The sequence below is a fragment of the Chelonia mydas genome, chromosome 2, assembly GCF_015237465.2.
Source record: "Chelonia mydas isolate rCheMyd1 chromosome 2, rCheMyd1.pri.v2, whole genome shotgun sequence".
Taxonomy (NCBI): domain Eukaryota; kingdom Metazoa; phylum Chordata; order Testudines; family Cheloniidae; genus Chelonia; species Chelonia mydas.
This window is the reverse complement of record NC_057850.1, coordinates 228,374,339-228,662,696: the sequence shown is the minus strand read 5'-3', so window position 1 is coordinate 228,662,696 and position 288,358 is coordinate 228,374,339. Positions and strand designations below refer to the sequence as shown.

Here is a 288,358-nt window from a genome sequence, read left to right as displayed (position 1 = left end):
CAGGATCTCACTTTTGTAGCTTGCATCACTTTGAATAAGCCTGTTATAAGACAAGGCTCCTATGTTTCATCAAGGAGTGTCAGATGTGAAACAGCATGAAGGGATTTAAGAAGCCAACTCAAAGAGTTCCTCCTACACAAGCATTCAGGTCTTGAGCAGTCCAGGCAAACAACACACGTTACAACAAAGCTTAAACTTGTTCTTCATAATAATTGTAAAAACAATACTAGCTGCCTATTTAATTTTAAAAACAGTAAAAAATATCCACCCCCCCTTTCCATTTCTTATAAGGAGTCTTGAAGTTTAAATCTCCTCAGTGTGATAGATATGCTTGCTTTGATCTGCTTAGCTCTTGGAAGTCCAGGGGCTCCGGGCTGCTGGCCCCATGCTGCCCGGAGTCCCTAGGGACAGCTCTGTCCGCCATTAGGGAATTTTTCCCCGAGAACCTCCTGTAACATTTCACGAACCCCGCTTTGGGAACCACTGCTCTAACTTTTTGGATATTTATAGTGGCTTTCTCTCTTCTTTTGCGTTAATTTCAGGTTTCTCCTCTTCTTCTTCAACACAGTTTACATATGCTCCCATGTAGATTTCAAGGCCAGAAAGGACCACAAGGACCAGAAAGGATAATTCGGTCTGACTTTCTGCACAACATAGACCCGAAAATTTCACCTAGAAATTCCTCCAGCGGAGGAACTCATTCTCCCCTGCAGTGCGTATGAATAGTATTGAACCCAGTAACTTGTGGCTGAACTAGAGCATCTCTTTTCCTTCCTCTTCTTTTCCTACAAATCCTTGACTGCCTTTACTGCACCAAATGTACTTACTTGTTCTTCCATACCAACCTTTCCTTGAGCACCAGCCACATTCCTTCAGCTTCTTAAAACCTGCCTGTACAGTTCAGCTATCCTAAACACCAGCTACTGCATTCTGGACTGTATTGCTATGTAGTCTAATGACGTGCACCTCAGCTTGTTAATCTTTTGGGGCAGGATTTATGTTCACTGAGTACTGCTGTTCTACTTTACAGAGCTATATCAATAATTATCCATGGTGTGTATACGGTACCTAATTGCCATGGTATTTGGTCACCATTAATAACGTAGTCCTGTCACTGCAGCCAAGGGATTTGAGCCAAGTCATGTTGCGGGGGGCAGGTTTGAACTAAAACAAACAAAAATACAATTCCAGTTTTTGGCGATAAGGAAGCAAAACTTTAACTTGGTTCTGTATACATTGTAATTGTGGGCTTTTTTCTCATTTGAAATTACGTAAGGGGTAAAACATGTTGAAACTAATGAAATAACTGGTTTGTTCCATGCTGTATAACTACTGTATGATGTTTTGATTTACAATATACAGAACATTACAAGAGCTGTAATTCACTCTTTTTTAACATAAATTTAAGTTGCCTTTGGAATTGGCTGCAGGATAATCTAAAATATCTTTTAAATTTGTGCCAAGTAAGTTTTTGCCTGTGTGTATTCAGATAAAGATCTTATTCTACTGAACTAAGTCAGCACTTCAGTATTCTTTAAACAAAACATGGAGTTGAGCTGTGTTTGCTCAAGGACTTTATTGCACCTCTGTAAAATGTGAGAGGCATCTGTGAAACAGGGAGATGGGGCAGTCTGAAGCCTGGCCTGTCTAGAAGGCTCCTAAAATATACTGTGAAGGAAGCTGTTTTTTCTATGAAGAATTCATTCAGGGTGAAATCTTGCCTTTGACTTCAACGGGGCCAGGATTTCACCCTCAGACTCTGAGCCTGCTCCCAAAGCCTGTACTCTGGCAAAATTCCCATTGCTGCCTTGAGTTAGGACTGTAAGATTGGTCTCTCCATTAAATTGAGGAAAAGTCCTCCCTTCCTGTAGAAACTCTGGGCAAACTGGCTGCATGCCAGGATGCTTCCACAGGGGATGGAGAAGGAAATCATCACCCTCAGGACATGGAACATCAGTGGAGCTGTGTCTGATTCTACATGGGCTGCAAAACCCTCTGAGCCTTTACGTGGGGATGGTGAGTGGGGAGGGAGTCCATGTAGTTGTGGATCTGCTTAGCATTCCCCCACCCCTAAAACACCTCTTTTGGCTACCATTGACAGAGCACAGTTGAAACCTTTGTGCATGGCTCTCTGTAGCTTGTCCCATGGCCTATCAAACCACATTAGTTCCTGAATGGCAGTGGATCTATGCACCTGTGTGGACAAGATTTGCCCACTTATGTATTGTGTTCAGGTAGAAAGATTTTAGAAACTCATGAGTATGCATTGGGGTTAGTGGAAAGGAATTCAGCTCTGATCCTTCTCTATCGCCCTCCCTTAAATTACCTCTTCTGATGAAGATTTTCAGTGTTTTATTGAGAAATTAAAAATGTGAGATGTCACATCTCCAAATTTGGATGTGGTTGTGGCAAAAATGGTGAGTTTTTGTAAAAATGAGTATTTGATTTGGGAAAGAATTTAGGGCCAGATTTTTGAAGATATATTTAGGTGCCTAAAAATGCAGATAAACACCTAGTGGGATTTTCAAAATCACCTAGGAGCCTAACTCCCATTGAAATAAGAGAATTAGGTATCTAGGTGCTTTTGAAAATCATACTAGGTGCAGTTAACTCTCACGATTAACTCAAAAAGTTAATTGCGATTAATTACACTGTTCAACAATAGAATACCAATTGAAATGTATTAAATATTTTTAGATGTTTTTCTACATTTTCAAATATATTGATTTCTATTACAACACAGAATGCAAAGAGCAAAGAATGCAAATGCTACTTTATATTATTTTTTTATTACAAATATTTGCACTGTAACAAATGATAAACAAAAGAAATAGTATTTTTCAATTCACCTAATACATTTCTTTTGTTTTTCACAGTGCAAATATTTGAAATAAAAATAATAATATAAATTGAGCACTGTACACTTTGTGTTGTAATTGAAATCAATATCTTTGAAAATGTGGAAAACACCCATAAATATTTAAATAAATGGTATTCTATTATTGTTTAACAGTGCAATTAATCGCACGATACATTTTTAAATCGCACGATACATTTTTTTAAATTGCTTGACAGCCCTAATAGTTCCTGTTTTTAAAAAAGGGGGAAAAAAAAGTGATCCAGGAAACTAAAAGCCTGTTACTTTGACCTCAGTTGCATGCAAGGTCTTGGAACAAATTTTGAAAGAGAAAGTAGTTAAGGACAAAGAGGTGAACGGTAATTGGGATAAAATACAACATGGTTTTACAAAAGGCAGATCGTGCCAGTCCAATCTGATCTCCTCTTTTGAGAAGAGAACTGATTTTTTTTAGGCAAAGGAAACGCAGTAGATCTAATCTACCTGGATTTCAGTGAAGCAGTTGATACAGTTCCACCTAGAAAATTATTAGTTAAATTGGAGAAGATGGGGATTAATATGAGAATTGAAATGCGGATAAGGAACTGATTAAAGGGGAGACTACAATAGTTCATACTAAAAGGTGAACTGTCAGACTGGAGGGAGGTTGTGAGTGGAGTTCCTCAGGGATTGGTCTTGGGACCTATCTTATTTAACGTTTTTATTACTGACCTAGGCACAAAAAGTGGGAGTGTGCTAATAAAATTTGCAGATGACACAAAGTTGAGAGGTATTGCCAATACAGAAGAGGACCAGAATATCATACAAGAAGATCTGGATGACCTTGTAAACTGGAGTAATAGAAATGGGATGAAATTTAATAGTGCAAAGTGCAAGGTCTTGTATTTAGGGACTAACAACAAGAATATTTTCCATAAGCTGGGGACTTATCAGTTGGAAGCGACGGAGGAGAAAGACTGAAGTTTGTTGGTTGATCAGAGGATGACTATGAGCTGTCAGTGCGATGTGGCCGTGAAAAAGGCTAATGCAGTCCTAGGATGCATCAGGCGAGGTATTACCAGTAGACACAGGGAAGTGTTAATATCATAGAAGGCACTGGTGAGATGTCATTTGGAATACGGTGTGCAATTCTGGTCTTCCATGTTTAAGAAAGTTTAATTCAAACTGGAACAGGTGCAGAGAAGGGCTACTGGCTCTGCAATAATGGCCAATGGCTCTGCAATCACATCCACCAACTCCCTCAGCACCCTCATCCTTGCATCCGGCCCCATGGACTTGTGCATGTCCAGCTTTTCTAAATAGTCCTTAACCTGTTCTTTTACCACTGAGGGCTGCTCACCTCCTCCCCATACTGTGCTGCCCAGTGCAGCAGTCTAGGAGCTGACCTTGTCTGTAAAGACCAAGGCAAAAAAAGCATTGAGTACTTCAGCTTTTTCCACATCCTCTGTCACTAGGTTGCCTTCCCCATTCAATAAGGGGCCCACGCTTTCCCTGACCACCTTCTTGTTGCTAACATACCTGTAGAAACCCTTCTTGTTACCCTTCATGTCCCTTGCTAGCTGCAACTCCCGTTGTGCTTTGGCCTTCCTGATTACACCCCGGCATGCTTGAGCAATATTTTTATACTCCTCCCTAGGATTGTGGGTCTAGAAATCAATTAGTAGATTAAACAGATTCAAAAATATAGTTTTTAAGATCTGTGGCAGAGACTTTCCTTCGCTGTTTCAACTCCATGTTTGAGAAAACCGAAGTGTGGACACAGTACACGAGAGAGGCAGCTGCATCATTTCATAGCACATGGCAGATGTCTCAGCAAAGTGAAGGGAATGGCACAAGGCAGTGTATGAAATGGAAAGCATCACCATATGCCAGCTCTAAAGCTAGGTGGCATGCAATAGCTGAAGAGCCAACATGTGACATTTTTCACTTCACTGAGAATCAGCCAAAAGAGCAGAAATCTTGGCAGTTGCTATTATTTTTCTTGGTGCACAATTCAATAAACACTTTACTCTCTAAGGACATGACTAGACGAGTTTATCAGCTTTTGTGAGTGAGTATTCCCAGTATAAATGTGATAGTGCAGCTATTTCACTCAAGCTATATTTTTTTTCTATCCTCACTCACTGGGCAAAATTATTTACTGGCATAAATCCTATTGGTTTCACTGGAGCTACACCTGCAAAGATGCCCCCTTCCATCTCCCACATGCTTTAGTTTGTAGATTCGGTGATGGGCTAAATCCTGCCCTACATGATACGGGGGTACTATGGCTCCAGAGGAGAGAGAAATCCTCTTTCCCAGTGCACCCAACTGCAGCAGCAGCAGCAGAAGATACACTACTAGGCCTCACTCTTTCAGGATGAGCCATCTGGACAGACCTTTATGTCCAAACGGAATCCCATTAAAAACAGCAGGGCTCTGTACACATGCAGAAGTTGGTCCATGCTGTTCTGCGTTGTGGGGTCAAGCTGATGGTAGGGGAAGGGGGTTTAGCGAATATGGTCAGGCCCAAGATGTTGCTTTATAAACTTGTTTGTGGTTAGCAGCAGACACTTTGGGGAGGGCGGGGTCAGTTGCTCTGTGAGCCATCCTGCCCTGAACCAGCAATTACATTTCTGTATTTTACATTCATGCACTGCTGCTGATTCTGTCTGATCTCCCGCACTATGTGATGTGTGGGTTTCACCCTAAATCAATGCAGTTTGCATGTTTTCTTATATCAACTTCAAACCACTATTGGTCTGATCCAAAACCCAATTATTCCAGTGGGTATGATCACACAGTATTTCTCCTTCACTGTGTTTAGAAATTCATAATTTAATATTAGAACTTCCCTAGCTGCCTCTCACTGCTAAAACCTGATGTTTTGCAAACTAGCCTTCTGGGTAGCAAGGAGTGAGGAGTACATTTATTACCTCAGACTGAAGCTAGTACATTTTATTTATACAGATAGATATTTATATTTATTTATACTGAATAAATCTTTGTTTGAAGTTTTTGTTGCTTGTCCTGTAATTCACTAGCGATGGTTTTAAGAGCTGAATCGATGAAAACAATGTGATAGGCTCATTTCTCATCACCACACAACTATTGATGGGTGATCAGGCTTGGATACAATGAGAATATACCCCATTCCTGAACTTTATTGAAAACTTTAGCCAAACCTCGGATCAAACTTTTTTTGAGATTTACAAAATTGTGAATGACTTGTCCTCCTTTGCCACTTTCACATACACCCATTCTTCTGGTTTCTAGTCTTGCCCAGTAGCCTCAAATGCCATGGGATAGACTGATCCCTTTAGGATTTCTGGCCCAACCAGAAATAGGAAATGCCAAATATTTCACATAAAAGACTGTTCCCATGCAATCTTTGTAGACCCAAGAGGTTCAGAGAAGCTTTGGGTGCTTCTCTAACCTTAACCCAAAAGATTTCAAGGTTTGCCCTTCACCATACACAACTGGATCAGATCCTCCCCAAAAGCACAGCTAATTGTAAGAAATTAAGTCCATAAAATAAACTTAAATCCATGAGCTCAAATCTGCTGTACAAACACAGAAAGGTTGTGAACCGAATATGAAACAAACAAAGGGGCAAGGATCTTGGTTTTTTACCTGTTTTTCTTCCTCTCTTCCTTTCACAGCCATGAAGATAATGAAGCAAGGTAATATTGTAAAAAAGAAGCTGACCCATTTAGTTTTAATTAAATATACATATACAGCCTTCAATCACTTTCTCAGCTTCACTCTTACCTAGTCTAGATAATAGAATTTTCAGTAGAATTAACAAAGCTGCCACAGACTTTAAGTTCTTTCTGAAAAGACACAACACTACCAGATGTACTGAGCTTTTAATTACTTCCCCTCCATCAGAAGTCTTGATTCCTTCCTTGTCATTCTTTAGTGCAAATACACTTTCCATGCTGGGAAGCCAGCTTCCAGAATATGGTAGCTGTTATCTAGCTCAGTGGTTGTCAACCTTTTTTTTTCATTTGTGGACCCCTAAAAATTTTCAAATATAGGTGTGGACCTCTTTGGAAATCTTAGATGTTGTCTGCAGACTCCCAGGGGTTTATGGACCACAGATTGAGGAAACCCCAATCTAGATCTGGTATAGGGGTTGCTGTGTCCTTTCTTATTTGATCACTCTGTGTGCTATGCAGACAATAGTCTAATATTTGCACACAGAGCCAACTTTGGGTCAGGAGCCCAACTTTTCCTACACTCTTCTTTGGAGCTTTGTCTTAGTCTGGCAACAGCATTCCTGCTGTAAAGCAGCCAAAAGCCATGCCTCCCCTTTGATAACAGACGTGATCAGAGGAAAAGTGTGTATCAGTACATAGGAAGGGTGTGTTGGAGGCAGATGATCAGCTGCCTCCTAATGCATGATCCTCGTACTATTCTAGCTCACCTTAAACTCCTTCCTCCTCAATTCAAGTAATCTTACTATTGGCCCATAAATGGCAACAGATGTGATCAACTGTAAAGAAGCCTGCTGTATTAACTGAGAAATTACTACGGATGAAGGATGTTTTGCAGCTGCTATGACAATGGCAGTACCATGCAAGCTTCCTGTTGGCATTTGTCACATATGCCCTGCCTAGCCCAGGGGTTCAAACAATTTGTAAGTGAGCAAACATGGCATCCAAACAGATTGGGCATTAGTTTAGGCAGCCAAGACACCCTCTAAATTATGTGGTGCATAAAGTAAATCTAACGCCATTGCAGTCAATGGGAGTTTTGCCATTGACTTGGATAGGAACTAGATCAAGTCCAAGTCATATGGCTGCAGACAGAGCAGGATTTACAGCCATCTTTATCCAAAGTTTACCTGCCAGCCCTGCATTTATGTGGTAAGGTTAAGGGGATGTTTTAATACCAGCTCAGCACGGCACTAGGTTAACTTTCGACTTTTAATTTTCAGTTAGCATAGGGTCAGAGCTTGTCCCATATCAGTCAGAGGGAGAGAGGAACATCAGGGAAGAGCATATTTAGCACCTTTGTGTCCCCTTAACAGGAGCGTCCTGTGGGCCAGAACTAACTTCTGCACCTGGCCTCATTGCCTGAGCAGTTCTTCAGAAGCCACATCCTATCCAGATGCACAAAAGGGATGATATGTTATTTCGTTTAATAAGAGTCCCTTCATGTCAGTATAAGTAGATGATCACCACACATGTACATGGTCTGGTGAACATGTGTAAGCAAAATATATATACAGATAATAAGATCTTGAGTTTATTTTACTAATCAAATAGTTAAGATCTATATAGGATTAAGAATCACATTTTTTTCTCAGTGCTCACTAGTTTTAGAAGAGACTTAATTCACCCAGTTCTCTTTTTTTCCTTTTTAACCTTCAGCTCTGTGATAAATGAGTTTTAGTGTTAGATTCTCTCAGAGTGCTCAGATTTAATTGAGAACCCCAGGAATACAGGGCTATGTTGTTTTAACTGGCTAATGATTTGGAAGCCTCCAAGGAATTGCACGGCTAACCCGGGGCAATTGGAGTATGCACAGATAGAGAGCCTACTCATTATTATGTCTCAGAATTTTGTAAAAAATCCCTACAGATCTCTTGCTACACAGATTTACTTGCAATTAACCCACTATTTTTATATGGTAGTTAAGTACTAACCTTGAAAAGTGTCCTTGAATGGCGTCTCTGGAAACCACAATAATCAAGGATTGGTATCTTGACATGGGGTTGCATTATTGTGACCAAATGTCATCACCCGTTGATGTAATAAGTGAAGGCCAACACTACAACACAATGCCAGGAAGTCACTCTGATTACTTTGTGGCTCTGTGCAACTCCATTTGACTTTATCTCCTCCCTTCACCAGGTTTCCAGGCTGGTTTTGTAAATTTAAGGGATGGCTCTCTTGTCTCTCTCTCCTTCCCACTCCCTTTCTGGGTGTTTGGAAGGATGGAGGATCCCAAGTGCATTTGTTGAGCCTCACCATATGTATCAAACAGCATGAGAAGCATTCCTTTAATTAGCCACCTGCTCTCTGCTCAATATCCAGCAGAACAGGAGGAGTTCCAGGCAAGCCCCATGGATGCCATACAAACTGCAAGGCCCTGAAGAACAACTGATAGCCTATAGTATCAGAACCATGTCCAAAAGCTGAATTTGCCAGATGCACTGCAGAATAAATAGTCCTCCAGGAATTCTCCCTCCTTACAAGTATTTTGTGGGTGAAGGAACATTGTGGAGGGTGGTTCACTCCACTAGCCTGTTTTAGCTCAGTAATTATTAACCATGAGGTCATGACACGAAGGTGTCTCATAAAAATGTTTCCTGAGAATGCACTGATTGGGGCAGGGGTCCTGTGGAAAAATTAGCCTGTGGTCAGTAATTAAGGGCTGTACCATAATGGAAGGGGACAAAATTTAGGTTGCACTGGCAGCCTTATTTCTGACAGTTCCTAACTTTTGAGGGCTTGACTTTGAAATCTTAATATTGTTCTTTTAACATAGTTTTTATCTGTAATACTTCTTGCATACAGGCATCAGACCATCCAATAAAATGTCCAGTAGTCTTCTAAAATGTTCGACTTTCCCTCTTTTCTTCAACGGCCCATGTAAATCTTGTACAACATTATCACTACAGAGTCAAACCCGTGTCTCAGACAGACTTAAGTACTCTACAGTATTGCACTCACAAATCAGGGTAGGGTCTCATTAGGCAATTTAGTTCATCTACAAATTCAAATTTTTCAGCATTATCCAGATCACTACTGTGTTTGTACCAGCTGCGGTGAGTGCATTTACCCTGTTAAAAATACACTTCCATAAAATGTAAACTGCTACCAGACGTCCCTTGTAACTAAAATACTACTCTTTACATTGCTTTAGTATTTGCTTTGTGCAATAACACTTCTCAGGGTACTAACCTGAGCCACTACACTTCTTTTCAGTCACACACTTTACTTAACAACTGTGTGCAGCAGCTTTTCCCTGAGACTAGCAAACACGCACGGTGTTATCAGAGCCACTGTTTGCAGTTATTGCTCTTAAGATTAATACTTAACCTTTATAAAAGTTTTATAAATGATCATAACAGAAAAGATAACAGTATCTGCAAATTTAAAGAAGATAAATTTGCAGATATTATGGGCACGTTACAGGGGACTCAGACCACTTCCTCAGGGGACTCGGACCACTTCCTGATCTCCAGAGCTGTGCTGACCTGGGAACGCAGATACAGATGTAAAGAGATGGGGGTGGAAATATAGAGCTCAAGCATTTTATCCTGCTTTATGGAGAATCAACTCTTTTTGCAAGAAGAGAAGATAGGCTACATTTATACTGAAGGGAACAGTGCAGTGTACAGCAGCATTTCAGAGTGAAGGTGAGAGCAGCTAGGCAGGTTGGAGCTGCTTCCAATTAGGGGAAACCATAGGGTGGTTTTGTCAACCGGGAAGGAAATCAGGGTGTTTGTCAACCCTCTGGGCAGGGCCTGGACAGGGAAGTTGCACTGGAGTGCTTGCCCCTGCAGGTGCTGGACTCCCAAGTTCATCTTTTACAGTGGGGTTCCAAAGGGCCAGGGGGATGCAGAGGTCATAGGATTATGGAAGGAGTGTAAATTGACCTAAGGAGCTCCTAACAGTGCAGGGCCCTGGGCATACAACCACTCACTGGGCCACCTTTGCAAGGTCTTTTCACTCCTCTCTCCTACTACTCTCCAAGTATTCAAATGAAAGTGCATATAAAAGAGGCACATCTGAGAGCGCTACAATCTATAGACCTTCAACGTCTAGTGCCTTTCTCCCCACCTCTTTTTTTTTACTATGAGTGTCCACAGACAACAAGAATGTTCCCTCCTTGGGAAAGGCATTAACAAATGGCCCCTTTCTTTAGCTCTGGTTTAATTACCGAAAATGTAGCTCTCATTCTAGCAACAATCAATAAGAATTCTTCACTGTGGCTGTATCCCGTCTACTTACTTTTTCTGGAGCTTAACGGCAGGTATTCTCTCCATGGCTGTTTTAATAGAACAGACTTTGTAGAAAAGCACCTTTCCTATTCAACAAAAAGAACAGGAGAACTTGTGGCACCTTAGAGACTACAAATTTATTAGGGCATAAGCTTTTGTGGGCTAAAATCTACTTCATCGGATGCATGCAGTGGAAAATACAGTAGGAAGATATATATAGAGAGAGAACATGAAAAAATGGGTGTTGCCATTATAAATATGTTAGTCTCTAAGGTGCCACAAGTACTCCTCGTTCTTTTTTTTTGATACAGACTAACACGGTTACCACTCTGAAATCTGTTTCCTATTCAAGGTCCCCAAAGTACCTTACAAAGCCATGAGTTAGATAATGGCAGGGCAGAGACTGTGTAGGCAAAGGAGCTGCATCCCGGACTTGGCAATAGTTCCCACACAGCATTGCACATTGGTACCTAGCTTACTAAGGGAGGAAGGCCTGGCCAGGATACCAGAGCTCTCCCTACTCTTTGCGAGAATGTTAACTTCCTCCTGGGGAGTTACCATAGGCCATAAAGACCTTGATTTAGGGCCATGGCAGGGGAAACCGTTATGGCGCACTTGTCCCCTGACTGGGTTATAATGGGTAGTGTGGCCAAAACCACATCCAAGGTTTTGGTGTGGTGATATCTCTTTCTGACCCTTTTTTTATGCTGATTTTTTGCCACGGTTGTGTCGATCCAGCCCGATGTCAGAAAGAACATGGAGTGTCACATGTTTGTGCACAGAAATGAAAGTAACACGCTGGATTCATTTTAAAGCAGCAAGTTCTAGGATGCTGCTCAACCTCAATTCCATGCTGAACCCACCCCATCCCACAGATATCCACATATAAGCTGGGGAGTTTCCATGGGCAATAAGCACCTTGATTTAGGGCCATGTCAAGGAACCAGTTATGGCACAGTTGTATATATGTGGCAGTGTATACACTATCAATGAGTGCCTCTTAGGGCAGCTTCTGAGTGTCCAGTGATCCCTTAGGAGCTGTGCTGCCAGGTGGGAGGGTCATAGATAGAGCAGGACAGAGGCCGGAGCCATCCACTCAGACCAGACTTGCCCCATGTTGCTGAGGGTAACTGGAAGAGTCAGTAGAGGGTGAGGGTTTCTGAGGGTGACAGGCCTCACCCCAGCTCTCACTGTGTAACACTTAACCCTGCTCAGTGTTTGACCATCTGTTGCTGAACGGGAACATCCTGGAGTTTTCCTGACCTTCTGGCCCCCTCCTGTGGGTTACTCATCTGAGGTGGGTTAGATTATGAATGTGCCTGCCGTAGTAATGTCTATGTGTGTGCTCTAATGACGGGGCTTAGTGCAGCCCAAGTCTGAGGTTCTCAGAGTTCCTCGTGTCCCATGCAATGTATCCTGAAGTTTAATGCCTGGCCAACTCATTGGAACTGTCAGGAAGACTACATAGTGTCTAGGGCTTTTTTTGCCTGATATTAATTTTCTTAGTTGGCTTCAGTACAGAAGATAAGGGTAGTTGGTTTTTGTCTGGTATTTTGTAGCTAGGATTACTGTATATTTTGGGTTCAGCAAAAACATCATTATAAAAGTATCATTTTATGAATACAAGTAATTCTTTTGCTTAGTTAGAGATTCTGTCTTGAGAACTGAATGCTGCTGTTCACGAAATGTAGTTCATTCAAGAGTCAAGATTTCATTAAAGATACTTAGGCTCAGCAGAATTCAATTTTTAAAAAAATATAATTTCTACGGATAATATTGAGGTCTATTTTTATCAATTTAAATTTTCATAATTGTGCTAAGTTATAGGTTTTAAGCTTTTTATTTCTATTTTTATCTATTTTTTCCCACAAGTATGGGAAATTATGAGTGGTCAGACAATAGTCAGAAAATAATTATTTAATAACAGTAGACATTGAGATTCAAAAAGTTAAAGCTATATAGCTGTTAAAACATAAATTGTCAACATCATGTAAGCAGAGTCAGAATGAGGTCTCCCGTGGCATCTGGTGGGGAGCTGTGGAAAAGGACTTCAGGGGCTGATCTTGTTTGCATGAGCACACCCACCTTGCCTATCATGATGGGACTGCTTGCCCAAATGGTCACTTTGGCTGCTGTGGGATCCCCAGTCTCTTTGTTATTGGGGCAGGAGTAATAAAATGTTGTTATTCTGGTTATGTGAATCAAGGACAGTAGAACTGTACTTGGCATTTTATGACTGAGGGACTCACTCTCAACTAAGCAGCACTTGCTAGGCAAGGGACATGGGTTCCAAAGCCCAGTGAATTGAGAGAGGCTGCGGATAGGTATTTGTATGTGGGGTGTCTTCTGAGGGCCCCAAATACAACCTTGACCCTATCTCTGTCCACTGTGTAACAACAAAGCTAATTTTGATTACATTAGGAGTCTTGATACATGCTACAGAGCTGAAATCACTGATACCTAGGTCTAAGCATTAGACCTACTTTGGGCTAGTGGTTCTGATGCAAGAGGACTATCCAAGTACGCCAGCACTGAAGCTCCCCTACTAACAGCTGAAATCACTGAGGGCTGTATTAAGTGCTGGGGGGCTAGAAGAATGGCTAGTGGAGAGGCGCAGCCAGCTGGGCAGGACAGCTAGCAGAGAGGCATGGCCAGCTGGGCAGCTGGCAGAGAGATGCAGCTAGCAGGACAGCTAGTGGAGAGGCGCAGCCAGTGGGATGTCTGGCAGAGAGGCGCAGCTGGTGGTGAAGACTGCAGCAGAACCCCCCAGAGAGGCATGGCAATCGGCTGTCAACCCGAGCAGCAGAGCATGTAAGGTGCCCCCATACCTCCCCCCCTTCCACCCAGGCTGGGAGGTAAACTCTGCAGATGAACTTCTGAACTCTGGGGCTGCACTGACCAAGGACAGAAACTGTGAATGGGGTGACTTTTGGGTTGCTGGACTCAAGAACCAAAGGGAAAGGACATGGCCCAATCTACTTGGGGGTAGGACTTCTGGTTCATGGTTTGTGTTAATGAACCCTAGTTGTGGTGTTTTCCCAATTTAATGCTAAGTTGTTTATCTCCTGTTATTAAAGATTTTTGCTTCACCGAGACTCTGTGCTTGCGAGAGAGGAAGTATTGCCTCTTTGAGGCGCCCAGGGGTGAGTGTATAATTTTCCCAGGTCATTGGGTGGGGGGCTCGAGCCGGTTTTGCATTGTATTGTTGAAAGGGAACCCTTATGTACTGAACCCGACCCTTGTTGTTGTCAACTCTGCCTGACAGAAGGGTTACAATCACATGTCAAAATATACAAAACAGCCTTAAAGCAATCTCTAATAAGTTTTCAAGCAGCTTTTTTCTTACTTTACTTATCTGTAAATTTTGATTATTATTGATGAAAATGTGTGTTCCTTCAGTTTATGCGTGTGTGTATGATAAAATTGACCTTTACCAATAAAAACCTAATACTGTAATACTACGCCTAAAGATACTGCAAGGAAATTATTTTAAACTCTATAGTTAGTATCACCAATAATTTCAACTCTAGCAGCTGCAATCAGATACAGTTTTTTTTTTTAATTCTTCTTCATGATGAAAGTATCTGAAGAGGCTAAAGAGGGAGAGAAAAAGCGACTGCCAGTTGCCAGTTTAAAAGATAAAGTTGATCACACTAGTAATGTTGCCGGCACCCAGTGCCCAGAGGCAAAACAACAGCAGGGGTTCGTTACCCAGTGTGTTTCACTCAATAATCACAACGGGGTGGAGAAGCAGAAAAGTTTATTTGCAGCTGCAAACCAGGTACAGGGAGAATAGAATCTCAAAATCCTGCACACCAGAGCAGGTCATTACACACACTTTGATATTCCTTAATGCTACTGCACTACACATTAACCAATCAAAACTTTACACAAATACTCTGCCTTCCTTATATGGGTTACAACAATATTTATTTCCTGCAACCTCTAACAAGCATTCTTAGCAACTTAAACAACCAGCACATTCTGTCTGGCCTTGTAGCTGTCTCTCCTATTATCTTTAACTTGGCATCAGCAAACCTTACACTATAAGGCATTATCTACAACTGCAACATTGTTTTAAGAGCAAAAGAGCTTACTCAAACCAGCCAGGCTTGAATTCTATTAAGGGGAGTTGAGAAGAAGCCCTTAGGCCTTCAGCAGGGAGACCTCCTCGACCCTTATGGCCTTCCGTCCCCTTGACTTAACTAGTGGCCATGCCCTGGGGTCTCCAACAGTAATACAAGACCAACTCATTTAGAATCAGTGGCAGAAAAATCTGCTCATACCTTTTTGCTTATAATCAAACCAACAAGAAGTGCTTGTTTTCAGATTTCCTGCAGTGCTGCCTCATAAAAACATGACATCATAAATTAAGAGAAGCAGAAAAGAATCAGCATAAATTGGACCATATTATGCATAAACAAGGTATTAAATAAAACCTTGTCATAAATTGAGAAGTACCATTAATCCTTTGTATTTTGTATTTCATTTTAATGTGAGAATTTCTGTGTATTGCTGACAGAAAACTTCAGGAAATGTGAGGTAGAAATAGAAAGACCTTTGCCTGGTGGTGCACAGAAAGTCCTCATATTGTGAACAGCTTCATAATTCATTTGTGCTTCAGGTACAAGGACAAAGTGAGTCATGGAGACATTTGCCGTGTTTCATAGTGACATAATTTATCATCTGCCTGTTGGACACTAATTTCTGGGGCTGTTTATCTCTCCTATAGGCTGGACTCAGGAAATGATGGTATTTCCATTCAAAATGATTGTGGGGAAAAATCAATCTTGGGCTTTCTCTCTAATAATGTTTTCTGTAAATATCTATTCTGAAGTTTCATGAATCCCAGTGAATATTGAGTTTGGACCTAATGCACCATGTTCATCACCTCATTATTACTTTAGGCATCACTAATAACATGTTTAAATGTCTATAATGTGTAAATGAGGCAGGTGATGACAACTTTCTTGTGGTCTGCCCTGTTATGTGCTAAGGCACAACCAATGTCATCAAATTGGCATCCAAAGGTCACTCAGAGAAGTCGTGGATCAAACAGCAATGGGAAGAGTTACTCTGCAAAAAATCCAGACTAACACAGCTACCCCTCTGACACTCTGCAAAAAATGATTCCCTGCAGAGCCACTTTAAGAAAACTGTAGGCCTAGCTCTAGGAATTTGCCAATTGGCTGTCAAAGGCATGTCCTGAGCTGGAAATGACTACCTAGCTCACATCATGTGAGACATTATGATTGATGTCATTGCCCTGCAAGAAACCCTCATTAAAGATGACACCCAAGAATTGCACTGTCATATTGCTGGTTACAGGCTTGTCGCCTCCCTCCATTATCTGAAACGTGGCCTTGCCACATACTCCAAGCAAGGCATCAAGGACTATGACATGATAGAAGCCAGGAGTAACTCTGGAACCTTCACCATCTCCATAAGAATTGACAAGATAACAGAGAATGCGTAATGCGAAAAAGCTAGTCTGTATTCAGCGGTTAATATATGTTAACTGCTATCGCTTGGATATATATGCTGATAATTTCAATAGCCACTATACAACATGGGGTTATAGTAGTAATGACAATGCAGGTGAGGGACTTGTGCACTAGTCCTCAAACAAAGACACACACCTTCTTTTTGATGTGAAAGACAGAGGCGTTTTTCATTCTGCCTGTTGGAACAGCAGCTACAACTAGATTTGTTTCCTCACCAAAGACCAGTTCAGAATCCCTCAGAATGCCTCCAGAACTATTCTTGGCAATTTTCCACATTGTCAATATCAGCTGGTGATAACACAGCTTGAGACTGAACTCCCAGTAATCCTGTCATCACCCAAACTGTGATGGAATTTTTAAAAGGCAAAAAAACTCTGTATCTATATGTACACTGTGGTATAGGTATATATAGACAGATTTGAAGGCCAGAAGAGACCATTGTGATCACCTAGTCTGACTGCTTATATAGTACAGGCCACAGTTATCTCCAGGAATTATTTTGGGGAAGTTTAGTTTTACTGAAACATCCAATCTTGATTTAAAAATGGTTAGTGATGGAGAATCCACCACGACACTTGGTAAATTGTTCCAATGGTTAATTACTCTCACCATTTAAAATTTGCACTTTATTTCCAGTCTGACTTTATCTAACTTCCAGCCATTGGATTGTGTTTTTCCTTTTCTGCTAGATTGAAGAGCCCATTGTTAAATATTTGTTCCCCATATTGGTACTCATACTCTGTAATCAAATCACTCCTTAACCTTCTCTTTGTTAAGCTAAATAGATAGAGCTCCATGAGTCCATCACTATAAGAATGACTAAGGATTAGAAAACATTCTCATGGCTCTTCTCTCAACCCTCTCCAGTTTATCAATATCCTTCTTGAACTGTAGGAACCAGAACTGAACCCACTATTGTGGCAGTGGTCACACCAGTGCCAATTACAGAGGTAAAATAACCTCTCTCCTCCGGATCACATTTAGCTATTTTGCTTACAGTATTGACTAGAAGCTTATGTTCAGCTGATTATTCACCATGACCCCAAAATCTTTTTCAGAGTCACTGCTTTCCAGGATAGAGTCCATAATACTGTAAGTATGACCTTCGTTGTTTGTTCCTAGATGTATACATTTACATTTAGGCATATTAAAATGAATACACTGGTTTACTTGAACCCAGTTTACCGAGTGATCTAGATCATTCTGGATCAGTGACCTGTCCTCTTCGTTATTTACCACTCCCCCAATTTTTGTGTCATCTGCAAATTTTATCAGTGATGATTGTATGTTTTGTTCCAGGTCATTGATAAAAATGTTAAAGAGCGTAGGGCCAAGAACTGATCCCTGCAGGACCCCACTGAAAACAGACCTCTTTGATCATGATTCCCTGTTTATAGTTATGTTTTGAGACCTATCAGTCAGCCAGTTTTTAATCCATTTAATGTGTGCCATGTTCATTTTATATTGTTCTAGTTTTTAATGAAAATATCCTGTGTTGTCAAGTCAAAGGCCCTACAGAACTTTAAAAATATTATGTCAACACTATTATTTTTATCAACTAGACTTGCAATCTCATAAAAAAAAAAGATATCAAGTTAGCTTGACAGGCTCTTTTTTCCATAAACCCATGTTGATTTGCATTTATTACATTACCCTCCTTTAATTATTTATTAATTGAGTCCCATATCAGCCGTTCCATTATCTTGCCCCAGATTGATGTCAGGCTTACAAGCCTGCAATTACCTGGGTTGTCCTGTTTACCCTTTTTAAAAATTAGCACGTTAGCGTCCTTCTCATCTTCTGGAACTTCAGAAGTGCTCCAAGAGTTATTGAAAATCAACATTAATGGTCACATGGGCTCCTTAGCCAGCTCTTTCAAAACTCTTGAGTGCAAGTTACCTGCTGATTTAAAAATGTCTAACTTTAGTCATTTCTGTTTAACATTCTCCAGAGATACTAGTGCAATGGAAAGAGTGTTATCATCAACATATGATGAGACTGTATCATTGTTTTTTCTCCCTAATACAGAACAGAAATATTCATTGAACATTTCTGCTTTTTCTGCATTATTATAGATAATTCTACCATTTCCATCTAGTAATGGTCAATACCAGTGTTGGGATTCTTTTTGTTCCTAGTATATTCCTTCTGAGGGTATGTAGACATGCAATGTATGCTCGGGCTCAGACTCGAGCTTGAGACCAAACTGCCTTCTGGCTACACAAAGATCTCTCCAGACTTGAGCTCAGACCTATGGTCCTAGAACCCTGCAGGGATGGAGGGTCTGAGCCCGTATCAAGTCATGACCCGGGGTTCAAACTTTATTATTTTGTAGTGTAGATGCAAACTCACTTGATTCATGTCCTGGGAGTCTGCCAAAAGTTATCCTATAATCCCATGGGCCAACTTCTTTTGTCCTCTCTATCCCAAGAATCTCCGATTGACTCAATTGGCATGTAATCAAGCCCTCCCTCCTCTCCAAGCACTGACCCCCAAAATGAATTAGCCCCATCCCCCCACAAGCACATTCACAGATGTACTATTCCCCCTCTTCCATTGGGCCATGCAAGTCCATAATGTGGGATCACAAAGCATCCCTGACTTCTGTTGCCCAGGTGCAGCCCGCCTCAGCTGTGCTAGGTGCACTAGCTGGCTGAGTGTACTGATTCAGTGGCCTCTCACTGTCATAGATCTATTCAGGGAGAAATGGCTCACCTCTGGCACCACAAAGATTGTGGAGAGCACAGCAGCTCCAGCAACGTGGACAGCATTGATGACACTGGCATTCAAATGAGTCTGTAGGCATCTCCAATGGGATTTCAATCTGCCAAAAGCACATTCAACAACCATGCTGCACCTGCTGACAGTGTAACTGAACAATCTGGGTTCAGGGTTTCTGAAATCTGGGTATGGTTTCAGAAGCCAAGGCAAAAGTAGGAGTGTGAGAGCCCCCAGAAAAATGGTGGAGCCAGTAAGTCCACTTATGACAATGTCATTTGTTGGGATTTGGGAATAGTGTCCCAGCCTGTCCATGAATGTAGATTCCCAATCAGCAAAAAAGCACTAGCATCATGAACTTTCCTAGTGCAGCCCACATTGACATTCATAAATCAACCTCTGTGGTCCACAAGGGCCTGCACACCAATGGAGTAGTACCCCTTGTGGTTTATGTGCTCGTGTGCTCCTTGAGCATGGCAGACTGTGGGCACATGGTTCTCCATCAATGGCCTTGGCGCAGTTTGGAAACCCCATTCTCTCAAAGCCAACAATTACCTTAGGAATATCTTTTATGCCTGCCACCGTGTGTTCAACCACACAGCTGATCGCCTAGGCAACCTCTGCTACCAATTAACCCACAGTCAATTTTCCAACACTGAATTGTTTGGCAAGGGACTTGTCATAGTCTGGGGTAACCAGCTTCTAGACAGCTATAGCAACCTGCTTCTGGACTGGCAAGGGTGGCCTCATGTGTGTGTCTTTACACTGTAGGGTCAGGACATGCTGCACACAAAGCTCCAGAAATGTAGCTTTCTTCATGAGAAAGTTGTGGATATACTGCTGGGCATCCCAGGTCTGCACGGCGATGTGTTCCCACCAGTCTGTGCTTGTGGCCCTGCACCAGAAGTACCAGTCTACTATGTAGGGAGCAGCAGCAGCTATTCTGAGTGTACTGAGTAGCATCAGCCAGTAGGAGTCTGCCATGTCAGGGTACTCTGCCTCCTCCAGCTGAAGCTCCGTCAGGTGCCTTTGTTGGGTCAGAAAATGCTGCCAAAATGTCCACCAGTGCCCCATGGAAGCTCTGCCCAGTTCCTGACAAAGTGCAAGCAAGATAACTTTCCTTCATATTGCTTGGCAGGCTGTTCAAACTCCCTGTAATGTGCAGGGTGGGCAATACAGTTTTCCCATATTCAAAAGTACCATGGTCAAAGTGCTAGAGTGGCCACATTTAAGGAGCGTACTAGGGAGTCTTAGACTCATAGACTAAGGTCAGAAGGGACCATCGTGATCATCTAGAATGCCTGCACATTGCAGGCCATAGACCCTCACCCACTCACTCCTGAAATAGACCCCCAAACCTCTGGCTGAGTTACTGAAGTCCTCAAACCATGGTTTAAAGACTTCAAGTTACCGAGAATTCACCATTTACACTGGTTTAAACCTGCAAGAGGTCCATCACCGTGCTACAGAGGAATGCGAAAACCCCCCAGGGTCTTTCCAAATCTGACGCAGGGGAAAATTCCTTCCTGACCCCAAATATGATGATCAGTTAGACCCTAAGTGTGTAGGCAAGACCCACCAGGTAGATACCCGGGAAAGAATTCTCTGTAGTGACTCAGCGCCCTCCCCATTTAGTGTCCTGTCTCCGACCATTGGTGACTTTTGCTACTGGCAGTCAATGATGGGCCACATGCCATTGTAGGCAGTCTCATCATACCATCCCCTCCATAAACTTATCAAGCTCAGTCTTGAAGCCAGTTAGGTTTTTTATCCCCCACTTCTCCCCTTGGAAGGCTGTTCCAGACCTTCACTCCTCTGATGGTTAGAAACCTTTGCCTAATTTCAAGCCTAAACTTGTTAATGGCTAGTTTATATCTATTTGGTCTTGTGTCCACATTGGCACTTAATTTAAATAACTCCTCTCCTTTCCTGGTGTTTAGCCCTCTGCTGTATTTATAGAACGCAATCATAACTCCCTTCAGCCTTCTTTTGGTTACGCTAAAAAAAGCCAAGCACTTTGAGTCTCTTCTTATAAGGTAGGTTTTCTATTCCTTGGATCACCAATGTCTTGTATAATGGTACTAATACTTCCCTGTCTCCACTAGAAATACTTCACCTGATACATGGTAAGACTGTATTAGCCTTTTTCACAGCCATATCTCATTACAACTCATATTCATCCTGTGATCAACCAATATATCCAGGTCTTTCCCATCCTCTGTCGCATCCAACTGATAAGTCCCCAGTTTAGAGCAAAAATTCTGAGATATGATTGGTTTGAGTTGAGTCTTAGTACTGCAGGGTGGACACCAGAGTCCCATGTTCAAGCCTGGGTTAGAAAATTCTTAACATAAAGTTAAGAATCAGTGTTTATGCTCAAGCCCCAGGTTCTTTAACATGAGTCAGCTGACTTAAGTCTCACTAACCCTGTGGTTGCATAGCAGTATAGGCATAACATTATTTTCCTAATCTCTGCTGGCCATAGATTTCTCCTTGTGTCTCTTGGCTTCCCTTATCAATTTTCTACAATTTCTAACTTCTGATTTATATTGATTACTATCAACTTCCCCTTTCTTTCATTTTGTGTGTGTTTGTATATAATTTTTTTTTACAACTGCCTTCATTTTCCCTCTAAACCAGGTTGTTGTTGTTGTTTTTTTAATTCTCACAGCCTTCTTCCTTAATTGTGCAATTCTGGGATTATCGCTTTTTGGGCATCCAGATGTTCTTAAAAGATTTCCAATTAGCATTCACAGTTATCTGATTAAATTCTTCCTCCCAGATGATTTGGCTTGCAATTGTTTTCAGCTTTGTGAAATTGGCCCTATAAAAGCACCAAGTGTATATATTACGGGTCTGGACTTTATTTTGTTTGCACATTATAAATGTGATCAAGTCATGATCACTTGTATTTAAGCTACCATTAACTTTCAGTTCTGTGATCAGTTCCTCTTTATCTGTTAGGGCAAGCTCTAATATAGAATTCCCTCTGCAACACTTTTTGAATTGGGATATTGTCAGTCGTAGTGGTTAGAAATTACAAGGCTGTTTTAGCCCTGGCAGCATATATCACTCAAACGGAAGACATCCATGATCATACAGTTTTTTTATTCCTGCGCAGTATAGATAGGTAAGGAGGTGCTCACCTTGTTCCCTAGTATGATTTGGTCATCTGTAGCAGACACCAGCTAGTGCTTATCTGTTAGGCCATTGATCCATAAGCATACAAAATCATTTTCTTCTGAGTTATCAGTGACTTGGAAACAGGTTATGCCATTTTTGATGTAGAGTGCCACTCCCCACCCACCCCTTTTACCCGCTGGAGCCTTCCTAAATAGGCTATAACCATTGATTTTAACATTCCAGGCAGATGAATCATCTCATCATATGTAGATCCCATACATAGCTATAATATAGAGAGATTATATATGACTATGGCATATTTTATCATCAATCTGAAATGTAAAGGGTTGCTGAAGAAATGAACTATTAAACACTTTATCTAAGGTGTTTAGATTAATCCGCTGAAGCACTTATTGGTTGCAGAAAGTCAAATCAAGATAGCTCAAGTCAGCTCAGCTTTAAAGCAAATCGGCGGTCAGGAAAAATCTGATGGCATGTCAGCCATTTTGTTTTGCCTTCCTAGCAAATGGAGCACTGAGTGGGACCCATCTATTATTGTCAGGTGAAGAAGGAAATTGGTCCAAGCAGCTTTAAGTGCAACTGAAATTAGGACAGTTTTTCAGAAAATATAATAAAATGTCAGAGAAAGATGATCACCCTTCATCTGTCATGTGATAATGCTAAAAAAGTCACAAAACAAGTTGCTCTGTTCTAACCCTGAATGAAGCGTTTTAATAGCTTCAAGATACGTTATTATCCCTAAAGCTACTTTGGCTTGCTCTGCTTCACTACAGCATTTCAACTAGACCCTCCCTAATACCCAGCCTTTCTGCTATAAAATTAAACAACCAGTACACGTAATCTCATATATTTATTGTATGATCTTGTTATTTTTCCTTTTGTAGCCTTTTTAAAGTGGTGTCGCAGTTCCTTCCACATTTGTCCCAAAAGGTGATCACAACCTTTCCTTTACTGCTCTGATATGGTCTGATTCTTATGCCCTGCTTATACACTGCTCTGACAAGAAACTAAATTTTCATGTGCTTTAAGGCACCTTAACATTGCCAGTGAGTTGTAAAGGGGCCGTTCACATGAAAGAGACTCAGGTTTACAGTGCTTAGTTTTGTAGAGCAGAGCACTATAAAACCACTGTCTTCTCTGCATAGATCTCAACTCCTGAGAGTACTAACATGCATTCTTAAGCGTCCTCTATCATTCCTTCAATTCATCTCCAGTCAGGTAACAAAATATGGAAGATTTCAATGAAAGCAGGTTAAAGGCATGTATCTAATCTAGCTATAGTGCATCTAAATTCCCTATCACTTTGGTAGCTAAACGCTGAGAAATGTCAAATTCTTCAGAGCTGGTGCACTAAACCTGAGCAGATTGTGGAAAAAAAATCTAACGCCTGGTGAGTGTAATGAGCTTTTAGCTATCTTGCCACACTCTTCAGGTTTTTGGCTCAGTTCTGATCAGTGGCCAAATTCTGAAACTCTTACTCCAGCAAAAATTGCCAGTATTTCAAATGAGACTTATTTGAGTAAAACCAGGCTAATGATCCTGATTCTGCATTGCAATGCTCATTGTATAGTCATTTACACATGAGGAAAGTGTCTGCAAATCGGGTGTAAAAGGCTGCCATTCCAATTTGATTGCATTTTACACCCATTTTGCATTCATTCTACACAGGCCCAAAGATGTCCTGATTTAGCTCACTGACATAATAAGGTTGTCTGAGTAAAAACAGTAAAAATACATGGACGAGATCAGGATTTGGCCCATGATCTGGCAAATAGAAAATAGGCACAGGCTCATATAAAGGAGAATTCACAATCTCACTTTGGCAGCACTACTTCACAAGCATTGTTTGTCTTTAGTAGCCCCCTTCCCTCTCCCTATCCATAATGAAAAGTATTCAGGATGCTCAGAATGTCTGTTTTGTATCCAACAAGTCACCCAGTGTAAGAGTGGGGTTTTCTGAAGAAGGTAAGGAGAGGCTTGAAAATCCAAGATTTATGTCCAACTGCATGCACTTATTATGCCACAATTAAATATCTCCATTGTTTGGGGATAAGGACACATATAAAAGACAGACAAAAAAAATCAAAGGGCAACAAATGCTGATTTTTTTATAGGGGAGAGAAAAAAGTACATGTGTAGGATTAGTGACAGCTGGATCCACCTTGGTAACAATCAGATAAAGGAATGGCAGCAAGCATGTTTCCATGTAGATACTAACGTTGGTTAATATATGACTCTGCTTATGTCAAGAGGGTCTGAAATGAGATTTCAATTATTTTGTTATGTATTATACATTTAATAGAAGGTGTCTTATCAACGAAAATTCAGAAAGAGCAACCAGAAGAGAGCTAGCAGGAAATATCATCATCCTCATCATGAGCCTGGCTCAGAGATGATCTGACAGATGTGCCTTCTTTCTGTTCAGACTGAACTTTGAGGCCAATAATAAAAAAAAAAACCCACAGATACAGCATAGCCACATTTTACACTTTTATTTGGGTTTAGATCAACAACACAGAGAAAATACTTTGGTCAAACACAAGAAGAAGAGGTTAACATGTAGTTCTTTCTGGCTGCAATAAACACAGTAACATGGAAAAATGCTGGTGTCCTCATGAAACACTGAATGTATATCTTGGATTGGCACATAGGACTAATAAATACAGTGTTTATACTTAACATTTGAAAACAGAATTGCACATGCAAGATGTAACCAGGCTACTGCTCACCTTCACCATTGTCCCTGTACTATTTTTTACACTTAGTTATTTGTCCCCCATTTTCTCTGCCACAAACAAGAACAGAATTTGCTTGGCTGCTCAGTGTTTCAGTGACTACAGTTGCTAATTCTGTGACCTGTTTGGATTTTACTTTAGTCCTCATTGGCAGAATTGGTATCTGCTCTAAAGCTGTAATTGAAAAATCATGCATTGTAAGTCGCAGTGGGTCACCACTGCGGTGAGGGGAATGTTTTTCTCTCAAGCTGATCATGAGAGGATAGTACTGAGCAAAGATATAGTATAGGGACTTGTGTGTGAATGCAGCTCTTACAATACCAAGAGTCAATCGTACTACTACACAAAGAAAGACATATCAATAATATATTGTACAAGCTTATTCAGTAACACATGTTGATTTGCAACACTGTACAGTTTAAATCTAAAATGCACGGCCTCAATCTGAGGTGACAAATAGTACTATCAATATAATAAAGGCAACACAATTACAGACACAATTTATTTCCTCTTCTCACGTCACATCCTCCTCACACTGAATCAATACCCCATTTATGTATTTTAGGTCAAATTAAACCACACTGCACTAGTTTTCTTCAAGTATTTTAGAGTGAGTAAAAGAATCTTGCTTTCCATACGAAAGTGGCCATGTAGATTCCAGTCAAAGCGACAACCAAAACTTAACTAGGGTTATAAATAGAAACAGGTCTGAGTCATTAAGTTCTGATCCAAGCTCTTCCAGATTTTGAGGAAGAGGAGGTTGAAGCTCAGTTTCCACTTCTGTGCCTCCCCTAGTGTCGAAGAATGACTCAACATATCAATTATGCAGGATTTTGCACCCATGATTTCTAAATGGGTCTGGATGATTCTACACTGACTGTGCTCTGAGTATCGAGGCATATCTCAAAGCATTCTAATAGCAATTTCAATCAGACAAGCTCAGTGAAGAGCGGGTTAGTAGATTTAATCAAAACACTTTCTTCGTCTGAAAAAGGTGTTTTGACTAAACTGAAATTTTTCACAAATTTTCACAATACACAAAGTTGTATTGAGGTCTACAAAATTTCCCACAAATGAAAAAAAAGTTCAGAATGAACATATTCAGAATTTTCATTTTGTGGGAAATTGCAAAGATATTTGTTGTTGTTCTGAATTAGAACAAACATTTTTGAACGTTCCTGTGAAACTGAAATTCTGAGTTTCCACCAGCTCTATCCCAGCGCTGGGAATGGGGATGTTTAGAAAAACTGTTGTCATGTGGGAAACTCAAGTGCCACCATGATATAAGCATCTGACTTAGGACCCTATCCTGAGACCTTTACAAAAGTCCTTATTCATCCAATTAGCATTACTCCTGTGAGATTTTGTAGGATCTGGGTCTTAGCGAATTCTAATCAATCTTAGTTTTCAATTTATTTTTATCTCTAATGAATAAATTACTGTTTGTAAAGATGCTTATGACACAAGTATTTAGTGTAAAGTGTGGCCCTTCTTGGTAGGCTGTTTAAAAGTAGAACAGAGAAACCACACAAATATAACCTTAGTTCAGTGTTGGTTAGGACTGTATTTTGATTGTCCATTTGCTTAGGTTAGGCCATGTAGGAAACATATTTAGGAATAATAGCATCCTTTTGTTGTATTGTAGTAGTTCTTATTAAGAGTTTTTAAGAGCTGCAGTACTTGTGAGGTTTTGCAATACTTAACTCTAGAGATGTACAATCCATGTGACATATAGAAATGAGGCATTGTACCTTTTAAAGAATTTATGTGGGTTTATGGTTCAAAATAATCTTTGTAGATATTTGATGCATCTCTATTAAAAGAAAAAAATTGTTTAGTTTTCAGTTTCTGCCCCTGCATTTTTTATAACCCATATAAAATAAAAATCTATAGTTTACAAAATAGGATATTTTAATATATATATATTCCTTTTTTAAAATTATATGTATTTAAATACATTTGAAATGTTGCTATAGGTAAATCAGAAATTCTGTTCTAAATCTAAGAAAAAGGCAAAATATTTTCACTTTTAAACATACAGTTTCTTTACTTTATGTATCTTAGTGCACCCCCCCACCCCCCATTTGATTTTGTCACCATTTGGGGCAAATTTGGCACCACTCAATCTGATCACTTTTAACCTAAACATGTATTTACTAACTGTATTAAAATTTGGGGGGAAATTGCAAGTATCTTCTGTTATTTCTTATCTGTTTGAATGCAGCCTTTTGTGTATCTAATTATTAAAGAGGTATTCTAAAACTCAAGAGAGGATTTAAAAGGAGCATGTTTCTTGATTTTAAACTGTACTATACTTTGACGCCACAATATAGAAATAGATTTACTTTGGAACAAACTACAAATACATTCGCACAGTTTGTGACAACTTTTTCTGGACCAGACTCGCAGACCAGATTATTATAAATCTTGCCCCAGACGTTCTATTTCCTCAATCAGGAAATCAATGTCTTGATGAGTAGCTGCTGGGTTTGAGATGACCATACGGAAGAAGTTCACTTTGTCTCCCAGCGGTTGATAGCTGACCATAGTAGTTCCGTATTCCATCATTCTGGCTTTTATCACTGGGGCCACCTGCAAAGGCATGATACAAATATCAAATAATTATTTCTATTCTAGAATTTGTTTTTTTTAATAAGAGAAGGAAACTAAAACAAATTAAGAAAAAAGTCAATTTTTGGCCAAAAACAAATACAGCACAGAGTAAACTGATCAATTTATAAATTGGAGAGGATACAGAGAAGAGCCATGTGAATGACTAAAGGATTAGAAAACATGCCTGATAATGATAGGCTCAAAGAGCTCAATCTATTTAGCTTAACAAAGAGAAGGTTAAGGAAGTGACTTGATTACAGTCTGTAGGTACCTACATGGGGAGCAAGTATTCAGTAATGGGCTCTTCAGTCTTGCAGCGAAAGGTCTACTATGACCCAATGACTGGATGCTGAAGCTAGACAAATTCAGACTGGAAAGAAGGGGTAAATTTTTAATGGTGAAAGTAACTAACCATGGGAACAATTTACAAGGGTTTGTGGTGGCTTCTCTGTCACTGATAATTTTAAATCAAGACTGGATGTTTTTCTAAACGATAAGCTCTAGGAATTATTTTGGGGAATTTTTATATCCTGTATTATACAGGAGATCAGAATGGATGGTCCTTTCTGGTCTTGGAATCTATGGGCTAGTCTACACTATCGCTTAAGTCAATGTAACTTATGTCGCTCAGGGGTGTGAAAAAGCCACCCCCCCGAGCGATGCAAGTTACATCACCTTAAAGCAGTGTCCATACTGCACTATGTTGGCAGGACACCCTCTCCCGCTGGCATAGCTTCCACCTCTTGTTGAAGTGGAGGTATTACGCCAAAGGGCAAGTGCTCTCCTATCAGCATAGCACGTCTTCACCGGACACACTACAGAGGTGCAGCTGCATTGGTGAAGCTGTGCCAATATAGTGTGATAGTGTAGACTAGCTCTAGGAAAGTACTACATCAAAAAGGCATTGGTGGCATTGTTGTGCTCTTATTACAATCAGTGGGAGATTTTCTACTGACTTTGTCTCCAATTCACCAAGGTATTCATTAAAGCTGGTTGAAAATTTTTCATCAAAACTATTTGTTTTTTTCGGGTTTTTTTCTTCAGAAAATTGGATTTTCAACTAAACAAACGTGAAAATGTTTGCTTTCCAGGGAAAAATTTGATTTTTTTTCATTGAAAAAATAAAGGTCTGAAACCGGAAATGTTTGTGATTTTCAGCTGAAAACTGAAATATTTTGTCTAAGCCGCACACTATTCTTATTTAGATATACCACTACAGTGCCTCATGGGAGCTGCAGTTTGGTTATCTTGTGTCTCCATTCTTCTCTGTAAGCCATGCTCTCCCAATTGGTGTTATCTCTCATGATGCACAGTGACCATGGAAATCCCATGATGCACTCCCTCCCATCATCAAATGGGTTAGGGTAAGGGTTAGGATTAGGAGAGACAAGATGCATCATGGGTTAGGCTACTTTTTAGTCATGGGTATTTTTAGTAATAGTCATGGACAGGTCACGGGCCGTAAACAAAAATTCACGGGTCCGTGACCTATCCATGACTTTTACTAAAAATACCTACTGTGACTAAAACTTGGGCGGAGGGGTGTGCTGGGGGGGTGGTCTGGGGGCACTGCGGGTGCTGGGGGAGGGGGTCAAGGTGATCCAGGACCCCCTCTGGTGCTGGGGCAGAGGGGGCAGTGGTGGCGCTCAGCCTGGGATCCCCGCTGGCGCTTGTGAGGCGGGACGGGTGGTGGCGCTTGGCCCGGGACCACCGCTGGTGCTGGGGGAGGGCCACAGCATGTGGTCCAGCACCCCCGCTGGTGCTGGGGGGGGGTGGCACTGCTGGTAGGCTACCTACCTGACTCCGCATGTACCTGCAGCTCCTAGAGGGAGGGGGGGGTAGGGGGCCTCCACGCGCTGCTCCCACCACAAGCACCCGCTCTGCAGCTCCCATTGGCTGGGAACCACAACCAATGGGAACTGTGGGGGCAGTGCCTGCGGGCACGGGCAGCGTGCGTCGCCCCACACCCCAACTCCGTGCCCCAGGCTTGGGCCCCCTCCCACACACCTGAACTGCTGCTGCTGGCCCAGGGGCTGCTCGAGACAGGCAGCCTCTGAGCCAGCACCAGCCACTGCAGAAGTCATGGAAAGTCACAGAATCCATGACTTCCATGACCTCCGTGACAGACTCGCAGCTTTAATCCTGGGAGATGTCGTTGAATCAGGGAGACCAGCCTATACAGGAGCTTGGTGAACCTGAACTACAACTCCCATGAGGCACTGTGGCAGCACTTCTGAATCAAAATATTTCAATTTTTGGATGAAATATTTTTTATTTTTTATTTTTCATTGAAAAGTCTAAATTTTTCTATGGAAAGCTTCAATTTTTCATTGTTGTAAAAAAAAAAAAATATTCGATGGGAAAAAGGCTCTTTTTCTGACTATCTCTAATAGGTATGCATGTGCCTAATTTCAAGTATGTGAGTAGTCCCACTGCCTTTAAGTAGGCATGCCAGAGGGAACTGCAGGCAGGGGCCCAAGATTGTTTCGTCATCTGATTTGTCACATTCCTATTTTAGATAAAAGCAGCAGTGTTACAAGGGTTTAACTTTACATGTATCAGCAGACTTTGCATGACATCGCAAAGGCAGTCATGACACCTTGCAAAGGCACAAAGCCATTCTTTAGATTGGTTAGAATAGCTCTGAGCCATTTATTGCCAGTGTGCTAACACTCAGTATTGCTGACAAATGCAATTAACACGTCATTTTCTGCATAATCCTCAAGCATATTGTTATAATCACTTTCCCTCTGTTTTCATAGGCTAGACCTCCACCACCCAATCAAAGTAAAGCCTCTGGTCAAATTGTTACATTTGTTAGTGTAACCCCTTGGGGTGTAGAGAGCACGGCCCCTTTAAATCTTTTTCCTAGTGGGGAGGGGGAGCAGTGAGAAAAAGGAGGGAAACTTGGGGGTGTGGCTCTGGAGCTGGGGGAGAGAAGGGCTGCAGCCAGGAGGCCCTAGACAAAGTGAAGCAACAGAGCCCCTGCCTGAAGCCTGGGAAGGACAGGGAGGCCGGTGGGGGACACGAGCCAGGAGGAGCACTGTGCCAGGGGGGAATCGCCCGAGAAGGACAAGCCGGAGCTGGACCCAGTATCACTGCTGCCCAGAGCTGCATGGGGCTGTGAGTACTGGGGCTTGTGACTCTGCAGTGGCAATAAGGAGGGAGGCTGCTAGCTAGTTAAGTGGGGAGGTTGTTGCTCTGTGTGGCTTTGCAGAGAGCGGCAGAAGAGGGCACCGGAGGGGTTTGTGGCGCTAAAGTTACGTTAGCATCACCAATTGCAATTTAAATTGTTAACATCAAGGATGACCATGGTTCAAATAAGCACCATAGAGAAAAATACTAAGAAAGGGAAACACATGGAATACAAAACACACAGACCAGCATTTGGGGGAACTGAATTACAGGTGCATTTTGTAAACTCACTTACCTTGCTAAATGAAACCATTAAAATGATATTGGAAGTGTTCAAATGATCACTTTTATGTCACTAGTTTTTCCAAATTATAAAAACATAACTAGATACCTCCCCCCAATGCTCTGAGTGTCCTGACAAAGGAAAGTCTTTGTGTATTTTCAGCCCTCTTTTAAGCACCAAATCTTTCTGCTTTTTATTAATCACATTGTCTGCTCTTGCTCTTCACTTTATCTCCCCTTCCATCCGTTCTGTTCCTCTCATCCCCCTGCACAGGCTGCCGATTCTCCTCCTCCTACTCCCATAGACAGGCTGTCTGGTTCGCCTCTCTCACCTCTCACCCTTTCTGAAATACCTTCTGGCATTTCAAATACAGCTCCTGTTTCCTCGCCTCCTCCTCTTATACAGCAGTAGTCCCTAAAGGAGACAGCTCGGCTGGCTTATCTTCCTTATTTCTAGATCTTTTTACAGGCCTCCAGTCTCTTTGGAAGCTAGAAGCAAGGAGGAGCAGCTAGCATCATGTGACCTGCCAGGCCTCTGCAGACCACAATGTGGGAAAATCATTATGTTAGAGATGAACCCGATACCCAAAGATAGGATCCAAATTTGGTTTGAACTTCCCCAAAGTTGGGGACTGAAGGGTTGTTATCCAAAATTCTTGTACAAGCCCATCTCTAATATTCTGAAATATTTTCAGTACCCTTTATGTTGATGATATGGGCATGCCTTGCATACAATGAACCAACATATCTTATTTACCTTTAGAAGGCGATTCATTCTTTCTTCGTTGTCCTCCATGCTGCGCAAACTGGGAGGTACGTACCAGAAGCAGACATTTGTGTGCTGAGGCTAAACGCAGAATAATAATGGCTTACACAGCAAAAAATGTTCATAATATCTCAATTGCAATTAATTCCATGCCTTTCCCTCCTCTCATACATCATGTTATGACAGCAATCATTGGCTTTCATTACTGTACACCACAGAGAGTCATTAGCATCATTATTAGGGATAATTTTAGGCAATTTATCCCAGGAAGACGGATCCAGATACACATCCCCCACTGTGCCTATGCATTTGTCCCCTACAGAGAGACATCTGGATTCTATAGGGGCTGTCCTTTCAAGAGTATGGAGTTAATGCCTCTTCAGAAGCAGGTGTCTATAGTAGATGACCTACTTAATAGAGCATCCTGGGTACTTCGATTTTGTTGTGTGACTGTATAACTCTGGACATATAGGCTCGAGTCAGAGGTGAGTATGAGATGGAATAAATTAGATTCTCTTCTACTCCTTGAAATTCCCTGGTGCTCTGTTATACTTCCTTACATTCCATAAGCTAACTTACTAATGTGAGAGAATAACGGAGTCTAAACTAGTTTAATTTGCACATTTAGGAGCCAGAAGAAGACAGGTGAAAAGTAGGGTGTGGCCTGTTTTCATGACTTGTCTACACAGAGACTTAGGGCATGCCAAGTGGGGTGTGAATCTACAGTGCACTAACATGCCATGCGGAGCCTGTTTTCATCTGAATCACCAGTAAAAGTCAGCTGTTGACTTTCATCTGGGTGATGCAAGCTACAATACTCCACACTGCTGCCTCAATTCAGTTGACCCACAATGATGGGAATCATTAGCAGTTTCCTTTGTAAGGAGCATGTTTTTGGGTCCTCCAAAATCAGATTGTCCTATCAGTAGCAACACAACTCCTGACTAAATGTACCAAATTTTAAAGCTACAGTAAGTCAGAATACATACCTTTCCATCAAACACCATTTCATAGCCTTCTCTGTTCTTTATTTTATTATATAGATATTCTGCAAGTTCCAAGCACTTGTCAATTTGTGCTTCAAATCCTGTAGTTCCCTTCATAAAAAAAGAACACAATATTTTGTACCTCTCTGTATTCTGAATTGCTATTGTTTCAGGAATACGTGGCACTTGCTAAAGCAAAGATGCAGTTTACTTTTCTAAAGTCTATCTTGGAGGTGCTGTACACCTTCCTGTTTGCTATGAATAGTTCACCCAGCTCTAGCTGTAACCATCTGACCTGTATGAAATAGGTTGGTGATAAGTACAGGGAGATTTTGGCAAACCAGTAAAGTGCCTGAAACCATTATTGCTTATTGCTAAAAGCAGCCATGTCAGCAGGCCGTAAAGTGGTCATGCAGCAGCCTTAGCTTAACCCAGGCAGGAGGGGAGGGGGTTTTGGGTGCCACAGAAAGGGCAGCTTGACCCCGCATCCTTCCTGATAAGAATTGTGTTGAAATTGCTGATACATGCATTTTAGGGGCCTCAAGGCATGCAAGCTCTGAAAAAACCACACCTGGTTAATTGATGACCAAAAGGAAACCTCTTGTTTGACCTTTGAAACTGCTTCCTTAACAAATTTTCTTTAAGTGATGTCATTGTATTACTAATGTATAAATAAGGGGAAAAAGTTTGAGGTAGGGGGATGCGTCTTGTGTTCCTCACCTGTTGCCGCTGTGCCACTCGAGAGCCACACTCAGCTTTGGTAATTATCGAGGGTTGGGGTGTTTTACTAACCTGTTGTGGACGTATGTAAGTGCTTGAGACTAAGTAAAGTTTAGCTTTAAGTGAAAGCACTCTTGTGTTGTCCTGTTTGTGCCAGCCATCTATCGGTCTCCCCTGATTTATTTCCTGACACCACCTTGCAGAGAGTAAAAGTTACCAAGAGCTTTGGGTTGAAAGAACCCCGGGTAACAAGTCCAGGTCCTAATGGGCCATGGAAGATATGTATCACTGATGGGAACACTTGTTGGCAGCCTCTGCAGTGAGGCCATGCATTGGAAAGCTGTGATGCATGAACTCTACAGGTGTTCCTTCTTGGTCAGGGTTGAGTCACACTGTGAGTAAGCGGGGAAGTTTGCACTGGTCTATGGAGAGAGGATTTTAGCTTGCAGGGGAGGCAATCTGGCACCTATTCCTAACAAAAATCCTGTAGAAAATTAAATGATAAAACGAGCTTTTAAAGAGCAGCTTGATGCCTGGTGAAAAACAAGCATTCTAATTAGAAACAGCTCTGTCTCTTCCGCATGGCCATTTTTTTCTCTCCTCATTGCTACTTGATAAAGGACATTAGTATGAAATTGGAATCCTTGTTTTTAAGAGCTTCAGTTTCTCCTGCTGCTTCCTTTCCAGCTCAAGTCCGTTCGTGCCATTATAATTATTTCTGCAGCCACCACCTGTGGTACCACTAATAAAGCATTATTATGGCTTCACGTCAGGAGAACAAGCTGCAGGAACAGACAAACTGTTTAAGAAACACTGATCCTATGTTAATGTAAATATTCCAAGTTAAATAGAGGTAGGAAATGGGGAGAAAAAATAGTCAAAGAAATATGGAAATGATCTGGCCTTTAAGAAAAAATGTTTATAAGCAAAAGTCCACTCATCCCTGCTAAATCCTATTTGTGCTGCTCTGGCACTGCAAAGCAGACCTAAAGCCAGTTTAAGTGGTCTTTTGGGTAGAGCCATCCTACAGTGGTGCAGAGCCAGCATAGTGCCAATCATGGGGGTGTGGCCAAAGAAGAATGGGTGTGGCCAAAGTTCCCTTGCACTCCGAAGGCCCCCGCTATTACAGCAGCTCCTGGGAGGCTATTTCAACTGGGACAACTTGAAAACAGCCTTGAGGCTTCTTGAAGTTTCTCCTTGTGACCGGGCAAGTGCGTAGTGGCCTGAGGATCAGGGAGACACAAAGATGGCTTACATCCAATTTTGCAGACTCCTGGTGACAGTCGCAAAGAGCTGTCCCAGAATGTGTTTTCAGAATTTGAATAAAGCATCTAAAGGTCTTTAAGTCCTTTTTTTTGATAGAAACGATGCAGTCAAATGCAATGAACAAGCCTGAAATAGTTGGGCATGATCATTTGAATTTATACACAAAAGTATTTATTTAGCAATATTACACAAAAAAGATGCATGAGTCAAAAAGAGCCAGTACTTTCAGATTTTAATTAGTTTACCCATAATAATAATATGACTGTGGTATAATCACAGTATATAATGGAACCAGGTGTGTTAGTCACTAATTTGTCACATTTAGTTTTAGAATTTCATTAAAATAAAAAAACTGTGTTTCCAAAAACTTTCTGGACTGATTACACTTATACTTAAACATAATATTTATGCTGTCAGATTGTTAGTTAGATGCAGCAATCGGTGCACAATGACATGGAGTCTGAATTTCAAAGTCATGTGTGATGCTTTGTAGCTAAATCAGTTAAAGGTAAAGAAAGCGGAAATGTATTATTATTATTATTATTATTATTTAATTTCCATCCTTGTTCTTTCTTCCATCTCATGTGAAAAGGTAAGGTTAGACATTTTCTAAAACTGTGATTATATAAAGCAGAGCTATTCACTATTTTTATGCAAACAAATACATCATATACTTGCTTACCTTTGCTCTCCACATCAGCCATAGCTTGAAGACATCAACATGACGCCCGCATTGCAACGCCTTGTCTCCAGTGTCATATGACAGGTCATAGTGTTTATCTTGTTGAAAGAGGTAGGAAGCATGCATTTGATTGCAGCTCTGCATCAAGCCCTTAAAGAAACAGAGACACAGTTAAGGAAAATTGGCATTTGCATGGTTTTACTGCTTTGCTTTGTTTCTATTATGTAACCTTTCCAAATTACTTTTCAAAGCATTCCTCTGGATAAAGCAAGCTGACCCAGCAGCTCTGTGGCTCTTCTAAATAATGTCATGACACTCTTTGCTGAATTGGTTTTGTTTCTAAACTACTATTCCCCATTTTTATTCTTTCAGGGTGCAGTTCATTCCAATGCTGAAGGTACATGCAAGGGCCTCCATGCCACCTACACTACAAACCAGGTGCTTACGGGGGTCTTAAATAGTAAGAAAGGCTTTGGGCAGATGGGGGTGAATATGCCTTTAAGCACACTGCTAGTGCTGTTTCTGAAGGTAAGTGGTCATATTTTGACTCCCTTCTAGCCTGCAAAATGTAGTTTTGGGAGGCAGTCTTGCAATGTGCACAGAATTTGGCTGCGGACCCCCAGTAGGCTATCTCTGAGCTAAAAAGCATGGAGCTAATAATTTTTATCTCAGTTTTCCTTTTTATTTGTATGCATTACATATAGAGAGTGCCAAATCCTGGCTCTATTGAAGTCTTCATGTGTGTTTTGTGCACGCCATAGGCCTCTTTCCCCAAACTGTATTTTGCAGTCCACGCGGGGTCTTTGTCGTCAAGATTTACCTATATATGAAACTCATAAAAATGAGAGGGGAAAAAGGAGAGAAAAACAATTGGCTGTACGCTTTTTGTGAGACACCTGTTTTCACTCTGACATTGGCTTCAATGAGGCCAGGGCTTGTCTCACAGAATTGAACCACAGGGCAAATAAAACCTAGCTCCTCTCTTTCTGTTTAAGTGCACATTGTGTACAATCTGCTGTGCACCTGTTAGCAGAGCAGTAACCAGCTTTTCAATAGCTGGTCTAATAAGTGGTGGTTGTATAGCAGCTGTCCCAATAACTGGCTGCTATGTGAAGATTACAAGCTTGAAGGATAATTCTTCCAGTTGTAGCTGTCCCAATACTAAATAAAAGGTGTAGATTTTATCACATGTGAAATTGGGCTTCATTTTCTCATTCCATGCTGCACAAAGTGGGCTTATATATCAGTGTTGGGTTGTAATGTCTAGCCAATTGGTTGACCACAAACATCTGAAAGGGCAATAACTCATGGACACTGTGCACTGTATTGCTAGGCCAGCTGATATGTGTAAGTGGGGCAGATTCTGTCTTCAGTCACACATGGACACAGCATTGAAAGCTGCAGTGGTGCATGGCTTCAACTAAGTGCACAACTTAGTTCAGTGTATTTCACATACAAAGTCGCCAAAACTCTCTAAAGATACCCAGAAGTCACCTACTACAGGACAGGCCCAACAAAGAAAATCACAGAACGCCACTAGCCGTCACCTTCAGCCCCCAACTAAAACCTCTCCAACGCATCATCAAGGATCTACAACCTATCCCGAAGTTCGACCCATCGCTCTCACAGATCTTGGGAGACAGGCCAGTCCTTGCTTACAGACAGCCCCCCAACCTGAAGCACATACTCATCAGCAACCACACACCACACAACAGAACCACTAACACAGGAACCTATCCTTGCAACAAAGCCCGTTGCCAACTGTGTCCACATATCTATTCAGGGGACACCATCATAGGGCCTAATCACATCAGCCACACTATCAGAGGCTCGTTAACCTGCACATCTACCAATGTGATATATGCCATCATGTGCCAGCAATGCCCCTCTGCCATGTACATTGGTCAAACTGGACAGTCTCTGCGTAAAAGAATAAATGGACACAAATCAGATGTCAAGAATTATAACATTCAAAAACCAGTCGGAGAACACTTCAATCTCTTTGGTCACTCGATTACAGACCTAAAAGTGGCAATTCTTCAACAAAAAAACTTCAGAAAGAGACTCCAACAAGAGACTGCTGAATTGGAATTAATTTGCAAACTGGATACAATTTACTTAGGCTTGAATAAAGGCTGGGAGTGGATGGGTCATTACACAAAGTAAAACTATTTCCCCATATTTATTCCCCCCTCCCTCACCCTCCACTGTTCCTCAGACGTTCTTGTCAACTGCTGGAAATGCCCCACCTTGATTATCACTACAAAAGGTCCCCCCCCCCCGCCCCCAGCTCTACTGCTGGTAATAGCTCACCTTAAGTGATCACTCTCATTACAGTGTGTATGGTAACACCCATTGTTTCATGTTTTCTATGTATATAAATCTCCCCACTGTATTTTCCACTGAATGCATCCGATGAAGTGAGCTGTAGCTCACGAAAGCTTATGCTCAAATAAATTTGTTAGTCTCTAAGGTGCCACTAGTACTCCTTTTCTTTTTGTGAATACAGACTAACACGGCTGCTACTCTGAAACCTAAAGATATATAGTCATTCATTTCTCCTGGACAGCCGTTTTAAATCCTTTCTGTGTTTGTAGACTGAACAAGTGCCTAGAGGTTTGCGTCTCAGTTTCATTTGTAATCTTCATCACATTAACATACATTAGCTATGACACAGTTATAAAGAAGGCATCCAGCACATTCCGGAGGGAAATGGCAGAAATGACTAGAGGTGCAAATGGATGAAGACATACCTCTTCCCTAACGAGAAGGGCAGAACACTGCAATGGGACACCCATCATCTTGTGGGGGTTCCAAGTCACAGAATTGGCCCTACAACAACAAACAACATTAAACTGAGACGTTATACCACAGGTCTGAAATCATTAAAACATTCAATAATAAACAAAATTAATAAGGCTCATATGGGCCTCAAAGATGCAAGGCTGAAAATACACACAGCGGTTTTCAGAAGAGTGATTATTAATGTTCATACAGGACCCCAGAGGCAGTGCTAGCCCATTGGGGGGCCCTAATCAGGAATATTTTGGGGCCCTCCCCACATACAACACATAATAAAAAGTGAATAGGGGGCCTTCTTGAGCTGCTCGGGGCCCTAACCAGTTTTTTTAGTCTGTGTATGCCTAGCACTTGCTCTGCAGGACCCAATTGTAGAATCTTTAATTACACTGTGGGGCTCTGATGTAAATTTACTCAGGCAGACTACTCATCAAAGGAAGGGTTTTTGCAGAGTTAGCCCTAAAAGGTTCTGGACTATGGCTCTGGAGAGTTAACACAGAGCCGTGGTGCTATACATTAGATTTTGTGAGCACCAGAATTTTTGTGATTCATCCACGCTTTAAAGGCAAAGAGTGAATGTGTCAAAAACACATACATGATTTAGGACCAGTCTGCAAAGGTGTTTAGGCAGCTAAGATGCAGATAGGTGCTTAGTGGGATTTTCAAAAGCGCCTAAACAGGTTTGGTGTCTAATTCCCACCGATTCCCATTAACTCCCATTGATCCCATCAACTTGCTGATGCACGTCTGAAAATTCCATTGGGGGCTGATCTGCATCTTTACACATCTTTGAAAATCTGAAAATTTTACCGGAATGGTCAGATCCTCAGCTGGTGTAAGTTCTCTCTGCTCTATTGGCTTCAAGTGAGCTATGACAATTTGCACAATTTGAGGATCTGGCCCAAAATGATCATGGTAATGAATATGGTATTATCTCAAAATGCTCTTTCATGCTCTCGGCCACTTATCTTGGTTACCAAGATGCCAGAAGCTGCCTTAGAAAGTTAGTCAGAGAGCATGCTAAAATACTTATTGGCATGCATTGACTCAAGCAGGAAAAAAAACCACCAAGTCCTATGCCTGTTGGATTGATATAATATGCTCCTCAAGATGCTGTGGCATAGGAAGAGAGATGCATTGGCACAGCAAAAACTATGCTGCTAACTAATCACATCACTGAAAATGGCTTGGAAAGGGTGATAGGAGCTGGTAGTGCGGATTCAAAAATGTTTTGGGGAGTTTATTTCCCTTTATTTGGGGTTTTGTGTTTTTTTTTGTTTTTTTTTTATAAATTACTTAAAGATAAGATTTTCTTTTTTTTGAAAGGCTAACAAGTCTTCAGAGATTTTTTTAAAAAGAAGCCCTTTTTTAAAGCACAGCAAATAGTAGCCTGGCATGGCTTGCAGAAGGTTTTAAATTAAAGCAACCCAAGATACTGTATCCAAAAGATCACATCTTGTTATACACATGAGAACATTTGGAAAAGTACTTTTTAGACTATAGCGAAGACGAAGAAGAAAGTATAGGGATCCCAAGTTTCAAAAATGGCTAAATAAAACCAAAAACCTGTTTAACATACATAAGGGTTGATTTGTGCCTCCTATCTTCAGAACTGGGCAAGTTTGAGAATTGGGTCAACAGGAGGCTAGAAACACAGTTCCAAAAGTGGATACAAGCCTAGTAAACACTAGAATGAACGACTAGCCTGGGGTCCAAGATTGCTCTCTGGATATGATTGCCTGAGTCATAATGTACATACATTTTTTAAGGGTATGCATAATAATCTGTCTGCCAAATGGGCTAAATGAGTTTAGATCTATGTTCATTTCTTGTTGTACAGTTCTTTGTATTGTGCTATAATCTGCTTCCTAGTTTTGCCACACAGAGAGAGAGAGAGTGTGTGTGTGGGGCGGGTGTGTGTGTGTGTGGTCTAGGACAGGAAGAGGATGCCTTGCGCTCCTCTTATTCCACTCTGCAGGAGCTTTATATGCGCCACAGTCTGGACCAGAATTTGGCTCTTATTCAGCTCAGCCTTAAACAGGTGTCAGTTTTTGAAGACAAAGATCACTAACTGCAGGTACATTTTTGCACCCACAGTTAGCTGTGACCACTATTCAGGTCACTTTGATCTGTACATCCTGGATTGCATCTGCAAATCTGAATCTGGATCCCCCAGGGTTTAAAGGAAAGGGAGTTGCTGGCAGGGCACTCTCTGTCATTGGCCTTTGACTGGAAGTCCTCCTGCTCTGCCAGGTACAAAAGAGACTGAATCTGCTGACTGAAGGGCAGGCTGCAAAACCCATCTGTTTGCATAGGTGTAGAGGGAGCACAAAGCGGGTGGGTGAACACTGAAGTATTGAGGTTGTGGGATGGGTGGAGAGGCGAACAGTTGTTCATTGTTTTATTTTTGTGTTATGCTTGACTTGTTATTTACTGACTGCAGGATTTATACTTTGGAGGTCTGTTGAAGATGCCTCCTGCATAGGATTGTGCTCTTTCTTGCTGTGGGAGGGGGCTGTTTAACTGTATAGATCTGAATAAGTCAGTAAATTGGGGGTGAAAATATCTAGAGTACCAAAACTGTACCTGCAAGAATGGAGGTGAGTGTTTTGAGAATCTGGCCTGGGAGGTAGTTTTCTTTCTCTGTTTGGAAACCAGTCGATATTAAGGTTTGTGATGTGCTTTGGGATCCCAATGGAGGAAAGGTGCCCTGCATATTAGTACGTGAGCATTGTCATTTTCTCTCAGATTCCCCACTCCCCCAAAAAATAGATTCCAAGGCCAGAAGAGACCATTGTGATCAATGCAACTATGTGCAGTTGCAAAATGCTGTAGCCAGTGGAATACTTCTGTGCTGCCTTTCCTGCTATTTAAATGGAATTATGCAGCCCCTAAAGCAAAGGCTGTAGGGAATACTCTTTCACAGGCAGCATCTGGCTACTTGGCCCAGCTCTTTGAGCATTTGGCTGCTTTTAATCAACTCAGAGCCACTCACCTGTTTAGGGTACTGGAGTTAATGATTCTAAACTCGCATTCAAGCCTATTAATCTCGTCTCTTGTTACAGCTACTAACTTTTATCTGTCTTTACAGAGAACCCTAAACACGTTCTTTAAGATGCCTGTAGATAATGGAGGTGGCTTGGGTTTTTTATAGTAACAGGGTTGTTTACCAGCAACAATGCCCAAATATCAATTTTCTGCCTAAATCATTGCATTGACCTTCAGGTCATCCTTTTTTCTAAAATTCATCACAGTTGTGCACAAAGTATTTTATCTAATTACATTTGCTTTGTCACAGAGGGTGCTGATGTCAACTATTGACATATGCTTAAATAAAATGACGGCTTACAGTCACATTTAAAGAAGAATGTTACATAGTCAAAAATGAGACACATTATTTTCTTTTGGAAATTTCCTAACGGACCATCCTGGAGTTTTGCTTGAGCAAGAATTGGCTTTATTTGATGTGTTGTGATTATTAGAAATTGGAGGCTGAAATGGATGCAGGTGCTCACACTCACTTTGTAACATCCAAATGTGAACACCTTAGTAGGATAGCTAAATCCCACACGTTGGTATCAGACTGGAATTTTTCCCATTTAATGTAACTAAGCACCAATATTAGCATCCACGTGTGCACAAAATGTACATGCCCTGTTGAAATCTGGGTAGTTACCCCTGCTCGCCTCCCCCATCATTCACCATGTGAAGAAGGAAGAGGAAATGGCAAGATTCGCATGTAATTCACTGCCCCATGCCAGGAGATGACCCTTATCAGAACACTAGATCTAAACCCCTTGAATGTTGGGGAAGTTCCAATTGAGTTGCAGGTCTGAATTCATGATTTAGGCATCTCTTTATCAGAGATTGAACCAGAATTTCTAATGCAAACACATCTGAATTTGGAAGAAGTTCAGATTTGGCTCCTAGCCTGGATCCATTTTTTGTGATTCAGGTTCTTCGTTAATGCTATATCCTGATAAGCAGCAGGAGCAGGTATTTCAACATCGTGGATGTTTTGAAGTATATCCTGCTTATGCATAGTGTGCATGTATTCAGTGATAAGACAGTTTTCTTTAACAAAAACGTGTCTAGCTTTTTAAAGTCCTTTTTGAGTTCTAAAGGCTTTTAAGTGATCAGTTGGAGAGGACGTCACTGGCTGCTTTCTGAATTCAAGATAAAAACAATTTTTAGAAGTGTTATATGCTCGTGTATTTGAGAGAAGGGGATTGGGCCCTCATAGAGAGACATGAATAGAGAGTCTGCAGGAGAAGAATGGAAGGAAAATATCGTAGAGCCAGTAAGAGGATCATGGGAATTGAGTGAAACCAAAGGCATGAAGACAGAGAAGAAGGAAGTTGGGAGTAGTGCAATTTAACTGGCAGGGAGTTGTGGTTTTGCTAGAAGTTGGAAAGAAGTAGGATGGGAATAATATCCTAATCTTAACCAACAGAAGCTTTAAAAAAGTTTCTAGACAAAGTACTTGCTCAGAAGTTCATTCAAGCTTATTCTTTATTGCTACTGAACTAGTTCATCATTTCTCTGTATATTATAGATGCATTCCTCAAGGGTGGAATTCAAAACCTTGTATACTTAAACATCAGCATTTTCAAGATGCAGCACAAGGATTTACTTCCATGAGGCATATTCAAACAGTGTAGAAATCTGAGCTGTTGCACATATGAGCTGAGTTTTGCAACTACAGAAATGTGGAGAATAGAAGAAGCTATGAATTTGGATGCGTAAATTAAATATTCCTAGCAAGAGTAGGCATTACAACTCTTCTGATGATAAAATTCTAGCTAGAACCCATTGCAATACAATCCAGCGTACTAGGACATTGCATAAAAATGTAGAGTTATATTGTCATGGCATTGTGACATGCTGATATTTCATAGGGATTTGAGGATTTATAAATGATCTCAGACAATCTGGTAACCCCATTGCAAGGTCTCCAAGGTTCAGTTCTTTTGGAAATGCAGTTGCTGGTTCTTTTTGGACTGGTTCATACAGAGAATCACACAATGACCATTCTGGAGCTCAGAATCAGTTTCAAAGGGGTGAATCACAAATAGGAGCTATACATTATCTGAACAAGAAAACAAAGTCACATCACAAGTTTTTAATCACACATCTTATTGAATAAAGGAACTTGGCAATGTTATTTCATTTGAGAGAGGACAGCTTAAAAGATTGCTTCATGCTATATATTGGATATTAAATTATAATAATGAACAGGACTGGTTGATTTTTATTTATAGACATTTCTGTGGTAATCACAAGTGTACTGGAGCATTTAACTCGTTAATAAATCATACCTTTCAACACCATTTAATTTCCATTTATGTTTCCTAGACATCAGCAGCCCGCCACCCCATGCTGCCTGAAAGACAAGATACATAATCTTAAAAACAGATAGTTTTGTATTTTTCTGGTGTTTGCATCAATGTGTTCGATCAATTTTATGTCTGATCCTTTGCTTTCTGAACCCATATATCTCTAAACACTTAAGATGGAGCTACAGTTTAGGGCCCGGATAATAAACTATACTAATGGTTTTCATCTCTCTCTCCTGTGGTTTCTTTCAGGAGGCTGTGACTGGAGTTGCATAGGCCAAGGCCTATGTGTCAACCTTTATCACTGTCCAGCCCACCTAATTCCTCCTTCAGCATGGCCATATATGACAGCAGTATGCTAGGCCAGCCCCAATCTGTGCTGGGGAGACAAGAGGTGACTAGAGACACACAGAAGGGTAAGTTGGCCTTTTCCCTTTTTGTGACAGTGGTGTTGATAGAGTGGGATGGCAGCCCAGCTGGAGAGATGGGTTTTGCATCTGAGTTCAAACCACTAATGTTTCCTCCAACCTCCTCCCCCCCACCCTCTTTTTTCCTGCAGAGCTCTTGGATCGGAGAGATCATCTTCCAGCATGGGCAGGAGAATGAGGCACAGTGAGGACCTCAATAAGTAAGCTAATGTTAGCAAAGCAATTTGGCAAGATAGTCTAGCAGATGCCTTAGGGACCTCAGAGTTTTAGTAGTCTGGGGCAGTTACAGCATTAACTGACTGCAAGTTTAGAAAGAACTAACTGCCTTTTCCTTGATTGTTTATTTTTAGGGCGGGCTGGCTGGAAAACAACAATTCTGTTTCATGAAAAATTTCAAGATTTTTATTCATTCCAAAGCAAAACAAAAATGAGATCTTTAGACATTTTTGCAAAGAACCCGCAAGAGGCTCCCCACCCCAGAATAGCTGAAATAGACAGAGTAGGGACTTGCAGCCATGTCTCTCCCATCCTGGGTGAGTACACTAACCAGCGGGCTATCCTGGGGGGAGGTTTCTCAATTTCTTTCCATACCCCTCCCCCAAATTCCATTTTGGATTTGAGAAAGCCTCCAGACAATATTTTCATGGATACCAGTGCGTTTCTGTGAAACATTTTGGCTACAACCCTATGAAATTTTTGGACAGAAAAAAAATGTCAAAGATTTTTCAACCAGCTTGATTTATTTTACATCTGCCACAGAAGATGGGTCTGTATGAGGTATGTTATTTTCTCCTAATTATGATGTCTAGAGATACAGAGGCTGAGGCCAGGATTTTCAAACTAGGATTCCTAAAGTGAGTCATTTAAATGCATGTTTAGACAGCTAAAAGTGGCCTGATTTTCAAGGTGCAGAGCACCCACAGCTCTCAGCGACCTCACCAGGAGTTCCAGGTGCCCAGATCAAAGGAGGGGAGAATTAGGCCCTAGCTCATCAGCTTTCATTAGAGGACCTAGTATGTTATCATCTGTGGAAAATGACACTGTATATGGATGGATGAATTCATGTTGGCACACTTTATAATCCAGTCCCTAGAGCAATACAATACTTACATCCACGTGCATCCAGATTTTGTATTTCTTGCAGATGTCTGCAATAGCTAGGAGTGGATCAAATGCACCATACACTGTAGTTCCTGCAGTGGCACTAACTAGGAAAGGAACAAATCCCTACAAAAAGAAGAGAAATATTCATCAGCAAGAGAATATTATATGTCAAACAGAGAACCCCCCTGAATCTGCAGTAGCTCTATTTTCTTCCAATAGTCAGGCCATAGTGTAAGGAAAACTTTAATTGCAGCAGCCACGGTGTTAATCCTGAATGAATACACAAGTGTCTCCCAGGTGACAAACCTGCTTTGTGTGGCCAGGCAAAGGAAGGTGCCATTTGGAAATCAAGAGCTACCTCATGATACTTTTGCACTTTTTTTTTTTTTTTTTTGCTTTTCTCATTTTAGATGTTCTTGATGCCCAAATAAATTTGTTAGTCTCTAAGGTGCCACAAGTACTCCTTGGTTTTTTTGCTGGTACAGACTAACACGACTACCACTCTGAAAATTGATATTACAGTTTCTGCCTTTAGGTGGCAGCAAACTTCCAAGGCCAACACTGTGCCATTTATGTAAAGATACTTTAGCTGTAAAAGCTTCAGAATGAACATTTCCACATCTATCGGTGTGTTTGAAGTAAAACATGGAAACTCTGTTATGACATGTAGGACAAACAAAACCATCTTTATGCATCGTTGAACAAGAAATCTTTTGGGCAAATTTGAAGTAGCCTATATTATGCTTTATATTAATGTTGCATTCAGCACATGCTAGATTCTGTGCAACATGTAGCTTCCTACCCCATTCCCTACCCCAAGTGTCTATGCTGTAAGGTCCTAATCCTGCAAAGGTTTATGCTTACTCTCTACTTTTAGCACATGAGCAGTTCCTCTGAAACCATTGGAATGACTCAAAATGTGTAAAGTTAAGCAAGTGCCTAAGACTTTGCAAGATTGGGGTCTAAAATACATATATGAAAAAATTACATAAAAAATACAGGTTTCTTAACATGTAATGAGCAACTGATATTTCTTAAAAGGCGTGAACTTCCCCCCTGCAAAATAGGATATATGCTTAGTAGGTTTTTGGATGAATGTTTTGTTTTTTGGTTTAGTTTCCCCTACCCCATGTAGGGTGACCAGACAGCAAGTGTGAAAAATCGGGACGGAGGTAAGGGGTAATCGGAGCCTATATAAGAAAAAGACTCAAAAATCAGGACTGTCCCTATAAAATCGGGACATCTGGTCACCCTAATCCCATGGTTTATTTTAGGCAAAGCAAGTTTTACAAAGACCAGTTTTTCTTGTGAATTATGAACTCTGTGTTTTTAAATTATTATTGTACAGCAACTGTTGCCATAGCCACCACATTAAAATAAGATATATATTATAGTATCATATTTAAGCTTTTAAAAGGGCCTTTTAAAAGGGCACACATATAAACTGTGCCTTGGAGAATATATTTAGTTCTTTTGAATGAACTCTTCTTGATTTTGTGACTTCGATAAGATTATTTTCAGTTTATTAAAAAAAACCTTCAATCCCAAAACATCTTTTCATTTAGAGCTAACATTCAGCTACTGATTGTATTGCAGACTGAGGAGGTCTAAATCAGGAGAAGATTACACTATATAGCATAGAAGGAAGACAAATGCCTTGCAAAGACCATGAAACATCTTTAAACACATCTTTTATTCAGCATCTCTAACCTTCCTCATTATATTGTTGTGTTTCAAATAATCATGGTATAATTCCATGCTGTTCTGCAAGGGAACATAACACAGATTAGCTCAAATCTCCTCTTAAAACACACCAATCAAATTGACCAAAATGCCACTTGTTTCCTATGCATGGAAGTGGGAAACCCTGCACCATTTCTGAGGGCACCTGGTAATAGACTTACTTTTTGTTTGGCTTCAATAATTCTTCTTTCAAGGTCTGATGGGATCATTTTCCCTCTGCAGAAAGGATAATGTCATATTAAGGTTCCAGTTTTGAAATCAGCCCCTTTCTATCAGTTTTCCACTTAAATAATCCCAGATAGGGAAGAAATTGACGCCTCTGCACCATTTAAGCTCTCAAAGTAGGCACTTAAATGGTGCCTAGTCCCTGACCTGGCCTTCAGCACAACGCTGAAATTCACTTTAGTTAGTCAGCTGGCACCAGTGTGGTAACAGTAGTAGGGAAAAGTCACCTTCATGCAGAAAGCCCAGTGTTCAGGACCATGCTGAAGCCCCACTTAGTGTATATTAAAAGGCAAATCCTGCCTCATGGAGCTTCAGGTTCCAGTGTGCCTCTGTAGCCCCATTGAGAAGATCCTGGATGTCCTGCAGGGGATTCCCAACTCTGTGGCTGCCATTGGTTGCTGTGTGTGGCAACCAACCGGGCCCCCTGCCCAAGCGATGGAGTCTGCGACTCCACCTTCCAAGGGCTTTGAGGATCATATCCAGGGGGCTATGCACTTGCACAGAGAATCCTTGAATCAACTGCATGGCCCCAAGCCATGAGATCAGCTGATTGCTCCAAAATTAAACTGTTGGGGAGGGAGAGGGAAGTCTTCTGCCTGCTCAGAGCAGCTGGGTCCCTTTCCATTACTTCTGCACACCCACAGGAGAACACAAACTTTTATTTGCAATGCAGAACAAAACAAAGCAGGCCAAATTCATCCTCCATGTAACTCCAGTGGAGCAACACTAGGGATGAATTTGCCTCAGAGCGACTGATCCATAGATTGATCTGGTTACCTTCCTACTAGCTTTGAGAAGGGCATGAAAAGAAGCAGCTGGTCTGGGCTAAAAGAAAGTACATCTTCAAATCCTTCAAATTTAGTGTACATGGTATTTGCAGTAGATTTAGTATGAGCCATTCACCTGAGATTCAGGCTCAGTGGTATAAACCTCTCAGGCCAATTTGGAAAGTCTTTTAAATTCATTAGGCTCATGATGAAAACATTATTCATGTTTACGTATTGAGATCTGGGGTTTTGGTTGTTTTAGCTGAGGGTCAGACTATCCATGGAGACAAAAAATCCATAAAATCGTCAGCATTATGCTAGTCCTTTTAAAAATTTTTGGTAAGTTCTTCATTAACTTTGATTAATCACTGGGCACTTATAAGATGAGGCCCACTTCAAGGACCTTTTCAGTCTTTAGTAGAAGTGGTAAAAACAATTTCATTGAAAGAAATGGATTTGTCAAAAATAAATATTTTCATGGAAAAAAATGTAATGAAATGCTTCTGTTTTTTGTCTAAAAATAAAAATTAACTCTTGGTTTCTAACCAAAACCCAGAATATTTTACCAAAAATAATGTTAGAAAACCAACACTTTGCTGGGTTTTGGTTTCATTTACATCAGAAACATTCAGGGGAATAAAAAAATGAAACAAAAAGAAAAGGAGTACTAGTGGCTCAAATAAATTGGTTAGTCTCTAAGGTGCCACTAGTACTCCTTTTCTTTTTGCGAATACAGGCTAACACGGCTGCTCCTCTGAAAAAAATGAAAATGTCTTAATTTTCAGCAAAAAAAGTTTGGTATTTTTTGATCACTTTTTTGATCACTTAATTATGCAGAACACCCAACAAAGTTAAGAGTTTGACCCAGAAAGAGGCTTTTGGTAGAGATGGGCTTGGGCAGCTTTGCTTTGGCAAAAGATCATGATATTTTGCTTTGCAAATGAAAAAAGCTGAACTTGACCCTAGTTTTGTTTTGGGATACCAGGCCAGTACAGAATATTGTACCCCAGGGGTTCTCACACTTCATTGAACCACGACCCCCTTCTGACAACAAAAATTATGACATGACCCCTGGAGACAGGACCGAAGCCTGAGCCTGCCTGATCCCTGCGAGCCCAGATGGGGCGGGAGGGGGTGAGGGGCAAAGCCAAAGCCCCATTGCCCCAGGGGAGGAAGGCAAAGCTGAAGCCCAAGGGCTTCAGCCCCAGACAGAGGGCCTGTAATCTCAGCCCTATTGCTCAAGGGCTTTGGCTTTGGCCCCTGGCCCAGCAGGTCTAAGACATCCCTGGCGACCCCATTAAAATGGGGTCGCGACCCACTTTGGGGTCCCAACCCACAGTTTGAGAACCGCTGTTCTACCCATTCCAAAATTCCCCTGCTTATTTGTTATGGCGTCAGACAAAAATAATATTTTCCTCTTCCTCTTAAAACTGCTATTAGGACCATAAGGGGAATAAAATAAAAAGAAACTAAAACCCAGACTTGGAATTTCTGCTCTGAATACAGTATAATACCAGCTGTTTACCAGCCTTCAGCATTGCCAAAATACACGGTGAGGTACACAGTTACGGAGACCTCAGTACTGTCAAAATTCATAAAAGCTAGTGATTAGTTAGCCCCCAGGAGACCCAAACACACACAGGACTGTACAATAAAATCATCTGCAAGCATTGTCAAAATTCACATAGGAACAGGCAGTAAATCACCCACCGATACAGCCAAAATATATGGTGGAGCATGCAAAAAAGTCCCCCCCCTCCCAGAGGCAAAATACAGCAGGAGCCCAGCAAGACAATCTATAGCATTGCCAACCTACATATAAGAGCATGGAGTAAACCAGATGCTCCCATTACCAATCCACACAAATGGGCAGTAGGAGCATGTGGAAGACCAGCCCCCAGCATTAGCAAAAATGCATTTTTGCTTCATTTGGGTGGGCTGCCTGCCTGCATGATCTTATAGATTAAAAAGCAGGGTCAACCAGCTCCAATACAACAAGAATACAGGCAAATTCGACTGGGTGTTGCTCAGGATGGGGTCTGGTGGGCGTAGGCTAGATTAGCATCCAAAAGCTCAGATGGACCTGCAGCCCATACAATCCAAACCCTTCCTTCATAAGAGGCACAAGATCATCCCAAAACTCCTGCCTCGTGTATTTTGGGAGAAGGCCTGGTGGCCTGCTATGTTCCTTTGGCATCTTCCGGGAATGGATGAGAAACATCCAGTAACTCTGCCATTTTCTTTAGGAAGACCAGTTTAAAGTATTGTTCTCACTAAAGAAAAATAAATAATTACATTGAATCTGCATAGAATTCATACAAGATGGGCCAGATTCTGAACCCAGTTACTTGAATCTGGTCTATAGTGTCTAGAAAAAGCAAAGGTGTCATTATGAAGTGCTGGTGCATCAGGTGTTTTTTGCTCATTGTTCACACAGTCTTTAATTCTTCTGCAAAGAGTTCTCAACTTTGAGACTAGGGAGATGAGATTACGAATCAATAGTCTGCGATTACTATTCTAAATTGCTTAAATGGTTTTCTTTTGATGAGAAGATCAGAACATTTTGATTTAGTCAGGCCTTCCATTTAATCTGGAGCCGTAACTATTCAGTAGATTATAACAATCATATTCAGTAGCTCCTAATGAAAGGCAATTTTTATTGAGAAACTCTCTGTAGGACTGGTGAGAAATTTTCCATCAAAGTTTTTTTTTCCACAACCAGAAAATGCAAGTTCCACAAGAACAGAAATTTCCGTGATAAAATTTTGATTTTTGCCAGAATTTCAGTTGTCTGTCAGGAAATTTGGTTTGTTCAGCTGAATCAAAATGTTATGTATGGGCCCATTTGATATTATTCTGGGTCCACCTAAGGTGGTGTATTGTCTCATAGGAACTGAAGTTTGAGAGCCTTATGTCCTCATTCTCCTCCTTGGGCTGGGCGCCCTGGCAGGGTTACAGCTCCCATGATACACCACAGTTGTCTCTTATGGCTTTACTGCCATGGTGCTTTATGAGAAATGTGGTCCAGCCAGGAAACCTAACTCATAAATGAAAATGGGGGCACGAGAGCCACCGAATTATAACTCCTGTGAGTTACTGATGGATATACGGTAGTTCCATGTTGAACTGAGTTGAAATAAGACATTTCAGCTCAATTGGACAAACTGAAATAAAATATTTTTATTTGAGGATATAGAAATATTTAATTTTGAGCAAACCAAAGTATTTCTCTATTTCTGAATCAGAATTTTAGGGGATTTTCCATTCCATAAAAAACAAATATTAAAATGTTTCCTGTGGAATGAAAATTCTAGTTTTCAATCAGCTCTAGCTATCAGTTGTTGGTGAAGCTGTGATCAAAGGGCCAGTAGAAGTATAAGGGGCCTACCATAATCAAACATTGGCCCTGCCCCCTGACCTGCCAGGCCCTGCCCACCTGTCACCCTAAGACCCGCCCCCCTGAGGTATTACTTCCGAGAGCAAGACAGACACATGGCTGGCTCCAGTCATGATTGATGATTGATTTGATTGATGGTAGTCCACTTACACTACTGCCAGTTCCTCAGTTGGTATAAATTAGTTTAAATCTACTGAAGTTAGCGCTATGCTGATTTACACGAGCTGATGATCTGGCCGTACATGCTTTCTCTGTATTCAGCCGTTGCTTGTCCCCTCTCTTAGTGTGGCATTGTAAGGAGGTATATATGGAATCTGTACTTACCTTTCGTCACATCTAATCAGAATCACACTATCTGTGCCAATCCCCAAGGCTGCAGCTCCCTTCTTCACAGAAAAGTGACTCTGAAAAAGCATATTTGTTGTTTTGTATTATTTCTAATTATTTTTATCCAATTCAATGCAAAAAAACCCGTGCACGCTTGGAGTGTCCTTGAAAAACTAACCATAGGAGCAATCCTTTTATTCATGTAGTTTTTCAGAAACTCATCTCTGTAACTTGAAATTTCACATCAGTACTCCCTCACCATTTGGAGCAAAATTAATAATTCTAAACGGATTTTACTCAAAATATTAAGAACAATACTGTAGCTGATTTCAGAGCCAAATTCTGCCCTGGATGCCAACTCACAACTTGCACTGACTTCAATGAGAGTTGCCTCTGTGCATTCCTCACTGAATTTGACTTACTGTATTTAGTCCCTTGGCTAAATGGAAGGTCAGTTCATTTAATATGTGGCATCCCAAGTAAAGTGCTTCTGTTATGTGACCACTGGCCAGATAATATCATAAGCCCAAAGAAAGACCTATAACCGAGGATAGGCAAATATATGGTGCCTGATTCTGATTTCATGACAGTGTAAATTAGTTGTAACTGCACTAGAGTAAATTGAGTTACAGAAGTGTAAGATCAAAATCAGGAATGTTATTCTCACTGCATAGGATAAAAGTGGAAGTTATATGTTTGGAAAATAGTTCAATCTAATTTCCCTCATGAGTCAGCACTTGACTCCTGAATAAATGCTTGTTTGTAATTTGGGATTACAGTTTAAGGAATTCAATCACATTTAATATAATCATTATATCAAACTGTACAGCTGAGAAACTGGTTTTGATTAACCTAAAACTGATTAATGAATCTGTCTAAAGTCTTACAGTTTTAACTACAGATCATTAAACTTTTCAAAAAAGAGTAAATACAACTTTCCTAGGGGAAATCCTCCATTGAATTCATGATTAGACGAATTAGTTATGAATCTGTTTGCCACTTGGTGTACATTAACACTTGAATATTGATGGCAGTTATGTGCATATATAACATCATGTAATCATAAGTCTCTAACACTGACTAATCAAGCAGAAGGAACATATTTGTATAGTGTACAGCAGCATTAGTGTAGGGCAAAGCATAGAAACAAGATACACTAGACTTCATCATGAAGTCACAGATGTTAGAGAAGGAAAAGACACTAGAGCGTGCAGTCCATCCCCCACCCCCCCGACCCTCACAGGATTGCGTGTGTCCAGGGACAGACTCCAAAAGAGCATTAATCACTAGCACTGCACAAAGCAATTGCTTGACGTCAGTTGTACTGCATACAATAGAGTGCCATACAGAAGGATTTGAGTACATTGGGAAAACAGGGAGGTGGTGAGAAAATTGTTTACTATGACACCCCAGGCAAAGCACTTAAGCACACATACATGCTTAAGTGTTTTGCCAAACTGAGGACGAAATTGACTTAATTTAGAGGAGACAGCGGTAGGAAGGGACCCAGAGGTAATAGTTAGTAATGTCATGAAAGCAGGACTGCAGTGCCTGACTGCAGCAAGAAGTGGGGTGTTAGAATATAAGTCAGGGGAGAAATAACTCTGCCACTATGTAAAATGATCTAATGTCATTTCGCTAATTACAGCAGGAGCAGAAGTGACTATATGTAAGGTTGCACAATGGTTTCCATTTTAAACTCTTGTTTTTCAGTCACTAAGAACTTTACCATTTCAGCTGAAGTTTTTTGTGCTTAGTTTCTGACCAAAGGTAATTTAAAAAAAAAGAAAAAGAAAAAATTGAGCACAAGTGTTGTGACCTTTTTGAGAACACATTAAAAAAATTCTTGAGACTATTAACATATTCAGTAACAAACAGCTTGAAATCTGCTCTCATTTAGGAGAAATGCCTTTTCTGGAGAAAAGAAGTTTTGATTTGTCCAAGTTATGAATCTTTGAAGATTACCTGTTGGGCATGTGCAATATATGTAGCAGGGCTTTTATCTTGATAAGCTTGTGATGTGGAAATTGGGGAGTCACCCTCTGCATGTATGTGGGACTAACAGGTGGGTAAAGAAAAAAATAATGAAAACGTGTGCTCAGGGCATAAAATTTTCCATTTTGAAAAATAAATTGTTTTCTGAATTTTAGGGCTGAACTGTGCATTCTCAACATTCTCTTAACATAGCTATTTATGGAATAATGTATGCATATGTTATATTAAGTGATCTAGTAAACTAATGAAAAAGTGCTGATTTTATTAAATAATTGATTTTTGAAACCCTTAATTTTTTTTCTTAAAGTTACATGAATAATTATATGAGTAGTGTCTTATCAGAGTCACATAATTGGCAGGATTACAACAGGGATTTTCTCTTATAGGATAAATAATTTGTTTTCCTTCACTTATCAGACTCCTGAAATCAACAGGCTTTTATTAATTAGTTTGTTCTCTCTCCTCTGTCAAATGTAAGAAATTGACTCATTGGATTATACAATTGGGTAGAAAGAAGGCTTTCCTTTTCTGAAGACAATTCTAAGCAGAACAGAGATGTGTTTATTGCAAATATTTGTAAAGGATTTTATGAAAAAGATGCTGATAATACTGTGATAGAGACTAACCCACTAGGCACTGCACTCGAAATGCAATCCTGCAGACCGTCATAGTTAGTCATAACAAAATCACTTTTGAACCAACAAGTACTGAAGTTACAGATGGAGTATGAAAGCAGTTCTCTAGGATGCCTTGTGTCCTGGCGCCTCAACACATCAATGCCACTCTTTGGTCAGACACGGCATTGCACAGATTCTGCTCAGACAGGCAGGGCAATCAGCCTGCCCTTCTTGTCTCAATCTTTATAGTCCTATTCCGGGGGCAGGGATGTTAATTTCTGTCCCACTGGAGTGTACAGACATCCCCTATGTTTGGTAGGGATTATCTGGTTCTTGTCCTCCAGGAACCTGGAACCCCCTTTGGCTCTTATATCTCTGTTAAGAGGTAGGTAGGGGGACCCAGGCCCACCCACTCCTCTTGGTTCCAGCTCAGGGCTCTTAACCCAGGCAGGCAGGATCAGTTCTCATCAATTCTCCTGCAGTACCCTGAGCTCCTTCCTACCTCCCTCGGTTCTGTAGGCTTCTGCAGCCTGTGGCTCAAGTCATCCCTTCTTTGGGTTGTTGTCACTCTGGGGCCGCATCTCACTAGCTTGCTGGCAGAACCTCCTTTCTCTGGACTGCTGGCTCCTCTGGCAGCTGCCCCACTCCTCTGCTTCTCAGCTCTTTTATTCTCCCAGCTGTGGTGAGACTGCCACACAGAACTAGCTGGCAGTTCCTGCATTAATTCCTCGGTTGCCAGTCCACCTGGGGTCTATACAGCCCATGGCAGGCCTATATTCCTAATGATGTAATAATATTTCTTGGTTAAACTGATCGCTGAAACTTCCCCTGTGGTATGTGACTGCAATATACCAGCACTGTACACTGGTCAGCTATGCCAAAATCATGCATTAAGTTTTCCAGTCCTGCAATCTGTGCTCTAGGTCCCCAGTTCAGTAAATCATCCCTATTCAGCAAACCACTAATCATGTTCTTAAAGTTAAACATCTGTATAACTCTTATTGACTTTGATGGGACTGAAGTACATGCTTGAAGTTTAGCACATGCTTAAGTGCTTTGATGAATAGGAATGGATTTAAGCATGTTCTTACAAGTTTGGCTGAATTGGAGCCCAGGGACCAGGCATGTAAATGCTGACTTCAGTGGGAGTTGAAGGTGCTCAGCACCTCCCAAAGGCACTCAGCATCTTCCAGGATCAGGCCCCAAGTGTTCTAAGAATAGATGTTTGCATGTAATGCAACTCTATACACTGGCATGGTCTGGCTTGTCAAAACCACAGCTGAACTGAGTTACTCAAGTCCTGCATGTTCTTTCCCACAGTTCTGTTGTCTCTTTCGTGAAAGGGTAAATGGTGTTCAATCCAATAAACATACGACAGTTCCGCTCAGCATTGTACCCCTCTCTGCACAATTCTGCACTCTTTTTCATGCAATCCTTAATGTGCATGTTAAGAAACACACACGAATGTTTTTCGCTAAGGTAAGTAAAGGGTGAGCTTTATTCCTGCAGATTCATGGACCCACTCTTGATTTAGGGCTGGATTGTGGGTTCTTCAGGCATGGCTTCACGAGAGTGGAAGGGTGATGAACGAGCTGCTTTCCATCCCTTGTGCAACTACACAAGCGCACCCATAGCAGGTTCGCAGAAGCCCCTTGGAAGCAGGGAGGAGGTGATACCCTGGCTGACCAGAGGAAGCAGTTTCCTCCTTCTGCCCATGTGGCAGGAGCAGCACCAGGAAGGCTTGTTTTCACTGAGGCAGTCTCCCCAGCACCTCTCTTGAGGCAATGTCATCATGTGCACTCCAGCCATCGAGCCCTGTGAAAATGCAGCTGTGACTCCACTAAGAGGCTATTGACATCATGAACCTTAGAACAAAATCCCGAGCGCAGGAAGACTCTGTTGATCTTTAGACAGATTAGAGGGGAACTGTAAGAGTGTCAAAATACTGGTAGTTCATTAACAGTTCACTAAAGCCAGCAATTATGTTACCAATTTAAGAAAATCATTGATTTCATCCATCCAGTTATTTACCTACACGTTACATGTGTGTTATGTGAAAAGACACCTGTATGTTATATAGTATAATATATCAGTTATATAGAAAAGGGCTAAAGAACTGAAGACATGGCATTAAATGTAATTCATTGGCTTTAAAGTCAATGGCATTACAGAAAGGATGAAATTGGCTCATTGTTCCACACTGGGTAAAATGGAATTGCTCCTGTAACTCTTCTATCTAGTAGAAAATAAAATCTTTCAGAATGCCATAAAAGAGGAAACATTGACTTATGTGGATTAGCACTAGGAAGAAAATTAAGACCATATGCTCAAAAGCAACCACTGGAATATAGCCAAGCCTAGCTGTCCCTTTTTCAAGGCATTGGTAGGCTGACAGCCCTGGTGAAACTGAACCTAGAAAAGTGCATGCAGCTCTGGGCATCTCACTTGTCTGAAAGTTGCTTACAAATTGAAGGGACTGCAGAGATAAGGAACAACAGTGATTTAGGGATAAACATTGGGGGGGGGAATCAGTCTAGAGGTTTATGCACAAAAATGCAACTGCAATTAACACTTCTGAATCCTCATTTGTATATGCAGTTGCTCAACTTGTGTATACAAATATGAGCGCACAATTGTTGTTTCATTCTTGTTGGTCTACTAGTGTTTGAAGAAACTGTTTTGGATGCTCTAATTAGAAGTGATGGGATGAAACTGAGCAAAGAGAAAGCGAGTCAGAGTATTAGGAAAACTTTCCTAACAGTGAAAACTACTGATCTACAAACTAATCTCCCTAGGGAAGGGGTAGAAGCATGGTCACTTGGGTAAATTAAAACTAAACTGGACAAAGCACTCAAGAATATAGTGGACAGATCAGTTTGGGGGAACGGTCCTGTTTTGACACACGGGTGAATAAGATAACTAAAAGGTTAAACATATTTAGCTGGCGGGGGCCGAGAGGAGTTGGTGAGAAATTAAGTCTCATTATGTTAGCATTGGTTTAGAGTGTTGCTGGGTTCTGTGTGGCAATGAAGGGAAGAGGAAGTGAGCCCCACCCCTATCCCTGTGGCTATCCAGATCTTGGATTCTGTCATGGGCTGGGGAGAGCAGGGGCTGACTGCCTGTACACCCCTCTGAGAAAATATGAGTTAGGAAGGTGGTGAAGAGAGATTGGAAGTAGGCACAGCCATGCTCCTTACATGCTGGGCAGTGGAGCTGGACATGAGGTGAGGGAGTGTGCTGTATCCGGTAATGGGCTGACAAAGCACACTGCCCACTTTGGTGTGACACCCCGTTAACAGGAAGAAAAGCCCTGCCTTCCAGAAAGTGTATGGAGGGCAACAAAGATAACCCTGAAGAATTGAGGTTACAAGGAAAAACTGAGGAAGCTGAAGTTATTTCTCACAGGTGACATTCTTCGAGATAGCTTAGCAAGGGATTCCAGATGTATGAGATACTTATGTTTTATGCCAGCAAGGGTTTACAGTTGAGTGAAGAAGGATTCAAGAGAAACCTAGATTTGTTTTTTGAAAGGGAAGTGTTTTAAATGTAATGCTGAAAAGCAGGAAGGGTAGAGTACTGTTAATGCCAACTTATTAGGGTAGATTATTACCCAACATAAAATGGACATGTTAAGCTAGGAGATTCTTTCCTCTTTCTAAAATTTCTTAGGGTGTTTGGAATAACTTTGTTTGTCTCCATCATCCTTTGTGCCCCCTTTTTTTTATATTGAACTTTGTAGTGTGGGAAGCACAATACAAATTTATTACAGGGCCGTTAATGAGAGAATCAGGCCTTTCCAAAAAATGAAGAATTGAAATCATTCTGCTAATTAGATTTAAAGGTTCATTAACAATTTCGGTGACACTGAAATATATGGTGACCTATTCTTATCTTACATGATCCCTGCTGTAATATATAGATGATTATGACGTTCAATCTTCTGCATATTTTATGGCTTAATAAATCATCATCTCCTAATTAGGGATGTCTGAAACTGAAGAAGAAAAAAAACTTATAATGTTGTGATCCCCAATGCCCATGTCTATTCTGGTCAGGGGGAAATTCATAAATAAGCTTTGTGAAGGGAATTAACTGGGTGGGGAATTAACTCCCAAACTCTGGGCAGGCTGAACAGCCTATCAGATAGAAGAGTGTCAGTTGACCCTCTAAGACAAAAGAAAAGGAGTACTAGTGGCACCTTAGAGGCACCTCTGTGATCTCTATGTAGAGACTCTGGGACATGGCTCCTGTGTAAGTGTGGGGTCTCGTCCCCTACAATTTCTCCACATTAGCCTATTTAATGGAGACACCCTCCATGGCACAAAGGGTACGAAGAAGCTTCCCTCTGCAGTTCGCCCAGGGTTTAAATGGTGTGGAGGGCCTTATGTGGACTCTCTGCACCAGAGTGACTCACTGTAAATGTCTAATAGCAAAAGGTAGCATTTATTGCAATTCTCTATCGAAACGGAATCCTCCCAGGGCATGTGCATGCTGGTTATAGTCACATAAATGTTCTAAACACACTGAAGTAAGATATGTGTCTTTGTGTGGTGTTATATTTGCTGCTGCTAGAAGGTTAGCAGGTATTTTGTTAATGTTAGGGGAGGATAAGTTATCATAATTCTGCCTCTGCCTGACATGCAAATATTTCTACCTTTTACATTTCAAATAATGTATCTGCACACAGCCTTCCTCATGCAACGAAGTCCAAGGCCAACACCTGGTTTTCTTTGGTTTATTTGTGGAATGCTCCAAGGAGAAATTGTACAGGTCTGAAAATGAAACCAAGCAATCAAAGCTGGAGCTTTTGGCAGGAAGGCCCCAATCCTGCAATCTGATCTGAGTCTGAGTGGACTCCTATGTCCATATGGAGCCCGTTTACTTCAGTTGGACTCTGTGCTGGTATATGATGTAAATCCATTGATTTAAATGGAGTTATTCCTCAATCAAGCCCACCAATTTTTTGAATCCTTATGTATGAGGTAATCAAAAAAGAAACGGCAATCAGAGAGTTAAAATTGATCTTAATTTCTATGTTGGGAACAAAGCTACTTTTCTCTAGATGATGGAAAACACAATCTCTGCCCGCTTCCTCTGCATGATTAGAGGAATAAGTACTCTGCCATGCATTTAGTGGAGAAACTATCCCGGTTAGGAATAACTTCATACTGTATGGCACCAAATGAAAACCCTAGTTTCCAGTATCCTCAAATCTCTCCCTAAAAACACCATCATGTACGTGCTACCTCTGGGAGCCTTATCTGTGGAGCAGGGCCTGGAAAACTATCTCCTAGGGAGAGCTGGCTGAAGAACAATAATTCCATTTCATGACAGTATTTGAGATTTGGAAATTTGTTTTCATTACACTGGAACAAAACCAAAACTTTTAGAATGTTTTTGTGAAACAAAATTGTATCAAAATGTCCATTTTTGGATCAAAAAGGTTGATTCCTCCCTCTCTGGAAGTGACCATTTTGCACCCCAGAAACTTTCTGGCAAAAGCTTTGTCAGAATTGCTAGGATGCTGCCAAGTGTTTCAGCTTTGACAAAGCATCATTTTTCAGCCAAAAAAGCATTGAGGAGAAAATGTTTTGAACAGCTCCACCCCTATGGTTTTCATTACTATGCCAACTTTGGTCCTCATTACAATTAATGGATGTAATCAGAGCTATAACCCCCAGCGCTGCTCCCAAGCATGTGACAGGAAATTCTGTGACTCCTACAAACCTACAAATTTGACTATTGGAGCACGAGGTGACCTCTGTCCCCATGCAGACGTGCTGGAGGGTGGCAGAGGAAGGGAAGGAGATTGACCGCCACTAAAATCAACAGATCTACATGGATCTGAAGGATGTGCAGAAGCCAGGAATATTCTGGAGGCCCTGTGCCTCCACACTGGCTCCCAGCCTCCCGCTGACTCCTTCCGGGCCCCTGGGCCATGTTGCCAGTCATTACTCTAGCTGCCATTTTTCCTTGAGTCCTTCGTGGGCAGAGTGGAATGGGGCAGCGGGTAAGTTGACACTTAGCACTATCTTACCCTCCAAACTCCTGCAGGCTTGGAGGAGAGGAGATGATGTGGAGGCAGTACTCTTCTTCTGTCACCCATGCCCAGACATGGCTGCTTTTTATCCCTGGAACCCTAGGAGGAAACCCTATAGCCCTTAATTAATCTCAAGCCCACAGATTAAGTGAAAGCCTTTTAGGGCCTAAACTTGCAGTCCTTGAGGATCCCTAAGGTTTTGGGGTTTGCAAGAAATGCAGGCTCAGACCCTAGGCCATGCATTCCTCCGTGAGCTGACTCAGCAAATAATCTAGCTGGATTTCATACCCTTCTTAAATCTGAGTTTGCATTATGTGGAACAAAGAAGGATATTTACTTACATACTCTTAAATCATTGTAATGGCTGAGAGCCTGGGATTGATCTCACTTTATATTAGTGTAATTCCACTGAAATCAATGGAACAAACGTGGTGTGAAGCCAGTGTGAATGAGCTTAGAACAATCCATAGGTGTTTATCTTTAGCGTCTCTTTTCTTTATCCTTCTACTATTTGGTTGAATAAGGGGAAATACCATTAACTTGGTTTTTTTCACTGTAACTTTTTATTTTTGTATTTAGAGCCCAGTGATTTTCAGATAAAAAGTTTTGCATTTAAAAACGTGTAACTGAAAAAGGAATCTGGCCCAAAGTTACAGTATAAGGTGCAATTGCGAGGCTATATGGACAAATACGGTGCAAAATGCTGTTCTCATTTTGCATCATATATGTAACAATTTGCTTTGGAGTGTGCACAAATATACACCTGGGACCAGATCTACAGGACCAAGCATTTGATGTCAACTTCAGCTTGGGGGCGGGGGGGGGCGGGGGGAACAACACACACCTGATCCTGAGGTGACAGTTCAGTCCCAAGAAGCAATTTATAGAAACCATAGGGCTGCTCTAAGTTGTGCCAAATGCCAAGGTCCCCAGGGGATTGTTCTGGCACATGGGAATTGATGCACCACAAAGGTGTTTTGGGCATCCCCACTTTCTTTGGCCTATGCAATGCTCCCTACAGTACGTAAGCAAACAACTTAGCTAAACGCTTAAAGCAGTGTTCAGTCTGCTTTTCATTGCCAGAACAGCACAAAGCAGACATAATGGAACCAAGGAAGTGGCTCTAAGTCTTGGACTTTCATTGGGTTTGCAAAGTTATATAAAAATGGAATATAATGGGTGACATCCAGGATTTTTACCTATGAAGGATCCATTTACAAGGTCTCCTCTCTCTTACACCAGACTCAAACCAGCATCATTGACTTGAAGGGAGTTACTCCACATCTAGTGCAAATGAGATCAGCATTTGGCTCTAGAAAGCTGTGCCAGTAAATATAGAACATTAAATTTAACCCTGGTGTAAGCAAGTGCATCTTAATAGAGCTATACCAGGGCTGAATTTGACCCATAAAGTTGTAGGTTAGCTATAGCAGTGTCCTAAATGGTGGGATGGAATAGAAGTGATGCAGAGTCAAAGGTATGTCATAATACTGTACAGAATACAAAGGGTCTTCTAACTGAAGCATACACTAGATGGCTGAATATTCATTGGCTCAAGGGGCCAGACTGTGATTTCAGTGTAAACCTGGAGTAACTCCATTAATGTAACGATGGAGGTATTCCAAATTTATGTTGGTGAAAATGAGAACTGACTCCGACTGCTTGTGCTGATATTATTGTCTTGGATTTGCTCCTGTTGGATTTTTACTTTTCCAGACACACCATCTTTATTCACCTAAAGATATACAGCAATTTTATACCTGGGTTTACTATTCCATCATAAACACAAATAGAGGGGCAGAGTGTGTGGAATGCTCGCCCTGTAGCAACACTGCTTGGTAATGGCATGTTGCTGAATCAGAGAGAAGTTAACATCAGGTTGAATTGTATTACATGGACAAGGCGGCCAGCTGGGTGTGCTAACTGACATCCAAAAATCCTCATGTCTGTTCTGATTCTGAACAGCACTTCTATTCTAAATAGGATTATGCCGCTGGGACTATGACATTTCTGGAACCGTTTCTATTATACTTTAAAATAAATAAATAAAGCACCCAAACCTGCAAGTTTTGTGTAATGAACTAAGGGTTAGAGGACTCAAATAACTCAGTTTCATCAAGCAATATCCTAAAAGGCATCTGGATATTTTGTAGGAAACTATAGTTCACAGGGTAGTTTGATCCCTGGAAACTGGGATTCTACATTGTTATCTGTGGTTTTGCAGCTGTTTTGTGGAAGGGGCAATAACTGTAATTTAAGACCATTTAATAAATATAACTATCAGCTCTCAGGGATTATATTACATACTGTGGCCTTGACAACACACTTGACTTTGGAATACATTTTAGTCACTTTAAGTAGCAATATTCCTGCCCCTTAGCATGAAAACTCAATGATGTTAAAACTCATTTCATTATTTTGAGACTGATAGTAAGATTTGATTAATTGTTTACTGTTCCAGTTCTATGAAATATTGTTAGATTACATAGTGACCAGAGGGAATTATTATTTTAAACAACCTTGTTTGTAAGAATTTGCTGGGTTCCTGGTTTTCTATTGATTATGTATCCATTGCCGCATGGCCTTTTTGGATAGTCATTATTATTTTATGGATTATTTTTCTCTCTGATTGCTGTGGGGCCAAATTCTTAGCCCAGCTGCTCTGCTGTATGGAGCCTGCAGGACCATCTAGTCTCTGCAGACATGGGAGCAAACACAGATCCTGAAAGGGACCTTCCCTGCAGACATCCATGTTGCAGCTTTGAGGCCACTTAACCCTTTGTCCTTCCCAACGGTGGACACCCCAACTTTGACTGTTCACATTGCCACATATGGCACTGATGTCTTTGAGGATGAGGCCTGGGGAGGCACTGAGCATGTGCAGTGCCCCTGCTGATGCCCTCGCAGGCAAAGGTTCCTCCTTGGCTTAAAGCAGTCACCTGGAGGGAAATTTAGAGGGGGAGCATGACCTGTCTTCTCTTTCCACCCTCTTCCGCTACATGGGGAGGTTAATACAGCGCTAAAGCCAAGAAAATTCCACCATGGGGAGAGACAGGAGTGGGAAACTCACTACTTCTCCCACACATGGGACAGTTGTGGTTTTTTCCCCTCACCCATCCTATGTGTGAAGCCACCTCCCCTCATCCTAGCACTGGTCAGCTCAGTGCGCAGCCAGTTTATGCAAGTGCCTAGGGCATATGCATCCCTTATTGCCAAAGAAGCTGGACTCAGGGTTTGGTTCATGCTGATAAATCAATGGTAAACTCAGCCTACCCCCCATGTTCAGCAGCAAGCATAGATCTGATATTTATTCTACTGCATGTATGGCATTTAAATATCACTGTCTTCATGTATGTTATCACATTGTTACTAAATTACAATAGGAACAGTGTCAGCTACTGATGTTTGGATTTACAGAGACTTGCTATTTCTGTTAGAGCAGAAACAGAGAAATCACTGCCAGAGTGTTATAGAGCCTGATTCTGAGCTCAGTCACACTGGATTTCACAGTAAAATTTACACTGATATAAGTGAAAGCCAGAAAGACACAGTGATTTATAGATCTTGCTTTAGAATATTATACATTTCAATATCAAGCATTCAGTATATCCCTTCATGTAACAAGAAACCACCCCTTTTTATTACCAGTGAGAGTATAACAGAAATGAAGCCAGGTAGCTACAAATCCCTTGCTAGGGTATTCTTTCTGTCCTGGTTTAATTAAGAAAAGAAGTTTAACAAACTGGATAAAATAGAAACACATACATGCTCTGAGGTGAGGGCAACCAGCCTGGGAATAGCTGCCATTCCTTTCTCTTTGACTTCTGGGAACATCTTGAAACGTGCAATCAACATAGCATACATGTTAGATATGGCACCACCTGGAGTCCACAGTAATACACTGTTATTTTTTCTATGCATTATTAACATCATTTTAATACAAACACTCTTGTTACAGTTTTTCCAACTCAAGTTCATAGGCAAGGGAGCATGAATGGTTCTTGCTCATTGTTCTTCTAATTGGGGGGCATAGACCAAATGGATCTATTAACACCCCTCCCACGCCCCAAGGTAAGGACGCATGTGAAAAGTTAAGCTGGCCAAAATGGGGTTTCTGCCCTCTCCCCATTCCTGGGTGCCACTTCCCCCCATTCTCCAAACATATCCATCTCTTTCCTAAGAACAGTTGCACATGCTGCTAATTTGTATTCTTATGTGATGCTCTGACCCCATATGTGAGAAGGCAAAGGGCCTCTTTCAACGTGTAAACCACCACAGGGAAAGTTGCCAAGTGGCACATAAGAGAGACATACTCTCTGCCCTCAAAGACTCCAGCATCTGTCCCAAATCCAGTGTCCTGGATATACCACCAGGTCAAAGCATTAGGGCAACCAGAAAAAGAAGAAAAGAAAAGAAAAGAAAAGAAAAGAAAAGAAAAGAAAAGAAAAGAAAAGAAAAGAAAAGAACATCAGTCCAACAATTGCTTTTTTTATTTTAAAATCTATTCCCAACCCTGCCCTCTGAAAGGATTTTTTTTTCCACAGTGGGGTTGGGGGATGGGGAGGGATTAAATTTCTCTAACAATATTCTATCAAAATCATTTTCATACATTGATTAAAAATATCAGTTTCAAGTGTCAGATTGATACACCTTGTCTAGAGCTGAACTATGTTTTGATCTACAGAATTCAGTTGCTAATGCTTAGATTAAACAATTTAGACACAAGAAACACAGTAAAAGGGTGCTCTTCAGTTTCTTTTCTTTTTAAAAGCTCGGTAAAATGGACCTGTAGTTCAGCAAGATATATATATAGCCTGGATATAGCCTAACAATCCATTGTTACTATAGGATATAATGCACCCCGGCTGCAGGTTTTACAATAGTTCTGTATCTGCTTAATTGTTATGTTTTAGGTTTAAAAATGGTGGGGCAGATTGTAAGCAAGTGTAAATCAGGGTAACTCCATTGACTTCAATGGAGTTACATCACATTACACCAGCTGGAGCTTTGTCTGGTAAATTTCACATTGTTTTGGCTTTTTCTTTTTGTTACAGTGCACAAGGAGTTATGTATACTATTCCACTGTATGCCAAGAATTGTGCTTGTATCTCCCTTTCTAACTGGTACTCTAGTTTAGGGTTTTTCTTTAAATTAAGACTAATCTTCAGTCTTTATAAGACGTGAATTTCATTCTGATCTCACTTGCACTGGTGTAAATTAAGATTAGCTCCACTGAAGTCAATGGAGTTGCACCGCTATCAAACCGGTGTGAGAGCAGAAGCAGGCTTGTAAATGATTTATTCTTTACAACCCATTGTGAGGTATGTAGGTATTTTAATGCTCATTGTTACAAACGAAGAAATTGAAGCAGGGAGGTTAAGGCCAAATTTACATGCCTAAAGTATTCAGTTGCCTAACTGTAGAATTATATGCCTAAATTAAGGCAGCTGAGTCTTAGAAATTTGGTCTAAATAACTTGTCTAAGGCAACAAATGGAATTAGTGTCAACACCAAGTTTAGAATGTAGGAGTTCCTACATCAACGGACTGTTTCTATCACTCCCTTTATTGTTTAGCCATTTAGAATTACATTTATTAATGGGCCTCAGCCTAGGCTCTCATTTTTGCAGACACATTTTTATGCCCATAATTAATTGTGGGTGCCAAAGACACCTGCAAAAGTACAGCTCAAAATCAGGTCTGTATATGGTCAATTGCAGAGAATGGATAGAGTTAGAGACTTTTCTTCACAGCAGTGAGAGCTTTATATAAAAACTATTCTTTCATTTGGAGATGCAGGGATTAGAACTAAAAGGGGATGGTACAGTACTCTGACATAGAGAAAAAGACAAAGATGGTTTTGACTATTGCCGAAACAAGCAGATCTGGCACAGTAACTACTGCTTCTTAAGAAGTGTGAATTACAGTATAAACAAGTAATCTGCTCTGATCAGAAATCATATATGAATGATACAAGACTATATTCCAGATGACCAGTGTGTATATGTGCATTCCATAAAACCAGGGATTGTGGAGCCCCTACCCACAACTCCTCCTTTTCCCCTGAAGCTAGTTTCTCCTCTGCACAGGGAAGGAAGATTCCTATTTTGGACATAGGAGGACTATACATAGGGGTGCTGCCTTGTTTTTGTGGCTAAACGGCATATTTCCAGAATTTGACCCATTTGGTGAAATCCTGGCCCCACTGAAATCAATGGCAACACTTCCACTGACTTCAATGGGGCCAAGATTTCTCCAGCTGGGTGTATGTTTTGTGGGTCACTCCACCTCAAATAACCACCTACCAGACTTCATAACTGAAACAGGCCCTGTACCTAAATGTGCTACTCTTTTAATCTAGCAATAAGGATATGCCTAATTACCATCCACATCGGTATTGCCTTGTCCATTGGCTTGTACTGTCCAAGCAGTATTGCTATTAATCCTCTTTTCTGTACTAGGCTTCTTTACACTCCAGCAGGGCTGCTCCATCATGTAGTTTGAACAATTAAAGAAAGTCTTTAGACTCTATAAAGTTGTTTTATTAGTTGTGATTAAAAGCTTGGTGGGAAATGGTTTTCCTACCCCACAAGAATTTTCGAGATTTCAAAATTTTTTCCATCCTGAATCATGGAAAAAAAAAAAAGTGAAATCTTAAAACATTTTGAGACCAGATCATCAGAAAAAAAAAAATTAGATCAGATCAACGGAAATTTTTCTTTTCAGTTTTGACCTTTTACATTTTAAAATCTTTTTTGATGCAAATTAACAAAAATTTTAAAACAAAACATTGTTTCACACTGAAAAATGAAACTTTTTGTTTTGAAAGTGTTGAAGTGTCTTGTTTTGACAATTACAAAACTTTTTTCCAATTATTTCTCAAATCAGGAAATTCATCAATACTGATCCTTTCCCACAAGCAGTTTTGGTTTTGACTACTCAATGTTTTCTGATGCAAAAATATTTCATCAGAAAATTCCTGGCCAGCTCTAATTGTGAATGCAAACACTGTACACACAGCCTCAATAACTCCCTAATCAGAGACAGCATTTTTCTTCGTGCCACCTCCTGATTAGTAGTGCTGTGCAGAGAACAATTAGCTAAAAGGCAAACACAACCATACAGTATATCTCAGGTGTAGAAGAAGGGATTGTATGCAAAGCAGAAACAATGAGCACCCCACAAATGAAACCTAGAGTAGCAGAATACAGCTAGTTAGTAGGACATACTGTTAACTAGTATGGCACCATGACATGGTGAAATCCTCTAACCTAGAGGAAGCTTTTAGAGGCAATGAGACAAATTCAGATGTGATATAAACAATGGTGTAAGTTGCACATTGAGTGTAAAGTTGGTCAGAAAATAGACGTGAGTGGGTTTAAGTGGTACCTGGTTGCAGATTCCCTTTGCTTCATCTTATCTTTGCTTGTCTTAGAGGAGGCAGCATTGTCTAATGGCCTTCTGTTCTCAACTTTGCGACAGACCTGGGCAAGTTACTTCACCACTCTGTGCCTCCGTTTCCCCTCTCATTCTTTGTCTGTCTTTTCTATTTAGATTGTAAGATCTTTGGGGCAGGGACTTGTCTCTCACTGTATGTTTGCACAGTGCCTCATACAACAAGGCCATGAGCTTGATTGGAGCCTCCAGGCACTACCATGATACAAACAAAACAAATAATACCCTCTTTTTGATTGCTAATCCACCTCATTTGCCACTTGCTGAATGTTACACTTGCTTTGCTAACCCACCGAATGTCAAATCAGTGCAAGCTACACATCTTTAACACTTATACTCATTCTCTGACCACCTTAACATCCAACATGTAAATTACACTACAGTTGGTTTGGTCCAGAGTCTTCCATGGGAATTGAACCAACATAGTCCAGGCTGAATTTGACCCATAGTCTACAAATAGCTATAGAGCCATGTATAATATTGACTTTCAGCAAGGCACAATCCAGGCCTCCCTCCTTATGTCAGGAGAAGGAAAGTGACGATAGTGTAATCAAGGAATTGCTCCTATCTGTACACTATTGCTGATCGCACTGCAGTTTACAGTCTCTCACTTTGCCTACTTAACCCCCTTCTGGTTTTCACATTCTGTATGTGAAGTGCTTTGGCTGTGAGCAGGCACAATAATACCCACGAACAGCAGCAGGTCCTTGTGCATTATGGAACAAAACTCCCCCTGCTTCAGTAGGAATTAGGTCAGATTCATATAGTGCTATTTAAATGCTCATTAATAATAAGTAATATAAATTTCCCGCTCTCACTATGTTTGAAATTCACCCCTGAGCAAAGGGCCGGAACAAGGCCCAAGAGCCTACTTAAGCCCTCTTGAGTGGCATGTGAGGTGGGCTTTGCACTGGTCCTCTGCACAGGAATGAACTTCACACTCAGTGTACGTGGGGGGGCTCAGAAATACCTGTGATGATTAGCTGTGCAGTCTACTCATCGGGTGATAGTCAAAACATCTTTCCCCCCCCCCGCAACCCCGTGAGGCCACTGAACCTTTCTTTCCAGACCAGATTCCTCCCCCAGAGGTCATGCTGTTGTTGTGAAATTGACAAAGGTAATCTATACGGTGCTAAGTCTTTCTCCCTTTTTTGGATAGTTTCTGTAGCTTTGGGAGATAATTACATACGTAATTTTAAATAATAAAGTTTCAGAGTAAAATGGGAAGTGAAGAAGAGTGTAATGCAAAAGATTAAATGGCATGCTGAAAATATGAGACGTCTCAGGGAAATAGTGCTTGGCACTGACAATGATTCCTCTATAGTTAATCATACTCATTTCTTGACTTATTGATTTGCCTCGAAGAAGCTAGGGCTCTGATCCTGCAAGCACTTGCACACTTGAATAACTACTCACATGAGCAGTCCCATGGAACTCAATAGGACAACTCACCTGTGTAAAATTATTCGTATACATAAGGATTTGCAGGATCTTGGCCAGGCTTTGTATTTACTGATAGGGATGCTACATTTTCCTGCTCACTTAAATTTCTACTGTAATGATGGAGGGCATCAGAGTGTTTCTCTGTCTCATTAGTAATACTATATTATTTTATTTTATGTAATCCATAAGGAAGTAGGACCATAGCAGAACTGCAGGGCAAATGTCTCTTCCGATTATGTTTTCCATGTACCACTATTGCTGTTCATAATGCAGCATAATTTGCTTGAAGGGAGTATTCAACAGTGACAGACATTAAAATCCCTAATAATCACATCCCTGAATTTCATAAATATGCAGTACTTTTATCCAACAGAGGACAGCGGTTGTTATTAGTGAGTGACCTCTTGAAACTGTGGATTTCACTGTATTGACTCTTTAGCTAGATTAGTTCTGAGGTCTGTCACAGTATAGTCTGAAACACAAAGAAAGCTTGAAATGTCATATACCAGGTGAAAATATCCCATCGCCACAGCCCCCTGGCCAGCCAATCATTTCTCTCATTTTCCTTAGCGTGACATATTCCAAAAGTACAAACACTGGAGCAATTTCATAGGTGAACCTGAAATGTAGTAATGGCCATATTTTATTCTTTTTATTTAAAACATTAATTTACTACTTAAAATATCTACACAATTGTTTCCATTGTCAAACCCTGCATCCATATTATGTATATATACTGTACAAGCATACAGTGCAGAGAACTATATTTTGCAGTATATTTGATTACTTTCTTTCTGCCTTGAAGTTTAACTGTTTAGAACCCCATGCCTGTGAGGTGCGGAGGACTCTGCTCCCATTGACTTCAGCAGGAGTGGAGCTTGCTCAGCTTCCTGCAGGACAGGGGCTCACATTATTACCATGCGTTCAAGGGCTATTGACCAGAACAAGGCCTTTCACGTCACATGCAAATAAAGTCAATGGAACACAGTGCACAAAGAAAATCGTGAGCATACCACACTTTGTAGGCCTGGAGCCTTAGAAATAAACTTTGGGGCTGACCCTGCAGCCCTTCGCCACTTGGCTCGTCCCACTGAAACCAATGGCACTAACCCACCGGAGTCCGGATTGCAAGGTTGGGTTCTTTGATAAGCAAGTCTATTTATATAACAACAGCTGTTTGTGTTTCCATTTCACATTTTACTTATTTATGTTTGCAAAATACAAAACTATTTCTCCTTTCATTTGCAGGAGTTTTATCAGAGCTGTCATTTTATTTATGTGATGAATTTTTTTTATGGGCGACAACATACAAAACAGTTTTAAAATAACATGCTGGCTGTATTAAAATTTAAAAGGCAGACAAATGATTTTCCTGCTAGTTTCACATAAAAGGCTTTCTTTTACCTACAGCTACAGCAAATACTGCGGAATCTAATTTTAAAATTAGCCTAGATAATGATAGTGGCAAATTCAGCTACTTACATATTAGTATTTGCTGTTGATGTCAGCCAGTCTGCAGCTAATCCAACCATGTCCAATCCAGTTGAAAGTTGATTGAAATATCGAGGATGCCCTGCATAAAATGGAAAAAATGTATCAGAAGTCTGAGGAAGCAGAATGAAATTGCTCAATACTGATTGGTGTATTTATCTCAGGATTTTTACACAATGGACAAGCATCATCAATGTGTGAAACACAACAACAACAGATCTTTTGTAATGGGGAGATTATTTTCCCCTTTCTTATTTCAAAATAAGTAAAACAGGAACAATGAAGTAGAGCTAGGAATTATAAATTCTATCATTTTCTATTGCTCTTGCCATTTGTATTGAAAATTAGCATGATGCTGCTGCACTCAAATAGCTATTTGCCCCTGCATGTGTGTCACATGTTGTCACTGACTGTGCTTTTGCTTGGGCTACATTTGAAAGGCATGCACAGCACACCATCTGAGGTGCTTGCCACTGCTTATAACAACATCAGTGATGAATGGCTAATGATTATAAAAGACAGGGCAAAATGAGAAAATGGAACACTTTGCTGACTGCTTTGAACATGACTCAGAGGCTGATGATTGTGCAAATATGGCATGGACTATGGTAATACTGGGCATTTCTTCACTGTCAGAATACAATTATAAATAACAGAGCTTCCTAGTAATTGTGATTTTAAATAAACCTGACGAAAGGGAACATTGCTGCTATATCGGAATGATGTGTGAAAATATATTCAGTGGGCTGAGTAGTCCATTTACAAGATTTCTCTCGCCGACTTCTGGATTTTTCTAACCTCCTGTCAGATATTTTATTTCAAAAATATGCCCAGAGCTATTAAAACTGGGAATACAAATAACTCATTAGAGCTCACTTGACTAGTCATGTCCTGCCCTCCTGTTTAGAGTTACATGGCTTTGCTACCAGCAAGAATTTTGAAAGATTAACAATTATGTAAATATCATCTCATTCAAAGCAAAGCATTCCTGCTTAGAAAACACCTGTCCTAACCCAAGGACTGCAGACTGGTACCGACCACATGGGAAACATAAAATACAACAGGGTGATTGAGGAAATGCAAACAAAAAACAAGAGAAAACTTATCTCCTAGTCTCTTGTGGTCTGTTATCAGGCACATACACATGGCTAAAAGAATTGTGCCGAGAATTACCCACATGCCCCCCCAGCTCACAGCACACAAAGGCTGAGTAACTGGGCTTTGTGGCTGGAAGTAAGCGTGGATTGGTAGTTGGAAACAAAATCCAGTTCCTCCCATCCCATAATCCAGGGACATAGCAGCCCACACCTTCTATGCAAGGATTGCTGACCCTTGGTACATGACCATGATCCATTGGTACAGATCCATGACCCCTTTCTCTGGTCAATCATCAATGCTTCCCTCTATCTTTGCAGCTGGCACAGAGCCTATCCCCCTAATGCTCAGGGGGCTTCGGAACTCCCCATTATGGCTCCAGTCACACAAGGATACCACAGATATTCAGCAATGTGGGAGGACCTTGCTCAGGCTCTCCGCCAACAAGTGAATTCCCGCCTCAGCAAAGATGTGCTATTCTGTGGTAGCTTTCAACATTAAGGGTCAAATCATGTCCTCCCTCAGGAAAACTCACGGAAAGTCTGGGAAACCCCATGGGGGTCCAGCTGGGAGTCTATGGGGAAATCCTGCGGAATAACAGAGTTCTGGTGCATTTCTGCAGAGACCAGTGTCTCCTGCCAATCCCTATCTCCAGTCTCCCATAGCAGCACAGCTCCCTGAGGAACCATGTGCTCAACCTTTTCCTCGTCCACAGCTGGGCCAAACAACCCCTGCCCTTTGTCGATGTCTGATAGCGTGGAACAGGATGTTCTGTAAGTTGCACTGACAGAACTTATTTAGTTATTTCACTTATTTAGGGACCTGGGGAAATTCCCACAGGTTGTCAGGGGGTGATGCTGCAGAGACAGGATCTTCCAGAGTTCTACCGGGTGCTGGCTCACCCACACTCCCTTCAAAACCACAGAGTCCTGCATGCATACAGCCTTCTCACAGGGATATCCTGGGGGGCAGGGAGAATGATGCTTTCACTCACCATGGCTTCAGCAAAATTTGGGCCCTGCTCTCCGCGTATAACAGGAGAGGAGATAATCTGACTCTAATTATAGACGCTTGGATTTCTCCATTATTGGGACTGCTTAAGGTCCTAGAGAGACTGTAAAGTTCTTTCACCCTATTGGACGGCTGAAATAAACTCTACCCTCATTTAAACCTGTGGAACCCACATGACCAAAAAGCAGATCTTGCTTGAGGAATTAGGAAAAAGCGGTAGAATAGTGCTCTCCTGCCTCAGTGCACGACTATCAACATTGTTTTGCAACTAACTGAAGGAGGAGGGGACTAAAAGCAATCCAAATCTGGGGTGGGTTCAAGGGGAAACAGGAGAATACCACTGTCTGCTGGATTTATTAATTTAAAAATAGATAATTTGGACATATTTCTCTGCAGACACTAATCAAGCTGCAACGCACACCTGTGAAATAGGGAAGTCCCAGTACTATCCTAATCTTACAGACGGACAAATTGATGTAAGTGATGTGCCCATGGTAACACAGTGAGCCACAGCCAAAGCCAGCAACATAACCCCAGAGCACTGACATCCCCAGCTGGCAGCTCTTTCGCCCTTTGCATTCTCTGTTATTTATTTACAGTTTTCTGTTGCCCTCTAATACTAACTGTATTTTCAATAGCTACACACACACAAAAGCCATTGGTATTCGTTCAGCTTTGTCAATCAGTCTGCTCTGGCCACCTTCATGAACCTTCTGTATTTCCTACCTGCTAACTAGCAAACAGCACTGACCAAAAGCAATGCTGGACGAACACTAGTGACTAGTCCTTAGTCTGCTCACTGTCTGGAATTTCCACTACTTTTAAAACTCCAGCAAACTCCGGAAATGAATTGCAACGCTGCATACACCAGTGTCCCCAGAAGCTGAAGTTTAATTGAACAAACATAAGCGTTCGGACCAGACGCACCTGTACCGACGCACTTACCCAGTCAAGAAGCAGGGGGAAATACCACGTGACATATCTAACCAATCGCAATTAAGCAATACACGGTGACTTTTTAATATTGATAATCAGCCCATAGAGTAAACAACGGGAGAAGAGCCAAATTTGCTTTCCCAGGACTAAAGCCTGGGAAACCTGAGCTGGCCGCAGGATAGCAGGCTCCATTGATTAATTCAATAGTTTATTACCAATTGTTTCCTCGGATCCATTAGCAAGCACGTCGCCTCCGCTTAGAGAAAGATCCCAAGGCGGCTTCAGGGCATTGGCTCAAGGATCGCATTCTACATTGACCCAGCAGCTGGGAGCAGGTGTTTTGAACCCTCTCTGCCAAGCGGCGGCTGCTAAAATACACGGCTCCTGCGGTGAGCAAGACAGAGGAGCCCACGCCGGGAGCCTGGCTGTCCCTGATCTGCCAGGCTGGCGGGCGGGGCTGAGCAGGGAGGCGGGCAGGCGGTCTCCCCAGCGGAGCAAACGGGCTCTGAGGCTCGGGTCGGAAGCGTCGGGATCCGGTTCCGAGCGAGCCGAGCCGCGTCCGGCGGCCAGGCCTGGGCTCCTGCACCCCGAGCAGAACGCGCACTGGAGCGAAGCGCGTGCGCCGCTCGGACTGCCCGGTGCGCTGCCACGGGGCGCTCTGTGCCGAGGCTGAGCGGGGGCCGGTGCCTGTGTTTATTACGCCCGGAGAGGTACACTGGAGACTGTTTCTCCGGGGCGCTGCTGGGCCAGGCCAGAGGCAGGACAAACACTCCGGCAAGTTTCTGTTTCCAAGCCCAGCCGCGCGCTCGGCAGTGGCCTGATACTGCCCAGGGCTGTCAGACGCGCTGTTTTTCACACCCTGGGGTCATGGCACAGCGACCCGTTCCCCTGCAACTGCAACCCGGCGTACGACTCCAAGCGCATCACACACGGACAAGGCTTTGGTGCAAACGTAGCGCCAGCCTGAGATTCCTGTGCACTAGCTCCTACCAATAGCAGCGAAATGACCCTGGTTTGAAGAGGCTAACTAGCATGACCATTCAAACGAGCCAGGTCATAACAATACAGGCATGGACACGTGAAACGTGCGAACGACATCTCGCTGCCAGGGTCATGCGGCTGCTCCGGCGTGCCGGACCTTTTGGAAGAATCCAGAGGGTACGACACGCCTGATGAGAGATACTGACTGGACATGGAGAGCCCTGGGCCAATGCATCATATTTCTTTCAGGCACCATTTAAAATATAATCACACACAAAGTGTGTCTGGAGTTGCAGTCCCTTGCTCCAGTTTTCTTGTAAAACCAGGGTACCAGCTTGACCACTTGCTGGTGAAACTAAAAGAAGCCCGAGCAAACAGCTTTATTTTTAATTTTTTAAAAAATGCTTTAACTTTTAAAATGGTCACTGCAGTCATTTGAACTTTTAAAATATCATTTAAAGTATCATTCTTCTGTCTATTTTAATTACAAACGGGAAAATGTCCCCACATTTATATGGCACAACAGAAACAGTAACATTATTTTGAAGGATTTGTATGTGCGCGCTTCGCAGTAATTTTATTGCGTCGATATGCACTGAAGCGTAATGCAAATTGCACCTATGTATCAGCAGAGTGAGCCTAACAAATCCTATCCTAAAGTGTTTGATCTAATCCAGTTAAAATATTTGTTCCCTATGCCATATTGAGACATCGGACCAGGAGTTCCACCAAATGTAACGACTTCAATTATTTCCTATGTATGCCGCCCGGCTCTTTTTAGGGAAGCTTTGGTAACATCAGAATCAAATAGTAAAAACACGGGGCCGACCCTGTCCCTTTGAAGTCAATGGGAGTTTTGCCAAAGACTCCAATGGATCAGGTTCGGGTCTATTCCACCCCACTGGATTTGTTAAAAGGCAACAAGCCGTGTTTCCCGCAGAGTCTGAGCAGCCGATCTGCACATCACATTATCGTCTCCTTCAGATTTTGGACCCACATTTTGAAAGGATTTATGCTATTTAAAAATATTTCCCCAGCAATTCAAATGCCCAGTGGGAGCTTCCTGAACCCTTGTTTTCTCCACAAACGGCTCTGTTAAATAACAGCATAAGAGAGGCTAAAGGCAGCTCTCTGTTTTCGGTTTATTCCGTGGGAATTTAATTAAATGGGTCCATATACGAATTTGCTGAATTCCGTTTAGCATCACTGAGATTATCATTTCCATGCGGCAGATTGCCTAAGTGGAGATAATAACGACATGAGCAGGGACAAATGGTGCTGTCTCTGGACAGATCAGAATTCATTGGCATATTTTTTGGTCATGACAATAACAAAAATAGCCATTAAACAAGCTCCTATTTCTCATGCTTAGAACCCAGTGGGAAAACCTTGTTTTCTGCGTTCCACTGCGCCAGATTCTCCTATTGTTACACCGAGCCCAGGAGCGGGCAGCCAGATCGCGTTCTCCGGGAACCGGGACTGTTCATTCTCCGCGTCCAGCTTTTTTAGACACTGGAGATGCGGAACTCAAAGCCAGGGCTATCTGATGCAAAGGGCTATCTCGATCCACTGGGCACACAGGAGAGTTAGTGGCCTTTTGTATAAATAACATCGCCCTCAGCACACAGCTGTCTGCCCAGAACTTCCATTTAGTGTGGTTCTCATGGCAATTTTAGTGGACAAATTAATTAATTGCTTCTTTTCTCCTCACCCCACCGGTCAACGGTAACACTTTCTTCTTAGCAGTGCTGGCTTGGGGGAGTAGCGATAAATCTCTGCTTCAGGGGCCCCATCCTGCATGCCTTATGAACTGAGAACTCAGGGAGTGGATTCTGCCACGTCGGTGTAAATTCGGATTTACATTTGTTTAGCTCCGAATTCATACCGTTGTAACCGAGCGCTGAATTTGGTCCCCATTAGCGGGTTAGGATGGAAGAGCGTAAAGAATGGATGACGGGGACCCAAAATGTGCTCGGTGTAAAAAGTAAGTGCTAAAAGAGCTACAGAGGTGGGAGAATGCTATTCCGTAGCGACTGATACATACAGGTTCCACCTTTGGCAGGGACATGCATTTGACTAAGGAAGAATGTATATTGTTGTACTTAAACTATAACACTGTACATTTCACGTAGGAAAATATTAATAGCTCCAATAAATAGTTTTCTTTCTTTCTTTTATCGACTGTTATGTATTTACAAATTACAATAGCTGCTTAAAGCCACACAGGGAAATATGCTATCTTAGCTTCACTGACTTTCCAAGGATCAGCAAGTGATAGTTTAAAAAAAAAAATAGTAAAAAAAATCACACGATAGTATCTGAGCATGCCTGTTACCTGTTTTGATGGCATATTTTAGAGTTGTTCTGCAGTTCAACAAAATTTCTTCCAAGGTCTGTGGTCGGTCTGCCAGTTCCCAGTTATGTTCCTGTAGAAGCTCATTTGGATAATGGAAATCGATAACCTTTGTTGATCTATCAAAACTTTTCACCACATACTGAAGCAAAATATCCATAACATCTTGTAGGAAAGACAGAGTTGTTATTTCCCCATTGCACGCTGGCAGAAGATCTGAGGGGGGAGGGGGGGAATACATAAAATGTTAGCTCCAGTTTATTGTTTAATGTATAGATTTTTGACACAATCTCGCCCCCACTGACTTTAGGGCTTTTCTATTGACTTCAATGAGCGGAGGATCGGGTTTTTGATTTGGTAAGCAATCCGATGGGGCTCTTATTTCAAAAATATTTTTTCTAGGAGATATGGTCAAGCTCTAAATTTGTTGTTAACTAGAAATATGTGTAGAAAAATGCATTTTCTGACCAACTTTAAAAACATTGAAAAAAGAAAGGAAAAGAAATAATGAAAAGAGTTTCAGGGGGAAATAGGTAAATACTGCAAATGATACACGTGGAAGACCCAGAAGTGCATCACACTAAACACAGCTTTTTTGTGTTTGGTCAAATGGGAGGGTTGCAATACCTTAGTGATGTTTGAGTGCCTTTCCGTGAAATCACATGTTATGCTCTGATTTATTCAGATGTTTATTTATTCATATATATTTGTATCTTTATTTAAACTGAATTGTGCAGGCCCGTGCCGCACAGAGCGCTAAGGGAAATCCCTATTTCTTCTGACTGTATCTTTGTAGCCCTGTAGCGGTTAAATATGTAGGAGATTGTCAAGGCTGCTTGTTGCCCCTGGGCCAGGAGAAGGGAACCTGCGGGACCATTTCTCGAATGGGACCATTTCGAATGGGACCATTTCTCACCAGCACATTCCCCTTGGGGCCTGGGGTATTGACTGGAGCAGAAGGACCGAGCTGTCCATTCATTAATATGGCAAGAATGGCCGGAATTAAAAATCGTGCTCGCCTGTCATGGCTTCGTGTTTCTCAACAAAAGCTGCCTTCATTCTTCCTCGGGCAGCGCAGCTGAGAGGCCAAGCCAGTCCGCATATCTCACTGGTGTGTGAGAAAAGTTTGCCATCTTTAGATCACCCCGCAGTCCGGAGTGGAAGAGGGAAACCCTTCTTCACAGCAAGCCCAGGCAGGCCCGATGGCTGGCGCTTAGAACTAGCTCCGAAGAGCAATACTGGGTTTATTTGGAGCTATATCTCTGGTGTATTTAATCCCAGTGTCTGTGCTATCCAAATAGCCCCGTCCGAAACCTTCCTTCCTAGAGTAGCCCTGAGAATCCACCCGCTATCATTTAGCTCGTCTGTGGGTCTCCACCCCTTGTGTGTACGAGCAAGGTCTGCGCCTAGGGTCACGGTGGTCTGTGAAAGCCCGAGCAGCTGGGAAGTCGGAGGCTTTCCATACCTACTTTCAAGCACACGCACGCGGTATCGTTACCTGTTGAGTGTAAAAATGCATAATTAATATCCGCTTTCTGGCAGCTACAGGGCTTGTTGGTGCAGGTACAGGCCGGTGTCTTCTCCGCGGAGTCCAGCTCCTCCTTCGCCCCGGTTTCCGTGGGCTTTTCTCCATCCCCATACAGCAAAGCTAACGATGACACAAAAGACGCAGCCTAAATACATGGGCTGTGAAAACCCAGGGACCGGACTGCAGCCCCCGCCGCGGTCCGCTCACCCTCTCGGCCAGCACAAAGGAACCCGCGAATCCCGCAGGGCGCTGCGAGTTCTTTTTTGCTTCTTGACCATTTCCCTGCAATTTGCTACCACCGGTTTCCCCCGCTTACCGCAGAGTTTGGTTCCAATTCCTCCTGTAAACTTCTGGGCAGCCTGACACCACGCTTTTGCTGGAAGAGAAAAAGGGCTGTGTGCATTATCTGGGGTGTATCTTTAGGATCATCTCGGAAACGGCGTGGCTCCAGTGCCCTGGTCGCTCCAGGCTGGATGCCTGGGTGGGAACTGTCCCTCCTGTCTAACTTTCAGAACTCGAAGAGCAAACACTTTCCGGGTGACACAGAATATGACTTTCTTAATATCCCCCAAGACAGCACAACCCTTCCCCTCCCTCTCCCCTTCCTCTCCCGCCCCAAAGAGATCCCCCCCCGCCCCCCGCCCAGCCAGGTAGAAGGCCCCCTGGAGTAGACTCAGGTTTATGTTGGCGTCGCTCCTTCCTGCCCTGGAGAATCCTGCGGCACCTTAGTCCAGATCTAGCTGCAGCAAAGGCTTTACAATAAAGCTGCCCTGCAACCCAGCCCTGGGTCCCGAGTCCCTTGCGAAGTCCGAGGGCAGCTGGGACGGCTGCGTTTCCCTTTGCCAGCGCTGCCCTGGGTGGTATGTGGAGTATCCCATGGTGGTTATTTGTTGCCGCATCCGCATCCACGTGCGCGCTCTGTTGCTGGTCAGCACGGACCGGGGCGAACTGGCCCAGCTGGTCTCCAGCCCGCGTGGCTGCAGGCAGGGAATGGGATGCGGGGCGCCGGTCGCGCTGGAGCCCATCCCGGGAAGCGGCTGGGAACTTTCCTGCGGCCGGTGGCGGAACTCATCCCCCGCCAGGGCTGCTCCGCGCTCCTACCTGTGCCGGGGTTCTCCGCCTCCCCCGAGCCCTCCTCGGAGCCGAAGGACCAAAAGCCGGAGCCTGGCGTTGCCATCTGCGGAGCTGCCAGCCGTGCCTAGGAGCCGGCGAGCTGCAGCGAGCTGTGTGGGAGGGAGAGTCCCGGCGCGGGAGTGCCCCCGCCTGCAAGCGCCAGGCAGCGTGCGCCGGCGCCGAGAGTGGCAGCGGCGGCCTGGCGCTCCCGGGGGGCTCCGGGGAGAAGGAGGCGGGCAGCAGCGGGGCCGGGGGCCGGGGAGACGGGGCTGGCGGCGGGAAGTGGGAGAGGGCGTGGGGCAGGGACGCTAGGCGCTCTCCATGGTGCCGACCCGCTCCCTAGTCAACCCCGCGCGTCTCTCGGCCAAACGGGGGGTCGCCGCGGCTCTGCTTTTATCCGGCTGGAGCCCTCAGGCCGGTACCCTGGGGCGGGGGAGGGCGGGGTGCGCGAGTCACGACTCCCCTGGAGCTGGGGGCCGCTGCTGCCTGACAGCGGCTCTTGGCCAGGCGCTGGCTCTGGGCAGAGATCGGCCTCGGGCGCTGCGGGACCGGCCCAGGGCCCGGCTGGGGTTGATGGGACCCCTTCGCACGGCCGGACTGGCTCCGGGAGCCGAGCAGGGCGCCCCCCACGCGGGCCGTGTCCAGGGGGCTTCAGAGGGGAATGGGGAGAAAGACCCGGCCCCTCGAGGGAGGCACCTGAAGGCTAGAGGCTGGCACAGGGGCAGGCTGAGGCGCACAGAGGAACTGACTGGGGGGGTCTCCGGGCTGGCGATCCCACGCGTGTCTGGCCCCCCGGGGGTGGGGGGGCCGCCTCGCCTTGCGGGGATCACAGTTCATTCAAGGCCGGACGGCAGGTGACCGAGCGAGCTGAGGTTTTTGCGTCAGTGGGCACGGGCAGAGAGGGGCGGGGGCCTGACCTCACAGCCCGGCCTCCACCGCCGCCGAGGGGCTGGTGGGGGATGTGCCTAAAAACAGAGAGACCAGCCTCGGGCTATGTCTGTGCCGCCCTGATTCTGTTTAGTCCTTTACGTGGGGCCCAGCCCCAGGCCCCCGGTGCCACGGAAACGCACGGCCCTTTGTGTGCGGCCCCAGAGAGCGGCTACGCCGTGCGCCTTTTCTGAGCCTGCAAGACAGCGAGGCGACAGCCGGAGACACGGGCTGCAGGATCGCTAATCAGCGGCGCTATGAGCCCAGCAATGGCATCGGTTTGCAGACCGATGTGTCTATTCGTCTCCCTGTGGTCACATCAGCTGGGCAGCCGCCAGCGAAGTCAATGATCTGGAAGGTGGATCGGTCTCGCTCCAGTTCCTCACACCCCGTCTGTCTCCTCGGCTCCACGCAGAGGCTGCCGGGGTAAGTCAGTTCAGGCTCAGCGCGCACCCCATGCTCCGGAGCCGGCCAGAGCAGAGGCGCCCGGTGGAGCGCGAGAGGCCAGGCGGGAGCCGAGTTACAGGCGTGCAGCGTCTCCGGCCCGGGCCCTGCAGGCAGCCCGGTTGTGCACCCCCCGCCCTCCGCCGGCCTGCGGGAGGGCGCCGAGACTGGAGCAGCCCAAGGCAAGGGAGTGGCTGCCTGTCAGCGCCCCGCGAGGCGTGGGGCAAGGGCGGAGGGGGGTCCACACTTCCCCGAACTGCTGCACGGAGGGAATGAAGCCGGGCGTTCACTGCGGGACTTGACTGCAAGGGCCTTTGGCTCAAGCTCCCCCTGTCCAAAAGCCACACGCAAACCCGCCTTCGCTGGCGGCCTGCGGCTCACCCTGCACCTGCGGGGCAAGAGGGAGCGCAAGCAAGGGTGCGCAGCCTTCGTCTGCCCCGGCCAGGCGCTGCCCGCCTCGGGAAACCCTGAGTATCACCCTCCCTCAGCCCCGCAGGGCCACCCCACCCCGCCGCGAGGCAGGAGCAATCGCGGGTGCTGCTGAAATCGCTCCAACCGCACTAGCGGGGCGGGGCGGCCGAAAAGGGATCCCTGGCGGTGGTGCTGACCGGGCAGTTAAAAGTCCGGTCGGTGGGGCAGCGGGGCGAAGGCAGACTTGCTGACAGCCCTGGCACTGTGGGGTACCCAGAAGCAGCTTCATGTCCCCCCTCTGGTTTCTACACCTAGGGGCAGCCAGGGGGCTCCAAACACTTCCCCTGCTCCAAGTGCCAGCTCCACAGCGCCCATTGGCCAGGAACTGTGGCCAATGGGAGCTGTGGGGGCAGCGCCTGCGGATGGGGCAGTGGGCAGAGTCGCCTGGTCGTGCCTCTGCTTCGGAGCCAGAACATGCTGCTGCTTCCAGGAGCTACCTGAGGTAAGCGCCACCTGGAGCCTGCACCCCTGACTCTCCTCCCCTGCCCCAGTCCTGATACCCCATCCGAACCCCTCGGTCCCAGCCCAGAGTTCCCTCCTGCACCCCAACCCCTCATTCCCCAACCCTCATCCCCCAGAGCCCTCACCCCCTCCCGCATCCCAACCCGCTGCTGGAGCCCCCTCTCACACCATGTACTCCACATTTCTGGTCCCACCCCAGAACCGACACACCCAGTCCAGAGCCCATACCTCCTCCCACACCCCGACGCCCTGCCTCGCGCCAGAGCCCCCTTCCACACCCTGTACTCCTCATTTCTGGCCCCATCTCAGAGGCAGCACCCCCAGTTGGAGCCCTCACCCCCTCCTGCACCCCAACCCCCTGAGCCAGCCCGGTTAAAATGAGCGAGTGAGGGTGGGGAGAGCGAGCAACAGAGGGATGGAGTGAATGGGGTGGGGCCTCAGAGGAGGGGCAGGGTGGGGGGCAGGGCAAGGGTGTTTGGTTTTATGTGACTAGAAAGTTGGCAACCTTATGCTGGGAGCCAGCCTGTTCCTGCACTGAGTGGTTAGAGATGGGCTTTAACAGACCATGCCAAATACCCAGCACAATAAAATCTCTGTCCCGCACAACCCAACACTGTCACTCTGCGTGGTTATCATAACTTTGCGCCTTAGTGTTGCCAGCCCAGGATAAGGACCGTGCCAAACAGGTACCTGTGAGACAGCACAGAGCTCACAGCCTACAGATGATCTGCCTTGTGGCAGCGTTTTGGGCTTCTCCTTCTTTCCCCATCTCTTTCTAGGTACAGGCACTTGGGTAGTAAAAGTCCATCTTTAGGAGCGTCCTATGGAAAGCCTCTGTCGCAGGCCTTCTCTTCCCTGCCCCTCTTGTCACACTAGCACCTCTCATGGCATTGTATGAAATTGACAACCACCAGCTGTTCTCTACCTGGGCAATCAACACAGACATGCACCCTGGTTGTTTCCTGAAGTGTTTTCTGGAATCTACTTGGGAACAGGCTGACCTGTTGTGCAGGCCTGGCCTTTTAATCCTGCCAGCATGATAGATAGTTTAAGCAACCCCCTGTATCTAGGAGACTATGGACAGGGGAGAGGCCGGGCTTGCCTCTTGCTTGGTAGGGCAAAATTGCATTTAGTCTAATCAGCCCAACATCATGATTTTTCCATCCAGACAGCAAATCTTAGAGAGAACTGGAGGGCGAGCAGGACGGAGACGGTGCCAGGGCTAGAGGCTAAGGCTGCCCCTTTGTTGATAGGCCTCACTCACCTAATACTCAGTCCAATGGAGGGTCTTACTGCACCTTGATTTGTACCCACTCCCCTTTTGCTAGACCCCGGTGTTAATCCATGCAGCAGTGTTAACGAATAACATTCTAGGCGTTGGTCTCACTGAAATGCCTTCATCAGTTTAGAGAATAGCCTGACAGGAAAACAAAGAATATCAACCCTGTGGTTTCTTTCTGTGAAACAATACGTCTGCTTTGATCCCTCCCAATTTTCAGCTGATGCCCGCATGTAAGGAAATCTGGAGGAAATACCAAGCTGAGTTTCAATGTAACGTGACTGCTCGGCTCTTCTCTCCTCCTGTCTCAATCCACCCCCGCACACATCCGAGATTGCACCTGTGCTAGAAGTAATTCAAATGCAGCCAAGCCTGTCCCTGACTTTTGTATTGTTGTTTATTTACTTTGCTATTTTAATAATGGAGAGAACAATTTTAAGAGGCTTTTAATCTTTTAACTACTGTAAAAATACAAAGCACCAATTACATGTCTATGGAAAGAGGGCTAAATTAAAGTGCCAGAAGTGTCTAAAGATAGTTTGTGCAGAGCTCTACCCTGCTGGTTTTACTCCCACCCGTAATAACTGCAAAGGGACACCTGGCCTGAGCAAGGGACCAGGATTCAGCTCTTACACTGCTCAGAATATTGGCCTGGTAAAATCTGCCATTCTCAGAACATGCAACTGTCAATCACAAATGTGAATGTTCCAGTTATCTACATCCTTTTTCTAAAATAATTTATTTAAAAATAGGAATTTGGGTGAAATTTTGAACTAAATGGCTATTTCTTTTGTACTCAGTACACTTCTGATGGAATTGATTTGCATTTTAGGCAGCAATAGACCAATCCACATTTTCCTAGCCATTTCTCAGTCTCTCTGAGATTAAGAGTCCTAAAAATCCAATGCAAATTTAAAAAGGAGAACAAAGCAAACAAGATATCAGAGTTCAACATTTAGCCACAAAGCTCAGAGGTAGAAGAGAGAGTTGTGGTTATATTTCCCTGTATATAAACATTTCAAAGAATATACATCCTATACTGACCTTTAAACACTGTCCCTCAGTAGCTTTACTGTAGTTAAAGTCAATAAGAAAATAAATTGGTTTATAATATACTACCAAACAACAATTTACATTTGTTTGTATTAAAGGGACACTTGTCACATGCAGATTTGGCCCAAAATGTAGGTATTGTAGATCTAAAACCAAAGAAGTTCTTCTTTGGAATTCTTAAAAAAATCCAGTGAAGTAATTTATTTAAAAAAATAGTTTTGTGCTAGTATTGTGCGAGTGCATGGGAACCTGAAAACTCAATTGACTAGGAAATGACTATAAACAAAACAGAAACTGACTAGTCTATTTTGTATAAGATGAGAGAAATTTAAAAAGGAAAACAATACACAGTAAGTACATTTGTTTTAAAAATTATTTCAATTTTAGTAATCTAAAGTATATTAATAAGTAACCTCAGCAAGATTCTTTTTAAATATACAATTTTTAACTTGACAGTGTCCCTTTAAAACAGTGTTGGGCTGTAAACTACAATAATTCATATTCACTGTAAACCTGAAATATTAGAGATAACAATACAAAAAAAGGAAGCATACTGTACAAAATCATAAAAAAAGATTATCCTAATAAAATCCAAATGGCAGCAGCAGCTACAACTGCTGGATAAGGCGCCGGCGCTGAGAGGTTTTCCGTAGCAGTTTTCTGTAGTCATAGGGATTATCTTCAGTTTTGCTCTCGTCCAGGGGGCTCTCTGCAACCCTTGACCTAGGGATTAAATGCAGAAGCGCTTTAGAAATTAAAGTCAAAACATTTACTTCAGCAAACACTGCTAATCAACTGCTTAACCTTCAACCTCAGAAAAAACAGCTGCCTTTTCTAGGTCTCTTCCTACTCTGCGGAATAGATCCGGCACCCCAGAGCAAATACGTGTTAGCAGAACAGAGGAATGCTCAAAGAAAACCTGTTTTTTCAGAAAAGGGAGGAATTATTAAGGACATAGCAAAAATGTCAGGACAACAGGCAAGGCTTTGGGGGTAATTTCTGCCTGTTAGACATTGGATCAGATTGTCAGCTGGTGTAAATCAGGTAGCCCCATTGACATAAACGGAGCTACTCCTGTTTTATACCTGCAGAGGGTCTGTCCCACTGTTTCAGACTGGACACTGCAAAGGTCACAGTATAGAACCCAGCTTACGGTTTTCAAGTGGCAAGGTTAATTTTTGAAAGCTGGTCTTCCATTTAGACAGCAGACCTAGCTAACTGGACCAAGGTCATTCCTATGTAATGCGATTAACCATAAAACCATTGTTTGGAAAGTATACATTATTTTGAAATAACTATTGAAGTGTCTGATGAGCTACACTTAGGGGTGCAGTGTAGAGTTCCAAATGCCAACAAACAAGTAAAAGCGTTCACTTTCTCTAGGACTCAATCGTACTCGCCTTACTCACACAAGAAGCCTGACTGAAGTGACCACTGAATGTTGAACTGTAGTTGATACTTAAGTAATAAACCATGAACAGGGGGTAAATTCTGCTCTCAGTTACACACAGTAGATCTGGTGTTACTCCAGTTCTCCAATACAGTTACTGCAGATTAACATCAGAGCAGAGCATCATAATAAGGCATGCATTCTTACCCCTTGCACCGGTTTCCACTGTGTTCAGTGGCAAAAATCTCATTGATTTAAGTGAGAGCACAATCAGGCTCCTAGCCTACTGGTGCATATCACAAAAGCATTTTGAGTGAAGAGGCAAAAGGTCACATGCAATTAAAGACCTGAAAAATCTGTGTACGAAGAAGGCTGATGAACCAGGTTTTCCCTTCAGGATTTTCCCTTGCTTGTTTATCATACTGGTATCAAGCAGAGGCTGAGTGTAGGGGCATGTGTTGTTTCAGTGCAATAGGAAAAAAAAGAAGTCAAGAACCAGGTGTCTCGGCTCCAAAAGTTAGGCTAGAAGTCTGCATAGAGCCACACAATCCTAATTGAAACAGAAATTTAACTTTTAGATTTTGCTTTAGTTTGACAAAAAGTTTGAGATTCAAAGACGTACAGAAAGGAGGTCTGTCCACCTTATCTGGAGCTATGGAGACAGAACAAAATTGGCAGGTTCTTCAGCAAAATGGCTGTATGATTGAGATTGCCTCGCCAGAGTTCTGCTCCCAAAATTGCAAACAGGGCTGAAGACTGTTTGTACTCTTTTGGGGCCTTATTTTGAAGAAAGGAATTTTTCAGCTAAGCATATATACATTTTTCTAATTCCTAGAATTATTATTTTACAAGATTCCATAATAAATAGTTAGTTGATTTATAGCCAGTTTGAATGCATACACTTTTGTCTTCAGTATGAAATGTACAAAAATAAGTTTGCATCCATAACTTTTTAAAGTAGGTTACACAGCATTTCTTTTGTTCCTACTATGATTTGGTATTACTTACCCTTCAGTAATAGTTAAAGATGAATCTCTGAGCTCCACTGGTGGCCTCTTTTCTCTTGTGCTGGAATTACTATCATTTGATATGGACTCACTTGATGAAATTTCTTGGTAATAGAAATCTTCTAAATCTAGCACCTTGCCCAGACTGTAAATATATAGAAGTTCTAAATCACCAATTCTGTTTTGCAACATTTTCCCTGCGCAAATAAAGTAATGAATCACAACTTTCATTTTCCTTATCAGCCAATATCTGAGGACTTTTGATATGTTGACTGTGGTAGAAAATTATATAAGCACAAAAATCTGGTCCTGGAAATGTAACTAATGAAAATGCAGATGTTTATAATTTTGAACTAATAATTTATGGTTGAATTTACCAGCAAATATATAATCACATGCCAAGTACTTTGTAGAATCAGCTTTTATATCTGTGCATGCATGAGTTGTGGCTGATTTTGTAAATGTATCAATGTGCACCTGGGTATTTCAAGGCAGTTCTGAGATTTAGAGATCTAACGTTACTGGACAGTTTTCAGCAATGCCATTCTTACTGATATAATTTACGATTCTGTTAGTACTTCCATTATAATCACCTGTTTTTAGGGATTTATTCTTTGACCACAAAAATGTACTCTAGGACACGATTTAATAGGCCGTGTTCAGCTAGTTCAAGAGATTCAAATTCAGGCTCTAGAATTTAGGGATATCAGTAGATTTGTGACACTCTCTGGAGGCCTTTGGGCTTAGAAATGAATGGATTACATTGATCCATAAGTAACAAGAAGATAATCATCTGTATATTTAACTCTTTCAGATCATGGGTGACAAAGCAGAAAACTGCTAGGGAATTGGATTTTTCAGGCAATCTGCAGTGTGACACAGGGACTTCTTTCAATGTCCCCTATTTATATATCTTGCGCAAGCTATTTATTTATCTGAAAGTTGTTACCCATTGGAGAGGTTTTGTAACATATAGTATATGAAATGAGTTGCCAACCTCAGTACACATCCTAGTGGCCAGGATCGCGTTATTCAGCACTCTTCTTGCCAGTCTCAGCAGACAGAGAAAGGATTGAATGGACCTAGAGAGTAATTTCTCCAGGTCAAAAGTGTGTCATGTGATTGGGATGATATGGAAAAAATGCACGGCTTCTTCTCAGGCTATTCCTATGCTGTGTACAGAGGCCTTTAGTTTCTAGAGCTGTCAGTCCATCCTCTAGCAAGCCCAAGAATTCTCTTTAAATAAATTAATATTTAAGAAATGGAAATTTCTTGTAGAGAAGATGAGAAGGGACTACAATATTTTGAAGCAGGCAGGGGCATGCCACCACCTGGATTGGCATGCTGCTGCTGAAACTCTAGGGAGATAGGCATGCCACAGGATGCTGAAACTTACAGCATCTAGCAGAATGGGATGCTGTTACTGAAAGAGGCCTCAGATACTACTGAAATTTAAATAATAATAGCAAATAGTATATATCAGTGTACTGTTGGAGATTGTATATATGAGAGAGAGCACAAGCATTCTTCGCATGCATTGCTTCAGGGTGCCTAAGGAAACACACAATTTGAAAACCATACAGTTTAAAATGACTAAGAAAAAAAATCCTAAGGGTGACTTGAAAGACACTGGGCAGGATTCTTCTCTCATACTAGTGTAAATCAGAAGTAACTCCTTGAATTCAGTAGCGATAGTGGTATAAAACTGGTGTAAGTGAGAAGAAATTCAGGTCCAATGAGTAAATTTCTTGTCCAGACATGAACTGGTCAAATAACTCACCAGAAGAGGAGCTGACTAGGAGAAACCCTATATTTAGAAATTTTCCAAGATCCAACTGGCACCACATGCAGATCTGTGATCTAGAGTTGACAGTGTCATGTGGCGACACAGACATAAATTAAACCAGAAATGCATAATGGGGTCATTGAGTGAAGAGCTCGAAATACAAAAACTAAACTTACTGCTACACCAAATGGGTCATCCAACGTGCAGTGTAACTAGTGGCTGAAATATAGCTGAATGCAAGACTGAGCTTAAGCATGTGGTTGCATTTTATTGATTGTAAAGGTGTTTGCAGTTCCTGCATGCTAGCTTGTAGCTCAGTGTGGTGCTGCAGGTATGCCCCACCTTAGTTTCCCCAAGCGGAGCAGCAACAGATTTAACTGCCCAGCCAAGAAGAAACCAACACATACTAACACAATACCATGTCCCCTTTTTAATCAGACTTCAGGACAGGAACCATTGTAACAAACAGTTCATTAGGACTGTAGATCAAGGCTCCCAAGCTGATAGTCCATGCCCAAGTCTGTGAGGCAGGTTAGGCTTGTCTCATAGTGCCTCAGAGAGTAACTACCACCCCATTGCAGCCTGCCTGGCTTCTATTCCCTCTCTCTCTCCCCTGCTCCACTTCCTGTTCCTGTTTATTTGGGCCAGCCCCCAGCCCTCCTTGATTATCCCTAGGCTGCAAGCTGTAGCCTCCAGCCAAACTCTTAAAGGGTAGTATCCGTTTTTACCATACATTCTCTCAAATATATATGTCCTGGTTTTAGGTGTATTCTATATGAAGTTTGCATCCTGCAGCTTCAGCTGCAGATTGGTGTTTCCAATCTTGCAGGGTATTGAGTGTCTCATGCAAGGTGTTATGTCCCCTTTTCCCACTGCCTTCAATGGGAGCTGAGGGCATTCAGCATCACACAGCACTGAGCTTTATGAATAGACCACTGCCACCATGCTACTATATGTCAAGTAAAGGAACAACTAAGGCCAGGTCTGCACTGTAGGCTTCTGCTGACATAGGTATTTCAGTCTGGGGTGTGAAGAGATATGATCCCTGAGTCTGACCAGCAGAAGCCCTTAGTGTAGATGCTGTTCTACCAGCAACATTCTAATTTTCGGGTATAGTTTACTTGCCTTACAGTGGGTGGTTTTACTATACCCGTAAAAAGCACAGCTTTGCTGGTATAGCTGTGTCCACCCTAGGACTGCTTTGTCAGTATAGTTTACCAGTATTCCGATACTGGTGAAGTGCTCCTAGTATAGATGTAGCCTAAGAAGTATATTCAGGACTGGATGGTCACAGGGAAGCAGCACAAAAGGCCTAAGTACAGGTCCATATGTGGGGCAAAGCTGTGGGTTTAATCTTTGCCAGAAGCTATGGGCTGAATATTTGCCAGAACCATAGAGAGATCTGCATATACACCTCTACCCAGATATAAAGCGACCCGATATAACACGAATTCGGATAAAACGCGGTAAAGCAGCGCTCCGCGGGGGCGGGGCTGCACGCTCCAGTGGATCAAAGCAAGTTCACCTATAATGCGATAAGATTTTTTGGCTCCCGAGGACAGCGTTATAGCGGGGTAGAGGTGTATATAGCTCCAAGAAAATATATGCATGTGGATATCCACCAAAACATTTCACTTACACAGTGAGAAAAGCTTTACTATTGAAATGACAGTGGGCATTTTGGTTTTCTTACTTCTTATGAATATATAAACTGCTTCTGTTTGTGGTTTTTATATTTCTAAGTGGTTGTTTCTCAGAAGGGGAGCTCCATCCTTCTTTGGATTTTTGCTAATGAAGTGATTGGTTGCTCACCTGTTTTGAACTGGAATTGTAAGCACCCTCAATTATTTCTTTGATTTAGAACTGTCTTTGTGCTAGACTGTGTCTTCGTTTATTATTATGCTTGTATTGCCATTGCAAGAGACTCACGTACGAGTAAAAACATTTGACCAAATTCTATAATGTATTTTGTTCTTTACAATGGCATAATTTTAACTTGTAAATGGTACCTTCCTGTGTATCATCAAATAACTATATCCTTTTCTTAACTCTTGATTGTACTTTGTTGATAGGGCAGCTGAACACTGTTTCTGGAGCATTATAACAATTACTGTGGGATAAGTAAATACAGAAGAAAAAATTACCTGTTTTTTCTTGGTTTCCGTTTTTCTTCTTGGATTGATTTCTACGAAAACATCAAGCAATTTTTAAAAATTTGCGTCACTTTTTTTAAACACAGGAGCATTTTTACGCAAAGGTCCAATACATGGGCATGTGAAATACAAGACTTTCATATAATTCTTACAAAGAAAAATACATACTTTTTCTTTTTTTTGCTTGACAAATTATGTGCTGTAGCAATTTTTAATAATCTTTGTGCTTGATTATCTGTATAAGAGAATGCAGCTAGTACTGGTAACTATACTGTGCACAAATAAAAGAAACTGTAATCAGAAGAAGGAGGGGAAAATCAAACTTCCAAATCCTATATCTGCTTTAATAAAATTGACAAACGCTGTCCAATTTAGGCAGACTTTTATATATTCGATGCTAGTTTATATGGGTATTAGCTATTCACTGTGAGGAGGCCCAAACCCATTCTCATCAAATGGGATAAAATACAACATGGTTTTACAAAAGGCAGCTCGTGCCAGCCCAACCTGACCTCTTTCTTTGAGAAAATAACTGATTTTTTTAGACAAAGGAAACGCAGTAGATCTAATCAACCTGGATTTCAGTAAGGCATCTGATACAGTTCCACATGGGAAATTGTTAGTTGAACTGGAGAAGATGGGGATTAATATGAAAACTGAAAGGTGGATAAGGAACTGGTTAAAGGGGAGACTACAACGGGTCATATGGAAAGGTGAACTCTCAGGCTGGAGGGAGGTTACATATGGAGTTCCTCAGGGATCGGTCTTGCGGGGACCAATCTTACTGAACATTTTCATTAATGACAGTGGCACATAAAGTCGGAGTGTGCCAGTAAAATTTGCGGATGACATAAAGTTGGGAGGTATTGCCAATCAGGAGGGGATCCAGAATATCATACAAAAAGATCTGGATGACCTTGAAAACTGGAATAATAGAAATGGGATGAAATTTAATAGTGCAAGTTCATGAATTTAGGGACTAACAATAAGAATTTTTGCTGCAAACTGGGGACATATCTGTTGGAAGGGACAGAGGAGGAGAAAGAGCTGGGTATATTGGTTGATCACAGATGACTATGAGCCGCCAATGTGATGAGGCCATGAAAAAGGCTAATGCAGTCCAAGGTGCATAGGGTGAGGTATTTCAGTAGAGATAAAGAAGTGTTATTACCATTATACAAGGAACTGGTGAAACCTCATCTTGACTGTTGTGTGCAGTTCTGGTCTCCCGTGTGTAAGAACGATGAATTTAAAATGGAACAGATGCAGAGAAGAGCTACTAGGAGGAAAACCTACATCATGATAGGAGACTCAAGGAGTTTGGCTTGTTTAGCGTAACTAAAAGAAGGCTGAGGGGTAGAGTGACCAGATAGTAACTGTGAAAAAACAGGACGGGGGGTGGGGGTAATAGGCGCCTATATAAGAAAAAGTCCCAAAAAATGGGACTGTCCCTATAAAAACAGGACATCTGGATATCCTACTGAGGGGAGATATGATTGCTCTCTATAAATACATCAGAGGGATAAATACCAGGGAGGGAGAGGTGTTATTTAAGCTAAGCGCCAAAGTAAACACAAGAACAAAGAGATATAAACTGGCCATCAAGAAGTTTAGGTTTGAAATTAGATGAAGGTTTCTAACAATCAGAGGAGTGAAGTTCTGGAACAGCCTTCGAAGGGAAGCAGTTGGCACAAAAATCCCAAATGACTTCAAGACAGAGCTTGATAAGTTTATGGAGGGAATGGTATGACGAGACTGCCTATAATGGCATGTGGCTGCTAGTAGCAAATATCCCCAACATCCAGAGATGGGACACTAGATGGGGAGGGCTCTGAGTTACTAAAGAGAATTCTTTCCCAGCTGTTTGGCTGGTGGGTCTTGCCCAGATGATCAGGGTCTAACTGACCACCATATTTGGGGCCAGGAAGGAATTTTGCCCCAGTTCAGATTGGCAGAGATGCTGGGGATTTTTCGCCTTCCTCTGCACCTTGGAGATGGGTCACTTCCAGGTTTTTAACTAGAGTAAATGGTGGATTCTTTGTAACCTGAAGTCTTTAAATCATGATTTGAGAACTTCAGTAACTCAGCCAGAGGTTATGGGTCTACTAAAGGAGTGGGTGGGTGAGGTTCTGTGGTCTGCAATGTGCAGGAGGTCAGACTAGGTGATCACGATTGTCCCATCAGGCGTTGAAGTCCGAGTCTAAATTCAATGGGAGTTTTGTCACTCGCTTTTCAGAAAAAACTGTACTGGGCCCATATATTATAAGCAGTATACTCTGCTGAAATATGTTACCATTGGGATACATACTCACCAAAGATGCAGAGGAGTGAGAGTTATTTGAGAATGTGAATAATTTCTAATCTGTAATAGATTTCTCTCTTTTCAGAGAAAGCAATGCTATGCCGCCGCATTTAGAACAGCATGACTTTTCAAAAGTAATACATTTTGAAGTTTAGAATGGACCTAATTTTGATCTTTCTTATACTGATATAAATCAATAGTAATTCCATGAAATCTAGCGAATTACACTGGTTTAAAACCAGTGTGAAAAGAAAATGAGGATCCTTTCCTAGAAACACCATATTTAGGGTACTGCAACTGATATAGCACAGATCAGTGGTGAGCAACCTGCGGCCCACCAGGGTAATCCGCTAGTGGACCGTGAGACAGTTTGTTTACATTGACTGTCCACAGGCACAGCCTCCCGCAGCTCCCAGTGGCCGCCGTTCGCCGTTCCCGGCCAATGGGAGCTGCGGGAAGCGGCGCAGGCTGCAGGGACGTGCTGGCTGCCGCTTCCCGCAGCTCCCATTGGCCGGGAACGGCGACCCACGGCCACTGGGAGCTGCGGGCGGTCGTGCCTGTGCCTGTGAGTCAGAGTAAACAAACTGTCTTGCAGCCCGCCAACAGATTACCTTGACGGGCTGTGTGCGGCCCGTGTGCCGCAGGTTGCCCACCACTGGCATAGATTCTTAAGTTCACAAACAAGTACAGAAAGATAGCTTTCCTTTTAATGTGATAGGATGACTATAAATAAATATAGCTATTGTCCCCTTACTAGCATTGTAAAAATCAATAGGCCGTATTCTGCCCTCATTTACACCTGTGCAACACTCTGCACTTCAGTGGGGTTGCATGGAGATAAGTGAAGGCAGAATGTGGCTTGTTAATTAATACTGAGAACACAGTGTGAGATATGTACCAGTTCGTGTTGTTATCCCCATTTTTGCAGGTGGGGACTGTGAGGCAGAGTGAATCAGAGCAAAATTTTCAAGGACATCCACCAATATTGTAGGTAGAGCTGGTTGGAAATCATTTTCAATATTTCAATTATTTTTGTCCCAAGTTGAGAGGAAAAGCCAAACTTTCAAAATTTTTACAGAACAAAATGATGGAAGAAAAAGCGTTTGGGTCCATTGAAAGATTTTATTCTCATATATTCAGAATGTTTCATTTAGATTTCAACCCTTTTTATTTTATATAGAAAACAAGTAAGTATATTCTGAAATGAAAACTTGTTTCGAAACAAAACAATACAAACTTTTCATTCCAAACATGTCTAAATGGGACATTTTGACATTTTCTAAATGTTTTTCCCCAATTATTTAAAATTAAATGTCATCAAAATGATTATGTGAAAAAATTTGGTTTAATCAAAATGACATTTTCCAAGATAAACCTCTTTTGATGAAATTTTTCAACCAAAATTTTGGATGCCCAGTTTGAGACACCTAGAGTGTGTCTACACTGCAGTTAGACACCTTTGGCTCACCCATGCCAGCTGACTTGGGCTGTTTAATTGTGGTGTAGATGTTCGGGCTCAAACTGCAGCCTGAGCTCTGGGACCTTCCCAGCTTGCAGGGTCCTAGAGCATGGGCTCCATCCCAAGCCCAAAGATCGAAACTGCAAATAAACAACCCCTTAGCCGAAGCCCCAAGTCAGCTGGCATGGGTCGGCTGTGGGTTTTTAATGGCAATGTAGACATACCTCTAGAGACTGATTGTCACAGGAGAGAATTTGCAGCTCCCATTGACTTCATCTCGGGTTGTGGCCACCCGGCGCTGCTGTAAATTGCATGTTTAGGTGACTAGTCCAAAGAGAGAGAGACACAATAAGTGGACTCTTTTGGAAATTCAGTCTAAGTGATGTAATCAAGGTCAAAGAGTTTTAGAACTAAGGAATTCCTGACTCCCTGTCCTGTTGTCAGATAACTAGACACTCATCTGCATCCCTCAGGTGCTGGGCCTTAAACTTTGCCACTGCATCCAATGTCAGCAAGACAGGCTCACTCACTCTTGAAAAATAAATAGAATTGACTGACAATAATGTTCATTCATATTTTGAAAACTACTGTTGAAAACTAGGTTCAGAGATGCCCAGTTTTTGCTGATACCAAGTCAGACAAATAACAAATGAGTTTTCATAAAGTACCAAAATTCTGCACCTATTTGATTTCTGCTTTGTGGATACACTTTGCACCAAGGACACATTTACTTTAAGATGTTAATTTCTTCACATAAAACTCCAAATACAAAATTCTGTGTTATGCTTTACATTTAAAAGTCCTAAACCTCACAAGACTTGTTTTCCAGGAAACAGGTCCTATTCAACAAATGCCCACCTCTATTTCAAAATATGAATGTTTCGGTGATAACTTCTTTTATCCTGCTCCTTTGTAATAATTTCCATTGAGAGGGGGCCAATTGTGACAGCCAGTTTAATCGACCATACTCTTACCTGATGTTAAAATAGGCCAGTGAGATACATATGCCACTAGCAAATGTGTTTAATTGCTCTCTTTATAGGAACCTTCTGAACTGCTTTTTTAAATGTCTGTCTTTCTGCTTACCTTTTTCTGTGTTGAATGGCATTAAAGTCAAGAGTGGAAAGCAGACACAGGTATCTGAATTTGGACCAAAGGCTTTACATGGAGACAGTCAAATCCATTAGTTTACTGAGCTGCTTGTCTTATGCAGTTCCTTCAAAATAGTGATCTGACATTTGGTAAAGGGAGCTGTATACTAACAATGCATATTTTAAAATTTGTTCTCCAGTCAAGATCTATAAATAAATTACAGTGATGGCTGTCATTATAAATACCTAGACAGGTCACATAAATACTTCACCCACCTTGTCTGTCTGTCAACGTAATGTCTTATTACTTCACCCACCCTGTCTCTCTAACATCCTGGGACCAACATGGCTAGAACACTGCATACAACAATAGACAAAAAGAGTAAGTGTGAATCTTGTTTGAAATCTGGCTATGGATTTGAATATTGTAGCCCATCAATTTTTACTGGAAGGGAGTGTCGTCTGCCCATTGTAAAAGATTGGCTGGACAAGATAAGTCTGGCAGGTTTTGCCCACAAAAGTTAGTCAAGCTCACATGTATTAGAGTATAGTATGTGGAGTCTTCAGGATTATTTAAAGTTTTGGGTTTCCGCGGTCTCCTTGGGGGTCGCTGTAGGGGATGAAAGTCCTCTGATTTGGTGGCAACTGTAAAAAAAAGCAAGAGACGCTTGTTCATTTGTTCACAGGATGAGTGTGCATCACAAAAACATAAAAAAAGAGACATTTATCTGACAATGAAAAAACACTTTCAGCTACTTTTAACACTTAAAAAAAAAAGGAAGTGTTTTGGACATTTCCAGGACCATGCTTGGAAGAAATGTAGATCTGTTAAACCCACCTTCAACAATGCCCATGAACACAGATCACATAGAAATTGCCATGTTGGAACAGATCAATGGTCTATCTAGTATGGAACACTTTCTCTGACACGGGCTAATGCTGGATGTTTCAAAGAAAGGTGCTGGGAGCCAGTGATCAAATATTTCTCTGTGCCCTTTGTCCTTTTCCCTGTCCTGTATGGAAACTTGTCTATTTAATTCCTAATAGCTAAGGCTGCGAGTTTGTCTTGGAGGTCACAGAAGTCACAGATTCTGTGACTTTCCATGGCCTCAGTGACTTCTGCAGCGGCCGGTGTGGCTGCCCCTGAGCCAATTGCACTGGCTGCTGCTGGGGCAGTTGCAGGCCACCACCTCCGCCCCGTCCCCAGCAGCAGCAGGAGGAGTTTGGGTGAGGAGCTCAGGGATGGAGGTTAGGGTGTAGAAGGGGGTGAGGGCACTGGGTGGTGCTTACTTTGGGGGGAGGCTCCCCAGAAGCGGCAACATGTCTCCCTTTCAGCTCCTAGCTCCGTGCGCTGTCTCTGTCCACAGGCACCACCCCCACAGCTCCCATTGGCCATGGTTCCCGGTCAAGGGGAACTGCGGAGCTGCCAGTGAGTGGAGCTAGGAGCTGAGGGAGGGACATGTCGCTCCTCTCAAGAAGCTGGGTAGGGAGCCTGCCAGCCCCACCAACTCCTGCCCCCAGCACCAGCGGGGGGCCCCAGGCTTTTCCCACCCGAGCACCCATGGTATCCCCTGGACTTCCCTCCCGCACACCTGCTGCATCCCTTGGGCCACCGCCCACCCACACACTCGCGGCCCAGGCTGCCACCCTCCCAGCACCCACGGCGCTCCCCCGGGCCACCCCCCCACGAGCACCCACGGCCCCCCTACGAGCACCTGCAGGACTCCCAAGATTTAGTCAGGGGTATAGAACAAGTCATGGACAGGTCATGGTCCGTGAATTTTTGTTTACTGCCCGTGACATGTCCATGACTTCTACTACAAATACCCGGGACTAGAACATAGACTTACTTCTAGCCACTGTTTAAGTGCTCAGATTTTTTAGTGTCCTAGTTGGGAGCATTTATCTGTAGATTCAACTACAATCTCATCTTCCAGTCTCTCTAATTATCTGTCACTTAATCTAGTATAATTGAAAATATAGCTAACGGGGATCTAATTTATTTCACCTCACTGAACAGTGGCTTTCTGTTCCTTTATCACTGTCATAAATATAAAGGGAAGGGTAAACCCCTTTAAAATCCCTCCTGGCCAGAGGAAAACTCCTCTCACCTGTAAAGGGTTAAGAAGCTAAAGGTAACCTCGCTGGCACCTGACCAAAATGACCAATGAGGAGACAAGATACTTTCAAAAGCTGGGAGGAGGGAGAGAAACAAAGGGTCTCTGTCTGTCTATATGCTGCTTTTGCCGGGGATAGAACAGGAATGGAGTCTTAGAACTTTTAGTAAGTAATCTAGCTAGGTATGTGTTAGATTATGATTTCTTTAAATGGCTGAGAAAAGAATTGTGCTGAATAGAATAAATATTTCTGTTTGTGTATCTTTTTTGTAACTTAAGGTTTTGCCTAGAGGGATTCTCTATGTTTTGAATCTAATTACCCTGTAAGGTATCTACCATCCTGATTTTACAGAGGGGATTTCTTTACTTCTATTTACTCCTATTTCTATTAAAAGTCTTCTTGTAAGAAAACTGAATGCTTTTTCATTGTTCTCAGATCCAAGGGTTTGGGTCTGTGGTCACCTATGCAAATTGGTGAGGCTTTTTATCCAACATTTCCCAGGAAAGGGGGGGGGGGTGCAAGTGTTGGGAGGACTGTTCATTGTTCTTAAGATCCAAGGGTCTGGGTCTGTAGTCACCTAGGCAAATTGGTGAGGCTTTTTACCAAACCTTGTCCAGGAAGTGGGGTGCAAGGTTTTGGGAAGTATTTGGGGGGGAAGACGTTTCCAAACAGCTCTTCCCCAGTAACCAGTATTTGTTTGGTGGTGGTAGCGGCCAATCCAAGGACAAAGGGTGGAATGTTTTGTACCTTGGGGAAGTTTTGACCTAAGCTGGTAAAGATAAGCTTAGGAGGTTTTCATGCAGATCCCCACATCTGTACCCTAGCGTTCAGAGTGGGGGAGGAACCTGGACAATCACATACTAAAGCCAGGGCTCCCTGTAGTTGTAACCTGCACCTTACAGGCATTCGTAAGAAATTGAACATTGGTTGGCAGGTAGAAATCATGATAATGAGAATCAGGCCTAATGTCTTTATTTTTGTTATGTACATTCCTCTTTTATATGAACCAAACACCTCTAAAGACTTATTCATGTACGCTACTGAAAAGCAAGTAACACATAAACATGTCCTCCATTGAATGGGATACTGCTAATGCCAGGAGGCCCATTAAAAGTCTTTTAAAAGGCTGATTCTTGGAGACAAGAAAAGAGCAGAATTTACACTTGTTAATGATCTTAAAAGTAAGAAGTAAGCAACCCTGCATGAAAAAAAATGGTTACTTCCAGAACTGTAAAAGCATAAGAAATATTTATGACATTTATCTTATCTCATTCTCCAGTCTTTTCACCAATGTGGATATGACCAGAGCAACACACGCCATATTTAATGGAAAGTATTACAGATAGAGCTGGTCAGAATATTTTTTTAACAAAACGTATTTTCGTCAAAGATGCGGTTTTGTCAAAACCAAAACTTTGCCGAGACAGATCAGTTTTGACAAAGATTTTGATGGGAAGATTTCCAAGTTCCAGGGCATGAGAGAGACCCCTAAAATAAAAAACTGGCCCTTTTTGTTCCCCAAAAATGGACATTTTTCACACACTTCCATTTCATGAAAACATTCAAAAGGTTTTGTTTTCATTCCAATGCAGAATGAAACCAAATTTGTAAACATCAACAGTCCTTACGAAACAGAATTGTCATCCCCTGGCCTGCTCGGGTTTCAGCGTTAGATATTGGCATTTGAGCTACACTGTTTGGTAAATATGAAACAAAATAGAAAATAAAAGCTCTCTGGACATCTTGAAATTGCTTCATGAAAAGCACAAAGCTTTTATATTGACTCTCTGTACTGAAGGGTAGTAAGTATTAATACCCGTCGAGGTCCTGCACACCCAGTCTAAACACTCGCATGCACAATGTGCATCCCTGGAAGATTAGTCCAAAAGCTATGTCAAGGCCAGATCATTTCCTTGGTTCTGTGCAAAGAAGAACCATGGATCATAGTCTCTTCACATGGAAAGGGAGAGCCAGGCACCTCTACATCAGTGTCCCCTTTCCTTTAAATCCATGGAGGACGCTGTGGGTGTGGGGAACCAGGAGTATATGGGGAGTGGCTGAGGCAGGAGATGAGCACTGTCCCCTTTGCACTCAGCATCAACACCCCAGGAAAGTTAATAAAGACAGCAGTGGCGCTTCCCTCACACCGGGATGACCCCAGGGTAGGCACTGCTGAGGAGCCTGTAGCCGTGAAGCTGTATTGGTGCCCTGTTAACAGGGAGCTGGGCAAAGCCAAGGGATAACATGAGAGTACAGGATTGCTGCACGGATGGCATTGTGTCACAATATACCTTCAAGACTTGCTGGGTTTTAAGCTGGGCCCCTAGTCTTCCCTGCCCCACAACAAAAGAATTCAGAGGAAACTCCATGAGGGAAAACTCTGAGTTTCCTGGCCCATACATGGATATTGTACTTGGGGACAGAATCTGCCCCACAATGGCTTATTCACATTGCTAACTACTGAAAGTATATTCCACTGCAGTGGTAATCCATTGAAGTACTGCTGTTCTACCTGAAGTGCGTTTTGACCATGAACCAGAGTGCTAACAACACTCAAGTGGGTAAGGAAGGAAAGAATACATTTTGTTCTCTAAGGGAATGTCTGCACTGAAATTAAAAACCTGTGGATGGCTCATGCCAGCTGACTTGGGCTCACAGGGCTCTGGCTGCAGGGACATCCACACTCGGGCTGCAGCCCCTAACTCTGGGACCCTCCCACCTTGCAGGGTCCTAGAGCCTGGGCTCCGGCCCAAGCTCAAATGAATACACCGCAATTAAACAGCCATTTGGTCTGATTCCCAAAAGCCCGAGTCAGCTGGCATAGGCCAGCTATGGGTGTCTAACTGCAGCGTGGATATATTCTAATAGCTCCCAGAAACATTTATTTTACTCTGGAGAAGTAAAATCTATTCTGTCTACATCATAAACCTTTTTAATTAAGAATGTGGCACAAGTAGTTATAATGAGAAATGATCATCATTGTTGGCGCCTGGAAAATTAGCTGTATACGTTTTTTGTTATGTGTGATAAATAAAGGCTTGTAAAGGTCACTGGTATATTGAGGAGCCAGAAGGAATAATATTAATTTAAACTGTAATAGGGTAATGATTCCATTTATTGTTTCAGCTTCTTATCTGAAATGCAAACTGCTCCTAATGTAATGAATGGACTATTATCTCAACATTTTACCTTTAAGAGAACAATGGTATTTTTCAACCTCAGGGTATAGATAATTCACTTTAGACAATGAGATTTTCATACAACTAATTCATTTTACTAAATTGAGATTAAATATGAATCATAGTTTCATTTAAACAGATCTACTGGGCCTAATACAGATACATTCTACTCTGCTAATTCTACTCTCGTTATGATGCTGGTTTTACACTGGGGCAATTCAGTTGGCTTCAGTGGACTTATGGTTGACTTACTCAGAAGTTAGAGTAGAGACAAGCCCATTGTATTTTATTGCAAAACACATCAGGAGTCTAAACCAGAAATGATAACCTAAAATGATAAAAGTAGTTTAACTATAATAAAAACTGTTATACATTTTCAAAAATTGTATCTGAGTGACTGCTGTGATCATAAGAAAATCTGGAAAAAATGAACAAAAATGTGGAGCACTAGGAAAAGCCCAAGAAAGTAGATCTGTTGTTTTTATAGTCACACAAGAGATCATTACCAAACATGCTATCACATTATTCATTATCTTATCTGACAGATCATCATTGTCAAAGACCTAAAGTACACTTTTCTTTCAGATGAAAACTATTCCAGTCGAAATTAGCTGAGAGAGTCACTCCTCTGCATAGCTGCTCTGAAAATTACTCTTCCTACACTCAAGAAAAATTATTTTAACGATCGTAAGGTCTCAGTAAGACAACTTGCTTTGATTATTGAAAATTATATTGCTTACAAGAGCATCTTTTTACCTAGACCTAAATCATTTGGAAGAATCTGACAACATAAATGTCTACATACGTATTTAAATTTGACTTGCATGCCTTTGCTTCATGGATGAGATGAGGGTTCAACTGGTTGAGGTTACTTCCGCCTTTCTCCATTTTTTCCAGCTCCTATAAATCTCCTGCATCTGGAAATCTTTTATTTCCCGCATTTTCATCAAATGGAGCTCTCCTTCTATATATTCAGCCCCAATGGGATTAAGCACAATTCTTGCAAGTTCCATGCAGCCTGTACTAGCTCCACTACCAGCTGCTATAGAAATGTTCTCTTTCTAAACATCACTTCCTGTTACATACCACAGAGGCTAACTGTGCAATTGCTACAATACCTTGGAGATGCAAACTGATAGGCCAAATTCTACTTTCATTTACACTGGTGTAAATCTGAAGTCAATGGAGTAACTCCAGATTTGAGGAACACCAGTGTAACTGAGAGGAGAACTTGCGTTAGTAGTAATCGAGATTAGGGGCCATAGCAGTGGGGAAGTTGGTTTCAGGGGCTTTACATGCTGCAGTATTGACGTCAGAAACTATGAAAAAAGAAGTTAAGGGGACTGAATTATTATTCTGGAGAACAGCAGGCCCCTTAAGATTATAACCCTTATAACCTATAAGAAGAATTTCCCTTCTTTGTGAAGTTCCAAAGAAAGCCACAGATGTGTCCGAATTTATTTTTTGAATTATCCAAGATGTAACTCCATTGATTCACATGGAGTTACACCAGAGGTGAATTTAGCCCTACCCAGAATTTAGTTCACTTACCCAGAGAGTCAACTAACGGTTAATAGATTTCTTTCTGCTCTTAGATTTGTGTGTTCTTTTCTTATGAAATACAAATACTGTAGTTGGTATTTGTACTATGGGACAACTCATTATGCATAGAGTAATGAAATATGCTTTTCATTAGTTGTCAATACTATCAGAGAACTTTTACTTACTAGGTTTTGGTTGGAAGGCAAGTTCAACTCATGAACCTTAGAGAAGATGAATTTCTGTTTGCTTGTTTTCCAGACATTCAGTACACCATTGCAGTGGGTAATGAGACAGAAAGCAGGAGGAAAATCATCCCTTTCTATCAGGCCAATTAAACTTTGCTTCTCGAGTCTGTTACTCAGAAAAAGGTCTCTCATGGTGTCTAGTCTATCCATGGCATAATTTTGCCCAGGGTTTCATGTGCATCTAGGGGAAGCTGATCATCTGCTTTATTTCTGCATATTTGAAAGGAAAAATAATACTTTCTAGCTAATTTAAATATTTCTAAAGCACCTATCTCTGTGGTATTCAGGTGCTACTGGAACTCATATGGTACTTTTAATCTCCAGGTTTCATAGCACTTTACAAAGACAGGTGAGCATTATTATCTCTATTTTACTGATGGGTAACAGAGATACAGAAAGGTTAAGTGATTTGCTCAAAGTTACGTGACAGCAAGTCATTAGCACAATAGAAGCTACATTTCCTGACTCTCCGCTCTATACACCATGGCTGCCCCTATGCTAACGTTATGCAAACAGGCCACCATTAGGGACATACAGTGGGGAAAGATTTTAGAGGGTAAGGAGAATTTAGAATAAAAAATGGTGATATTACACAAAACATTACGTTTATTGAGATTCTACCATTAGGAATACAGCTGAACAGCTAAAAAATAATATGATTCTGTTCAGACAGCATGAGCGCACACCATGAATACAATCACAATCAATAGCTAAAACAAGGAGGTTTTGCTTTAGTGACTTAGATTTTTGTTGTGAACCTTACAATAGCATTCACTATGATCTACGCTCAGGAAGGCAAATCTTTTGTGCTATATGGGCATGAAACACCCTATCAAAATTTATGTTTGTGCAAGTGATACTCAAATGTTTAAGGAGGACAAGTTTGGACTCCAAAAGTATGGCATCGATTTATATAGGATCAAGGTGGCCAATTCAGCGATCGAGTATGTGAGTAGGATGGTTGGCAGTTAATGTTAAGAAATGTTTAACAGTTCTGTTAGGGAACTGAATCTACAATTTTGTTGTATTGTCTGGCACCAAACAACAAAAACTAAACAGAGGTGAGAGAGTTAACTCAAAGGCCTTCATACTTCCTTACTTCGCCCTTATTCAGGCAAAGCACCGACTGACCAAAAAAAAAAAGAAAAAAAGAAAGAATATAGACTTCAGGTTTTGGACCATCTACAGGTGCTGACTTTAGTTTTAGCTGGTGGGTGCTCCTCTCTGCCTCCTCAGCCCACACAAGCGGCAGGTGGGGCGGAGCACAGGCAGAGTGGGGGCGGCGTCATGGTGCAGGTGCTGGGGCCCACAAAAGATTAATCTGGCTCTGCAGGTGCTAAGCATCCCCTATTTTTTTTGGTCGGTGCTTGAGCCCCGGAGCACCCACAGGATTGGCATCTATGTCCACAGCTGTTTGCGTGTGTTCTAAGCAAGGCAGCCGGAATTCTCTAGAAACTGGGGTAAGCATCTGTGCATTAGTTTGAAAGAGTAAAGTACCCACTGACTAAGTAAGAAAAGCTTGAAGAAGGGTCAGTAAATATAACTCCCCCTGCAGGCCCAGCAGTAGCTGCAGATTCCTGGTGTATTGCTAGTTTGGCAGTGGTCCAGAACTGAGAGCTCAATCCTGCAATGGACTAACTGCTGTCAACTTCTACTGACTTAAATGGGATGTGAGGGTGCTAAGCCTCTCTCAGGATCATGCTCTGCGTATATCACATTTAGGACCAGCACAACATTCAATCCCTTGTAGAAACTAATGCCCTGACTCTGAGCTGCTTGTGATCTGAGATTGGTGAAGCCCAGGATGGGACGGATGGGTCAAAGTGGCTGTATACCACCTGTCTGGCCATCTGGATTCTGTGTCCTGTCAGGGATCTGTCCAATTCCCAGCATAAACTAGAGCTTCCTGAGGGTTGCTTTCAGGGCTGCTTCTAGAAGAGGGTGAGCAGGTGAGCTGTTGCTTGGCTGCTTGGGGGGGTTGGGGGCATCAAAAACATTTTCCATCAGCAAAACAGCTAGGGTTGCTACTGGTTACTTTAACTGACACAGCACCCAAAGGGCCCGTGAAAGGGCGCTAAACTCTGGAGCGCCTCCAAGTGACAGGGTGTAGCACCACAGTCCTTTTCTCACCCCTGGCCTGCCTGCAGGTGGATGTTGGTGGGTCTTCAGTGGGTTGGCCCTCTGGCCGAGTCACAAAGTCCTTCTGGGGTAGTAAGGAACCCATTGAATAGTCTATTTTGCCCTCACTACAGTCTTCAGCCCTGGCTCTGGGCCCACTGAATTCTTCCCTTTCTTCAGGCTCCCAAACAAGTCCTGTCCCCTTCTTAGGGTTTCTGCCAATTTACCTGCGGCTGGTAGAGGAATCCAGGCCCACCCAACTCCAGGTTCCACCCCAGGGACCCTCTAAACAGCAGCCAGATATGGCTCAATTCAATTAGTTGCTGCCTCTTCCCACCTGGCCCCTTTTAGCTTCACCCTTATCTCAGGGTTAAGGGTCTTGGGTCCTCTTTCTGCAAACCCAGCTACGCAAAATACAGCCAGATACAAACTCTGGCTGTCCCTTGAGCTTCTGGCAAGAGCAGAGAACCCTTCCTCACACCTCTGGTCCCAGCTAGGAACTGACCTTCTAGGCCCCACAACTTCTTTTATCTGGGCCTGCTGGGCTCTGATTGGCTGTTGCTAGCCCTTCTGGCCCTTGGAGGATCAGGTCTCTCTAGCTTCCAAGATGGCTGCTTCAGTGAAGCCTCTCTAGGCAAGGCTGGAGGATCCACCTTTACTGCTCTTTTCCTCCCACCTTGCTGCTTTCTGGGGTCTGGTGTAGTAGGACTGCAGGGCCCTCTGTAGGGAGCTGCAAAGGCCAGGTACAGCCCATCACAGGACCATTACAGCAGCCAAAAATGACTCGATAGCAGAAGGAGTTGGTTGCATTGCTTTCCCTAGCCATGCCCCTCTGCTGGGGGGTTGTTGGGAAGGGGACAGAACAGGGCTGTTCTGCTGGCCCTATGCCATCTAGAGATTCCCCCTACATCTGGGTAACTCCCAGAAAGCTAGTTATACCTGCATTCTGACAGCATAAAGCAAAAGGAACATAACTCCAAATCAGGGCCAAAACACCTGAATCTCCACTGCCTTGCATGCTGGTCTAGGTCCTCAGCTGTATCAGAGCTCCTCATGCTTTGCCAGGACCAAAATGGGGTAATCTTGAGTGGATCTTTTGCACCCATTTGAATTTCACCCTAAAAGTAGAAAATTCTTTTGTGGAGCTTTTGCATTTGATCTTCTATTTAGCACTTGTAGTGATGGACATCATCATTTTCCTGGAAAGAGGTATATTCTGTAAATCCTGCTGGTGAATAATCTATGGAGACTATGGTTCATTCCAGGAACCTTGCACAGATTGCTCCATACCTTTTTGTAAAACTGGACCAAAGTTATTTTAGAGCCTATTTAAAAAACCTGATGAAATAAGATTACTTTGGCCTTCTCAACACACATGTATTTTTAAAAAAACTGCATATTTTGCATTTTTTATTAAATTGAACATCCTTTAAAGCCTTTTACATTGGCACAACCACATCAGCCAGTTCTCCTGCAGCCCCGTACCTTCTGTGATTAGCAGAAATAATTTTCTGCAAAGTATAAAAATGTTATTTTTGGAGCTGCTAAGCTGTCAAAATGAACAATGCCAGTCTATCTGTAGATAAAGGCAGACGCGTTCCTGTTTGGCATACAAAATGCAATTCTAGATTCATGCGTTCAGCAGTAAAATGACACATTAAACAAGTGATGTTGAGGAAAATGTGTACAATTATCATTTAAATCATCCTAGTAATTATATAAATCGAAATGTCATCGGATTTAAAGAGAAGCGAAGGGTTGACAATCATTGCCATCCAGTGATTAATGCCTTTATTGGGTTAATTCTCCCTCAAGATTGGAGCAGTATTGCAGGGGGTGGGGGCGGAGCCCAGCTGGGCTGTGGAACTTCAGATGGGCTTCACACCAAAACCACATCAGGGTCAAGAGAATTAATAGAATTTCATACGTAATGGGTGAATAGAACTCCTGACACCCTGGTCCCAGCTTTAGCCCAGTCAAGCCTCCTTTATGCTTATAAAACCACTCTTTGAAAGTTCATTGTCTGGCAAAAGCTCTCTCTTGTTAGCTTTACTGTGATAAGTAGCATCATTTAAGTAGGAACTGCTAGTGTCAACTACACAGTACATGCAAGTACAGCATATACAAATGAACCTCCGAGTTACAAACACCACAGTTACAAACTGACCGGTCAGCCACACACCTCATTTCGAACCAGAAATATGCAGTCAGACAGCAGCACTAACTAACAAAAAAATACAGTACTGTGTTAAATGTAAACTACTAAAAATAAAGGGAATGTTTAAAAAAAGATTTGACAAGGTAAGGAAACTGTTTCTGCGCTTGTTTCATTTAAATTAAGATGGTTAAAAGCAGCATTTTTCTTCTGCATAGTAAAGTTTCAAAGCTGTATTAAGTCAACCTTCAGTTGTAACCTTTTGAAAGAACGCTCGTAACATTTTGTTCAGAGTTATGAACATTTCAGGAGTTATGAACAACCTCCATTCCCGAGGTGTTCGTAAATCTGAGGTTGTGCTGTACAAGCAAATACTGCCAAACTCGGACCTAGTGCAAGCGGGTGCAATGCCAGTCAAGTTACCCTCTTGCTCCAGGTGTTAATTTCACCCAGGATGTGTGCTTAGTGACATTATATAAAATAAACAAAATTGCACATAAAGGTAATTTCAACTACTGTAGCATTAAGGAAAGCAGTAACATGGGTACCTACAATGCAAAACATGTTTTGTGCAATATATTGTTCTGGCAATCAGTAAAATCCTGGGTAGTCAGCTGACACACATCACGTGTTTATGGCATCTCTGAGACAAACAGTCTCCTCTCAGAGAAACACTTCTCAGTATGCTGCATCATTGTCCTCAGTAAAAAGAGGTACTTGTTTTACAATCAGCAGATATACTTTTTAGTTCCCAGGAGTTTGGTTACTCAGTGATCTCCACACCATATTAGGTTAATCTTTTGTAAAATAAATGTTTAAAAAATTATTTTTTTGTTAACCCACCCCCCCCCAACCAAGTGGCAAGGATTTGAAGGCTACAAGCATGGGGGGCGGGTATCAAAGGCCAGGGCAGGCTAAGCCTCCACTAACCCAGGCCATAGCCCCGCCCATGTTCCATCCGGGGCCTCACTTTCCTCCTCCTCTCCCCTGGAGCCAGCAGGGCCACAGTTCAGGCCAGTGGCCTGGAACTTCAGCCCAACAGTGGCTCAACCCAGGGGTCGGGCTAGTGGCTGGGGCTGGCCGGGCTGGGGCTCCTCCAGTAGTGTGTGTGTGAGCCTTGGGGCTCCTCTGGCCATGGAGGGGAGAAGTGGCAGGGTCAGTGGGTTAGCCTCCCCAAAGGAGGGTTTTACCTGCCCCCCATGGCTACAAGTTCATAACGATGGGTGGGATCTGGTGTGAAATGGACCAGGAATGCACCAGCAATGGGAGAAGGTGGAGTAGCAGCCGCTGGGCAGCTCTATACCATACCAGGATTCTCATAGGTAGGGAGAATCCTACACTGGCTGGAGTCACCAGCTTTAAGGCAGTTTTGTGACAAAGCTACCTTAATGGCCTGGAGAATTCATAGCTTTGATCAAAATGTTGTGTGGTTGTGGGTGGTTAGCACTTATAGGTGGGTAACTTGTAAAGCAATTTTCAAACTTCTTTTACTGGGAAGTAGTCACTGTTTTCCAATCCTGTTGTTTGGGAGATTGGGGAAGAGGTGTATAGTTTGTTTAGAAACCCTCTAGGAGAAAGTGACAGGGGATTGGTTTGCTGGGGTTTCTCTTTAAAGGAGTAGAGCATTAACTGACATGTTAGTCAGCTGGCTAGGCATTTATAGACTAGAATGATCATTTGGTCTGACACGGTAGAAAATACAGTTTCATGTTTGATTCGGCTTAAGGGGCTGTCCATGGTCAGGAGAACAGCTGTGGCTGCCCTTTGCTTTACGGGTTAATACTCTTATACACATTCTTGTTCTGTTCTGTCCTCTCAGTAAACTTGTGCCTATTCTCCCAATTTTACCCTTGAACTGCATCCACTTTAAATAGTAACTCCTCTCCACACGCTGCACTCACCTTGCCTATTTGCTGACCTTAGCAATTTAATCAAAATCCAAGCACAGGAAATCAAATGTCTTTTAGAATCTGACCGTTCTTCTGGAGAATGTGCATGAGCCCTCTTGGAAAGGGCACAGCTTGACTATAAAGTATGAACTTCTTTATGTTTGTGACCGTGAGCTTATAGGGCTTTTATACCATTTTTGCTGTGTCTTGAATGTTTGAAAGGCACCTTTCCAAAGGGCAGTTAATTGTGCCTCAGTCAAACACACAGAAAAAGCGTTTACACTTTAAATAAAAAAAGTAAAATTATGTTTTGTTTATGGATCAGAGCTCTCAGATGTATTATTCCTCAAACTACCACATTTGGTGCAAAAAAGCATCAAATGCTGGCACGTCAGAGATGCCCACATTTGTTTGGAAAGTAGATAGAGGAAATAAATCCTCATTTTGTTAAAAATCACAGTACATTTTTTGGTGAGAAACGGATTTAATTTGGTAAAGGGCAAAATCATGGTCCTGATAAAATTAAATGGGAATTTTGCCTTTGATTTCAATAGCCCCAGGATCTGACTCAAAGAAATGTGTGACATTCTTCACACTATGTTCAAAAGGAGGCGATGTAATACTTTTCACCTATCTTGCCATAGAAAAAGCATGGCATTTAAAAGGGAAGTAAAAGCACAGATAAAGGCTGCATTATGAGGTAGTATGGACAGAAACACAGGCAGGGCACGGGGAGATTTTCAAAGGCACAAAGGGGAGTTAAGTGCCAAACTCCTATTGACTTTCAATGGGAATTGGGTGCCTAACTCCCCTTTGTGCCTTTGAAAATCTCCTTCTGGACCTCTATCAGGTGTTAAATATTGTAATTTTATTGGCTTCAGTGGAGCTACTCCAGATTTACACCAGTGTAATTGGATAGATTTGGTCCATTTTGTAAATAGCAGAAACATATTGGTATATATTTCTACTTCAGTTTTTATCACTTTCAAATAAGATGATCTTTTTCTAATTGGCAAAATAGGTCTTGTATTTCCCTCTCCATGTCTCTCTTATCTGTGTTCTATAGGGAAATGTTTAAGAAGCATTTGCTATTTTCCAAAGAATGAGCCTTTAATACCACGTTATCTGAGGAATTAGCCTCATACTGTCAAAAAATCAGTAAAACATAATAAAGAATTCAGCATAAACCTGCTAATCATTAACATGAACACTGGTATGTCTAAAATTAAAGTCCTGCCAAAATCCTGGAATGGAGTTTTCCATTTGATGTTTGCTCTCTCTTGCAGAGGTCAGTCGCAGAAGCATGCTGCCGTGAATAACTGGGGATTAACAAGAAGCAGCCTTTACACTTACAAGACCTGACTCTAATATACACTGAGGTTGCTTTATTGCACTCTGGCAGTGTGAAAGGCCCTTAAAATGGGGGTAAAGTACATGTACTTTAAGGTCCCTTTCACATTGCCAGAGGTATGAATCACCTTCACAATATTATAGAGACAAAAATGTAGTATGTTTTGAACACTGAAGGGCAAATTCTAAGCCTGGGCTATGGTCTGACCACTTGATGCACCAGGGTTAGAGGAAACCTTCCCACCAGGCTGGTGAACTACTCAGCAGAGCCAACCCTAACCCAACAGACAAGAGTAGTTTCTACAGCTCCATATGCATCTCTCCATGTTGGGCAGGTCTTGGTGATCTGCATAGCAATCACACCCTTGACTTCACCCTGGCCCTTCCATTGTCTACCCCCATCTGTCCCAGGTGTGCTAGTATCCAGGGAGCTCTCTGAGGACCAGAGATTCATGGTGTGCCGAGGGTATGTAACCACTGTGCCTCCCCCAAAGGCTGTCTCCTGTTGCACAGTAGAACTGCATCAGTTATCATGCAACTGTAACTGATACAGGATTCAATTAATAAATAATTAAAGGGGAGGAATATAATTAATGCCAGTCCACATGGTTTTATGGAAAACAGGTCTTGTCAAACAAATCTGATTTTATTCTATGATTCTATTGGGATGATTTAATTGGGGATTGGTTCTGCTTTGAGCAGGGGGTTGGATTAGATGACCTCCTGAGGTCCCTTCCAACCCCGATATTCTATGATTCTATTCTATGATTCTATGATTCTATTGGCAACAAGTTTGGTAGGGGTAACTTTGTAGATGTAATAGACTTTGCTCAGGGTTTTGATTTAGTACCACACGAAATTATGATTAAAAATTAGCACTATACAATCTCAACAGAGCACATGATAAATGGATTAGGAACTGGCTAGCGGACTGCTCGCAAATCTCAATGAAGAATCATCACTGAATGGGAGAGTCCACAGGGATCGATTCTAGGCCTGACAATATTCAACATTTTTATCAATGATTCTGGAAGTAAATGTAAAATAACTGCTGGTAAATTCATACAGAGTGAGCTAGATCACCTGGTAGCTGAGCTCATTCCACAAATATACATGAACATAATCAAATGTAAGGTCGTACATCTAGGAACAAAGAAGGGAGGTCATACTTACAGAATGGGGGACTATCTCCTGGAAAGTTGTGACTCTTGTAAAGGATTTAAAGGTCATAGTGGACAACATGAGATCCCAGTGTGATCATAGAATAACAGGGTTGGAAGGGACCTCAGGAGGTCATCTAGTCCAACCCCCAACTGATTCAGGTGATGCTGAGGCAAAAAGGGCTAGTGTGATCCTTGGATGTATGAACAGGGGAGTAGGAACTGATTTTACCTCTGGATATAGCATTGGGGAGACTGATACTGGAATAAAGCAACTAGTTCTGGTGTCCACATTTTTAAAAGGACGTTGAAAAATTGGAGAGGAAACAGCGAAGAGCCACAAAAATGAGTCAAGAGCTGGAGAAAATGCCCTACAGTGATGAAGAGTTCTACCTGTTTAGTTTATCAGAAAGAAGATCCAGGAGTTGACTTGATCATGGTGTGTAAGTACCTTAAATGGGGAGAAAATACTGGGTACTAAAGGGCTATGTAATCTAGCAGAGAAAGGTATCACAAGAGCCAGAGGCTGGAAGCTGACGCCAGACAAATGCTCATTAGAAACAAGGCACTTATTTTTAACAGTGAAGGTGACCACTGGAACAAACTACCAAGGGAAGTGATGGATTCTCCATCTCTTGACATCATCACATCAAAACTGGATACCTTTCTGGAAGATGCTTTGGCCAAATACAGGCTATTGGGCTCAATGCTGGGGAAACGGGGCAAAGTTTTATGGCCTGTGTTATACTGGAGGTCTAAATAGATGATCTAGTGGTCCCTTCCAGCCTTAAAATCTAGGACTATGAATCCTTGTCATGGAACCCCCTGTGGCTGCAAGACTTGCCCCTGAGTGACATTAATGTTATTGATAAACATGGAGGTTGACTATTACCTGATTGACACACATGAGGAGAAAGACGGCCATTTGTTTGTTTATCTTTGGACAGCATCACGGGCCTCAGCTGATGCGACAAAATCATTTCATTCAACTTTTGCTGCAGAACCAAATAGCCTTCGGACAATTTTGATATCTAAAAAAAAAAAAAAAAAAAAAATACAAGAGAGAGATCTCCATGTTTCCAGGTAATCAAGGGTGAAAAACTGCAGATTGGACAATACGGTAAACAGAGATTGGACAAACTGCTTCTATGCAGTACACTTCTTTTTTGAAAGCATGAAATAATTCCATCACAGCACTGTGACAAACACTGCATACGTAATAATAACTGATCCTGCAAACTGCTTCGTAGAAGCTCACATCTGTGTCCATGCAGAGCCCCCTAGAAGTCAATGAGAGCAAGGTTCCAACTGTGCAGAGCACGCACTAGTAACAGGTATGATAACCTTACTCAGCAAGGTGTTTACGCATGTGCATAACTTCAAACAGGCGAGTAAGGACTTCACTACTCTGCTGAGTCAGGGCCTTAGTTGGCAAATGTCAGCATTTCAAAAAACCACTTATCTTGACTGGGGCTTCTGGTTTTAGGTTAAAATGGACAATGCCCACCCCCAACCCTGACAATCTCTTCACTTGTAGTGCAAATTGTAGATTTTTTATAAAATATCCTTTAAAATGCCTGAATTTTAGAGAGTGAAATCTTGGTCTCACTGAAATCAACAGGAGCTTTGCCATTAAATTCCACAGGGCCAGGAGTTCATCCATAACATTTTCAGTGAAATGTATTCGTATCAAACTATGCTGCTTCACTGAAGCCGAAACATTTTGTGGCAATCTAGCGATTTCAGTGACGTTTTCAACAGGAAGCTTTCTGAGGTTCAGGGTGGGCTCTGGTCACTTTTGACCAGAGAGAGTGACCTGAACAAAAAAAACCCTACCCCTTTTGATTCAAAACCAGATGTTTTGATGCAGTTTCATTTAATGAAAATGTCCAAAAGGGTTTGTTTTTTCCCCAGTGCAGAACAAAACCAAATTCCAAAATCTTGGAAGTTGTCACGAAACAGAATTGTCATGCCCTGGTCAGCTCTAGTGTACACCACTGGAAAGTATTTGTAGAAGGAACTGGTGAACCCTAAGAATCCCTTGCATTCTGTGGGAGGTCATCTCTGCGAGAACAGGGCTTGCAAGGGGAAATTTTTTTGATATAATTTAAGGAAAACAAATTTTAAACAGATTAACCTCCCCCCCATACACACACAATTCAACTCCTAAGTGAGAGTTTGATTTTCCTAAAAACCTGCCAAGCTTCAGAATAAATTAATATCAGAATCTGTATAAACCCAAATCTTCAATTCCTGACCAGTGATTTAAATGCACAGAATAAAGTGATTAAAATGTTACTTACTGACTGGCCTGAACAGAATGCCCCTTATTCCAGTTAATTTCGGTGTTTTGTATGTTATGAAGTAGTATGAGTCAGAGCATCCATTTTCAGTGAGCTATCCTCTAATGCATTATTCTTAGCACATTTCCTACAGTTATCAAGAAATATTTAGCTTAATAAGCTTCTTACCTGTCTTGAAAAGGCTGCGAAATCACAAGCCTCTTTTGCTGAGCCATCCTTTAGATTCTTATGGCCCTCGGCCTGAGTATTAGACCTTTCTCTATCTTTTGTTATCTTTGAATCATTATTTTGAGTATGTGCTACTTCAGTTGGCTCTCTACTAGCTCTCTCTTGACTTTTAGAAGGTAATTTCCCTTCTTTTCTGAGCTGACCCCTTCTTCTGTAACCTCGATAATTGCTCTGAATTACCACTGCTGCCTTATCTTTGTCTTCTGAACCTTGTTTTTCTGGCTCAACTTGCTTCTGTGAGCCTCTTACTGAGTCTTTCCTTATACTTCCTTTATTTTCACCCGGTATTATCCCTTCCTGTGTCAGATGTTTTCTCTCCAAGTGACTGTCATACTTATTCTGAACAACAACAGACAGTTGGTTTTGCTCAACTGTGCTGATTGTTTCTTGATGAGTCAGATCTCGGAGGCCTAGTTCTGTCATTTTTTTAGATGGCTGCTTTAAAGAGACCTCTTTTTCCTTTGGATGCTGCCATGGAGGGTTTTGTTTCATAGAAGCACTCTCTCTTCTTGGAGGCATTTTCCTTTTTTCCTCTAGGTTCTTTCTGTCTGAGTGTCCAGAGTAGCTGCTCTGACTGAAAGTAGCTGCCTTATCTTTTCTGTCTGTTTCAGCCTCAGCTTCCTGCACTACATTTTGAACTGGCTTTACTTCTGGTTTGAAGTTTTCCACTGGAGAAGACACTTGGTCTGCTAGTTTTCTGTGTTGCTCCTTTATTTTTTTACGCTCTCTGTAGCCTCTGTAGTTACACTGAACAACAACAGCTGCTTCCTCTTCAGCTGGAGAAGGAGAGTTTGTCATTACAGCTGGGTCTTCTTCATTGTCTTGAGGTTGCTCATCTTTTTCTTTTTCAGTTATGGAAGCTGCATTTTCAGTTTGTTCCTTCTTCAGAAGTGATTCCCTGGGTGAGACATATTGCATTTGGGAAATATTATAGCAGACAGATTACCGCCTTACAATTTCCTGCAGCAATGTTTGTGTACTAAACGACAATTTGATCAATCAAAAATGAAAATAAAACCGCTAGAGCATCTAGCACAGATTAGGAATGGGGAATGAATATACATATTTGTGAACATGAATGATATTCTACGTCTGGAAGAATATCCCTGACAAATGGCCCAAGGGCAATGAGGGTGGCAATCTGGATGATAAAAGAGCAGGAGGTAAAGGTTACAGAAAAAATCCACTGACAGTATACAGATAGTAAAAGAAGACAGGTATTTTCCTGCAGTGTCCAAAAACCTCAGTAATTCACACAGTCCAAAACCCATCCCCCAAAAGGGAAAACACTGCCCAAATAACAATGCAAAAAGAATGTTCGTGGATTTGGATCCAGGTCATAAAACTTCATATGAAAATACTCCCTGACACCAGGGGAATAACTGGCACACTACTTGGGCCTTCTATGTCACCATCAGCTGAGGTTAAATGCCAAGCCAGGGCTTTCACCCAGTTCAACCCACTACCACTTGAAAGAGCTCCTGGAGTCCTTCCAAAGCTCCTTTCTATCTACCTTAGGTACTTATGTAGCTCCCCATTACCGTAATATCTGAGTGTCTCCCAATCTTTAATGCATTTGTCCTTACAATACCCCATTTTACAGATGGGGAACTAGGGTACAGAGAGATTAAGCAACTTGCCCAAGGTCAAACAAGAAGTCTGTGATGGAGCAGGGAATTAAACTCGGGTCTTCTAAGTCCCAGGACAACACACTAACCACATCCTTCCACTCCTTCACTTTCTTTACTGGCTGTGAATGGTTTCCCGAATGGTTTCCTTCTCCTATGGGTAAGACTACCAAACCTTTCTAGTGCTACCTCCCACTAGGCTCACTCATAATCACACCCCAAAAGCAAAGCCTAAAAATGTAAAAAAGAAGTAGACTTCTCAGAGGGGCATTTCAGAGGATGAATGCCTACTTGGCTGAGTTACACTGAGCAGGGCCAGAACAGCCTGTGAAAATACTGGTCATTCAACATAGCGCACCGGGAAAGAGTCCTGAACTACTTTCATGAACAGAGTCTGTTTTATTGTTGTATACCCATCTCAACATATGGATAAAAGGAAGTTTCCATGTTTCGGACTGTCAATTTCTTTTTACTTTTATTTGATTCAGACAAGAGGTGTATGCAATATATAGAAATGTCTCAAGAAGAGCTATTCCAAACACAGACCAGGACCCATCATTAGTATCAGTTTATATTAAAATCACAGGTGGACAAAATATTGCCAACTAATTTTTTTTTTACCCCATATTTGCCTCTTCTCTCCTGAGGTCACAAAACTTAAGAAAAATGTTTAGTGCCATCTTTTAAAATAAGCAAACAAACTATACTCCTGGGGGAATTGTGTGTCACTGCATGTGCACAGAATTCATGTCCCCTGCAGATTTCTTTACTTCCCTGCAGAAAAATGTCTTCTGATGGGGAAGCAAAGGGAAGCCGCAAAAGCAGTTACATGCTCCTCCCTGGCAGTTCAGGCAGGTCAGTTTGGGTGCCTGGAGCAGCCGGTAGGAACATAAATCACCACCGGGGGGGGGGAGGAGGGGGAATGGGCACTCCTGTGTGTGTGTGAGAGAGAGAGAGAGAGAGAGAGAGAGAGAGAGACACAGACAGACACTCTGTCCCACTCGCTCGCTATTGCAGCACGTTCAGTGTGGAAGGCCAAGGCTTCAGGGTGTTTTTGAGGAGGTAGGAGTGGGACAGGCTCTGTCCCCTCAAGCAGAGCATAATGTATACTCTTGAGGGAATTCTGTGCCACTGCACAGTGCAAAATTTTTCAGAAATTAACATGTGTGCAGAATTTCTTTTCCCCCACAGAAATGGACTGCAGTGCTACTAACTGCCACTAGGAGCCACACATAGAAGACACTGCTGGGGGGAGGGAGAGGGAGCTAGAGGGTTCTTGGAAGCTGCAGTTCCCAGCATGCCCCGAGGGAAAGAGAGGGCAGCATGCAAGAAACTCCATGCAAGTCTGGTACTGAGCATCAGACTGTTTCTCCCTCTGGATCCTTGGGCTCTGGGGGGTGGAGAGTGCGGATATCTGGGTTGGGGGGCCCACGTGGCTGGGCTCTGCGGGAGAGGAGGGATTGTGGTTGTCTGGTCCCACAGCTGGGCTCTGGGGTCGGGGAGAAGAGGGCAGAGAAACAGGAACTGGGATGTCATAGGGGTTTCTTTCACTCTCTACTCCTGGGGGAATTTTTGTGCGTGTCTGTATTGTTGCTGACAGGTATTTTGAAATAAATTACCAAAATAGTTGAAACTGGTGCGATTATGTAGTGTTATTTTGACAAATAAAATTTGCAGAATTTTAAAATATTGTGTGCAGAATTTTAATTTTTTTTATGCAGAATGCCCCCAGGAGTAAAACTATTTGTGCTACACAGAGCATCCAATTCTGCTTCATTTCCAGAGTATATTGCTGATTTCTGACAGTGTTTACTGAAGCAGGAGATATTTAAGTGACACAGTAGAAGGAAACGATTGCTACCTTTTCTTTTTGAAGCTTTTCCTCTCCCTATATCCCCTGTAGTGAGATTGAATTGTTGTTGCTGCTTTGTTCATTGCATCTGTTATTTCTTTCCTTTTCTTTCTGATTAAGTATCCTCTTGCAACTGATACAAATTACAGTACAATTCCATTTTAGACAACACCCAAGCTGTATTTAAAACTTTTAACAGAGTTAAATAACAACAATACAGAGTTAAATAAAAAAAAGCTGCAGAAGACAGGAACCGGGTAGTACAAGCAAGGTGGGGAAAGCTGTTTTCAAGTGAGATTTTAAATGTGATGGCAAGTCAGTGAAGTGGCGGGATACAGGAAGTTTATTGAGATGACAGAAGCTACAGAGGAGAATGGTCTCACACCTGCAGTGGTGAGATTATATGAAGGATCATAGAAGGAGGCAAGAAGAACTAGGGCGTGGGGTAGGGAATGGAAAAAGCCAAATTGAGAATTGATATGTAAAGTGGTGTAAATTAGACTCCCCAGCACACATTTACTGATGTGTAAGTGAGTATAATGGGTTATAAGACGGTGTGAATTACATTCCAAGGAGCCAAATTTCAGGTAGGGGTGGCCTATCCGACTTATTCATACACCCCTGTTAGCTGACTTTCTTGCTGCATTCCCCTCTCCCAGCCCCTCAGACTGTGAGCTACATCAAGGTGCACTCCAGTAGATGCACTGGGCCAGACTCAGAAGTGCTGTGTAATGGAGACAAATTACAGGTTGAAAAGTGGGTGTGAGTCTAAGGGGGTACAGCGTACTCTAGAAAGGAATATAAATGGATTTAACATGCACTTTTAGGGGGCCCCAAAGACAGTGGAAATTACATGAACTTAGATTCTTTCTAGAATTTCTTAGGCTTTGTCTACACTAGCACTTTTGCCAGTAAAGCTTTTTTAGTCTGGGGTATGAAGAAACCACCCCCCTGACCAAGATCAGTTTCACCAACATAAGCGCCAATGTGGACAGTGCTATGTCAGTGGGAAATGCTCTCTCGCAGACATAGCTACCGCCGCTTGTTGGGGGTGGTTTAATTATGCTGGTGGGAGAGCTCTCTCCCGTTGGCATAGAGTGGCTGCACAAGAGACCTTACAGCGGTGCAGCTGCAGGGATGCAACTGTGTTGCTGTAAGGTCTGTAGTGTAGACATAGCCTTACACTTTCTGGACCTGATTCTCCTCTCACTTACATAGGTTCAAATCAGGAGTAACTCCACTGAAGTCAAAGGAGTTATACCAGTGTAAATGTCAGTGTGGACAGCATCTGATCTGTTTCAAGTTACTTAGCTTCACCTGTGAAGTTGGCCCAGATCGTTGAGGTAGGATGGAGCATGTCCAAGGATGGTTATCAAAATAAGGATGGCAGTTTTGAACTGGGTTTTGAAAGAAATGGGGAGCAGAGCCACTAAAATTGTGTGAGAATGGACATCATATGATTTTGCTTCTTTTATGCTGAAGGAAATTGAGCTGAAGCCACACGTCAGGCAGAGAGAGTGGACACAAAGGAGAATTAAAGATATCATAAGATACAGTGCAGTGGTTAATCAACATAAACAAGCTGTTGCAACATTGTAGTGTTTGAGATTCCCTCGGCTGAGGAGGTAATCAGGGCATCTCAGATATCATCATGTTGGTAAATATTGACTTTCAATGGTGACCTCTTTGGATTTGATTCTGCTCTCAGACCAGTTTTACACTGGTAAAATTCCATTGACTGCAATTGAGTTACTCCTATACACCACATGAGATCAGTATCAGGTTGTATACGTACAAGTGATGGTTATCAAAATGACCAAGAAGGACAGGGTAGATAGAAAAAAGCAAAGGATCAAGAATTGAATCTTGGGAGATGTCACAGCAGCGATGTCTTGGCACAGAGGAAGAAAAGGAACATTTTGGTAGGTAGGAACACAGCCATGACAGAAGACAACCAGAGACATATGCATAGCTAAAGATAAGACTCTTCTCTAAAGTAAATGTTATCTAATATGTAACAAACATACACAAAAATGTAAACAATATATACAAGAGCAAACAGACATATATATATATATATATATATATATATATATATATATATATATAAAATTTAAGCAGATATATAGTGTGCACAGAGGTGAAAGTGGGCCGGTACGACGTACAGGTAAGAAGTGGCCGCCAGTATGGGCCCGTACACAGCCGCCCCAGGGCCCGGCAATTTAAAAGGGCCCAGGCCTCCCGGCCGCCGTTATCGTGGCAGCAACCAGAGTCCCGGGCCCTTTAAATCACCGCCAGAGCCCTGGGCGGCACAGGCCGGGCAGCGCAGAAAGGCTGGCTGGGGGAGGCTGACCCTCCAGCCCCGTCCCTTCCGCAGGCCCAGAGCTGGAACCCCGTAATGGTAAGCCTTTTACGTTACTTTCACCCCTGAGTGTGCATACATATATATTGTATACATACACTATTTACCAGCAGAGATATGTGCATCAGATCCGCGGTGCAATCTGATGTAGCTCCTCTGCAGTCACTGTAGCTTTGTAGCAGCTGAGGGTCTGGCCCAGTACGTTGTGTATAAGCCGATATATAAAATCAGTGTATTAAAAGTCTAAAAAGCTAACAGTCCATACCTGCTTGAAGTCTGGTAATAAATGTTTCCATTTTGTATTGATTTTTTCCATTTTCATATTCTTTACGAGCAACAAAGCCCCTGTAAACTAAAAAGAGGTGGGAAAATTTAAGCTCATCCATTAGGCAATATAGAAGAATATAAAAATAAAGAATTCTGCAAGCAGTTATGGCATCAGAATTAAAGTATTCAAAAATATTATTTGTCCAGGATGTTTCTACAAAGAAACACACTTTTGAGTTGTCAGTCAGGTTTCCAAATTTATGACAAGGAAGCACAAACTGTATAAAATATGTAAAATCCGGATCCTCCAGATCGTATTGTAATTATGGAATCAATTAGTACATAAAAATGCAGATGTTGGAACTTCCAAGAGGATGATGCTCAAAGTTATGCTAAAAAGAGGCTGTTCAATTAGTGATTTCTCTATCAATAGCTTATTTCGTTTTATTATCCAAGGTGCTTAATTATGCATTAATTTTTCACTGGTATATTATATGACATTGTCAGAGTATGCTGAAATTTTAGGAATAAAAATATTATTTATGTATTCACATTCCTCTATTGTTAAAAATCACCTTGTAAAAGTAACATTGATAGACAACTCTAGTGAAGAGATTATTGTCATAACCCGATTAACAGATTTCTTTTCATAAGAATACATAAATATCAAACATAGAATGCTTTATCAAATGCAACAGGTTTAAAAGAACAAAATGTAAGAAGCCATATTTCATCCATATGCACATTTATTCTAAAATGCTGTCGAGTTATTACCTGACTGTATTTTAATAGCACTTTCTTCCCTTTTCTCCTTTAATTTTTTGTATCTCTTTGAACCTAGCCACCCTCTGACATAGGCCTGAATCAAAACAATCCTGTCAACCGTCTCCTTTCTCATTAAATTCAACTGCTCCACGTGATAGTATTTAAGGAACACCTTAAAGAGAGAAAACAAACAATGATACACAGCATTAATTAATATGGCCTAGACAGTCATAGAATCATAGAATCATAGAATATCAGGGTTGGAAGGGACCCCAGAAGGTCATCTAGTCCAACCCCCTGCTCAAAGCAGGACCAAGTCCCAGTTAAATCATCCCAGCCAGGGCTTTGTCAAGCCTGACCTTAAAAACCTGTAAGGAAGGAGATTCTACCACCTCCCTAGGTAACGCATTCCAGTGTTTCACCACCCTCTTAGTGAAAAAGTTTTTCCTAATATCCAATCTAAACCTCCCCCATTGCAACTTGAGACCATTACTCCTCGTTCTGTCATCTGCTACCATTGAGAACAGTCTAGAGCCATCCTCTTTGGAACCCCCTTTCAGGTAGTTGAAAGCAGCTATCAAATCCCCCCTCATTCTTCTCTTCTGCAGACTAAACAATCCCAGCTCCCTCAGCCTCTCCTCATAAGTCATGTGCTCTAGACCCCTAATCATTTTTGTTGCCCTTCGCTGGACTCTTTCCAATTTATCCACATCCTTCTTGTAGTGTGGGGCCCAAAACTGGACACAGTACTCCAGATGAGGCCTCACCAGTGTCGAATAGAGGGGAACGATCACGTCCCTCGATCTGCTCGCTATGCCCCTACTTATACATCCCAAAATGCCATTGGCCTTCTTGGCAACAAGGGCACACTGCTGACTCATATCCAGCTTCTCGTCCACTGTCACCCCTAGGTCCTTTTCCGCAGAACTGCTGCCTAGCCATTCGGTCCCTAGTCTGTAGCGGTGCATTGGGTTCTTCCGTCCTAAGTGCAGGACCCTGCACTTATCCTTATTGAACCTCATCAGATTTCTTTTGGCCCAATCCTCCAATTTGTCTAGGTCCTTCTGTATCCTATCCCTCCCCTCCAGCGTATCTACCACTCCTCCCAGTTTAGTATCATCCGCAAATTTGCTGAGAGTGCAATCCACACCATCCTCCAGATCATTTATGAAGATATTGAACAAAACCGGCCCCAGGACCGACCCCTGGGGCACTCCACTTGACACCGGCTGCCAACTAGACATGGAGCCATTGATCACTGTCATTGTGTCAAATGGCTGTCCAGTGTCATTGTGGCAGTCTTCTCACAGTGATTCATATAGGTGCATTAGTCTATTTAGCATCAACAGGAATTCTGTGTGAGCACTGGGAAGAAGAAAGCCTTTAGTTCCATTGTTTAAATGATCATTTTTGAAGGTGACAAAGCTGAAATAATTCTGTAATTTGAGTTGGTAACACAAGTGGACAAAACACTTTTATTATTTGTATTTTCATTGGAAGATACTTTAACCTCCTCAGTGTTTTCCTCTGGTGCATATTTCACAAAACTAACTCCAGTCTGTTAATGCTTTTGTCCAGTACCTTAAACCCAGGCCAGAATTTATTTATTTTTAAATTTGCTTTAAGGGAAGCCTACACCATAGAAAAACAACCCGAAAAAGGGAGACTGGCACAAGTGATACAAACATCAGGCCTGATTCTGTTCTCACACTGGAGTAAATCAAGCGTAACTCTATTGACGTTAGTGGAGTTTTACTGGTGTGAAATCAGTTGCTGTAGGTAAGAGGAGAATCAGTCCCATTGTATCTATTTTTTCAGGACTTTTCTGTCCTCTCCTCTCTACTCCTTTTGTCATAGTCTCTGTCTGTCAGATCCTGTCTCAGTTACATTGGTGTACATCTGGAGTAACTCCATTTAAGTATACAGTGAGATATAATTTCCCATACCTCCAGTTATTCTCCTTTCCCCATCCCCATTTTCTCCTTTGGTCCCACCTCACAACATGAGAGAGGTTGCGCGGGGAGGTGCATCCATGGATCCTTGTACCAGCTTTCTTTAGAAAAACCTGCCCCAACAATGCCACTCTGCCTTTGAGGAAGGTCTTTCTTCTCTCTGGTAGACCCCTTATGAATCCATCTCTGGTTCATTAGACAGGAGTGAACAAGAAGAGGCATGGCCATGGAGAAAGGTGCCTCACAGAGCAGGTGTCTCTGAACGTCAGACAGCTTCACTTCTATGTCTCCCCTTCTCTTTGAATCTTCTGCCCCTTCCCCCTTGCTATGTTCGGAGAAGGGGAGACTTGAGGCTAAAGTTGTTTGAGGTGTGGAGACACCAGCTTTTCTCCTATGGCACCTTCTCTGTCTAGCAAACCTCCTGTAGTTTGCCAGCAGGGAGGCCCTTTCTGACAAATCAGGCTAGAAAGGCTGAGGTGGGAGGGAGGCTGATAAATTCTACTGGTGCCATGGGGCAATAATGAGGGAGCAGACATTTATCTCCCCATAATCAGAAGCTACTCAAGACAATCTGCCACCCTACACAAATCTTCAGTGTGCTGTCCCCCTCCTCATAAGCCTGGGGCAGCAGATTTGGCCTGGCTGCCCCTCTGTCATTATAGAGGGGCAGCCAAGCCAAATTTGAATGAGTGGCATGTAATCCAGAGTAAAGAGTTACAAAACCACACAAATTTGGTCCAGACATCCCTCCGTCATGATGAAAAGGTGACCGGCCAAATCTGCCACCCTAGGCAGCTGCCTAGTTCATAGGTGTGGGAAGTAGGAGTGCGGGGCTGCTGCAGCACCCTCAGGTTTTATGCAGGACTGCTGGCCCCGCACCCCAGCCACTGGCTCCATGCATAACGCCTGGGGGCGTTTCCCGCACCTATGACCTGCTCCCGGCCCTCTGCCCGCACTCTGTTTCCCAACCCCTCATCTCACCTAGGGCTTGGGTACTGGATGCCACCCCCACTCCTGTTCTCAGGCCTCCGCTCCTAGGGCCCGCCCCACTCCCAGCCCTACACCTGGGGCTCTGCTCTTGGGGCCCCAGTGGCCGGCCTTGCTCCCCAGGCGCTGGTCCCGTGCCCGGGGCCCCACGACTGGGGCTCTGCTCCTGGCCCTGCACGTGGGGTCCTGGCTGCTGGCCCCTGCCTGGGTCTCTGCTCCTGTCCCCACGCCTGCTCCCAGCTGTGGCCTCGGCCCCCTTGCCCCTGTCCGGGTTCCCCCTCCCGGAGTCACAGCCCTGCTACCAGCCTCAGTGGGGGGAGGGCAGATGGAGTTAAGGGGGCTGGCTTTCAGCACCTCCACTACTAAAAATGTTCCAGCACCACTGGCCTAGTTTGCTTATAGCTAGGGTGTCCTCTGTCCATAACCAAAATCTGCCCCCACATCTGAGATCATCTGCTGCCAACTCCTCTCCCCCGACTGAGGGACCAGGATTTCAGCCTCATTGTCAGTGAGGGGGTGTCCAATTAAATATTTTTTTTACCAATGTGAACCCAAAGTAACTCCAGTGGAGTAACTGAGAGCAGACAATGCTTAATATCTTTACAAGCACATAGTGAAACGTATGCAAAGTATGGGAAAATATTACTTTGGTTTTTCCAAGAACCCAGTTGTCAAGGCGGGCTTTTTCTAAGATAGCAGCACAGGTTTCAGGGCTGACCGGAGGATCATCACTTGTTTTGTAACAGATGAGGTAATACCTAAAAGACAAAAATATGATTCTTTATTACAGTAACATGGAATGAATGAAAAATGCAGCTATTCAGCTAAATGAAACCTAGTTTAAAATGTTTTTGTATGAAGCAATACATAATGTACTAAAAAGAAGAACATGCCAAAAATCACTGCGTGTTTATATATGGCAAATAGAAACACAGTTAAAGGTGCATGAGAGACATCCTGTACTTCCTGGAGGGTTTTTTAGTTCTATTATCACCACTATAGGACTTTCAGAAAACATGCTGTCTAGTGAGAGTCTTTGCCAATTCATTGCCTTTACTACTTCTTTGCATGTTGTGGATATCCCTTTTGTGACATTCTGCACACTGGGGGAGCACCCTGTAACCCCCATATTCCTCATTTATATATAATTGTGATCTTGCATATAAAGCAGGCCGTGGGAGGTATTGGGGAAAGGTTATGATCTGCTGAAAGTCATTTTTCTATCCATATATGCATATCATTAATGCAAATGAAATTGTAAGAATTGTGTTGTATGGTTTTCACTAAAATATGCTGTGGGTTTGGGAGGCGCCCAGATACTAGCTCTACAGAGACCATGACAAGGGGGGCAACAAACAACTGGGGGGGTGCTGTTGAACAGACATCACCAGCCATTGTCCAGCAAGGGAGCTACAATGCAGTGACTCACCTGCATGAGGCCACACCAAGGGAATTAATCACCCTTGCCTAGAGATTCAGCAATACCCACCAGACATGCCTGGAGTTGTGTTCTACAAGCACACGGACTAAGGGTATAAAACAGAACACAGTGGCCACATGCTTGGCCTTTCTCCTGACCCCACCTATGCTGGAAGCAACAAGGACACTGAGAAGACTTAAGACTCCAACACAGGAGACTGGCCCAGGTTTCAAGGGTGAAATCTGTGTACTATGAACTGCAATATACTGGTGTGTGTGTCCGTGTGAGAAAAACTGCTTAATCTAGATGGTGCCCAGTCTAACAGGGTTGAGAGTTTAGACTGCGTGCTTATATTTTCTTTTCTTTTGGTAACTAACTCAGACTTTTTGCCTATCACTTAATATCATTTAAAATCTATCTTTTGTAGTCAATACATTTGTTTTACTGTTTATCTTTACCAGTGAGTTTGCCTGAAGTGTGTGATAAATCTGCTCAGGTTTTCAAAGGCTAGCGTATATCCACTTTCCATTGATCAAGTGGTGAACCAATTAATAAATCTGCACGGCTCCTCTTGAGCAGTGCAAGACGGTATCTTCCTGAGGTACAGTGCTGAGAGCTGGGGGGATTCGGCTGGTTCATCTCTCTTTGTGATTCTTGAATGGCTCTGGGAGCATTCATGCAATCTAGCTGGGTGTAGGGCTCCACATGCGGTTGTGCTGAGTGATAACAGCACCTGGTGGGGGTTTGCTGCTGGTCACCAGCAAGGCATTGTGAGACACAATCCAGGCTGGAGACAATTAAGGGGGCACAGCGGTCTCTCAGTCTCAGGCTGCATACCAGGGGTGCCATCACACCCTTATATCAGTAACAAAGAACATGTCAATCATTTTTTTACAGTTGTTTTCTGTTTAAATGTATTCTTTCAACTACTGAATTTAATATCTCATACCCATGCCTCTGCCACCCCTAGCCTCGATTACAATATCTGGGGCCACAAAACTTCATCTGGTGCAGAAAGTGGCTGCCTACTAACTCCTTGCTGGGAGCATATTGCATGTGTGTTGCAGAGACTGTACTGGCTTACAGTTCTTTGCTGAATGCAATTTAAGGTGTTGGTCTGATCTATGAAGCCCTTTACAGTTTGGGTCCTGCATACTTTAGAGAATGCCCCTCTCTCCTCCTGTTTTAATCAGCATTTGAGATCAGCAGAAATGCTCTACGATGATCATTCCTGCATGTATTCAGCTGAAGACAGAGCATTCTTTTGAGAGTGTGTCACCTTATCATTTGCTCCCCCTTTGCTTTGACAGAGTCTCAGTTTGGCACACTGCAAAGACTATTTGACCAGGCTTTTCCTGAGGAGGTAGAAAGTAGTGTGCAGAATTGCAGGCACTCTCTAAAATCAGTGAATAAATTCCATGTCCCTCAAGAAATCTGTGTAACTAGCACTGCCTTCTCTTTACCCCATAAGTCTCAATAAAAAACTGCCAGCTGTTTAACAAAACTCCTTATGCTTTGGGACAGATCCTCCATGGGTGTAAATTGACGCAGCCTTGCTGAAATCGCTGGAGCAAGAGTGATTTACACCCGGGGAGGATCTGGCCAACTATGCTGTCTGCTTCCCCCCTTTATACTAGCAGTAAAATCTTTAAATGCAAAGCCCCAGACACATCTTGTTCACTTCTTGAAACTACTTTCAACAGCCTTCATTAAGCTGTGCTTTTCTGACACTGTCATGGCCCCCTCAGTGTGCTCCCCCGAAACAAACTTATCAAACCATCAGCTTGTTCTTCTTCTGTGTCTCTGTCATCAGTTGTCTACTTCTAGTACCTATTAGTTTTAAAAGCTTCTGTCAGAGTGGGTGTTATCTGCACAATTTCTTCAATATTCCCCCTGTAAATTTAAGGTCTTATCCAGGAAAATGTCTGGCTTCCACATTTGTAAAAGAGAAACGCAAAATAACTGCTTAATCTCTTACGAGTGGAGCCTTTTTTATTTAAGATTCTCCCAGTCATAACAAGGGTGAGACTAGTCTCTTAACAAATGAATAATGCTTATCAACTACACTTTAAAAAACAAAACCATGCATTTATGCACGTCTACCTTAATCTTTAAAGTGCAATACCCAGATCATGATATGCCTCTCTGCAAAGCTAGAGGCTGAACTAAGCTGGCTCTCAGTGGCTAGAGATACAGTAATGTGTTTTTGGAGGATGTCATCTTTTGCTCCAAATTCTAAGATTTAATTTAAAATATTAAGTTTCTAGCCCTTATAGTTCTGAAGAAAACTTTCAGACTGAGCAGGGCGGTGTCTGCCTGAGTCTGCAAAGAGCCTGAAACAATAGGTCAGAGATGTGTGATCTTTTCCTACAAATCAAAACGATGTGTTACCTTCATGTCTGAAATATTCTGTCTGTCCAGTCTAGCTTGTGATCTTTGACAAAGACTTTGTCTTTATCTGTGTTTTATACAGCGCCAAGCATGCTGATGACATTCAGCAAACATCAGACAACAATCATAGAAATATGCTCATACATACATGTACTTACCGTTTTATGAAGTTAGCAAACAGTATGCGATGGGAATAACCCTGTCTCCGAATTTTTGCCGTCTCCAGAATTCCCGTATAGCGCAGCTGTACCAGCACTTTCTCTTTGTCATACTTGTGCGCCTGCCGGTCATTGTTTGGCTTGATGCAACGGACAAAATGAGGCTGGCCCACCACCATCTTGGATAATAAATCCATCAGAGAATACTTCAAGAAAATGGAGAAACATTTTCTGTTGTGATACATAAAAGCCGCCTATTGTACAAACACATCTGTGAATTTGAAATTTCATTTCACATGCGTGGTACTGTAGGTATAACTCCAAATCCATTTACATTCTGCTAGTGGCTTAACTGTAGACAAATCAAGCTGAAATTCTAGCCTCTCTGACATTGACTATACTTGAGCCAAACATTACCTTCAGGCAAGCACGAACAACAAATTCCCAACCAGTATGTTCCCATAAATTGTGGTAATCTACAGTGCTAACAGCTAATTAAGCACCAGTTTTGTTTTTGGAAGCAGCAGTGTTTTTGATCACAGTTAAAAATACTCCAAAACAACGTGTATATTTTTTGCAAGTTTCTTTGATGGCCCATTGCGTTGCTATTGGTGCTGCTGAATTGCATCAGCCATGTCATGTTCCATATCGAGGAGCACAGCTGAGAACCGGCGAGCCCAGTTCACCTAGGGACATTGACTCTGACCTCTGTTGTCAAAATAGAAAGGTATTAAATAAGAAATGCCTTTAAAATATGAAATGAATGGTTGTTTCAGGGTAAGCAAATGCTGCAGGATTGGGCCATCTATCGGGGAACTGAATCTTGTTATTAGGAAATAAAAAAACATTTTTTCTATGCTCCTGTATTTAGTATTTATATAAAATCCTCATTCACCTGTGAGACAGGAGCTGACGGGGGACACCAGGCATTAGAGGTCAGGCTAAGGATGGGAGGTTGAACTGTGGGGAAGGAATGAAGATAACTAAACAGCCCCAACCATGTCTGGCCAAGCCCATCTCTTTCAGCAGGTTCCTTTGGTTCTGTTATGGAGCCACTGGGTGTAAGTAACTATAGCTGCCCTGCCCAGGAGGAACCTGTGGGGAGAGCAGCAGCGGAAACACCAGTTCACAATTCACATTGATGCTTTGCACTGCTACCACCCAGCTTGCACTCCAATCTGGCACAGGGAGGTTTGTAGCTTTCCATGCCAGCAGGGCTGAATCTGGACCTTGTGGTCCTGATGGGAATTGCTCCATTGCAGTATCCTATTAACACACAAATGATGAGGCTAATTCCTAATTCAAAATGACTCAAAGGAAAGTAGTAGCCAGGAGTAGTAAGATAGCTATTCGATAGCAGGCTAGACACACAACACCAGAGTAGGACTTCAAGCAGCATATATTCTGCATTAAAATCAGTATTTCCATTCCGGACAGATGCTGCACTGTGTGGCATAGTGCTAAATTAACTATCAATAGCTTGGTGATGAAGCTCAATCAGCTAATACAAGCTAATGAATAAAAGACCTTGCTACCCAGATTTGCAGATGCATTTCTCAGTCATCTGTAGATTTCTGCATGCGAGTAAGGTAGTAGGATTCAGTCTGAATCCTCTTCTGCCTGCAACGGCAATCACGCTTTGGATAGCAGTTTCGACTGCACCACTGCTGTCAAGATTTAGTTAATCCCAATCCTTGTATCTGTTGCTAGATTTGCTGCATGCAGTGTATCATCAAACAATAACCCATACTCAGTGGGGACCCCATCCTGAAATAAATCTTTCCTGAACTCCCACTTCTGGTCTTCAAATAATCCCCAATCTCTAAAAGCTCATCACCAGAAGGAAGCTCCTCACAGACCAGGACACCCAACTCAAAGCAGCACCAGATGCTGCCAGAACGCCAGATGCAAAACCTGCAGACACATCTCCACTGCTACAATGATCAACACCCCCCCACAATACACCTTTCAAGATCTGTGGTCTTACACATGCCTATCACACCATGTGGTGTACCTCATCCAGTGCACAAAATGCTCCAATAACAACTATGTGGGTGAAACCAAACAGTCACTGCTCTCACACAGGAAAACGATAAAAGACAAAAAACACCATATCAGCGGTGGGCGAACACTTCACAAAGCAATCACTCTGTATCTGATCTCTCAGTCATCATCCTCACAGGAAACCTGCCCAACACTTCCAGAAGACAAGCCTTAGAGCTTAAATCCATAACTTTGCTAGAAACTAACCACCACGGTCTTAATAAAGACATTGGCATTATGGCTTATTACAACCATCTGTAATCCACTAGCCCCCTTTTTCTGTCCTATGACTACAGGGGCGTTAATGGGCCACTTCACCTTGAATGGTCCCTTAGAATATGTGTTAACTACTTACTAAACTATCTCTTTGACCTTGTATTTAGCTGGGACACTCTGAGGGCACATCTACACTTAAAATGCTGCATCAGTGCAGCTGCATTGCTGTGGCGCTTTAATGAAGATGCTCTAAACTGAGGGGAGCTGAGCTCTCGTTGGTGTAGTTAATCCACCTATCCAAGAGGCAGTAGCTATGTCGACAGGAGAAGCCCTCCCACTAACATAGCACTGTCCACATGAGCGCTTATGTCGGTGTAACTTATGTGGCTCAGGTGTGTAGGTTTTTCACATCCCGAGCGAATAGTTATACCGATATAGGTCTTTAGGCGTAGACCCAGACCTCAGTACTTTTCCCCGACCTGAGACAGAGCTCTGTGTAACTTGAAAGCTTGTGTCTCTCACCAGCAGTAGTTGGTGCAATGAAAGATATTATCTCACCCATCTTGTCTTGCTAGATTTGCTGTCAGTTCCCAGAATCATAGAAATTAGAGTGGAAAAACTAGGTTCTCTATTACTCTCTGTCCAGAATGTTAAAAAAATATCACCTAAAAATATCATCCTAATATGGCACTGGCACATTATCTAGTTTATGTCCCTGTTAGTAAGGGAAGGTGCTTTATTCTGTCTCCTAAACAAAGTATCTGTTATTCTTTGCTATTCTTTACCCTGAAAGTAAATAAAATATTTTCATAAGAAGCAGTAGCATAATCTGAGGCACCTTTATGTTGTTGCTGGAAGACGTGAATCAGTGGGAGTTGGGAAAGCAGGATCAGGCCCCAAATTAGCCAGCTCCAAGGGTCATGGTGGAGAAATTAGCATAAAGGAAATATAAATGTACCTGTGGACTTTGGCAGAAGCATTTGGAATATAGCATTTAAGAGCCCAGCTTATTAGTCAATATTAGGTATTTATATAGCCTCCATTACTGTAGTAGCTGAACATCTCACATTTTTTAATGCATTATGCTCCCAACCCCCCTGTGAAATAGGGAAGTGCCATGATCCCCATTTTACACATGGGGAATTTAGGCACAGAGATTAAGTGAGGTCTGACAGGAAGTCTGTGGCAGAGCAGGGAACTGAACAGGGCTCACCCTCGCCCCTGGACTATTCTTGCTCTTTTGTTATTCTGGTGGAATAATGCCTGAGCGTTGCACTCAGGGATTAATACCAAATAGTGATTATTCACAGGATTTCATTTGTTTGCAAAAATTACTCTGATTTTGTCACTCCGTGTCATTATAATCTGCAAAGGAAGGGAAGACTCATCATAGCAATGTTCTGTGGAGGGGCTGGAGAGCATGGCCATGTATAGGACAAGGGAATGGCACTGACAGAGGAGAAGCCAGGGAGGTTAATTCAGTGCAGCAGCCTCACCACTGAAGTTCCTGTGGAGCGCCAGGTGGAAATGAAATCTGCCATCTTCTGCTCAGACCTTGAAAGGGGTCCAAATACCACGAGTCCCTGTCCTCCCTTGTGTCTGTCATCCTTGAGGCAAAGCAGTCCGGGGTGGCACAGGGAGGTGTAATTTACATCATCTTGCACCCGGAAGCATGAAGTCTGGGCCTGTGACTAATTCTACTCCATCAAATGAAACATGAACCGTCACATTACTCTAATCTAGGCATGTATACTGCACTCGTCACTGTGGTATCTATGAACTTCATGAACGCCAGCTGCGCCCTTATTGTCTTTGTGATTTGTTGTAGCTGAAATCACGTGTGTGCACCTGGAGAGGAAAGGGGCTGCATTTTAAAAGCTGAAAAAAACGATTACCTACCTTTTGTAACTGTTATTCATCGAGATGCATTGCTCATGTCAATTCCAAGCAGGTGTGTGTGCTCTACGTGCATGATCGTCAGAAGGTTTTTCCCTAGCGGTACCAGTCAGGTCAGCTGTGGGGCGCCCTGGAGTGGCTCCTTCATGACTGTGCATATGGGTCCCGACCCGCTGCCTTTTCAGTTCCTTCTTGCCGGATACTCTGACAGAGGGGAGGCGGGTGGGTCTTGGAATGGACATGAGCAACATATCTCGAAGAACAACAATTACAAAAGGTAGGTAACCGTTTTTTCTTCTTCGAGTGATTGCTCATGTCAGTTCCAAGTAGATGACTCCCAAGCAGTCCCCTGGAGGAGGGGTCGGAGTTCACCGAGTTGCAAACCGAAGCACTGCTCTACCAAACGTGGCATTGTCTCTAGCCTGCTGTGTGATGGCACAGTGCAAAGGAAAGGTATGAATAGATGACCACGTTGCCCCCCTGCAGATATCCTGAATGGGGACCTGTGCCAGGTACACTGCAGATGAAGCTTGTGCTCTCATCGAGTGCACGGTCAGTGTTGGGGCTGGAATCTTTGCCAGGTTGTAACACATCATGATACAGGCTGGGATCCAAGAAGAGATTTGTTGGAATGAGACTGGCAGTCCTTTCATTCTCCCTGCAATGGCGATGAAGGGTTGTGTCGACTTCCTAAACGGCTTTGTCCACTCAATGTAAAAAGCCAGCACCTGTCTAACACCTAGGGAATGGAGCCTGCTTCCCTGTCATTAGCATGTGGCTTTGAGAAGAACACTGGTAACAAGATGTCCTGATTTGTGTGAAATTGTGAAACAACCTTAGGGAGAAAAGCCAGGTGCAGCTGCAATTGTACCTTGTCCTTATAAAACAACGTATAAGGGGGCTCAGACGTTAAAGCTTTGAGCTCCGAAGCTCTTCTGGCAAATGTTATAGCCACGAAAAACGCCACTTTCCAAGAGAGGTAAACCAGAGAACAAGATGCTAGAGATTCGAAAGGGAGCCCCATGAGCCTTGAGAGGACCAGGTTAAGGTCCCATGGGGGGATCAGTTGCCACACCTGGGGGTACAGTCTAGACCTTTAAGGAAATGTCCAACTATGGGGTTAGCAAATACCGACCGCCCCTCTGCGCCCAGGTGGAAAGCAGAAATAGCTGCCAGGTGCACCTTGATTGATGAGACTGCCAGTCCTTGCTGCTTTAAGCAGAGTAAGTAGTCCAGTATGAAGGGGATTGAGGACTGCAGCAGAGGGGTGCCCTTCTGTGTGGACCAAATAGAAAACATTTTCCACTTGGCTAGATAAGTGGCATGACTGGAGGGCTTTCTACTGCCAAGGAGAGCCTCCCTAAACGAATTGGAGCACTGGAGCTCTAACAAATTTAGCCCTGGATTTTCCATGCAGTGAGGTGGAGAGACTGCAGGCTGGGGGTGCTGAAGATGGCCATGGTCCTGCTTGATGAGGTCTGGAATCATGTGCAAGGTCATGGGCGTGTCCATCAAGAGGTTCAACAGTGTGGAGAACCAGTGTTGGCGGGGCCATGCCGGCGCTATGAGAATCAGTGAAGCCTTGTCCTGCCAGGCCTTGAGGAGGACCTTGTGGATGAGAGGGAACAGCGGGAATGCATGCAGCAGGTGTCCCGTCCACGAGAGGAGAAAGATGTCTGCGATGGAGCCGGTGCTATGATTCAGGAAGGAGCAGAACTGTTGGCACTTCCTGTTGCCTCGTGTTGTGAGGAAACTTCCTGTTGCCCCAGGTCTACCTGGGGAGATCCCCACCTCAGGAAGATATTGCTGATGACATCTGGTCGGAGGGACCATTCGTGGCCATGGAAAGATCTGCTGAGGCGATCAGCCAGTTAATTTTGTGCCCCTGGCAGATACAACGCCTCCAACTGTATCGAGTGGGCAATGCAAAAGTCCCACAACCTGAGGGCTTCCTGGCACAGGGGAGAGGAGCAAGCACCATCCTGTTTGTTTATATAAAACATCACTGTGGTATTGATGGCAACACCGATATACAATTGCCCTGAAGTTGGGCCTGAAACGTCTGGCAAGCTAGACATGCCGCCCGTAGCTCCCTGACGTTGATGTGTAGTGATACTTCCGCTTGGGACCATAGACCTTGAGTTCTGAGGTTGCCCAGGTTCGCTCCCCACCCCAGCGCTGATGCATCTGTAACTAGTGACAGCAACAGCTGAGGTTTGGAAAACGGTACTCCCACACAGACTGTCTGTGGATTGAGCCACCACTGGAGGGACTCGAGAGCCTGGGGAAAAAGCATGACCAGACTGTCCAGATGGTCCTGGTTTGGTCTATATGCTTGGGCCAGCCACGCCTGGAGGGGACGGAGGCACAGCCTTGCATGCTGCACCACATAAGTGCATGCTGCTATACGCCTGAGTAATTTTAGGCAGTTTCTGGCCGCTGTGGTGGAAACCGGTGGAGACCTTGTATGATGGCGCTCATGGCTAGAAAACGAGACTCAGGCAGGAACGCCCTGGCCTGGGTGAAGTCCAGGAGGGCCCCGATGAATTCTGTTCTTTAAGTGGGAGCCAGAGTTGACTTTGCCATGTTGAGGATGAGATTGAGGAACATCGTACATACCAGGTTCACGTGTTCCTACAGCTGGGCTTGGCACTGGCCCTTGATGAGCCAATCGTCTAGGTACAGGAAAACTTGCACCTGATGCTTTCAAATGAAGGCTACCACGACCGCCATGCACTTGGTGAACACCCAAGGTGCCGCCGATAAGCTGAAGGGGAGGACCGTGAATTGATAATATGCGCCGCTGACCACAAATTGCAGAAACCATCTCTGGAAAGGGATTATGGAGATGTGGAAGTACCCATCCTTCAAGTCGAGGGCAGCGTACCAGTCCCCCGGATCCGGAGAGGGAATGATGGCGGCCAGGGAGACCATGTGGAACTTCAATTTCTTCATGAATTTGTTGAGTTTTTGCCGGTCTAAAATGGGCCTGAGCCTGCCTTTGGCCTTGGGGTTTAAGAAGTAATGGGAGTAGAATCCCCTGCCCTGAACTCCAGAGGAACCTCCTCTACCTACCCACCCCAGCTGTAGGAGCATTTGCACGTCCTGCACTGGAAGTTGCTTGTGAGAAGGGTTCCTGAAGAGGGATGGTGAGAGTGGGCGGGAGGGTGGAAAGGAGCAGAATTGGAGAAAATATCCCAATTCTTCCATGCTCAGGACCCAATGGTCTGAGGTTATTTAAGCCCAGGCACAGTAGAAATGGAATAGACAGTTCACAAAGGGAGGGGAAGGATCCAGGTATTGAACTGGTGCTCTGTCCTTGGGCGCATCTTCAAAAGTTTGGCTTTGACCCCGAGGGCTGCTTAGCCGAGCCCTGCCCTCGGCCGGAGGAGGCCTGAGATGAGCACCTCCTATTACTTCTGCCCCACTTCCTACTGTAGTCCTGTCTAGGAGGGGCAGGATAGAATTGTTGGGCAGCTTGGGGCTTAAATATCTTTCTTTGTGGGGCTGGTGCATGCAGCCCCAAAGACTTGAGCGTCGCTCGCGAGTCCTTAAGATTATGCAGCCTTGAGTTTGTCTGCTCCACAAAGAGGCCAGAGCAGTCAAAGAGTAGGTCCTGAATTGTGTTCTGGACCTCATGCGGCAGCCTGAGACCGGTAGCCAAGAGCTGATTTTCATAGCTATGATCGTGCCCAGAGTGCAGGTAGCTGAGTCAGCTGAGTCCAGGGTGGCCTGAAGAGAGGTCCTAGCAACCACCTTTTCCTCCTCCAGCACTGCCCCAAACTCTAAGCGGGAGCCTGCTGGGAGCAATTCCTGGAATTTGGCTGGAGAGCCCCAGGAATTATAAGCATAGCGGCTCAGGACAGCTTGCTGATTCACTATGTGAAGCTGGAGCCCCCAGTGGAGTAGTCTTTCCAACCGAAGAGGTCCAGCTATTTAGCATCCTTGGACTTGGGGGTAGGCCCTGGCTGCCCCTGGCACTCTTTGTGGTTTGCCGCCTCCACCAGCAGGGTCCCGGGCTGGGGGAGGGGGTGAAGAGGTGCTTGTACCCCTTGGAAGGCACGGAGTGTTTGCACTCTACGCCCTTGGCTGTCGGCAGGATAGAGGCAGGCGTGTGCCACAGCACCTTGGTGCTATTCTGTATGGTTTTGATGAGGGGCAGAGCCACCCTCAAGGGTCCATCAGGGGCCAGAATATCCACCATGGGATCCGTATCCTCAGAGACCTCATCTGCCGGCATCTGTTCTGGGCCACCCTCCTGAACAGGTCTTAATGGGCCCTGGTGTCCATAGCGGCCAGAGTGGTGGAGGTGCCTGCTACCGCCTCATCCAGGGAGGGTAAGGATGATGCCCTCAGAGGCACGGGGTCTTCTTGCCCCTCTGGCTCACGGGGTTCCCCTTGCGCTGCTTGAGAGGTGCAGGAAATGGCAGCAGCTGCTTTGGTGCCGGTGCCTGTACTGGTGCTGATGTCCTCATCAGCCTGGGCTTGTGCATCCCTACCCCGAGGAGGCTCCTGTGCTACAGATGTGGCTGATTGCGGGATTCGCGCCTCCGATGTCACCGACAGGGACGTGGAATCCGGGCCCTGGACTTGCTGGTAGGCCTATGGTGTCCAGAAGGGCCACTGCGTCGGTCCCTGCCAGTGTGGAGGCCGGGGCATTACAGGCCCTGGCTACCCTTCGTTTTGCCTAGGGCGGTGCTGGAACCAGTGCCGGGAGCAGTGCCGGCTCTGCCTGGAAGGATCAGAGTCTGCCTCCAACTCTGAGGAGAAGTCCGAATCTGACCATGGTGATGCAGATCGAGACGGTGCCGGGGATCAGTGCTGTGGTGAAGGCCATCGGCGTCGTATCATAGTGGGCTTGCCCGAATCCTGGACCGGCGTCGGTGCCGGTGCCAACGATGTTGCTGGTTCCGGTGCCGGAGCCTGAGCCGGTGCCTGCGCACCCGCCGGTGGAACGGGAAACTGTGCCATCATGGCGGTCAACTCCCTGCCCGCCTCAAATGTGTCCGGTGTGGGGGGAGCATCCAAGTCCGCCTCCAAATCTTCCCGCCCTGGGGAGTCCACTGTGACCGGACTCAACGGACCTCCCTGAGAGGCCGGAGTCAATGGCTCTGGTCCAGGCGGACCCGAGGCTGGGTGTCCCGACATGGGATGCACAGCATTGGCGCCTGCCTGCTCCGCTCCCCCTTTTTCTTGTGCGGCACCAGCGACTTCAAGTGGTGCTTCACACTAGCGATAGTCCTCGGTGCCGGGAAATGGCGGTGCCATGGCCCTTTGGATGAGACCTTCCTCGGTGCTGAGGCTTCCCATACCGAGGCCGGGAAGTTGTGCACCGAAGCGCTCGGTCGGACGCCACATGGGGCAGTTGGGGTTGAAGAGCTGACTCCATGAGAAGGAGCTTTAAGAGAAAGTCCTGCTCCTTCTTAGTTCTGGGCTTAAAACCCCTGTAGGTTTTACACCTGTTGGACTGGTATCCCTCTCCGAGACACTTTAGACAGGAATCGTGTGGGTCTCCCTTCAGCATGGGCTTCAGGAAGGACCTGCACAGCTTGAAGCCCTGAGACTGAGGCATGCCCCGGTCCCAGGGATGGGAACAAAGTAGGGTGGGGGGGGGTAACCCTCAACTAAAACTTAACTAACTACTACACTTATCACTAACTATAACTTTATCACTAACTAAAACTTTCAAACTGTTTACAGGGAGAAAAGGAGAGTCCACTAGGAGTTGTTTGCTAACGCAGGGGAGGAGCTGCTTCAACAACCATCACTGGTGGTAAGAAGGAACTGAAGAGGTAGCGGGTCAGCAGGGACCTATATACACGGCCATGAAGGCGCAACTCCAGGGGACCCCGCCAACCCGACAGGTACTGCTAAGAAAAAACCTTCCGACAATCGTGCATGTGGCGCGCACACACCTACTTGGAATTTACATGAGCAAGCACTCGAAGAAGAACAATAAATATTAATTCTACTCCAGCATAACATAAGAAAAGAGCTGGTGTCTTACTCTAAAATAAGAAGCGACCGTCTGTGTTTTCATACTGGTCGTCTCTCTTGGATGGGGTGCAGTATCTTCATTTTCATTCTATACAGATCAAGAAAGAAAATGACACTTCTTATCTTTACAGAGCCCGAGTTTATTTTGCAACATCCCAACAAAGTGCCCTTTAAAAGAACACCACTAATAAAAAGAAATATGTATTCTAAACTACAAAGGCTATTGAATAATCACTAGCAAAATCAGAATTGTTGCACAAGTATGTTACACTACTTTGTCACACATACACACACACACACACCCCGAGGACACAGTTTGATAACTGAACATCCAGGTAACTGTCACAAATAATGTGATAAGAGGAGATCATTTTTTTTTTTATATCAAGGACTGCTGATGTCTTGAACATAATTTCAGCATCACTGTTATTTTGGTTATTCTCTACAGAGCATGACCATACGCCACACAAATTAGATAAAATATTTTTAATTTCTCCTTTTAACTGTGATAGGAAAGTTAAGGAAATATTTTTTTCTGAAGTAGTTATAAAACTATAGTCAGAAAGAAGGGAAATTATAGGTTTTTACCTCACGGAAGGAATACGAATTGCACAACACAAAGATATCCAGCTAAACAGAAAAGAAAATAGGAGAGGGAAAAAAACCAAGGAAGGGGTTACTTGCTTACTTTCAGTAGCAATAACAACATTGCCTTTGTCTACTTTAAATGAGGATTCAAAACACTGCCATGAAATTAGGTTTCTTACCTTAGTACGGCTGATTGATTTTTGCGGGGTCCACATCTGGTAGTTTATTACACTTTTGCTTTTGGTATGTGCCAAGTTACCTAAGGAAAGATAAGAGAAGACAACCTGCTAAAAACTTTTATATTTCAGTGACACTAAAAAAACACATTATCCAAGTACCTGGTGTTACATCTATATAAACCCTTGGCTCCTACATGTCTCTTTATTTCCCTCCTAGCCTTTGGGAATGAACTTTGAGAAAGCCACAACCACTCTGACGAGATTAAACAGGGGCTCTACATTTCTTACTCTGCACTTACATGACCTGCCAAAGCAAACACAAAACAAAACAGATCTGCCCCAAACCAGGAAGCCACCCACTACAGCCCTGATACTCATAAGGCCCCTTCAGACTGCCCTAGCAGATAAAGTTGCCTTAGAGTAGGTGCAAATGTAATTTACATCCCTTTTAAGGCACTTTTCCACTGCCAGAATGATGCAAAGGGGACTTAGTGTGAATGGAAACCAGTCCCTCTGGATCAAGCAAAATTACCATTATGACTTCCAGGACTGGCTGTATTACAACAGTTTAAGCAGACACGGATCTTCTAAAGGAATATGGAAACACCTTATGAACTTCTATCAACACAAAAGTGCAATTGCTAAAATCCAACCATTCTAGCAACCTGACATTGCTTTAGTTTCCAAAATGCTCTTACTGGAGTCTCTGCATTGTACAAATTGTGCTCAGGTACTACAAAACCTGGGTAGGCAGATACAATCATAATTCACTACTGGCTAGTGTGTCAATGGTTCATGGATTATGTGACCATATCAAGTACTGAAGACCCCTTGACCTAACAGAATGTCAAAAAATCTTTTTATTCTCTTATTTTTTTTAAAAAAAAATTTCTCTCACTTTAAAAAATGGACCCACGATCCATATTTTAATAACTTTTATATCCTGACAAAAGCCAAGGACAAAAACATTCAGAGATAAGTCTGCCACATCCCAAGCCTTCAAAGTTGTGCTTACGACTGTCAGTCTCTGAACAGTGTGTAATCTTAAGGTCAATGGGCCCAGTTCTGCTCCCAGATACAGAGAGGCTACAGGAGTTGACTCCAGAGGAGTTGCACTTTTGCACTTCAGTGGGTTCTAATGCCAGGATAAAATTGCATAAGAAGGATGTGTCACAATGAACTTTGAATTGTCCTGCTTCTATTGACTTCAAATAGAACTGACTTGCTGTTCTTAATCAGGCAAAATTCCTTCTGTAATCAATAGGAGTTTTGCCCAAGAAAAGACTTCAGGTTACTGTAAGATACGATAAAATTTAGAGCATTATCTGTTAGACCTTCTCTACTATTCAGTCTAGCTCTCCTGTTCTACTATAAATACAGCTCCCATATGATTGTACAGGTAACTGCAGGAGAAAAAAAATACATATTTTCTGGCACAGGTGCATTGAAGCATATGCAACAAAATGTAAAAATATATCCTGTTTAAAAATGACAGAATATACTCAGATCATTAGTTCCATGGCACAGTAAAAAGAGATGACACAAGATGACATTGGGTTTCTAAACTCTAATTTTGGAGAAACTTATGTATTCTGTTTAGTTTCTAGCATTGGATGAAAGTCACCAAAGCTGTGTAATATCATTTGAGAGCCAGACAAAAACCAGGAGTGGTCAGTACTGCGGGGTTAGGTGTCTGGATTAGAAAGATCTGCCACAATTACTGGTACATTACCTGTTTTGGTAAGAGGATGGGTTACCAGCTGTCGAGTCAGATTGTTTTCTGATGACCGCAACAGCAGCACTATGTCAGCTGGCAAGGTATTTCTGTTTTTGGCTAAGAATCCACTTGCATTATAAAGAACCTGTTTAAAAAGTGCATTTATAGTTACGCAGCTTTTCTTTGTGTATCAGATGCCGCTTACTACTGTAGCTTCGGGACTTTCAGAATGGTAGCCAGGTTGTAAGTACTCTAAAATGTGGCCTGTAATATGTCAACAGAGATAATAGTTTTTCAGTCATAAGGGGCAGTAATTCAGCCTTCTCTTTTGGCCACTGCTAGCTTTAATTTTTAATAGGTAGAGACATTAAGATGATAATCATGACAGAAAAATGTGAAGATGGTAACTAATCCCTACAGGTGTCATCAGACATTTGTTCTTCACAGTGCACAGGTATTCGCAGTACACTTAACATCTCTTCTGAGAGACCTATGTCTCCACAACAGGGGAGATTTCCAAAGGCACAAGGGTCAGTTAAGTGCCCGGTTCTCATTGAAAAAAAACCAGTGAGAACTATGCATCGAACTCAAAGTTGTCTCTGAGAATCTCCCTCAACATTGATACATCAACAACAAATATGTTTACGTTCTCTTACCTTTCCTGCATAATGGTAAATCCCAAAGGTTAGGTCTACTCTTTTGGGTCTCCAAAAGTATTTTGACTTCAAGTTATCTTCGAATTTTTCTGTAAGCAGATACACAGTTTGTCTTATTGGAGTAATTGTACAAAAACAGCAATGAGTCCACAGCAGTTTGGATCAGGACTCAAGTAAGGAAACTAAACTGGCTTTTCAGGCAAATGCAGAAACAGACTCACATTTTTTAAAGAGAAGGAGAAAGGACCATCAGTATGGTCGTATGGTTAAGGCACTGGACAAGGACTCAGCAGTTGTTGCTTCAATTATTGGCTTTGCTACAGACTTCCTGTGTGACCTCGGACAAATCACTTAATCCCTCTTTGTTTTACTTCCCCATTTGTAAAATGAGGATAATAATCCTTTCTACCTTACAGGGGTGTTGCGAGGATAAATTAATTGATGGTTTTGGAGGCACTCATTGATGGGGTTTATATAAGTACCAGGTTAGACAAAGAGCTCATATTACAGCTGTTGTTTGGCTATAAAAAACACACGGCAGTATTTTCGGCTGTTTTGTTTTGTGATGATCTGAGATCACCCATAACCCTGATTCTGCTCTTTATATATGTGGATTATGACTGAAGTAAGGGTTTGCCTACTCTGAAACCAGAACCAAACTCACTAAATCAGTTGTAACTCACATCTTGAGTTATTTCCATGCAAGTTTGTGTGTAGACATTCTCTTTCCAAAATAAGAGTGTCCACACACAGACTTGCACTGAAACACTAAAGGTGTAAATTACAACCAGTTTAGGGATTTTGGTTCTAGTTTGTATGTAGACAAGCCCTGACACGTATTTGCTTTGTTTTAACATTAGACAGTTTCTGTGCCTTTGTGCCAGATTCACAGCCATTACCTTATAGAGTTAGAACTTCTTGACAAGAGATGGGTCAGACCAAAGCCCCAGATCCAAACACCTCTTTAACCATAAGAAAGGGGTATTTGCATTCTGATCCTAGATCTGGACCCAAACTGGTCCTTATCTCCAAAACCTTGGATCCGAACATTCCTGAATGGTGGAGAGTTCGAAATCTGGACCCATCTCTTGTGGCTCAGGCCCATCTCGTTGCTTTTCATAAGAAGAAATATTAATTTCAAAGCTGGATCCAGTTCCCCTCTCCCTGAAATGTAGGTGGGAAGCTGAAAGATGTTCACACTGAAAACATAGCTAACGAGCATAAAAATACACTTTAAACAGAACTTTAAAATTTATGCCTCCTAAGACCCTCTGAAGTATAATATACCTACCTACAAGTGTCCGATCAGTTGCTCGCGGGAATCGACTTTCCTCATCAAGGAGAGACAATAAGCCCATTGGTTTCTGGAGGAACATATCTAAGAGAGGCCTGTTGTCCTCGTATTCTATAACTCTTGCATCAACACCTTCATATAGGTATTCATTCTGTAACAAGTGATAATACGCACGTTTCACCCACAAACACAGAGAAGTTTCAGAATATGATTCACAAACTGACAGCTGAGCAGAATCATAATCACTTAGAATAAACAATACCCAAGGGGCGAATGCATCCGTGTTTTCTAAGAAAGAATGTCACTTTGAATGTTGTAACACCCAGCAATGCTATAAGCTTTAATCTTACGTGCCTCATGCTGTGTGTTTTGTAAAATCATATGCTTCCCATGTACACACAAGAACAAATAAACATAAACAAAGTCAAAGAGCTCAAGCTACCGTGTTTGAGAGAAAGATAGAGACTTTAGTGTCCTTCCACTGTTCACTTCACTAGGCTGTATTGTAATCAAATTGTTCTGAAGTCATTTGGCGGCTTCATTTATATTCCTCCATTGCTTCATTATTCAGACCTATTGCCAGTACAATGGCCAAGATTTGCAAAAACGACTAGTCATTTTGAGTGTCTGTTTTTGGGGCCCCAACTTGAGACACCTTAAAGGGACCAGATTTTGGGAAGGCTGGAGCTCAGCACTTTCTGAAAATCAAAGCCCTATAAGGTGTCTCAAATTGGGCCCCCATAATCACTTTTGAAAATCTAGGCCAGTGTATTCAATATGGTAAAAAAAAAAAATCTACTTTCTATGCTCAGGAATACAGAGATCTCAGGCTTCTCAAGGTGATGAGAAAACCTATTAAGCAAACTCTGCAAACATATCATGCCCTCAGCATTTGTAGTGGCCTTTCTTTTGTTTTTAAAGGCTTTTTTTTTAACCAGGGAAAAGTAGCCAGATTTTTCTTTAATTCTCTTGCAGTCTGTTCCCTAAATCCACAAAACAGTTATTTAAGCCTCCTGATTCTCTTCACAAACCATTTTTTTAATCGAAAGAACAAAATTCTTTTCAGTTACTTTTAGTTTTACCATGACAGTTTTGTCTTAATAAGTGATGTCACCAATCCAGTGTTGCCTGTTTTCATTGCAAATACAGTGTCCTAGGGACTACACTGCTTCCTGAGAGGTGGATAACATTCAACAGTTGAAGTCCCCTATAACTAAGCAGGAAGGACTTCCAGACCCATGAAGATCTCCCTCTGTATATAATTCACCTTAGTCTGAAAGAGGTGGGGAATGAAGAAGGCAACACAGAGCATATTTTGGAAAGCATTTCATCACCACGTATTGCATTACAACAAGAAAATCATGTCCTGAGACTCTGATGACCTCACCTCTCAGTCAGATGGAACCAAAAGTATAATCAACAAAATCAGAAATGCTGACCTGACAAATAAAACCCAGATAAATATCTGCAAATCCATCTGAAAGAGAATATAGAATGCCTGCTACAACCATACTTTTGGCCAGTTTTACTTAATTTCTTCTGGCTTCCTAGACTTTTGGGCTTGATTGTGACTCAGACCACATGCCCGCACAAGGAAATAAGATGTGAATCCCTAATACAGCTCTATGTGGGATAGTCATATCTTAGGGCCCAGCACATGAGATTAAGCCCTTTTTACTCCTGCCCAGGGGCAGGTGGGTGGAGAGCAGTGGGAATATATGGAGTCTTGGCTTCATCCCCTCACTCATTGGCCTGAGTCGTGGGGCCAGCACAGGAGAGGAGCATAACCAGATACCAGTGGTACAGGCTAGCAGTGAATTACTATACTTTCAGTAGCAAGGAGGCAGCAGAGGAGGAATTGTGACTCAGAGGTATGTTTATGAGTCACAATGTCTCCCAAGGATAATCCTGGCGTGGGGCAATATACACACCAATAAAAATATAAGAAAAGCCATATAGGGTTAGACCAATGGTTCATCTACCCAGTCCATCTTCCACCAGTGGTCAACGGCAGAAGCTTCAGAGGGCATGAACAGAACAGGGCGGTTATTGAGTGACCTGATGTCCAGTCCCAGCTTCTGGCAGTGAGAGGTTTAGGGGTACCCAGACAATGGGGTTGCATCCCTGACCATCTTGGCTAATTGCCATTGATGGACCTATCCTCCAGGAACTTATCTAATTCTTTTTTGGACCCAGTTATACTTTTGACCTTTATAACATCCCCTGGCAATGAGTTCCATGGGTTGACTGTGTGTTGTTTGAAGAATTACTTTCTTATGTTTGTTTTAAACCTGCTGCCTATTAATTTCATTGGGTGACCCCTGGTTCTTGTGTTATGTGAAGGGGTAAATAACACTTCCTTATTCACTTTCTCCTCACCAGTCATGATTTTATAGACCTCTATTATATCCCTCAGTCATCTCTTTTCTAAGCTGAACAATCCTAGTCTTTGAATGTCTCCTGATATGGAGGCTGTTCCATACCCCTAATAATTTTTGTTGCCTTTCTCTGTACTTTTCCCAAATTTAACGTATCTTTTGTGACCAGAACTGCAAGCTGTATTCAAGGTGCGAGCATATCAGGATTTAAATAGTGGCATTATGCTATTTTCTGTCTTATTATCTATCCCTGTCCTAATGGTTCCCAACATTCTGTTTGCTTTTTTGACTGCTGCTGCATATTGAGCAGATGTTTCCAGAGAACTATCCGCAATGACTACAAGATGTCTTCCTTGAGTGGCAACAGCTAATTTAGACTCCATCATTTTGTATGTATAGTTGGGATTATGTTTTCCAGTATGCATTGCTTTGCACTTATCAAATTTGAATTTCATTTGCCATTTTGTTGGCCAGTCACCTGGTTTTGTAAGATCCCTTTGTAACTCTTCCCAGCCAGCTTTGGACTTACCTGTTTTGAGTAATTTTGTATTGTAGGCCAACTTTGTCACCTCGCTGTTTATCTCTTTTTCCAGCTCATTTATGAATACGTTGAACAGCACTGGCCTCAGTATAAATCCTTGGGAGACCTTGCTATTTACCATTCTGAACTGTGAAAACTGTTTATTCCTACCCTTTGTTTCCTACCTTTTAACCAGTTACTGATCCAGGAGAGGACCTTCCCTCTTATCCCAGGACTCCTTACTTTGCTGAAGTACCTTTGGTGAGGGACCTTGTCAAGGGCTTTCTGAAAGTGAAAGTACACTATATCCACTGGATCACCCTTGTCCACACGTTTGTTGAAACACTCCAAGAATTCTAGTAGATTGGTGAAGCATGATTTCCATTTAGACAAGTCATGCTGACTCTTCCCCACCATATTGTGTTCATGAATATGTCTGATAATTCTGTTCTTTGCTATAGTTTCAACAAATTTGCCTGGCAGTGAAGTTAGGCATACTGGCCTGCAATTGCCAGGATCACCTCTAGGGTCTTTTTAAAAAAATCAGCATTACATTAGCTATCCTCCAGTCATCTGGTACAGAGTATGATTTAAACAATAGGTTACATACCACAGTTAGTAGTTCTGCAATTTCATATTTGAGTTTCTTCAGAACTGTTGAGTAAATACCATCTGGTCTTGGTGACTTATGACTGTTTAATATATCAGTCTGTTCCAAAACCTCCTCCGCTGAAACCTCAATCTGGGACAGTTCCCCAGATTTGTCACCTAAAAAGAATGGCTCAGGTATGGGAATTGCCCTCACATCCTCTGCAGTGCAGACTGATTCAGATAATTAATTTAGTTTTCTGCAATAGCCCCATCTTCCTTAAGTGTGCTCCTGTAGCACCTTGATTGTCCAGTGGCCCCACCAACTGTTTGGCATGCTTCCTGCTTCTGATGTTCTAAGGAAAATTTTTGCTGTTAGTTTTTGTGTCTTTTGCTAGTGTGGCAAGGCACCCCCTTTGCTTTGTCAGCATCAGTGTTCCTCTCTTTGGGGATGGGGGTCTGGAGTAAATCAGTCCAACTCTGAAGGTTTTTAATGATTTGCTCTGGTTAATGTTTTCAGTATTTACAAGGTGGGCCTCAGAGTAGGCCTGACTACTTCTCTTAATCAAAAAACCAAACTCAAAACACAAAAGAAATATATTTCCCTTTCCTCTCTCCTGGGTGTTGCCTCATTATGCTGGTTTCTGGTTGCCAGTCCTCCCCCAAACATAAGTTAACCTGACTGTTTCCTCTCAAGGGGAGAAAGCAACCTTCCACCTAGGAGAAGCCTTTTCTCCCTGCTGCCCCTAACCCTGCTGCAGCTTGTTTCTCATCCCTCCTTCCTCTCTCTCTCTCTCCCCCCCCCCCCCAGAAGAGAGGTTTTTAAAGGTTACCAGCAGCCTTATTCCTCATTTTATGTAGTTTCCCCCTTTTAAAGTTAAATTCTAGTGTGGTGGACTAGACTTTGGTATTTCCCCCCCCACAAGGTGGCTAAATTTAATTACATTATGGTCATCATTAATGAGCGGTTCAGCTATATTCACCTCTTGGACCAGATCCTCTATGCCACTTAGGACTAAATCAAGAATTGCCTCTCCCCTTGTGGCTTCCAGGAGTAGCTGCTCCAAGAAACACTCATTAATGGTGTCTAGAAATTTTATCTCTGTGTCCCATCCTGAGGGGATAGTTGAAATTCCTCACCATTATTGGGTTTTTTTGTTTTTGCAGCCTCTCTACTGTCCCATAGAATTTAACAATCGCTCTCACCAGCTGGTCTGTGGTACATTCTTACTGCTATACTGTTGTTGTTCAAGCACGGAATTTCTATCCATAGGGATTCTATGGTACAGTTTGATTCATTTAAAATTTTTACTACATTTGACTCTATGCTTTGTTTTACACATAGTGCCACTCCCCCACAAGCATGACCTATTTCATCATTCCTATATATTTTGTATCTTGGTATTACTGTGGCCTGCTGATCACCATCATTCCACCAAATTTCTGTAATCTTTGATCAGGGCTGTAGTTGTCCCACAATTGAGATGTTAAGTTCAAGCACTAGGTGTTATCACGAAGGACGCTTTTACTGTAAACAGTCTACGTGTAAATAAATAATAATTATGATAATCTGCTTCTGTTAATTCTGACAGTCAGAAAAAGGAGTAAATATTTCCATGACACTGATGCATCCTCAGACAAGCATTCCTGGGCAACATTTCCAATTATTAGTTTTTCTAAAACTCTAATGCTCATTAAAGGAGACAGTTTAACAACACTGGAAACTGAACTCTGATTTAAGCGTAAATGGAACTTCCATAGCTACACAGTATGAGAACAGCAGCACAAGCTTCCCTATTCTTCCTTCATATGCCTCAATCCTGACCTGGAAGGACCACATGGGCAGTTTAAGCCTTCATGATCATTCAATTTTCTGCTTCTCTAGTAAGACTGCCAAATGGAGTGTCAATAAGTGCCAGTGGTTTTTGTGATGTCTACCAGGATAGGGAACAAATCCATTAAATCACCTCACATAGGACATTGAAAGATGTCAGAAAGAAAAAAACTTCCAGTCACTATGGAGCTGGGTTAGATTTAAACCAGTGACCTAACCGTGAAAGACTCTGTATTATCAGTCCCTCGTGCAATACTGCTCCCTTCCCCATGTTATTATGAAATATGAGACAGGAGAAAAAAACTAATATGACAAGTATTATAAAGCCATAATGGAAGATTTTATTTGTATTAATTTCGAACATGCCATAAACAAGGCACTGAGTAGCTGCAGGAGGTTGCAATCCCCAGTGATGTTTCATAGTATCTGAATTCCCTAAAATAGTTTCTACTCATTGAGAGGATATCACACAATCCACAAAACAGTATTCACATAGATAGGATGTCACAAGGAATGACTGCACTACATTGGAGTATGTGGGCTCTTATTTTATGCTGTGTCCACTGTGATCAAAGCTAGGCAATATTACCCTGTGCAGATTTGCTGCACTTAAATCAATAGGGACAATATTGTTAAATGCAGTTTGTAATTTTGTTTTGTACTAATAGAAAACAACTGGGTCATGAAGTAATGCCACTTTGTTGATGTGATGATATGAAATCCCCTTGGTTTAAAAATTAATTTTAGGAACTTATTCAGAACCTGCCTTTTACCATCTTACTAAAGCAAAAGATGCAATTGTAAAGTTAAAAATAAATGTGAGCGACAAGGCGGGTAAGGTAATATCTTTTACTGGACCAACTTCTGTTGGTGAAAGCGTCAAGCTTTCAAGCTACACAGAGCTCTGCAGGCCTGAAGAAGAACTCTATGTAGCTTGAAAGCTTGGCTCTTTCCCCAAGAGAAGTTGGTCCAATAACAAAAATTACCTCATCCACCTTGTCTCTCCAGTATCCTGGGACCAACACAGCTACAACACCACTGCAAACAAAAATGAACGTTGCACATGCCTTATCCAAAAGCACATTAGGTTAGGGTCCTCCGGAACAATGCATTTATCGTCTGTATTAGTGTGCATCAGATTCCACTGGCATGCTCATATAATGGGTCACAATGAGAAGGTCAGTCTTCTGAAATATACTGTGCCAAGCATCACAATTCATATCTTTGCTAACACAATACAACCAGTGCTGAAATAACCAGAATTTATGGAGAAATGGAAAAGCTGTCCATCTGGCCATGACCACCTAGATCCCCGCTATGAAGATTCCTATCATTCCTGCATGGAGAGGAAAGTCAGCTCCCTCCACTGTAGCGTCACTTCCCTGGACCACATAGACCCCTTTCTGCAGGGTCAAGTGAAAACATGCTTTGTCCCCCCCACAGTCCTGAGGTCCATGGAAATGCTGGCAGCTTGGGCCTGTCTCCAGGCAGGAGAAATGCCCTCTTTAGGGCACTTCTGTAGGCTGCTGTGGCTGTGTTTCGCTTCGCAAAGCACAGTGAAGGTTTGTGTTAAACAGTACGTTTTTATTCTCAACTTTACGTCTACCCAGAAGTACAAAAACTAGCTGCAGCAGGCAACTCTCTGCTCTAACAGGCATTCTGAGCCCAACACTGCTAGGTGAAGAGTGACCCTTCAGCCTCACTTTCCACCCTTACACAACAGAACAAGCTACTCCACACACAGGCTGGGGGGAAGCTCTGGCAGCACGCTGCCTTCAGCATCATGGAGTTAGAGACCAAGATGTTGGGCCAGAGACACAGTGTTTCTGGGTGGTTGGCCCTGCCTCCTGTCAATCCCCAGGACCTGCAGAGTTGAGGGGCAGTTCACTGCGCATCTTGCAGGGTTTGTTCCCCTTGATTCAAGACAATTCTATGATTAGACCCTCACAAGGTTTCCCCTAACTTTTCTCCCCAGCCTCTACCTATCCCAGACCCAGAGGAATATCCTGACTTAAACATTGTGGGCCAAATTCATTCTTTATTGTTACCCCATTTATGTCAAAGGGATGGATTTCAATCCAGATTTCCTATTTCTCACCTGTAGATTAGAAAAATTCCTCTCTCGCAGTTGCCGTACAATTAGTCATGTGTAGAGATGGTGTGAACAGCTCCTGTCAGACTGAGTACCTCAGTCTGTGGATGTTCTGAACTAACACATTCCCTGTATCCTTGGCCACATCCCCTCTCTGGCCAGTGCTTTCAGCTTTTGGGACTTTACTAACTGGATCCATGCTCCCCAACAGAGTAGCTTTGTAGACACCTTTTCTGCTGTGATCCTCTCACCCCTGGCTAGACTTTCTGCCACCAGGATGACATGCATCTGGTGATCCACTGGCAGAATCCAGGAGTGAATCTGGCCCACTATTTGCAGAGAATTTAAAAAGATGTTCCTCAAAATAGAGTCAGAACTTATCCCAATCTTCATTCTTCCACTCAGAAACCCTGGGAAAGAGACCAGCCTTACACTGTGCCTGTAGGGTTAACAAATGGGGTCTGTTAGACCGGTGGGAAAAGTGAAGCTCAGAATTGAAGACTCTCCCCTCAACCCCACATGGTTACTCACTGCATTTTCCACTGAATGCATCCGATGAAGTGAGCTGTAGTTCACGAAAGCTTATGCTGAAATAAATTGGTTCGTCTCTAAGGTGCCACTAGTCCTCCTTTCCATTTAGGGACTGTTAGCTCAAGTGCCTGTGCTGCCCTCAATTTTCATGGCAGCTCATGGAAAGAGAATTAAGGTCTCATATAAACAGGAATGGAACAAGCCACTTAAAGGAAGAATTAGATATGTACCTTATTTACATACAGTGCCATAGATGTGCAATAATATGTAAAAAAATATGGGTGGATACTTCCCTGTTATGAAGAGCTTACAATGCACATGGAGGAGGAGCTGCTTTTCAGATGGAAGTATATTTATATGTAATACCATTTTTAAGTTTTGAAAATTTATTTCAGAGCTCATTAAATGTGCCAGCGTGACAATGCTAAAAATGCTAAAAACCAAAGTCCATCTTTCTGTGCATGCATTTCCCTAGCTGAAAAATGGAGATAATGATACTTCCTTCCTTTAATGTCTAATGATGAAGAGCACTATAAGAGCTACATATTATCAGTATGATCATCAGCCCTAGTTATTATCCCTAGAACTGGTTCAGCATAGGCAAAGGCAGCACAGACTATGCCAGAAATGTGCCACCTCCATCAGCGAAGGAATAATTTAGTCTTCCATGTTCATTCAGTTACTGCCTTCATTTCTCAGATTGCCAGAAAGCAAGCCACTGAAGTCAATCGTGTTGTTGGTTTTTGTTATGCAGACACTTATTCAGTGAGAACTGGACTAAGACCAACCCACTTGACCTAGGATACCAAACCACAAAGAGATATGTTCAATTTCAACCACTTTGACCTGGTGTTGAGTTGATCAAATAATCTGGGGAAGAGGGAAGGACTCAGACTGACAAGGCTGCGCTCCTTTCTTTAGAAGAATGAAGACAGAAAAACTGTATTGTTTAATTTTGTATAACATGGTGATAAGTGCTATATGAAAACCTAAGATAGAAGGGAAATACTCCTACAGATGTTTATAGACCCAACCACCATTCAGTCCCTTTGTATTTTTCATTTGCAAATTGATAAATTTATTCCATTAATTATCTAGGATTATAATTTAAAAAGAAACAAAACACATGCACACAAAATCACTAAGGATTCACAGTCACAAAAACTATGCTATTCACATTTTACAAAAGATATGCTGGCACATTGCTTTATGGCAAAATTCAGTTGGCTGTTAGCATTCTGGAGGCTCGGAACTCAAAGGGTTGGAGGATTCAAAGTGCCCCTGATTACATTATTCCCCCCTTTTGAATATCTTGAATGAGAAATGAAAGTTGTAGAGCAGATGTGCCTATCACAGCTTAAATGTGTTTAGGAAATGTTACACAAATTATGGGAGTTCAATGTGCAAAACAAAGCAACACTATATACACAAAGGAAATCACAGACATTTATAAAGATTTACACATCCACATAGCTTTAGACTGAGGATTTTTTAATGAGAGACTGAATTTGCATGATTTGTAATAGCACTGAAGGCCACAGTTCAAATCTATAAAACTTTTAGCTTATGATACGTTCAACTGGAAATGAGAATAAAACACCTCACTTCCAACAAGAGAAGTCAATGCAATGCCCTCAGTTTCTGCTGGCAATAGTCTACTACTAAGCATAACTTCTATAGATCAGTATTGAAATCACATGTTACAGATGAAGACCTTTGACCATGCAAATCCTTACCCACGTGTAAAGTCAGTTGTGTACATAAGTGTAGATTTGGTGTCATACTGACCTATTTGTACAAGTTGTTGATTTGTACATGAACATAAACATTGCATTTCTGAACTTTTAATTTTATTCATTAATGAATTTTAAAATGGTATTTTGCTTCTTCCTATGTAGAGGTATAAGCAACAGAACAATATTTTATACTTTTCTTTCTCCTTTTTGAATGCTGACTCCTGAAGAGAGGGATATCATAAACTTCAGTTAACAATCAGAGGAGATCATATCAGTTCTAAACTTAGCAGATCCCCTACATTTAACATTCAAGATGCAGAACCACCTACTTTCTACATGATTGTTCTTGTGACACGGAACTGAAGCAATGTGCATGTCCCAAGCAGGGGAGACGGGGATGTGTTATAATGGCCATTAATTATACTGTGAACTGTCCTTGAGCAACAGCCTTGCAATCAGTGACAACCTTCTACTGAGAGCACACTAGTCACTTCCTGGTTTTAAAATGATAGGGTTTGACGCCCAACTTTGCACTAATTTTTGCCTGTAGAACTAGTTATGCATCACTTCAGCAATAGCCCCAGCACTACTTTGAATACCCTGCAAGATAATGTAATGAAGCTTGCTACAGTCTCAGGCCTGTTCTGATCCCTTTTTAAATGTGGAACACACAAAACCAGAAGGAAACTCACACACAAGCTTATTAAACTAAGTGATAACGCAAGAACATTTGAGTCAACTCATGCCTGGCGAGCAGTCTACATATAAAGATACCCAAAGGAAACTGAAGGCAGATTACACTTGAATAGAGTGGAGCCCAAAGCAAGGTAAGCACATTAAAGGTGAGTAGTAAAGAAGATGGAGAGAGAGAGACTGGGAACCTTTGTGTCTGCGCACACCCTGGGACGTGGATGTCTGTCAACAGCAAAGCCCTTTGTCCTACGGTGAACAGAATGATGGTTCAGTGCTAATTACAGAAGCATCTGTGTTAAATAGCTGAGGAGCACTGGCTGTGAAAATTCCGTGTTTGGTTACAAAATTTCTCTTCTCTTACGGCTTGTTTCTCACTAGATAGTTAACACAGATTAAGGTAGGATGTGAATTTAAAGTGCAGTAGTTTTTTCTGAATAACTCCATGTGTGGACACTCTTATTCCAGAAAGAAGTGTAGACCTGTTATTGTTTCCCCAGATGTTGGTTTTTTAATACAGGGAAGTGGCAGATAATGGTTGGCTACCTTGGTGGACTGAGGCTTGTTGCCTGAGAGTATTACTATTGTGACTGATGCAAGGAGATATTCCAGGGTGGTTCTAGAGCCTCCTTTCACAGGATTTTTAAGCTGTTTATTCCAGAATAAGAGAGTGTCTACACATGGCATTAATTAGGAACAGTTAATCAAGGACAAGCCCTTCCATATGGTGGAATGTACTATTAGTTGCACATTCTGCATGCTTTAAACTGCAGGGCAGACACTGGCTTTAAGACTTCTTTAATAGTTAATTTTCACATTGCTTTCTAGCATACATTTTCTATTTATACTTCTTGAAGTTTATTAACCAAGATCTTAAAAAAATCTTTGAGTCAATATACAAAGAAGCAGCTGTTCTTTGTATATTGTTCCAATCTGCTGCTATTCTCTCTTCACACCGTGGCCATTAAACCCTTTAAGAGCCCAGAGGCACCAGTAGCCAACTGCTCAGAGTTCTGTGATCTACATCTTGGGTGCATCTGGAGGCTTTTGCACCAAAACTGTTTAAGTGGTTGCCACAGACAAAGTCAAACCATCGTTGGCTTAGAGGAGTCCAAGACAAAAGATCCTAACCTTTGACTATTAGTGGTAAATATGCCCAATGGCCTGTGATGGGACGTTAGATGGAGTGGGATCTGAGTTACTACAGAGAATTCTTTCCTGGGTATCTGGCTGGTGAGTCTTGCCCACATGCTCAGGGTTTAGCTGATTGCCATATTTGGGGTCGGGAAGGAATTTTCCTCCAGGGCAGATTGGCAGAGGCCCTGGGGTTTCTTTGCCTTCCTCTGCAGCGTGGGGCACGGGCCACTTGCTGGAGGATTCTCTGCACCTTGAAGTCTTTAAACCACGATTTGAGGACTTCAATAGCTCAGGCATAGGTTAGGGGTTTGTTACAGGAGTGGGTGGGTGAGATTCTGTGGTCTGCGTTGTGCAGGAGGTCAGACTAGATGATCATAATGGTCCCTTCTGACCTTAAAGTCTAGGATTCTATGATTCTTCTGGTGTAACTGGAAAGTCTTCTTCATGAAGATATACAATCACTCCCAAAAGGCTACATCTAACTCCACATGATTGTGTTGCCTTTGAAATAATTGGAAACTATCAACTATGTTTGCCACAAAATACTATTTTCCTTTTATTTATATACAAACATGAGAGAGAGAGAGAGATATTTTCCCAAACTTATATCTCTATCATCTACAAAACCAACAATGATTAAAACAGTCGGGCAAAACCCTGCATGAGTATTAGTAATTAAAAATTATGAGGATGGGTGACAAAATGCTTTTCAAAAATATATAAAATGAAGTTTCATCCAATAATGCAGAGAAAGTATATTTTCACTCTCTAAACCTAAAATGTGACGGTTGATTACCCAGGACATACAGCATTGGGCAGTACTTCTGTTTTTTGTTGAAACATGTTTTCTCAAATAAGAGAATTAATTGGCTAGCAATTTAAAACTGTTTAACTTAATTTTCATTTAATCCTTTTATAAACTCCTTATGGTCTTTTTACAGTTTTTCTACTGACCCTTTCAAGTTCATTAGCTTTTGTAATTACAACATCTAATTTTTCCTCCATCTTTTAAATCAAATTATATCGTGTAATCAAAGTAAACCTTCCATCAGTTGGTTTAGGAGAACAAATTCCTAAATGAGATCCAAATAATTGCAATTATTCTGATTTTTATAATTGGAATTCAATGTTAAAAAGCTTATTAGCATGCTATTAGGAAAGGCATTCATCAAACAATATGTACTGTATGGCATTTCTGCTTTTTGCTGTTGAACCATAAATTACATAGTACACATTATTCCTCAACAAAACAACAATGCATTTGAATCAAACCCATTATTGCTGTGCTCTGTTGCCTAGAGACTGTACATTTGAAGTTTACTGCATTTTAGATGGACATTTAAATTACAAATGGCAATCCAACAGTTCTTCACATAATGTATAGACAGAAAGCAGTCTGTTATAGACTACTATTTGTGATTCTTAAGAAGAAAGAAGAGTTTAGCTTTTTTGGGAAAGATATTTTATGTTCAGCACTACTAAGCTTGATAAAATATTCCCAAACCTACCTGTTCCCAGGCAAATACATGTTGATTGAAGTAGAACTGAATCTGTTCATTGGCAATGTTGATACACAGTTGTTCGAAAGAATTTTTTTTGAAATTTTCAAAGCCAAAGATATCAAGAATCCCAATGTTCAACCCATCATCATTTTCGCTGAAAAAAGATAAAAAAAAGCTCTTCATATGTTTATCTCCATTATTTTACATAATGCCTAACTTCATTATTGTTTCAAGAAAATAAATAATGGGCCAAATTTATCACTGACCTTGGGAGTTACATAAGGATGAATTTTGCCCAATCAGATGAATCTTAATAGAATGATCAATTCTAATATGAAATACGATAATACATGTAAATCTAAGGATGACTGCATATGCCAAACACGATTTCCCCTATTGGGGGAAAAAAACAGACTATGGTTCACAAATGACACACAATTGCTTTTCGTTTCTATGGTAATAAAATAGGCTTGTAATTAGATACTAGGTATTTCTTCCCTCAGATTATTTGCTCACAATGCTTAGGGCTGACTTTTCAAAATAGATCGTCTGCAGAGGTCCCTACATTCATTTTTATGCACCTAAATACCTGTTTTAAATATTAAGATTAAGATAGGAGTTTCAATTTGCAATGAGGTGCATGCAACAGGTATTTAGAAGCCTAGCTTTAGGCACTGAAGTATGAAAATTTGACCTCACACGTTACAAGAAAAAAATCTGAAGGAGAAGTACCGGATAAGTAATTACAGGAATTTAGCAAGTAACGCCTATTTTATTACCACCCACACAAACATCGGTTCTATGTTATTTGTACACTGCATGCATTTTAGATACCAGATGGGGATCCTCATCCCTGCCCCTTCCACAGTGGAACCACACTTGTTCTACTGGATTGGAGCCCTCAAGGCCTGCTCAATGGCAGAGTGGTGGGATATGTCCATAAATTAGCAGTGCAGCTCCATCTGTCTTGTATTTTGGCTTAATAATCATCGATCAAAATGGTATTTATTGCTGTTACTGAGTATTTTAAAGTTTTCAGGGCTCTTAGGGCTACAAAACTGCAGCCTTGGATTCCCTCTGATGTTTCTTAAATGAAAATGCAGACGTGCCAGATTGAAATATTATGTGTATTCGGAATCAGGTAGTTTTAAATTCATCCCACTCCCCTGGCACCCAACTACCATGGAGGGCCTTGATTTGCATGATTTACTAACAAAGCTGTGCCAATCCTTCACCAGATTCATTTGCATCCCCATCCCCATCCCCTAACCTTTGTTTGTTTGGGCCTAGACCGCAAACCTTTTCAGGGTAGGAACGGTCCTTTCCTTTTTGTAAAGCACCTAGCACAATGGGGTGTTAAACCCGATGAGGCTTTGGGCACTATCATAAATACTTAAGAAGAAGAAGAACACCAGAAGGATGCATGCAAATAAGATCAGAATGTGGCTTAATCAATCTGCAGATGAATGGCAGCGTTGGCCCTAAAAGTTATGAGTAAATCATCTGAAGGAAAAATATCTGGTATATAACTCCAGTAGGTTTACTCCTAATTTACATGGGAATAACTAAGATCAGAATTTCACCCAGTTAATCTATAGCGAAATGCCAAGATGCCAGTATTACAGCTATTTACTATATGTCTATTGCATACTACTAATGAAAAAAATGTATATGATCAGAAATGATTACCATGGGTATAGAAGTTATCAGATGAAGGAAGGATTTGCAAGAGCTAAACATGGATCTGAACAAGCTAATAAAATATTATATCATGACTATTCCGTTGCCAGATGTTCTATAAAATATATAGACCATGTAGGTATACAAATCATACATTTCACATTGCAAAGAGATAATTTTTCTACTGGAAAAATGTCCCTTTACCTTAAAAGTTTGTCTGGCTTGAGTAAAGTATTGATGCGATTGACTATCCAACTAAAGAGACGCCCATATAATGCTTTGGCCATGGCATCTCTGACATCAATAGCTTTTTCCACGGTGTTAGGACGGATAATGGTTTCCCCTCGAGTCACCACGCAGTAGGAGGTGAGAGCTTCTTGCAGTTCATCTGCCTGAATGCACAGCAAGGAAGCACCTAGAAAGTGAACAGATGTACTGTTAAGACATACACACAATCCGCAGGTATATTTTTGAAGGAATGAAGTATTTCTTAATTTCTAAGGGTTAGATTGTAACAGTACAATGTGTCCTGATTATGGGGCAGTGTGGAATTGTGCTGCCCCAAGAGCAGATGACGGACTGAGTCATAATCTGTAGCTAATTCCCCTCTTGCTCCAGGGTGGGGAAGTCATGTGCACCAGCCCTTTCCCAGGTGCAGATTACTTTCCCTTCAGTGACAGCTCAGCCATGCTGGCCAAAGTGTTGGGGACAGAATCAAGGCTCCACCCTCTCATACAGGAGGGGGAGCAGCAGCTTCCCTGTGGATGCTTTTCCACTGTAAGCCCACTGTGACCCACAAGGGAGGTAGCCCAGCTCTATTTCCTCGAGATAAACGCTGTAGGAGATAGAGCTGCTAAAAAAATAAAATTCAAAATTTTGATGAAATTTTTCACAAAAAGTTTAAATGTTGACAAAAACCATGAACATTTTATTTTGTTTTTCGCCACCCGCCCTCCCCCCGGTAACAGTCATGCTACCTGAATAAACTATGTGGATGGACACAAAAAGTAAATAATTTGTATGCACATAAATATGAAAGAAACCCTTCTTTTTACATTTTTATTAAAGTGGATTTGGCATGAAGTGAACTGCTGTACTTTAAGTCTTGCAAAATTTCCATCTGAATACAGTTTTATAGATAAATCTAATGTGATAAAATCTCCTGCCTGCTAAAACATTAAAGAAATTTAATCTTAAATAAAAGGAAAGAGAACTCACAATTCTCAAGTGCGACTGGATTGGAAATATTGCTCTTGTCAATCATGTGCTCGGATACCACTGAAGAAAACTCAATGTTACCCACGTTTAAAATTGCAGCAAGAATACTGTAGACACTGCCAAGTTCCTGAAAAGGAGATTAAAAATGTAGCCATTTATAGTTTTACATTTGATACCTTAGGCTGCAATAACTGGTATTCTACACCCCTTTTCTATATCTTGAAGATAAGCATCTGTACTGGGCCCTAACATGTTGCTATTGACTGCCTCCTCATTTATAGTGGAGCCTGGACTGTCCTGGAGCACACACAGCGGAACAGGAGTCACTTGCTGACCAGATCAATGATCGAGGCAGCCAATACACATGAGATCTTATTCTAGTAAATTGATGCAATCGCCTGACAAGGTTGAGAACTCCTGCTCAGGACAAGTACAGTTAAATTAGCTGTAGCATTTTCATCATGCTCTCCTCTCTCCACCAGTAAGACCAAAGCACCCCTATCCTTGAACCACTTCAGAGGCTTCCTCTCGGACATCTAATTCAAGCTCTTTGTTCTCACTTTCAAGGTCCTTCACAATCTTTATCTCCATCTCCATTTTTGCTCTCATTGCCTCTTACTCTCTGTGTTCAGTTCTCTTGCTTTACTGCTCCCTTTTCTCACTCCATGCCTTCTAGGACTCTGCCTCCCAAGCCTGGAACAGCCTAATTCTTCTTGTCCACACACTCTCTTCCAGGAATACATGTATCCCATTCTCCTCACCAGTCAATCCTCACACCATACTCTAATGCTAGTCCCAGGGGATGCCTGGCACCAAAGAGGGGGCAAGGAGGATGTGGAAACATGGCCTAACCCCACTTCTGCAATAGTTTAGAACTAGATTAGCATGCACGTAGGAGCAGGCTACATCCCATAAAGGGATGCCATAGTGGTTGTGCTTCTCCCTCTGTGCACCAGAGAGTTCAGGAGCAACTCCATACCACTCCCTGCTGTGCCTGAAGGCATGATCTAGTCCTAAGGCTGGAAGCTTCTTGGAATAAAGAATGAGTTTTACAACAGGTCTAATCCTGTGCCCACTGAAGTCAATGGAAACAGTGCTTCAGTGGGAGAAGAATCAGACCCTATATAGTCCTGATTCAGGGACACACTTACAGGTCCTTAAGCTCATCCATATTCAGGATAACACTTTAAATACAGACTTAATTTTAAGCATGTGCCTAAATCCCATTGTTTTCAAGGTAAGCATGTGCTTAAGTGTTGTCCTGAATGGGGATTTTTTCCTGATCTGGGGACAACATTTGTAATCACAATGTAAATTTTAGGTGACATATATAGTAAGTGACCTTAAATAATAATGAATGATAAGCAAAACTGTAATAGTAATAGATAAAGTAATGCTTTCATTGTGGTTTTGACTTTGATCTAAACTGTCAACTTGAATACCCATCTCCATATTTGATTATTTCTGGTCATTGTCTAAGCAGAGTGAGACAGTTTTAGTTTCTGTAATGTAGATTAGGGTTAAAATAGAATTTTGGGCTACTATTTTTCTTAAGGGTGAAGTAGTATTGGACAAGCATTTTAGCAGATGGGCTACTCATCACTCCACAGCATTTTATATCATAATATTTTGTAACATGCTGGCATCAATTATTCAGATAAAATCCTTAATTATCTTTAATTGCTCAAAATATTTTATATTATTTTCAACACTTTCAGAATTGAATCCAGCACAAATCTAACACTTAATGAAAATGAATTATTCCAGTTACTCCAAAGCCAACTAAAAAAGCTCACTCTAAAAATTACTCTTAGGATGATTGGCACGCAGTATGTATGTTTGTAAAGTGATTATTTTCATTTCAAGCCTACGAATGTGGATGAAATTCAAAGAAATGGATAACTTGACTTTTGCCATTATGTTGTATAAAGGGTATAGCAACAGACATTTTTGTGCCCTTTTCCAGTAGGTGTTAAATCTGGTTGATCTGTCTAGAATGATTATTGTGAACCCCAGGCAGTTCTTTCCTCTTATTTTTGTCATGCAGTCTTAAGTAAAACAGTGTGGGTTTAGGACAGAGAGCAAAGTATAGAGTATGTAGTTACCATTACAGCATGCTAGCCAGTTTAAAAGAGAGATTTCATAAAAACATGTAGGCTGCATTTTAATCAGAATGCACAAGACTATGTTCAGGACTCCTGTTAATAAAACACGAATTGTGGATATATAGAGAAACTCCTCTGTGCACCACGATGGACTGTCAAAGGTTAGGAGTATGTTATTGCACCTTTCCATGGAGGAGCCTCTTTCTGATGCAACATATTTCTCTAGTCAAAAAGTAGCAGTCTCGGTGCATACAGAGCTTGATTTCTGGCATATAGCCACAGTTCTGCAAAGGGTATGGTGAGGAGACACAGCCCCAGCGGCAGTCCTGGGAGACATTATGCCTGGATTAGGTACAATGATTCCAGGAGCTCATGGGAGCTCTGGGAACCACTACTACTCCCTTCAAGAGAGTGCAGTATCTACACCCCTCTGTACCCAGCCTTCTCTGCCAGCTGGGGTGGAAGTGGGTCAGACAAGAGCCCCACCCCTTTTGAGAGGCTAGTGCTTCCACAAGGAATATCCCCTTCATAGGAGGCTCAACAAGAAAGACTCTTTATGCCTCTCCTTCCCTATCCACTCAGAAACTAAGCACACCCTGTACCACAACCTTCTGCAAAGTGACCAGAAGATGCATGCTGGCATTGTGCATAGTGTGGCCACTCACATTTCTCAGTGGACTTCCAAAATATCAGAAGTGACACCTCCTCTTTTGGCGATATAGTGTCATTGCTATATGAAGGTGATGCTCTTATCAATCAAAATGAATGTTTAAGCACGGGGAACAGGAACAGACTGGTGTAACTGCATAGTACACTTCATGCCCCACAAGGTCTTGTCATGTGGGTAGCTCTCCTGATGACAGTTCTGCAACCTTCACATTCATGTAGGCCAGTTCTGAAGAGATGGAAATACTGCTGACAGGAGATTGTTGGGCCTTACCATCTGCTATACAGCGCTGGAGTTGTGAATAAGTATCAAAAGGAAAAAGAAGAGAATGGCCTTGGGAAAAAAAGATGAAAATTCAGCTTCACTGCTAATAGGTTTCATCTGCTTTTGCTACAAAATAGGTTTGTGGCAAGGTCGGTAATGGGGCTGATTGAAAGTTTTCTGTCAAAATTGTTTTTCCAACAGAAAATGGATTTTTGAGTAAATGAATTTTTTGGCAAAAAAGTGTCCACTTCCCATTGAGAAAAATTTATATTTTTTGTCAAAAAATCAATGCCTAAAAATGAAATATTTGGATTCTGAAATGCCACTTGAGTGCCTCATGGGTGTTGTAGTTAAGGTGTCTCATGCTCCCATTCTCCTGGGCCAGGCTCTCCAGTCAGACTTCATCTCCCATGATTCCATGTAACTGCCATGATGTATCACCTCCCTCAAGAGAGGAAACCACAGTGTGTGATGGGAGATACTTTTGATACTTATTGACAACTCCAGTGTCATAAAACAGCAGGTAATGTTTCTGATTTTAATTTTTTGCAAACAATTCGAAATTTTCCATGGAAAAAACCCATGGAAAAAAGCCGTAGTAAGTAGTAAAGAAATGCATCGCTAATGGCAAAAACAGCAAGGAAAGTATTATTAAAACATAGGGGAAAAGGTTCACACACACGTTTCTTCACAGCTAAAACATTACCCTTAATGACGGCATGGTGAATGTTAACACATTATCAGCCATGTGTATTGTTCCCATCCAAACCAGACCTGTGAAAAGTCTCACACTTGGAATTTTAGAAAACTCTCAGATTTTCTTTTGTAAACTAGTATTCTATATTTATAGATTTGCCTCTTTTTAGTACCTCCTTCCTGTTGGACTTGCTCCTCCAGAACTAGGTACCAACAGTGTCTGGGAAATATTAACAACCATGAATAGCAACATTATAATGCAGCTCCTCTACTAATGGCACATGAAATTCCTTGTTTCAAAGCAGCTGACGAAGGGAGACTTTAAAAAGAAACAGGCTGATATTTATTGTAATTATACTGGTACAGGCTTACAAGAGAGGACCAGTGGCCTGCACATCCATGAAAAGAGACAATAAGAAAGAAGAACAGATTAAATTAGTGGTCACAGATAAGACTCACCCTGACATGACAGGTTTGATCCTCTCAATGCACTTCAACCATCCTTGCCAAAGACTCCTTATTTCAAACTCTAATTTAAAAAGTGAATGAAGCTTACACGAACTAGGCTAAAATTACAGGCTTATTAATGGTTACAAACATTATTTTCTATGCACTTATTTTGTAATTAACTTTTTTTCAAATATTCAGCTGTGTTATGGCCACTGATTTTATAGTATTGTTGACTAATAATACTTTCTTAGTATAGAGATGCTTAAACACTTTTAAAAGAATTAAAATATGTAACAATATCATGACAAACTGACCATGGAATATCCAAAAATGTCTAAGAATCATAGCCAAAGTGAGCAACATAATGAAGGAAATTGGTTGTATTTTTAGCCAAAATGAGAAAAATAGTGAAGGAAATTAGTTACATTCTTTGTATGCATTTCCCCTTTATTACCTCCTGTCACAAGAAGAAGCAAAGGAAGGTTTCAAAAAAAGAAAAAGATTGAAATGTTATCAGCACTCACCTCCATTGTAAAACCTATGACTTTGAAGCACTGCTCAATTAATTCAAACTGAGACTTATAGAAATTGTTGTTCATAAAATCTTGTGCTGTTCGGAGATGTTCATTTTGCAGATACCTGAAAGGGTTGAGGAACAAAGGGTTATAATCCAAATGAGGTTGAGCCAACTACAATGTATTCCTTAGAAATCAATTTATGTAAAAAGAAACTTCGTTACCTGGGTGGCTTATACTCTGGCAGTTTATAATGTGCCAGTTTTTTCTTTTCTGCTAAACCAGCATAGATGTAATAAAAAATATGGAAATTTCTCTCTCCCCTGAAACAACAAAAACAATTATTTGTTTGAGTAAGAAAGTTGTACTGCTAGATTTATTGATGGCATTGGTGCTATTGTTAAACATCATTAAAAATAGTGAGCCAGATCTTCAGCTGCTGTAAATTGACATGGCTCCATTGAAGTCAATGGAATTCCATCAGTTTATACTTGCTGAGTACTTGGTGCAGTGATTTTAACTAGTTCCATCTTTTTCTGTGCAAGCTTTTTTGTGTGTCATATCTACCAATGCAGATGATGAAGAAGCAGCTAAATGCGGCACTGTGGTGTTTGATACAATAAGTAAATACTGGGTCGGATCTTGGAAATTGCCCACAACCTTAGTAAACTAACTGTGCCCAGAGGAACTCTGTTAAAATCTTCCCTCCCAGGCAGAGTTGCATTCTCATTATGGGTTTGATCCTGCAAGGTTCTGTGAGATTTGACTGATTCAGAAAAGGATTTAAGCCCACGTGTAAATTTAAGCACATTCTCCTGACATATCCTATTTAAGTGGTCCCACTGACCTCATCAGAAATCAGCAAGCCCAGGAAAAAAGTTCAATGCAAGCCACTATTTTAGGGGAAAAGCCGGATTTTATTCTGAAAAATCCAAGATTCTATAACTGAAGTTCGATTGGGGAAAAACTGTCAATAACAGCGTTTCATAAAACTGGACCAAAACTTTAAATTGTGTATTTGCTAAATCAACTCAGAGGAAACAGAAGTAGTCATTTGTGTTGCATAAGGTAACAGGCTCTTACAGAATCGAAACACTGAGTTTTAGTCGGTGAGGGAAACATTAAAATTAGAGTTGGGGCAAGATTTCCCTATACCACGTTCTAAACTTTTAATTATTGTTAATGACAAAAACAGATCTACTAAAATAATTTTTTGTGTACTTTAATGTACTATATGTGAAAACAAACAGCTGATATTGTACAGGAATTTACTTTCATATGAATTTATTCTATGAAGTGTTGTTTAATTTCTCTATCATTTGTTATTTTATTACACACACACACTCTTAACAAATATATATGTGTACTTGGTTCATACTCCTTTATAAGCAAAATTATATTAGAATCTCCAGGATTTAACCAAATATTTTGCATACAAGTTACATTACTAAGGGAAAATTAAAGGAAATGTAATCCAAACAATATACTTAACATAATATTAAGAGCTTAATTTAAACTAGGGTTGTCAAGCAATTAAAAAAGTTAATCGTGATTAATTGTGTGATTGATCTCACTGTTAAACAATAATAGAATAATATTTATTTAAATATTTTTGGATGTATTCTACATTTTCAAATATATTGATTTCAATTACAAACCAGAATACAAAGTGTACAGTGCTCACTTTATATTTATTTTTTATTACAAGTATTTGCACTGTAAAAGAATAAAAGAAATATTATTTTTCAATTCACCTAATACAAGTACTGAAGTGCAATCTTTTTATCATGAAAGTTGAACTTACAAATGTAGAATTATGTACAAAGACCCCTGCATTTAAAAATAAAAAATGTAAAATTTTAGAGACTGCAAGTCCACTCAGTCCGACTTCTTGTGCAGCCAATCACTCAGACAAACAAGTTTGTTGACATTTACAGGAGACAATGCTGCCCGCTTCTTGTTTACAATGTCACCTGAAAGTGAGAAGCATGTCCTTTGGAATGGTGGCCAAAGCATGAAGGGAAATATGAATGTTTAGCATATCTGACATGTAAATACCTTGCAATGCTGGCTACAAAAGTGCCATGTGAACACCTGTTCTCACTGTCAGATGACATTGTAAATAAGAAGCGGGCAGCAGTATCTCCTGTAAATGTAAACAAACTTCTTTGTCTTAGCAATTGGCTGAACAAGAAGTAGGACTGAGTGGATCTGTAGGCTCTGAAGTTTTACATTGGTTTGTTTTTGAGTGCAGTCATGTAACAACAACAAAAATCTACATTTGTAAGTTGCACTTTCATGACAAAGAGATTGCACTACAGTACTTGTATGAGGTGAATTGAAAACGACTATTTCTTTTATCATTTTTACAGTGCAAATATTTGTAATAAAAAATATACACCGATTTCAATTACAATACAGAATACAGTATATATGAAAATGTAGAAAAACATCCAAAATATTTAATGAATTTCAATCGGTATACTATTGTTTAACAGTAGGATTAATACTTTGATTAATTGTGATTAATTTTTCTAATCATGATTAATTTTTTTGAGTTAATCGTGTGAGTTAACTATGATTAATCGACAGCCCTAATTTAAACCCAGACAAATAAGGATACTTAGAGTTAAAACTATTAGAATATCCTTAGCCCTGCCCACATATGCTTATCCTTTTTGCTGTACAAGATATGCAAGATTTTTTTAAAAACAGACCTGCTTAAATAAACCAGAATGTAATAAATTAAAATAGCTTACAGTATATTTTAAGTTATACCTTTAGAATCTATCAACCTCTTGTTTATTTGAAAGAAAAAACCTTGCTAATCTTATACTTGAATATGGTACAAGATTTCCCAAATTGCACTCCTGCTTTGTCTACTTTAAAATGGGTCAATTGTTCCTTTTTACTTACACAGCCTGATGGACAACTCTGGATTTTTCGAGGAGGTATTCTGAAATTTGAGCTCCTACTACAGTTCCTCCACAAGTGAATTTCATTTCTAAGTATTTTCCAAATCTGCTGGAGTTATCATTGATAATAGTGCCTGCATTTCCAAATGCCTCTACAAGATTGTTCACTTGGAGTATCTTCTCCTGGAGAGTCCTATTATTAGCCTAGATATAAAAGCCAACATACAGAAAAGTTATTGCTTAAAGCAGTCTCAAGAATAATCCCAAAATAACTGTTTTCAAATGGGTCTTTTCATTTACATTTGGTATTGAGAGTTTCAGTTTGTTTATTCTGTGTACTTCTAGAATCTCTATTTAGGTATCACAATAAGCATCAGATCTCTGTAATGAGAAAGAATTCCCTTCCTTCTCTTTTTTTCTCTTGCACCTATGGGCAAGGCCCTTTTCCTTGCCCACACAGGCCCCAATTCAGCAAGGTTCTTAAACACATACCTAGCTTTAAACACGTCAGTACAGTACTTAGGTAATGGGACTGCGACGTGCTTAAAGCTAGGGACATGCCTAAGTACCTTACTGAATTGGGGCCTCAACTTTTATCCATCCAACTATCCATCCCAGGTTTTTATACCTCACCCATCACCACGGTAAAGGAGCACCTCAGACTGATTTACTGTATGCTTGAAACAAGGGCTTAAGATATAGAGTTAAATCCTGGATTCACTGATCTCAATGGGAGTCAATGGCATAATTCCCTAATTACTTCAGTGGGGCCAACAATTCACCCATGCACTCATGTTCAGCACAGTCTTTGTGTTTTCACTCTTCTCTTAACAGTGGGCCAATTATTTTCCCCATTAGATACCCATCTTCCTACTGTTATTCTAAGCAGGACACTCCTGTAGCCTTAAGAAGACATCGTAGTGCATTGACCTTTACTTGCTGAATGTGCCACTGCTCATTTCACCCGGCCTTTAATATGCAAAACTCTCAAGATGTGATCCAAATTTGGGCATACTTGTGATTTACTTTAAGGAGCCAAACCATCAAGTCAGCCTTTCTGGTCTGAATCATATGGAAAGACAGTGACACTGACAACAATCCATTGCTTAAGCGAGGTGAACATGTCAGAAGGTGAAACAGAATCCTACATGGTACATTTTGGGAAAATTTAGGACAGTCCCTAAGGCAGGAGAGTGCTCAAGAAGGGTAAAACTTTCACTGTGCTGTGTAATATTTTACAGCATTCCATTATTGTCTCCAAGTGGGCTAAGGCAGGGTTGAGCTGGGGGAGGCACATCATCCCCTCTCTGACACTGGAAAGGTTGTCTGGAGAAGGTAATATAGTCTTGGGCCACACCACCTTCTCCACATCTTATCCTCAACCCTCCGCTAGCAGATTCCAATGCAGAATTAGGGTATTTGGGGTCTGTAAACGATACTGCAGGTTTGAGATTATGTTCCAATTTATTCAGGTTTCAGGCTTTAGAGAGACTTGTGGGAGCACCCACTTTAAAAACATACCTTTCCCAAGACCGTGAGCTGCTGAACCAGGAGGTGGGCACTCTGCGTCTTGCCAGCTCCACTTTCTCCAGAAATGACAATACACTGAAGAAGATAAGACAAGTCCATTTGCCCTCACTGCATCCCTCTCAGCAGAGCAAAGGGTATGAGATATAAATCTGATTGTGTAAATAAATACCTTTACCTGATCCGAGTTGTATGTTACCATGGATTGGTATCCAATGTCAGCCACAGCAAAGATGTGGGGAGGATTGGCAGTCCGCTTTGCTCCAATATACAGTTTGGAATGCTGAGGGTCAGAACACTGCAAATGTTTTCTGAGTTCCTTTAATAGCTATTTTTGTATTATTTTATCATGTTTTCATTATATTTACTGATTGCTGTGCAGCATTCCTAGCATATTCGCAGGGGGGCTTCATAAATAAAGATTTACTAATTATTATTATTACTATACTAACTATACTGTGGACCAATGGATCCTTTGAATTATATTTTAAATACCATTAAAAAGGAACCGGTATACTTTGAAATCTCATCATGCCTTGATTATGTAAAATATAAAATCAAAATAATTAGATCAAGATTTCATGTTTTCAGGCACAAAGCACTGAATTACCATTTCATACCATTTTCTTTTCATACACCCATTTAGTATTTTGGTATGTTTTAAGGTGGCAAATGTTTTTTTTTTTACTTGCCATAACCGATAAACAAAGACAAACTTTTATTTGATCCAGACTGTCATATCAGTCACCAATTGCACAATTAACACCAATTACACTGGTGTAAAACTAAAGTAAATGGGAGAACCAGGCTCTTAGTGTGAAGCACAATGAGGAGTAACACTGGGTTGCATAAGCCTCTATCAGAAAGATAAGTGGAATTTGGGGAACTTATTGTACACAGGGCTTCACTGTGTGTGTGTGTGTGTGTGTGTGTAGAGAGAGAGAGAGCATGAGAGACAAACGGTCTCATTTATGTGCAGGAATTCAGCATATAGTAATTAAACCATTTATATCAAAATATATGCCCATGTGCATGCTAGATGATGATTTATTGATAATTCTGTTACTTAGATGTTGTATTAAATCATCATGAGTGGTATGAATTTTCAAATTTCACTGGAAATCACTACAAGCAAAACACAACTGAAACTCATTCTTCACACCTGTGCAGAATAAAGGTCTAAGTTCCTAAAGGGATTGACAGCGATGAGAATGTCTCCTACATATGTGTAGATCTGATCCCTGGCATAGCTCTTCTGCAACTGCTCCGTTACTGTATTCTGTTGTAAAAAAGGAATAGAAAAGCCAAGGCATGTTCAAGTTAATGCTTAGAAACACGTTGGTACCTTCAAACATAGTGGCATTCAGAGGCCATAATATTTTTGTATCGCCATCCCACATGAATCACAAACACGTATCTTCAGATCTTTGTACAAATATTAACAAATTAATAATGCAGTGACTCAATCAATTTTATTCATTTAGGACTCCCTAATCTCTCTTTTTAAACTCCCTACCCCAAGGATTAATATCATTGTTCCATGCAAAGGTCACTAGACTGAATTCAGACCTGCCCTTCCAAGTTCTCAGATTTTTTCCTAAATTCTGATCATATAGACATAGAAGTCCATCTGTTTGGATCTCTCTGAAACCTTTTACACTGCATGTTTAAATGTGCACTCCTTGGAGTAGGCTAAGATCTACAAATGTAAATAAACAGATACTAGTTTGAAGATATTCATATATTAACATGCTCTGGGATCAGCTCTTGATCTGGTCTGATGTCGGTTTTTTTACTGCCTGAGCAGTGAAAAGCAAACAGAAAGTTACCCTAAATTGGAAGCTGATTTCCCCCAGCACAGGAAAATCCTAGGGTGGCACCATGCTGGTAAGCCAACTCTTTGCCACTTGTCTCACCCCTCTTTTCTGCAGAGAAAGCTGAAAAGAGGCAGAAAAGGGTGCTCTGTCAAATCCCTATCTTAGGCACCAGTTGGCTGTAGCTTGGGGTAACACTAGTTTCAAGGACTGCTCCAAGTTACACAGGGTGCTGTTTCAATCCCCTGCTGGACCAGCATCATGAGTGAAAAGGTTTTTTAGAGTCACCAACCCCCCAAACTGTGGTGAGTGTAAATTTGCTACAGTTGAGAACTGAACGGTCTGTATTTGAAAGAAAGAAAAACAGGGAGAAACTCAAGAAGCTGCAACAGGGATGGTAACATTTACTCCCATAGGGAAAACACAATGAAAGCATTTCACAGGCTTGGAAATCTATCCTGTTTCTTATTTTGAACCATACCTTTCAATATACTGAATATCATCTCCCTTTATGAGCATGACATGGCTTTCACTGAATGGACTCCTTGGCAAAAAGTAGAAATCCTACTGTCAGCATATGGCTATTCTGAACGTAAATAAATGTTTGGATGTGAGCTCTACCCATCAGACGAATAGCCTTGATTATCTGAGCTACTATCCTATTAATTAGCTAATGTTTGTACAGTGCTTTGAAGAAGTACAGCACTCTATAAGTGCCGTTATCACTATGAAGTGCTCACAGCATGTCTACAGAAGAGCCAAGTTCAGGGCTCACTAATGGTTGACGTGTCAGTGAAGTTTAATTTGCAGGTGGAGATTATTAATTTTATTCTCTTGTGTAGCAGTCCCTGAACCATTCAGCAGAGCAATGTTGGCATTTCATCCACATCCACGCACTGCCTCTGAACTCCACGTAAATCATTGTGGCCTGATTATTCTCTTTCCCATACACACTAGCATAAATCTGAGGTAACTCCACTGATGAAAATGGAGTTGCACTATTGTCAAGTTAGAGAAAGAGGAGATTTAAGCCCTATGATTGCATTCCCTAGCCAAAAGGAAGTTAATGAAATGCAGAGAAATAACTGTTTGCACAAAGAATATTGCTAAGTAGCTCCCCGGGGGGAAAGCTTTAAAAGCAGAATTTCTGGTCACAGCATTCTTTTCCCTTCATGTTGCTTATCAGAAAAGGGATCCACTTTTCAAACTTGGCCAAACAGCATTATTTTAAGTATCTAAAATGCTGCAAAAGTTGGTCTTATTTGGCCAGATCCTGAGCTTGTGTAAACTGGCATAGCACCATTGACTTCAGTGATGCTACAGCAGTTTATGCCAGCTAAGAATCTGGCCCATGACGAAGTGTTAATATTAAGCTGGGACAATTCCAGCTGAAGGTGGAAATGGATATGCTGTATCTAGAGTTGTCCCATCTTAAAGTTAAATCATCATCATGGAGCAGATTCTTGGCCGGAATAAACTAGCATGGCTCCATTGAAGTTAGTGGTACTATGCCAATTTACACCAGCTCATGATCTCGCTCATGAGGATGTTTTGGCATTAAGATGGCACAACTCTAGACACAACACATCTCATCTCACGTTCAACAATCTAGCAGAAGTCTGTAAAGTACCATGGACTACTATGTAATTAAAGTGTGAGAATGTAGGCTCACCTAAAAATAAGGTAGGTTAATCTACAAATACAGCAGTACTTTTTGACTCTTATCTGTACACTAGTTTCCAAGAAAACTTAAATAAATTAAATATCTTACCTCATCCAGTACCTCCAAGGTTGCTAAATCATCTACATCCTCCTGGTCTGAGGCTAGAGACCTACTGTAGTCCCCTTTCTTAGTATGAATTCGCTCAAATCTACAAAAGAAGAGACGTACGCTTTTCTGATGTAAGAAAACATTCTTTGCATCTTCAAGCTGTAGACACATTGAGAGCAACCCCCTAAAGATGTTCAAACATTCTGATGGATTGAATTCAAACCGATGAATGACCAAAATAGCAGGACAGAATAGAACTTTTTACCTCAGTACCCCCGAGGTTCGCTACTTAAAAATAAGGGGTTTGATTCTGCAATTGATAGCATGTGGAAAGACTGCTGGACCTGTGTGGAGCTTCATAGAGCTCAACATAAGCATAATAGTCCATTTGTGAGCCATCAGTGGTAGGACTGGAGCCATGCTGTATAGAAAAGGTAATAAACTTATAATACCTATAGTAGCTGTGTCCTGGCAGCAGCCTGGAAAAAATAAAAATTACTCAAATCAGTATTATGGATGGTACAAATCTGGGATCATATGATTGAATAGTATGAGAAGAATGACCACAGACAGCCTCCAGAAGGAAATATTTTTTTAAAAAATTGGTGACTTATAATTATTTAATGTTCATTTTATGGTAGTGCCCAGAGGGGCTGATTGGGAGAGAGCTCACATTGAGTGAGGCACTGTATAAACACGGAAGTACTAGACACAGTCCCTTTCCCAAAATGTGTACAGTCTAAACATATGGGACTATGATGGGAAAAGACTGTACAAAGGACAGAAGATTTCAAAACTGCCCTTTCTTATAAGCATGACTAATCTGTTAATTTAGCAATCTTAAGAGGCTATATTTTATTTTTAAATTGAACAAACAAATGGAAATCTACACACCATTGCAAAAATAATGAAGAAAAGCCACAAATGAATGGATCTCACACATGGCAGAAATGGCACATTGAGGGAATGGCAACCACTGGAATGGGACCCATCAACAAATTAATGAGGGAGTCAACAGAGGATGCAAGGATCATGATTCAGATTGGGTATACGTGCCACAAGAGAGCACAGAAGATCAATGAATGGGAATTCAGGAGCGTAACAGCAGAGGATTACAGACAGAAGTGAATTTAAATGTCTAAGAGGGCAGCAGCAGCAAAAATCCATGAATTGGATCAGATCTCCTCATCTCACTTTTTTATACACCATGGAGAAAGGTAGAACAAAAATTGATTCTGGGGTGCGTCAGCTGCGAAGCAGAGAGAAAATGGAGACTGTCCTGTGTGAGCTCGAGTTGGTAATCGTCTTGATTCCAGAGAAGCCAGAGGAGGCCCTTTCATTCACTCGGATGCTGAGGTAAACACCAGGAGACAGGAACCTACTGGGCAGCTCATCCAAAGATGGAAGAGTGAGGTGTGGCCAGCCAGTGCAGTGACATATAGGGGGTTGCCTAGCCCCATGACAGAGGTGTGGGAAGGCACCCACTTAGCAATGATAATGTTAAAGGGGAGTCCCAATACCTGGGGGAAGCTTGGAGGAGATCCTGGGCGGGAGGTAAGCAAATTATACTACGTCGGGTCTGTGCAACTTCATAGATCTGGGCTCAAGTTCTGACAAATCTTTTCACACAGCTTAATTAGAAGCATTTGGGCAATCTGAACTCCTAACATGCACAGGCTTCAACTCTTAACATGCCTAAGGCAGACGGAACTGCTATATCCAGGAACTGGTCTAGCGTAGTGTCTAGCAGAGTGCATTGGTGCTTGTACACAGCAGCTTGTAAATCCCGGGAGATGGCACTTTATACAGTCTCTCCAGGCTATTCAGCATTCAAGTCACAAACTCACTCTGCACGCGTGTATACATTTCATTTAGCATTGCACTGAACTTCAATTGAGCATAATGACTATTTTCTGAGGGCAAGCGCGCGAGCAGCCCTGGTGCTGATGCAAGGGCAGATGGGGAGGCAAGGAGCTTTTCCACCTTGTGCAGGAGCTAGCCACAACTACAGCATTTGCACGCTCTCCAGCACAGGGCAGGAGGTGCACACACTCCACAGCTGAGAAATTCTGCCTGTTTCTTCACCAGCTAGTTTAGTGGCTTGTGAAATTAAGTCTATTAATTCTGAGATAATGGACACAAACTGAGCCATCAGTGAAAATCACCATATACTTAACTGAAACGTACAGAGTACTCCATGCTTCGAGCCAGACTGCAGCAATAAAAGCAGAGCCCCTGCGTTGAAGTCAGTCCTCTAGGGGGTAACTCCAGGAAGCACAATGAGCATCCTGGGGAGCACAAGATTTATGCTACTCCTTTGGAGGCTGGGGTATAATAAAAGTCCAATCTGTTTTTCCTACTGATATTCAGAACCCTGTGGGCTGCCATCAAACCGTCAATCAGCTGCAGCAGCACGGTAAAGCCATGAGTTTCCCGAGTCTTTTGTAACTGTCCTGAAGGTTTCATCACAGCAGGGTACAAAATGGCCCATGATTTCTTAGCTGCATTTAAAACACTCAGAAGCTGAAAACATGTAGGAATAACGGCATGCAGTACCCAGATGATCGATCTGAAGATATAACTACACTTCTCATATAACAGATATTTTCTGCTATACATTCTCCTTCTTCTTGGACGCTCTTGTGTAGTAATAATTGCCCTAGTCATACATGCTCTCCTATTATAATATTATGAAGACAGTTTTGGTTTTGTGTGCCATGTTATATTGAATATGATGTGAAAATATTAAACTTAATTATAATGCTCATCATTCCAATGTCTGCTGATGCTTGACTTTGTTTTCTTGACTATCTACAGGATGTTATTGCATCCAAGGGCAAAATCTGTAATTAATAACAGTAATAACCAAAATAATAATAAAAAAATAAAAAAGGTTTCATGTAAATACCCTGTGATACATTAAACACGTGTTTATATACCTCCAACATTCTTTGCAGATTCAAATACAGAAAGTGCTTTAATAGGGCAAATTATGTTTTGCTGAAAATAAATCAGTACATTTGAAGCAGCATACTTGATGCAGCTACACGAAGGTCATTTTGTTCTTTAGAATACATATCTGACATCACTGTGGCTTTGATGAAGACTGAAAATGCACCCATGAAGAAAATATGTGGCAACTGACAGCGTTTTATTAAACTACATAAAGTTCTATTTTTTAACATTGCCCAAGGAGCACCCAAAGCAAAACCTTATGTCAATTCACATTTTCCATTTCTGGTGTAACTATTACTCACTACATACTGCTGGGTTTTAAAAAAAAATCGTACTGAATACCGGAGAGCGTGATGTGCCCCTGGATTTCAACGAATGGCTACGCAGGAGGTGTCGGAGAGAAGGCTTTGGATTCTTTGACCACGGGATGGTGTTCCAAGAAGGAGGAGTGCTAGGCAGAGATGGGCTCCACCTAACGAAGAGAGGGAAGAGCATCTTCACAAGCAGGCTGGCTAACCTAGTGAGGAGGGCTTTAAACTAGGTTCACTGGGGGGAAGGAGACCAAAGCCCTGTGGTAAGTGGGAAAGTGGGATACTGGGAGGAAGCACGAGTGGAAGTCCTGGCACAGTCAAGGAATTATGATGTGATTGGAATAACAGAGACTTGGTGGGATAACTCACATGACTGGAGTACTGTCATGGATGGGTATAAACTGTTCAGGAAGGACAGGCAGGGCAGAAAAGGTCAGGGAGTTGCGTTGTATGTAAGAGAGCAGTATGACTGCTCAGAACTCCGGTATGAAATCGCAGAAAAACCTGAGAGCCTCTGGATTAAGTTTAGAAGTGTGAGCAACAAGGGTGATGTCGTGGTGGGAGTCTGCTATAGACCAGCGGACGAGGAGGATAAGGTGGACGAGGCTTTCTTCTGGCAACCAATGAAAGTTACTAGATTGCAGGCCCTGGTTCTCATGGGAGACTTCAATCACCCTGATATCTGCTGGGAGAGCAATACAGCGGTGCATAGATAATCCAGGAAGTTTCTGGAAAGTGTAGGGGACAATTTCCTGGTGCAAGTGCTGGAGGAACCAACTAGGGGCAGAGCTCTTCTTGACCTGCTGCTCACAAACCTGGAAGAATTAGTAGGCGAAGCTAAAGTGGATGGGAACCTGGGAGGCTGTGACCATGGGATGGTCAAGTTCAGGATCCTGACAGAAGGAAGAAAGGAGAGCAGCAGAATACGGACCCTGGACTTCAGAAAAGCAGACTTTGACTCCCTCAGGGAACTGATGGGCAGGATCCCCTGGGAGGCTAATTTGAGGGGGAAAGGAGGCCAGGAGAGCTGGCTGTATTTTAAAGAATCCTTATTGAGGTTACAGGGACAAACCATCCCGATGTGTAGAAAGAATAGTAAATATGGCAGGCGACCAGCTTGGCTTAACAGTGAAATCCTTGCTAATCTTGAACACAAAAAAGAAGCTCACAAGAAGTGGAAGCTTGGACAAATGACCAGGGAGGAGTATAAAAATATTGCTAAGGCATGCAGGAGTGAAATCAGGAAGGCCAAATCACACTTGGAGTTGCAGCTAGCAAGAGGTGTTAAGAGTAACAAGAAGGGTTTCTTCAGGTATGTTAGCAACAAGGAGAAAGTCAAGGAATATGTGGGCCCCTTACTGAATGTGGGAGGCAACCTAGTGACAGAGGATGTGGAAAAAGCTAATGTACTCAATGCTTTTTTTGCCTCTGTCTTCACGAACAAGGTCAGCTCCCAGACTACCGCACTGGGCAGCACAGCATGGGGAGGAGGCGACCAGCCCTCTGTGGAGAAAGAAGTGGTTCGGGACTATTTAGAAAAGCTGGACAAACACAAGTCCATGGGGCCGGATGCGTTGCGTCCGAGAGTGCTAAAGGAGTTGGTGGATGTGATTGCAGAGCCATTGGCCATTATCTTTGAAAACTCCTGGCGATCGGGGGCGGTCCCGGACGACTGGAAAAAGACTAATGTAGTGCCCATCTTTAAAAAAGGGAAGAAAGAGGATCCAGAGAACTACAGACCAGTCAGCCTCACCTCAGTCCCTGGAAAAATCATGGAGTAGGTCCTCAAGGAATTAATTCTGAAACACTTAGAGGAGAGGAAAGTGATCAGAAACACTCAGCATGGATTCACCAAGGGCAGTCATGCCTGACTAATCTAACTGCCTTCTATGACGAGATAACTGGCTCTGTGGATGAGGGGAAAGCAGTGGACGTGTTGTTCCTTGACTTTAGCAAAGCTTTTGACACAGTCTCCCACAGTATTCTTGCCAGCAAATTAAAGAAGTATGGGCTGGATGAATGGACTGTAAGGTAGATAGAAAGCTGGCTAGATTTTCGGGCTCAACGTGTAGTGATCAATGGCTCCATGTCTAGTTGGCAGCCGGTATCAAGCGGAGTGCCCCAAGGGTCGGTCCTGGGGCCGGTTTTGTTCAATATCTTCATTAATGATGTGGAGGATGGTGTGGATTGCACCCTCAGCAAGTCTGCAGATGACACTAAACTGGGAGGAGAGGTAGATACGCTGGAGGATAGGAATAGGATACAGAGGGACCTAGACAAATTGGAGGATTGGGCCAAAAGAAATCTGATGAGGTTCAACAAGGACAAGTGCAGAGTTCTGCACTTAGGACGGAAGAATCCCATGCACTGCTACAGAGTAGGGACCGAATGGCTAGGCAGCAGTTCTGCAGAAAAGGACCTAGGGGATACAGTGGATGAGAAGCTGGATATGAATCAACAGTGTGTCCTTGCTGCCAAGAAGGCCAATCGCATTTTGGGCTGTATAAGTAGGGGCACTGCCAGTAGATCGAGGAATGTGATTGTTCCCCTCTATTCGACATTGGTGAGGCCTCATCTGGAGTACTGTGTCCAGTTTTGGGCCCCACACTACAAGAAGATGTGAAAAAATTGGAAAGCGTCCAGTGGAGGGCAACAAAAATGATTAGGGGACTGGAACACATGACTTACGAGGAGAGGCTGAGGGAACTGGGATTGTTTAGTCTGCGGAAGAGAAGAATGGGGAGGGGGGGGGATTTGATAGCTGCTTTCAACTACCTGAAAGGGGGTTCCAAAGAGGATGGATCTAGACTGTTCTCAGTGGTAGCAGATGACAGAACAAGGAGTAATGGTCTCAAGTTGCAGTGGGGGAGGTTTAGATTGGATATTAGGAAAAACCTTTTCACTAGGAGGGTGGTGAAGCACTGGAATGCGTTACCTAGGGAGGTGGTGGAATCTCCTTCCTTTGAAGTTTTTAAGGTCAGGCTTGACAAAGCCCTGGCTGGGATGATTTAGTTGGGGACTGGTTCTGCTTTGAGCAGGGGGTTGGACTAGATGACCTCCTGAGGTCCCTTCCAACCCTGATATTCTGTGATTTGTTTCCAGCACCGTATTTCATTCACCCTAGGAGGTTAGCAGATGAATTGCTGTAGGAGAGAGAAAAATCCCCCCACTCACTGAGAATTTTATGTCCCTCCCCCTCAACATTTTTATCGGACTTTCCTTTTGGAAAATTGGTCTTTATCCTTGCCACTGTAATGATGGTTAATTTATATAAAAAAGGAAGAAGGAAATCCACAGATTCCAATGTGATCCTGTTTGGCTGACATCCTGAGAATTGTATTGCTTGTTAAGCCACATTATACTTTTCATTTCCCATGTATACCGAAGAGACAGATTTGCAGAACACAAAATATTTTCCTGCTTTGCTGTCAAAAGGCACAGACATCCCTCAAGGGCAGTTATACAGTTTCACGTCCTCAAACTCCAACCGCTCCCAGCCAGATCAGCGCTGAATTTTTATCATCATGCACATGGACACAGGAGCCTAGTTATTTTGGTTCACAATGTTCAGTTCAGAATTCTTTGTTGTAGGCATTAAATCCCACAGCCATGTTCAACAAGCAATTGAAGAAACTAAAGGCCAGAAACATCAACCCAGTATGGAGAAGAAAAGGAGTCAAGGCAGCATTGTTTCTCTTCATTCTCCCACCCTGTCTACAAGATTGTATGAAAATAAAATGAGGCCACTGTAGGCTTTAAAAAAAAATTGTCAGAACGTATTTAAGTGATTTCTGATGGTACCAAAATAGTGTTAAAAATAATGTGATTCATTATGCCCTATTGAACCTCTCCACCATTTGTGAGGTAGTGAAACAAACAAAATAAAATACCTTAGTTAGTGTGGAAAACTCAAAAGCCAAGAAAAGAATTTTAAAAGACTAAAAAAGGCCTGGCATTAATATAAGGTATAAAGACATTAAAATAGCAAAAATACATTTTCCCGAAAGTATTAACACTTGTAGGCCTCTGAGCAACTAACAAATTATAACTAAAAGCAAAATGTACTAACAGGCAGCATAAACACTGAAACCACTGGGGCTTCTCTTTTTCTGACTGTTAACACAGGGGGCCACATAATGCAAACGGAAAAAGACAAACATATAGGCAATATTAATGCACATTCCTCTTAATTTTCAGTCCTGCTCTGCAACATAGCACTACAAATGGCACAGTGAGTTCTTCTCTTTATTGTTCGCAGGACTTGGTCATGCTTTGTATGCAGAGCCCCACATTAGGAGTGGTGCTGGAAAGCTCCAGGAGCTTGTGGTGCAAGGAGTGAGTGAGACCCAAGTGGAAGGAGTGGTGGGCATGGGGGTGATGTAGTGGTGAGGAGTGGTTGGAGTAGATTCCTCCCAGAGCTCCTTGACATGCAGGAGAAACATGCTGCTTCTACTCTCCTTCAAGGGATGCACTGTTCTCTCTCGCAGTGCCCTGGGCCTGTTCCACAGGAGTAGAAGGAAACAGGGACCACAGTCCTGCCTCCTATGGAGAAATGTGTGTCCTAGGAGTGCATGGAGGGACCCTAATGAAGGCCATGCAGCAGGGGTGGGGAGGTTGAGAGGCTCCTTGAGCTTTCCTGAAACCCACACAAAGGTCAGTCACAACCTGCAAGAATCCTGAGGTAGCCGGTTTGGTAGCACAGTGAGACTGTAAAGCCATCCTGAGTAGCACAAAGGGTTGAGAATCCGGCCATGTGAGCTTTGGCCATACAGACTCCTGCAACAGCAGCGTAACTGTCTTCATATTGAAAGACAATATCATACAGGAAGAGAGTGCTGAAAACCCTCCTATCCATTACAAAACTCCATACCCACTATCCAAGTGACCTGTAATAAACTTTGGTATTTTCCTACACTTCAAAGAGGACAGAGGAGATACCATATTGCTGCAGTTACTGGGAGCCATAATACTGTGTTGTTAATAACGCTTGCCAGAGCAGTCCCTTTTATTTATTTCATAAAACACGCCCAGCAGAAAGTTTCTTGGGACATGAACAAATATATAGCAAGGAAATAAACGCGCTACCCAATGTCAACTAAATCCAACCTCTTCAGCACCTGTTCACTCCACCTTTGGGAAGGATTGAGTATACCGGTATACTTTCTATCAAAGGCTCCCATTACCACAGTATCTCAGCACAATCTTTAATGTATTTATCCTCACAACACTCCAGTGAGGTAGAGACAGGGCCACCCCTAGAGGGGTGCAGGGCCCGGGACATTACAAACTTGGTGCTTATCTGCTGGGGGGTGCTCCCTCTGGTTCTGCCCAGGCCCTGCCCCCACTCCACCCCTTCCCCCAAGGCCCCCCCACCCTACTTCTTCCCACCTCCGCCCTGCCTCTTGCCGTCTCCACCCCACCCCACCTCCGAGCGCACTGCACCCTCGCTCCTCTCCCCTCCCCCCCCAGCACCTCCTGATGCCGCGAAACTGATCGGATCTGAGGCAGGCAGGAGATGGTGGAGGGGAAGGTGCTGGCGGGGGGAGGCTCCTCCTCGCCCCCTCTGCCAGCCTGCCACTCACTTTCCCATTCGCCGCCTCACCCCACTCGCCTGCCTCACTTCCACGCCCACAGGGCCCCCCAAAGCACAGGGCCCGGGGCGGTTGCCCTGATTTGCTGTACCCTAGGACAGCCCTGGGTAGAGAAGTACCATTTTCCCCTTTGGGAACTAAGGCTTAGAGAGGCTGAGTGACTTCTGAAGGACACACAGATAATCTATAGCATAGCAAGGAATTGAACCTGGGTCTCTCAAGTGCCAGGCTAGTTCCTGACCCATGTGATCACCCTCCCTCCTACACCCAGCAGCTCAGCAAACATGGGATTTGTTCAACCAAGAAGGGGAGTGAATGCCAGAGTTGAGGACTCTCCACTGAAGGCAACCAGACTCTAGGTTGCCAAAAGTCAAATCTAGGGGTTGTTAGCAGTTGTACCACAGCTGATACCAACTGCCATGACAGCTATAATGTACTCTCGGTACCTACCATTGCTGAATAAATGGGCAGCCACATTCTGTACTAGCTGAAGCTTCTAAATGGTCTTGAAGGGCAGCCTTTTAACAGCTTATCATTAGATTTCAGTGCAATCCTTTTGTGTTCAGTGTGAATTTTGATTTTGACATAAAAAATATAAGCAACAATGATGGGCCCACACCTGCTTTCCTTGAACATCCAAAATGCTCAGGGAAGTCATTGTGAACTTCAATAAAGGATCTAGTCAAAGAATAAATGATGACATTGGCTTCACTGAAAGTTCTGGTGTGAAGGGAACCACTGATTGGACACCATGTATATAACTAACTCTGAAGTATCTGACACTATTTCCAAGAATTGCTTGTTGTACTAATTGTTGCACATTTCTGCAGAGATGATAACAGTAAATGTGAAAGCAGTCAAGATTAAGACAGCTGAACAACCAAAGATAAAAGCATTACAAGCATGACTGTCAGACATAAAAGCTGCAGTTTGAAAGCCATCTCAAAGGCAGCACCTTCTGCTTCAAAGTATAGCTACAGCCCTTGAAACACACATTTTCTGTGAAAAACACATTTTTCTCATTTAGCCTCTCAGAAGCGTTCTTTCAAAATAGCCACTGTGTGCACCTTACAGTGTTGATTTCTAGTGTATTAAGTTGGGTAGTGATTTCATTTTTTACTCCTATAATGTGACTGCAGGAATGTAGCTATGTAATTTAAAATGTGAGTTTATTCATTAAAATCATTGTAAAGTTCCTTATGACTATATCTTGATCTGCAGCAAATCAAAATAATCCACATCACAACACACAGTCTCGCTTCCTTGTATTGTATTGGAGCACGCAGCATCAGCAAAGAATTTTAATAACGTTTACTGTACCAGCAGGTTCTGACAAAGACAATGCCTTTGAACCTGCTGAAGACCAAGGCATTGATCTTGCAAGCTAGTCCACCCATATGGAACCCCAGTGACTTTCACACTGGACTCTGTGTCGGTGCAGGGTCCACCTGCATGGAGCTCCTTTGCAGGATCAGCACCCAAATGTGTATTATTGTCCATTTAAAATAAGGGGAAAAAGTTTAAGATAAGAAAACCACCCTTTGCTTTTAGTATTAAAGTTTACATAGTTCATTTACTAATTTGACATTTTTCATCTCTTTTAAGATTTATATGGGCTGCAAGTGAAAAGGATGGCATTGTACTAAAGGGGTGACTGACAAACATCAAAAGCCTTCTTTAAGATGTTCCCATTTTTGTGACTGCAATGAGGAAATTTACGTGAAAATGTGTGTATGTCTATGCAGGTATTCATGTGCACCCCCTTGATACCTTCATAAATTGTAGAGCCAAATGACAAATAACAGTCATGTGATGAAGACTGTTAGCATGCAACTTTGACTGGCTAACCTGCCCTCTGCCTTCTAATCAATCAGTCTCCCTATAACTCACACTAACACTCCAAACCTTTGACTGTCAAGCAGCTTCAAACAAGCTGCCATTTTAAAATATCAATCTGCTAGAGAAATGTTTCCTCATTCACTCACCAAACGTAGAATTTTACACTCAAATGGCCCCAGCCCGAGATCCAAGATGGGACAAATTCAGTCATAGATCCGTGAGAGATTTTCTAAATATAAAAATGTCATGGCTTTAAGGCAAGGTATCTTGTAGCATCTCAGGGCTAGAAACGTGCGCTTTCCATGATGGGGAGGTATGATGTAAAGGTGTAATTGGCACTTCGTTGGGATAATCTGCAAAACATCCTCATGGCTTCACAACTTGCAAGTAATGGGGACAACCCAATTTTATCCTGATAAAACCTGTATTCCGCAATATGCTACAGACCTGATCCAAAGCTTAGCACAATCAATAGAAAGACTCCTAGAGACTGCAGTGGGCTTTGAACTGAGTCCTCTAACACTAACATATCATATGATACTTGCAGCCCTCAAAATACATATACTAGATGGTACACAATATAGTTAATATTGCTAAAAATACAAGCTTGCCAAATCCTCATTTAGAATACACCTACATATACCCAACTCCAAACAATCAGATTAGTCATTCCAATCTCAGCCACATAAATACTCCCCTGCTCCATTAACACAACACACAATGAGCCTGGTCTCTGCCACACTTTTATTGCTTTGTGCTGCTCCATCTTAAAGAGCAACAGGAGGTAGAATACTCCAGTGGCATAGAGCCACTGTAACAACTCTTATACCAACCCCGTCAGCCACTGGCATAAGGGGAATGTTCAGAGAAAAGAGGCATTGCGGTGTCACCATTCCTCAGTGATTCCTGAATGCTAGGACATCCCCTGGTGGTCAGAGGCTGCTCCACATTATGCCAGGAGACCATGTCACCTTTCTTGAACAGACCCAGGTGCAAAAAGACTGGATCTCAGGATCTGGTTTTATGAGAAAACTTATAGGAATGTGATGTTACTTAGCATAACCTGGCACTACATTCCTTTTGAAATCTTTACTACATGTTTAGCAGACAATATATAAAATCAACCGCATGCATCCAACAACAAATTCCCATTACAGAACAATTTCCATTACAGGCCTAGTCAAGTTTGGGTGCGGGGTGTAAATCTGGTGGGATGATCCTGAGTGATGAAGGGCTATAACACCTGGCAGGGAGAAGTGGCTGAATACTTTAACTGTTAATGTCCAGACTTAATGTTTTGATTGAAAATGCACAATTTTTGTAAAGAAAGGGTAATATTTGGTGGGGGTGGAGGTAAATTAGTTAGATTCCATTGAAAGATAATTTCAACCTCAAACTCTATGGTAGCCACATTTTTTTTTTTTTTTAGTTTGTATGATATGTGTACACACACTGTTCATTGAATGAAAATCTATTACCTTGATCTTGCAAACTGATACATGTGGTGGACCTCGCACTCATGTGGAATTCCACTGATACCATTTAGGATCCTCAGGTCAAAAGTCAGTAGACATGGATCTGATTACAGGGTGGGGACCTATGAGCTAAGGCACTGAAGATGTTAACTAAGAGGCACAAATTGTGGAATTAAAACGAGGCCTGCACAATCTTGTTACAGGGCAATGAGAAGATAATAAACACTGCCCTACATTAACTTTATTTAACATCTTGGAATTCTAATGTCTTCTAGTGACATACCTGTAATTATTATCATCTTTTGTTACAGTTCAAATTATTGGAAAGCAATCACTGCTTTTATTGCTTGTACAGCGCTAATAGCAGATGTTAAAATGGGGAATTTTCAATAAATTTAATAGAAAGGTAATCTTATGATATGTGTACTCCTACAGGAAGGCAATCCTCCAGCAAATATTAAATATGAAAGGACAAAATGGTAAACCAGAGCTGAAGTAATAATAAGTGCAGTAAGTGCTGAATTCGACTCATGCTTGTAGACATAAGTCTTCTTCATGCACTGGACTTGCACCAGTTTAATTTAAATCAGTTTAAAAATGATTCAGTTAAAGTTGTGTAAACCCCAGGGGGATACTAATTTCAGTTTCAACCTGATTTATATTGTTTAAATCACTAACCTGAAATAATGGTGCCTCCACACAAAGTCAAACTAAATCAATTTAAAATCACCCCTTTAGTTAAACAAGCTCAAATGTGCGTTTAGACCAAACCATAAAAAGAGCTGAGACAAATACTGTGTACTGTTTTGTGAAAAATATAAGATGAAACTGAATTTAATCAATTACAAAAGCATAGGCAGCCTCCTTACCCATCAAAACAATTCCTCATGGGTTGGCTCATACAAAGAGCCAATCAAGCAACAAGAGACATACTAACCCTGCCAGAGAATGCTCCAATGGAATATCCTGTCATTGTGTCATTTGATTACCATTAGGGCTGTTAAACAATAGAATACCATTTGAAATTAAATGTTTTGGATGTTTTTCTACATTTTCATATATATTGTATTCTGTGTTGTAACTGAAATCAAAGTGTATATTATTTTGTAAATATTTGCACTGGAAAAATGATAAAAGAAATAGTATTTTTTAATTCGCCTCATACAAGTACTGAAGCGCAATCTCTTTATTGTGAAAGTGCAACTTATAAATGTAGATTTTTTTTTGTTACATAACTGCACTAAAAAAACAAAGCAATGTAAAACTTCAGAGCCTACAAATCCACTCGGTCCTACTTCTTGTTCAGCCAATCGCTAAGACAAACAAGTTGTTTACATTTACAGGAAATAATGCTGCCCTCTTCTTATTTACAATGTCACCCAAAAGTGAGAACAGGCATTTGCATGGCACTTTTGTAGCTGTCTTCGCAAGGTGTTTACGTGCCAGATATGCTAAACATTCGTACGTCCCTTCATGCTTCAGCCACCATTCCAGAGGACATGCTTCTATGCTGATGATGCTCATTAAAAAATAATGTGTTAAATTTGTGACTGAACTCCTTGAGGGAGAATTGTATGTCCCCTGCTCTATTTTGCCTGCATTCTGCCATATATTTCATGTTATAGCAGTCTCGGATGATGACCCAGCACATGTTGTGCATTTTAAGAACACCTTCACTGCAGATTTGACAAAACCAAAGAAGGTACCAGTGTGAGATTTCTAAAGATAGCTACATCACTGGACCCAAGGTTTAAGAATCTAAAGTGCTTTCCAAAATCTGAGAGGGATGAGCTGTGGAGCATGCTTTCAGAAGTGTTAAAAGAGCAACACTCCGATGTGGAAACTACAGAACTTGAACCACCAAAAAAGAAAATCATCCTTCTGCTGGTGGCATCTGACTCAGATAATGAAAATGAACATGCGATGGTTTGCACTGCTTTGGATGGTTATCGAGCAGAACCTGTCATCAGCATGGATGCATGTCCCCTGGAATGTTGGTTAAAGCATGAAGGGACACATGAATCTTTAATGCATCTGGCATGTAAATATCTTGCGACGCTTGCTACAACGGTGCCATGAGAATGTCTGTTCTCACTTTCAGGTGACATTGTGAACAAGAAGCGGGCAGCATTATTTCCTGCAAATGTAAACAAACTTGTTTGTCTGAATGATTGGCTGAACAAGAAATAGAACTGAGTGGACTTGCAGGCTCTAAAATTTGACATTGTTTTATTTTTGAATGCCCTTTTTTTGTACTTAATTCTCCTTTTGAAAGTTCAACTTTCATGATAAAGAGATTGCACTACAGTACTTGCATTAGATGAAGTGAAAAATACTATTTCTTTTGTTTTTTTAGAGTGCAAATATTTGTAATAAAAAATAAATATAAAGTGAGCACTGTAGACTTTGTATTCTGTGTTGTAATTGAAATCAGTGTATTTGAAAATGTAGAAAACATCCAAAATATTTTAAAAAATGGTATTCTATTATAGTTTAACAGTGCGATTAATTTTTTTTAATCACTTGACAGCTCAGTTACTGTACATAAGAGCAAGATAGGGAAGGCAAAGTCATTTTCTTCATGTCAGCAGACTGGAGAAGAAGGGCCTTATAAAGTGCTTCATGTAGTATTTTGCAACGTGGATTTCTAGGTTACTTTGAAAATTCATGTGGTACTAATTAAAGAATTACAAAATTGAAAAAGTGGTGTATTTTTCTTATACAGTAAGTAAACTTCTGGTGAGTTATTCATGATGGATAAAATTTTCAAAAGCATCTAAATGACTAAGTAACTTAATTATCATTGAAAGTCAATGGGACATAGACTCCTAAATCACTTAGGCCAACGTTTCCCAAACTTGGGACACCGCTTGTTCAGGGAAAGCCCCTGGCGGGCCGGGCTGGTTTGTTTACCTGCTGCGTCTGCAGGTTCAGCTGATCGCGGCTCCCACTGGCCATGGTTCGCCGCTCCAGGCCAATGGGGGCTGCGGGAAGGGCGGCCGGCACATCCCTCGGCCCGCGCAGCTTCCTGCAGCCCCCATTAGCTGAGAATAGCGAACTGCGGCCAGCGGGAGCCGCGATCAGCCGAACCTGCCGAATGGTGTCCCAAGTTTGGGAAACACTGACTTAGGCAATTTTACCAGGTATCATTACTTATTTTACACTGGATTTTGTAAATTAATACATTCTTTAAAATTAGCTCTCTCTCAGCTGGGCTGTTTTCATTCAATTTTAATGGTATGTACTGACACAGAGTTAATTTATTTCAATTCCAAATCTCTCCTGGTTATCAGAGTAGATGGCAGATCTGTGGCATTCAGATTGTTTCAATCCGGCATATAGTTGAAATGTGGACCAACTGCAATTGTTTTTTTTGTTTTTTTTTACTGAAAAGCCAGAAGAGAGAAACAACTAATCATCCACACACATTTCCAGATAATTTTTAGACAGCATTAGTCTAAGAACACTTAAAAGATTGGAAATGCTTTAGAAATATATTTATCATCATCATCTTTGAAAGGTAAATGGCAAAGCAAAACATTTCCCAAGATCTGAACTGAAAACGGCAATATATATTAAGTTTGTGTAAATATAAATAGGAGGAAATGTGGCAGATTTTAATAAGATTTCTCTGTGCAGCTCAAATGGGGAAAATGTGACACTATGAATTGATAATGTCAAAAAAGTCTTTTAGATTTCCTGTTCCATTAAAAAAAAATCTATTATCCCTTACCTTGAAGCACAGGAGAAAAGCAAGAGAAATACATCAATACTAATCCTATAGTGCATTTCACATCCAGTACATTACTTTGCTGAAGTTGTTGTTTAAAAAAATTGCAACACTGAGCGAAACCATTTTCAGCATTTTATATAAAAGCAGTAAGATCTTGGTGTTCGATGGTGCAGAATTTATATTACTAAATGCCATTAGAAGAAAAAAAATACCCTGCTCAGTAAGACAGAAAAGAGTCTTTTTAGCAATAAAATATTTTCTTTATCTGCAAGTTAAAGGCCTGATCCTGCCATCCTTACTCAAGTTAAGTAGTACCTGACTCCACAAGCAACCCTATTAATTACAGTGTAAGTGCTCAGTGTGAAAGAGGGTATGTCTACATTGTAATGGGGGGAAGGGCGGTGTTTCCAGCACATGTAGACATACCCAAGCTAGCTTTACTCTAGCTAGCTTGGATACCAATAGCAGAGAAACTATGGCAGCATGGGCTTTAGTGAGGACTGCACAAGCCTGCTTGGGACCCTGTGTAATTACTCAGGCAGCTAGCCCATGCTAACGCTTCACTGCTATCAGTGAGCTAGCTTGATTAAAGCTACCTCAGATATGACTATCTGTGCTGTAATTGACCCCCTCTCCCCAACTGCAGTGTAGACATTCCCTGAATGTTGCAGAATTGGACTCTCAGTGTTAACTGATTTTAAATGGTAAAAGTTTCAACAACCTCCAAATTACTCTCTTACTCCATGGAGAAAAGGAAATAATTCAGGTACCTTGCCTTTTCAGTGACTCCCATTTGTTGATGAACATCAATAAATTCCATAAGCTGCTTCTGTAATGCTTTCTCCTTGCCCTCAATTTGCTTAATGAAGTTATGCTGCAAAAGATCGGATATTGTCGGGCGCTTCTCGTAATCTTTAGTCAAGCACCTGCACTGGCAGAAAAAGCAGGTGATCATTCAGAGAGCTGTCCATTGTTAAGCAGTAAAGTAATTTTGGATTCATTCATGCTTAAGTCACATACCTACAAGACTGTCTCATTAAAGTATGCACATCTTAATCACACCAGCCATAAACAGACATACAGAAGTTTTGATAGAATTTGGGATTAAAAGATGTTAAATCGCTGTATTTTAAACCAGAAATATCAGGCAGCTTAAAGAAACTGCTGGAAAAACAGAAAACCATTGTGACTTCTCAATAGGACACTCAAATTGACACTAGGTACGTAAACTGAGAATGTATATGTTGGTTAAAAAAAAAAAGCATGTGATTTTTAGGAACGTTTGGATCTCAGCTGTGAGCTTGGGCCCACCCCTAGTGCTGACTCAAATGTCCAAATACAGGTTAAAGATGTAATGTTTAGGTGCCTATGCTTGAAAATTGGAGAAGTGGGAATGATTTGTGAAGTCTCACAGTCCCATTCTAGATATGCTCCCTGCATATCCTTATGTAGCAAGGCTAGGAGGCAGGGCCAGCTGGAAGAGGAATGGGAATGGGATCAATGGATCTGCTGCTATGCAGAGCCATCAGCCACTGTCCCCTGCAAACGGCCACAGAGCTAGAGGGGCTACTCCTTGCACAGCAGTGTTACACGGCTATGCCCCCATGGGACATTGTCATAGGTCAAAGGGCTTAGCCCTTAATGGATTCCTTTTCAGGGTCACTAGAACTTTGAGAAATATTTTACTTTAAAATTGTAGGCAACTGTCCATTTCTGGGACAAACCCAGAAATCTTGAAACCATATTTAAAACTATTATTATAGATAAGGGTCACAGGACCTTTCACACCTACATCACTGCTTCAGAATCCTGGCCCCATTGATCAAGTCGCCCATTGATTTCAGTGGGGCCAGGATTTCACCCCAGGCCTTTTGTAGATGATAATTTATTACTGCATCACTCTTCGGTGGCCTATGTGAAATAAGTTTGTGGTCTGAGCCCAGTTACTTCAGGATATACCCCAAACCACTACGTCAATTTGCACCTGTATTGATGAGAGGGTGGGAGGAGAGGAAGCTTAAAAGAAATTTACAGATCATTATTTTGTACACATCAATGACAAAGTCATAAGAAAGGTTTACATTTATGGGGTAGATCCTCGCTGGTGAAAACTGGTGAAGCTCTATTGACATCATATGAACTGTGCCAATCTGCTCTTTATAATCCTTTTCTTTTTTATTTATTTATTTATTTTTAACAGAAATTTGCTTAATAAAAAGTGTGTTAATACGGCATAGTGATCTGGCTAATTAAGAGGTCACATAACGTCCAGGCTATATAACGCCCAGGCTAGGCATTCCTTGCTCGATAGTTTCATAAGTTCAGATCCTGCTCCATCAGAGCTGGGCAGGAAATGGTTTTCCCATCCTGTGAAAATTGTTGAGATTTAAAAAATTTCCCCCTCTGCATCGTGACAAATCTGAGACCTTTACAAATGTTTCATGAAAAACCAAGGGGGGGTGGGGGAAGGGGAAGAGAGCGACAGAGCACACACACAACACCAGAATAGTCAATAGCTGGGTGGTTAGGGCACTCACCTGGGGCGTGAGAGACCCCAGTTAAAGTTTCATCTCTGAAAAGTTTGTGGAATCAGCATTTTCCAACCAAAAACTGTCAAAAATTTCCCAACTAGCTCTACTCTCCATCCATCAGATTAAACCATTATACCAAGCCATTTTATAACACCAGGACCAAATTCTGTCTGTTCTCAGTTATACTTGTACAGTTAAACTTGTACAGTTCCACTGAATATGATTTCAGGGGTATAACTGAGGAACCAACATTAGCCAGAAAGCATTCCACAGGTGATGGGAATAGCTTATGGTCTCAAACAATGAACAATATACACTGGAAATCCTATAGAACCGATGTAACAATATACACTGGAAATCCTATAGAACCAAATTCACCCTGATTCATGTTAATGATGTATTTTAGAAACAGTAGTCAGACTGATATTGGAATTGTCACCTGAGGCCTGAGTTTGCAGGAAGCTTAATATAAAACCATATTGCTTATATATTTACAAATAAAAAGAGGAATTTATACAAAGCAACTTTACTATAATAAATAATGTGGGGGAACAAGGGTGAAATATTTTGTCGTGACAGATTTCCAGACAGAATACAAAGATGTAATATTTCAACTACATTTATGCACACATCTTATGCACACATCTTATTTGGTTGAAAGGGTCTCAATTAATGGTCTCAGTTCTTACTCACTTGTTAATAAAATCATTGAATTCAGCTGACCACAGCTCCGGTTGGCGTAATGTTGGAGGTGGATTTCTGTGAAGGTCAGTATTACTATAAGTTAATATGTACACACTTGACAAAAACAACATAAGAAGGCAGGCTGAGTAATGAGTTTTAGGAGGGCTATTGAAAAAAATATTGATTTCCACTGGCTAAAGGAGCATTGTGTAGACAATATAATACTTCATTAACCTCCTACTTTACAAACTAACAAAGCATCAAGAAAATCTACCAAATATAACCAAGAATTGCTGTCATTTTTCAAGCATATCAATAAAAGCAAATGAACCTAATGACCTATTATTCACTATTTGTATTTCGTGACAGGACTGTTCTTTCTTTCAAAGCATGAGGCAATTGATTTTTTCTTTTAAAATCTTAAATTTCACAAAAAGGGTCATAGCTTCATTGCATTAACCAGCTCATTAACAAAGTATCAAAATTAATGAACACTCTTTTTATCTATTTGTGATTCACTAAGGCACCAAATAACAGCAAAAGGATTACATTCAGACCTGGTATAAATGGGTACCGTTGCTTTGCCTTCCATTGAATTGCATCTGCTTACTGTAGGTTTGAATTTGGCTCAAAACGTTTTGAATTAGTCTTTTTCCTTCGAAATAAAGTGGACATTTTCCACTTGACATACCAAGTAATGCAAAATGAAATCATAGAACAATGAGGCTGTTTTTCAAAACAGTGCTATATCCACTAGGCAATACTTGTATATGCTTGAGGCAGAGTGCAGGGCTGATTGTGGGACAGCGTGCTTCTGCACTGCTCCCTGGGCAGAATTAGTCCTTAATATTCAGTTGTTAGATATCAAAGTGCCCAAGTTTGGTAGGAGGGAGTACGAGAAAGTGGTGGGGATTAGACTAATACCGTGAGAAATAAGGGTATGAAGACATCACCTTGGTATTTTGAAAAGTGCTCTCATAGGATGCAAGTCAGCAAGAGGTGGATCTCCATCTCCTAGCTCTATGGCAGTGATACCCAATGACCATGCATCACATCTGGCATCATAGGAGCTGTCCAGCTGCTGCTCACATGCAATTACCTGTGAGAGGAATACAGCTTTTAGGTTCAGACTGTTCATTTATGAAAATTTTCATAAGTATCCAGAATGAAAAGCACAGCAATTTGAACAGCCAGATGGTGAGAAACTCACTGTGATAAACTAGAAATCTATTGAAAAGTAAGCATTTAAATTACATTTAGCATATTCAAGTCTCCTGCTGGTGCCTGTCATATTGCAGAAAAGCAGTGCGGAAATCAGAGAGAGCAAACTGATGATTACATCCTACCCCTGCTTCTCAATTCTGCTATAGGAGTTGTGGGGAGAGCTCCTAGCTACCTATGTATACACCATACCACATTGGTGCCTGAATATTACAAGAGTACCAGCACACCATAACATGGAGTCCAATGTGGCTCTCCTTTTTGGCCCCACCATCCCCACGTGGAATGACAGTGACAGGGACCTCCTCCCCACTAGAGACATAGATGCAGTAGTATGCAGCCCTTTCTGTTGCACTCTTTGCAGGACTGGCTGCAGGATTTCCCTCTGTAGCAGCAGAGATGACAGCCAGGGTCCCCTCTTCCCCTCACAGAGCCAAGGGCAGCGAGATTCCCTCAGAACCTATACTCTGGTTGCTGGAATACCTGCTTGAGTGGGTTGGTGGGTGGACTGGGTCCACTGTACTATTCTCTCCTTGTTGTGCACAGAGTACTCTGCTCAGGTGATGCTGGCAGAGCCACCCAAAGCAATGGATTTTGGAGTTTACATCCCACTGAGAAGACAGTGGCAGGTCAGACCTCTCAGAACTCTTGTTTCAGACTGTCTGCAGCCTCAGGCAAATAGTGCATTGGTTTTCTTCATATCTGTGCGGGCCAGAAATTTCCTATTTTTTTTTAAATGAAAGCTGAAGTGACACCAGGAGCTGAGCTCCTAAGAATGGGCATACCTCATCTATGTCTTAGTCCAGGCTTTACTTCCCCCAATTTCAGTACTACAGAAAAAAGACATACTTTCTGTCTTTGATGAGATGGCAGTCTAGCGAGAGAGGGTCTAAAGCAGCTTCCCTCTTTCTTGCATCTATTTATTTGATTTTTTTTAAAAAAGGGACTTTCATAACACCTATGGATGCATACACAATACATTTGACAAAACAATATAAAATAAGTTGCCCACATTCAATAGAACTTAAGACTACCCCAGAATTTTGTAACAATATAGCCCCCCCACTATTCCGGTCTTGGGCGTATTGGTTTATCAGTGGAAGAACTTCACTGCATAAACACTATAAACAGCTTGTTTAATATTAACCAACATGTAGTGCCCCATGCTCCTCTCTGCATCTGCACACAGAGCCTGAACCCGTAGAAGAGCAGAATTCTGCCTTTTACAGCATTCATCTCCTTCTCCCAACGCCGTGGAAGCCTCTCCACAGAATCCTGCTCTGTAGAGTCGGAGGAAACAGAGCAGAAGCCAATTGGGCTCCTTCAGATTATCCTGCCTGAAGCTCATGAGGGAAAACAGTGGAAGCCAAAGGTTTATTAAAGTACACAGTTTTCCCTCTGCACTCTGGAACCTCTTTTTAAGGAGGGGTCCTAGGCAGCTGCAATAAGGAGAATCCCTGGAAGCCATGTTTGTTGCAGGAAGCATGCTTAGAATGGCAGAGCTCCGGCAAGGGGTGTCTGTGTGGATGACTTTTGCCTCCTAAAAATGCCAAAATCCTAAAAATGCCAAAAGTCATGCAGATGTCAGGTGATCTGATGGGTAAGAGGATGGAAACCCAGTCTTGTTCTGTAGAGGGGAAGCAAACCATGTTCTACACCAGAGGGAAGAACTTGGAGGAAACTCAGTAAGGTCAAACTTGTGAAGTTTCCGCTCCCTTGCGTGGGGGATAATGGCACTGTAGAGTTCTTCCTCTGCTATGAAACCAGCATCAAAGAAGAAATTTTGTTTGGCGTCTGTCCCTCTGGGCACCCATTCTGACCGTTTCACAGAGAGATAATATCTCTACAATATGGCCACCATTAGCAGTACATTCAGAAATGCCAATTTTAATTAAAAACTTTTATTTTTGAATTCATTTCAGCTAATTCACAGTGACAGATGAGTTGGGACATTTCAGCTAATTAGCTGAACAAACAAAGTACAGGTTTTTTTCCTATAAATAGTGCAATTGCATATACTATAAAACATTTTTATTTTCTTGCAAACAATGTATTCCTGCATATGCTTATTTAACAAACTGAATTTGTCCTATTGGAGTTTATAATATCTGTTTGTATACTTACGCTAGATTTAAAAAGTAATCAAAGTTACGACTAAGCTTCAAATATATACTGTATAATACATTTTTACTTATTCACACAAATCTTTTGTTGCTGTGGCGATTCATGAAGTACGTGGTATATTAAAAGCCTCCTGAGCAGTGAGATACACAAATAAAATACATAAGATCAAGAAAGTAACCTCCTGTTTAGTTCCTTTCTGTTGTGAAATCTACAATATTCCAACAGGATCACACTGTTCTCAGTCGCTGTCTTTAAAAATAGTCTTGCTGGACTGTCATTTAAAATGAGAGGATTGAAGTCACAATATAACCGTGGGCTCTCTCTACCTCTAGAAAGAAACTGATTTCAAAACATACTTTCTCCTCCAAAGCATTTCAACAAGTGATCTATGCATCTCCTCTTGCTCTAACCACACAGTATTCAATTAAATAAATTTGAATTAACATTGCATAAAAGTAAAACAGCTAAAAGAAAATGCCAGCATTTTAAGACTACAGGATAAAAAATTTTTACAATTGACATTTCCATTCAGTTCGCTAAAACTACTAAAATAAAAGGGAAGAGACAGAGAAGCAGAGAGACAAACAAAAGCAATCTGGAAAAAATGTATGTTTTCAAATGTAATCTAACCTCTGGAGCCATCCAAAAAGGGGTGCCCACAGACGTGTTCCGACGGAGACGAGTGCTGGTCAGCTGAGCAGACACACCTAAAGGAACACAGGGAAGCTATATTCAGAGTGGTGGTTACTTTTATTTAAATTCCATCTGGACTATGCCATCATCATCTCGTCCTGGGAACAGGGATGTTAAAAGGCTTTTTCCTTTCAAAAGCTCAATCGTATCTTTCCAGTTGCCTGTAAATGAGTACTAAAGTCTCAGTCCTTCTGCAACGTGTTGAACATCCTCAACTTCCAGTTATTTCAATGGGAGCAGCATTTAGCCCTGAATGAGGCTTTTATGAGTAATCGGACTGCATTTTAATGACTAATTATAGTATTTTGATGTCCTTTTTAGGAGCAACAAACCACAAGTATTACTTGGAGAAGTAGCACTTTTTTTAAAAATATGCCGCACCCTTTAATGCATGTTATTTCTTTCAGAGCTACAGTACTGACACTGGTGCATCTTTGCTTCATGATTTATTTTATTTATTTCAATTTCAATATCAATATCATAAAAGATAGATCCCAGGCTCTTACCTGCCCCACCATCATTGAAAATGTAAACCCTAACCACAGAAACAACAACAACAACAACAACAAGTAAGCAGTTGTGGGATAAGAGGGAAGTCCCTTTATGGATCAGTAACAAGTTAAAAGATAGGAAACAAAGGGTAGGAATAAACAGTCAGTTTACACAGTGCAGAGAGGTAAATTTCAGGTCCCCCAAAGATCTGTCCTGGGACCAGTGCTGTTCAACATATTCATAAATGAGCTGGATAAAGAGGTAAACAGCAAGGTGGCAAAGTTGTCAGATAATACAAAATTACTCAAAATAGATAAGCTCAAAACTGACTGTGAAGAGTTAGAAAGGAATCTCACAAAACTGGGTTGTTGCCCTTGGTGACTCGGCAACAAAATGGCAGACGAAATTCAAAGCTGATAAGAGCAAACTACTGAAAATTGGAAAACATAACCCCAACTATAAAAATGATGGGATCTAAATTAGTTGTTACCACTCAAGAAAGAGATCTTGGAGTCAATGTGAAGAGTTCTCTGAAAACATCTGCTCAATGTGCAGCAGCAGTCAAAAAGCTAACAGAATGCTGGGAATCACGAGGAAAGGGATAGATAATAAATCAGAAAATATCATAATGTCACTATATAAATACATGATTTGCCTACACCTTGAATACTGCATGCAGTTCTGGTCACCCCTTCTCACAAAAGATATATTAGATCTGAAAAGAGTACAGAGAAGGGCTGCAAAAATGATTAGGGGTATGGAACAACTTCCATATGAGGAGAGATTAGAAGACTGGGATTGTTTTGCTTAGAAAAGAGACAACTAAGGGGGGATATGATAGAAGTCGAGAAAATCATGAATGATGTGGAGAAAGTAAATAAGGAAGGGCTATTTACCCCTCCACATAACACAATAACCAGGGGGTCAACCAATGAGATTAATAGTCAGCAGGTTTAAAACAAACAAAAGGAAGTACTTCTTCACACACTGCACAGTCAACTTGATGGAACTTGTTGCCAGGGTATGTTGCAAAGGTCAAAAGTATATTTGGGTTCAAAAAGGAATTAGACAAGTTCCTGGATAAAAGGTCCATCTATGGCTATTAGTCAAGATGGTCTGGAATGCATCCCAGGCTCTCGGCGTACCTAAAACTCTGACTGCGAAAAGATGGGAAGGATGTCAGGAGATGACTCACTCAATAACTGCCCTGTTCATTCACTCTGAAGCACCTGGCACTGGCCACTGTAGAAAGACAGGTACTGGGCAAGACGGACCATTGGCCATTCTTATGTTCTTAACAAAACAGTAACAGTTAATTAGCAAGAAATTTTTACAAAACCTAAATCTCCACATGCTGTGTCCAGCCCAAAATCTCCCCCTCCCAAATGCCTGTTAAAAATGGACTTGCAGCATGAACTGAAGATCAGCAAATCCAGGCTATTTCACACCAGAGAATGGGGAGTGAATTGCAAAGTCACAGACCCTTCACAGGCTCTGATCAAGAGTCCACTGAAGTCAAGTATCTTCCAGTTGACTACAATGGATTTTATATCAGGACCTTGGAGTATGTCCTGTCATAGATTCATAGACTCATAGAAGATTAGGGTTGGAAGAGCAGCTTCCTCGCCTACAAAAGAAGGGAACTCTAAACTGAGTGCCTCCACTAATCACAACAGAAGCAATATCACATAGCCGGCAGAGGTAATCTATGAGGTAGGCAGATCTCAAGCCATTTAGGGATTTAGAAGTCAAAACCAATACCTTAAGTTCCACCCAGAAACCAATAGATGCAGATCCTGAAGTGTTGGTGTCATGTCTGGTGACTGTGCACTTAACAAGCAGGCTGCCACATTTTGCACTTGCTTCAGCTTCTGAACATATTTAAAGGACGCTCTCCGCCAGATGAGAGGTGCCAAATGCATAGTAATAAGGTCCACATTCAGGAGCAATGGCTGCAAATTCCTCGACAGACAGAGCTGGACAAATCTGACTAGGTGACTGATAATCAATGTCTAATAGTAGTATGGAACTTAACCAGAACTCCCACATTGTGAACTTTGATAATAAATGATTAATGCTTATCCTCAGTCAGAAGGGGACAGACCCTCTTGTTACTTCCTTCAACCAGCCATAATCCCCTGAGGCTCAGCTAGATTGAACCTCAACCAAATTCATTTTCATCCAGGGCCCAGTCTTGCGTAGACACCAAGAAAGACGCTTAATTACATGCTCTGGGCTGGAAAAGACATAGCGATAAAGATGGGTATCCTCAGCGCATCTCTCCTCATGAACTCTCCTAAAGGCCTCAGATACACATTGAATAAAAGGGGTGACAGCACAGAACCTTAATAGTAACCCCGAGAGCATTCTCAGGGCACAGGTGCAATTACACTACCCCATGGGATTTCTCTATGAGTGCAGTTGTGTGTATACCCAGGACAGAACCCCAACTGACAAGGATAAATGAAGTCAGAGGCATCAAGATATTGTGAGAGTTCTCTCACCACAATCATTTCCATAATCTTAACTCAAACTGGAATATCAGATACTGGTCAAATCAATAATGGATATAGACTGTCAGTGTCTGGGGATGGCTCTTTGAACAAAGGCTGAACACGTTTCTTTTCAACTATTAGCATCTCACCACCCTCAGTGAAGGCATCAGCAATCTCCATCAGCAACGAACTCAGTACTCTCCCAATGGCCTTAATTGACCATGAAGGAAAATGGATCCAAAGCCCAGGACATGGTATTAAATTCTCCTGAAACATCCAGAACTTCAGTGAATTAAACTGGCTAAAACAAGCAGAGATAACGTAGTTTTGTTCTTTCCAGATATTGCCTGTTCTGAATCCACTTCATTTTATCCACAAGAAAACATGCACTTTTCTTATAATGGGAGCAATTCACATCAGCAAGTGAGTGGAAATAGGTTGGATTAACCAGGCTGTCCATTACCCAGCACAAATCCTCAGGTTGAGACTTTGCAGATGCTATGGTGGAGGGAAAGACACTTGAGAGGAGATTATCTGGTTTTTACTCTGAATGCATGTACTCAACTCTGATCCCCAGCACAACTATACTTGTCCATCATATAAAAGTCACTTTGCATAGCTACTTTAAAAATAAGGCCACATTAAAGCTCCTGTTTGGCAAATCAGCCTGTTATTTAAAAAGAAACACGTTCAAAATCATTACATTTGTAGTTGCCTCTCTCTCTATTTTCCTGTGTGAGATAAAGAGTGAAATCTGCCCTTTCTCCATAGCTGTAGAGGCCCAATAAGCAGCAGAGCCATTATGGTTCTTTTGCCTAGTGGTGAGCAGGATGTGGGGAGCCTTAACATGGCCTCTACATCCTTTGCACACTGTGGAGATCTGGTGCACAGGGGCTTCATCCCTGCTGCTACAGAAGGGAGCCTTGGGGCCAGGCTCTGGCCCATAGATCTATGGCTACATGAAGCCTTGAGCAAAACACACTGCAGAGAGGATGTGAAGCAACCACAGATGCTACTACAACCCTAAAGCTGTTTTAGTGTCAATATAGCGACTGCGTTGCCTTAGGGTTAGGGAGCAAGAGGAGGTTTCTGTCCCTTTGCTAACCACCATGGAACCCTGCTGTGCCAAGCTCTTTTACTCAGGCTTGGCACAGGGACCAGGATTTGGACCTAGAGGCAAAAAAGGCAGTAACTGAGATCTGATATTATTCCAGTGTCAGATTTTATAAATAATCGTCTTTCTGCATAGATAAGGAGCTAACATAAAAGAAATGTTAAATATGCAAAATCTGCTCAGTCTAAGTCTAGTTTCTTCTCACTGAACTGTAATAATTAAGCGAATCCTAGTTATTTATTTTTAACTTCCGTAAAAAGCTGATTTAATTTGAATTGTTCATCACTATTTTCTTTAGGCTGATCTTTTTATACCCTTTTGCTCTTGGCACTAAACTGGCATTTCAGATTACAGAGTGTAAGTCTGATGACAAATGATATTTCTTTGGGCTCTTTCTGTGTGTAGGGGAAAGATGATGTCATGCCACACTTGGCAACATTTCTTCCAGCACTTCAGCAACTAATCAAGCATAAAGCCAGCCAGCTCTTTTTAACTTGTACGTTTTCTAACAATAACATTTTAGGGGTTTCCTACTGCTGTAATGAAAAAACTGGACCAAATATCTTCTGAAGGAAACCTAAAACTCCACTGCCAACACATTTTTCACACAATACAAAAGTGCAAATCTTCAGTTCATGCTGCAAGTCCATTTTTATGAAGATGAACAGTTTGATAAACAGATGCACGAGTTATGCAAATACATGGACTCTCTGTCTCTCTCACACATATATATAGAAAGAAACACACTACACTTAATGATAAGAAAAAGAGATATTATGGGTGTGTTCAGAAAAGATCAGACATGTTTCTTACCTATTGTGTCTGGTAACTCTAGGCATTGGCTTACTCGTGAAAAGTGGATATTTTTGTGTAGTACCCTCAGACGGCAGGTATCATACAAGCTGCACATTGCAAGCATTAGCAGAGCAGAAATACCTGAGAACTAGAGCTACTCAGTTATGATCTTGGACTTAAATTAAGTAAACAAATAGTAGTGCAACAACGGAGTCCTTTATTAATTAATTATTATTATTAAATATATATATATATATATACTGTGATAGCTCCCCCAGCCCCGAGTCAGAGATTGGAGGCACATTACAATAGGCACTGTACACATAACAAAAATGTGGTCCTTGCACCAAAGAGCTTACAATCTAAATATATGACAATAGACAAGGGAATACATCAAACAGATGAAGGGAGCACAAGGTGACAGTGAGACAATTACTATTAGCATAATAAGCACCAGGCAGAGCACAGCAGCTGCATAACCATTGTCAAGTGTTTTGTAAGCATCACAGCATAGGTGGGTATTAAGAAGACATTTAAAGGAGAATAACAACATAGTTGCTTTGCAGATCTTTGCATGGAGCTCCTCCCATGCATAAGGGATGGCATGGGTGAAAGAGTGAAGGTGCTTCTTGGGAAGTTTTGCTAATTGGCTATAAAGGCTGGCATCACTATGACAGGGTTGATGGCTCTATATCATGTAAAAGATGACAAGAAGGTGGGGTTAAGTCATAAGAGTCTTGAAAGTAGTTTGTGCTTGATGTGATGGAGAAGGGGGAGCCAGGGAAAGGGGGGAAAGGCATAATGCAGTTGAAATGATGAGCCAGGAAGATGATTTTTGCAGCACCATTTTGACTCTTTTTTAGAAAAACCTAAAACAGTTTTATGGTTCAGGATTCTAGATCTAGGGATGCTGGAGAAAAGAGATCATGAGGAATGTGGGAGTAGGAGAAGAAAGATGTAGGGAGAGCATACATGCTTATTTTAAAACAATCTATGATAGAGCTGCAACATTTCAGCTGTCTGATGGTGCATCAGAAGGCAAGGTCCCCCAAACCCAGCATAAGAGCCAGAATTAGAACTCAGGAGTTCCAGAATGCTAGTCTTGAACAATGAACACACACAGTAGGGTTTCATAAAACTATTATGAATGTAACCAGCTGAAAACCAAGAGCTGAGAAAGAACCCGGCCTGAAAGGGGTATAAAAAAAATCTCATTACATAAAAGTTAATTCATGTATGGAACAGACTGCCAGAGGCAGAAACAGTGATGGAACATAGGTAAACCAGAGTTACAAAGCTCTTCCAGGAAGAACATGCTTTCCAGGGTACAAATCCTAAACAGAAAGCAGGAAGGCCCTACACAGGTTGTATGACTCCATATCACTCCAAAAATGAAAGGCTAGTATTTAAAAAAGATAAATATATGAATTATAGGGCTTGGATCGATGTCACTGGAAAAGATCAAGGCATGTTTCATAAAATGTATAGGCCAGAATGAAGATACAGACAGATATGCCACCATAGAAATAGTTCTAGAACTGTAAGAAGCACCCTGGTGAGCAGAGACAGTGACCAAAAACAAAACCAAAACCACAAAAAACCCCACCCTGAAAACCAAAACCACAAGCTAAACAAGTCTTACACATTTTAAAACCATTCATAAAAGAGGCATGCAGGTGCTTTTGCTGCATAGTTCTTGTGTTGATTTACTTCAGAGTACTGAAGGTGACAGAGACATTTTAGATGACTCTCTGTAATTCTGTTTTAATAGGCAACAAATTGTTTTTACATAAGCCCAGAGAAGTAAAGTTATTCAAAGTTCGGACTGAAAATCCTTTGGGCTAAATTCAGACATGAATCTAAATTGGACCAATCTAACCTATGGGGGCTGCTCTACCTTACGTTAGCAGGCTATGATCCCTAAAGGATCATATGCCGGTGAGCATAGCTAGTGTGCAGCATGTTGTGGCTGGCCCCTGGCCTTGCTCTTTCATGTCCCCTGCTCCAGGGCTGAATGGATGAGTGGCACAGGAACTAACAATGCCCACTCTGTGCCCTGCCAGGTGCCTGAGTTCCCCCATGTTGGGGAATTATTTTGCTGGCCAGATCCAGCTACTTTCCAGCCTATTTTGACTAACATAATTTACAGTACATGACATTAGATTACTGCTCTATGCATTATATAACATTTATGGTATCCCATGGCATCTCAATGTGAATTAATAGGAAAAGCTTGTTCAATGATTGTGACTGGACTAGGACAGTAACTCTGATCCTGGTCTATAAAAAGGGTTCTCCCCTTTGGAAAATTCAGATTTTTTTATGGGGCTCATATTCAAAGCAGCTTGACAAGCTCTTTACTGAGGAAGCTTTAACTTTGAAGTTCTTTGCTTTTATAGGCTTCTATTAGTACCTCTATATTAAAATGTCATTTAAAAGTAACACATGAATGTCATGTTATCTGGTATGGAGAAATGACAACACAATTATACCCTGTTCTTGATCTGAATCAATGAAGCAGACAACTTTATTATGGATGCATGCTAGACTGACTAACGCAAATACTAAGCCTTACTATGACTCACTTCTGAAGATAAGCTGAGGGCAGAGGGATAATTCTTTTTATTTTTGAATACTTTAAAATGAAATCATTTAAATTAATGATTGCATTTTGTAGAATGATTCAGACAGCATTTACAGCTAATGTAGGACAATACAATTTGAGAATGCAATAGGGTGAGATGGCTTCAGAATAATATGTTTTCTATTACTGTTTGGAAAACTTCTGGAGGTCACTTTTGGATAGATTTTCAGTGTCAATCAGACATGTGAATCAGAAACAACATATTAATGATCAGATTGTCTTTTCCCAAAGTGACTTTGGTCCTGAACCTGAAATCCTTACTAAGGCAAATGGAGATTTATCCAAGGACTGAAAAAGGACTTCAGAGTTGGCCTTATTAAGAATATAACAATGGCCATACTGGGTCAGACCATTGGCCCATCTAGCCCAGTATCCTGTCTTCTGACAGTGGCCAACGCCAGATGATTCAGACAAAATGAACAGAATAGGACAATTATCAAGTGATCTCTCCTGTCTTGCAGTCCCAGCTTCTTGCTGTCAGAGGTTTAAGGACACTTAGAGCATGGGGTTGTGTTCCTGGCCATCTTGGCTAATAGCCATTGACAGATCTATCTTCCATGAATGATCAAACTCTTTTTTAAACCCAGTTATACTTTTGGCCTTCACAACATCCCCTGGCAATGAGTTCCACAGGTTGACTGTGAGGTGCGTGAAGACGTACTTCCTTACACTTGTTTTAAACCTTCTGCCTATTAATTTCATTGGATAATCCTTAGTTCTTGTGTTAGAAAAAGGTTATTTACCCCTTTACCTATTCACTTGCGTCAAGCCATTAATGATTTTATAGACCTCTTTCATAACTCCCCCTCAGTCATCTCTTTTCTAAAATGAACAGTCCCAATCTTTTAAATCCCTCTTTACACGGAAGCTGTTCCATAGCACTAATCATTTTTGTTGCCCTTCTCTGCACTTTTCCTAATCCTACTATATCTTTTTTTCAGATGGGGTGCCAGAACTGCATACAGTACTTAAGGTGTAGTCATGCCATGAATTTATGGAGTGGTATTATTATATTTTCTGCCTTATTGTCTATCCTTTTCCTAAAATTTTTAGCTTACTTGACTGCCACTGCACATTGAACAGATGTTTTCAGAGAACTATCCACAATCTGCTCCAAGATCCCTTTCTTGAGTGGTAACAGCTGACTCAGACCCCATCATTTACTCTGTATAATTGAGATTATGTTTGCCAATGTTCATTACTCTGCATTTATCAACTTTGAATTTCATTTGCCATTTTGTTGCCCAGTCAGCCAGTTTTGTGAGTTCCCTTTGTAACTCTTCACAGTCAGCTTTGGATGTAACGATCTTGAATAATTTTCTATTGTCTGCAAACTTTGCCATCTCACTGTTTACCCCCTTTTCAAGACCATTTGTGGATATGTTGAAGAGCACTGGTCCCAGTACAGATCCTTTAGGAACCCCATTATTTACCTTTCTGCACTGTGAAAACTGACCATTTATTCCTACCCTTTGTTTCCTATCTTTTAACCCAGGGGTGGGCAAACTACGGCCCGGGGGCCACATCCAGCCCTTCAGATGTTTTAATCTGGGCCTCGAGATCCTGCTGGGGAGTGGGGTCCAGGGCTTGCCCTGCTCTGCCCATGCCATGGCTCTGTGCGGCTCCCGGAAGCAGTGGCATGTCCCCCCTCTGACTTCTATGTATAGGGGCAGTCAGGGGGCCAATGGAAGCTGCAGGGGTGGCGCCTGCAGACGGGGTAGCCCACACAGATGCCTGGCCACGCCTCTGTGTAGGAGCTGGAGGGGGGACAAGCTGCTTCTGGAAGCTGCTTGAGTTAAGCGCTGCCCAGAGCCTACACTCCTGACCCCCTCCTGTGCCCCAACCCCCTGCCCTAGCCCTGATCCCCCTCCTGTCCTCTGAATCCCTTGGTCCCAGCCCAGAGCCTGCACTCCCAGCTTGAGCCCTCACCCCAACCACTTGCCCCAGTCCAGAGCCCCCTCCCATACCCTGAACTCCACATTTCTGGCCCCACCCTAGAGCCCTCACCCCCTCCTACACCCCAAACCCCAATTTCGTGAGCATTCATGGCCCGCCCTACAATTTCCATACCTGGACGTGGTTCTCGGGCCAAAAAGTTTGCCCACCCCTGGTTTAACCAGTTACCAACCCATGAGAGGCCCTTCCCTCTTATCCCATGACTGTTTACTTTGCTTAAAAGCCTTTGGTGAGGAACCTTGTTAAAGGCTTTCTAAACATCCAAGTACGCTATATCCACTGGATCACTCTTGTCCACATGCTTGTTGTCATCCTCCAAGAATTTGAATAGCTTGATGAAGCATGATTTCCCTTTACAAAAGTCATGTTGACTCTTCCCCACCATATTCTACTCATCTGTTTGATAATTCTGTTCTTTACTATAGTTTCAAACAATTTGTCTGGTTCTGAAGTTAGGCTTATGGGCCTATACTTGCCAGGATCGCCTCTGGAGCCTTTTTAAAAAATTGGCTTTACTTTAGCTACCCTCCGGTCACCTGGTACAGAAGCTGATTTAAATGATAGGTTACATGCCACAGTAGTAGTTTTGCAATTTCATATTTGAGTTCCTTCAGAAATCTTGGGTGAATACTCTCTGGGCCTGGTGACTTATTACTGTTTAGTTTATCAATTTGTTCCAAAACCTCTCTAATGATGTCTCAATCTGGGACAGTTCCTCAGATTTGTCACCTAAAAAGAATGGCTCAGGTGTGGAAGTCTCCCTCAATCCTCCGCAGTGAAGACCAGTGCAAACAATACATCTAGCTTCTCTGCGATGGCCGTGACTTCCCTGAGTGGTCCTTTATCACTTCCATCATCCTGTGGCCCCACTGATTGTTTGGCTGGCTTCCTGCTCCTTATGTACTTAAGAACTAATAGCAAAAATATTTTTGTATCTTTTAATAGTTGCTCTTCAAATTCTTTTTGGCCTGCCTAATTATACTTTAATACTTGACTTGCTAGAGTTTATGCTCCTTTCTATTTTTCTCAGTAGGATTTGACATCCAGTTTTTAAAGGATGCACTTTTGTCTCTAACAGCTGCTTTTACTCTGTTTAGAAATGGTGGCATTGTTTTTGGTCCTCATGGTGTGTGTGTGCATTATTTGGGATATACATTTACTTTGCACCTCTGTTGTGGTGTTTTTAAAAGTTTCCATGCAGCTTACAGACATTTCACTCTGATGACTATTCCTTTTCATTTCCATTTAACTAGCCTCCTCATTTTTATGTAGTTACCCTTATTCATATTAAATAGTAGTGGGAGAGGAACAAACTGAACTGTTTAGTCCAATCTTATCATTCTGATCTTATTATCAGGGAACTGGCAGGGGAATCAGCATATTGAAAGTCAGTCTACTCTTTTCAGGTGCCTAAACATGGATTAACTTTAAGCACTCAATATTTAAAATTTGGCCTGTATTTCTGGATACAAAAGAGGTGTGAATATCACCCAACAAATTATGACAACTAGCACATCCATATATCCCTAGCTTTTATACAACTATACTAATAGATTACTACTTCTGGTAAAAATGTTAATAAAGCTCAAGCCTTTAATACAAGAAGCAGTATAGTGTCAATGAGTTACAAACGTCAAAGGAATTACTATGTACCCTTCCTACAAACAAAAAAATGCCAGGCCAGTTAATGTATATATTAATTTAGTACTACCTAAAATGTCTTCAATCTCACCTATGGTAAAAAGAGATTAAATCTAACAATGCATTACCAAAGAAAGTCTCTCACACAACATTCTATATAAACAAACATGTTTTTACCAGGTTAGAGGTAGGTTGCAAGACAATTAATTTACAATTCAGAGTAATAAAAGACTATTTTGAAGTGTCAACAAAGTTTAGATTTGCATGGCTCTTTACTTTGATTGTTTCAATCATTTGGAGAACAGAATGATTACTTTCTTATTTTGAAAAAAAATCATTATCTTACTACATTTTTAAAATTAGAGTTGAGCTAGCTAAGGATATCTCCAACTTCTAATTCTACTATGAAGAAAGGTTCACGTATTAATCAAAGTAATGCCAATTTCAAATATCTCCCCTCAGTTTCTCACGGATGAGTCACAGTCAGGATAAGTCTCTGGTTTAGTCATGCTAACGTGCATCCATCATAAACCTCTCTGCTTCCTATATTCTAAATCAAACAAAGGGTATTATTGTAGTCATTCTGAATGCAAGCCCAGGTGACATTCTCATGAAACTTTTAAGTATAAAGTTATTACTTTGGAATTGCTTTAAAAAAATTTCATCAGGAAAATACCTTTTTTTTTTTTTTAAAGTGCAATGTACAAAATTAAGACAAATGTTTTACCTTCACACTTAACATGTGCCATTTGCATTGCAATGCAAAGCTATTTCGGGAATATGCAGGTAATAACTCAGCCACTAGTCAGTGCTGCCCATGTCCCACTGCTTTGAGGCAAACCTTACTTGCAATAAATATTATATATTAGACTCAGAACAGTTTTATACATTTCCATCCATCTATTTGCTACGGAGATGTACAATAGTTGGACTGTATTGCCTTCTCTCCATATCTTCCACTTGGAACCCACTTTGTCGGGGTGAAAGTAACTTAAAGGACTTACCGGTACCCCGGAGTCCTGAGCAGGGGGGTGGGTCCTCAACCAGAAAGTGGTGGGACCTTTAAATCCCCAGGCCCTTTAACTCGAGATTTAAAGGGCCCAGGCTCCCGCTGCGGTAGCGACGGTTGGGAGCCCTGGGCCCTTTAAATCACCGCCGGAGCCCCATGGTAGCGGTACCTGCGGCGACAGCTGGGAGCCCTGGGGCTCAGGCAGCGATTTAAAGGGCCTGGGGCTCCAGGCCGCTGCTGCTACCCCAGGGCTCTGGCAGCGGGGCTCTGGTGGCGATTTAAAGGGCCCGGAGCTCCGTCTGCTGCCAGGAACCCCGGGCCCTTTAAATCGCCGGCCAAGGAAGCTGCCCACTGCTGGTACAGTCAGCTGTGTACTGGCTCTTGCCAGTAAGCCGTACCAGACTGTATCAGCTTACTTTCACCTCTGCACTTCATCCACAGCAGAGGTTTAAGAGAATTTTCACTATGCGATTATGTGTCCTCAGGCATATCTAAATATTATGGTGATTAGACATTTTTGATACTTGGGCTGAGAGAATTGAGAGGTTTAGGAACATAGCAATTGCCATAGTGTATCAGATCTGAGGTATATCTAGTCCAGTATCAGCTACTTCAGAGGAAGAACCGCAGAATAGGGAGACATGGGATAATTTACCCCATCAATAGCTCTCGCCCTGGTTTCTAATAGTTACAGGTTGGCTTACACCTTGAATCATGAGGTTTAATATCTCTTCCAATATTTATACCTAATTATGATAACTCAGGATTTTCTTGATATCCATACAAATGTTCAATCTCTTTTTGAATCTTGATAGACTCTTGGCACCACCAACTTCCTGTGGCAGTGAGTTCCATAGTCTAATTACATATTGTGTAAAGATTTGCCTCCACCTGACGGCATGGGGCATGAGCTTCCATAAGCATCAGTGTTATAACAAGGTTGATTAATGCACCTTCCTAGACAATGGAATATTACATATTTTTTCCTGTATGTGCACAGTTTGTTTTTCTGGGAAACAGCAGCTCATACTAAGAAATATCTAGTCTATAAGATGCAGGTTTTGGCAACCCTGGGGAAGCGTAGGCCCTTGTGCCCCTGTTAAATCCAGATTAACAACCCAATTGTCCAACCCTTAGCATATGGGTGAAACAACCTTATTTTCACACACACACACACACACACAAAATAATTTGAATCCAGTGGGACTATTCACAAGTGGTTGTCCATGTCAGTAAGTGCTCCACAAAAATCAGGCTCTAAGTAAAATTACACTATATGGATGAACGTGTGGATTTTTATTGCAAATGGAGGTGTAACAATGTATTGTCAGTTGTTCCTGACAGATTTTGATGACAAATAGCCAGTTCTTTAAAAGGTACTTAGGTGCCTGCTGGAGCTGACAGATTTCAATGAGAGTCTGGCATCTCATAGCTTTCGAAAATCCCATTACGCATGTTGCTGTGATAATATTCTGAGATTTAGTACATATTAACATATTGCTTATCACAAGGCAAATTAAGTAAAATTAAGAAAAACAAAATTTTTAACAAATTTTAGAAAAGTTCACACAGTTAGTAGACTGATTAGCTGAATATATTCACTAGAAAACAGACTCATCTCATAAAATATACCTATTCATAGCCATGCAAAAAGAGGAAGGCCAGTCTAGTGGTTAGGGTGCCAGCTTGGATCTCAGGAGAGCCAGGTTCAATCCTTTACTCTTCCACAGACTTCCTGTGCAACTCATTTAGTCTGTCTCATAGACTCAAAGGACAGAAGGGACTATTGTGTTCATCTAGTCTGACCTCCGGCACATTGCAGGCCACAGAACCTCACCACCCACTCCTGTAACAGACCCCTCACTTCTAGCTGAGTTACTGAAGACCTTAAATCTTGATTTAAAGACTTCCAGTTACAGACAATCCACCATTTACTCTAATTTAAACCTGCAAGTGATTCACGCCTCGGCCATTCCGCCCTAGGGGAAAACTCCAACCCAACCCCAAATATGGTGATCAGTTAGACTCTGAGCATGTGGGCAAGACCCACCAGGCAGATGCCTGGGAAAGAATTCTCTGTAGTAGCTCAGAGACCTCCCCATCTAGTGTCCTATCTCCAGCAGTTGGGAATTTCTGCTACTGGTAGTTGCCAACGGGTCACATGCCATCGTAGGCAGTCCCATCATTCCATCCCCTCCATAAACGTATCCAGCTCAGTCTTGAAGCCAGTTAGGTTTTTTGCCTCCACTTCTCCCCTTGGAAGGTTGTTCCAGAACTTCATGCCTCTGATCGTCTGTGCTTGGGTCTCCCATCTGTAATACTGGATTAATAGTACAACCCTACCTGACAGGGTTGTTGCTAGAGTAAATATATTCTAGATTGTGAGGTGCTCAGATGCTAGGGTAATGGGTGCCATGATACAATATGCATATGCAATTTGTGTACAATATACACCAGAATAAGTGATGCTTCTCGAAAGGCAGCACTAATGGTCAAAAGAACAAATTTAATAGAATCATAGAATATCAGGGTTGGAAGGGACCTCAGGAGGTCATCTAGTCCAATCCCCTGCTCAAAGCAGGACCAATCCCCAACTAAATCATCCCAGCCAGGGCTTTGTCAAGCCTGATCTTAAAAACCTCAAAGGAAGGTGTCAAGGTTCCTTCCCCACTCTGAACTCTAGGGTACAAATGTGGAGACCTGCATGAAAAAAACCCTACGCTTATTTTTACCAGCTTAGGTTAAAACTTCCCCAAGTTACAAACTATTTTACCTTTTGCCCCTGGACTTTATTGCTGCCACCACAAGCGTCTAATAAATATATAACAGGGAAAGAGCCCACTTGGAAACGTCTTTTCCCCCCCCAAATCCTCCCAAGCCCTACACCCCCTTTCCTGGGAAAGGCTTGATAAAAAATCCTCACCAATTTGCAGAGGTGAACACAGACCCAAACCTTGGGATCTTAAGAACAATGAAAAAGCAATCAGGTTCTTAAAAGAAGAATTTTAATTAAAGAAAAAGTAAAGGAATCACCTCTGTAAAATCAGGATGGTAAATACCTTACAGGATAATCAGATTCAAAACACAGAGAATCCCTCTAGGCAAAACCTTAAGTTACAAAAAGACACAAAAGCAGGAATATACATTCCATTCAGCACAACTTATTTTATCAGCCATTTAAACAAAACAGAATCTAACGCATATCTAACTAGATTGCTTATTAACCCTTTGCAGGAGTTCTGACCTGCATTCCCGCTCTGGTCCCGGCAAAAACATCACACAGACAGAGAGAACCCTCCCCCCCGCCCCCCGCTTTGAAAGTATCTTGTCTCCTCATTGGTCACTTTGGTCAGGTGCCAGCGAGGTTGTCTTAGCTTCTTAACCCTTTATAGGTGAAAGGCTTTTTCCTCTGGCCTGGAGGGATTTAAAGGTGTTTACCCTTCTCTTTATATTTATGACAGAAGGATATTCCACCACCTCCCTAGATAACGCATTCCAGTGCTTTACCACCCTCCTAGTGAAAAAGTTTTTCCTAATATCCAACCTAAACCTCCCTCACTGCAACTTGAGACCATTACTCCTCGTTCTGTCATCTGCTACCACTGAGAACAGTCTAGATCCATCCTCTTTGGAACCCCCTTTCAGGTAGTTGAAAGCAGCTATCCAATCCCCCCCCCCATTCTTCTCTTCCGCAGACTAAACACTCCCAGTTCCCTCAGCCTCTCCTCATAAGTCATGTGTTCCAGTCCCCTAATCATTTTTGTTGCCCTCCGCTGGATGCTTTCCAATTTTTTCACATCCTTCTTGTAGTGTGGGGCCCAAAGCTGGACACAGTACTCCAGATAAGGCCTCACCAATGTCAAATAGAGGGGAACGATCACGTCCCTCGATCTGCTGGCAATGCCCCTACTTATACAGCCCAAAATGCCATTGGCCTTCTTGGCAACAAGGGCACACTTTTGACTCATATCCAGCTTCTCGTCCACTGTATCCCCTAGGCCCTTTTCTGCAGAACTGCTGCCTAGCCATTCGGTCCCTAGTCTGTAGCGGTGCATGGGATTCTTCCGTCCTATGTGCAGGACACTGCACTTGTCCTTGTTGAATCTCATCAGATTTCTTTTGGCCCAATCCTCTAATTTGTCTCGGTCCCTCTGCATCCTATCCCTACCCTCCAGCATATCTACCTCTCCTCCCAGTTTAGTGTCATCTGCAAACTTGCTGAGGATGCAATCCACGCCATCCTCCAGATCATTAATGAAGATATTGAACAAGACCGGCCCCAGGACCAACCCTTGGGGCACTCCGCTTGATACTGGCTGCCAACTAGACATGGAGCCATTGATCACTACCGGTTGAGCCCAACAATCTAGCCAGCTTTCTACCCACCTTATAGTCCATTAATCCAGCCCATACTACTTTAACTTGCTGGCAATTTCAGATGACAGTACAGCATTATGTACTACAAGTTTCAGGAGTACAAAAGGCAAAAAGGAAAGAAAGCCACTTCTGCTATTAAAGGCCAATTAAGTTGTTAATGTTTAGCAGTTATTGTTTGTGATGCCTACTAACACAGAGAGCTATTTAAGAAAAAAAAACCTATGTTCTAACTCGAAGAAAGTGTAACTTAGGCTATTATATAATCATATATGTAATTCAGAATGATAATGTACTCTTCTCTGGAATTATGTTCCATAATGTCTTTCATAGGCTCATCTTTCAATCACTGGTTTTCTCTGCCTGTTTACGTAACCAGACAAAGAGCCCTATGGGAAGCTCATGGAGAGATCGTTCCCTCACCAACCTGGTGCACAGGGGGACTGCAGAGTCTGCACCATCCTTCAGGAAAGTAATTTGCTCCTCTGCCTCCTTCTCCCTCACCCCCCTTACCTGCCCACGTGGCCTGCATCAATTTTCAAGCTGATGCAGAGAGGCAACTGGGCCCTGGATCCACTTTCTCCCTACCCCTCCATGCCTTGGGCAGAGGGTGCAGTTCCTATGTTCCCTGGAGCACAAGGACTTCAATTGTGACAGGCTCTGACACAGGCCTAAAAGGGGGGTGGGAAGATTCCTTGCTCTTTGATTTAATTCTGTGCAGCCAGACAGGATAATACCGCTCAGGTAAGTTGAAATCACAGGTTATTTATATACACATATATACACGCACCCATACAGAACTCCCTCATTGTCCACACTCATAAATTTCATTCACTAAAAGTGGGATAAATGTTGACCACCATAAATCTAATTCTGCATTCTGTTCAAATGAAATGAACCTTTCATTAAGAAAGGGAGAATATCATTCAGGGCTTGATCCAGCTCCTATTGAAATCAATGGCTAAACTCATTGGGCTGGATTCTCTGGGAGAAACTCCCTTATTCTCCACAATATCCTTTATGGCCCTATGACATACAGCGTTAAGGTTGTGCATCCCTTACTTCTTTGAACTAGCATGAGGTCATTCCAGACTCCATGTACTAACTACAATCTAAATCAGACTAATTCAGGGGTGGGCAAACTTTTTGGCCCGAGGGCCACATCAGGGTGCGAAACTGTATGGAAGGCCAGGTAGGGAAGGCTGTGCCTCCCCAAACAGCCTGGCCCCTGCCCCCTATCTGCCCCCTCCCATTTCCCGTGTTCTGACTGCCCCCCTCAGAACACCCGACCCATCCAACCCCCCTTGCTCCTTGTCCCCTGACCGCCCCCTTTTAGGACCCCCGGCCCCAAACCACCCCCCCGGGATGCCAACCCCTATCCAACGCCCCCGACCCCTATCCATACCCCTGCCCCCTGACAGGCCCCCCACGGGTCTCCCATGCCCTATCCAATCCTCCCTATTCCCCGTCTACTGCCTGCCCCCCCCCATAACCTCCGCCTCATCCAACCGCCCCCTGCTCCCTGTCTGCCCCCAGGACCCCCTGCCCCTTATCCAACCCCCCCACCCCACCATGCCGCTCAGAGCAGCAGGAGCCTGCAGCCCCGCTGCCCGAACAGAGCCAGTCGCGCTGCCCACGCGGTGGCATGACTGCGGGGGGAGGGGCCTGGGGCTAGCCTCCCTGGCCAGGAGCTCAAGGGCCAGGAAGGACAGTCCCGTGGGCCGGATGTGGCCCGTGGGCCGTAGTTTGCCCACCTCTGGACTATCTAAACACTGTTAGTAAACTAGTTGCCAAGACCATAGTTAGGGATATTCTGAATCCATGAATAATTTGTGTTCCTTTATATTATCTAATTTCAAACCAGTTAAGTTGATTTTTTTTAAAACAAGTATTCCAAATATAAATCAAAACATTAAATGAGCTGTTCTTAACTGTTAACTTTTACACGTCTCCCCACCATGTTTTAAAGTTACAACTTTGTCTGTAAAAACATAACATACCAAAATCCACAAGTTTAACTCCTCCTTCAGTGGTCAATAGGATATTATTTCCTTTTACATCACGGTGGATGGTTTTGTTTTCATGCAAATGCTGAAGCCCCTGAAAAATAAGTTGTAAATCCATTCACATTCTATGTATTAACTTTGCTGATATTTTTGTGCTATGCTTTTTCTCTCTTTCTAAACTTAGTTTCAAAATGAGAACAGCTGCCAAGTCCAAAAATGAACTACCATTTCATTTTCTAATACATGGACACTTACATAGTCAGTGTATTTTGATTCTGATTTCTACTTCTCCTAGCATTTTTGGTACAAACCCCCTAGAAATGCTATTCTTATTCAAAGAACACTGAGTCAACTATCAACCAACTATGTGGGATAAATGGACTTTTTAGTGACTTCCTTTTCTGGTAGATAAGTTGTATGATGACAGAAATAAAGAGGCATTATTAATCTTGGTTATATATTGGACCATTAAAACAGAAAAATAAAGAAAAGTTCTAAGGTCTAATAATAGTTTCAGTGCAGAAACTCAAACTCTAATTAAATAGCAAGGATAAAGATATTTTGTTTTGATTAGCTACAGTGATTTTTCTTTTGAGAGATTTCAATTTGTTGTACATTATTTAATTACAAAATAGATGCTGCCTCACAACAAGAGACACAGAACAGTATTTTTAGTATGTTGCACTAGAATCAGGTCATAAATGGCTTTCCCATCCCATGAACATTTTTGAGATATCAAAAAGAAAAATCTTCCCTCCCCCCAATTTGGGGGGAAAGTCAATCTAGAAAATTTTGGCAAACTGAAAATCTGACCTGAAGAAAAAAGAAAACATTTTGTTTTGATAATTTTGAAATCCTTTGTTTCAATTTCTACCATTTTTCCAAAACATATTTTTACTATAATTAAGTTAAATTTCACAATAAGTCATTTCAAACTGGAAATCCAAATTTTTTTGTTTAGAAAATGTTGAAACAAAACGTTTTGACAATTTCAAAGTATTTTTCTCCCAAGATTTTTTTTAAGTTGAAAAATTTGTGAAAGCCAATCCTTTCCCATAAAGAAGTTCATTTTCAATAAATCAGCATTTTCCAGTGAAAAAAAATGTTTATTAAAAAAATCCCTGACCTGTACATTGCAGTTATGTCTCCAAACGGAAAACAAAAACAAAAACAAAAACAATTTAGATGCAAAGCTGTACTTACTTAATGCAACTAGGGAGAAGTAATCAATGTCTGAAATAAATGTTCACGCTTTTGATACTGATGAACTGAACTGCTACTTTACCTGGTAGTATTCAAAAACAAGTTTACAATTAAACCTTAACTTTATTTCATTAAACACTAGTGTAATATAGGAAGAAACATCATGCTTTTAAAATGGAATATATATATTCATTTGTTGAAAAAAATTAAGGGCTTTTCTGCGTTGCCCCACAGTTGGGACTACAGGGATATGAACAGTAGAGTGCACCAAAGTGCACCCCCCATGTGGATGCTGAGGGTACAAAATCAAAGGTTCCTAGTTCATGGTAAATAGCACTCTTCAAACAGGATTTACAGTAATGTGAACTAGGAGCCTTTAAGTTTGTGCCCTCCGCTTCCACACAGGGGAATTACAGCAGAGCTGTTATTTGATGCACACTGCTATTGCACCCCTGCAGAATCCAAACTGTGGGGCAGTGTAGACAAAGTTTATCTCAAGCTGTCAAAGAATATCTCAGGCTGTCAACTGGACTGTCCATTCATTGACTGTTTTTAATCTTACCATAAGAGCTTCATGTAAAATATAAGCAATTACAAGTTCGTCCATCCTTTCACCTCTCTTCAAAAATCCTTTCACCAGATCAGTCACAGATCCTCCATTGCATAGCTATAAAAAGATCACGATGGAAATTAAAGAAGAGAAGTGATCATGTCGGTTCTAGTTTTCAGTAGATTCCATTTTCATACCTACACATGATCCTACTAAGCTGATAACCTAGCAATGAAATGTATTTAGTGCTCATAATATCTACTCAAACAATTGTTTTTACATTTTATAACCAACATTGTTCCCTCTTTCTGCATCTGTCTCCTCTCTTCCTCCAAATACACGTACAACATCTTATCTCTCTAATTTTTTATCTAGATGTCAACTTTCTTCTGAAGCTAAAATTACGGTCGTGCTTTTAAAGAGACATTTTGTGGAGACATTTTGATAGCTCCTAATGCTCATCAAATGCAAGGGTATCAGTGCCACAGATAATTATGACTTGGATTCTCACGTCTCCTTCAGTACACTTGGCACCACATACACTGTGCAAAATGGATTTAAGACAGCTGGAGACAGCCAGTGGAGAATTTCCCCTGTACAGAGAAATCTGCTGCTGTTTTAGCTGCCATCTACATCAGCTGTCTCCCCAGATGCTGATACAGGAAGAGGAAGCAGCATGTCACGGGCATGCTGGGGGGATTACTGGGGCACAGTGGAATGCAGCTCTTCAATGCCTGATCTTCCACTGACATAAGATTCCTCAGGGACATTACCAAGTAACATATGCCTTAGAGATGCAGGGGAGCTGCTACCTTGCACCAGGACCAAGTGGCTCTGGGTTAGGGCTCCATAACCAGCTCCCAACAGCCCCTCTACTACACGGTATCTAAAGTGCCATTTGGACATCAACAATCCGTCTTTATATTTCTTGGACCCTGGAACTAGTTGTACATTGCAGTTATGTCTCCAAAAGAAAAACAATTTAGATGCAGAGAAGCCTAGAAGACAATTTACTTTTCAAAATGTAGGTCTTTTAGTGACTTAGTGTAATGCACAATATGAGCTGATTGATTGAGGCTACAATATTTCACATGTTCACTTTAGTCACTTAAAACTCTTCATTAGGATAAATCCATGGTGTAATTTTTATAATCCAGTCTGCCTGCAGCAATTATGTACATGGGAAGATTTAGTCAGTACTGTAAGCACTTTTAAAACATTCACAATGATGTCAAACTTGCATGTACATTTTCTCTTCCAAAAAGTAGAATACTCTGATAAAACAATGAATTATGTTGTAGGCATTATGCAGTATAAGCTCATTAGTTTCCCATAATAAAGTGTAAAACTACAAGATTACATGAACATAACATACAGTAGTAATTCCATTTGACTATAGATCCTGTAGCCTATTCAAATCAAGTACACCGGTTTTCAATAAAACCTTTCAACTCAAGAATTGCAGATGTCAGATACCTATCTATTTTATCTATGTTCTTCTGTCCTAAGAACCCTGTGACACCCTGGTGTTTTTTCTAGGCAAAAAATGCACTAATAAAAGATTTGCATCTTAAGGAAGAAACTGTTTGGTTTTTGTGTAAATGGCTGTTTTTAAACACTAACATCTTTACCTACTGTAATAATTTCTATGTGTACAGTTAATGCAACCAAACACCTAAACGGGCACTACTCAGTATCAAAGTTTGCTGTAAGAGCTTTCTATATTCAGGTAATATAGGGCTCAACCCTGCAGGGTGCTGACCATTATGGCAACAGTCCTGGCAAACATTTAATCCCACCCTTAACTTTAAGAGCGTGTGTTGTTGCATTGAAGTCAACAGAATGAGACTAGTCACATGCTGAAAGTTAAGCATGTGCTTAAGTGCTTTGCTGGATTGGGTTCAGAATCCCCAGCACCTTGAAGGATTGAGCCCAAAAATCTTAAACCTTTATGGCCTCTGTTTTTCACCAGCTTTTCCTTTTTTGGAAGCACTATTAATTTCTCCTGGGCTCCAGGAACCTCTACTTTCACTTTTGTAACACTAATTGTACAGATGGACAGTCAGACCTGATGTAAATGAGAACAACTTTGTTTAATTCAATGGAGTTGCACTGTTAACACTACATCTGTATTTGACTCTGAGTGTTAGGTGGCAGAACATTTATTAAATAAATTAAATAAACAAGCTGTTCCTTTATCAAATACTAGACATGGAAGCAAAAACAAAACAAGTTATTTTCTGCTTCTGATAAAGAGGTCTCTTTTTTTGTGTAGCATGGTCTTGATTGAAAGAGTTGGTTATTTGCCAGTCTTTCTGGTCAAAGAAAATGTTCTCTGATTTGGTCATCTGGTGAGAAATACACTGTTCCACAGGGGGAAAAAAAAAAAAAAAGGAATACTCAATACATCTGCAAAAAGAAAAGGAGTACTTGTGGCACCTTAGAGACTAACCAATTTATTTGAGCATAAGCTTTCGTGAGCTACAGCTCACTTCATCAGATGAGTACTGTGGAAAGTGTAGAAAATCTTTTTATACACACAAAGCATGAAAAAATACCTCCCCCCACCCCACTCTCCTGCTGGTAATAGCTTATCTAAAGTGATCACTCTCCTTACAATGTGTATGATAATCAAGTTGGGCCATTTCCAGCACAAATCCAGGTTTTCTCTCCCCCCCCCCCACCAAACCCACTCTCCTGCTGGTAATAGCTTATCTAAAGTGACCACTCTCCTTACAATGTGTATGATAATCAAGGTGCCCCCCCTCCCCCCCCCCCCCGCCTCAGATGTTCTTGTTAAACCCTGGATTTGTGCTGGAAATGGCCCACCTTGATTATCATACACATTGTAAGGAGAGTGGTCACTTTAGATAAGCTATTACCAGCAGGAGAGTGGGTTTGTGTGTGGGGGGGGCAGAGAAAACCTGGATTTGTGCTGGAAATGGCCCAGCTTGATTATCATGCACATTGTAAGGAGAGTGATCACTTTAGATAAGCTATTACCAGCAGGAGAGTGGGGTGGGGGGAGGTATTTTTTCATGCTTTGTGTGTATAAAAAGATTTTCTACACTTTCCACAGTATGCATCCGATGAAGTGAGCTGTAGCTCACGAAAGCTTATGCTCAAATAAATTGGTTAGTCTCTAAGGTGCCACAAGTACTCCTTTTCTTTTTGCGAATACAGACTAACACGGCTGTTACTCTGAAACCTGTCAATACATCTGGGTCAGTCTTTATGTAGTGACGTAAAACTCACATTCAAATAGCTGGGAGATTAGCAGGGTTTTTTAATACTTTCTCAGCTATGCTGCTTCTGTTAACTCTGTTTCATTTCACTTTCCCCATTATAAGTTAACAACTCAGAGGAGGACCAGGTAATATGAAGTAGTGTGCGATTGCAATGATTTTACTATTTGGTGAATCAGGGGACAGCCTGGGAGAATGTAAAAAGGGGCATGTAAACAAGTTTTGAACTGAAATACAGAGTGCACTTGAAGTTCAATGGAAGTTCAATAATGAATCTTAAATAGTTCAATAATGAATCTTAATCTTACTGAGGGAGATTTAATTTTAAGGCTTGAAGATCCAGATGCCTCAATCTCATAACCATTAAATATGTGGACATGCAAGCCAAAATTCATTTTGTTTTTCTCTATAACATTTAGACCCTTTTTTCCTGACAGTTGGGATGCAGGAATGCCAAAAGAAAACTGGAGAAGTGTTACAATGTAGGCTGTTGAAAAAGGAAAAATATTATTAAAATACAAGCTAGAAATAGAAAGTGAGATTAGAGGAGACATTTTAGCCACATGCTCTTCTCTGAGCTGGGGGGGCGGGGCGGGAGGGGAAATCAGGTTAGTATTAACCTTGCTCTATTTTTACACAGCCCACAGAAGACCTCATGGGCAAAATGCACCTCCCATCTTCTATTGCCTATTTTTACTGGCTTAGCAGCTCCTTGCTGCTTTGCCACCATGCTGCTAGGTAGAGATCAAATGGTAGGTGGTTATTTTCCCCCTTGATGAAGCTGTCAGGGTAAACTAGCAATGTTGAATATATATTTATCTTAACTATAAGACAACAGTAAGACTCAGATAGGAAAATATTGAATTAAGGTTGCTGTACTACCCAAGTCTACACCTTAATGCCACTTTTTGAACTATGTCCCTGAAAGTCATGATGCCTACAAATGAAATTCACCCATGTCCAAAATTCTGTGCAGGCAGCACAAATCTTATCCATCACTTAAGTCTCAATTAAGCCCTTGTTTCAAGGGCTTACGTGGTGCCTATGCCACAAGCTGGTCCTTGCAGAGAGGTAAATTTCAGATGTTAGTGAAGAAATTTTATATGGTCTTTGGCAAGACTTGAACTTCAAATATAGCTTTTAAGTACTGTACAAGGCCTTGGACCCTCTGCCCTGTGGTGAACTTCATCCTATGAGATTCTCTCAATGAAACGAGAAGGTTACTAGCCCTGTGCAGTAACTCCGATTCTTTGAGATGTGTGTCCCTGTGGGTGTGCCACTGTACATGACTGTAGAGCAGTGCCCCTAGTTGTAAATCTAGAGCTTTGGAGTGACATCTACTAAGGAGGATAGGACAGTGCGTCCTAGTAGGGCATCTAATGCCACACAGTAGATGATCACATAATGTTGACTAAAGGTGTTCGTGGATGCCCAGGTGGCCACCTTACAAATGTATCAGTAATTGGTACATTGTTTAGAAAGGCTATCGAGGTGGACACTGAGCGAGTGGAATGCATCCGAGTTCCAGCTGGGGGTTGAAGTTTGGGTCATTGGTAGTAAAGGTGTATGCAGTCCAAGATCCATTTTGACAGGTGTTTGGATATGGCCGATCCCTGCGATCTTTCAGCAACAGAGAGGAAGAAGCGTGGCTACTGTCTGAATGATTTAGTTCTGTCGAGATAAAAAGTTAGTGCTCATCTGACATCCAAGGTGCATAGTGTGGCTTCATGCTGGTTGCCAGGTGGTTTGGGGAAGGAGGAGGGAAGGTGGACAGGTTGGCTTAGACGGAAAGAGGATGGTACCTTGGGTAAGAACTTTGGTTGTGGTCGTAACATGACCTTATCTTTGTAAGAGACAGTGTACCTTCTGTACACGACAGAACCTATTTTTGTTACCTGTCAGGTGGATATGATGGTGATGAGAAACGCCGTTTTCATGGATAGGTTCAAACTGAGGGCTGTTGAGACAGCGCAAAACTAGGCTAGGATCACAAGGTGGAGTAAAGTCGCACATTTTGGGGTAAAGGTTTTGTAGGTGCTTAAGGAATATTTTTGCTATTCGGAGGGTAAGTATCAAATGATCTTCTATCTTGGAGTGGAATGCAGTAATGGCAGCCAGAGGTACATGAAAGGAGCTTGTAAATAGCTCTGATCTCTTAAATTCTAGAATGTAATCCAGAATGAGTGGAAAAGGAGCGCTCATTGCTGAGACATGTTTGGTGTCCCACCAAGTCTGGAATCTTTTCCATTTATGCAGATTAGCATAGCAAGTTGTTGAACGTTTTCTATTTAAAAGAATCTCTTACCTTTTCTGAACAGGTCATCTCTGTATCCTGGAACCATGAAGGGCCATGCCTTCATATGGAGGAGTTCTAGATTTGGATGGAGAATTTTGCCTATGTCCTGTGAGAGGAATATTGATTCAACTGCAGGGTGACTGATGGACTGACCACCATGTGTACAAGGTAAGGACACCATATCTGGCATGGCCATGTTGGGGCTGTGAGAATGACTGGCTCATTCCACCTGCACCTTGTGAAGCACTTTGAATAGTAAGGGAAAGGGTGGAAAGGCATAGAGGAGGGATGCGTCTGAATAACGAGGAATGAATCTCCCAGACCTGCTCTTGAGCAGAATTGTGGGCATTTGGCTCTTTTGGGTGTGGCAAACAGATCTATGTTTGGGAATTCCCAGTGGCTGAGTATGTGTTCTAGGGCTGATGTGTCCAAATCCTGCTCATGGTCTTGTGAGAACCGCCTGCTCCGTGAACCTGCTGTGGTGTTCTGGTGTCCAGGTAGGTCTGTGGCAGAGGTGTTGCCACACTGAATACACTAGTTCCACATAAGAATGGTCCTAATGGGTTACACCAAAGGTCCATCTAGCCCAGTATCCTGCCTTCCGACGGTGGTCAATGCCAGGCGACCCACAGGGTATGAACAGAACAGTAATCATCAAGTGATCCATCCTCTGTCACCCATTCCCAGCTTCTGGCAAACAGAGGCTAGGGACACCATCGCTGCCCATCCTGGCTAATAGCCATTGATAGACCTACCCTCCATTAACTTATCTAGTTTTTTTGAACCCTGTTATAGTCTTGGCCTTCACAACATCCTCTGGCAAAGAGTTCCACAGACTGACTGTGTTGTGTGAAAAAATACTTCCTTCTATTGGTTTAGCCTCACACTTTCTATGCCCCTCCTAGACTAAGCTTTTCATAGCATGGATTGTCAATGGTCTTGTACAGTCACAAACATGCTGTCAGTATTTGGCAGACAAGAGTAATCCAATCATGATACCATTCAAGCAGCATAGTCTAGAAGCAGGAATCAGTTAAGGGACACTATCTTTGAGCTGTTGCTGTCTACAGACTGTTCTTGCTTGATTAGCTCCCACCTCTCCTGACATAGTGAGCAGCTTTCAAAGGGCTCTTCCTAAAAAGAGGGGAGAGGTCCTTCAGGAGTCCTAAAGTGACCTTCCCAATTCTGGTCGGCTGTGCACCATTATCATGATTTCTGTAATTGTGTGCCAGCTGTCCTTTAGACCAGAGCTCCAAGCAGGCCACTGCCAGACTTTGTCCACTAACCCAAACTACAAAACTGCAAGTGCCCTTTGGTTAAGAGAGAAGTTATTGAACAGTTGTTTTTTTTAAAAACAGAATTTTAGTGCTTCTGTGCATAGCGATTGGGACCTTGCTCCCCCTTGTCTGTTAATATAAGACATGCAGGCGATGTTGTCCATCATTACTCTTATGGTCTTTTGTCTGACTATTGGTAGAAAGTGTAGGTATGCATTGCAGACTGCATGTAATTCCAGGAGGTTGATGTGTAATGCGGACTCCGGTGGGAACCACTTTCCTTGCACTGTGTGGGTCTGTAGATGAGCTCCCCAACCAAGTAGGGAGGTGTTGGTTGTCAGTATCAAGGATAGTGGTGGTTGGAGGAAGGGAACTCCCATGCAGACATTTTGGGGTTGTTTACACCCGTCTAATGAGTCCTTGACCTTGAGTGGGAACAAACTAAGTTATTTTCAGACTGTGCCTGTGGGGTACATACACTGTTCATAGCCATCCCTGGAGACAGATCAGTGTGGCTGCTGCCATATGACTGAGCAACTGTAGATAAGTTCTGGTGGAGATCTGTGGGCTGGTTCTCATGGTGGAGATGAGACTGATTCTTGCAGAAAGTCTGTGAGCAGGGAGGAGGCTCTGTCAGGTGCCAATAAACTCCAGACATTGGACTGGTTTCAGTGTAGATTTTTGCATGTTTATCTGGAGGCTGAGTTTCAAGAAAAGGTCCACTGTTGTTTTTACAGCTTCGAATGTGTTGACTCTGGACAGAGCCTTGAGGAGGCAGTTGTCTATGTATGGGAACATTATATTATCATCTGCAGAAGTACACCACCACTGCATGGACTTTGGAAAATACTCTGGGCACTGTAAAGAGGCCAAAGGGTCGTACCTTGTACTGGTAATGGTCAGACCTCAGGACAAATCTGAGGAATTGCCTGTGGAAAGGGTATATGGTGACATGGAAGTACGTGTCTTTGAGGTCGAGGGCCAAGAACCAGTCCCTCTGTTTCATTGTCAGGATTATTGTTAATAACATCACCATCTTGAATCATTGTAGTTTGACAACTTTGTTGAGGTTCCTCAAGTCTATGATAGGTGTCCACCTGCCGGATTTCTTTTGGATTAGAAAAAAAAATGGGAGTAAAAACTTTTCCCTCTGTGTTGGAATGGGACCAGTTCTATGGCTCCCAGTTGCTGAAGATGGTTTATTTCTTCTCACAAATGCTGTTCATGGGAAGGGTCCCTGAAGAGGGACTGGAAAGGGAGAGGTGGGTAGATGAGAGAGAGAGAAACAGAACTGAATACCCATTTCTGACAATTTCTTAACACCCACTTGTTGGGGGTGATTTGTCACTATATCTGATAGAAAGGGGTCAAATGGTCACCAAACTGATGGAGTAATCTGGATGGTTGTGGCATCTGGACCAGTGGGAGTCATCTCATAACCTTGTTGTTGTTTGAAGGCGGATGGGTGAGGTGTAGTTGCCTGCGTTGATGTCTGTCTGCATTTGGGAGGAGGTCTCTCTCACCTGCATTGTGGATCATAAAGCCATTGAGGGGTGAAATGAGGAGGTTGAGATTTTGGGATAGGCTGATATCAACCCTGTCTTCTCTTTGGTGCTGGTGTGTAGATCCTGAGTAAATGCAGAGTAGCTCTGGAATCCTTCAATGAATGAAGGGATTCAATGTGCTTGGCAAATACTTTAGGTCCTTCAAATGGCAGATCTTCCACAGTAGTCTGCAGCTCCTTGGGGAACCCTGCAGTGATGAGACCTGTCTTGTTACCACAGAATTTGCGATGAATCGGGCCGCCATATCCACGGTATCCAGTGAGGCATGTAGTGCTGTATGTGCCAGAAGTTCTCTTTCCATCATCAGTGCCTGGAACTGGGCATTTTTTGTCCCCTGGGAGATGCTGACTGAATTCAGTGACTTTCAAATAGTTCATATGTTTGTATTTGGCTAGAAGTGCCTCGTAATTAGTAATGTGAAACTAGAGAGTAGGTGTGGAATATGCCTTGTGACTGAAGAGATCTGGTCTCTTCCAGTCCCTGTCATATGGGATTGCCTTGGAATGGCTTTGTCATCCTTTGTCATGTACCGCATTGACCGCAAGGGAGTTGGGAATAGGATGGGAAAAGAATTCCATGCCCTTTGCAGGGACATAGTACTTTGTCTGCTCGCTTATAGGGAGGTGGTATTGATGCTGGGGTCTGCCAGATTACCTTGGCTGGGTCCAACAAGGCCTCATTGATTGGGAGTGCTATCTTTGCCAATGTGGAGATGTGGTAGTGAAACATCTTCCTCCATTTCTTCCTCGTGTTCTTCTAACAAATCTGGCTCTAGGTCGGGAGGCCTAGAGACCGATGAGGATGAAGAGTGTATTTGTGCCTGTCTTTGATTTGGGGGTGGTTTGGGAAAGCGTGACCTATATGTGGCCCAAGGGTCCCAACAGTACCAGTGGGGGGGAATTGGTATATGGGGTTGCATCCTCGGGGGTCGATATCAGGGACCTGGCTTGCTTCTGGTCTCTGATATCAAGGATGGTAGTACGATTCTCTGTCTAGCCCTTGATATAATGGTGCGCTGCCAGGTGAAATGGAGTACTCCTCCTCACTGGAGGAGGGTGGTGCAGTCCTTGGTGATGAAAGAGTGGTGTGGTTAGGAGTTGTGTCTCCAGGGGAGAGGTGTGCGCTGTGTGGAGCTTGGTATGGAGAGTGGAGACTCTGGGTTGTCAGCGACAATCAGGTCTCTTGGGTATCAGAACTCTTGCGGTACCAGCAGGAGCATCATTGTATCAGTGATTGCCCAGAGATTGTGGATATTTCCGGTGCCGAAGGTGGAGTGCATTCTGTTGAACAACCAGTAGATGGCACTGAGGGCCATGTAAGTGCTGGGGGCTTGGTCGGTGCTGACATACTTAAAGTAGTTTGTTTAGTTGAGGCGGTCAGTGCCGATTTCGAGATCCTTGAAGTGTTCTTCTTGGTCCCGAGTGATGGTGTTCCCTTGCCCACTTAGGGTCCTTGGAGCTCTCCATATTGCCAGTACCGGAGGTGGCCAGATGGTTATAGGAGCTTAGTCTCACTCCTGAAGATGTTGAAGCTACCGATCTCACAGGGGATGCCTTTCTTCGGGGCAGCTCCTTGGTGGGTGAGCTTGGGACCTGTTTCTTCTAAACTGGGCAGGAGAGCATAGATTTTCTCTTAGTAATGGATGACAAGTGGGAGTCAGCCAATGACCATGCGGATGTTGACCGCCGCGGAGGAGAGGTATCAGGGTCAGGCTCTGAAGCTGGTCACAGTGAGCTCTCCATTAGTAAAAGTTTTACTCTCAATTCACAGTCCTTTCTGAACCAAGCCTTCAATTTGAGGCAGTGGGTGCACTTTTGTGATACATGCCACTCACCCAGAGTATGCACTGTGAATGACTGTCTCTCACCGGGATGGCCTCATGACAGGAGAAGAACCTCTTAAAGCTGAGGATCCGGGCATAACTCCAAGTAGGGAGAACTTCCCAGTAGGGAAGGGTGTAAAAGAGAAAGCCTGCACTAATTAATTATGGACTGCACCCTTTCCGATTAGGGCTATTCCACAGGCAAAAGCCTAGCTTTGGCATCCTCTGACCAGAATTATTTGTTTTGAATTTTAGCTTCAGTTGAGTTAATTGGAATGTTTGCATGACAAGAAATCACGAAGGCAACGGAGGTAAATGAAAATAGGAAAGATCTTTGATAACAGTCAAGTATCCATAGAAGTGAGGCAATGCGAATTGTCATTCCGTTACAAGGTGGCCCATTGTGAAGTCTCATGGCCAGAAAGTTAATTAGCTCATGTCACTATTGTACAGTGTTCTTCTGTAAAAGCTTATTGGAATTTTTGTTGAAAGCTATTATGGTTTAAGGGAAAAAAGAAATGTATGAAGATATGAAGATACTGTGGAAGCTAAAGGCATGATCCTGCACGGTACTGAGTGCTCTCAACCCCCACTGACCTCACAGGATCTAGCCCCCTATGCATTAGTATTGCCTGCTAGAGCTAGGGTTGCCAACTTTCTAATCACACAAAACCAAACACCCTTGGCCCACCCCCTTCCCTGAGGACCCGTCCCTGCCCTGCCCCTTCTGAGGCCCCACCCCCACTCACTCCATTCCCCCCTTCCATTGTCACTTGATCTCCTCCACCCTCATTCACTTGCTCATTTTCACCAGGCTGGGGCAGAGGGTTGGGGTGCAGTGCTGGGGCCAAAGGGCTTGGAGTGTGGGAGGGGACTCCAGACTGAGGCAAGCGTTGGGGTATGGGAGGGGGTACGGGCTCTGGGCTGGGGTAGAAATGAAGGGTTCAAGATGCAGAAGGGGGCTCTGGGCTGGGGCAGGGGGTTGGGGTGCAGGAGCGGGTGAAGGGTCTGGCTGAGGATGTAGGCTCTGGGGTGGGGCAGGATGAGAAGTTTGAGGTGCAGGAAGGGGCTCTGGATTGGGGCCGAGAGGTTCGGAGTGTGGGAGGGGGCTCTGGGCTGAGGGTTGGGGTATGGGAGGGGGTGAGGACTCTGGTAGGGGTGCAGGCTCTTAGATGGGGCCGATGATAAGGGGTTTGGTGTGTAAGAAGAGCTGCAGGGTGCGGGCTCCAGGAGGGAATTTGGGTGCAGGAGAGGGCTCAGGGCTTGGGTGGTGGTTTGGGGCTTGGGCTCCGGGCAGCGCTTACTTCAAGTGGTTCCCAAGAAGAGGCTGGTATGTCCCTCCAGCTCCTAGGAGGAGGCGCGGCCAGGCCAGTTTGTACACTGCTGCCGCCACCAGGCACCGCTGACACCTCCACCACCCCCACTCCCACTGGCTGCGGTTCAGGGCCAATGGGAGCTGTGGAGCTGGTGCTCGGGGCGGGGGCAGTGTGCTGAGCCCCTGTTGCCTACCCTAAGCCTAGGAGCCAGAGGGATATACTGGCTGCTTCCTGGGAGCTGCGCAGAGCCAGGTAGGGAGCCTGCCAGCCCCACGCCAACCAGACTTTTAACAGCCCAGTCAGCGGTGCTGACCCAGGCCTCCAGGTTCCCTTTTCGACCAGGTGTTCCAGTCAAAAACTGGACACCCAGCAAGCCTAAGTGAAGTTGGAACTGGTCTCTTCAATAAGGAAACAGCAATTAAAGCCCCTTGTTTCAAGGGAAAGGGGGAGTGGGGGGAAGCATGGATTTTCTTACACAAGTTTCAACTAGCTGGAAATCGGGGGGGGGGGGGGGGGGGGGGGGGGAGGGGGAGGGGAGGAAGTGAGAGGGAAGAAACAGTAGCTGTTGCTGTCTCAATTTCCCAACTCATGTAAGAGAAAAATGTAGACAGAACTGGTTTTCAGTCCAGTTCGCAGTGGATGGTGTCCTCCCTATGGCTGATTTGTCAGAGGTTTCTGCCTCTCAGAATGAGGTACAAATGGGACCAAAAGGAAGGGTCTTGGGGGAGTTCTCCACTCCCCCAGTCATCTACTGGGTGGACAAGGAAGGAATATACAGAAGAGCAAAGCATAACTGAGCTGCTGGTGTGCAGACCTGTCTTATGCAATAGATTTATAAAATGGCATTTGAGTCCAACACGTGAAATGTCAATTTAAATTGCAAGCACAAAGTCTTCCAGCTAATCTTGCATGTTTTACTCATCATTCATCTGACATAGATGACATTTCTATGCACCTGACTATTAGCAAGACATACATATTGTTCTCAAGCCAGATAACCAAGGATTCAACATTAGCTTTGTTTCTGAAAATTTAGAGTACCTGAAAGTTTAGTAGATTAAACAGATAATATTCCTGCATTAATATGCCCAACTACTTGAGATTTGTGCTCCGGAACTGAACTGTCAGCTAATATCCCTGAGCTCCTCAAGATGCCATCATCCTATTTCAACAGCTTTGTTGATGAATACTTGGGCAAACACACATTATCTTGATCAACTATAGAGCTTATATGATCTTGAAAATTGGTTTGGCACTTCAGTTACAGGGGACATGTGTGTTATAAGGACACAGATTGTAGCCTACACACAGTCTTGACTTGCCACAACATTATCATGCACTAGAGTGATGAGACCAGCCCAGCCACTCATCTCTGGTTTCCTAGCTCTTATAGTTGTTCAAGAATCAAAACTATGTTTCTCTCTTTCATTGTGCTCAATATGCAGCATATAAGTATCTTCAGCCCCTTCACTGGCCCTATCTTATTTCTAGCATTGAATTTGATAAAAACAAAGGACCCTGTGTTGGTGCAACTTTGTTTTCAGCTGTGTCCCCAGGATATACTGACTGTGGTTCATGATGAACTTCATTTTCATTGGTAATGTGCCATTTTCTTATTACTAATGATCTCATTGATGACTACCATCCCAGTTATAGTAGCAAATATTGACCGTGAATACTTCTAGGTTTAACACCTTGCCAAGACTGATAGTAACTTCTGCAGACAGAGGTGTGTCAGCAGCTTCAATATTCAATAGTGCCGACTGTAGCCCCCAAATAAAACCTCCCTTCTCCCAGGGAGTGACTTCAGACTACTTCCCTGCAGCCCCCTTTCTGCCTCTATACAGAATCATAGAATATCAGGTTGGAAGGGACCTTAGGAGGCATCTAGTCCAACCCCCTGCTCAAAGCAGGACCAATCCCCAATTTTTGCCCCAGATCCCTCAAGGATTGAACTCACAACCCTGGGTTTAGCAGGCCAATGCTCAAACCACTGAGCTATCCCTCTCCAATGATTAAACCTAGTCCAGCTCATTCTTCCTCACCTGGGCTCCCTCATTATTTAGTCAGGGGATTGCTTAAGCCCCCTGATTCCCCATAGCTATGTCTGATTAATTGGTTACCCTTTCTTAGGGTACAAATGTGGGGTGAACACTACATCACAGCATCTTTCCTCAAATTTGATTTAGTTTTGATGGTCTGAGGCAATATTGCATGTATGTTGTGCTCCTTTATATCAACTAAAGTCTTTAGGGCAGTTTAGACAGAACCTCATGGGTGTTTGTTTATCTTTTTCTATATTGCCTATTACATTTTATTTGACTTGACAAGATGTCTGGAGAGAGGAAAAGTTTTTCCTTTGTCATCATGGAAGATGCGCAGTGGTTCTGCAGTTCTGGCCTCTAACCTCCAATGAATATTTGTTTTTTAGCTGAGTTTAGGGGTTTTGTTTATTTTGGGTTACTAATTAAGATCATGAGTAACAACTGTTTTTTCTTAAATCAGGTGTGAGTAGCATCCACAGAATAAAGGAACAAAATATTTCTGAAGACACCCTTCCCTTACATAATACAGTGTCAAGTTTAAGAGCACCACTCTCTCATACAGTTTTGGCAACAGCTTCTTTCTCTCATATGAAAGCATTGTAGTAAGCCCAATAGTATTGAGCTGCCACAACAGTTAAGTATTTGCTGAGAGAGAGTCTCCAGTTATCTACTATGTTGACCATGGCTGAGTGAATAATTTGCAACAAGTAATTTGTTCAATTATTTAACCTCTTTCTGATTCACACAATGTATAATAAATAACAATAATAAAAATAATTAATAAATAATAAAATATGAAAGACATCCCATAAAGTAGTAACAATGTAGTTTGCATAAATGTAAACTAACACTGATACACCTAGTGATCATCAAGTAGGGCCATTTCCAGCACAAATCCAGGTTTTCTCACCCTTCCCCCCCCCCCCACACACACACATACAAACTCACTCTCCTGCTGGTAATAGCCCATCCCTCTTTGAAACCTCTCTTTATAATGCGCATGATAATCAAGGTGGGTCATTTCCAGCACTAATCCAGGTTTTCTCACCCCCCCCCCACACACCCCCCTCCAAAAACCACACACACAAACTCACTCTCCTGCTGGCAATAGCTCATCCACACTGAGTGGTCAGTGTGTGGTCAGTGTGGATGAGCTATTGCCAGCAGGAGAGTGAGCTTGTGTGTGTGGTTTTTGGAGGGGGGTGTGTGTGTGGGGGGGGTGAGAAAACCTGGATTAGTGCTGGAAATGACCCACCTTGATTATCATGCGCATTATAAAGAGAGGTTTCAAAGAGGGATGGGCTATTACCAGCAGGAGAGTGAGTTTGTATGTGTGTGGGGGGGGGGGAAGGGTGAGAAAACCTGGATTTGTGCTGGAAATGGCCCTACTTGATGATCACTTTAGATAAGCTGTTACCAGCAGGAGAGTGGGGTGGGAGGAAGTTTTGTTTCATGGTCTCTGTGTGTATATAATGTCTTCTGCAGTTTCCACGATATGCTATGCATCCAATGAAGTGAGCTGTAGCTCACGAAAGCTCATGCTCAAATAAACTGGTTAGTCTCTAAGGTGCCACACGTACTCCTTTTCTTTTTACTGATACACCTAGAAATTTGAACACCTTTCATCATAACTTGGACAGATAGATTAGTGGGATTGTATAATGTCTAAAAATGAACCACCACAAATCTAAACCCTCCACAGTGATGTCCTTTAAAGTACATCAAAATACTTATTTCAGAGGTCATCAGATAGCTCAAGGTACTTAAACATTTAGATAATAGCAAAGATAATTCATTTGCTCTAAACAGTGATACAATATAAATGACATATCACATTATTGTTCAGACAGATGATCATAAAATAACAGTCTATAAATGACACCTACTCCACCTACAGCTTCACCATTAGCAGATTCCACATCTAGAAATAAATTTTGAGACAAACAGCCTTTTATAGATGCCTTCTTTCAAAACATCAAGGCCTATGAATAAATCCATTTCATAGAGGGCAGAAATGTTTTAAATTGATTGCACATTTCCAATCCAGCAGACTTGCTAATAAACTATATAACATTTGGCTTCAAACCAAAACTAATCTACAGATGGACATGTAGAACCTTTCTGGTATTCATACACTCTCCCAGCACTGCTTGGATCTTAATTTCCTTTAAAATAAAATCATTCATAAAATCAAAGTGCTGTACAATACTGAGTAGGTGAGGGATCTTTATTTTTTCTCCTCTGCCAACAGGGCCCTCACCTTTAAAGATATCAAACACAATATTTATCAGCAACCAACTATCAGATCTGCAACATAAAAGTTTCAATTTACACCAGCTGAGGATCTGTTCCCAAGAACCAAGGTTCCTGTCAAAAGTGAAGTTTCTAAAATCTACTGCCAAAGTACTGGTACTGTTCAAAAATAAAAGTTGCAAAATTGTTTTATGAAAAAAAAAGTATTTTTCCCGCTTATTTCATTCTCAGAAACAGCTGAGCTACATGTGCTGAAACATTCGGGGGAAAAATGGTCTCCCAGTCTAAGAACAAAAGAACCAGTTATCACCCTGAAAGATAAATGATTGAAGACGTTTTAAGCAACTAAATCTGACTTTAGAATAGAAAAACTAGAGGCATTGCTACACCTATAATCCACCACATACACAGAAGGATATCCATATAATAAATTGCAGAGCTATAAGACAAATACACTTAGCATATGCCTTTGACTGCTTTCTGCCCAGTAATCCATCCCCTGAAACGTATTCACCCCTTGAAAGCAACTTCAAATATTTGCCTTTTAAAAAATATCAGCCTGCCATAGAGCTATTTTCACCTTTCTTCCCCTCTATTAGAGACTGGGCCATGGACAGTCAGGCTTAGTGGGTGGAGCAAGAGCTAGGAAGCAGATCCAAACCCATGTCAGGAGTCAGAGCCAGAACCAGGAAGTAATAGTGAAGCCAAGGGTCAGAGCTGGGATCAGGAACCAGTACCCACATCAAGGGTCAGAGTTGGGGACCAGGGTCGGGGTGAGGAAGCCAGAACCAGGAGCAAGGTGAGGAAGCAGGAACTAGCAAGATCTGGGAGAACAAGGCAGGAACAGAACTAGTAGCAGGACTGGAACACTGTGAGGAATGGCAGACACAGGAAGGATGACAGCTGCAGGCATGAACATATTGAGCAGCCACAGAGCTACTGCTGCTGAGGACTTAAAAGCCAGCCAGCTGCCCTTCCTGACTAATCAAGTGGTCTAGTCAATCAGGTAGCCTCTTGCAGGCCAGCTGTGCTTGTTGGGTTGCTAGGAAACTGATTCTGCTGAAGGCCCTGATCCCTGACACCTGTCCAAAATGTGGATTTTTTTCTGAAATTACCCCAGCTCAAAAGGCCGGCATAGGCAAGGTTTGGCTCTGGGCCATTAACAGTTTTTCTGGCATAAAGATGTCACAGCTTCAAAATCTGAAATCCGGTGACCCTGCAGTACTAGATATGGGATGTTTATCACCTCAGAAAGGGGAATTTCTCAGCTTTGCAATGCGGCCCAGCACTCCTTTAAATCTTTCATAGAATCATAGAAGATTTGTCCTGAGGGGAGGAAATGCTGATTTTTCCAGGAACTGGAAATGTTGTGGAGTGTGGAGAGAGGGAGAGAGACAGGGTGTGGGTGTCTGGAGCTCCAGACAGAAGGGCTGCAAGTGAAATGATTGAGAACCAGTCCAAAGCCTGGGAGGGACAAAACAGCCAACCAGAGACATCCCAGGACAGGAGCCAGGAGGAGCACTGTGCCAGGGAGGAATCACCCAAGAAGGACAAACCAGAGCTGGACCCAGTATCACTGTGTGGTGTTTCGATGTTGCTTGTAATTATTAGAATTGGGAGCACTGGCTGTTGGGAGTCTGAAAGGACAGGAAACATGAAGGAGGGGGGAGGAGTTGAAAGGCTGGGAGAAAGCTACACAGGGTGCAGCAGCAGCAGCTTGGTAAAGAGGTTTCCACTTTGAAAATAAAGTCCTGTTGAAGTTTGTTAGTACCTTGCCTGGTTGACACAACATTTTGCCAACAAGGATGGATCTTCTGCCTCTGAACCCACCTGCACCCTTTCTGCAAAGCCCAGGTGAGCCTCCAATTGCTTTTACTACTTGGATCCATATGTTTGAGACCTATCTGCTTGCAATCACTGCTAGAGAGATTTCTGAAGTAAGAAAGTGTGCTCTGCTAATCCACTGCCTTGGAGCAGAAGGGCAGCGTATATTTTACACTTTTCCCCTTGCAGATGATAAATATGAGCCTGCACTCACTGCATTAAAGAATTTTTTGTGCCAAAAGTGAATGTAGTAGCTAATTGCTACACATTTTGCCAGCGTGAGCAGAAACCAGGGGAAACTATAATGCAGTATATTGCTTCCCTGAGGAGTCTGATTGTAATTTCTGATTTTGGAAATATGGCAGATGAGATGATTAGAGATCAGCTCATTGAGAAAACAACCATGCTTCATGTAAGAGAACGCTTAATTCTGGAACCACTACTTACACTAGAAAAAGCAATAACCATTGCTACTCAGATTGAGTCAGCTACAGCTGAAGCCAAAATAATAAGCATGGATACAGGAGGCACAGCCCAGGCTGTGACTCCTTTGCAGAAAAGTTCACTACCATCAGACACACAATTGGAAGAGGAAAACTAATGGAAAACCACCGAATCAACAAATTCAAAATACAGTAAAAGCATGTTTTCGCTGTGGATCCCCACAACACCTTGCAAGCTACACAGGATGTCCGGCAAAAGTAGCTCAGTGCAATCATTGCAAAAAGATTGGACATTTTGCTAAAGTATGTCACAGTAGCCAGTTCAATCAACAGGTGCATGCAGTTACAATACCAGATGTTACTGTGCTGAGCGTGGACAAAATCACTACTGCACATATTCCAGAACAGATAAAGTGCACTGTAAACGTTTCCGCCTTACCCTCAGGCAAACCACACTCTATACAGCTAATGTTGGACACTGGCTCAGCAGTATCTATACTACCTGATTCCATCTATCTGCATTACTTTAAAGATGTGCCTCTTACTGAACCCAAACTTCACTTGGTGTGCTATTTGAAAAACCATATTCCAGTATTTGGCTGCCTGCCATTAAGAGTTACTTTTGGTGATTGCTGTGTAACTGCAGAGTTCTACATTGTCCACAAAGGCACTGCTATCCTTGACAGAGATTTATTGGCTGCTTTAAATCTCAGGGTAGTTAATGGACGAATTGATCTTCCGCAGCAAAGCACTCTTGCGGTACACACACCAGTTTCAGCTGGGACCCAACACCAGGTTGAGGAGAAACTTGGCTGTGCTTATGGGTTTCTGCATGAAGTTAAAATGCGGAATAATGTGATGCCTGTACGACAGAAGTTATGGCGCTTACCATTTTCAGTCAGGAAAGCTGTTTCAGAGCAACGTAGAAAACTTGTTCAAAAGGACATTATTGAAGAGATTGACTCCTCGAAATGGGTTTCACCTATAGTAGTGAAACAGAAGAAGGGTGGAGGCATTCGCCTTTGTGTGGACTTAAGGGAACCAAATAAAGCTATTGTGATTGACAGCCACCCTCTACCTCACATAGAAGAAGTATTTGCAGAACTCCGTGGAGCAAACACGTTTTCTACTCTTGATTTGCAGAACGTATACACCAGGTTATTTTGCCTGAAGATAGCAGAGACCTCAAAGAATTTATTACACATGAGGGACTATTTTGTTTTAAACGTGTTCCATTCAGTCTTGCATCTGCCCCAAGTGCCTTTCAAAAAATGATGTCATTGATTCTGAAGAATCAACAGGGAGTTCAGTGCTATATGGATGATACTATCGTGTTTGGAAATACTTCTGAGGAGCATGACAATAACCTGCAGTCTGTACTAAACTGCATCAGCACAGCAGGCCTCCAGGTCAATAGGTCCAAATGCAAATTTAGACAAACTGAACTCTCCTTTCTGGGGCATATAACTTTACAGGCTGGACTAAAACCTGATCCAGATCATACCCTGGCAATTTCAAATGCTCCTCCTCCAACAGATTTGCAAACCTTACGTTCCTTCTTGGGTCTTACCTCCTGGTATGCAAAATTCATTCCCAATTATGCTTCTGTCATTGAATCATTATGGGAATTACTACGGAGAAGTTCAACCTTTGTGGACAGCGGATGCAGAAGCTAGTTTCGAAATGGTGAAAGACTTGCAGGACTGAATAGTGCAAGTACTGGACTATGTACAATCATTGCCCACAATTGTAACTACTGATGCTTCTGATTATGGACTTGGGGCTGTTCTCACACAACTGCATGAGGACAACACAGAGAGGACTGTTGCATTTGCTTCAAGGATACTAAGTAATGCTGAGAGAAAATATTCTACAGTCGAAAAAGAAGCATTTGCTTGTGTCTGGGCTACTGAAAAATGGAGAACTTACCTGTGGGGCCTCACGTTCAAGTTGTGCACAGACCACAGCCCTTTGACGACGTTGCTCACCACGAAAGGACTGGGAAGAGCAGGATACCATATTGCTCGATGGTCTGCAAGACTACTCTCTTTCAATTATGAACTGGAATATAAGCCTGGAAACCAAAATGTGGTCGCTGATTGCCTTTCTCGCCTGCCTTTGCCTTCACCAGATGGTCCACTGGAGAATGAGGATGTAGAGGTTGTGCTTATTACAAGCAGTCTCACTGCAGTTACAAGAGAACAATTTCAAGCTGCTTGTTCAGCGTGTCCAATTCCACAAAAACTACGGGAATTTCTGACAAAGAGATGGTCCAGTCATCCTAAAAACCTTGACCCAGTTTTGCTGCCTTATTTTAGAGTTTGGGATGAACTTTCTTTGTTTGATGGCTGTGTGCTACGAGGTACACACAGGCTCCTTGTGCCAGAAGAATTATAGTCAAAACTCATACACCTGTCACACGATACTCATCAAGGAATTGTCCGAACCAAACAACGACTACAGGATCTGTATTGGTGGTCAGGGATGGACTCTCAAACTGAAGCACTCATAAAATCCTGTGTCACTTGCCAAATGCATGATAAGACAGCAGTGACATGTACCCCTCCATTACAGCCTGTTCCTCTTCCTGAATCTGCATGGGAAGAAGTGGCAATTGACATTGTAGGACCCTTTGATGCTGCTCCAATTGACTGGCATTATGCCATCACTTTAATAGACTATTTCAGTAAATGGCCTGAGTAGAGTTTACATTGCAAATCTCTTCTGCTTCAGTATTTAAGTTCCTCTCTTCAGTTTTTAGCAGGGAAGGTAACCCCAAAGAACTGGTTTCAGATAATAGTAGTCAATTTACTTCCCTGGAGTTTGAAACTTTTCTAGCACAGAGGAACATTTTACACAAAAGGTCATCCCTATATTACCCTCAAGCCAGTGGAGAAATCGAACGGTTTAACAGAAGTTTGAAAGAGACTTTGCAAACGGCTAAACTAGATGGGTAATTGTGGATACCCTTCACTACTGATTTCTTGCAAGCATACCAGGCTACATGACATGCCACAATGCAAAGATCACCCGCAGAGTTATTGCATGGGAAACAGATGAATTCTAAACTGAACATTGCAGGATTGTTAAAGGCATGACCTGATGCCCCAAACGAGGATGATGTGAGAAAAACAGTTGAAGAGATCCAAGCAAAGTCTAAGGCTTTCACAGACAAGCGGCGGGGTGCTAAGGAGCCAAAGTTTGAGTGTGGTTCCTTCGTTAGAATATGAAAACCTGGAATTTTACGCAAAGGGGACCATAAATGCACAGCTCCTCTTAAAATCATGGAGAAGAAGGGACCTTACACCTATCGACTTTCTGATGGGCAGGTATGGAATGCTTCTTATCTTGCACCTGCCTATGCACCAAAAGGAGATTATGCCAACACCCAGTCTGCATTGGATGACTTCACCGTAGTACCAACACAACAAGACATTACACTGGAACCGGGGCTTGAGAGACGGCCTGTCAAACCCAGATGACTACCTGTCTGGATTAGAGACTATGTTATGTAGTATCTACAGTGTTTTCAGTGTAATATTTCTGCCAACAGTATAGTGTCTTGTTTCATATTTGTTCCTGTGGTTAGAACAATAATGCTTATTTTATTGGGAGAGTTTCTTAAGAGAGGAGGGAATGTGGTGTTTAGATGTTGCTTGTAATTATTAGAATTGGGAGCACTGGCTGTTGGGAGTCTGAAAGGACAGGAACCAGGAAGGAGGGGGGAGGAGTTGAGAGGCTGGGAGAAAGCTACAGAGGGTGCAGCAGCAGCTTGGTAAAGAGGTTTCCACTTTGAAAATAAAGTCCTGTTGAAGCTTGTTAGTACCTTGCCTGGTTGATACAACACACTGCTGCCCAGAGCTATATGGGACCATGAGTACTGGGGCTTGTGACTTTGCATTGGGAATGAGGAGGGAGGCTATCAGCTAGTTAAGGAGGGACATTGTCACTCTGTGTGGCTTTGCAGAGAGCAACAGAAGAGGGCACCGGAAGGGTTTGCTGGGCAAAGTTTACGAGCGCTGATGACGACCAGGAGCACCCAAGCCTCAACACTGTACTGTAACTTTGCCCAGGACTCCTGAACTCTGTGTGCAGACACATTGCTTGGTGTCTGCCCCTTTCAGACTGTGGTACCACTGGGTCTGTGGGGCCTTTGTGTTAAATGTAACTCTGTTCTACTGCATCCCCTATCTTTCCCCATGTTGTTTTTCTCCATTCATCCCTCTGTGAATAAATATTTCCCTTTCCTTTATTCATTGTACTATTCTGGGTGTGTGTGTGTGTGTGTGTGTGTGTTCACTCCAGGGGGTTTGGAACAGGGGCCCCTGAGGTGGAAGGGACTTTCCCTGCTGTATTCCTGTGCGCGCCTTCTCTTGGCCAGAGCTCCCTGCAGAGCAGATTCCATCTTGACCACAAGAGCGCTAAAGTTACATAAAAATGTCTAAAACCATGGAAAGTCAACAGCTAAGAAGTGACTGCATCTTCCTCCACAAGAAAATAAATGTGTGTCCAGGTTACCAGATTAACAAACTGTATATTCTGATTTGGACTAGTGCAATTAAAAACCATCAAGATCTAACTCACACATGGAAAGGTATTTATAGTAGAAAGTCTGAAAGAGCTTTAATTATAGCTTTGCAACATAGCTGCAGTATAATACTACCTTAATTATCCTTAATCAAACCAAATTGAAGGGTAATTTTGTAGAACCAGAGGTAGGATAATTAAAAGGTCAGGAACAGCATTTAGGCCAGAGCTTTATTCATAAATGCAAAAAGAAACTAACTCTTGTATTTTTGTAAGAGAAATTCTGCACTTTTTTACATACAAAAAGCAATATCAAAGGAATTTTAACATTTCAAAGTCAAGCACTGAAAAGTTAGGCAACGTAAAAATTAAGGTTGCCCTTATGAAATTTAACAAATCTGTTTGTCAGGGCCTGATCCGAAGCTAAATGAAGTCAATGGCCTGACTTTCATGGGCATCGGATCAGCTGGCTAGAATACACACAAAACGCAGTTAGTAAACTTGTGTAGTTGTAGCCGTTTCAGTCCCAGGATGTTAGAGAGACAAGGTGGATGATGCAATTTGAAGTTGGTCCAATAAAAGATATTATTTCACTTTGAAGTTGGTCCAGTAAATGATATTATTTCACTCACCTTGTCTGTCTAGTAAGCCAACATGGCAGCCAGCAGTAATTGTGTGCCACCGTCTAGTTTTTATTGCTTATCCATAACAGTATTAGCTCTATCTATTGTCTACCCATTGAGAACTTTTCAAGGGCTCTTTCTCTGTTGCAGTGTCATTCCAACATCCTTAGGAGGGAAAAAGTTAATACCTCAATGTCTTGGATACCTCAGTTGCAATTTGTGTTATATCCACATCCCTAGTATGAAGACTAATTTACTATAATTTATTGTATGTTAAAATATTGTGATAGGCGTCTCTCCCCCAAAGGCTAGGCTGCAAGTGGGTGTGGTTTGAGAGTGAGGCTGGGGAAATGGGAATTGAAACAAAGAGTTCTTGTGGTGAGTGGTACCATGTGTCACCAGCTCTAGGGGAGTGTAACAGGTTGTGCTCACCACCGTGGCGCCTCCTGCTGGTTGCTCCGACCATCAGCAGGGTGCCCTCCTCTTGTGGTGTCTCACTCTCCATCAGTGGTTCTCCGCTGTCTGTGGGGACCCATGTCGCTCCTGGACCGCGGCGTCCTCTTCAGGGCATGGCCCTCCAGCTGTGCCCTAACTCCGTTGTCTCCCCCTCCCAGGGAAGCTGGCAGTCCTTCGCCTGGCTTCTCGACGCACTGGCGAACTGCGGCCCGTAGTCCAGCCCCTCATTCAGGGGCAAACTGCAGTCCTTTGGCTCAAGCCTGCACTCAGATGGAGCTGCAAATAGTCAGCGTAGGCTCTGGTTCAGAGCGGAGCGGGAAACAAAGTCATTCAGCCTAGGCCTGTACCCAAAGTCAGTTAACTCAGGCTTTCCTTCAGCTAGCCTGAGGGAAGGGGAGACTGCCACCCACTGCTTGGGCGGCAGGGGGGACGTAGGCCCTCCCACTCCACTGCATCTCGGCCCAGGGCCCTAAGGGTGGCGGAGGGCTCTGCCACCGCGTCAGCAGGAATCCAAGCCGCAACATGCTTGGATTCACTCTCACTCTCACTCTCTGCCAGCGTTGCAGCCAAATAGGGGTCAACTAGCCACTTCCACACTCCCCTTCCAAGGGTACGGGCTGATCCAGTGAGGGAAGGTGATTGGCGGGGTCCTCAGTTGCCAGCAGAAGCTCTGCTGGGGTTGGGCCAGCCGGCAGTCTGGGCCAGCTGTCTGTCTCCTGAGAGGTCGGGTCGTCCAGGAGTCAGGGTGATCCGGGCCAGGTGTCTGCTTCCCCCGGGATCAGGTCAGTCCAGGGTCCAAGCAGTCCGGGCCAGTCGTCTGCACTCTGCAGGCCCGCTGTCACCTCCCAGCGTGAGAGCTCAGGGGAAGCATCTGTCCCGTCCAGTGGCTGGGCCCCTACTGAGCTTCTGGGTCCCACCTTTATACTTCCAACCCCGCCCCTTGGCTGCCGGGGGGGCGGAGCTAGGGGGTAGGGCTCTGCCCACGACGGGGTGGAGCCACCCTCTTCCTCTGTGTCTGGAGAGGGCCAGTCCACCTCACTACAGGGAGGCATGTGCTGCTATCTATATTAGGTATTTATATGGCCCCCATTGCCATAGTATCTGAGCACTTCACTATCTTCAATGTATTTATCCTTAGGGCAGTGCTATTATCCCCACTTTACAGATGGGGAACTGAGGTACAGAGCAGCTTGGTGACTTTCGCAAGGTCACACAGGGAGTGTGCAACAGCACAGGGAACTAAACTCAGGTCACCCAAGTCCTAGGCTAGTGCCCTAATTTCTGGACCATCCTTCTTCCCTTGTTGTGCTTAGGCTCTGATTGCACTAATGTTGGATGGCTTTTTAGACAGTGGGGATCTCACCATATTCAGACACCCCAATGTTAAAATATATAAAATAGTAACAAGATGCTATAATTTAGGGCTTGTCTAGATGAACAGTTAGTGCATGGCAAGCTGGAGTGCAAATTTACAGTGCACTCGCGTGCTGTGCACTAACTATCCATGTGGACCCTGCTACCATGCACTAAAAGGTCCTGAGTGCACTTTGTTCTACTCCACTTTGAAACGGGAGTAAGTCAGTGAGTACTAGGGAACACAGTAGCAGGGTCCACAGACAGTGTGCTGTAGATTTACAACCCAATTTACCGTGCACTAACTGTTCATCTAGACAAGCCCTGAGAACGTTGTGGCTACAGTACCCAGATTTTACTTGTACATATTGAATATTAATATTAAATATTCCCCTGCCATTTGCTTTACTTCTTGATTAAAAGAACAGTTAGAGGTCTATTGGATCTAACTTATATGTAAAGTAAATGCCTAAGTAAAGTAGGCAATAATGTTGTACATCTGCCTAAAAGATGTGGACTGTGCAAGCCACACCGCAATTTCAAATATCACGTTGCAGAAAAAAATTATGAGTATTTACTAGGGCTGTCAAGCGATTAAAAACATTATTCACAATTAATGGCGTGATAAAAAAAATTAATCGTGATTAATCATGCTGTTAAACAATAATAGAATATCATTTATTTAAATATTTTTGGATATTTTCTACATTTTCAAATATATTGATTTCAATTACAACACAGAATACAAAGTGTACAGTGCTCACTTTATATTATTATTTTTATTACAAATATTTGCACTGTACAAAACAAAAGAAATAGTACTTTTCAATTCACCTCATACAAGTATTGTAGTGCAATCTCTATCGTGAAAGTTGAAGTTGCAAATGTAAAATTATGTACAAAAAACCTGCATTCAAAAATAAAACAATGTAAAACTTTAGAGCTTACAAGTCCAATCAGTCCTACTTCTTGTTCACCCAATCGCTCAGACAAACACATTTGTTTATATTTGCAGAAGATAATGCTGCCTGCTTCTTGTGGTACAATGTCACCTGAAAGAGAGAACAGGCGTTTGCATGGCACTGTTGTAACTGGTGCTGCAAGAAATTTACGTGCCAGATAAGCTAAATATTCATATGTCCCTTGATGCGTCAACCACCATTCCAGAGGACATGTGTCTATGCTGATGACGGGTTCTGCCTGATAACAATCCAAAGCAGTGGAGACCGATGCATGTTCACTTTGATCATCTGAATCAGATGCCACCAGCAGAAGGTTGATTTTCGTTTTTGGTGGTTTGGGTTCTATAGTTTCTGCTTCAGACTGCTGCTCTTTTAAGACTTCTGAAAGCATGCTCTACACCTCATCGCTCTCAGATTTTGGAAGGCACTTCAGATTCTTAAATCTTGGGCCAAGTGCTGTAGCTCTCTTTAGAAATTTCACATTGGTGTCTTCTTTGCATTTTGTCAAATTTGCAGTGAAAGTGTTCTTAAAACAGAGGTGGGCAAACTACGGCCCGCGGGCCACATGTGGCCCACGGGACTGTCCTGCCCAACCCTTGAGCTCCTGGTCGGGGTGGCTAGCCCCTGGCCCCTCCCCTCCTGTCCCCCCTCCCTCACAGCTGCGCCACCGTGCGGGCAGGGCTCTGGGTGGCAGGGATGCGAGCTCCTGCCGAGCAGAGCGGCAGCATGTCTAGCTCCAGCCAGGTGGCATGGCTGCCAGACATGCTGCTCTGAGCAGCATGGTAAGGGGGCCGGGGCTGGGGGGTTGGATAAGGGGCAGGGGGTCCCGGGGGGCAGTTGGATGGGGTGGAGGTTCTGTGGGCGGGGGGGAAGGCGGTCAGGGGACGGGGACCAGGGCGTGTTGGATAGGTGTGGGGTCCCGGGGGGCCTGTCAGAGGGCGGGGGTGTGAATAGGGGTCAGGGGATGGGGAACAACGGGGGTTGAACAGGCGTGGAGTCCTGGGGGGCCTGTCAGGGGGCAGGGTGTGGATACGGGTCCCAGGAGGGGGAGGTTAGGGGACAAGGAGCAGGGGGGTTGGATGGATCGGAGGTTATGAGAGGGGCAGTCAGGGGGTGGGAAGTGGGAGGGGGAGGATAGGGGGTGGGGGCCAGGCTGTTTGGGGAGGCACAGCCTTCCCTACCCAGCCCTCCATACAGTTTTGCAACCCCAATGTGGTCCTCAGGCCAAAAAGTTTGCTCACCCCGTCTTAAAACAAACAAAACGTGCTGGGTCATCATCCGAGACAGCTATAACATGAAATATATGGCAGAATGTGGGTAAAATAGAGCAGGAGACCTACAATTCTCCCCCAAGGAGTTTGATCACAAATTTAATTAACGCATTTTTTTTTACGCGCGTCGTCAGCATGGAAGCACGTCCTCTGGAATGATAGCCGAAGCATGAAGAGGCATATGCATCTGCAGCGCATCTGGCATATTAAATATCTTGTGACGCCAGCTACAACAGTGCCATGCGAACGCCTGTTCTCACTTTCAGGTGACACTGTAATTAAGAAGTGGGCAGCAGCAGCAACTCCCATCAATGTAAACAACCTTGTTTCTCTTTGATCTTAGAAAAATAAGGTATAACTCAGGAGGAGAAAATTACTATAATTGGGAAGCAAAAAAGGGCACATTATTAGAAATGGATAAATCAAGTCTGATTCAGAACTGTAATGGATCAAAGTATGAAGTGTTGGTTTGAAAGGAGCAATTATAGCGAAAGAAAAAATACTCTGTGTTGAAGAGTTGGGTAAAGTCAATTATGGACTTGTCCATTTATCTTTCATACATGGCATTTTGAAAGACAGAATCATTATGCAGCCTAATCAGAGCATCCACCCAAAGGAAAGTCAGACCCAAAGGAAAGTCAGTATTTAGTTTCCTCATCACTGAACTTTTGAAAAATTGTTGTTCTATAGCAGACTCCAGTCTTGTGACCATTCACATATCTGCTTTAAAAAACGCTACAGAGCTTTATTACATTTTATAGAGTAGCTTCCCTTCAAATCTTTTCATTCATTTTCTTCCTCATCTTTGCCTCTATTTCCATAAAGATGGAAACATAATCATTTGAACAGTAAAAGCTGTATACAGAATATATTGTATGTATGCAAAAAAATTACAACAAATTGCAGCTCATACAAGTAGAACATCTACCCCATAAATTACTTCCCTTTACATAACGTGAAACCCTTTATTTGCTCTTAAACAGGCTTGTCTCTTCAAAGCAGTTATAGACGTTTCCTTTGCAAAGCCTAGAAGAGCCCATAAACTAGTATTTCTAGCTGTTCTCAGCCCTCTAGGAGAGCCTGTGAAAGAGACACGGGGAGGTGGGGATTTGGAATGGGTATGCTTTTGTTTTGCCAGCTTTACATTGATTGGCCTGATAGGGAGGTATAGTTCAGAGGGTTCAGCATTTTGCAGACACAACTTCCTTCCAGCCTGGGTTGTCATAGCAATAGATACAGCCTCCTGCCCTGCCCCCATCTAGTCTCCTGCCTGTGCTTGCTAGCTATCCCTGTGGCAGACAAGCTGAAAAGGACACAAGGAAGACAAGATTTTTGAAGCAAAATAACATGGTACATGGGCTGCACAGAGGTGGAAGATGGGAGAGAGCCTGGCGGCAGGTGAGAAAGGTGCTCTTAGGAGGGCTATGGCAGCTTGTGTAGGGGGGAAAGGAAACCTGCACCACTCTCTCCTACCCTGCAGAAATACAGCAAGGATAGGAGTGGTTCGTAAGCAGGTTTACTGAACCAGGAGAGAGAGACCTGATTTTTTTTGCAAACCTCACCGGGATGTCCCTCAAAGCCTGTAGGGTTCCCTCTTTTCATGTGCACTACTCCAATGCCAGCAGCAATGTCCTTCATTGCAGTCTCATGTCACTCAGAAAGGGATGCTGGAACAATTTTTTTGGCAGGCATACTGCTGATGGAAACCATGTGTTTGGTGTTTGTTATTACTCCTTCAAGCCAGGGGGTGTGGCAGCACCCCTAATTCCAGCACCACTGCACTCATCCTGCTGTCAGTGCTCACCCTTCCTCCAGCCATGCCTTCCAGCTGGTCATTTTAAATGATGGGGTTTGGGTTACAGGGATTAGATCTTGCCTCCATATTCTTATCACCTGCTTTTAAAGGGTGATCCCTTCATATCACAACAACTGGGTGATGCTTCTTCCTATTTCAAATGTCCGTATTTTCAATTGATGCTGCACAAGCTGATAAGGGTGAAATCCTGGCTCCAGTTGAAGTCAATAGCAAAATTCTTATCAACTTCAAGGGGGCCTGAGTTTCATCCTAAAGTTTTAGTTACGTGGATCCAGATTACCCCACCTGCCTCCCACCCCAGGGAAAATCCACAAGAAAGGGCCAGGAGGCAGGGAAACTCCACAAGGAGACTCTGACAGCTTTGCTGACACTAATCCCTCTGAGAGGAGTTGGGGCTGGAGGGGCTGTAGATTACTCTCCCTTCCAAGCCATGCAAAACCTGCAGCCATCTGCAAGGATGACTGGTGCTCCTCTCTCCTTTTCTGCAGCACAGTTTCAGGGGGAGTGGCAGTACCACTGGCTGCCTGCTCAGTAGCATCCTTGGCAGGGGTGGAGATGAAGCTAACAGAGCTCATTAAGCTATATTACCACCCACCTACTTTCCTGCACGGAAATTCAAAACTATAGCAGGGGATAGTGCTGCAGGGACTCATACATCCCTCACTCCAACCTCTTCTGCTCTATGCCCAACTTGCCCACAAACGCTAGAGAGGGGGAAGCATGCATCCACCTCCTCAATGCAGAATGGGAGAGGGAGTCACCAAAGGGTCCTTTCATGTGTAACTCATGTGGGGCTGATCCCCCAATCTCATTGCAAGGGCCATATAATGCCCTGGGTCCACACATGCATCAGCATTTTGGGAGTCATTGCCCATATTGGCTGCAGCAAGGTCCTAAGTACTGTGAATCTTACTGCTGTGGTCAAAAGCCATTATCCAGACAAACATGTATTTATTTACCTGGCTCTGAGAAACCACCAGCCCTCCTACAGAGGTTTTAAAATCCAAGTTAATGAGCTAGAAGCCAAACCACTACCACATTTCTGGCAGAGTGTGATGAGATCATAGAAGTGGAAGTCTCCTTTTTGCCAAACTCAGATGCTGTGCTTGCCTTTCTCAGCGTCTAACAGATAGGAGTTTGTCTGACAGAAAAATGGCTGACGGTCAATCCAGACAAGAAAAAAGTTATGCTGTTTAGTAGGAGAAACACCAGCAGGAACGGATGGGTGATATTGCTGCACCTTCCTATGGGGAAGCTGCAGGGCCACATTTCGTTGATGCAGCATAGAGTCATGCTGTTCCTAGATTTTCATGTCAAACTGGTGTCTTCTACAGCCTCTCTTACAAAAGGGACATTACTGCACTGTGTTTAGTGTGGGAAATGGTTAGTCTCTCCCTTCACAGCAAACCACATTCCACTCTCGACTCTAACTGTGAACAAAAAACCCAGTCTAATCCAGCAATTAGACCTGCCTTTCCACCATCCCCAAGAGTGATGTCTTTTAAAATGTGTAATTATGCTTAAATAGTGGATTACAAAAAATGTTCTGTAGAGTTTTACAAAAATACAGTTCAGTGACTTTTACCATTAAATGAAATTATGCATGAAAACTCAAAAGGCAATATGACCCAAAACCTTTCTATGTAAAGTAGGTCAGTGAACGATTCTAAACTATTAGCCACCAAAAAGCCACATTTTAATCAGACATGTACCTTTCTTTGTCTGATGCACATGTAAATAATGTTGTTGTGGTTCATTTAAAGGGTTGTTTGAATACTGGGGTGGGGGGGGGAATTGTAAATATTTGATGAATTCTAAGGCTCCACTTTGTTTTGATCACATTCAAGCTTATTAGGATTGCCAAAGATTTGAAAGTGATCTGGATTATTTGCTGAATATTGATCACTGAATATGTGCATTCTGTCTAACAGCACTGAGGTCCCTCATCCTATATATCCTGTGCCTTTGTCACGCAGCAGTGTGGGAGTCCGAGGATAAGCAGGGAGTGAACGATTCTGCGAGACAATTAGAAAGCCCTTAGCGTGACTTTACTGTGCGTCATTGTTCAGCAGTCATTCCCTCTGGCCTTGTCCAGCCTAGAAAATATTGTACTCATTTTCCAGCAGTAGTGCAGCTTTGTGGCTGCTAACAACAGTGAATGCCTTGACGTATACAGAATTTAGGAGATTTTTAACCAGTAAGCTCTGAGTTGGTTCTCATGATATGGTGGGCAAAATGCCGGCCATTATGTGGCATTAGTATTTACAGCATTGCTTGTACCAGTGCAGATTTACCATTTCTGGGAAACACCTAAGACAGTCTTGAGTGTAGGTGTGCCTTCTATGTATATGGCACCCTCAGAAGGTGCAAGGAGGATATGGATGAGCAGTTTCTAAGTCAGAATACAGAATACTGATGCTCTAAATCAGCAGTTCTCAAACTTCAGCAACCCGAGGATCCCCATTTTGATTTAAAAATTTTCATGGACCCCCAAGCCCTCTGCTCAGCCCTAAAACCTGCCCCCACTCCACTCCTTCCCCCAAGGCCTCACCTCCACCCCACCTCTTCCCGCCCCCACTCCACCTCTGCCCCTCCTTTTCTCTGCCACTTTCTGCCCTCTCCCCCGAGCGTTCCCCATCCCTGCTCCTCCCCCTCCCTCCCAGCACCCCCTGCACACCGCTGAACAGCTGTTCCCTGGCTTGCAGAAGGTGCTGGGAGGGAGGGGGAGGAATTGAGGGAGGGAGGGAAGGTGGGGGAGGAGTTGATCAGCGGGGCCCGCGGACCCCCTGGAGTACCCTCATGGACCCCAGTTTGAGAAACGCTGCTCTAAATAGTATACAGGCAGCCAGCTGTTCATATGGAATACTGGAACATTTTTGAATTCCCAAGATATTAGCAATATATAGATTCTTGGATGTATAAAAAGGGGAATATTAGGAGTAGGAAGCTTATATAATCTCTGTATTGGGCACTTGTGTGACCACTACTGAAATACTGTTTCCAGTTTCTGGTTTCTACAGTTTAAGAAGGATGCTGAAATAATGAAGAGGTTTCAGAGGAGAGGCACAAGAATGATAAAAAGAGGGGAAAACATGCTTTATAATGAAAGGCTCAAGGAACTCAACTCACTCAGCTTATCGAACAGAATGTTAAGGGATAACTTGATCACAGTCTATGGGTGTGTCTACACAGGGATAAAAAATACATGGCTGGCCTGGGTCAGCTGACTTGGTCTCAGGCTCTGGGGCTGAAAAATTGCTGTGTAGACATTCAGGCTCTGGCTGAAGCCCAAGCTCTGTTACCATGCAAGAGTGGAGGGTCCCAGAGCTCAGGCTTCAGCCCGAGCCCCAAAGGCTACATAGCAATTTTTAGCTCCACAGCCTGAGTTCTGCAAGCCTGAGTCAGCTCACCTGGGTCAGCCATAGCCGTGCCATGGGGCTTTTATCCCTGTGTAGACAGACTCTATAAGTATCTACACGGGGAACAGAAATTTGGTAAAAGAGAGCCCTTCATTCTAGCAGACAAAGATATAACAAGAACCAATGGCTGGAAGTTGAAGCGAGTCAAATTCAGACTAGAAATAAGGTGGAAAATACCAAAAGTTGTGGGCGATTCTCCATCACTGGAATTTTTTTAATCAAGATTGGATTTTTTCTAAAAGATATGCTCTGAGTCCACTTTAAATAGAAAGTGGACTCAGAGCTGTCTTGTATTATGCAGGAGGCCAGGCTGGATGATCATCATGGTCGCTTCTAATCTTGGAATCTATGAATGAATCTGAAGCCAAAAAATCTCTTGCAATTTGCTACACTTTGCATTAGTCAACCATTACTCAATAGTTTCTGTTAGACCTGATCTGCACACAGTTTTTGCACTGTTGTAAGTATTTCGATTACGTGTCTGATTATTTTTTTTAACCGTTCTGGTGACTCCTAGTGTGGATTCAATTATACTGATACAATGGTGCCTTACATTGGTATGGCTTACTCCTCTTCCTATACAAGAATAGCTATACCAGTACAAAGCATTTTCACTCTGATATAACTGTGTCCAGACTAGGGGACTTGTACCAGTAAACGCTATACCGGTATAGTTAAAGCAGTACAAGTTTAGTGTTTAGACAAGCCCTTAGTTTATATTTAATTCCTAGGAACTTCGATTTCCCACTTTTAAAAAAAGCTTGCATTATAAAGACAGGCCCACCAAGGACGTAAAATGAATTTAAATATATGTACATTTTTAATTTCTTCTGTGGGATCAGCATGAATTAAATGAATGCCCTTGATGTTAACTTGTAAAGATCAAAGTCAAATAACATAACATAGCATCACTCCAGGCAGGTTTTAAATGAGCAAACTTTGCTGCCAAGTGGATCACAATAATCCTTCATGATAATTCTTCCATAATTCTTTGGAATTATCAGTGTGAGGTTAGCATTTTTAATTAACTTTCAGAGACAATCTGAAGGAAGAATTCAAAGCACACTAATTTGACTGAAGTACTGTAGAACTATAAAGATAAGCCATATATATATATTTGTTTTTCAACATTAAAGGGGGTAGGTGGTGCAAAAATCAATGAAGTTACTCTTCAGAGAAGTAGGCTCAAATCACAAACTGCTCTATGCTTTCGTATGACTGCTGGTCTCTGCTCAAGAATACAACACTGGGACAGAAAAGGTTTGTAAATCAGATCAAATGTGCATTGGCAAGGTTTCAATGAATAGCACCCATTCAGACTATGCTTAGCTAGCTGGTCATAGGGTGACCAGATGTCCCGATTTTATAGGGACAGTTCTGATTTTTGAGTCTTTTTCTTATATAGGCTCCTATTACCCCCCACTCCTGTCCAGATTTTTCACATTTGCTGTCTGGTCACCCTAGCTGGTCAGTGCTATCAATTAATTACTTTTGTTATTTCAGATGTTGTCTGTGCAAGTATGAGTTGGTCATAAAATGGAACTTCTGTTCCATGGGAAATTCTGACATTTCAAAATTTGTTTTCATTCTGATCAGAATGAAAAGTAAAGTTAAAATTCCTGAATTTTAATCCAGAAACATCAAAATGTATATTATGTTTCAACATTATTGAAACAATGTTAGATATTTTATAGTGTTGAACACTTACAGTGTTAAAATTAATGTTATAATAAAGTAAAACAAAATGAAATTAAATGATCAAGTCCAAATGTGACATTTCAGCATTATCAAAATAATAAAGTCATTTTAACAATTCATTTCAACACCTTTTCATCAAAAATGTTGCCAAAATTGACATGTTTCTGCAAAACATTTTGATTTTGACAAAACAGTATTTTCTGATGGAAAGCTGTTCGGCTGTGAATTTTTCAACCAACTCTACTTATTTGTATAGTCAGAAACATCTAACATTAAAAATAGTCAGGTATCATATTTCCTAAATACTGAAAATATACTGATGATGGGTAAAATTTTCAAAAATCCTTACATGATTTAGGAGCTTAAGTCTCATTTGCAAAAGTGATGTAGGCATTTAGGATCCTAAATTACACTGACTCCCAGTGAGATTCAGGCTCCTAAGTGCTACATCAGTTTTGAAAATGGGACTTGGGTGTTTTTCAAAATTTTAACCAACATTCCCAAATTATTAAAATATGTGCCGTCCAGTCTGTTAATCTAATAAAGTAGCTGTAGCAGGACTGTAGCTAAAACAGTTCCATAATCTCCAGGGGTTTTGGGGGGCAGGCAACACAGGAGATGCTTCAGCTGTTGGGCCCTAAGGTTCTAGCACCTGGTGTGTCCCAAACAGTTCTCCCGGACTTCCTTCAACCACTATGCCCAACCTCTGGCTCCTCAGATAACCTGCCTCTGTGATCAATCCCTCACTGACTGCTTTCTAATTGCCTTATAACCTTCCTCTCCTAGCAACCATCACCCTCCCAAACAGGAGGGAAAGAGCTGCAGCAGATTTCCCCTTAGCAAATTTATCACACTGACCTCTGCTGACATGAGGCTGCTAAGCCTGTTGATCGCAGTTATAATAGATTTTTAACAAATGAACAGGCAGATTTCTTCAGAGGGCATCTCCAAATACAAACGACAAAGCTTAGTAAGCTTGGCAGAATCCTCTCAAGTACTGTCCCTCATCATGAGTTTGACTGTTAGATACACTGAGCAGGCACAACTCCCACTGGTGCCAATGCAGGTATTCAGCACCTCTCCGGATTAGGCCAAAGAAGAATATTACTGAGTTTAGGTTCTAGTTTCCTTTTATTCTGCACAGACCTGTTACTCTTACGTCATGTTCACTGTTATGGACTATTTCCATCAGAAATGCCAAACTGGGAAACTGAAATTACAAAAAATGTTATATTTATACTATATAAATGAATCACACGTTGCTTAAAGCTTCTTGCACTATTAGTTTTCCTTTAGCTCTTATATTTTTTAATCTTTATCTTACAGTGTGCTCAGATTTGGAGTGTTGGCAGTTTGAGAGGAATGCTCGGCAATAATTTCATACTTGTCCCGCAAATACTGTCAGATATGCCGTAAGTGTACACAGCATAACACACTGAGAAAAGGGAAAGGGTCACGGAACCCTTTTTTCAACAAATGTGTTCACTTTTGATACATTTTTCTGGGTCAAATTTTTTTTTTATATTGTACCATCACCCAATACCTTCTGGTCTGCTTCTAATTGATTACATCAGCACTGAATGGGGAGGCAAGAGGGCACAATTAATTGCACGCCTTGCTGCTTCATTATATCAACAAGATGCCCTGTCTTGTTTTTTAAGCGGAACCAAATTTTAAATGAACAATATTCCCCATTCTCGCAGCGGCTTGTTTCTGATATGTAAACACTTACAAAGCACTCTGCATCTTCAAAGTGGTTTATGAATGTCAACTAGCTGTTCTGCACGTCATCCTTGGGAAGGAGGGAGGGAGGTACAATGAATATGAATGGAAACCAAACATGACTGAAAATCAGAAATTTCACTTTAACAGAAAAAATAATTGATAAAGGGTACATGGCATAAGCCAGTCACTAACCAAGGGGGTAAAGGAAGAAATTTCCTCTCTGGGAAGGTTATTGCATAGTTGTTCATTCTGCAGTTTCTTGACTCTTCCACTGAAGCATCTGGTTCTGGCGACTGCTGAGACAGAAAACTGGACAAGATGCACTTTTGGTCTGATTTAGTAGGTCAGTTCCTATGTTGCCCAAATTTGGTTCTGACACAATTAGAAGTTTAGGCTGACACTTTCAAAGCAACCAAGAGGATGTGGAGGCCCAAGGCCCATTAATTTTAATGGGACTTTGGCCTCCAAATCTCTAGGCAGTTTTAAAAATCAAAATCTCAGCCTCAGTACTGGCTGAGTCAATCTAATTATAGATGCCATCTAAACTCAGTTTCCAGCTGTGCTGTAGCCAAGTCAGGGAATATATATGTTGTTACCAGGCTCCCCAACTCCATTATAGTTGTAGACAAGTATTTCTTGGTGCTCACCTGCTTTAATGATTTTGACTCAGAGAACAATATCGTCAGCACAGATTGTTAACATCCTGGGTGTTACTTCATGCATCCCCTTTCAGCTAAATGCTCACAGTAAACAACTAATGAACTGAAGGTGTCAGATCTCATTAAAACTAAAGATGCCCCAAAACTGAACCTCCAACCTTCATCCCTTTGAATGTCAGGGAGCTCAGTTTCACTAGGGGCCTGTTTTCTGCTTAAGATTCAGATATGGCCAAAGTTATGCAAGAACAGCCACGCTTTTTGATATTCCAGCCCAAGATGACAGCTGAGATCATGAGATTTTCACCATTCAAGATAGTTGAAATATTGTGAGATCAGATGATTTTTTGATATTTCTACTCTATGGGGCTGAAATCTCATGAAAACACCCGCCAAGTCTAGCACTTTCTAATCTACATTTATAAACTGGCTTGGTTTTGGCCTTGAACCTTAACTTCAGTCCTCAACATTAAACTGATTCTGATCTGAACACCACCTTCTTGTCCTAGTGCTAAGGAAAACTAAAATAACAGAAGTGCAATAAAGAAAAAATTATAATTGCACAGACTTGTGCGGCTATGTCAAACAGTGGCATGGTGGTTAATCATCCCTCCAAAATCAAGCGTTTGTATGTATATTCTTACTTCTTCATTTTTGTGGCAACCTAGCTACACAGGTTCTGTTGGATCCACCTCAGAAAAGGGGCATAGGCCAAATACGTGAGCTTCTGTGTAGATATCTGACTCCCCATATTCAGGGTTTCTTCTGTAGGGGTTTCCCCCTGGTGTTACACTCTCAGTTGAGCCCTCAGAGTGATATTTAAACAGGAACATTTCATTACAATTTCTGTAAGAATCAGAAAACATAGCTCCCAGAGCCCAGTGCTGACGTGTCTCCAAGAACATCAAGACCTCTGCTGGAACCACACACCCTGTTCACCAGATTTGCATATTGTTGACCCTATTACCAGAGTCCAAGTCTTAAAGAGATAAAGCAGTGGAAATGTAGCTATGGCATTCCATCCAGTTCCTAGAAAAATGTCCTTATTGCATATGCAAACAGAAACAGGATCTACCTTCACCCCGACCTAATGTGGTTTGCACACTGCAGTGGGATTGTATTTGGAACCAAACTTTTGGGTCCTCTCTGAACCCAGATTTTCCTCACCCATGGCAACCATTTTTAGTTGATGTCCTGCAGTTTTTTCCTCAGATGATACCTCCTTTTGTCCTGCTCCATTAACTGTTTCTGTGCCAAGATTGTGTGCATAGTGTGAGGACATAGTGTCTGCAAATTTTCACAAGTCAGCCTTGACAGATTTCAGCTGTGGTGTCTGCTTTTGGCATTTGAGCATCCCATCATCCATCTTATCAGTCTAGCTTTTTGTACCATACTCATCGCTGTAGTGCCCAAGTGCTCATCTATAAAAGCTTCTTTGTTGTTCCTCAGCAGCATCCCACTGATATAGCATTTCACCCCCTATGCAAACACACGCATGCACACACTTAAAATAACATCGTCCTCATTTAGGACTAGGCGTTTTTATTCCCACTTAACTGAGAAGAATTTATTCGTGATAAAATCATCTGGGTTATCACAAGGGTGGAAACCATGCCTCTATCTCACTAGCCCTCTAACATTTTCTTATTAATTTGTACTAGTTACAGATTATAATGTTATTATTGTTTTTACTTAGAAGAAGTAGCCTCTGAACTAATCTAGGGGTCTAGCCCCCCTGTTCCCTTCCTCATATGGCATGGAGAAGAGACTGCATCCACAGACCCCAGCTTGGGGCATGAAAGCAGAGAGTATGGTTTTAGCAGTAAGTTCTGCCTTTCCCTGCAGAACTTTCACCTTCATGGAGCTCCTAGGTCTGTTGACTTCCAAGGAGGTTGAGATCAGTTCTCTCAACTGGATTCTTCTCCCTCCTAACCTATCAAGTCCCAGATTTCAAAGCCTGCAGTAACTTGCCTGGTTTCGTCCTCCACTCTATGGAAACTTACCCCCCCGCCCCCCAGTGAGGTGTGTTCCTGGAGGTTGGGCTGGGGGTGGTGTATCAGGGGAGTTCCTGAGAGCACAGGAATGCCCCTTTGCTTCAGAGGTTTGCTCACAGTCTACATGGAGGGGCAGAATCCCTGGATTTTTTCAGGGGAGGGGATGGGAGACAAGCCCCCCTCCATGAAGTTAGATGTAAAAGGAAATGCCGCAAGCACAAACATAGAATTTGCACTAGGTGGGGGGAGCAGTAGGCCTAAATTCTAAGCTAGAAAACCAAATCAGTTTTCCCTGAAGAACATTCCAATATAAACAGAGTTCTCTACATAGAGTTGATTAGACCAGAGAGACAAGGGAGAATGACTAAACACCACATATAAGAATCTATAAAATTTCTTCCTCCTGGACATATTTTCAGTAATAATTAAAACAAACAGAAAGTATCTTCATTTTTATAACTTGTAAGATAACTATGCCAAGCTCAAAAACAAGGTAAAATGGCCATAAAAAGCTACGGACAGAATAAAAGTAAGATAACATTTCAACAAAGGCATCTCTTTCACATTACAATTTTTTTCACCATAAACATTTTTTATTAAAAGTAGGAAAGTTTCAGTAACCAACAGGTACAATTATCTGCTATTTGACATTTAAATTTCCAAGCATATGTAGCTATTTAACTATCCATACAGATATACACAAACATTCAAATTAACTAGATTCCTTGATTTATTTTAGTCTATGTATATTGACAAGTGACTTGCTTTTCACATGTACAATGAGGGTAATGCATCCAAAAGAAGAACATACCATAATATGCAAAGTAAAGTGCATACCTATGCATGCTGTGTTTAAAAAAAAAAAAATCCTGCCAATGCGTCAGTTAGTTTTCAAAATTTAGAAGCAACTCCACAGAAAATAAAAAAAAAAGCTAAATTACTAACTTGACCTAAAACACTTTACACAGACCCTGTCCTACTTTGATTGTTCTACAGCAACGCTATAGGGACCAGAGTTTTCAAAATAGTTCAGGACCGGCGTTTCAAATGCTCAGCAACCACAACTGGGTCTAGATTTTCACCGACTCCTTTTGAAAATCTGGCCAGTCTTTTTGGCCAGTAAGTGGGAGCTGAGCACGTCTGAAAATCTGGCTCTGGTTATGGACATGAGCTTTTTTGAAACGCTGGCCCTCAATTAATACACTGTAATACCACATATTAATTTCTCTCTCTTCATTTACAGGATAAGCCTATAATACTTGTTAGATTTTGTATTGAGGAAATTTTGTATTCCCTAATTTAGCAAGCAAATAATAAAAGAAATATATTTTTCAACCCATCATTACCAAACGCCCATAGAACAACAAGAGCCTAACAAGATAAATGGAGCGTGCTTTGCATAGCCATAAGTGTTCATTTGCATTCCTGGCATCTAAGGTCCAATCCTGCAAATCCTTTCACAGGAAAGTTAATGGGAATTCCATCTGTGAAGAACATGTAGGACTGGCCTTTGTGGACTTTAATGCCATTTTTCAAATGTACTTTTTATGCTTGAGTTTTTATTCATCATAATTAAAGAAGAAAGCATGCAAATTACAGGTCTTAGTTTCCCTTTGTTCAACGTAAACAACTATTGACACCAACAGCAAATTGGATAGTTTTTTTTGTTTTATTGTTATTTTGTTTGTTTTTTATACACACAAACCCTGTGAATTTAATTCGCTTCTACTATATTGTGAAAAGCACATCACATTAACTACTGTTTACTGGTATGCTTAGTCCTAACTCCTTGTTGTTTAAACAAATACTTCTCGATAGAGATTTGTATGCCAATCTTCACCAAAGGAAAAAAGTGTTTAGATTAGAAACTAATTAAGATAGGAGCATTTAATAGCGTACAAATGCTAATAAGAACTTAACTGTAAAGACATAAAATTAATATTAAGGGAATAAATATCCTAGAGGAGCATTCAGGAGCCAGAGAAAAATCAAAGAATGATTTGAGAACACAGGAGGGGATAGTGACAGCATCTATGGACTGAGCAACTATATTGGAGAAAAATGTCAAAACAAATGTGTTGTGTTTGATATAACAGGTTTGCAAGTGAAGTAAGAATGCTGCCAGGAAGAAAACTGCTTTTAAAAATAATAAAATTCAATAATTAGAAATTATCTACCTCAAGAACCAGCCAAAGTTGGTCTCCATTCTTCACATCTTTCTTGTAGTACATTCCATAGAACTTGACTACGTTGGGATGATCAGAGAGAGCTTTCAAAATATTGTACTCGGCTTCAATTTCTTCATCAATATCCTAGTGCAGCATATCACAAAAATAAATAGCAGTCAGCAAACCCAAGGCCATATGAAAATTGACACATAGTGTGCAGTCTATTCAAACTTTGTCTAAAGATAAAACAAAGTCAAATGAAATATTAGTGCATCCTTTACAACACTGTAAAACATATACTCAGTTCTGTTCAGTCACAATACCCTATTTAATATATTTAACTATACAGAATTAAGACTAAAGTCATCTTTAGCTTACACTGTCTTCTGTCAATTTGAGCCCAAGCACATGGTGGCAGAAAGTCCAACAGGAGTATGGGGGAGGAAGAAACTGCCATAGTTCCAGATGGTCACAACATCCTCTAGATAGGAGCCTGCATGAAGCTGGCACAGACCTAAGTGGTGGTGGGGGGCAGTGCTGATTGTAACTTCAGCCAGAAAAACTGCTATTGAGTCCCTGGGAGAACTTGCAGCTTTTCTAGTCTGGTACCACCAGGAGGGAGAACAGACAGTACTCCTAAAACCTGCCCTCCCTTCAGTTGTGAATCCCTTCTCTGGGGCTAAGGGTTGGGTTCTGGAAGGTACAATCTGGATTCACCTCCCTCTCTCTGTGCCAGCAGGTGTGAGTCCAGACCAGTATATTAGCAGCCTTTGCTAAACAAGGCGTTTGCTTAGAAGGAAAAGTTACTAAACTATGACAGCATCAAGGTTGAATGAAATAATTTACTAGACAGATTTGTTGAATCTCACTGACAAATACTGTCTCATTCTTTCCTTGTGCTCCGCCATCTCTCTGTTGGTGTCTACCTGTTGTCTCTTGCCTTAGATTTTTAGATTGTTGCTCTTTGGAGCAGAGTCTTTGTTCTCTGTTTTTACACTGGCTAGCAATATGCAGCTCTAATCCAGGGGTGGCCAACCTGAGCCTGAGAAGGAGCCAGAATTTACCAGGGAACATTGCCAGAGAGCCACAGTAATATGTCAGCAGCCCCCATCTGCTACTCCCCTCCAGCCCCCAGCACCTCCTGCCCACTGACAGTCTCACCAATCAGCACCTCTCACGCTCTCCCCACGCTTCCCACCCACCGCAATCAGCTGCTTTGCAGTGCGCAGGAGGCTCTGGTGGGGAGCGGGGAGGAGCGAAGGCATGGCAAGCTCGGGGGAAGGGGCAGGGGCCTTGGGGGAAGGGGTGGTGTGGTGGCAGGACCTGGGGCAGAGCAGGGGGTTGAGCAGTGAGCACCCCACAGCACATTGGAAAGTTAGCATCTGTTGCTCCAGCCTCGGAGTCAGCGCCTATGCAAGGAGCTGCATATTAACCTCTGAAGAGCTGCACGCGGCTCCGGAGCCACAGGTTGGCCACCCCTGCTCTAATCCATGACCAGGGCTCCAGGGCGCTACTGCAATACAAATAATAATAAAAAAACAATACGTTGATTAAATTCACTGAAAAATTTTTCATACATTTTGAAAACTTACCACCCAGCTAGGGGTAATTTTGCAAATACTGTGCATATCAACATCCAGGTATTACGACAGGCACAGAGAAGGAAAACGACAAATATGCTACTTTCTGTTTAAAGTTCATCTTTCTCGATTTTAATTTCAGTTTCAGTATTCAGCTCTCCCCAAACTCTTATACTCCAAAGAGTACTAAATAATTTAGCTAGCATTCACCAAAGGCACCAGCAGAGTTCACCTCTCTTGATGGTGGGTCCTGAGTGCTCCCTTAATGTGGAATCAGAATTGCCACTGTACTCTGTTCACACCCCTCTCCTTGACAGAGTAAAAATGGGGAGAGGGGAGCCCAAGAAAAATATCATTGTTGTTGAGTCCCCCATCTCTGCAAATGCATGTGGCAAGACCCCACTACTTCTTTTTTGTATCCCACTGAACCTCTTTATACTTTTGAAGGAAGTTTGATACTGTCTGGAGTTTCTGAAACAGTGCACCCAGGGATCCACATACCAGAGCACATGGAAGTTTGCCAGCACCCAAAGAAGGCTGATACTGGGCTCTGCTGCAGTCAAGGTGTGAAGATATTTCATCTGCACTTGGGGACATGGGGATCTCAGCAACAGCCACTCTGGTCACATGTAAAGTACACTTATACTAGTGCACTTCTCCAATTAGTTATGCACGTACTGCTAGTGTGGGTACCCCGTATCTGCACTGTGTCCTCATATGCTGTGCTGGGCATGGGTATACACTGTGCACGAGTGTGTACACATGTTCACATCATCCCTTTTCAGTATGTGACAGTAGCACTACCATTTCTGGGGCAGTATCCCAGAGTCCTGTGCATCACAGGAGACACTCTGGGAACCTCCTTGCTGCATATTGCTGGTACTATATGCTGCCTTCACACATCTGGCAATGGCCGCTCCTGCTCAGCCTCCCTCCTACCCAACTGCATGGAAGACATGGAGCAAGTCCATCAGGATGTGGATCTGCTTCTGCTACTCACAGGACAAATGTCCAAGTGATGCAGTACTGGACACTGCACAGAATCTATCCAGAAATATGTGGGACTCTGAAGCCATATGACCGAGAAGATGAATGAAAATCCACTGGGGTGCCATGGAACAGATGTCTTCAATGCTGTGATTGCAATGGTATGGCCATGGGTGGACCACCGCTTCTGATCCTGGAGAACCAGCGTGGCGTGGTGGGACCACATCATCTTGGAAATCTCGGCTGATGACCCAGTGGCTGCAGAACTTCAGAATGAGGAAGCAAATCTTCAGAGAGTTGTTTGAACTGCTTGCAGCAACCCTCCATTGCCTGAACACTCAATTTCAGAAACCCATTCAGTGCAAAAGCCGGTGGCTATCTCCCTTTGGAGCTGGCAATACCTGACAGCTATGGATCAGAAGTCTGCTGTCGGGAAAGGGGTGGCTGTATAGGTTTCCAAGCTATCTATCCACTGGTAGTTCCAATAACCCAAGTCCATGAAATTACAGCTAGCTTTCAGAGGATTCGGTTTTCCAACTGTGCGAGAGCCATCGATGGAGCACACAGCCCAATACTTTGCTCACTGAAAGGGGAAAGTGAATATGTGAACCAAAAAAGCTTCATTCGCCAAGGCTTAGTGGACTAAAGGGGCTGATTAATGAACATGAACACTCGACACATTGGAAAGCTCCATGAGACCTGGGTGCTCAAGAGATTGGGGTTTACTGTAAGGGTAAAGACGGACTTTATTCCCCAGAAACAATGTGGCTCTGTATGGTGTTATTTTGGGAGACCCCACATACCCGCTCAACTTGGCTCATTAAGCCATATCCTGACATTGCCGGCCCAAGAAAGAGGAAATTCAACCACAGACTGTAAAGTGGTGGCTGAGTATGTGTTTGGGTACCTAAAAGTCTGTTGGTGATGATTGTGGACCCACATGGATGCCAACATGGCAAACATGGTCCTCAGTATAGTGGTATGTTAGCCTTGCACAACATATGTGAAACCAAATGTGAATACTTTTGGACAGAGTGGGCACAAGATCTGGTTATCAAAGCCTTGACAGGCAGCTGGATCCCACCCATTTGTACACTACTCCTGGTTCCCAGCAGCCAAGGGAAATTTGTGATGCTATTTTCTTGCACATCATGAAATATCTAAGAGAGGTTTTGGAAGGCGCTTCACACAACTTCCTATCAATGTTCTCTAAAGCAGTGCAAACAGCACGTAAGAGCTGTTATACATGAATACTCCTATGATTGCTAGTGGTGACTATTTGTTGGGAGTAGGGATGAGGGGTCAGTATTATCTATCTTCATTTTTAACTTTGTTTCGGTTTCCTTTGTTCGTTTTGTTCATTAAATCATTTACAAAGCCAGACATTTACCTAATCTTCACTGGGTTTTCCATGGTGCTTCTGAAAAACATCAGCTGCTTCAGAACTTAGTTCACTGTTGTCATCCCTGTTTGTATATTTAATTAGGAATTAAAAAAAATTTTTTTTTAAGGAGGGATGTGTGATGGTGTGTACCAACCCCACACTCATGAGGTGAGGGGAAATCTTCCGTGTGGGGTGAGGAGGCTGAACACAGGGTCGGGTACAGGGATTGGCTTGGAGTTTTTGTCCCCCGTTGCATGAGCTGGGGGGTTCCACTGCAAGGAGTTTTGGGTACCAGTAGGAGATAATGTGCTAGCTGTCCATCATGCTTCTTCCCATAACAGGTGTATGTATCCTTGATCCACCACCTCACCGACAGCCTGGACAGCAGCTGGAGGAGGAGGAGGAGAAGAAGGTGGTGCTTGTTCCCAGAGAAGTGCAGCAGCAATCATGGCAGGCAGAGACCAGAAGTATTTTGCTACCAGTTGTACTAGGGACTGCATGATCCCATTACCTCCAGGCATGCTCCTACACCCCGTGCTGTCTCCCCAGTTGCAGGAAATGGTTCATGATTGCCTCTTCCTGCCTAAGAGTCCTATCCTTCCGTGGCCTAAAGAAATCAAATTGGCATTGCCTAAAGAAGTCAAGAACAATCAAAATGTCTCCCAGGGTCCTTCTCCTTCACTCTGTTCTCTCTGAGTGCTGCTCCTGCCCTCCCAGAGGAATGAGCTCCCTGGCAGCAGGTAAGCTCCCACCAAATCAAAGACAACGGGTGCATTATGTGACACTATGCCCCATATTCCTCAGAGATATTTTTATGATATGGACTTTGTGGCTGGAGGCAAGCCCAATTCAAAGAGGGAGGAGGGCATAGTGCCTACCAGTGAAAAGACTGTTCTGGCTGTTAGTTGTGAGCCCCACAGCCAAACAGGGGATAGATCCCACCCTAGAGAGCACAGGAGGGTGTCTTAGAGGGGGGGCCCAGAGAAGGACATTGAGAAGGAATTTGGGGGAGTACAGGACTGTCTCCTCACTGATTACAGGGAAGGCTTTGCCCAGAACAGAACAGCTGTTCCAGCATCTGTGCTCCTAGGCACCCAACCTGTGACTCAGGTTTTAAGAGGGAACTGTGTAACTGACCTTCCAGAGGAGAGCAGTCATACAACTGACCTCTTAGAAACAGAGAGAGAGGTGACAGAGGGTACCCCAATCCAGGTCCCACTTTTGCAAAATGTTGTTCCTGATGTACTTGTGAAAACTAACTCTGTCTCTTTAAGACAGGATGAGCGTCCTACTAAAGGCTGGAGTGTCAGTGAAAATGCTAATGACCCACCTGAGAAAGGGGAGGACGATGCATTCTCCCCAGCAGGTAAAATTCGCCCAGCAGATAGGCAAGAGCTGAGAAAAGGGGGTAGGGAAGGTTTCAACACTAGGAGTGAGAATGACAAAATATCCCCAGGGGTTGGGGGGGATTTTTTGCTTGGGCATAGCCCTGGAGATGGAACGCAACTCCATAGGGGGCTGGCCAGTAACATGCAAGGTCCCCTTACACCCTTTCTTCCCCAAAGCCCCAAAGACATACATGAATGAAGAACCTTTACTAAAAGGGGAAGAAAGACCAGTATCTGCACACATACTGTGGTTCAAGAAGAAGTTGCAAAACACAATGAATATTGAACAAACCGGACTGTCTAAACAGAAGGTGTGGTATGATCAACATACCTGGAAACACCTCCATATCACGAAGTTGCTGGTACTGTTGAACCTCATAATATACAGCTTACTGGTTATAACGAAGAATTTGGTACTAATGATAAATCCCTTACAAATGTGTAACATGCATAATTTTTGGAAAAAACTTTTGAACGTGCTAGGAGTGATAACAAGAGAGTCCTATAAGAATACTGCTTCTTAGCCAATACCTGTAAACAGGCTTAGAGCTTGGCACAGCAGAAAAACCTAAACTGCTGTGTGGAAGGGGAAACTGAGGCATGCCGTCTCATGGCATTGATGGTTAAATGCCAAGACACCTACACTTTAAAAGATATTGATATCTGCATTCTGTTAACAATGTTGCACACTAGAATGCTTTCAGGCAACCTGGAAAAAAAAAACCCTCAGAACTTTGCAAAAACACCTATGGATAACACTACAGTGTTTGATAACACTTGGAAGTTGTATAACCAAGACCAAAGGAGGACATTAGGTGCACTTCCCTTGCATTAATCAGTGACTAACCCTCTGGCAGTAATCTAAGGGGGCAGGTGTGATATTACTCCCCATATTCCTCGGATATTTTGTTATGATATGACTACAGCATATCTGAGACAGGTTTTATGCAAGATGGGTCATGTAAGGTATCATTGGAAAGGTTATGAATATGATTATCATATTGTTTGCATGTATCATTTTGTATCTGAAGTTAGGAATATTGTCTGTGCACTTATTACAACCGTGTTTACCCCTGGGGAATGCCCACTGGACAGAATGAAATCAGTCTAGATTGCTGGCTGGAAAGGGCCATTAGGAAAAACAATAGGTTTTTGAAGATGCTAATCTCCCACCTTCCTGGAAAGTCTTCCTGTGGACACTGTAAATAGACTTTGAGTTGTGGCTGCAGGGCCATGTGATCAAGTCACCTGATACTGGACTCCATGATAAATTTTGTACTTTTCCCCTGACCGGGGGTGGGAATCACACTGGAAGACAAAGGATTCCCACCATATGTAAAACCTATTTAAGGCAGGGGATTGACATAATCATGGTTCGTTCTTCACTGAATCCCTGCCCAGGATGACTGCTGTAAACATCTAAGAAACAAAGACAAGGGGCTGTGGGGGGAGAGAAGGACTGAGCCCAGGCTGGAGGGGTGTCTAGCCTGTGAATGAAATATCTGAAGTTTTAAGCTGCAGGCCAGTGCAGCTGGCCTTTAAGAATCTCTGCAATCTGCCTAAAACAACATTTAGGGTGAGAAATTACTACTTGTAACCAGTTTCTTTAGTATCTTAAGCTTAGATTGCGTGTTTGTTTTATTTGCTAAGTAATCAGCTTTGATCTGTTTGCTATCCCTTATAATCACTTAAAATCTATCTTTTGTAGTTAATAAACTTGTTTTTGTTTTCTCTAAAAGCCGTTTGTGGAATTCATAACTGGGGGGGAGGGGCGGGCACGAAGCTGTGCACATCTTCCTCCACATTGAGGGAGGGGGTGAATTCCAATGCGCTTATGCTGTATAGTTCTCTGTGCAGCATAAGATGATACAATTTGGGGGTTACACTCCAGAGGAGGTGTGCAGTTTAGTGCTGGGCAATTCCTTAGCTGAGCTTTCCCATACAGAGCTGATCTCACCATCTGTGTAAAACTGCAGCTGGATGTGTCCCTACGTGTGTGTGCTGGAAGGGAGCTTGACAGCCTGTCACAGCAGCACAGTGTAAAGGGAACCCAGGCTGGTGGGGCAGGTGGGCTCAGTGGTACCCCAATTTTAAGTGGCACCCCAGGGGAACCTGTCACACATTATATTTCATCTCCTCTGAAGGAATCTAGGAAACGCCCCCCCCCCCAACATAACATCTGAGGAGTGCAATGGGTATAGTCCTCTTCTTTCTTGCACAGTGCTACAGCCCATGAGGAAGGAACTATGGTTAACAATGGTAAAAATCTGAGGTATTGTTATTAAAATGTTGCAACTTGTACATCAAAGGGCTGGTTGGGGTGGGGTTTAATTCCTCTCAGGGGGTATCTGACGAGGTTACTTTTTGCTCTTTAAAGGCTGGCCATCATTTGGAGAACGTAGCAGTTTTCAAGATACCCGAATGGAAAAGACAGGTCTTTCTAGTCCTATCAGGGGAGCTGACAATCTATGCCAGAGAGATGTTTCTGCTAATAGTCAGCCCTCTACCCATTGCTCAGTGGAGGGGGCTGGTGAGCTGCAAACATGGACCAAACTGTTGAACCTGAGGAACCAGCTTGAGTTTGTGCTATAGCAAAAAGTTGCTGAATTATGCTTGCAGGACAGGGAGGCAAACAGAGAGAAAATTGACTGTATTCTATACTAGCAGATGGAGTTCTCAGAGAAGAGGAACCAAGACCCACAAGGAATACCCACCCCTTCCCTAATGCTCTTGTATTGCCAGACACTCTGTCCAGTGAACAGCATTGAAAGAGACACAGAAAGAGTCGTACCACAAGCCTATATTGTCTTCTCTGAAGTTTCTGATTAACACTATAAGCCTGCTGCCTCTCTGCTGGAAAAGGACACCGTATTGTGTTTGGGGAACTGCCGGGAGCTGAACCTTCACCCACCCCAACTTTTCCTGCTTCTGCAGCGTGCCTTAGTGCAAGGAGAGGCCAGATATCAGGGACTGGGAATAACAACAAATGTTTGAAATGGTCACAGGGAGAACAGACCACTCAAGCAACCAAACAGTTCCCTTTCCCTTCCTGGACCTAGGCGAGCCTGTACACAAGACAAGAAACCCAGCACAACCAGCTCCCATTCATAAAGGGAAGCAAAGAGTGGGTGGGGGGACAGGGAAGGGTGGTAGTTCTGGGCCTTTTCATAAAAGTTCAAGTCATGAAACAGTTCCTTCCCCATTTCCAAACCAGTCCCCTCCCATTACCACCCTCATCAGCATGACCAGGGACTACTGTTGCCAGAGTGCTTGCCAAGAAATGCATAGACGTGGGGGGACAGAGACTGCTCATTCATAGTCTTTGTTAAAGCTTCCACTAAACGCATTGAAGTGGTTCATGTGATCTCAATGAAATCAATTTACAGCGTGCGTTTCTAGGGGACCATGTCAGGGTGACAGGCTTAAGAAATATTTCACCAGAGCAACAGGGGATATTTCTGAGGAGGGTGGGGGTGTTTTGTAACATACCAGCCTTGGGTTCTGCAGTGTTCCTCAGGCTCCTTGTTGGGGCGGGGGGAGGAGGAGAAAGGAAGTTTCCTCAACCAGATCCGCTGGGTAGAGGTGCAGAATCACATGCTCCTCCTCCTTTGGGGCACCCAGGACTTCCTCCAGGACTTCCTCCGAGGTTGCTGCTGCCTCCTTACCCTACCCTCATTGGTGTCCCATTGTACAATCAGGCCAACAGGAACGAAGGGGGGGGGTCGCAAGTCTCTTCAGTCTCTGTACTTGCAGCGCAGGAGTGTGTGCAGTCGAGCTCATCGTAGCATGGGCATGTGCTGGGTCCCCTCCCAGAGCGACTGTTGGAGTCCTCCACCCTCTGATATAGGAGCCTGAGGTGCTTCAGGTGCTTTGAACAACTTTTATTAACATGATCATTAAACTATTTGTGAGCAGCTGCCATGGTCTGAAGTGCCAGAAAAACACAGATCTATATTGCCTTTACCTTGGACAGAGAGAGTTATTTTTTTATTGCATCCTTCTTGCACCAATGTTGGTGCAAATGGTGTAAACCAGCCTCTCCCCTCTCTCTCCGTCATTAGCTGCTGCTTCCATTGGCTCTGTGTTGAGATTGGCTGTTCTGCCCTCCCTGCTAAGGGTTCTTGAGGGTACTCGAGAGAGACCTTGTCTCCTCACACCAGTTGGCTTCCACTTGACAGCTTCATATTGGAGTCTGTGTGTTGGCATCTGGAATAAATGCCCGAAATATGTCCAAACACTTCCTGGTAGCAGCAACAAACTGCTGGCTGGTGATTTGTCAGATCTCTTAGTTGGTGATAAGGTTTCCCCATTCAGCGCCCAGAATCTTTTGTAGACACATTTTCCAACGGCATCTAGTTTTCGATCATTTTAGTAGCTCTCGCAGCCATACAACAACACTGAGATTATGTTTGAGTTGAAAATTCTCCATTTTACCTACGTTATGGTATATCTTTGATGTCCATACATTGTTGAGTTTAGTAAATGCCTTTCCTATCCTTGATGTCACAAGGTCTCTGCTGGCTAGTATCGTGCTACCGTGCCAAACAACAACTACAGAGTTAGACTATTGCCTGGTTTCACACCATTTTCCAGGTTGAACCATTCTGTTGTCTGGCTGTTCATCATTACAGTGCAGTTTACATCATTGTACATAGCGTCAATGACTTTAACTGGAATTCCATAAGATTGAAGAATAGTATATGTCTATGCATGCTGTCAAATGCCTTTTGAAAAACAACTAAATGAAGTTGATAAGGGGAAGCTGAAGCGTTCTAGACATTCTTCTATGATGGTCCTTAGTGTGAATATCTGATCTACACAGGATCTCTAGGGCCTGAATCCAGCCTGTTTTTCTCCAAGCTTTGCATCCACTGCTCTTTCATTCTTTGTAATATCACAATACAGAAGACTTTCTCTATAATGGCAAGGAGTCACACTACTGTCCAATTGTTACAGTCAGTAAGATCACCCTTTTATGGATATTCTGACAATTTTCCATGGGCCAAGCCGGGGGGGGGGGGGGTTCTCTTTTTTCCAGACTTTATTGAACAGTTCTGCCAGTTTCATTAGGGTGGTAGCGTCAAGTGCTGTTAGCATTTCTGCTGTGATTTGATCATCTCCCACTGCTTTGGTGTTTTTCAGCTTCTTGACTGCAGCCCGTACTTCTGACATCTCTATGAGACAGCTGTTGGTATCAGGTTGATTTGGTTCATGTTTCATTGAATACTAGTACTGAAGTAGGGCTGGGTCTGTTGAGGACTTCTTTGAAATGTTCTGCCCATCTGTTATTCTGTTCTGCTTCAGTTGTAAGCATTTTTCCATCTATACTCTTCATTGGCTGATTTCCTGTTCTGAAGTTTCAATCACTTGGTAAACGACTAACTTCCTATCATAGCAGCAGCTTCAGTTGCTAGGCCTTCAACATATCTCTGTTTTATCTTCCCTTGCTTTTTACCATTTTGTCTGCTTTCTTGTACTTCTCCTTTACTTTTTCACCCAACAGTCAAATGATCTTAGCATGCAGAAGTTTTCTCGACAGTGCTTTTCCTTCCTCGATATGATGCCATGTCTCTTGGCTTATCCAATTCTTGCTGTGTCTAAGGCTATGTCTACACTACACACCTTATCGTGGCGCAGCTATAAGATCTCCCATCTAGCTGCTCTATGCTGGCGGGAGAGAGCTCTCCCGCTGGCATAATTAAACCACCCTGAATGAGCGGCAGTAGCTACATCAGCAGAAGAGCGTCTCCTGCCAACATAGTGCTGTCCACACTGGTGCTTCTGTTGGTGAAACTTATGTCGGTCAGGGGTGTGTTTTTTTCACACCCTGATCAACAAAAGTGCTAATGTAGACAAAGCCTAAATCTGTGTTGATATCGAGCAGTGACTGCTGCAACTTGTAACATGTTGCATCTGAGCACTGCCCATTTTCATATAGGTCCATTTCTTCTGCCTCTGGCAGTGACTATATATCTGTTTCTTAGTTCAAGCTGGAATTTCTCACAGTACTCTTTTGTGCTCAGTTCTGTAGTGTTGACTTTCTTTGCCACATTTTGTTTAATGCTGATCTTTTCCCCTTTTAATTTCAATTTGGCAAGACAAAGATTGTGATCATTGCTGACATCTGCTGCTTGATATGCCCTTGCCTCTTGGACAGATGACCAGTATCTCGAGCTGATGCAGATCGATCATGTTTATTTACAAATGTCTCTAGGAGGGAACAGGGTGTGATAGTTATAGTAACTTCCTTCAATATCCTGCACAAACCTCACTTAATTACATTTAACTATTTTAGGAGTTCATTGTATTAAAAATGCAAATCTTTAGATTATTGTGAGAATGTATGGAACTTCTTTAAAAGGAAGGCAGGATGAATGCAACCACTGAGAAGCACTGTGAGCTCCAAAAGACTATGTTGAACAACAAGGCAGAGACCAATTATCTTTTGGGACAATGTGCATGAAGTGGAATCCCTAAGACGTACTTAGGAGGAGGAGCCTGCAAATTCTGACCTATGGATTCAGCCTTTGAAGCTTCAACCCGAGCTTTCGTCTGCTGATCACCTGCAAACACGTCAAAGACAAACTGTATAAAGGGTTAACTACGGGTTTGTCTACACTTGAAATTCTACAGCAGCACAGCTGCACTGCTGGAGCTGCACTACTTCAGCACAGACGCTACCTACATTGATGGAAGTGGTTCTCCCATTTTGAAGAGGTAATCCACCTCCCCGAGAGGCGGTAGCTAGGTGGATGGAAGAATACACTGGGGATTAGGTCAGGTTAACTATGTTGCTCAGGGGTGTGCATTTTTCACACCCCGGGTGATTTAGTTAAGACGACTTAATTTTTGAGCATAGACCAGGCCTGATTTACTCATGAGAGTTCTAGTTTGGAACAAAACGAGTGATGAACTGGTAACCACGAGATGACCCCAGGGTAGGGTTTGAAGGATTGTTCGCTGGCCAGAGACAGGATGTGTGAGATTCTGGTAAGCTTATTAGCATGCATGTAGGTTCTTTTATTGTTTTAATACGTTTTCTCTGTAACGTTTTTACCTTAAGAATAAATGGGCTTGCTTAGGAAGAGCTGTGTGGTAGCTTAACTGGGGGCATTACTCTGTTTACCCATCTCCAAGGAGAAAAGTAAAGCAGGTTGGCCTAGGCAGCCTGACTTTGCTGGGGACACCACAGTTAGGCAGGGAGCTGTGCAGCCTGGAAATACCCTGGTCAGAAGGGAGAGAGATGCAGGTTTCCTCCTAGGAGAGGTGACGGCTGAGGAGACAGGAGCCCAAAGTGAGTGCTCTTGCTGAACCACAGAGGGGGAATGCAGGTGTGGTTGCCCTGATCTGTGACACAGGATGCTTGCCAGAACTAGGTCGGACACCAAGCAGAATTCAATGAGTCTTTTGCCATTTTGGTTAATGATTCCCAGCCCATGCTTCCCGATTGCTCGTTCCATTCCCTGGTCATGACACCCTACTTTGGGCTTAAAGTTGCTCATCACAAGGAGTAAATAGTGTTTTGGTATTTTACCACTCACATGTTGGAGGCAATTATAGAACTTCTTTTTATCCTCATCACTACGTTCTTTTGTCAGAGCATAGCCCTATACGACTGACATCTTTAGGCATCTGTTTTGCAACGTGACATAGAAGATGCATTGGTTGATAAGTGATTTTTTCCAAGGAACCTATCAACTGGGAACCTGTCATTATGAGTGCTACTCCTTCTGAGTGTACATCGTCACTACAACTTGAATAGATGAGATGTTTTCCTCTCTTTCTTGAAGTGCTTCTTACTCACACCAGTTGGGCTGCTTTCATTGTTACCTAAGATTTTGAGTCCATATTTGGCCATCTCCCTGATGATCTGTGAGATCTTGGAATATGAGAACAAATGTTTCAAACATCAAATAACCCCCTGCTTGCAATTTGATGTGGCTGCTTGTCCCAAGCCTGTATAAAGTGGGGAGGGTTGAGCACAAAGCTAACGCCCTAACTTGTTCTTTAAAACAAAGAACCCTTCCCTCCCCATCCCGAAATCTTCAGAACCAGTCTACCATTCCGGCAAAAATGGCCTCTCAGCAGAGAATACTACTGACCCCTCATGCTGCCTGGAGGTTCCTGGTGAAACCCAGTCTCTGGAAGGGAGGACTCCAAAAAGTTTGATGTTGGCAGCAAGAAAACACATCAGAGTTGGTTACTGGAACATGAGAACTGAGAAAGTACTTCCTACCAATCTCTGTCTGGCCAAGACCAGCACCTAGGTCAGCTGCCTAATGCTGAATCCAGACAAAATGGAAGTGATATTGGTGAAAGAAGAAATGCTTTGAAGTTCCAACATCTATTTTCACCATACCCTCTATTCAAAGATAGGTGGCAAATTTTGGGCAGATAAGTGATCTTCTCAATACATTGGCTACCCATCAAATACGGGGTCAAATTCAATGTGTCATTGCTCAGGCTGTGAGTTTGTCACGGAGGTCACAGAAAGTCATGGATTCCGTGACTTTCTGTGACCTCCAGGACTTCTGCAGAGGCCGGTGCACCTGGCTCAGGGGCAGCTCAGGAAGCACCTGCGCCAGTCGCACCGGTCACTGCTGGAGCAGTCTTGGACCACCGCGGCCCCCCGCAGCAGCAGCAGAGTGTGGGTGTGGGAGGGGGTTGGGGAACAGGAGGGCATGAGGCGGGCTCGCTTACCTTGGGGGGCTCCCCGGAGTCGGTGACATCCCCCTCGCTCAGTTCCTAGGCAGAGGCATGACCAGGCAGCTCTGCGTGCTGCCTCCGCTTGCAGGCACCGCCCCCACAGCTCCCATTGGCAACAGTTTCTGACCAATGGGAGCTGCGAAGCTGGTACTCTGGGTGGAGGCAGCATGCACAGCTGCCTGGCCATGCCTCCGCCTAGGAGCTGAGCGAGGGGGATGTCACCGCTACTGGGGAGCCCCCCAGGTATGCGCTGCCCAAAGCCCGCCTCACCCCATCCTGTGCCCCAATTTCCTGCCCCCTCCCACATCCAAACTCTGTAGCTGCTGATGGGGAGGCATGCCTGCTGGCCCCGCCAAACCCCCTCCCCAGCACCAGTGGGGGTCCCGGGCAACACCGCCACCCGTGCCTTCTCCAATACCAGCAGGGGTCCAGGGCTGCAGGCTACCGCCCTTCCCCAGCATCCATGGTGCCCCCAGGCTGCCCTCCGCCCCCATAAGTTTTAGTCAGGGATATATAGTAAAAGTCACGGACAGGTCCTGGGCTGTGAATTTTTGTTTACTGTCCATGACTTGTCTGTGACTTTTACTAAAAATACCTGTGACTAAAATGTAGCCTTAGTCATTGTTAAACTTAGGCCAGACCCAGTAGGACCTTGAACATACCTCAGAGAGCCTCTTTCTGTGTGATGACAACCTCCCATGAAATCTTATGTTCCAAGGGAACTATGAAGTTTTTAATTTTAAGGATGATGCTTATGGAATGGGAGAAAGGTTCTCTTAGGCATAGGACCACCCAGGCTTTGGATCCCATTACTGGAAGAGGCAAGAATCACCACAAATCTCCTGGCCTTCCAAATGCAAAAGTGAAAGTCACTTCTTCAAATTAGTGTTCCCACAGACACACCTCAAAATAAGAACTCAGCAGAGAAGGAAGAGGAGAGGGGGAAAAAAAGAGATTAGGGTAAAAAAGGAGGAGAAGAGGGACTGAGTGTATCTGCTAGAAGAAAGGAATAAATTAAAAAGCAAAAAAAGTCAAAAGCCACAACAGATACACTATAGCCGTGGCTGCCTCAGGGAAAGAGAGGAAAATTGGACCACTGTCCTACTGTGATTTAATAGAGGTTATTGTCTCCTGAGGGGCACTCAGATATTATGTGATTTGTTCCATTATAACAAGAAATATGAGAGAGAGAGAGAGAGAGAGAGAGAGAATGAATAGAACATTCACTCCATCTATAACAGAAAGGACATCTTCCTCTTCATTTTATGGGGTGGAAGATGAATATATTAACTGGATCTATTTGGTTATGTTTATCTTAATAAAACATTGCACAAAACCCAAACTGCTCATAAAAGGTCAAATTTCCCCCTAAGCAATAAAAGGGCGCCTTTTAATAATAATTGACATTAAGATTTTTAGCCAAATTATCCATCAAGTTTACTGGACTTTATAATCAAGAGAATGAGGAGTTTGTATAGTTTGGACATGAAAATGGCTCTCAAATTATTATTATTTCACATATAAATATTCTCCTTCCTTTTCCACTTTTACACATTTTTAACTGTTATTCAGCAAGGAGCATTCAAAAGCTCTTAAGGATTAAAGAGAAAATTCTCAGTCTCAAATCTCCCAAGATCATGTAATTTATGGTAATTATTGAACAATATTTGAAATGTTTATTCTTATGTAGTCATGATTTTCACCCATCCAAGTTTGTCTCTCAAATTTAGCAATTGCGTAGCGTCTCTCCAAAGGCAAAAATGTAAAACTGAAAGAAGGGAACCCAGAAAATGCCTTTTTTCCCCATCACAATGGCTCCCTCTGCAGCTATTAATAAATCCTTCGGTTTAAACTGCAGAAAGAAGTCTAGTTCATTCCATACACCCTACTTACAATATTCATGGTTACACATTAGGGTGAAGTGACTCACAGGTATAGCAGATAATGCCCACATAATGTAAATATAACAAATAACATTGTAAGGATGAAGAAGTAGAGCAAGTCCATCCATAAATTAAGTGATTCAGCGTTATTATTCTACTACATTTCTTGCTGTCCAGTTACTGCTGACCACCTAATGGATCACTTATTTATCCACTTAGTGAAGTGTCTGTTTCTGGGCCAGTGGACAGTTTCCTGGGTTTGGACAGAAAATTTGGTTTTTGATGAAATGAAGATTTTTGGAAAAAGGATCTGCTTTTTCTCGACAATTTTTGATTGTTTGTTGGAAAACCAAATATTTTCATTTTTGGCTGAAAATTTTTGAGTTTCCAGTTGAAACTTTTTAGTCCTAGGCAGTTTAGGATGAAAACAAAGAGAAACAAAATAATAATTTTCTTCTACAAAAAGCTGAAGTGACATTTTTTCCACTGAAAATTGACGAAAGAGCAAAGTAATTATTTTTGCCTAAATGTTCTGTAAAAAAATAAAATGAGTAATCATTTTCTGACCAGTTCTGTCCTTGTCGCCTCTTACTCATTCCAGCTCCTTCAGACTCTCCCCTCTTCCTCTGCTCCAATTCTTCCTCCCCCTGACATCAGCTTTATTTCTTCTCTCTCTCTCATCTCCACCCTCCTTCCTTTCCTTCCCCTTTGCAAATTGGAGTGTGATTTTCTGACATCAATGCTATATTGCTTCCCTGCCTCCTTCAATAATCCAGTTAATGCCAAACATTCATGCATTCTTGTGAAACAGACTGGTGCAAAAAATGTTTTCTGCTATCTAGGCATTCAGCTGAGCATGGATCACAAGAGAGCCCTGATTATTCAGAGTCTGCAGTAAAATTGAAGGACCCTGTTCACAGCTTATGCCCAAATAAATTTGTTAGTCTCTAAGGTGCCACAAGGACTCCTCATTGTTTTTGCTGATACAGACTAAAACGGCTACCCCTCTGAAACCAGAAAACAGTAAGATGCTGTAAGATGTTTTGATGCATTTAAATTCATTTCATTAAGATTGTAATCTCTTGGCTGTGAATTATTTTTGCTTTTAAAATGCAACAAGATGATGAATGAAGAACGGGCCCCATTTCTGGTGTGGAAAACACATGTGAAAAACAGAAAGACTAACAAGGACCAGAATGAAGATAAATTTAATACCAAGTTTACAACGTTAATACATTTCATAGGTTTCAAGGCCAGAAGGAACCATCACGATCACAGGCACTGGCTTTTTCCTTTGCCCGGGGTGCTCAACCCCCGCTCTGCCCCAGGCTCCACCCCCACTCCACCCCTTTCCCCAAAGCCCCACTCCCACCCCACCTCTTTCCACCCAGTTCCACCCCCTCCCCAAAGCACACCTTGTCCCCACTCCCTCCCAGCGCCTCCTTCATGCCACGGAACAGCTGATCGTGGAAGGCAAGAGGCGCTGGGAGGGATGGAGAGGAGTTGATCAGTGGGGCCGCTAACAGCGGAGGGGGGGGGAGGGAGCTAAGCACCTGCTAATTTTTTTCCAAAATAAGTCGGCCCTATGATTACGATAATCTAATCTGACATTCTGTATAGCACAAGCCATTTGAAAGGGACGAGTAGGAATGTCTCGTTGTCTACATTTTGTGGTCTATTACCCATTGCAAGCATATCCAAACAGAAAGGCCCTTGGCACCTGTGTAGCTCAACTGAAGTCAATGGGGTTCCTTAAAAGCACAAAGGTCTGCCCACTTGGATCTATTTGCAACAGAAGGACCCGTGGTTACTAACAAGAATGGTCCTGTTGAGTTCTCTTCTCCTCTTTCAAATCTCTCCTCAGAAGACACTACTTCCATAAGGTCTATTAACTACTAATCCATCATCCAAAGAATTTCATTTATTTATGAAGAAATATGCTATGCTATACGGTGAATCTACCTCCTGGTCATCTGGTGCTGTGTGTGTAAGGATTGCTGCCTTTGTCTTTTTAAATGGTAATTCATCAAGGAAATGGAAGACTTGGTCCTTATGTTTTGTTAAGCACAGAACATATTTAGAATGATAAATATTTATTGGTTCAGCATTTCCATTTTAGAAGAGTAATTTATTGCATATAATCTAGATAAGCACACTCAAACATGCATTCTATTGTCTTGGAAGGGAATGGCTGATTTATTTGACATTAAGAGACTTTCTCATAGCTAGTACGTAAAAAAGTAAAAGGGACTAATGGTGAAACTATATAATTATAAGACAGTTGGGATTCTGCAACTTCAGATGTGCAACCCATGAGGGAATTTAGAACTTTTTCTAGAAGAAAAATAAAAGAAAAAAGTGTTTGATCGATACCCAAGAGAATTCAATGCTGAAACTAATTCTAAATTAGAATTAACAAAGTTCATATCTGTGACTGATTGATTACATCTGGTCAATTAAACAGGCAAGTGTCATTCCCAAGAACACAAAACATAAGAAAAATACTAGGACTATCGATTAATCGCAGTTAACTCACACGATTAACTAAAAAAATTAATTGCGATTAATTGCAGTTTTAATCACATTGTTAAACAATAGAATATCAATTGAAATTTATTAAATATTTGTTGATGTTTTTCTACATTTTCAAATATATTGATTTAAATTACAACACAGAATACAAAGTGTACAGTGCTCACTTTATATTATTTTGATTACAAATATTTGCACTGTAAAAACAATAAACAAATCGTATTTTTCAATTCACCTCATACAATACCGTAATGCAATCTCTTTATCGTTAAAATGCAACTTACAAATGTACATTTTTTTTGTTACACAACTGCACTCAAAAACAGAACAATGTAAAACTTTAGAGCCTGCAAGTCCACTCAGTCCTACTTCTTGTTCAGCCAATTGCTAAGAGAAACAAGTTTGTTTACATTTACAGGATATAAATTCTTATTTACAATGTCACCTGAAAGTGAGAACAGGCATTTGCATGGAACTTCTGAAGCTGGCAATGCAAGATATTTATGTGCCAGATATGCTAAACATTCATATGCCCCTACATACTTCAGCCATCATTCCAGAGAGGACATGCTTCCATGCTGATGACGCTCGTTAAAAAATAATGCGTTAATTAAATTTGTGACTGAACTCCTTGGGGGAGAACAGTCTGTCTCCTGCTCTGTTTTACCCACTTTCTGCCATATATTTCATATTATAGCAATCTCGGATGATGACCCAGCACATGTTGTTCGTTTTAAGAACACTTTCACTGCAGATTTGACAAAACACAAAGAAGATACCAATTTGAGATTTCTAAAGATAGCTACAGCACTCAACCCAAGGTTTAAGAATCTGAAGTGCCTTCCAAAATCTGAGAGGAACGAGGTGTGGAACATGCTTTCAGAAGTCTTAAAAGAGCAACACTCCGATGTGGAAACTACAGAACCCGAACCACCAAAAAAGAAAATCAACCTTCTGCTGGTGGCATCTGATTCAGATTATGAAAGTGAATATGCTTCAGTCTGCACTGCTTTGGATTCAGAGTAGCAGCCGTGTTAGTCTGTATTTGCAAAAAGAAAAAGGAGTACTTGTGGCACCTTAGAGACTAACAAATTTATTTGAGCATCCGATGAAGTGAGCTGTAGCTCACAAAAGCTTATGCTCAAATAAATTTGTTAGTCTCTAAGGTGCCACAAGTACTCCTTTTCTTTTTGTTTTGGATTGTTATCGAGCAGAACCCATCATCGGCACGGACGCACATCCTTTGGAATGGTGGTTGAAGCATCAAGGGACATATGAATCTTTAACGCATCTGGCACGTAAATATCTTGCGACGCCAGCTACAACAGTGCCATGTGAACACCTGTTCTCACTTTCAGGTGACATTGTAAACAAGAAGCGGGTAGCATTATCTCCTGCAAATGTAAAAAACGTGTTTGTCTGAGTGAGTGACTGAACAAGAAGTAGGACTAAGTGGATCTGTAAGGCTCTAAAGTTTTACATTGTTTTATTTTTGAATGCAGTTATTTTTTGTACATAATTCTATATTTGTAAGTTCAACTTTCATGATAAAGAGATTGTATTACTGTACTTGTATGAGGTGAATTGAAAAATCCTATTTCTTTTGTTTTTTATAGCATAAATATTTGTAATAAAAAATATAAAGTGAGTACTGTACACTTTGTGTTCTGTGTTGTAATTTAAATCAATATATTTGAAAACGTAGAAAACATCCAAAAATATTTAAATAATTGGTATTCTATTGTTTAACAGTGTGATTAATCCCGATTAATATTTTTAATCGCTTGACAGGCCTAAAAATACATATGTAGCTAGAAAACATCTTGGTTAAATGTTTATAAATAATGGTTATTTTCCACTTTATTTTTCTAATGCAACTGACAAACCAACATATGAGGTTACATAGTAAGTTACAACTAAATAAAAAACAATTTAATATTAAAGTAGCTTACGTGAACTGGGTCCAAGATCTTGACTGCTGCTTTGCTGCCATTTTTTTTGTTCAACACCTTAAAAACTTTGCCATATGTTCCTTTGCCAATAGTCTCAATTATTTCCCATGTTTCTGAAGGATCAGGAAAACTATCAAATATTATTGTTTTCCCAGTTAATGGAAGCATCTCCGATATCAGGTCCTGGAAAGAAAAAACCTCATTTCAGTTTTCATTTCATATAAGAAGTCAGCTGATATTAATTGCTTATAAATGTGATAAAACTAAGATATCAGTTATAATCTCAGATGTAACTGCAGTCTGGAACTGCTTTTGCATGCAGTGTGCATATAATCACTGCAATGGAACTCAAAAGGACAAGGGAAAAGGAATTTGTGCTAAATATGGATAGTAGGATCAACATGGTATGAAATGGGGAAAAGGTGAACTGCATACTTTTGAGTGAAATTCTGTCTCCATTGAAGTCAATGAGATTTTTGCCATTGACTTCTAAACAGAGCCAAAATTTAAGCTGAGGGTGGAGGGAAAAGGTTATTATACCTGCTGAGAATTGGTCTATTTAAGCCACGAATAAGGGCTTTGCCCATTATGGATAATGCTTTCAAGGGAACAATGACAAAATCTTACTGAGGAATGATGCAATAGTTCCATGCAGTTAAAACTTCAAAGTAGACTGTCAACTTTTAGGACCCTGTGTCATTGCACTCTAGCTGCTTTATGAAAATATGCTTTAAATGTGAATATGATGTAACTGGAATATGCTTTGTGCAAAAGGTATCTTGTAAGGTATCATTACAAAGCTTATAATCTACTATGTTAGTCCTATTTGTTTGCATGTATTATTTCCTTGTCTGGAGTTAGGAGAATAAGATATAAACTTGTATTACTAATGTAAACATATTAGGTGGAAGCTATTAAGGGTGCTTCAGAATCAATTAACTGTAAATGGTTCTGTTTACTTGCAAACCTTCCTGTGTACCTGTGAGTCAGCCCAGGAAGAATGGAGGCTGAGGTCTCACAGGATACGTGACCATGTCACTTGATGCTGGAATCCCTCTTAAATCTGGTACTTTTCCATTTAGAAGGAGAGGTGGGCACACAAAGAGACAAAAGATTCCCGCCTTGTGCCAAAGCTATAAAAAGGGGTGGAGCAGGACAAAGAGGCAGCCAGTCACGAGAAAGCCCCTGCTTAACACCTAAGATGGCTGGTGGAACTAACAAGGACTGTACCAGAGGAAAGGATTGGGCCCAGACTAGGAAGGAGTCTAGTCTGTGAAAGAAGCTTATTGGAACATCTCTGAGGGTGAGATATTACCTGTAATCAGTTTCTTAATGTATTAGGCTCAGACTTGCATGTTTTTGCTTTATTTTGCTTGGTAACTTACTTTGTTCTGTCTGGTATTATTTGGAACCACTTAAATCCTACTTTTTATACTTAATAAAATCACTTTTGTTTATTAGTAAACTCAGAGTAAGTAATTAAAACCTGGGGAAGCAAACAGCTGTGTATATCTCTCTATCAGTGTTATAGAGGGCAGACAATTTATTAGTTTACCCTGTATAAGCTTTATACAGAGTAAAACGGATTTATTTGGGGTTTGAATCCCATTGGGAGCTGGGTGTCTGGGTGCTGGAAATAGGAAACCCGCTGAGTGTTTTCAGTTAAAGCCTACAGCTTTAGAGGCGTGGACCAGACCTGGACCTGTGTTGCAGCAGGCCAGCATGTCTGGCTCAACAAGGCAGGGTTCTGGAAGTTCCAAGCTGGCAAGGAAAACAGGCTCAGAGGTAATTTCAGCACGTCAGGTGACAGTCCCAAGGGGGTCTCTGTGACTGAACCCGTCACAGACCCTATTCTTAGAATTTAGGATTTATGTACATTTCAAATTAAGCTGCATATAACTAAGACCGTCCAAGGAGGGGAATCCTTTCACAATACTGTATCCTTTTGACATATAGCATGCAGTGTCATGGAAGATGTGTTTAGCGATGCACATTTTTAATGCTCATTTTATATACTGTAAAGGGAGGGTTACACTTACATCCAGTTCAATGAAGGATACAATCCACTAGTGCAACCTAAGTCTTTATTTTACATCTGCTAAATGTCCAGCATCTTCAGTGTAAAAATCAGAACACTCTTCATAGAGGTTTAACTCAATCAAAAATCTCATCAGAAATTGCTTTAAAGACTGATTTCTCATTTTCCCACATGTAGGGTCATGATTTTCAAAAATGGGTGGCTGAGATGTTAGGTTCTTAAGTCCTTATTGGGACAGCTAAGTAAGTACTCTGATTTTCAAAAATGCTTTTTAGACACTCATTTTTAAAATCTTGGGACAATGTTTTTCAAATATGCTACACTGTAGTCATTTTGTGTCATCAGCCTAACCCCATGTTAGCAGAGTACGTTATAGTGTGTTAGTCTGATGTTAGAAACTGCATTGATATGTTGTACACAATTCTACATTGTGAATAGAACCGTTTCACTAATGATTTTCCATATTATGTTAAGGTTTCCATCATATTGACACTGCTTTCTTTAATATATTAATCATTTTATACAGTGTTACCAGTATAAGGATACAGCTGTCCAAATCTGGCTAGATATTTAGAACATATATTGCAGGCTTTCTGTAAAAATAAATGTCTTTCAGGTGAAGTAATCTAGATGCCTACACGATAATGTAGATGACCAAGACACAATGAAAGTGTGTGCAGCATTTTGCAACTAATGCAGAACCTCACTGTTCCAGTCTCACCACCCCAGAGTGCCCCACACAACAAGACCCAGTGCTGTGGAACTACTACCTCAGTTTCCCTGCTACGATCTTCGGCCTGCTCCTGCCATAGAGGTGACTTGGCCCTCCAACCTAGCCACTTTACAGTGTTCAACCTCTCCTGGGGTAACAGAATTCCTTAGTTCAAGTTCAATACACCATCAAAAGAAAAGTTTTCAGTCCTGCTGGGCTCAGCCTTCAGCCCCCTTCCATACAGGCAAGATCCCAGCAGCCAACAGCTTGTCTCACCAGCTCTTGGACTTCAGACAGCTCAACCATCCAGGTCAGGCCTACCCTCTTACCAAGAGCCTCAGGCAGGCCACAGCCACCTCCTAGTGCAAGCCCAGCTGCTTGCCTCTCATTGGAACAGTCTGTCTGTTCTCTTTCCCAACCAGCACCCAACTGCTGAGCCTCTCTCCTCTTAAATCCCACACCCTACACAGATATAGCAGGGCAGGGCTGACAGGCATAAGACCTTCTGATCCTTAAAGGGGAAGGTATCCCTCTTACACTCACAAAAATATTGTTACTATTAGAGTAGCGCATAGAGACCCCAACCCAGATCAGGGCCCCATTCTGAGCACTGTACAAAACGCAGCAAGAGAAAGTCCCTGACCGACAGAGCTTAGTCTACAGAACAGACTAAGGGTGGGAGAAAGGGAGCATCATTACTTCCACTTTAAAGAGGGAGAACTGAGGCACAGAGATGTGAAGCCCAATATCACATTAGAAGTCTGGGGCAGAGACAAGCCTAGAACCCAGATCTCCTGACTCCCAGCCCAGTACCTTAACCAAAAGGCCATCCTTCTTTGCTAAGGCAAGGGGGCAAATGAAATCTTATATGAAAGAGCATGTGTATGGAAGCGCCATCCCAAATGGCTAAGTTAAATTTCCTAAACATTAATCAAATGCAACTGGAATTAACTGGTTTCAGAGTAGCAGCCATGTTAGTCTGTATCCACAAAAAGAAAAGGAGTACTTGTGGCACCCTAGAGACTAACAAATTTATTTGAGCATAAGCATTTGTGAGATCCGATGAAGTGAGCTGTAGCTCACGAAAGCTTATGCTCAGATAAATTTGTTAGTCTCTAAGGTGCCACAAGTACTCCTTTTCTTTTTGTGGAATTAACTGATTCATCTATATTTGCACCTAGGGATTGAGACTAGCAGAAGGCTATGACATTATAGTAGAAGTGATAAAATAGGATTGCCTGGCAGGTGAGAGAGAGACCCATCACACTCTGTGGTGAGGGATGGAGAACAGGCCACATCATGACAACTCAGTGAAATATGTTTATTGCTAATAGAAACTTAGGTCCATAGATTGTACCATTACTATCAAGAAAGCCCTCAGCAAAGCTATAAAGTATGTCAAGCTGGTACGAATGACAGCCTGCGAGTAGAGTTACCATATTTGAACATTCAAAAAAAGAGGACACTCCACGGGGGCGGGGGGGGGGGGGAAGGGGGTGGTATTTGCTTGTGCCCCCACCCAATTCCACCCCTTCCCCCAAAGTCCCCAATCCAACTCTGCCCCCTCCGACCCCTTCCCCAAATCCTCGCCCCGGCCCCGCCTCCTCCCCTGAGTGCGCTGCGTTCCCCCTCCCTCCCAGCCACACGAAACAACTGTTTCGCAGTGCAAGCGCTGGGAGCTAGGGGGAAAAAGCGGGCACTCCCTCGAGTGATCAACAGGCACGCTCTTTCTTGAATGATCAACTCTTCTTTGGGGAAAAATAATAATGGCAAAATCCCAGACGTTTTTAGATATTTAAAAATTCCTCCTGGACAGTGATTTAAGAACCAAAAAGACGGACATGTCCGGGAAAATATGGACGTATGGTAACCCTACCTGTGAGTAACCTAGCTGGCAAGTGTGACTGAGATTCTAAATTGTGATCACATTTACTGTTCTGTTGATTTTCCAGTGTACTGCACACATAGGTGTTGGAACTAGGGGTGCTGCTGCACTCCCTGACTTGAAGTGGTTTCCATTAGATACAGGGTTTACAGTTTGGTTCAATAGTTCTCAGCACCCCTGACTGCACATAAAGGACAGATTTTAATCTGATACTTTCAGTATCTGATATAAAAATAAAAACCCTTGTTCAAGCATTCAGTGACTTTTAATCACTTTACACCCTGGGACAGATACCACAGATAACAGCTCCTTTCCCACCCTCAAAGTAACCCCTGGAAAGTCAGTCCATGCAGATACAACACTCCAGTCCAGACTCATCATCTTGTCTCTTGACTACTAGAACCTTCTCCTTTCTGGCCTTGACAAATGCAATGTTGCTCCCTTCAAGTTAAATTAAAAATGCTGCCACTAAGATTATCTTCCTGGCTCTTCACTTTCATGTCTTCACCCGCTGCAAAAACAAGTAACTTGTCTTTACCACTAAGGCACCGCCACAACTTAGCATCACACTAGCTGCCACTCTAATACACTAACAGCTGCTGACCCACGACTTCTACTCTGCCAACAATGTTAGCCTGCATCACCCACTAGTCCAGTTTTCCCTCAGGCACCTTCGCCCTTTCTCCCATGTCACCCCTGCGAATACCTCCTTAAAACGCACCACCGTTGTGATGCCTGCAAAACACTTGGCAACGGCTATGCTGTGATTGCTGCTCATACCCAACACAAATGTGTCACTGTTACCCTGTCCTCTCCACAGCAACTTTTCTCAACCTGTTGCCTCGTGTTGAATGTTTAGCTTGTAAACTCTTTGGGGCAGGGACTGACATATGCGTAGAGTGCCTAGCATAATAGGAGGTGGAAGCCAGATTGGGGCTTCTAAGCACTACCACCATATAATTAATAAAACCACCAGCACAAGCTTCTTAGCTCCTCTTACTGCCCCTGGCTTGTGCTTGTTCTGACAAGCATTTATAAGGAAATTTACTGTAAATGTGAGTGCTTCTTAGGGCAAGTCTACCTACAAAATTAAGTCGACCTAACTTATGTCAACATACAGCCACTGCAGTACTTAAATTGCTTTTGCATGTCCACACTATGCTCCTTGGGTTGACGATGTGTGTCCTCCTCAGGAGTGCTTGCACTAATTTAAACGGTCAGTGCGGGGCATTGTGGGACAGCATTCTGAAAGGCAGCAACAGTCGATGCAAGCAACGCAGCATCTACAACAACACTGTGTCATCCTAACTACATCAACTTAATCGCTACACCTCTCCCAGTGGTGGAGTTAAGTTGGTGCAGTGGGCGAGTTACATCAATGAGAGCTACATTTTAGTATAAATGCTTATAGAGTTACGTCACCGTAAGCTACCTTACATTAACCTAATTCTGTAGCGTAGACCAGGGGTTAGAGAAGCCAGAAGCATATGGAGCTCCCGTGTGACTAAAGCTAATAGCTAGCACTTTTGGACAAAAGTCCAAATAACTCAATTTGCCAACATAAATTGGATTGTTTCAGCCATGATTATGGATTGCTACCCATAGCTAGTGTAAATCGGCAGACAATAGTTCCATGGAGCTACACTGATTTATACCAGCACAGGATCTGGTCCAGCACCTATTGAATGAGTGTTCTTACTGAGCGCTCAATCCTGCTCCCTTTCAAATTCACAAGGATTTCTGTTGAACTCAGTAAGAGTAGAACTGACCCATGACTGAAATTTGTTTTAAAGGACCTCCACTATCTAGATTTCAAGGTTTTCCATAGAAATGAAGATGATGTTGCAGGAGGGGGAAATTTCTCATAGGCCAGAGCCCAGTAAAATGCCTAGACCACTGCCCGCAGCTGGAATACCAATTGTTATGCTCATTGCTGAAAGCAGCTAGAAAGGCCATTTCTGAAGCCTTAGCACAACTAACAGACCATGAGGGAAAGGGGGAAATGAGTGAGCACGAGGAGTAAACATGACCCTGCGCCCTCCTGATTTGAGCTTTTTGCCGAAGCGTGCAGTTTTGCAAGATGGAAAGTATGGCAATGGTTAACTTGTGCTTTGTGAAATATAGCTGGTTAACTGATGGAAAATTCCCTGCTGGACAAGCCAGAAAACTCCACACTTAAGTTAGCTTCATCATTTAAAAAGAGAGCTGCTGAGCAGAAGCTATGTAATACTAATACATTGGGTATAAAAAGAGGAAGAAATCTGAGCCTGGTGGACACTTGAACACCTCTCAAGTTCCCCTGCAAACAGAAGGCCGGCCATTGGACGTCTATAGAAATCCACTCGAGACCTCCTCAAGACCTTGGGTAAATATGAATCCTGAGTTAATTTGTGGTGCTCTTATAACCTGTTACAGACATATGTAAGTGCTAGGAACTAAATAGAGTAGAAGCTTTGAGTGAAAGCACTTTTGTTTGCCTGTTTGCATCCACTATCTCTTGGCTGGATGGGCTGTATCCCCACTGATTTATGTCCTGCCACCACCTCGCAAAGAGTAAAGGTACCAACCACTTTGATTTCAGCAAAACCCTGGATAACAATGTCTTTGTTGTTGACAAGCAACTTTTTAAAAAAATGAAATGTATGTAGAAGGGGATATAGAAAAAATAAAAGCATTGATTGCCATTCATTTAAAGGACATTACCATTGTGTCATTTTGGCCAAGCAAGTGGCCCATATATTGTACTAGGTCTATAGAGAACTGAGAAGACCTCATCCCGATATTTATTTCCCGGATTAAACATGTAAGGCCAAATTCTACCTTCAAAGGCATTCATGGGATACAGAAACTTCTTGTTTACTTATCTGAGATGCTACTACTGTAGTCAGGTACGAACAAGGTATACTTGGGGGCACAATTGAGCCCAAAGTATTAATCTTAATTTCAGATGCCCTACCATAGTTTTTTTGTCTTTGAAGAAAATATTTTTAGCCATTATGATCCTTTAAAAAAAGTGAATAAAGATCATTTAATGTCCTTTGAATAGACCAACATCTAAATACATCAGCTACTGGGTTGCAAGGGAGGGAATAACTCATGGGATTGGTAGTGAGAACATCACCCTTTATCTCTATTGTACAGATGAGGAAACTGAGGCCCAGAGAAGATTAGTGATTTGCCCAAAGTCACATAGCAAATCAGGAGTCAAAAATTAACAGTTCCCAAAATACAGTCCTATGTTTAGTCCACTACATTACCATTTGCTTGCATGAATAAAAATAAAATACTAATGTCAGAAAAAAAAATACACCTATCAATGAGCTAGAGCTTGGGAAGCTGCCAAAATAAATAACCCCAGGTAACATTCCAAAAATCAAGAAAAAATAGCAAACCAGATAGATGAGTTGCCAGACTTGGGTTTTGACCAATGATGCTTTGCAGAGCCAGGAACCCTCCACAGAGATTGCCATGATACCAACAGTTCAACCATGCAAGGGCCAGCAGCAAGGGCAGCCCAATGCAATGTAATACGGCAATGAAACACTAAGGAAGGTGGCACATGCTTAGATAATTTTTTCTATTTAATTTCCTCTCATTAAAAGGCAACATATTCCATGGCAGTAATTCAGAAGTCATGAGAGACCAAACCAAATTAATTGTCTGAGGGTTGTGAACTGGGTCCACTGCTAAAGGAGATTGCCCAGGCTTCTCTTATGGAAGGCACGGTGCCTGATTCTTTAAAGGAAGCTGTTGTGTGATCTTTACTCAAGAAACCAACTTCTGATGCTGACAATCTTTCTAGATGTCATTCAGTGGGAAACCTTCCATTTTTGCTTAATATATAAGGAAGGTGGTTGCAAGACAACTCACAGAGTAACTAGAAGGGGTTCTCACAACAAATTTTTTTGGTGACCTCAGAGTGTGGCCACAAACTCTTGCTAGTGGCTGCTCTGACAATTTTTCCTAAAATACATAATTAATTTTAGGAAAAAACAAATAAATATGCACATATACATGTCCAAATCATTGTAATTTATTTAGGTAGGGTTTTTTTTTCCAGACTCAATAATAAAAATAATGTACAGTTGTCCCTATTCTTTAACTGGACCTAAACAAAATAGAAACACAGAGTGCTTTGCATGATTTTTTTTTAAACACATGCTAGCTAGTAAATCTGCTACTGTGAAAAGTGATATTTGTCCCCCTCCCCCATCACCACCTAGGAGGCTGTGACCACATTTGAGAAATGCTGAATTAGATGCTTCTGGTCTCCATGACCCTTGTCCTGGTCCTGCATATGGTACAGAAACCACACTGGTGACATTGGTACTGATTGTCTCCTACTGATGGATTCAGACTGGGTGTCCTGACTGCCACTGTCTCTGCTACCTTCTACACCGATAATCATGAAAAGTTGACTAGCCTGTGGACTGTAGCAGAAGTGGTCAGGGCTGCTCTTGAGTGGCTCCATTTATTTCATGAGCATTCCCAGAGGGCAATTGCTCTTTGTCCCTAACGGCGCTGTCATGAAGGGTTCCATCTTGTCCCCCATCTTTTTCAACTAGAATGGTGTGTTGCACATTGAGGGATAGAATATAGGCCATGCAGGCAGCCTACATATATTCCTGTACCTCCATTATAGGGTCATGGAGTGGGATTCCAGAGTAATGGGGGTCGGAGGTGGCAAGGTCTGTGAACATGCATATCCACTAATCTAACCTCATGCATGGGGCTGCACAGCGGACAGTCTGATGTCAATTACTGCTACGTCGGGCCCTAAATTAATACACAATTCCCATTTTTAGTCACATTAAGAGTACAGGAAAAACAAAACCAAAGTCAAAAAACTCAATTTATTTTTTGTACTTGTAAAATAAAGTGATCTTAAGACTTCTATGCCAACGGTCATGCTACAGAGAACGTTTATACCAGGGTATAAACCCATGAAACCATGGATAATAATGGAAGGCTGGAATGGTGACGTTACCAAATTTATTTGGACCTTGTGCCTCTAGAAGAAGTGAGGTGGCATTAACAATCAATGAACTGAATCCTATCCTTTCTATTTTGTGGCTCCCAACTGAAAAGTATTGCAAGTGATGAGAGAAATGTTTTAAGGCTTTCAAAGCTAAAGCATTGCTTAATTTTACATAAGAATGGCCACAGTGGGTCAGACCAAAGGTCCAGCTAGCCCGGTATCCTGTTTTCCGACAGTGAACAATGCCAATGCCAGGTGCTTCAGAAGGAATGAACAGAACAGATAATCATCAAGTGAACCATCCCTTATTATCCATTCCCAGCTTCTGGCAAATAGAGACTAGAGACATCAACCCTGCCCATCCTGGCTAAAAGCCATTGATGCGCTATCCTCCATGAATTTATCTAGTTCTTTTTTGAACCCTGTTATAGTCATGGCTTTCACAAAGTGCTCTGGCAAAGAGTTCCACAGGTTGACTATTTTAAATCAATAAATGTTTATAATGTCAAAAATCAATATGGTATGAATTTGTCTATTTCTCAAAACTTTTGACAAGCACCAATGACTCAAGAAGAATTGGTTAGCTTTATCAGCCACCTCTAGCAAAGCTTGAAATCATTAGAAGACATTAAAAGCTACAAGAAAATGTGCTAGTGATCAATATATAAAGAAATCGCGCTGTAAACATCTACATGGTATGTAAAGGAAGCAACCAGAAAATAAAACACATCAAAGTTCCATATTTACATTTTAAATTAATAGTTCCACTAACACACTGCTTGTCTTAATTTGCATATGTTGTAGCAACAGACAGAACTAAGTATTTTAGTGGCCATGCAAAAAAGAGTTTGTCTCAACATAATTTGCAAGCCCTTTGGACATTTTTTTCAAATATTCTCTACTCCCCCCCCCTCCTTTCCCCTCCTCCAGAAGCTCATTTCCAACACCACCGCAGTGACAAAGGGAACAGAACACATCGTCCAGGATTCTGAATGATAAAAAGTTCAGGAAACAATCCCTTTGACATTGCAGATTACCAGCAGTTAATGACTGGTGAATTAACGATTTAAGGCAAAGTCAAGGTCTATAAACAAGTCGTTTGCTGTACTATTTGCAGGGTCAATTCCATTGCTATTAAAAACTGAATGACCGGAAAAACTTTCCGCACCAGTTGTAAAACGCTTCCCCCCCCCTCTCGTCATTTAACAAGGCTTTCCCCCCCCCCCCCGCTTTTCCACTCCTCCCTGCATTGTGCAAAGGTGCATTCTGTGTATACCGCAAAAATCACATTGAAGCCAAAACCGTTTTACAGGCAACTTCAGTTCAAAGGAGATTTATCCTTTTAATGTGAGCAGAAGTATTACCTAAGGTGCGTTTGTTGGCTAGGTAGTTTGTGTAATGTCATTTACGCTGATTATAATGCAACACAGCAGGAGCCATTGTACTTTATCCTCTTAACCGATGTTTATTAAACAGGGGGGCGAGCTCCAGCCCTCTCGGGGTACGGAGGCAGCTTTTGCTTCCCCCCTTGCCCTGTGGTCTTCGGGACGGTTTACACCTTCCCCATCTTCTTCCTCTGAACAGCCTCACTCCATACCCAGCAGGCTGGGGCTTGTTTGTTTTGCAAGGAGCGACTGAGTCCCCGCCTCACAATCCCCTTGCTGCTGCAACTCACTACCTAGCAAGCAAACAAGGAGGGTCACTCACCTGTGGGAGAGCAGGGAGCCGGCAGGAGACTCGGCAGCAGCTGTATGCATTGACCTACCCACTGGATTCCTGCACCTGTGCAGGTGGGGGGCGGGCTCCTGCTACCTCCTCTTTTGCTCGGGCAGCCCCTGCAGCAGCTCCCATGCAATGACCCCCGGGGCCTGGGATTACTAGAGGAGTGAAACTAGTGTCGGGTTTCCAGGTTGCCTTGCTCTGCGCGCTGCTCCCCTGTGTGGGGCTCTACGCTGCCCCAGAGCTTGGGCCCTTCCTGGGCTTCACCGGTCTGCTCCAGGCCCCCTCGCCCTGCCCCCAGCAGCAGTTCCGCCCGGGGGATGAACAAACTGCCCCACTAATCTCCTGCAATCCCAAGCAAAGCCGGGGGGCTCCCCGGCTCCCCCCTCTCCGCTGCCTGGGGATAATGAGTCGCTCAACAGCTTGGCAAGGGGCTTGCGCCCTATATAGCTGCTCCCTGCAGTCCACGGGCAGCTCCAAGGTACAGGAGGGCTCCGGCTGGCTGCAGAGCTGCGTGCACGTGCGGCCCGCAGGGCCTGTTGCCACGGGGGGAGCTTTGCACTAATAGCAGAAGCGGATCAGCTCCTCTCTCTGGCTGAGCGGCAGGCGCTGGCTTTATCAGACCATGGATCCGGGTGAAAACTGGCTCCACCTGGCTCGTGCTGAGCTCTGTACCCAACCCAAGGCCCCAGACTGTATTGTCAAAATAGAGAACAAGCGTAAGTGTTCCCATTGCACCTCAAACACCTGCAGTTTGCTGCATCCCCTGGAAACAACAGGGCAAAGCCCCAGGTGCAGCACCCAGAATGGGATCCTGCCCGTTTTAGTCGCTGGCCCCCAAATTCTAATGTCTAAACAGAGAATAAGTGCAAATATTTCTGTTGTGCCAAAAAAAAAAAAAAATTCATCCTGACCCTGACACATCTTGGTGTGGCAGCACCACAAATACCCAGATCTGGCACCGGATTTCTGCTGGCTCTTGCCACTTTTTCCCACCACCATCCTCCAAAATTCTACCACCATAACAAAAGAACAAGCTTCATCGCTTCTGTCACACTTTAAAAATCCGGATCCTGATGCACCCCAGCGCAAAGGTGTCCCAAAAACTCAGAGCTGACATGCAGATCGAGACAAACTTTGGTCACAAACTCAAAAATTGTACCATCGGCTCATAGAACAAGCATTACTTTTGTTAGTCCATCAGAAAAAAAAAAAATCTGGAAGCAACGCATCCTGCTCAGAAAAAGCTGCAACAACTGGCTTAGCACCTGGATCTGGCAAATTTTTGGCTATTACCACTGCACCCATTGTGAAATTTAGTACATATGTCCCGGAGAGACCAGGCAGGGCCTACAGTGGGATCAAATGTGCTGCACAATTCCTTTGGATGATCACAGTCGGTTTTCTTCCATGTCATCTCTCTCTGACTCCCACTCTGGGGTAGCATGGGTCCATTAAATGGCCCTACTCTGACCCTAAGTAAGCAGTATGTGAAACTAATCGCCTGGCACATAAGATTTCTTTGGCATATTGACAATTCCTGAAAATTAGCTAAAGTCAACTCCCCTCTCCTCCCACCCCTCCCAAATTTTGGCTTCACTGAACCCCCCCTGTCCCCAAGTATCCAGATTTCTTGAGCAGCTTTGAAACTCTTATCCTACATGTTTTATGGAGAAGGGCATGTGTGTGTTGGAGGAGCAAAGAGGAAAGACAGCAAAGCATGCTGGGATGGGGAAAGAAAAACAGAAAGAAGAAAATCAGCAGGAAGGATTTAAAATGAGTTTAAGG

At 42.5% G+C, this 288,358-nt stretch overlaps 2 protein-coding genes across 8 annotated transcripts; both read right to left on the bottom strand.

The window, feature by feature from the left end:
* Positions 1–26,831: 26,831 nt before the first annotated feature.
* On the bottom strand, positions 26,832–80,159 carry GAD2 (glutamate decarboxylase 2). Of its 4 annotated transcripts, XM_037890868.2 has the most exons (16): positions 79,516–80,159; positions 78,731–78,790; positions 78,385–78,534; positions 76,869–77,102; positions 70,502–70,592; positions 69,526–69,638; positions 63,888–64,003; positions 51,468–51,547; positions 46,916–46,970; positions 45,018–45,134; positions 43,462–43,526; positions 38,098–38,176; positions 35,345–35,494; positions 32,680–32,787; positions 31,682–31,771; positions 26,832–27,486 (listed from the first exon to the last, which is right to left on the bottom strand). In XM_037890868.2, exons 1-16 carry the CDS (start codon positions 79,589–79,591, stop codon positions 27,313–27,315), a joined length of 1,758 nt encoding a protein of 585 aa, XP_037746796.1. In that variant the 5' UTR covers positions 79,592–80,159; the 3' UTR covers positions 26,832–27,312. The 4 variants fall into 4 exon arrangements, with proteins under 4 accessions (XP_037746796.1, XP_043397291.1, XP_043397292.1 ...); XM_043541356.1 differs by lacking the exons at positions 76,869–77,102; positions 78,385–78,534; positions 78,731–78,790; positions 79,516–80,159 and adding an exon at positions 73,768–73,792; XM_043541357.1 differs by lacking the exons at positions 76,869–77,102; positions 78,385–78,534; positions 78,731–78,790; positions 79,516–80,159 and having other exon boundaries at positions 63,888–63,956.
* A 3,364-nt stretch (positions 80,160–83,523) lies between these two features.
* Positions 83,524–288,123, bottom strand: MYO3A (myosin IIIA). Of its 4 annotated transcripts, XM_043541353.1 has the most exons (37): positions 286,559–288,123; positions 275,239–275,421; positions 254,836–254,970; positions 214,085–214,189; positions 212,314–212,413; positions 193,731–193,807; positions 190,709–190,854; positions 189,765–189,830; positions 187,311–187,466; positions 171,089–171,115; positions 170,637–170,736; positions 168,214–168,330; positions 167,230–167,334; positions 167,046–167,129; positions 165,526–165,728; positions 162,834–162,932; positions 162,619–162,733; positions 157,913–158,039; positions 156,899–157,109; positions 155,021–155,168; positions 142,004–142,157; positions 140,713–140,801; positions 140,072–140,201; positions 138,340–138,419; positions 138,161–138,202; positions 137,583–137,660; positions 127,421–127,626; positions 124,098–124,209; positions 120,522–120,684; positions 119,746–119,832; positions 117,128–117,251; positions 113,579–114,536; positions 112,000–112,138; positions 95,887–95,996; positions 90,491–90,531; positions 86,562–86,705; positions 83,524–84,886 (listed from the first exon to the last, which is right to left on the bottom strand). In XM_043541353.1, the coding sequence occupies exons 2-37, from the start codon at positions 275,404–275,406 to the stop codon at positions 84,772–84,774; spliced, it is 5,061 nt and encodes a 1,686-aa protein (XP_043397288.1). In that variant the 5' UTR covers positions 275,407–275,421; positions 286,559–288,123; the 3' UTR covers positions 83,524–84,771. The 4 variants fall into 4 exon arrangements, with proteins under 4 accessions (XP_043397288.1, XP_043397289.1, XP_037746795.1 ...); XM_043541354.1 differs by lacking the exon at positions 138,161–138,202; XM_037890867.2 differs by lacking the exon at positions 171,089–171,115.
* Between the last annotated feature and the right edge of the window lie 235 nt (positions 288,124–288,358).

What these genes read in the sequence shown, in the direction of transcription:
- MYO3A (XM_043541353.1), bottom strand. Translation starts at nt 275,406, where the DNA reads ATGCTTCCATTAACTGGGAAAACAATAATATTTGATAGTTTTCCTGAT. An exon ending in GCACTTTTCAAAATACCAAG is followed by an intron (nt 189,831 to 190,708) that starts GTGATGTCTTCA and finishes TGACCTTCACAG; the next exon opens with AAATCCACCTCCAACATTAC. An exon ending in TTCAATGATTTTATTAACAA is followed by an intron (nt 187,467 to 189,764) that starts GTGAGTAAGAAC and finishes CTGCCAGTGCAG; the next exon opens with GTGCTTGACTAAAGATTACG.
- GAD2 (XM_037890868.2), bottom strand. Translation starts at nt 79,591, where the DNA reads ATGGCAACGCCAGGCTCCGGCTTTTGGTCCTTCGGCTCCGAGGAGGGC. An exon ending in TGCATTTTTACACTCAACAG is followed by an intron (nt 77,103 to 78,384) that starts GTAACGATACCG and finishes CTCCCCCCTCAG; the next exon opens with ATCTTCTGCCAGCGTGCAAT. An exon ending in AAAATATGCCATCAAAACAG is followed by an intron (nt 70,593 to 76,868) that starts GTAACAGGCATG and finishes CATTTTATGCAG; the next exon opens with GGCATCCTCGATATTTCAAT.